This window comes from Melozone crissalis, unplaced genomic scaffold, assembly GCF_028551555.1.
Source record: "Melozone crissalis strain CALT ecotype California unplaced genomic scaffold, PUWL_Pcris_2 ptg000016l_1, whole genome shotgun sequence".
In the NCBI taxonomy this organism is placed as follows: Eukaryota; Metazoa; Chordata; class Aves; order Passeriformes; family Passerellidae; genus Melozone; species Melozone crissalis.
Window position 1 is genome coordinate 17,406,616 of NW_026535794.1, and position 234,121 is coordinate 17,640,736.

The following is a 234,121-nucleotide window of genomic DNA, read 5'->3' on the forward strand; positions in this document are numbered from 1 at the left end:
TTCAGAATACTGGAACTGGGAGGTAGTTAAAACTACAGTTCTTGTTTTTATTTGGTTTTTTTTCCCCATTTCATCTCTGTGTAGCATGGCCTGTTGCTTACTAAATATTATGACTAAAGACAGCTGTGTTTATTTCTTTTTTTAAGAAAGTAGCAGCTAGGAAAAAAAAATCCTTGCTCTTATTTAATTCACACTTAGGAAATGTGGTGATGTCCTTGTAATCTTAGTAGCTCATAAAGAGAAAGAAATCTGCAGCATACTTCTAAGGCACTTTCCAAGTTATTTTGATATAGAGGAAAGTAGCAGATCAGCCACCAGCCATGAAATGCAGCTGATTTACTGGAGCTTGTTTAAATGCTAACAATCATTAATGCCTGTTAAATAATAAGGCATACATGAATAATCAACTTTTTCTATACATGAAGACAAATGGGCTAATGTGTTCTCTGAGGTTTTCATCACCCTAGTCAATCTTCTCTTGATCCCTGTCCTTCTGCTTAAAACATCTCAGGCACATTCCATCTAAAGCTCTTCTAATAGAAAACATCAGCTTAGGGTAATGAATGAAAGACAGTGCTTCATTGACCCTGGCAGAGTTACTTTACTTCCATTTACTTTCAACAAACACTTGATTTCCACATATACGTTTTGTGTATATATATCTTAGGGTCTGAACAGTGCTGTTACCTATTCATGAAACATTTTCAAAAGACTTCTGTTACCCTTGCATTATGGAATTTTGTAGGAAATAAACCACCCTGCAGAATTAACAGAAAATGTAATCCTGGCCACAGAGGCCTTCATGGGGCTTCAAAAAACACAGGCAGGACCTCACAGTCTCCCATGAATGCTCCAGTTTCTATTTTTTGTTTAATATAGCAGTGCAGTGCTTCTGTATTTACTACATTTTCCAAATGCTTTTAAAAACATTAGAGAGTCATCATTTCATAAGTAATTTGAAGGCATTTCATGCACTCTTCTCATATTCAGAAACACAAACATCCTTGTTTAATTTTTGGTGAAGAATTATTTTGTCAGAGTACAGTTCACCCAGAATAAGGGGCAGTGGTTCATTGTGCTGTCCATGGTCAAATTCTTGTTTCTCTTTGCCGTTCTTGCAGAATAAATCAGCATCCAGCTTTTTGGAGAGTGGCTGGCAGTCCTCTCAGCCTTTGCCCTGGAGTATGGATCTCTAATCTGTCCACCTCTGTGCTTGCCTGCAGGTTTCCCCCCATCACTCTGCTGGGAGCAGCAGGCTGGAAGCAGCTAATTTTACAACCTCAGCTCCTTTCTATCCTCTGTGCACACCCAGGATGGCTTTAAAGCTGATTTGTAAAAGCCAAATTGGCAGCCTGTGGCAATTTCTGGATAAGTACAGGGTTGGGGGTGGGTTCCCCATCACCCACTGCCAAACACACCTGCTCTGTCACTGGGGCTTGGGTCCATGTGAAAACAGCATCAAACCCAACCAGCTCTGGGGCCACCAAGCAGCAGAGATTGGCCATTGGCTCCTGGGACTTCTGGAGGCAGCAGCACTTCTGTCTCTGACTTCAACACAGCCAGAATTTCAACCACCAATCACATTAGACAAGTTGTGGGAATTTACTTGTCAGCAGTTAGCTTGAAAGCACCTCCTGTACTTGCAACTTTTAATTTTAACATCATCTTCCGACATACACTGTCTTGATCTAGAGGAAAGCACTGCCCTAACAGGCAGATCTGTGCTGTGCTGGGATGCTCACCTGTGCTGCCTGTGGTACTTGCAGCAGAAGGCTTGGCTGGAGGTGGTGGGACTGCACTCTCCTCATCCCAGCACAGCATCCTCACATCAGCTTGCCTTTTAAAAAACCTTCTCACAGGCTTAATTTTTATTGGAGTTGGATTGAGAAATAAAATTATGAGAAATTTCTCTTCTCTTTGTTGGCCTCCACCAAAATTAACACCCCTCCTATGCTTCAGTCACTCCTCCTTAGCAGGCAATTAATGCCTGAAAAGCTTGACTGCATGCCCTGCCTTAATCTCTCTGACTCACTCATCCCTAAACCAGTCCATGCACCTATGCTTGGAGCTTTTCTTTTGAAAGCTTCATTATGTAAAATATCTTCTACAGAAAAGAAAATGTTTCTGGGCAGAAAGTTAACTGCAAAGTTCAGCTAAGGTTTTATTAACAGCTTGGCATGTTTAATTCCACATTGATATTTATCTCTGTTGAGCGCCTCATTGATAAAACCATTATCTTTATGGACATATGGTAGTAAAATGTGGATGAAGTATGATGTAAGTATAAACATGAGAGGAAAAAGAAATACAAGAAAATCAGGTACTGAGAATAGACACATATTCATGCTTTAGAAATGTTAGAAAACAAAATGTGAAGAACAGTTTTATTTAATGAGTTTATATATATTGGTTATTAAAATGCTTACATGAAAATGTGACTAGGAAAAATATTAGGAATCACTGTAATGATATATAAAATAGTGTTTTATTGTACCAGCAGCTTTCTCCAGATAGCTAGCAATGAAGGGTGAAGAATATCTCAACTGCTACCAAGATATTATTAGTCTGCTTACAAATGTAACAATTTAATTAGACAGCCCTGCATCAGCTTGTCTCTTTTAAAAATGACATTGAAGGTGAGAATGAAACAAATAATTTCTTGTTGCTAAATGATTCACCATGGCAAAACTCTAAGGTCTCCTGAATGCAACAGAAATACAGAGAAATTACAGGAAAGACTAACAAAGAAATCCATCTTAATCATGTCACATTTAGTGGCCCTCCTGCCTGGGTACCAGTGTGTCAGGTAAATCCTTCAGCTCTTCCAGGCCAGTGGAGCTCTGCATTACTGATGTCTGGTTCCTACATCAGCTTTCTGTCCCTTCTCCTGACAAATTCAGGCTTCTATTAAACAGTCAAACCTGCCACTCACTGAAGGTCTTCTTGTGAGAAGAACCAGATCACAATCGTGTGCTGTAGAAAACAACTACCTAGTCTGAAAACATTGTCCTTTCCATGGAGAAAACCCATCAAGCTCAGAAGGGCCAGCATGGGATACCTTTTATTTCCCTCTGCACCCAAATGCTGCAAATACATAGCAATTGCTACTATTTGTCTCAGTGCACAGTCCAAGAATGCTTTACAGTCTGCAGTTGTGAGGGGAGGACTTTTTTCTCCCATAGTAAATGACTGATCTCAGCATAATGGGATATTGCAACATTTTTATGCAATATGAGCTTTTCCTCCTACTCCTTCAGCCAAATTCTTAAAAAGAGTCAGTGGAAGACACCTGCAGAAAATGAGACATCTTCTGCCCCTATCCTTTTCTCAATTTAGAAGTGAGTTAAAACCGCATGAACAAGTGGCAGTGAGAGTGCCTGCTGCCCTCTCTCCTGCCTCCTGCCATGGTTGTGTCTGCACTGTGCAATTCAGCTCTCACCTCTGGTCTCTTCTACTCACTGATGTTTTGGAATTAGCCAACAGCATTTGGTCATCCTTCTCTCACTTCTTTTCAGCCACAGAGAGCTGTGTCAGGTCTCCAGGGTCTGGGTGGAGGGAAGGCTGGCTGGTCACAGTGCTCTGCACTGCTTCACCAAATCATCTCTGTGATGCAGGGCAGCTGCCAGGCTGCCTCCACCTGGCAAACACACCTCCAAGGAAACTGTCACACAGGGTGGGAAACAAGTTTGTGACCTGATGAGACTGAAATGAAGGAATTTACACTGAGGAAAAGCCACATCCACTGCTGAGGGCTCCAGACTCAGCTTTAGTCACTGATGGGTGCTCAGGTTTAAGCTGCCTTACCCTCACCAACTTGTCTCAGGCCAAAGGGTACAAAAAGACAGAGCTGCCTCACTTTGCTGTATTCCGGGCACAAACAGGTCCCATCAGGAGGCACCTGGAGGTGTGAGAGCACCTCAATCTCCAGCTGCTTCCTGGCTGGCCGTGATGAACTCTTTCCTAGGGGCTTGGCAAGTGTCTGGGGCAAAGGAGGAACTCTGCTAGGAATGAAGTGAGGTATGGAGGGAGAAAAGGGCCAGGTGGGCTCAAATACAGCTTGGACCAAAACAGCTTTGATTGATCTTCTAGCCATGTTAGACAGGAGTGTCCTTACAATCTCAACATGTCTGTGATATGTCATTTCTGAGATGAGTATGGGCCATTAATTCTCAAGTTTTGTGGAGAACCTTACCTGTGTAGAAAAATGGCAAGATCAATAGACTATTTAGTCCTCAGAAAAAGTACATTAGTTTTAACATGATTTGGTTGATCAGAAATGAAATAGTGGAGGGACACAGATATAGCTTTTGTTTCCTCAACACAAATTCATTCAAGTTAGCTTGAATAGATTTTTAAAAAAATCTTTCTCATATCATTGAACTGAAAATCCCTTATTCCTCATCTAAGTGGCTTCATTTTTTTATTTCTTATTTCTTTTCCTCTTAGTTTTTTAATGAAGTAAATATGGTTTCTTATTTGGGCTGTCAGAGCATAGCAGTTACCCAGTTCCTGGTGCCTCTTGAAATGTATGATAGTCATATCTACACACTGAAATTTGCCTCCAAAAATGTGTTCAGGTCAGGAACCCCTTCATTAGTCCTGTAGTGATTTGTAATGGTTTGGCAGCACTTTATCTATCTAGAAAGCAGAAAAATACCCAACACTGGGCACCACCTGCCACAGGGCATAAGGACCTGGCAGGATTCTGCAAGGATGGGCAGTAGCTGGTTCCTCCCACTCCAGCTGACCCCAAAAGCAGCTCCCTGTTTGGGCAACCCTTGGCTGGCAGGTGAAAATTGATCGTGTGAGTCCTGCCCTGGGAGAGCTCCCTGAGAAATGGCTGTGGCTGAGGAGGTGCTTTGCATCAGCAGTGACAATCCAGGTTTCTCCTCGGCATTTGCCTGTCAGGCCTTGCCTCATCTCTGGGCTCAGCTGATTTGTTAGGTGCCACAAATGGCATTGAAACAAATGGACATTAGTTCAGGCAGCCAAGACATCCTGTAAATAATGTAGCTCATAAACTCTGTCCCAGTGCATTTGCAGTCAGCAGGAATTTTGCTATAGGTTTGGGCAGGGCTGGATGGAACTCAGCTTATGTGGGTGGAGAGGGGTGAGATTCACAGCCACCTTCCTTCAACACACACTTGTCAGTAGCTGGCACTACAGGGGTACTTTATCACCTGCTCACAACTGCCCTGGGCTAATTTTCAAGGTGAGTCAGGGTGAGAGAGCATCCAAGATCATCCAGCTGGAAATATGAATTAGAATCATCACCAGCAGGATCTGGCTTCTGTATTTCATCCAAGACTAGGCCAGGGCTGTGCTTTGATGTGCAGCATCATTGGCTGTCCCCCTTCTGCAGACCCAAGAGAATTGTACACACTGTCCGGCTGCCTTGGTCCTGCACCCATCCCTTCCTTCTCCCTCCCAGTGCCCTGAAGCCAATGCAGGGAGACTGTCAACTCCATGATCTGTTTTATCTGCTTAAAATATTACAGTAGCTATGTAAACAAATTATTAGTGTGGTCAGAATACATAGGCCAGGCAAACTGAGAAATTTGAAACAAATTCAGAAGTCTGAGTTTGTTTCCCTGCTCCTAGTTTTAAGGAGTCAAAATGGGCACCCAGGCTACTCCTCCACCAGAACTGCTGGGAGTGAATTCAAACTCACCCCCTTCTCTCCCTCTTCTGCTTTTTATTTTGTTACACTCAAATTTCCGTCAAAATCTGGATTTCTGGTTCTGACCTGTCTCATGGTACTGAGATTTGAGATTTTTTAGGAAATTTCTGCTGTGTTTTGCAACAGTTGATGATCTAGGAGACGACCAACTCTGTGGTTAAGGCAGGGTAGCAGCAGTCTGGGGAGCTGGCAGGTCAGCAGGCAGGTCAGCCTTTGCCAAAGGAGGGTAATAAATACAGCTCCTTACATCTGTTATAACACTGATTACCTGAGATCTCTACAGCTTTCTTGCTACGGTGAATTTCTGAAAAATTGGCTTCGTGCTGATCCACACCACAGACTGTCTTGGAAACTGTCACTGAAAGGCACTGCAGGCAGTCACAGACCAACCCAGGGCTGCTGCATTGACGCACACAAAAATACAGCAAGAGTGTCAAAGAGAGTCCCTGGTCCTTGCCTCTGCCTCAAGTGGGGTCATCTGTTTCTTGCTTAACATTTGTCCACCCTGTCCTGAAAACCTCCAACACCCTGTGCTTTCCCAAGGCAATCTGCTTTCAGGTTTTATTAGCTTTAACACTGAAAAGCTGTTTCTAATATTGATTTGCATCATTCCTGATGCAGTTTGAACACAATGTTTCTTTTCTGAGCCTTCGTGACCACAAAGAAATAAAAATCCCTTCCTCTCTACAGTAATCTTCTAGATATTAGAGGACTTTCATCATAAATTTGACATGGTTTTTAGGCAGACAGTTCAAATTTTACTATTTCCTTGAAGATTATATGTTTTTAGATTGCTAATAATTATTGTTCTCTTCTTAGTATCTTCCTGGAAGTGTGATGCCTAAAAGTGAGTATTATGTCCGTGTTGGGGCTGTACCAGTCCTTGCTGTTGACTAGGTCTGAAGGATGACTCAGTCTGTGGTGCAAGCCATTTTCCCACTCATATATTCCAGGCTGACTATGTATTTTCTCTCTGATAAAACATTGTTCAGCAATAATTGAGACCCTTTTTTGAAAGGGTGTTACATAAAGCACCTTCAGTCCATGACTGTGATTACTGTCAAGGTCTTGGAAGCAGGGGGGCTGCAGGGGTGGCTTCTGTGAGAAGCTGCCAGAAGCTTCCCCATGTCTCACAGAGCCAATTCCAGCTGGCTCCAAGGGGAACCCAGCACTGCCCAAGTCTGAGACCATCAGTGGGGGTGGTAGAGCCTCTGGGATAAGATATTTAAGAAGGGGAAAAACAATGGTGGGAGAGGAGTGAGAATATGTGAGAGCAACAGCTCTGCAGACACAAGGCCGGTGCAGAAGGAGGGGCAGGAGGTGAGGCAGGAGCCAGAGGAGAGATTGCCCTGCCCCGTGGTGAGGCCATGGTGAGGAGCTGTGTCCCTGCAGCCCGTGGAGGGGGAGTAGAGATCCCCCCCAGCCTGTGGAGGAACCCACCCTGGAGCAGGGGGATGCACTGAAAGAGGCTGTGACCCTGTGGGGAGCCAGTGCTGGGTCAGACTCCCGCCAGAACCTGGTGACTCGTGGAGAGGAGCCCACCATGGAGCAGGTTTGCTGGCAGGATTTATGATCCTATGGGACACTCACCCTGGAGCAGCCTGTTCCTGCACCCCATGGTGGGGACCCACACTGGAGCACTTCATGGAGAGCTGTAGCGTGTGGGAAGGACTCGAGTTGGAGAAGCTGGTGGAGGATGGTTTCCTGTGAGTGCAACCCCACAGTGGAGCAGGGGAAGAGTGTGAGGAATTCTCTCTCTCCTGAGAAGGAAGGAATGGCACAGATGACATGATGAACTGACCGAAGTTCCCCACCCCACTGTGCTACCACAGGGAGGAGGTAGAGCAAATCTGAAGTGAAGCCCAGGAAGAAGGGAGGGAGGAGGGAAAGGTGTTTTAAGATTAAGTTTTTATTTTCTCATTATCCTACTCTGATTTGATTGGCAATAATGAAGGTAATTTTTCCAAGGTGTGTCTATTTTGCCAGTGATAATGACTGGTGCGTGATCTCTCCCTATCCTTATCTCAACCCATGAGCCTTTTGTTAAATTCTCTGCCCCCTGCCCAGCTGAGGACGGGAGTGCTAGAGTGGCTTTAGAGGCCAATGTCCAGCCTGGATCAACTCACCACAGTCCTGTTTGAAGTGACACTCTTCACTTGCATTTACTGAAACCCAACCTATTTTTTCATCTTATTTTTCCAGGTTGTCAAGATTTTGGTTTGAATTCAGCTGTTACCTTTCCTCTGTTCTTCCCAGATTTCTGCCCCTCCTTGCACCACACCATCAAGTCACTTGACAGACAGAATCTGTATTTCACAGTCTGAGTCATTAGTGAGCAGCTGGACAAAAATCAGGTCTGGGACAGACTTCTGCAGAGCTGTTCTCTGTGCCAGCTACAGAAAACTCTCTGGGTACATTTATTAACCACTTTTGTGCCAACTCCATCACAGCTTCACTCAGATTACATGTCCACAGAAGGGATTAAGAGCATTTCTTGCCCCTATGTGCACCAACAAGCACTTTATTGGAGTGCTGGTGCGGGTTCAGATCTCATTTGACAAAGTTAGATTTGGACCTGAGACCTCATGATGCTATTTTTGATAGTCCCAACCACCAAAACACTGAATGAGAGAGGAGACCTTCTCTGTGAGCTTTTCTTGATCTTCAGACTATTTTTTCTTCTGTTCCTCTTCTTGCAGCAGTTCTTCATGAGCATCAAGTTAGTTCATGTTCAGTGACTACGTAGTAATACAGCCAAGGATGATGGACAGCACAGTGCTCTGTCCTGGGGTCATGGTCCAGTGGTGGACTTGGCTATGTGAGGTTAATTGTTGGAATAAATGATCTTAAAGGTCTTTTCCAATCAAAACAAGAGTACCAAGAGGGCTCTGTTTCAGCCTGCAGAAATCTGTCTTTGTGCATGATTCCAGGGTGGTTTTTGTGTACCCAAGAGAGAGCAGGAGTATTTTTTAATTGCAATGTTCTCTGTGATGCAGAAGTCCAACTTGCTGCAGCATTGGTGCTGTCTGCTTGGATTTAGACCCTGTGGTGACTTGTGCTGCCAAATGTGTCCAGTTTTCCATAGAAGTGGTTTAATTGGTTCACTCTTAAAACAGGCCTGGATGCAAGTGACACTGCCTACAATGTGAGCAAAGAGGAGGCTTTGGAAATATGAAGGAAATATGAAAACTAGTGATCAATAGCTGCAATTCATTTAAGTTACTGCCCTTAAATTGCTTTCAAGGACTGTAATGCATCAGTAATTTCAGCTGTGTTACAACTGAGGCATCTGCAATCAGCTCCAATCACTGTAAGGCTTTTTGAGTTTGATAATTTTTATCTCTTCTTTCATAATGATTGTAGCTAAACTAGCAGAAGAAAAGGAGAAAGTGATTGCAAATTGTCATCTGTAGAAGACAAAGTCTGTCACAGGGACAAAAAAAAAACCTAATGGCAAAGTGGTGAGATGATCTGTGCATACCTCTTGGGTGCCAGTGTCTCTTCAACAATACATGATTTGCTTGTAGATTTTTCTGCAACACAGCTCAAAAAAACCCCATGAGATAAGAGAAATGGCAAAGGGAGAAATTAAACAACACAAGCTGAACTGTGATATGCACAAACAAGTCCTTAAATGTGTGCCTGAACAGACAATTTTGACCACTACCATAAATTGTATGTATTTTGTATTTCACTTCAATATGATTATTTCTTTCAGCTACTGATGTCTATTGAAATTTTAGTAAATGTGAGATGTAATCTGTTTGGTTAAGCAAGGAAAACAGTTCTGTAGGAGTCAGCATTGCAACTCATTTGTATTGAAGGTAAAAGGACAGAGTGAGATATGGAGGCACTTGCACTATATCAAATGCTGCTGTTTGTCATTTGCTGTTGGATATGAAGTCCTGAGGCAGCTTATTGGGTCTGTAGTCTTAAAACAGGAAACAATTTTTTTTAATCCAAAGTTATTACAGAAAATAACACGGTGATAAACTTCCAGTCTAAAAATTTTTATTAAAGCTTCTATTCAGAACTGTCACGAATCTCACTGAATAACAGGACCTTACTTATGGCACTCTGCATTTTATTAATGTCCTGCTTATTAGCATCACTATTAATACAGTTTAATTCTCCGTCTTCCAAATTTAATATAGGTAGACTTATTTGTAGTAGCAGCCCAAAATGTTGGTGTAAGGGTCAATAATCATAAAGGTTATAAGGGATAAGGACATTCATAAGGATAAAGGATGGGGATTCATAACTCATTTCTGTGTGTTCTGATCCCAGCAGTGATGAAAGTGCAGAAGGAAGGTGCCCAGTCCCACCTGCCCCAGGAGTCCTCTCTGCAGGCACTGTGCAGAGCTGTTGTCCTTGGTTCTCTGAGCTTTTTGCAGCCAGGAGGGTTTGTCATGCTGGTGAAACGTGCTGGTGGAAGTCATGCATCTGGGAACTGGTGAAACTACCTATGTCTCAAAGTCAATTTCATTGAAAGAGGAATCCAAACCTAAAAACTTCACATTTTATTTCCAGAATCTCTACTGTCAGAAGGAAATACTGGTGAAAAAGAAAATCATCATGTGAGACAAAGTCCTGGGAGAAGTTCTGTGCCCCAAGTCTTTTCCATGCTTTCCAGGCAGGAGCTGACAGTGTTACAGCTTTTACTGCTGCCAGGCTTGGGCTTCCACTGGCTGCCAGTGCAATACAAACAGCAGGGGCTCATCTGAGTGGGGAAATGAGCTGGAGCTGCTTGGCAGGGACTGCTCTGGAGTCAGTTTCCATGGTGGGCATTGCCTCCCAGCAAAGGAGCACCTGGGGAGCTCTGCTGGGCAGTCCTGGTGTGTGCAATCCCCAACCACACAGCCCCATCCTTCTTTATAGGCTGCCTTTAAAGAGCTGAGGGGTGCAGCTGACTCTTTTAATACAAGTAATTTCCTTTTAACTTCTCAGAGCAACAAAAACATGTTTGCATCAGGTCCCAACCATCTCTTCTTCCAGAACCACTTTCATTACCAAGACAGAGGAGGATGGGTAGGAAATAGAAGTCCAACAGCAGGGAGTGTAGAGGTGGGAGAAGATGGAAATTTAGTGATACAGGATTATATAAAATAATAACATTTTCCAGGGTAATGGGACAAATTAAGTGCACCTACTCTTATACTCCCTGTCCTGCTTGTTAGTTTAATGCTTGTATATTTTTGTTTCTATATAATTAAAATCCGATGGTTTTAATGTCCAGTGCAGGTCAGATGCCAGTAACACACTAGATCCTTGTAATGTTACTTGTAATGTGAAATCCAGTGTTTTAGAAACAATTCCTTTCTATGGAAGGTGAGAACTCCTTTAGAAATTTCACATACTGCAGAGCAGTGCATTGGACTTGCCCCTCCTGATCGTTGGTCACAGACCTATGGCAGTACAGGTCACAGGCTAAAAGTGAGTACTCTGCAGGACTGGGATTAAACAATCTGGGTTAACATAATTTCAAGTTAGATATTTGAATGCTTTTGGAATTCTGAGCATCAGGCATCAGCTGGAGTGAGAACATGTGCTGGGACAGCTGTTGAAGAGTAGTGGGAGAATGGGAGGTTTCCATCCTCGCTTGACTTGTGACTTTTCTGTGCCTAGGGAAAACAGCCTTTGCTCTGTTCATGAAATGGGAATTTATGGAACAGGGGTTCTTTCATCTTCACTTACAATGCAAGAATTTCAGCAGCAAGACTTTTATTCTATTACAGAAAGAGGTAAATATTCCTTTTCTTCTAACCTCAGACCCAGTTTCTTGCTCCAAAGTACAGTGTAAAATCTAGACACCTGCACCCTAGAGTGCTGTAATGAACAGTGCCATGACCTTTAGGTGTTCTGTCTTTTCAGTGAAGAACAAAGTCAGGTCTAATTCTTTCAGCTACAGCACTTGGCTTTCCCTTGATGGCTGAATTAGTCCCTTTCCTTAGGCTGGCCAGGTAGAAACATGATGGTTCAGACACTGTAGGACTCCGACATTAGCACATTAAAGACAGAGATTTGTTCCTTTGTATGGGGCTCACTTTCTATGTAGAATGAATTTCTTCTTGGCAGTTAGCTTGGCTAAGTCTGACAGAAGACACACATCTTCTTGAGCTCTGTCTTGCTTTGTTCATTCCTGAGCCATGCTGACACAGAAGTCAAGCACTACTAACCTGCTACTTAACCCTGCCTTCCTTGGAGATGATGGGTAGGGGAGAGGGGGAGAGGTAATCTCTCTCTGGATCCTGCCTGGAGGACGTTTGCAGAACGAGCAGCATCCACCAGGAGCCAAAGTCGTCAAGAGCCAATGACCACATCAGCCACATCCTTGGGCACTCCATCATGTTTATGACAGCTTCTTCAGCCTCTTATCTGCCCCTCAGCCACTCTCATGGCTGACAATAGGGCACCAGGGTCAAGGATTTGCAGAAGCTGCACAAGAGCCCACCTACGCTGGTTTTTTCCTGCATTAACCCCCAGCAGTAATTAACTACTGGGTATTGAGGCAAGCCAGTCATTTTACAAGCCCAAGCTTCATCCATTCCTCTGAGGGTAGTGCTCAGAAAGGCTAAACCAGTGCCAAATGGAGAGCTTCACTGGGACGAGGACAGTAACTTATCCCCACAAGTTCTCCCTCTGTTTCCTTACAGATCTCCTAGCTGGGCTCTCTGCAGGTATTCAGCACAGGTGTTCATCTTAAATTCTGCTAGAGAGTTAAAGAAATTTTAGAAGAAAAAATCCCATTTCAGGCATGGGCTTCCAGACTGCCATGGCTTTAACAGCATTGTTTAATTTCTCAGTTGATGGTAATGCATCGGCAGCACTACAGAGGGTGGAAGAGAAATAGAGCAGATTGGTGGCAGATTTTGAAGGGAGGTAGCCTTGGGCAAGGAGAGACATAAAGTCTAAAATCTTAAGTTTTTGTATTGGTTGTTTTGTCTTTTTTACTTCACAGCCATTTTAAATTGTTGCCATTGTATAGTCTGTGCTGTCCTGGCAAGTGCCCTGACTGTGTTCACTGCTGTCCTGAAGGCTGATTTGAGTCTGTTTTTAATTTGGGGATAAGTACTTGTGAAATAAAAAGACAAAAACAGAGCATAAAAAAATTTTAGGCTGTCTGAGGTGAAAAAATGAAATCCATCTTGTAAAGATAAGGTACAGGAATAGCAGAGGGCAGATTTACCTTTGTATGCTGGTGCTGAGTATTGCCTCCCAAAAAGGTCTGGAGTACTGACTCAGAAAAAGTCTGGTGGTGGAGTTGATATTTTTATGTTACAGTAGTGAACAGAATGCATCTTGTAATGAACAAATCCAGCAGGAGACATCAAGAGTTCCAATTAAACATTCTCTTTATTGGGGCCTTTCTCCAAAATGGCACAAATGCTTAGAGTGCTCATCAGTGCTGCCAATGAAAAGACCCAGAGTCACAGGTTACACTTTTATTTGGATTTAGATCAACACCACAGATAAGATACTTTGGTCAAACACAAGAACAGATTGCTATGCCGCTCCTTCCTGGCTGCAATAAGTACAGTAATGTGTAAAAAAAAATGCTGGTTCTCCTGGAACACCAAATGTAAATCTTGGATTGGCACATACATTTAATAAATACGCTGTTTGCACTTAGCACTTTAAAAGGAATTGCACATGCAAGATGTAACCAGGCTACTGATCACCTTTGTCATTGTCCCTGTCCTATTTTTACTTTGTAAGTTCTTTGCTTGCCTTTTTCCCAGCAAGAAAAAATAATATAATTTGCTGCTCTACTCAGTATTTCAGTGATTAATCTGCTGATTTTGACACGTTTAGCAGAGGTCACATTGAGGCCTTCCTGATAGAACTGGTATCTCCTCTGCAGCTTGGCTTGAAACACAATGCAGGTGGAATGGAAATCCACTTTGTGAGGTGAGGGCCGTGCCCAGAAGCTGAGAGGAGAGGTTAACACCAAGCAAAGATACAGTAGAGGGACAGGCGTGAATGCAGTTCTTACAATATCAAGAGTCAATACTACTACCACACAAATAATGACATATCAATAATATATTGTACAAGCTCATACAGCAACACATGTTGATTTGCAACATTGTACAGTTTAAATCTAAAGTGCACAGCCTCAATCTGAGGTGACAAAACAGTACTATCAATATAATAAAGGCAACACAATTACAGACACTATTTATTTCCTCTTACTTCATGTCCTCATATTACACTGAATCAATACTCCATTTATCTATTTTAGATGAAATTAAACCCACATTGCACTTCTTTTTTTGTCTTCAAGTATTTTAGAGACAGCAAAACCATATTGCTTTACAAACACAAGTTGGCCATTCAGGCAAAGTTAAAACAAAGCTTTAGTAGGGTTATAAGTAGACAGGTCTAAGCTGCAGAACTCTTACCAACACTTCCAGATGTTGGGGGGAGAAAGGATAAATTTAATTTTCCATGCCAGAGACACCTCTAAAGCTAAGGAATGATGCAGCAAATAATTTCTGCAAGAGCTGTGCCCATGGTTTCTAAAGAGGTTTTGAGGCTCTGTAGGGGTTGTTCTTTGGCAGATGTAGCCATATCTTGACTTCACTGTAGACAAGGATGGAGTCCAGCACTGTGAAAATCCTTTGACAAACCCGCCTGTCCTGAGACCCCATCCCTGTCACTCAGATTACAGTCACATTTAATTTAGGCCTTGTCTTGCAGACCTGTACATCTGTAAGAAGTCTTCACCTTTTTAAAGTAGCTGTGAGGTTTTCAATGTAGTCTGGGACTGCTCACAGCAGAAATACTTTTGAGATAAGAATTTACTCAGCTGTGACCTTTTTTTTTAATAGGCTTTTTAAACACAGAACACAGAAACCATCCAAATACAACCTCATTTCAGTCTCGGTTAGCACTGTATATCGATTGTGCGTCTGCTCAGGCCACGTGGGAAACATAATTAGGAATAATAGCATCCTATTGTTGTACTGTAATTGATCTTATTAAGTGGTTGTAAGAGCTGCAGTCCTCTTGAGGTTTTTCAGTAACCAACCCTGGAGATGTACAATCCATATGACATGGAGAAAGAATGTATTATGTGGGCTTGTCTTTTAAAATAAGCAGTAATAAATATTTGAGGCACCTCCATCAAAAGAAAAAGAATCCCAGTTAATTTTCAGCTTCTGTACTTGCAGTTTTATAACCCATATAAAATAAAAATATATAGTTTACAAAATAGGATTTTTTATATATATATATATTTCCTTTTGTAAAACTATACTTATTTAAATACATTTGAAATGTTGCTATAGGTAAATTAGAAATTCTGTTCTAATACTACGAAAAAGGCAAAATCCTTTCACTTTTAAACATACAGCATGTATATTCTGCATCTCACCACCCCCTCCCACTTCCCCCAACCTGATTTTGTCATAATTTTGGGCAACTTTGGCATCATTCAGTCTGATTGCTGTTAATTTAAAGTAATTACTGTGTTAAAATTTGGGATAAAATTTTAAGTATCTTCTGGTCTTCCTTATTTGTTTCAATGAAGCTTTTTTGTGCACCTAATTATTAAGGAGGCATTCTAAAACTCAGGAAAGGACTTTAAAGGAGCCATGTTTCTTGATTTTAAACTGTACTCTACTCCAACGCCACAATATAGAAATAGATTTACTTTGGAACAAACTACAAATACATTCGCACAGTTTGTGACAACTTAATTGTCTACTTAGAGGTCCAGGAACAGGCTTTCCACCCAGCTCTTATAGATCTTGTCCCAGGCGCTCTATCTCATCAATCAGGAAATCAATGTCCTGGTGAGTGGCCGCAGGGTTGGAGATGACCATGCGGAAGAAGTTCACTTTGTCCCCCAGGGGCTGATAGCTCACCATGGTGGTGCCATACTCCATCATCCTGGCTTTTATCACTGGTGCCACCTGCAGAGCAACAGAAAGTAGGGGACGATGGTGATGACTATTATTATTGTCATTATTTTCATTATTGTCATTATTGTCATCACCCTCATTGTTATTAAAACATAGTACACGTCCTTTTTTTTATAGAGGATGGGGGCTACAAGCAGCTGAAATGAAATTACATCCAATATCAATAAAAATATTAACCTCCAGTAAGGAATAAATGTCACACTGAAAAGGCATTCAATTTATCCTGTTTCTTTGTCGTGCTCTTTAAATGACTGGGGAAATTCCCCTCTTCTACTCCCTCAACATTGCTGACAGGGACACAGTAGCTGTTTTTTGTACTGTTCACAACATGGCTACAATTGGTTTCACATGCCTGGGTGCTGCAGTGCTGCTGAGCTTTCGCTGCCCTTGCTGTGTTTGGTGACTGCAGTTCCCAGTGCCTCCAGTGCATAAACACAGGGCAAATACAGGCTCTGGACATGGGGCAAAGCCAGGGAACACCAACCTGGGGACCAGAGAAGGTGGTGCCACATTGGCCTGCAGTAAAAGGACCATGGAGCTGTCATTTGCCAGCACCTCCCTTGCCCTGTGCCCTGTGGTCAGTGTGGGCACTGCCTGCCTGCAGGTTTCACTGCTCACCTTCATCAGGCGGCTCGTCCTCTCCTCGCCCTCCTCCACTCCACGCAGGCTGGGAGGGATGTACCAGAAGCAGACATTGGTGTGCTGGGGCTAAGCACAGAATAACAATGGTTTATGTTGTAAGAAATGCTCATAATATCTCAATTGAAATTAAGTTCATGCCTTCCCTCCCTCCCATACATCATCTTGTGACAGCAGTCAATGGTTTTCATTATTGTGGTCCACTGAGAGTCATCATCATTATTAATGCAGAAAAGATAATTTTAAGCAATTTATTCCCAGGGTGTCAGATGCAAAAACACATCATCCAGCTGGGCAAATATATTTATGCCTTTCTGAAAGGCATCTGGATTTTGCAGCTCCTGTCCCCTCTGGGGGCTGAAGGGATTGCGTGGCTAAGGCAAGAGTCTATTACAGATAATTTAGAGGTGAGGACCGTGTCATTTACTTTTATTACATGACAGAAGAATACAGAATCTGATTTTGTAAACAGGAGCCACAGGTGTTCCATAAGATAGTCTAAGATTTTCTTGCATTTAATGGAATTTATTACTTCTCAATTTGATTCAGCTAGCTGCTGTATTGAAATGCATGCAGCACAGCATCTTAGCTCATTTAACATCTATGGGACCACTGAGCAGAAAGGCATAAAGTAAGAACTTGTTGACATTTTTTGCATTTTTGGTGCATTTTGTGGGGTACTGTACACCCACTCCTAACAGACCCTGTTATTAACAAACATCAACTTGTTTTTACAACTTAAGGGCTTGTTCTCATTGTACCTCTGTGTGTTGTGTTAGGCTGAGATACCAGGGTTTTGTTTCAGCAGGGTTAAACTGAGAAAATTGAACACTTATGCACAGATGCCTCATCTCCCTTGTCCCTGCATTCCATGAGGCAGAGAGAAACTGGCACAAGAGGTTTTGTTACAAGGGTCCCTGCTTTCTGTCTCATGCTGTTTGATTTTGGTAGCATCCCAATAGGTAATGAAGCAAACACTGTTGCCCAACTGAGAAAAAGAAGTTGCACTACTTACCTTTCCATCAAACACCATTTCATACCCTTCTCTGTTCTTTATTTTGTTGTATAGGTACTCAGCAAGTTCCAAGCACTTATCAATTTGTGCTTCAAATCCTGTGGTTCCCTTTACAGAGAGATGAAGAAAAGAAGTTATGTAAGGGTCTGTTCTATGAATTAAAAGGGCGAAAGGACCATGTAATACTTGCCAACACATCAGCAGAAGTCACCTCTCAGAAGTCCCTGTGAGATCAAGGATCTGATTCTATGTGATAAAGGCACTTTGATAAGCAGAGCTCACTGGTCTCCAGCTCTTGCCACTGACACCCCTGTAGCCAACACTGCAAAATAAGCATCAGGCACTTGCTTGGTTCTCAGGAATATTTTGCTGAGAACTTGAATAGCACCTCAAAGGGTGCCTCTGGCAGATTTTGCAGAGAGGGTGAAGGTGGTTTTGGACAGTTTGCACTGGAACGGAGAGGGGTCTTCAGGAGGTGTTGAGTTCCAGATATGGGGAGTCTCCCACTATTTTCAGGATAGGGGATTTTCATCTTCTATAATAATATTCTGGGGACTTTCCAATAATAATTTTTTTCATTTTAGTTAAGCACAGAATGGGTAGATACAGTTTTAAAGTCCAGTGTAATGTCTGTGGAAAAGCACACTTTGTTTAGATACCACCCTGCCTCTGTAGTGTTCTTCTCTCTTCTTTTCTAACAGATACCACACAAAATCAGAAGCTGTGTTTTTAAGAGCTGCAGAAAAGCCTGATTTTTCTTCCCTGGCAGAAGTCATAATCCTCTCTGTGACATCATAATTGTTACTGCAATCACCAACTGTGATGCCCCAAACAAAGGATGCAGCTTCAAGAGGGAGGAAGGGGAATAAACAGCTGGAATAGATAAACTCTTTAAGAAACACACACCCTATTTTGTAATGTTAATATTACAAGCAGAGTGTGAGAAGAGAAAAAGCAGTGCAAGGCATATTGAAAAAGTGGGCTTTGGGAGAAATGTCTCTGAGTAATGGATGTATGTCCCTGCTAAATCTGTTCTGGCAGTGCAGAACTGACTTAAAAAGCCCTTGTCATTATTCCTCTGTGTATAAAGATTTTAAAACAGAGTAGAGGTAGCCCTGGGAGAAAGGCTTGGAGTAAAAGGGACATGTGGCTAAAATCACCTGCCACTCTGCAGACCCCAGTTAGCACCACAGCTATTGCATCCTCCTTTACAGACTCCCACACCTCCTCAGAGGTTTAATGAAGCACATGAGAATCTTTAAGGCTTTCTGGAAATGAAAACAGTGATCTCATCTCCTCTGAACCAACCTTAGGCAACCTGATGTAACAGATTAAATAAATACACACAAGAACCTATTTAGCAATACAGATAAAGTAATCACTACAGCTAGTGTTTACAGATTTCCCAGGGAAGTTTTCCTCTGTCCTTCAAAAGACTACTTCCTATCTACTGCATGCAATTAGGTATTGCCTAGGTATTCCAGTCTTGATTTGCCATGTATAATTTCTGAATATAATGAAAACATCTTTTTATTTCCAGAAATCTTTGTAGCAACATTCCTAGGCACATGATTTATGCTGTTAGACTCCTACAGTTACACAAGGCAAATGCTATGCAAAGCCATACAGTTCAAGTTTCAAAATCATGCGTGCTGCTTTGAAGCTCCGTCCTTAAAAGTATAAAACCCCCAGAAAATAATCATGTTCTTTCTTTCATGTTATATATGTGAAATTCAGGTCAGGTTATTTCTAAAATTATGATTACAGGAAAAAAAAAACCCCTCAAGTGTGTCTGGTGTGCATTATTTTAATACAAACAAATGTGTAGCAGGCAGTCCTACCTTTGCCCTCCACATCAGCCATAGCTTGAAGACATCAACGTGCCGCCCACACTGCAGAGCCTTGTCCCCCGTGTCGTAGGACAGGTCGTAGTGCTTGTCTTGTTGGAAGAGGTAGGAAGCATGCATTTGATTGCAACTCTGCATCAATCCCTTATGGACACAAGCACAGGGATGTCAGCACACATTTGACTACTGCTCTGAGGCCTGATTTGGGTGAAAAATTGCAAACACCCAAATTCAGCCGAATATATGCCCAAGCGCAAAAGGAAGATCAAAAAATCTCAAAAAACCAGAGAGTTGCTCAATGGATTAATCCCTGTCAGTGCCCAAGATGCCTTGGTACCTGATCCAGCAATGTGTAATCCACTCCCAGATCCAAATAATTTTTTTAAAAAGCTGGACATTGTGCTTCCTAGCAATCTTATACTTAACCTAATTTTTGGGTCTTTCCTTTTATTCTTTGTTCTGGTTCCTTTTCCTCCTTTCCTTTGAAGGCTTCTTTTCTGAGTCAGACAAAGATAACTAGTGACTAATCTAAAGAATATCACAGCACTTTTCAATTGCTTTGGTCTCTAAAATTCTGATTTTTATTGTTTTCTTTCTTTGTAGGAACAGTTCTTTTCTGCAAAGCCCTCAGCTGTAGCTTGGATGCTTAAGCAGTATAGAAAGCTTTGAGCAGACAGAAGAGCATATGGCCTTTAAAAACCCAGCTAGACCTATTTCTGGGCTGCAACATACCATTCTAAGAGGTACCTTTGTGGGAGGGATAGAAGCCAACAAGGTGAGGAAACCTGGCTGATGAAAGCATGAGGTTTCCTTTTTAGCTTTTTAAGTAAAATGCAGACAGCCACGTTCTGGCTCTAGTTAAGTTCTCAACCAAGTTTATGGTTTACCTTAGGGCTGTTGCCTAAAATGGCAATTTCCAGTCCAAGAAGAATCATAACATGGCTGTTTATCATCAAGTCTAATCTTTATGTGTAACTCAAAACTGAGATAGCAAAATGAGAGGGGGAAAAAAATTGACTTTCTCCTAATCTGAACCATCTGTTCGCACTAGAAGTCAGGGATGGTACTGACTTCAGCTGGGCAGGCTTTGTCTTGGGGAACTGACCCAGAGGGCAAATAAAAGCCAGTTTCTGTCTTCCTAAGTGCAACCACTTTGTATACAATCTGTTGTACAGCTGTTAGCAAAACAGCAACCAGCTTTTTGATAGCTGGTCTATTAAGTGGTGGCTATACAGCAGCTGTCCCAGTCAGTGATGGTTATATGAAAATTACAGGCTTGAAGGGTAATTCAAATTCTAGCACTAAATGAAACATTTACTTTTTATTCCAAGTGCACTTAGTGTTCCATTTTTACTTCCATGTGCCCCGAGTGGATATATAGATCAAAGCTGGGTAAGAATATCATAAAAGTCTAGAAAGTGTAATGATGCCTTGATTGTGGACCAAATGTTGTGCTGCATGTAAACCACGACTTTCACCCCAAGAGGACCAGAGTTTGCATGCAGTTACATCTTATGCTACACAGCAACTAGTGGGGTTACACAGTCCTGCAGCCACAACTTAACCATAGATATTTAGAATGGAAAGTCACAAAACTCTGTACAGATATTGCCATTGATAGACTCATTTTTGCAAGACACCTGCTTTAATTCCTTCTGCAGTCATGGCTGAAGCATATGAACAGAGGTCTTTTCTCAGTTCCTGTTATAATCCTCATCACATTAGCAAGTATTAGCTATGGCACAGTTATGAAGAAAATATCCAGGATTTTCAGCAGTAAAATGCCAGAAAGAAGCAGAGAAGCATGTACATTGTGACATACCTCTTCTCTTACTAGCAGGGCTGAACACTGCAGTGGGACGCCCATCATCTTGTGAGGGTTCCAGGTTACTGAGTTAGCCCTGGGACAGAAAACCACATGAAACTCAGCTATTGTACTATGTGATGAAACCCCAAAGGCATTTAGAAATAATTAGAGTAATACCAAACATGTAGCAATACTCACTTTTTTTCCTTTTTCTGAGCAACCAAAGCTGAAAATGATCATGGCTGATATTAGGAAAGTAATGCCTTCACAGGGGACCTAATCCACTCCAGTTGGCTTTTGGATGACAATCCTGGCAAATTACCACAGGATAATTGCTCTATCCACTAAAATTAATCAGCATTAAACTTTCTGGGGAGTCATCTGTACTTTACAAACATAGGGCAAACTTCCTAAAAACACGCACTTGACTGATGAACTTTCTAAAATTGCACAATCAATTAAAGATGCAGATAAGAAGCTGGCAACTCAGCAGATCTCCCTCCTTCTATTCCAGTTGCAGCAAAACTTTCATAACTAGCTCACACAGGCATTTAAAAAATTCCATAGAATACTTCTGGGTATCACTAAGTCTCTGAGTAACCTGGAAAAACTGGCCCAAAGTAATTTTTATTGTTGCTCTGATGACAGCAAATTTTTGTAGCTCCTTAATTTTTGCTTGGCTACAGCAATTCACACAACTACAATAATAAGCATTAAACTGATCCACCTTGCCAGAAAAGAGTCTGATTCTGCTTCTCTTCAGAACACATGTGTTGGAAAAACTGCTGTCAGCCTAGGTTTTGGGAACAAGCACAGAGCTGACACAACACAGTCTAGAGAAGAGGCATTTGGGACTTTGGTGAGGGCTAAATAGAAGATTGTCCAGTTGTTTATTATTTTAATTTTGTGTTATGCTCGACTGGCTATTTTGTAATTACTATTGTTGCATATGATGAGTTAGCTGATAAATGTATATATTTGCATCTAATTTGGCAAGCTGTCAAGGACACATAGTGCATGTGATTTTATCTAGTGCAGTGATTCATATTTTGATGGTTTAAATTGGTATAAATCAGTCAACTGAGGCACGGGAATAGTTAAAGGACCCAGGGCACACTTGCAGGTAACACTGATGAGAACAGAGGTGAGCAGGTTAGAATCTAGCAGTGTTTTCCTTTGTAGCACTTGGAGGCAGTGCTACAGGTTTCTGCACCTCCTGCCAAATTGCTTCCACTCCTTCAAAGCAAGAGACTTCAAAATTCACATGGACATCAGGCAGTACTTCTGTGCTTTCTTCTTTGCTATTTAAATGGGACTGTGCAAGTGCCTGATGCAAAATCTGTAGGGAACAGTCTTCCACAGGCAACATCTGGCCACTTGGCTTGGCTTTTTGAGTATTTGGCAGCTTTTAATCAGCTCAGTCAGTCATATGATTACAACACCAAAGCTAATGGTTCTGAATATTCACTCAAGTCTATGAATTTCCCTTGATATGATGCTTTTTAATTTTATTTGTGCCTATGCAAAATCAGATGGAAATTCTTTAAGAGACCTCTAAGTAACAATAGTGGTATGCATTTTCTCAAGCAAAAGGGTTACTTACTGACAACAGCCAGATGGGAATTATCTGTCTAAAACATTTAATCTACCTGATGGTCACTTATTTACCTAATTACATACCAACTGTGTACAGAAAAATAATTAATTATGTAAAATAAAATTCCACCATTTTTCATTTGTTATCAGTTATTTTGGGCTTCTGTCATCAGTATGGTTTGAAGAAATTGATGACCAAGACAAAAAGTAAAAAAGTCTATAGAATCCACAGATGTTTTCCAAAAGCATCTCATGTTTGACCAAATAACTGAGCACCAAAATCCTATGTGATTTTTTGGCTATGGGTCAAAGACAGAAAAAAAGATTTTCCTTTATAGATTTCAAATGGATGACAGGAGAGATTTGTGACTGGCAGAATTTGGTCCTGAGCCATCATTAAATACAGACTGATGCAACCACTGAGCAGCCACAGCCCTGGGAAGGGTGCCCAGCCCCTCTAAGGGAGCCCTCACTCACTGCACACAGGATTTTCTCACGCAGCTGTGAGCCCCTGCCTGAGCCCTGCACGGGGGACACCGGGCTGGAACTCCTGATGTTGGCCAGACCCATCTGCTCCACACACTGGGGCTTGTGTTCCTCCAGGGTGCCTTCCAGCACCTTGAGATCTGCCATGGGGAGACTGGAGGGCCTGGCAAGGACAGTCCTGAAGTCATCCTCCTGTGACAGGAGTGCTTCTGCTGGCTGGCTGTCACCTGAAGGATGTGAGTACTCAGGGCACAGTGTGCTGCAGTAAACGTTCCCTCTCCCATCAAACATGAGTAACAGCTTCAGTTCTCTTCTACTCACACCTGTGGTGACTCCATTATCTACCATGAAACAGAAAGGTCCTTGAAAGGTCTGCTCTAAAGGTTCCCATACTCCAGATCTGGATGCACTGAAATGAGCCACTGTGTCCAGTACGGAGAGCAACAGCATTCAAAATACCAAATTTCCTTAATTCTCTGCCAAACATATTGGGATGGTACTTATCAAAGCACTTAATAAAATCCAGTGGAGTTCTGGATCTAAATTATGTGGAAAATACTCCAAAGTAGATTTAACCTGAACTTCTCATTCCAGCACAATTTGGACAGCAATTTGAGAGGCAAACCCTTTGTTTCATACTCTGCCCTCAAAGGCAATGAGGCAGATTTTTTCTTGCTGGATATTTGTCCTTTTAATGCATGATATATAAGTCTGGAGTGCTGCAGGCAGTCTTAACTAAATGAAATCATAGAATCATTGGCTGCTTTCCAAATTTTGCATAAGAGATGTATGAGAAAAGAACTGAATCATCAAGGTATCCTCCTAATCTCCAGGATCACAATGAGGAAGTTGTTTGTAATTTTAATTGGCAAGGAACAGCAATTTGATTTAGTGATAAAGAAGGAGGAAGGGAGTAATGCTTTACTCTCAAACATTATGAGCGTCAGTAAATACAGAAATGCAAGTGACTCCATCCAGTCCAGTATACTGCCTCTAGAAAGTGGACTATATAGGTGACTGGGAAGAATTCAAAACAGGGCAAGCACCTCTGAAATGTCTCTAAATACTCTCTGAGCTTCCACTCATTTGTGGCTCACCGAAATCCTGAATGGTTTTTGTCTTTCCTTGAATGCAGATAAATCTCAACACCCTAAAATCGTAGGTACATCTTGAATGTAGATAAATCTCAACATCCACAGCTTAACTAGTGTTTCTGAGTAACCAGCTGGGTTTAAGTTCAAGTTCAGTCGTTCCAGCCTGGACTAGCATCACTTACATTTGTCTGCATTATCTGCAGTGTTTATGAGTCCATGACTACAACTGTGTCTATATCCAGGCACAGATTTACTGAAGACATCAGTAACACAGTCTGGAAAGGGCTATTCTCTCCAGAAGTGACAGAGCAGGACATCTGTCCTAACTGCAGGTGCACCCACATTTTATACTTTGAGTTTTATACTTCAGTGTACATGACCTACAAGATTCACTTCTTAGAGAAATGAGACTGCTAATTCATGTTGGATGCTGAATCAGAGAATGCTGTAGAGACTGCTCTGGACCTATGAATGCATGGTGGGAGAAGAGAGAAACAAGCATGGAATGTTTGCTGTTTATACTTCAGAACAAATTGTCACAAAGGCACTCTGCAATGCTGCTTCAGCTGGAAGGGCAGTTTATATGATTTCTCCCAACTGTATCCCAGAGCTAACACTGATCCTTGATTTTTACAGGCATTGCTATGGTAATGACAAGTATGTTAAAATGCATTTAATAAATGTCTTTCATTGATACTAATAAACCTTACCTTTCAACGCCGTTCAACTTCCATTTGTGTTTCCTCGACATCAGGAGCCCACCTCCCCACGCTCCCTGCAAGGCATGGCACAGCACCTTAATGAGAGCTCTGCTTCCCTCCCTGATGACATCTGTGCCCTCCCATCGGTTTGGGACCCTTTTATGTCACTGATGTGGCACACTCCAAAGTGACCAGGCAGATGGGGCCTGAGGCATGAGCTGTGCTGACAATTTTCTCCCAGCAGCTTGGAAGCAGCAGTGAATAGCCCCAAATCCAGGCTCCCACCCTGCTCATCTGCAAATCCCTCACTCACCCCCTCCTCTGACACCAGCACACCCAAGGGCTGCCCCATGCTGTAATTAACGACCTGCAGATCTGCTCCTGGGTCAGCTGCCTTTTCTCCTGCAGTCACTAAGTTATAGTAACAAACAGGCTGGGATCTCAGCTGCTCTGGGGGATTGTCATCATATTTTGGACCCACTACTGCTTGCCCTCTACTCATTTGCTTTCATCAGAGATCTGGGACAAGCAGGCATTTCATGTGACTGAGAAGTATTTAAGGTAAATAGAAATTCTTCCTTTGAATAGACTGATTTTGGCTGACACAGTAATTCAAAATCAAGACTCCCAAATCTATGAGAAGTCAATTACCAAGCCTTTTTGGAGAAAGTATTTGCAAAAATGACATAGAAGATATTCTAGGGCTGGAAGATGATCCTTTAGAAAGATTTCTTGGCAAGAGCCTGGAAAAAGCTAAGAAGCCAATCTGATAAATTTCCCTAGCACTTGCATTAACCTGATCAGCAATTTGCAGTACTTTATTTCAGACAAATGTATCCTTTTCCTTATATATTTATTTTGCAGCTGCTGCAGAAGCTGAGCCAGGTCTCAGTATGCTTCTTATGTATTTCTTTACTAATGGCATTTAAGATAAAGCTGAAAGCTAAAAGCACTCAAACTAGGTCAACTTAAGTGTCCCAGTTGCTACAAGTACAAGCACAGTCACAGCTCCTAAAATATCCCCCTGACCTGAGCCTTTCAGAGAAGTGGGAAGTCAGTGCTTGAATGTTAGACTTAATTACAGGAACTAAATACAATGGGTTTTGTACAAGATGACACTCTCCAAAATGAATAAATTAATGTTAATACACCTTGTAATCCAGCCCTCCACATATGATGGTACTTACATCCACATGCATCCAGATTTTGTATTTCTTGCAGATGTCTGCAATAGCTATGAGAGGATCAAACGCCCCATACACCGTTGTCCCAGCTGTGGCACTCACCAGAAAAGGAACAAATCCCTGCAAGAAAGCAGAGGGAGGTTGTGCATGGTCAGAGTGCTGCAGCCCCCTCATCCCCTGGCAGCCCCAGCTCCCCGTGTGCTGCTCCACAGTGACCCCACGAGTGTCTGCCACAGCCCATCCCTGCTCGGTCACACTGGCTTTCTCCACGTTCAGATGCCAGCGATATTTCAGTTTCTACCTTAAGGTGGCAGCAAACTTCCAAACCAGCATCCTCCATTTATGAGGATGCTGGGACAGGTACGGGCTCAACAGAGCAATTCTGCTTCACACCACCTGCCTGAAGCCTGAAACAAAAAAGTCTGCACTGCAGGATGTCACATAAACAAACCTCAACCAGGCACCACAGCGAGAGAAGCGATGCTGGGGACTGTGCCCTGGGCTGCAGTGCAATTATCCTGGTCTGGCCATGGGGTGCCCCGGTTTTGTCACTGGAACATGGGGTCTGATGTGGGGCAGGGGAGGTGAGGGGCTCCATCCTCATCCCCAAGGCAGAGCAGGGAGACAGCTCTTCAAAGATGAAGGCAGCAGCCTCCACAGAGGCCAGGGACTATCTCATCTCTTGAACTCCATCTGCTAAATGCTGTGCCTCACAGCAGAGCACTCACCAGCCATCACTTCTGCACTATGAGAACTGGGGTCTGCTAAAATTTATAGAAGTGTTCCATTTTAATTTCATTTTCAGTTATGTTGATTTTATAAGGAGTACTTAGATGTCAAGAATGGCTACTTTTCTCTTTGCAGAACTGAGGTTCAAACCATCAAAAAAGTCCAAACTTCCTTCTGCAACAGTCAGGAGGTTTGAGTAGCACTCTATTAACATTCTGCCTTTTTTTTTTTTATCAACTGTATTGCATTTATTGGGGAAAATGTGCTTTTAATGAAGATTTGTGCTATTAATCAGGTTTGGCTGCTGTGTGTCTAGTGAATATAAATGCTGAAAGCATAGGGTTGAGTTTATTGCATACTTTAATCTGATGTTTTAATTCTAGCTTCTCTCAGTGAACAAATACAAGTGTGTGCATTTTTAGAGATATGTGGATTTTAGTTTACCGTCCACTGATTTGGTGAGTCTATGAAAAATATTTTCAATGCATTAGAATAAAACAAATCCCCCAAAATGATGACTCAGAGTTTGACAATACTCAGCTGAGAAGCTGCATCATAGGCTGATAATATAGAAGAGGAGGATGTTATGCAAAACATCATATAAAAAAGAAAGCCAAATAGGTCATGGATATTATAAAGTAGTTATAAACCTATTTTCTCAGCAACTCTTGCCTCATTAATTGGCAGGCTACATTTCTAAGAAATAAATCAAAACTTAATGGGCAAGCCTGTGTTGTTTTACCAAGGAAAGCAAACAACTGCCTTTGCCATTCTTCAGTTTTTTCATCTTTGGAAGCAGGAAAGTTGGTAAACTTACTTTTTGTTTAGCTTCAACAATTCTTCTTTCAAGGTCTGATGGGATCATTTTCCCTCTGGAGCAAGAGAGAGTTAGTTATATCAGTAACTCAAAATCAACTTTTGCTGTTACTTCTTCACTTAATAGGAAACCCAAAGAAGGAGCAAAGTGACTTTTTTGACCAAGAGTTATGCTGCATTGAAGAGCACAGAAAGACTCTGTCCATTAGTCTTTTTTACCCTGTTTATTTAGTCAATACATTTGCATCAATATAGTGATGGGAACTGAGAGAAACTATCTCGTGGCCACCCCATTAAAGACTGATGCAGCTCCCTGGAGCCTCCTGGTCCTGCCTGAAGTTACAGTCCTGGGAATAAGCCTCAGTCTCCCAGGGAGAGGCTCAGCCCAGTGTCCCAAGAATTCACCGGGTGCCAAATCCCAAATCCCAGATCAGCAGGCACAGAAAAAGCCAGAAGAGCTGCACAGCCCTGAGCAGTGCCAGCCAGCGGTGCTGTCAGCAGCCGTCTCTGCTGCCTTCCCAGGGATGGAGGCGTGCCACGGTGACTTTCCCACGGCTCAGGGAATTGCATGTCTGCCCTCCCTGGAAGCAGGGTGTGCGAAGCTGCCAGTCCAGACTCGCCAAATGCACTGTCAGGCTCCTTGCACCGACCGCATTTGCAACACCGCCACATGAACCATCCACTGCAGAGTCAGCTGGGCAAGGCTTGAAGGCTGATTTAGGAAATCCTCTGAATAAACCAAGTGCAAGATAAAACAGTGCTGATACTGAATATGAAGGCTATGGTTTTCTTTGCTATAGACACAAGCAAGTCTATGAAATAAGAGTCAGTATGAATACCAGCAATACAAAAATGATAGATTCCCATGTTACAGAAATAAAGTCTTCACCAGCTTTGAATGTTGTACATTTAGATTGTTACAAATTTTTTAAGACTTTTTCAGATTTTTTTCTTTCACTAGGCCCTCATTCCTGCTGCTATAAAAAAAAAGAACCTTAATTAAAGCTCAAAATGAAGTGGAAACTAATAAACCCATTAGTTTTAGTTTCCTTTTGCATGTAAACCCTTGACCTGTTTTCATGACATTTTCATGCACGTCCTTTTAAAAAAATTATTAATTTATTGTAATAAGATACTGCTGGTTTAGTAAGCTTCCATCCTCACACAGCGTACAGTAAGATGGCATTGATTTTAGTAGAAATGGGTTTGTACTGCTGAGTTTTTTTGGGAAATCTCTCCTGCATATTCAAAACAGTAAAATACGAAAAGAATAACTAAAAATAAAAAGCTCTAAAAAGCTAAAAATTAACCCAAATTTTTCTTGCAGAAATGCAAGGAAGGTCCAAAGAGTATTCAGCTCCTTGTGAGCTCCCCCCAGACACATGTACATGATAAGAGAAAAGCAGTAGTAGTCTAACACTCAAAAATGTTCCTGGGATCATGAGAGGAATAAAGAAAATAAAACCATGTCAAAGGAGGGCAATGAGTTCCTCTTCAAAACATAATTTAGATGTTGATCTTTAATAGTTTCTGATTTAGTGAGCTTGTGCATAGAAACATACACAGAACTGGGCAGATGCTTTCACTGCCCAAATTTTTTATCAAAGCAAGCGATTTTCCAGCCTCATGTCACATCGAGTAGATGCAGGAATTCATGGCCAGGGGAGTGCAATACCCAAGCAGGGTCAAGGTTTACCAGGTAAACAAGGCAAGCTTGGCAGGTGTGGGTCAGAATGGGAAAGAGGCACTGGAAGTATGCTTGGTCATACTGAAAACATCAAAAATAAATCAACATGCTCTTTTCACAGGCCCACATCTTCACAGAGGCTCTTCCCAACCAAACCAGCCCACATCCTCTGCAAACAATCTGCTCTGTTCCTGTGCTGTGTCCCTGTGGTGCCTGTGAGACACACAGGAATCCTGCTGTTTAATTCAGCATGGGTAGCCCAACCTGTGTGTTCTTTACAGAAAACCATCACACTGAACTTGCACAAGGAGAAAAAGAAGTCATGGCTTCATTGATCCACATCCATCTCCAGTGAACAGAAACAACTGAGGATTTATTATGATATGTGTTGGTTGTTCTGACGTCATTAAATCTCTTCAAGGTGTGTTCAGTCTTTTGTTAATAAAGAGATAATAGGACCATAAGTCAATATGCAGGCACTGTGATAAGCACTGTAAATTGCTTACTTGATGCTTGTTTTTTAATGTTGGAGCAGAGCATTGTGATAGCAGCAAAGCCTTCCATTCTATTAGAGATGTAATTATTCAATACCTTATAATAGTGAGGGAATCAAATAGCATTTTCTATTGGAAAGACTCTCAATAGAATCAGTAAGAATTATTGTATTAATTTTTTGTCCCACAGAAAGTGTTTTCCCTAAACCAGAAACTTTTTATCAGAACATGCTGATTTTGTTAATATACTTTTCTCTCAAAATGGGGTTTCACAGAGGATTGAAACCTTTTAGTTGGGTGAGGTAAGCAGTGATTTATCTCCCACCCTTTCTCAGGGCCTGTGTGAGCTGCACATCAGCTGCCTCCTGTGCTGTTGGCTTCCAGGGACCACCATCCTCCTGAGCCTGTGCTTCCCTCAATGCTGCCACGATCCTTCTCTGCACATCCTGTCACAAACATGTCCCTGTCAAGGGCACTGAGAGAATGCAATCCAGCTGAGAAAGATGGTGGGGACATGAAGTAGTAGAATTATACTAGCAAATGCTCCTAAATATTTTATTCCTACAAAAGGCCCACTGCAGCTCATCTTAATGGATCAAAACGTGAGAGTCTGATTTGACCAAAACAAGCTTTCTCCCGGTTTCTTAGCCCAAAATGTAAAGAATTCTATTAGTTTTATATCCTGTATCACATCAGAATGAAACACAAAAAAAAAATCAGAAACCTCTGAGGAAAGGAACTTCTAAGATATTTTATGAACTCCAAAAATGGACCTATAAAGAAGCTACTAACAGAGCCAGTTTCTCAGGTGGGATGAATTAGTGTATAGCTGATGAAGATGATAGTGCCATGACAAATTACACCAACTGCTGACCACATCCTACATACTCTCTCTGAGATGAGCACCTGATGATCCTTTGTTATGCACCACAATAAAAGGTGTATTTGACATCTTCACTTACCTTTCATCACATCTAATCAAAATCACACTATCTGTACCAATACCCAAAGCTGCAGCTCCTTTCTTCACAGAAAAGTGACTCTGAAAAAATAAATTTATTATTATTTATTTTTTTTAATATTTATTATTTAATTTAATATAAAACACTACCCTCTGGCAAACCCTTCAGCAAGAAGTTCCACAAGGCAGTAATTATATTCAGAGCCCTTTTGGAAACTGATCACTGTAATTTGAGGCTTCAAAGAAGGTCAGTACCATCAACTGGAGGAACAGCAATCACTCTAATCTGGGTTTACTCCGGGAATGTTACAGAAACAACTGTGGTCCATGCTGGACCTTGATGCAAACCTGCAGCTTCTATTGCTCGTACAGATTCTGCTGTGAGCTTGATTTACTGAAACAAAATAGTCTTCCCTAGAGAATTCATTTAGTTTGTGATGCCCACAGTCATGTGCTACAATGTATATTCTGCCCAGAGAAAAAGAGAGAAATGAAAATAGGAAGCCTAATTGTGATGTCATGCCAGTGAAAGCCAGCAATAACTCCTACTAATAAATACAGCTACTGAAGTTTAAAATCAGAATAGGGCTATTATTATCATTATAGTAAGACTATTAGTTAATCTGTATACACAAATAAAATGTGTAAGCTACATACTGGAGTGTACATTGGCCTAATTTTCTCTTGCTCATAGGACTTAACTCCCAAACCAATGTTGGTGTATAATCCTAAATTGAATCCCAGTGATTAGGATAATGCAACAGTTTTATATCAAATTATAGCCCCAAGAATCTGGTTTTGTATTAACTCAAACCCAGCTGTTAACAATATTGTCTAAAGTACAATATTTATTATCTATTTTAACTACAGTTTATTAAACATTGAAAAAATGGAAATTCTTTAGATACTACAGTATCATTAACTTAGGATGTAACACTATAAAAAAGATCCAGAAGACAAAAACCTAACAAGGCTTTTTAAGTGTCCAGAGTGTTAAAGAAGAAAGTAAGACCTAGTTTGCAGATCACAAAGGAAATAAGTAATCACTATGGCTTTGTCAAGGGAATATTTGCAAGCAGCAGAGAGCAGTAGGGGAAGAGACTGGCACAATGGTTAAACGTATGGACTTCACCTAAAGGCCACGAGGGCACAAATTCACTGCATGCTAAAGGACTCTTAGCATAATGAACACTTGAAAATTACAACTTAATGAAAGAGGAAGAAGAGTAGAAGAACTGAAAGATGTACATCCAACTTCAGAAGGAAAAACCTTTGTGTTTTACAAATTTCTCAGGGAGTAGTTTTCATGGAGGCTTGACTGCTACGGTTAAGATTGCTATGGTTAAGAATTTCCAGTACAAACTCCTTTTTTATATGCCTGTATTCCCACCATTTTGGATGAAATTCTTAACATTTTCATGATGTCTGCTGACTTTTTCAATACCCGGATATTTTTAAGAAGTTTAGATTGCTCTTAAGTCATGTTTCACTGATGATACATGGACAATTTAAAAATACTTCCTCAGGTAAATATTTTTAATACTAGATTTATTTTTTAAATGCAATGGGTTGGTACAGCTTTTCCCTGTGGGACATGGCTGCAGTGTATGAACTATGTGTATTGACCAGCCCCTGAACACGTTGCCTAGATGTAAAATCAGTTTTTGAAGAACTAGTACAGCAAACCACCCCAGTCCCTGAAGTAAGCACACTCTGAAAAGTAAACATACACACACTGCACTGACTCTCACATGAACTGATGATAAATGGAATGCATACTCATCACTTAGATGAGCCCCAGGGGATTGGTGCCTGTCCCTTGCAGGTAGCCTAACCAAGGTGACAGCATCAAGTAGGCTTCTCTGCATTCAGGGGGAGAAAGGCACCTCCAGGCCAAGATTTATCCAGAGAAAGGGTGGCTGGTTTGGAGTGGGTGCTGAATGACATCAGGGAAGAAGTTTCTATCCCTTCTCTCTGAACAAAATCCTGTGACACCTGCTGTGAGAATGGGAAGTGTACAGCATCTGCAGCCACCAGCACTCAGACACTGCAGATGTCTGACACCCAGACATCACCCAGCCTGTTAAAGCCACTGGTCACTGGTCTGTTCATCTTGGAATCTCCTCTGTTGTTTTTCTAGCTGGGAGTCACAAGGTGCTAGTAAGTATTTATACACTGAACATCACAGCTCAGCCACCACACTGACATTTTTCATGGCATGTTATTTACTTCACAAAACTGAATTTTTGAACAAATGCATTTCTATGAGTTTCATCAGCTTCACTAAATGCAGTGGGCTTTTTCCCAGCACAAATGCACTGTAGATGAAGGCTTGGATTGTGACCAATCCAAAAACCTCAAAACATCAAAGATACAAAAGTCTGTTCCCAGCCCTGTGGGTCTCCCTGAGCCCTATGGGGCAGCAGTGCAGCTTTGTGAGAGTGGGGAGGAGAAGAGCCCATGAAATGGCTATTGGCAGGAGGAGGCTTATAAAAAATTCCCAGTTTAGGAAAGTATCTTGGAACTTTGCAAAAATTGAAAACAGAGCAAAAATATTACCAGTATAATGACAGTTCACAGATATGTTGTATGAAGATAGAATTGAATGCATATACTTAAAAAAATTTAATCTGTTTTTTATTCATTTATTACACAAACTGATGTGCACATACTGGGTGGTGTAAATATATACATGCGATAGAGATTTAGGAGTGAAGAGGCACAGATATATTTCAATGGGGTTTAAGCTGATGACATTACATTCATTAACTTTGTTCCTTACTCCACACTATTTAAGAAAGATTTACTATTGCAATTTGTTTTACACTAAAAAACCAGAACTATTCGAAGTGCCTTAAATAAGAAAAGACAGATTTAAATGGTCTACTATGAGGAAGGAAATTAAGACCATGCGCTCAAAGGCATCTATTGGAATATGGCCAAGTGCAGCTGCCTTGCTAAGAAGTCTCATGGCACTGCTAAAAGAGCACTGGGGAAAAAAAATGAATGTAGTGCTGATAACTCAGTTGCCTGAAGGCTTTTTAGAGACTGAAGGGAATTCAGTGGTCAGGAAGCAAAACTGGTTTACGGATAAATTGGGAAGAAATACAGAAGTCTGTGCACAGAAGGGCAAATGCAATTACAAATTCTAAACAAACTGAATATGAAATGGCTCAATCTGTCTATACAGTCACAGATATAAGAATTTACAGTACAAACAGATATATGACTGCTGTTATGTTTTCATGTTTTAGGGCAAGACCACAGGAATTACTCCAAGGACTTGAGAGGTTCTGAAAGACCAAGGATGAAAGCAAAATAGAAAAAATATATTTGCAGAACCAAAGAAAACTTTCACAATGATAAGTATTAAAATTTGGTTTAATATCCCTGTGATGTTGGTGAAAGTTTGGTTGCCTGTGTAATATAATGGTAAACACAGAAAACTATAAAGGTCAACAAGATGAAAAGGTTTGCAGAAATAAACCTGATCAGACAGAACTATTCACAGATGATTTAACTGGGCTAACAAGGAAGGACATGAAATGTGACCCCTCGGCAAATACCAGGGCTACAGATTTTCAGACACACCAAGAAGGGAGCCTGAACATCACCTTTCACAACTCAGCTGTGTAAGAGCTACACGGATCTGAAGCCTGATGGAGGGAGAACCAGGGGACAAAGGGAGGGCAGGTGCAGCCTGCCTGATGCCAGCCCTGAAGGAAAAGAGGAAAAGCCAGGCTTGGGGGCACTGGAAGGTCTGGAGTTTCAGCACTGTCCTGGGCTTGCAGACAGAAGAGGACACAAGGTGGGAATGGGCTGTCACTTCAGCTTTCTCCCTCCCTCTCTTCACACACTGCACAGGGTGCATGGAAACTGCAAATACATCCCCAGTAGAGAGGAACCTAATTTCTATATAGAAAGAAATGTGGTGAAATTCAGGGGTGAAGGAGAAGGTATTAGTGATATAGATATTAGTGATATAGGTATATAGATATTAGTGACTAAGAGCATACTGACAGTCAGAAAAACAAAAAAGATGATTCTGAGCCAGGGGAATTTTCCCTTTATCTAAAATTTCAAATGCTGTTAGGTACAGGTTTGCTCCCCTGATAGCCATTTTTACATGGTTAGCTTTGTAAGGTAGAGACAGTGTAAATGTATTACATGTGCAATAATGAATAAGCCCCCTGAAAAACGGAAGAATAATTAAAAATGCTATGATGCTGAAAAGTACAGCACTGCTATCTGAAGTGCTTCAATATACAGATGCTTCTATTTTTGTAGCTTGCTAAATTACTTGCTCATCATCTGGCATGGTTGAAGCTGTCACAAACAACCATCCTAATGCCATGAGCCCCACAGGGCATGGCTGTGTTTTCAGATTGCTGCTTCTCCTTGCTTAAATAAATCCAGAGTGGCATGAGCTTTGTGGAGGTGGCTTATCAGTAACCAGTTTCCAAATGCTGAGCAAGCTAAGACAGATCTCCTGCAGCTGAAACTCCCCAGGGTCTGTCACTGGCAGCCTAGTGCCCAGGAGATCGGGACCCCCAGCCTCAGCTTATCACCTACTCACCAGCAAAGAAGGAGAATTCACTTTCCTATTCACTTCTCTTGGGCTTTAAGCATTGTGCAATCTCTGGATGTGTAGGCTGGGCTATTTCTCTCTTAATAATCTAAAAATGTGTTTCTAGTTCAGGCTTGCTGTTTGGGGTCCCACAAAGGTGGGGGAAAAAAGGTACCTCCATACCTACCTGATCTCCTAAGGCTTTGGCACCTGCTTTAGACTTAGGATGAGTTGTCGTCTGCAGATCTTGCTCTTTTTTATTGGCCATAAAAAGTGTATAGACTAAGATTAAATGTTTACACTTCAGGTGATTAACATTAAGCAACATGAATCCTATCTTTATCATCTGATTTCAAGCTACAGCTTCTCCCTCAATTACCTACAAAAAGAACACACTGTGTCCCATCCAAGTTTTAAATACACTGCAATGAGAGATATATTTGCTATGGTTTCATTTACCTACTGCAATTCAATTTTTAAAGTTACTTGTTAGTATCAGGTGAGAAATGAGGATATTGATGTTTCTAAACATACCAGTATGCACATCCTTGGCATTTTCCAAACACACAACTTCATGCTGCTTTTCTAATCAGAAAGACTCATTTGGTTTATTTCTAGTGCAGATAGTTTTGCAGGACTGTATATAATAAGAAATGTTGCACTGAGTTCAGGAGGATACTGTGGCACTGTAAAAGCCACAAGGTATTCTGGTCCATACCAGATGAAGGATTAGACCCAAATGATGATTTTCTCCTTTAGGACTGACTGCACTAGAGCACCACTTTTATAGAAAATGTTTTTACTCTGATTTGAATGGTGCTACCTGAAATAAGTTGTTCCTCAAATAATTTTCAGTTTCCCCCTGGCTTCAAATACCATAAAATAATTTTCTAGTTATTATGCAGTAAGTAGTGCAAAGAAAAAAATGTGTGAATCCATCAGTTTGATTTTAAGTTTCCTTAGGTGGAAACAAATCTAATTCCTACTTACTCTGTATGCCCAGAGTCTAATTTACAGCTTTCTAGTCTATGCTACAAAATAGAAAACAGGACTTTCAGGCTCCTCAAACCTTCCTCTGGAAGCAGCACCTCACACAACACCCCTTGGACTGCTTCTGGCAGGTGGCAGTTCTGCAAAGGGTCTCCTAAGCTGCAGGGACAGAGGGCAACACTACAGAGGGCAACAATATCATGAAAGTGGTAGATTAGGGGTCAGATTTGCCTTCATTCCACGCAGAAACCAACCCAAAACCTTCCATAGCCTGTGTGAAATGGTCTATCAAGCTACAGACACAGAAGTCATTTTTTAACTTCCTCCTGCATCAGCACCAAGAAGCTTCACAGTAGGCTTCTGGAACTGTTCAGATAAAAACTTCACAAAGCCACTCTTCTCCCACAGACACTGGAATTGTTTGACCAGCCTTTTTTTCATTTTCTGAACTGCGGATTAAGCCCACACAGTCCCTAAGTAATCAAGTCCACAGAAATTCTGCAAGCTTTTTAAAGCTATTTTCCTACCAGCAATGAAAAGGGCCAAAGTCTGTTTTGTGACTTGAACCCACCTAGTTCTCTCCAGCTAAACTTCCCCTTTGTACACTTTTCCTCCTCAGGGCAGCATGACTGTGTCCTTTTGCCTCCTACGTGTAATCCCTGCTCCGTACAATTTCCAGCCACTACTGGACACTCTTTAAGACAGTGCTGGCTGGGCAGGTCAAAGTCACAACAGGGAATCAGTAAAAATGTAACAGGTCTTGCCTTGGGGCCAAATGGAACAACTAAAATATTCTGAGAAGGCAGCCATCCCTTTCAGCAGCTTTCTCCATGCTGAAAAAGGGATGGACTCCTCTGAGCAGCTACAGCAGCCTAAAGCTGATATGCTGGAACACAGGAGGAGGCCTTCACTTTGGATTTTTCATAGTGTTTGAAATGATAGACTGAAATAGGTTTTTACAACTGGCATCCATCACTTTTTCCCCTCTGAGTCAAGGTCTCTTGCATCATGTGCAGTCCAGAACAGCTGCCCTGAAGGACATCACTGATCATGAGCAGTGCAAATGAAAGAAGACTGATGACGCCCTGATGAATACAGAGGACTGAATGAAATCCTGAGTGCCAAGTGCATCTCAGGAAATTAAACCTGAGGAAGACCTACCCAAGCAGTTGCAGAGTACTTCACCATCATTGGTGAAATAGAAACAAACAGCAGCAGAGTGCTAAGCTGTGGGATGGGGGAAATTTGCTGGCTGGGAATGTGCACAGTTGGAATAATCACATAGCCTATTTTAGGCACCAAATGTAGGTTGTGTATATGAGGAGGCTCTTTATGGTCAGTGCACAAAAGTAGGTGAAGCCCTCCCAGAGGTGATTTAGAACATTTAAATTCAGGAATACTTAGGTTCCTAATTTGGATGCTCTGAGTTTCTCTCCAGAGGTGCTTCTCTTCACTGGTTGTGCACAGAGTGAGGCTCCTAATTTTGGAACACGATGCACTCCTAAATTAGGGAGGTAATTACTTAAAAGATGTGAATTACTCCTCCCTTCCCTTCTCCCCCACTGGCAGCTGAACCTATGATGGCATCAGACTGGGCCATATTCTGATTACAGTGGTAGTGGTGGCAACTGTGATACAACTTCATTCATTTATAGTACAGGAAGCTCCAGACTGGTAGTAATGAAAATAGAGTCTCATCTGGGATGTTGAAATTCTTCATTGAGAATTGCTGATATTAAAATCTTTGCATCTGACTGAAAATTTCAAAACCAAAATCTACGATTTCTAAACACATACAGTTACTTTAAGCTTTGTTTACTATCACACCCTGCATGCAGAGCATGGGAAAATGACACTATGGATCTGCTGCTCCAGCTAGATCCCTACAAATCTATGGGGCCTGAATTCTCAAAGAGCTGGCTGAAGTCATCACAAAGCCTTTCTCACTGACTTTGCGTGGTCTTGGGAATCTGGAGAGGTCCCAGCTGACTGGAAGCTGGAGGACATCATCCCAACTTCCAAGAAGGGCAAGAAGAAGGACCCCAGAAACTACAAGCCTGTTAGTTTCACTTCAGTAGCTGGCAAATTCACAGGGAAGATTATTCTGGGAGGTACTGAAAAACATCTGGAGGACAATGCAGTCATTGGTCAGAGCCAGCACAGGTTCCTGAAGGAAAGTCCTGCTTGTCGAACCTGATTTCATTCTATAACCCACTGATCTAGGAAAGCCAGCAGATGAAACCTTTTGGACTTCAGCAAAGCTTTTGATACTGTCTCTCACAGTGTCCTTCTGGAGAAAGCATCCAGCTCACAGCTGGACAGCCCTGTTACACAATGGGTGACCAACTGGATCATGGGCACAAAGGGTTACAGTGAAGGGGGTGACCCCAGACTGGTGACTTGCCACTGATGGGGTTCCACAAGGATCCATCCTCACCCCTGTGCTCTTTAACACCTTCATTAATGACTTGGACACAGGACTTACCTGGATGCTGGGTATGTTTGCTGATGACATTAAACTGGGGAAAGCTATTGACTCCCTCAAGGGCAGAGAGAGCCTGCAAAGAGACCTTGATAAATTAAGGGGACTGGGCAATCACCAACCATATGAAGTTTGACAAGGGAAAGGTCCAGATTATTCACCTGGGATGGGGCAGCCCTGGTGGTGTGTAGAGACTGGAGAGCAGTGCCATGGAAAGGGATCTGGACATCCTGGTCCATGGCAAGCTGAACCTGAGCCAGCAGTGCCCTGGCAGCCCGGAGGGCCAACCCTGTCCTAGGGAGCATCAGGCACAGCATGGCCAGCAGGGCAAGGCAGGGATTGTCCTGCTCTGTTCTGCTCTGGAACTGCCTCCTCCTGGGTATCACGTGCAGTTCTGGGTGCCACAATACAAGAAGACATTAAGCTGCTAGAGGGTATCCAAGGAGAGCCTCCAAGGATGGTGAAGGGTCTGGAGGGGAGTCCATATGAGGAGTGGCTGAGGTCACTTGGTCTGCTCAGCCTGGAGGAGAGAATGAAGGGAGACCTCAGTGTGGCCTTCAACAACCTCATCAGGGGAGGCAGAGGAGCAAGGACTGATCTCCTCACTCTCATGATCAGTGACAGGACACGAGGGAAGGCACAAAGCTGAGTTAAGGGAGACTTAAGTTTAATATCTAGAGAAAGTCCTTCACCCAAAAAGTGGTTGAGCACTGTAATAGTTCTCCAGCGAGGTGGTCACCAGCACCAAGCCTAACAGAGTTCAAGAAGCTTTTGGACAATGCTCTCAGGCACATGGTGTGATTTCTGGGGTGTCCTCCACAGGGCCAGGACCTGGACTTGATGATCCTGATGGATCCCTACCAACTCAGGGTGTTCTATGATTCTACAATTTGCTTGTTCCATGGCCAATGACTTACAAGAGCATCCAACTGTGGCAGAGAGAAACCTCAGTCAGGCCAAGGAGTCTTAAAGTAGGTAGATCATCAGCATGATGTGACAAATGAGACAAATGTCATTTGCATATCTTAAGTGTGTGTTCAGGTCCTGCATGACACTTCCTATCTTAAAAAGAATTGTACTTCTAGGCCTCTGAATTTTCTGTAACAGCTTCTGCTGTTTTGAGGGTTAAACCATGATCCCATATCCTTTGGGCAATTAAGGGTTAAAGGGTCCTGTCTTCACATAGTGCAGTTTCTTAACTTCTCTAGAAGATGAGAATATACTTTTTATAAAGCTTGATTGAAGAAGGGACAAAACTGCAATTTTAAGATACTTTTAAAATGTAATGGGTTTCAGATGCTGCCCTATGAATTCTCTAGTATATTTGATTTTTGAATGTTTAATTTGCTAAGGGAACTGCTTCTTCCCTGGCATGAAAACACAATTATTAAAGCTCATTTCATTATTTTCAGACTGTTAGCACAATTTGGGTCATTGTTTAACACTCCATTGCTATGACAACAATGAAATACTGTAATGATTAATAGATTTGTTACTTTAAATAATCATGTTGAACCTCATTTGCAGGACCTAGACTTGTTACTTCCATGTGGCTAATGTATATCTAGCTGTACATCCAGCTTTGGAAAGTTGCTACTCATGTGTAGACTGTCCTCTTTAACTGCTATGGAGACAATAATTCTGCAACATGGAGCCCACAGCTGTGTATCGCATCTCATCCCATCCTACTGCTGTGAAAGGCATCCTCTGAGAGATTTCCTCCTGCACTTTGGTGATAACTTTTAGAGTATTTTGTTCTTCACACTTGCATAGAATGGAAGCACATTTGATGGTAAGTCCAGAGGCAGCAGGAGGACTTTGTTACCTAACATGGACAGTATCCTTTCTGGCTGAGCCCACACAGCTCGAGAGAAATATGGAAGTGGACAATGAAGCCTGAAAACAGCCCACAGCCCCTCGTGGGGATAAACCTTCCTCTTTCCTTTCCTCCTGCACCCACATTCTCCACTCTACGCTGCAAGGAGTTCCAAATGGTTGTAAAGCCAAAAACAACCCTCCCAACAGAGACTTCCACACGCCTGAACAAAGAGCAAAGAATTCTCTCACAAGGACTGTTCCTGTTTCTCTTGTGCCCACCTCCCTCGCCCCTGGCAGGTCCCAGCAGTGCCTGTGATGAACCCCCATGTGCTGAAGCTTTTGCTCACAGGCAGAAACTCACAGTGAAGCCCAGCAAATACTGCAGCTGCTCTGCTGCACACACACACAGCATTGTCATAGGACTGTCTTCATGTATGTTATCACCTTCTCATTAAATAACAGCAGGAGTGGTTTCAGAAGGAAAGATTTTGACACAAAAGGATTTTCTATTGCCCCAGAACAGATGACAGTCCTGGCAGAAAGTGCTGAAGCCCAATGATGAGCTCTCCTCATTTGATGTGGTCCTTACCACTCACATCAACATTTATATGGACATGTGTGAGAGCAAAGAAATAGCACAGGAGCACTGTAGAGACTGCTCTGCCAGGATTTCAGCCACAGGGAAGTGCAGCGATCATCCCTCTATAGATAAAAAATTCAGCCCTTCCCATGTTTTTATTCCCAGTGAAGGAGTAACAGAAATGAAGACAGTTGTCAACAAATTCCTGTTCAGCTGTTTTCTTCATCATAAAGTCATACAAGCAGATGTAACAGATAGAAAAAAACAGAAACACATACATGTTCCGATGTGAAGGCAACCAGTCTGGGAATAGCTGCCATTCCTTTTTCTTTAACTTCTGGGAACATCTTGAAACGTGCAATCAACATAGCATACATGTTAGATATGGCACCACCTGGAGTCCACAGTAATATACTGTTACTTTTTCTATTCATTGTAATATCATTTCAGAACAAACAAGTCTTGCTACAGTTTTTCTACATAAATGTCTCTGCCTTGTGGCAGAAACACAGATTCTTCTTCCTGATGCTCCTCACAGCTGGGCTGTGTAACAACAGGATTTACTACACACAAAAAACACTTATGCAAAAAGTACCACTGCAAAAAATGACTGGTGCTGCCTTTCACCCTCATTCTAACTACCATCTCTCCTTCAGCCCCCAGTCTTAGCTTTCCATGTGCCATCAACACATAATCCCCATTCTATTCCATCTCCTAAGCAGGTGCCCACACAAGGGGCATCCTAAGGGATTTCCAAGTGTGACCTAATCTGTGCTCTCCCCTCCTAAATCAGGGTGGTGTTTCATGCCCCAGCTTTGAGCAAACCCACCCACTGAGACCCAACAGCTGCTATCTTCTGGATAAGTGGAGTGGGAAGAGGGAAGAGAAAGGAAAAAGGGACATTCTAACAAATATTTTTCATTTTAATTGTCCTCCTATGGGAACGAGGGGAAAAGATTAAATGTCCCTAACACTAGCCTTAAAATCACTGGCATGCATTCACTTAAAACAGCCATTTCAAGTTGGGTATTTAACCCACTTCAAGAGGGGTATCAGATCTACAGCTCTGCAGTGGTCTGTTTCTCCTGTTTGAAATTTTTTGCAAACCAAGTCTCGGTGTCTACAGTGGAGCAATGTTTGGCTTAACATTAATGCTGCATGAGCACTATGGGAATATAATGCAGTACTTGAGGCAGATGCTGAGAATTTTTAAATTTGTATGCACACAAACACACACACAGACAGACATGTATGCATGAAATCCATCAGGTTTATCCTATGTGTGTATATATATACACACACACACAGACTAATTGTATATCCATGTTTATGCACATGTATTTATATAAAGAAAAAGTTTTAAATGAACAGGTTGAAATGCCGGTGAGGTAGAGTTCAACTATTGCAACTTTCATCCATCTAAAAATGGAGTGAAGAGCACAAAATGTGCACCTCCAGAGGATGGTTCAGCTCATCCTATGGCAGCTGTTTGTGCTGGGTGGAACTTGCCCTGCCAACACATCCCCCCTCTCCCTGGAAAACACAGGAGCTGCTGTAACCAGCCCAGGGTAACACCCAATGCCTGGACAGCCAAAGTGAGATAAGATAAAATCCATCCTTTGAGATGAAGGAAGCACTGTTGGTTATCTGTGCTGGCAAATTAACATTGTTTTGACTTTTGTAAGATTTGTTTTAATCTCACTAGAGATAACTACTGTTCCACAGCCCACACAACTGTGCCCTTCATTTCTAATCAGTATCCTGGCTCTGCTCTTGCAGTGAGGCTGCCCTGCTGTGGGCTTTCCCTGACCTCTCTGGCCCTCCTGTGAATCCAAGGGAAAAGGCCACACAAGAATGGCATTGCTGGCATACAGGTCAGTACAGACTGGCGTTTTTCCTCCCCTTTCAACTATCTTGAGAGATATGAATGTATTTCAACACCTTTCTTCGAAATGACAAAATAAGAAATGGAGAGATTAAGAGGAAATGCTCAGGTACCCGTCCCTAAAAAATGCAGATGTCATGTAAGAGCTGCTATTGATGATTTAGGTGACAGAACTAAGTTGAAGCAATTTGGCCTATATTGTCCAAAGTCATTGGCTCAGTGTCAAAACAATCAAGACTGAAATGTTTAGTTTCTTCAATACCAGGGTTTCTTACTAGTATTCATTACTCAGTCATTTAACCTTAGTTTACTCATAAGCCTGCATTCTGCTTTTAATTTCATAGTTGTATTCACATCCATAGCTAATTGCAGCTAACAAAACACACCTACAGAATTTGGAGAAAACAGTCAGGCTTTTATGCTTCACATGTATTGATACTGTATATTTCATCCCAGAGAATGCAGAGAGAAAGAACCTTTTCTTTGCAACAGTAAGGTCTTCAGCTAAAGCCATGAAGTGAGAAGACAGCACAGAAATTATTTTGATTATTGCCTAAAAAAGCAGAACCTGCACACTGAGTATTGTTGCCTTAACAGAGAAAATTATGAAGATGCACTTTGCACAAACCAGAAATTGCAGAGAAAGAAAGAAAGAATGAGAGGGGCAGCCCTGCAAACGCCAGCACAGGCACCTGCCTGCCAGAGAGCCGTCCCCACACAGGTTTCAGCTCGATGAAGTGAGCTCTGGCACACCAGCAGCACCCTGGGCCCGTGCCAGGCAGCACCTTATGCAGCCCCAGCAGCTCCTCCCGAGGCACACACCTCTCCTGACTCACACCATCTCTACCTGAGTTTGCCACACTCGGGCAGATCTGGCACAGCCACCTGAGCCTTTCCCCCAGGCCGCTGCCATGGGCGGGCAGCGCTGCCATTGCTCTGCCCTCACCCTGCAGGGCCCTGACCAGCCCCTGGGAAGGTGGGGAACCAAGGGCAGCTGGACCCAGTGAGGTCAGGGCTCGTAACCAACCACCACTCTGTTTCCAAAAGCTTTCACTTTGGTCCTGGGCCCGTGAGACACACTTAGATGCCAGGTGTGATGTGGGCCAAGGTTTTCAGGGGGATCTCTAAGCACCACAGTAAAAAACTGTCAGAGCTTTTGCTCTCAGGCTTTTTAACTAAGAACTCGTGAAAAAGCAATGTCAGTTCTTCTCATCTATTTATCTACACCTGTGGAAAGGGCCAGAATAAAACTCCCACACCACTTCCCACATATACATTCAGATGTGAGAAGCTGAAGACGAGCCTTGCCTGCCCTCCACAGCCTCAGAGAGCCAAATGTCCTGGGTTGCTATAAGTGAGGCTTTTCCTCTACTCAGGAGTGCACTCTTTCTCTCTCCATTAGGTCAACTAACTTCCCTTCCAGAAAGGCTCCTTCTGCAACAGCTAATAGTCTGTTCTCTTTTGACAAGCCAAGATATTACACCCAATGTAAATTCTTTCATTATTTTGCAATTTCGTAAGATAGACAAGCCAAAATTTTTGAGCAATGAAATTAGAGTCAGAGGAGAGGTGACAAAAAGTATAAATCAAAAGACTAAGTGGAATGATTAAAAAATAAAAAAATCTTAATGTTTGTCAATGATTTTTCTACACTAACTTTTTTGCCTTACTGACTTGCCCTGAAGAAAACAGGTTTCTAAGCCTTTAAGCACTCAGATTAACTAAGCACCCAAGTACCCCACTGAGAAAAACAGGTCAGCTTCACATGGAAAGCTAACAGCATGCTCTAATGCTGGCAGGGTCTTCCTGACTCCACTGAAATTGCTGGGAGGTATGCTACATCTTTCCCTGTTTGCTCCAATTTCCCCTGCGGTGCTGGAGAGCTTTGTTGTGTTTCTTCCTTCTGTTATTAATACAACAGTCTTTCTATTTCATGGGGTCCATAAAAAGGGGGGGCAAAGCAAAACTGCAAGGCAAATGTCTCTTCTCATTATGTTTCCCATGTGCCATTACAGCTGCTCATCATGCAGTGCAATTTGCTCAAACAGACCCTCATAATCACATCCCTGAAATTCATAAACATGCAATACTTTATCTCAAAGAGGCCACTGGTGTTTACTAGCAAGTGTCCTCTCAAACATGCATATTTAATTATATTTACTCTTTAGCTGCAGGGGATGTCATATACCACAGTCTGAAAAATAGAGAAAGCTTGAAATGTTATGTACCAGGTGAAAATATCCCATCGCCACAGCCCCCTGGCCAGCCAACCATCTCTCTCATTTTCCTTAGTGTGACATATTCCAAAAGTACAAACACTGGAGCAATTTCATAGGTGAACCTGAAATGTAGTAATGTCCATATTTAATGCTTTAATCTACAATCTTTTTCCAATATTACATTACATTATAGCCACAATATACTCTATCTTATACTGGGCAGAGTTCTGTTTCACAATACTTTCCATAGTCTTCTTTCTCATTTGACATCAAATGTCTAGAAGGAGAAATGCAGGGAGCCCTTAACAATCCATTTCCACCCACTTCAGTGAATAAAATCTTGCCCACCTCTTCCAGGTTCAAGGCTTTGCCCTTTATCCAAGGGATGCTGGGCAGAGCCCCTTTGCCTTGCACAAACCCGTGTGCATATCTGGAGGCACATGTCAGCAGTCCTATTCATAATGGCCAGACAGTGCATGAAGCTAAGCAAGTACACAAAAAGGCTTCCTAATCCCAAAGTGAAAAAATCCCCACACTTTAAATTCCACATCTCTTTCTTACAGAAAGCAATGGTTTCTGCTCTGCGTATAGATTGTACATAACCCCTCTACATGAATGCAACTGCTCACTCAGTACCCCTTTCATTTTACATATTTTTGCATGCAAAATGCCAATCTGTATATATTTTTTATGTGCTTTTGGGAGGCAGCACAACCAACATCCTATCATGATGATAAAATTTTATAAATGACAGCCTACAGAACAACACTGAAAGCCTTTCTATAAATAACTGTTGCAACCATTTAAAAAACAGATTATTTTTTCCCCAGCAATTTTAACATAAAATTATTCTTTCACTCAGATACAGGAATTAGTATTTTAGATCATAATCATGAAATTAAATATCTATATATTAAATTAAAAAAATCTTCTACTTACATATTAGTATTTGCTGCTGATGTCAGCCAGTCTGCCGCCAATCCAACCATGTCCAACCCAGTTGAAAGTTGATTAAAATATCTAGGGTGCCCTGCATAAGATAGAAAATGTTATCAAAAGGCTGATGACTCTGAATGAAACTATTCAGTACTGAACAGTATATTTACCTCCATATTTCTATAGAGAAGGAAGTGCTTTCAAGGTATGAAACAAAGCAAATGGCAGTAAATACATTTCTTGAAAAAGGCAGGATAATTTCTCTTCTTTCTCATTCCAAAGTCAGTAATTATACTCAACACAGAATAATGAATTCCAGCAGTCCCTATTATCCCTTCAATATGCCTTGAAAATTAGCACATTGCTGCCTCACAAAAATAGCTGTTTGCTCCCGTTAGTGTGTCACATGTTGTCACTGGATATGGTTTTGCCTGACTAGGTTTGAAAGGCACACATGAGACACCATCTGAAAAGCTTGCCAGGACATATAACATCAGTGATGAATGGCTAATGATTGTAATAGACAGGGCAAAATGAGAAAATGAAGTATTTTGGTGACTGCTTTGCACATGACTCAATGGCTGATGATTGCACGAAGATGTCAGGGAAGGTGGTGGTCCTTGTCATTTCTTCGCTGTCACAGTACGATTACAAATAGCCTGGCTACTTGCAACTGTGATTTTAATTCAGTGCCTTAAAAACAAGCTCTGCTGCCCCAGCAGAATGATGCACAGGACTATATTCAGTAAGTTGATAGTCTCTTGCTTAATCTAATTGGTTCCTGTTTTTTTTTTTCTAAAATCCTCCTAGAGATTTTCCTTAAAAACGTGCCTAGAGCCATTAAACATAGGAAGCATTAAAATTTCATTTTTACTAGTTACTTCCCGCAAGCCCTTGGTAAGTGGCATAATTACTGGTACAAATTATGGATAGTCCACAATTACTTAAATGCCATCCAACTCAAAGGACGGAAGCCTCTGCTTGGAAAACACCTGTCCTGACCCTTAGACGATGTACTGTTATTGCCATCAGAGAAAACAAAAGATAGAGCAAGATGATTGAGGAAATGCAGACCCAGCACTGAGAGAAAACTTATCTTCAGTCTCCTGTGGCCTCTTATCAGGCGTGGACACATGGCTGGCAGAGCAGCACGGGGAATTGCTCCCCAGCTCCCACCCTGCAGCACACAAAGGCAGAGCAATCAAGCTGAGCAGGCAGATCAGAGCTGAGGATTTGGGGCAGGGGACACACACGCAAATTCTGCTTGCTTGTGCTCTTAACCCGAGACCAGCCCTGTGCTATTGCCTGATCACATTGTGCACGGAGCTCCTCTCACTGACAGAACTGCCACCTCTCCCTGGTCTGTGCTGCCAAAACCAGGCAGCCAAAGCCCCTGAGCATGGAAGAATGATGCTCAGATCCAGCAAAATGAACTGGATCTTGCTCTTGAGTGGGGTTTGTGGACCTAAGACACACACACACACCCCATCACCACCACCACAGCCTCAGCCATCCTGCTCCAGGGTCTGCATCTCCCCTGACAGAGGGATTTTGAAGGAGATTTCCACATTTATAGCTTGTTTCCATATCACAGCTGGATGACAAATTTCACCTGAAAGTAACAGAAAATTAGGAGCTAAAAGCCTTTAGTGCATCGGGACTACAGGAAGGCTCAAAGAAGGTTACAAAATTTCCTGTTTTGGAAATAAATTCACACCGAAAAGCTGGGGAATGGCAGAATTTGTATCTGCAGCTGCAGTGTCTCAGCGGTTCTGTGTCAGCCCCACACCCAGCCCAAGGCGACAGCCCTGTTGTCACTGCTTGTTTCCTCCAGCAAACCTCCCAGCACACCACCTGCCTTGGGAGCGCCTTGGGAGCGGGCCGGGAGCACGCAGGGCTCGGGCAGCCGTGCCCCGGAGCCAGCGGGGCGGAGGGAGCAGCGCTGCAGGGAGAGAGGCCCGGGCAGAGAGAGCAGAGCTGCTGCTGCTGCTGTTGGGAGAGCCCCAGCAGCCACACCTGTGACACAGCCCGCTCCTCCCCGTGCCCTTCCCTTCTCCAGCGCGGCCGTGACACGGAATGGCAGGGATGCACTGCCCCAGCCTGTGCCCTGCCCCGGCTGCAGGGCTCTGCCTGTCCCGGTCACACCTCCCTGCGAGAGCGAGCTCTCTTCCCTTGCCTAGATAGCCACGGAAAACCGAGGCTTTGCCGAGAATACAGGCTGCACTGGCCAGGTATGAAGAATTTGTGAGAGCTGCTCAAAAATCTCTCCCCGTGTCCCTCTGCCAGAAACACACATCCTTTGCTGAAGTTGTTCCTGAACAAAGAGGTACCAGAAAAGAGATTGTGACAGGGTGAAGAATTGCTTGAGAGATGAAAATAGGAGATTATTACTTAATGGTTTTTTTAGCAATAGACAATGTATTCACAGATATCCCAGAGTAAATCGGGACATGATGGCCAAGAACCAGGGCCAAGGCACAGGAACACCCGAGGCCGGGCTTTCCCCACCAAGGGCGTTGCCTCTGCCCCACACACCCTCCCAAACACCCTCCCACCTGCACCGGCCTGAGGCACGGCATGCCCGGGGGAACACCCGGCCTCCACAGCCCCCAAAGGCCAGCCAGGAGAAGGGCTGGGCACGAATGCAGGCATGGATAGAGGCACGGATGAAGGCACGGATAGAGGCATGGATAGAGGCATGGATAGAGGCATGGATGCAGGCACGGATGCAGGCACGGATGCAGGCACGGATCGAGGCACGGATAGAGGCACGGATGAAGGCACAGCTGGCAGCACTGAGTCTGGCCGTGCCTGCAGCCTCACTGTGTGCACGGCCAGCACCCGGGCCTGCCAGGGAGCAAGGCTGGGCCAGAACCGGCTCCTCGCACTCCTCCTGCAGTTTCCAAGCCATTTTTAAACGTTTGTATTTCAATTCACTTGCTCATTTTCAACTCTCCAGAACACAGTAACTGAATTTCACACCCATCTTTCCCTGCATTCACCGTCACTGCCTTTTACACTCTCTCAGCAAGAATTCTGTCTCTGCTGGGAAGGGGGCAGAGAGCGTGGCTTCTCCAGCGTGGCTTCCCCGGGCACCCCAGTGAGCCGTGGCATGCAGGCAACACCTCCGAGCAACCCACACCTGCCCCTCGGCCGAAAATCAGCCATCTGCCTCGCCGGATCCCCGGACCTGGGTGCCCAGCTGTGAGGCTAATGCAATACAATTTATTTTTCAATCAGCCTCGGAGGCCCTGCAGTCAAACGCTGCCCAGGAGGGGCCGGCTCCGAGGGGCTTCTGCGGCAGGAGTGGAGGCAGATGCTGCCGCCAGAACCTCACCGTGCTGTCCTTCCTCTGAGGGTAACTCCAGTGTTTCACTCCGAAGCACACACCCGAGGGCTCCAGGTGTAAACCCCACGCATTTCGTGAGCCCCCCCGCCCCAGGCTGGGGCTGTCACCCCAGGGCGCTGAGGAGCAGCAGCAGCCAAGCGAGGCGGCTCTGCACCCCCTGGGCTGGACCCCACCACACTTCACAAAACCCCCCAGCAGCCGTTTTCAGACTTCAAAAACATTATTTTCATTAAAACAAATTATAAAATGCCAAGATGGGAAAGCCTCCGATATTTATAGAAAGGAAGAGAAATGGCAACATTGTTTTAAAGGATCTTCTTTTGGATGCACAAAATTAAATAGGTCTGTTACGAGAAAACAGGCTATAACAAAAAACGATTAATGGCAATCAGCCTAGAAACTCTATTTTTTGATTTCCGAGAATCACAGATTCCACATTCTTCATCATTCTGTGGAAACACGTTTTCTATGCCTTATTCAGACTAATCGACTTTGCTTCTCTGGATATCATTTACCTAACTATTTAATTCAATATTTTACAAACATCCTGACAGCACCCGACCCATTCATCAAAACATGCGGATGGTCATTTCCACCCCTAAACGAGGAGGATTACACACATCCCTCACAATCTTTACCAGGATCAGTCTGTTCCGTTCTCTTCTCAAAACCTGAGATTTTTTTTTTTTTGTTTTCCTCTCAACCTCTAGTCACAAATCAGCCTTTTGTCTCTTTCAGTAAACTGCTTCACATTTATTTTAAAGCAATTTCTCAGTAATTCAAATTCCCACTAAGAGCTCTCCGGACCCCTATTATTTCCCGATGACAGCCGTAATTGCGGCTCTGCTCTCCGCCCGCTCCGCCGCGGTTTAAGGCGGCCCCGGAGCGGAGTCGGGCTCTCCCCACGCCTGGAAGAGCCCCACGCCGCCTTCCCTGCACCAAGCCCACAGGGGGGCACGACTAACGGGGATCCCAGGCAGGGAGGAGTCACCCATCGCTGCTTTCCCCGGTGAAAAACAACAAATGGCTGTTAAAACAAATCGGATTTTGCTTTTATTGCTTGAGCCTAAAGTTGAAACTAAATCCTCGATATTTCTGTGTAAGGTTCTGCTAAATTATCTTTTTATTTTGCCTTGCAGGCGAAGTGACAGACACGGCAGTGGCCGCTCGGAGCTGGAATTTACAGGCCGTTTGCTGTGATTTCGGCTGCTAAATGGGCTGGTCCCTGCTGGCCCCGCATGGGCTCCCCTCGGCCCGAGCTCCGCGCCCCGCTCTGCCGGGAGCAAGGGGCGATCGCCGGGACAACACACGGGAAATGATGAAAAGGAACGGCAGAAAGTGGAGAAGGTGTGCCAAGTGTGCTCGGTGCCACACTCGGCAACTCCGACGCACAGACGCATTAATTTCAAATCGGAAAGGGTGTGCGAGGCTGCACTGACAGCTACAGAGATGGAGCTGCTGGAGGGCTTTATCATTTTGGAAAACGACTTCTGTCTCTGCTAGAAATTGCTTGGAGCTGACAAAATACAGTTGCTGTTCAATCTTTAACGTTTCAAGCTAAATTGAAATGACACCTTTAATCAATGGATGAGACCATAGAGGGTAGAAAACGAGCATTGCTATTACCTGTTTTAATTGCATACTTCAAAGTTGTTCTGCAGTTCAATAAAATTTCTTCCAAGGTCTGTGGCTGGTCTGCCAGTTCCCAGTTATATTCCTGGAGCAGCTCGTTTGGGTAATGGAAATCAATAACTTTTGTTGATCTATCAAAACTTTTCACCACATACTGAAGTAAAATGTCCACAACGTCTTGTAGGAAAGACATAGTAGTTATTTCTCCATTGCATGTTGGCAGAAGATCTGGGAATGGAGAAATTTAAAAGTTAACTTCGTTTTATGACCACATGCATAGATTCTGAACAAAGCCTTCTCCCATTTATGTTTAAAAAATCTTTACACTGTAGTCAATAAGAATAGGTTTTGTTTTCATTTAATAACCAAATTGGCAAGGAATGTCCTGAGAGACAAGAAGATTTAATATCCTATCTAAATTGGCCAATTCTGTCCACAGTGTATTTCAGACTAATTTTGAAGACAGTGAGAGCAGGGAAACAAGACAAAAGGGAAAACGAATCTCACAGGTAATAAAGATTGAGCAACAAATGCTACAAGCAGCACCCTTAAAACTGTCATTTGCCTTGCAATAAAATACCTTCTTGGTGACTCTCCTCTGCCAGTGACTTGTTGATAATTTAGTGCCTTTTTCTGAGACAATGCTGCACGGGGTCTTGGTGTACACAGAGCTTTTGTTTAAGAGCGATGGCTCAGTCACACCAGACTATAGTGGAAGCCCCTAATTTGGGGTCCCGGGCTGCCGAGCAAACGGGAGAGTTCTTGGCTATTGCATGTCGGCGGGGAGCTGGGATCTATTCACTGGAGGAGACGACACCTCCAAGGTCAGAAAAGATGAAGTGCAAAAATATCTCGAATTAAAGCAAATGAGTAGGAGAGCACTCTATCTCCCTCCTCCCCTCCAACCTTAATTACATCGCAGGGTCTTCAATGAGAAGGTCGATGCTTTCAGTGCTCCTTTTAGAAAGAAAAAGCCGCGGGCTCCAATACATGGGATTTTACTGCTTTGGGTTTTTGTTTTCGGGATTTTATTTTTTTGTTTGCGTGGTTTTTCGCAGATCTGAGAACTGCCCACCGGGGACCAGGGCTGGGGGCGCAGAGCTGCGCCGCGCACCGCCGGACCCCCCACGCCTCCGCGCAACGCGGGCGGGCGCGATTTCCCGATCGAGCCGCTGGTTTGTTCTCGTTAGTTTTAGAGAAGCAGCCTTCCCCGGGAGCGCCGTTACCTGTTGAGTGCAGAAAGGCGTAATTCACGTCGGCTTTCTGACAACCGCAGGGTTTTTTGTCGCAGGTGCAGGTCGGCCTCGGCTCCGCTACCCCCGGGGCTGCTGCCTTGGCTCCGGTCTCCACGGGCTTCTCGGCATCTCCGTAGAGCAGGGCTTGACAGCGACACGGACACACGGCCTCATTACCGGGGCACGGACCCTCGTCCCCCGCCCCCCCGGCCCGGGGCAGGTCCCGCGGCGCTCCCGGGGCGCGCTCCCGGAGCCTCCCAGCCCTTACCGCAGAGTTTGTTTCCGATCCCTCCCGTGAACTTCTGGGCAACCTGACACCAAGCTCTGGCTGCAAGAGAAAATCGAGCGGCGGGTCCGTGGGGCGGGAGTGGGCTGAGGGCGTCTCGCCCGACCCCCGGCCCCGCTCCCCAGGAACCGCCTGCCCCGCCGAGCCCCGCGGCGTTGGCCCGGGCTCGAGTCGCCGTCGGTCCCCGCTTCGTCCCGCCGATCGAGCGGGGGGCTCCGGGCACCGGGCAGCGCTGCCACGGCGGCTCCGTCGGGCCGGTCCCGCCCGGCCGCTCGGCGCTCTCCTACCTGTGCCGGGGGTCTCGGCGGCGGCGGAGCCCTCCTCGGCTCCGAAGGGCCAGAAGCCGGAGCCGGGGCTTGCCATGGCGGAGGCGAACCGGCGGGGCGGGCGAGGAGCGGCGATGCGCAGCCCGGGCGGCCCGAGCGAGTGTGCGTGAGTGTGAGGGTGCGGGTGTGTAAGAGCGCGCGGCTGCGCCAGGCGGCGGCGGGCGGAGGGGCGGGAGCGCCCCGGGCACGCGTGGGTGGGAGCGTCTCCCGTGGGCGCCCCCGGGGTGCGCTCCGCCGAGCTGCTGCTGCTGCTGCTGCTGCCGCTGCGGCCGCGCCCCGCAGGCGCCGTGCCCGGGACGGCGGAGCTGCCCGCTGAGGCGGCCGGCGGCGACGGCTGTTCTAAGGCGTGTCCGCTCGCTGCTGCATCGGAGGAGCGAGGGGCGGCGGTGGGAGGACGCTGGCACTCGGGGCAGACCCGAGCTATGGGCGCTGCTTGAGCTGGGGCTGCAGCTGCCTTGGGGGGCGAAGGCGAGCCAGGGTGCCTGTGCCGCCTTCACCCCACCGAGCGTCCATGCGCCGCAGCCCGGCGGGGCGGGCTGAGCCGCCCGCTGAGCGGAATGGAATGGTAGCTTTCCAAGTCTTGGCGTACGAGGCCGCGGTGGTCCAGCCTGGTAGCTCGAGGGGAAGGTTGAGACTACGGGGAAGTGGCCTCAGTCCTGTAAGATGCAAAGCGAAGGGAAATCCCCCCATCACACCTCGCACTTTTGCACCGGGGCACCTCCGCACTCGCCCGTGCCGCCGGCGGTCCCGGGGTGGGAACAGACAGCCCCCGAGCCCCCGCCGTCCCATGGGCCCGGCCACAGCCACGGCGGGAGCCCCGTCGGGCCGGGCCGGCGCGGAGAAGCCGGGCTGTCCCTCCTGCTCCCGGACAGGCAGGGGCGTCCTGGCTCCTTCGGACGTGCTGGAGGAGCCTTGCGGCTGCCCCCGCGTGTCCCTGGAGCTCCGGGGCGCTCCCGGTGGCTTCCTGCGACATTCCGGCTGGGGACCCTGGTGGCACCGCCATCCTGGCTCCAGCCCCGAGGAGGCAGAGACGGGGCCAGACGGGAAGAGCACGAGAACAACTGTTCCTATTCCCTTCACGACGTCTCTGAAGGCAACCAAAGCTCCCTTTTCCACCCAGCCGGGTCTCGGCGGGAGCGTTTCCCGGCCGCGGCTGCCTCTCCTCTGGCACAGGAGGGATTTCGAGCCCTGGCCTTGGAGGGAGGCAGGCGGGACCTCAGCAGGTGAGAGTGTGGCTCTGCCGGGACAGCTGGGCACGCAGCCAGGCCCTGTGCTCAGCTGGGGCATCTCTCTGCTTTTTGTAGGCACCCACATGGGTATGAGAATTGCCCACCATGAGACCTCACAGAAATGGCTCAATGCTTTAAAACACTGCTGTGGTGGGAAAGCAGAAGAAAACCAGTCCAGGCATCTCTTGGTGTGAAATTACAGTCTGTTCCAGTTGCCACATCACACTAGCTTGCACACAGGCAATAACTCCAGCCTTCCACGGCCAGAGGCTGCTGTGAGCCCTTCCCTGCCTTGCTCACTCACGCCCCAGTCCACAGTGTTTTGTTGGTTCTGGGTGTAATTCAGACACAATCAACCGTATCTCTGCTTTGTACATTTTTATTTACCATTGTATTAATACATGACAAAGCAACTTCAGAACAGATTTCAAAATTTTAACAATTTATAGCAAATTTTACATTGCAGTACGTTTTAATCCGGTGCACAGCCTTGTAGCTAGTTACAGATCAGGAAGCCACGGTTATCTGTCTCTGGGGAAAAGGCCAAACCCAGCCCCTGTGGCTGACTGCTGCCGCCAATTGTCACATTTAGGAGAGCTGAGGAACGGAGTAGGATCAGGTCTTTATGCTGGCATCATGAAATTTGCCTTCTCTTGCTTTGCAGCTGGGAACACGCAATTATGAATCCTGAAAGGAAGCGCTGCAATTATCTGTGCGGTTTCTGTGAAATAAGGTCTTTTGAATATGGAATCAGGGGGAAATTTGAACACTGGGGCTATTGCTTTTATTTTCATTTAATTTCTAGTGGAACTGATTAAGAATGATCATTACATTTCAGCAGCAATCAACCAGAGAGTGTATTTCTATTCCTTTCTTGGTACCCCAGAGATTAAGATTCCTAAAAATCTAATGCAAATGAGAACAAAGCAAACATGATTTAGAAGTTCATCACTTAGTCACAAAGCTCAGAGGCAGAGGAGAGGGCTGGATATGCTTCCCATAAATTAACATCTCCAACATAAAGATTATACACACAATATTGACCTTTAAAACTGGCTACTAGCTTTACAGTAAAGTCAATAATGAAATAAATTGCCATAGTATGCTATCCAGTTAATCGTATACATTTTCATTAGAGGGACACTTGCCACAAACAGGTCATCCCAAAATTTAAGCAATGTAAACTAAAATAAGCAGAAATTCCCCCAAGGTGCTCTTGTAATTTTTTTTTCCTGTAAAACAATTTATTAGAAACAATAACTAAGGTTTTCTGAAGTTGAATATGGAAATTAGAAAGCTTAACCAGGGAACTATAAAGTAAATTATTTTTTTGATTGGGTGAGACTGATGGAATGGAAAAAAAGAAATATGCACTGAAGAAAGTAAACAAGACTTAAGCTGTTTAATAATTTTAGGATGTAGCAATGGTACATGAAAGAAAGCTGATTTTTTTCTTAGGGAAGAATAGGATAGGTGACTGACAGTGTCCCTTTGCAATGGTGTTGGGCTGTATACCACAGTAATTCATATCCACATGAGCACACACATAAACTTGAAACATTGAAGATTAAAAAAAAAAAATGAAACACATGGTATAAAATGATAGAAAACAATTATGCTAATAAAAGCCAAATGGCAGCAGGAGCAGCAGCAGCAGCAGCAGCTAGAACTGCTGGATAAGGCGCCGGCGCTGCGAGGTCTTTCGCAGCAGCCGTCTGTAGTCATAGGGATTATCTTCGGCTTTGCTCTCTTCCAGGGGTCTTTCTGCAACCCTCGACCTGGGATTAAGCACAGAAGTGTTTTAGAAATTAAAGTCAAAACATTTACCTTGGCAAACACTCCTAATCGACTGCTTAACCTCCACCCTTGTGGGGGAAAAATAAAAGGAGAAAGAAAAAAATCAGCTGACTTAGCTAGGCCTCTTCCTGTGCTGCACAAAACAGGCACCTCGGAACAAACACATTATATGCTAGAAGCAGATGAACACAGAAGAACAACATGTTCTCCTATGAAGGGGACATAATATAAGGACATAAAAACGTTGAGAGCATGGGGATGCTTTTCAGTAGCATTTGCCTGATGGTTACTGCACCAGATTTTGAGTTGGCATAAATTTATTTGCTCTGTATTTAACCTGCCTTTGGAGTTCACTGTAAGCGTCCATCTCATTTAATTTTATTTTCATATGGCAAGATGCATTTTGGATGCCACCTCTGACAGGCTGGAATAGTGATGTGGCATCAGCTGTTACCATGGAGCAAGATTAAACATAAAAGACAGTTATTAAAAAAGTAAATTACTCTAAAATAATTACAAAAATTTGTAGTGTTCTGCACTTACGGTGCCCCCACTACTGGTCCTATACCAATGTCAAAGGTGAACTGCTAAATAATAAGTACTCAATGCTTCACTTCTTGAAGTAGATTGAAATGGCTAATTTAGATACTATGTGAAAGAAAGACCAGAAATTAAAATACATAAGGTGCACAAAACTTTCTACATTCTGAATGTTTTACAAACATTTCCTTTATTATTACAGATGTGTTTTCAAATTCAGTGCTCATCCCAGGCTTGGTGTTTCCCTTAAGACTTTGAGCTAGATAGTTTTCCAAGCTTTTCTTACATTTAGGAACATGCAAGAAGATACAATTATATCAAGATACATAGATGTGTGTTAGCATGTGTAGTATGTGTGAATGCCTTGGCAAGAGTGAGAATATGAATTTCCTTAGCCTGGCAGTGGTCACCCTCTATTGAAGTCTATGTGGGAAGAGGGGAGGTTGAGCAAACCCTCCCTTTGGGGTTTTTCTCCTGGCTGTCCACCTTGGCGAGGTGCATGCAGGCTACAGACACCTGTGCTGCCACAGGACAGCAGGAGAAGGAGGCAGTCAAGCTGGAGTCCTACCTGCGGAAAACATGCAGAAAGTCTGATGCACATCCACCCCATTTAAAACCTAACCAGAAATACAGTTTTTAGGTTCTGCATCAGTTTTATTTTTATTTTAGATCAGAAATGCAGAATGTCTGTCCATATGGCTCTTGGGAAGCCAAAAACTGGAATTTCTCCCTCTTGCATGGGGAATATGTCAGATATTCCCATTTTGAGATACGAAATTTTAGCTATATGTTTTGCAAGACAGTTTTGCAAAATTTCATGTCTAAAATAATAGATTTATGTGTAATTTGAAAGTGCATTTCTTTTCCTTTTATTAATATTTTGAAGATGTCAACTAGGATAATATTTATTTTTTCCTATTACTGTTTTGTCTGAATTACCGCTCAGTAGCTCGTAAAATGGAAGTCCTGCGCTCAATTGGGTATCTCTTCCTCCTTGTGGTAGTACTGCTGTCCTTGGAGCTGGAGTCAGTAGATGAAATTTCTTGGTAGTAGATATCTAAATCTAGCACTTTGCTCAGACTGTCAATAAATAAGAACACCAAGTTAACAGTTTCACTTTTCGATATTATTTTCAGCATACAAACCCAAGGCAGCCCAATATCATTATTCTGTTTATGTGTCAAAGATCTAAGGAAAAATATGTATAGGCACAAAAAATCAGTCTCTGAAGTGTGGCTGCTGTACAACATAGATATTGAGAATTTTGAAATGCTAAATACTTTTATATATTCATAAAGGAGACAAAACTGAAATTTTTGGGGTTTGCCATTAGACTCAGTGGAGAGGCATTTTTATGGTATAATTAATCTGGTTTATTTTAGATGTCTCTTTGAGCAAGAGATGAATAATTTTCCTAAATATTACTGCTTTTTTCTCTGAGTGCAAAAAGACAAGGTAAAGCAACTAGTTCAGATATGGGTGTCAATAATGCAGATATCTCTTATTTTGTTAGGTGAATGCTATCCAGGGTATTGTACATACAGAAAAAAATCAATCCCAACATCCATTTTAGAATGGCTAAGGAAAGAAAGAATATCCTAAAAAGAAACAGAATAGGGAAGTTCAGAATTCAATCCTCCCGTTGTTATAAACCAGAAGTAATTAATTGATTTCACTTCCTATGTTCCACTAACAGAGTCAGCACATGAGAGAAGATGCAGTCAGGGAACTGGTTAACTAGATTTAAGATGAGTGAAACCTAACTGAGGCAAATGAGAGAAAACACTAGATTTTGGTGTGTTAGGTTCCCCCCTCCCCCCCTAGACTGGAGTCAATAGGTGTGAAACTTTTTTAGGATCAAAATGACATGAGAAAAAAAGCTGAAAGAGACCAAACATGGGGGACGTGGATATAAGGTCAATCCTTTAAGCCGCGGCATAACCGAGTGCAATTTAAACTGTGCTTAAATAAAGCTCAATGCTGTGAGCATATTTTTATAAATGTAATGTCATGCAACATCCTCTAAGATACATATTTTAGCCAGGGAATTTGTATTCTGCAACAGTTTGTACTGAGCTGAGGCCAGTGCAGAGAGCCCAAGCATCTGGCAGCTCTGAGCAGGCTGCCTCGCACACGGTGCCACAGCACTGCCACTGAGGGGGCAGCAGAAAAGCCTCAGTATAGACACACAAATAAAATAAACCTGTGATGTATGTCAGGAGCTGCAAACCAGGTCTGCTGCACACATAAGGATATAAGATATGGAAGGACAGAATATCAGAATATACCTATTGCTTCCTTCTTTTCTGCAGAGATTCATCAAAATAGGCTACTTACACTGGGAAGAAAACACTTCTAGTTCAAATTTCAAGGGCTACTCTTCTTTAGCTGTTACTCATAGTGATTGTTTTAATTTTTTGTTATCTATTTCCAGACACTCATATATTTTTAGGAGAAAATTTTGACAGTCTGTATTTTTGCTGACAAAAAAGAACTGGTTGCCCATTTGCTTTGACTAGAATTTTAAGCACCTTCAGTTATTTTCTGTGTCAGAACTATCTTTGATGTGGACCTTATCTTATTATAATGCCTGTGTTACCATGGTAAAGGACCATGTTTTAGGAAAGCTGAATTCTATAATGGATTTTAGTCAACGAAAATTGCATTTTAACTTTGTATACATGTCCCCCCGTGAATCACCAAATTACCATTCTTTTTTCAATGCTTTATTCTCCTGGTTGAATTACAGCTAAAAACTATTCTAAAGTAGTGGAGTGACAATAGTGAAATAATGAAAAAAATTACCTTTCTTTTCTTGGTTTCCGTTTTTCATCTTGGATTGATTTCTAAGAAAATAAAAAGTAATTAAAATACTAAAAGGAAAGCTTATGCAAACATACAATTCATTGATGTTAGGTAGGAGAGTATTGTATATTTTTCAGTAAAAGAAATGATAGAAAATGAGCAAATGTCCCAGAAAACCCTCTTTTAAGAACCTTTGAGACTGCGAATGAGATTACCATTGTTGCTCCCAAATTTGTTGCCATACTCTGAAAAAAAAGCCAAAGTAATGATGATCAGAACAGAAAAAGGAGATCTAAAACTTTCAAATAGCTACAGCTGTTTTAATGAAGTTGACAACACTATCTCACTGAGGCAAATTTACTGTGATGCCATGAGAATTTCCATGAATAGAAACAATGCAGTGGGAAGATGCATAATCCTGTTCTCATTAATGCCAATGTAGTCTTCACACAGGTTTAGTAGAATAAAATGGACAAAGGACCCATTTGAAAACAATATAATAGGTGACAAAAGAACCTTTAGGATAAAAGATTTCTAAAAATGTAGAGGAGACAAGATTTATAGGGAGTGTGAATAATTTCTTATCTCTAATAGTGTTCTATCCCTACAGCCAAAACAATGCTATGTTGCAGCACCTAACACGTCATACTTCAAAGGCAGTATTTCTTTAGTGGTCTTAATTATGTTTCTTGCAAATGAGTGAAAGCATATTAGAACTGGGAACTGTAAAGTCACTGAGAATCAGAAATCCCGATGGACTTCAATATACAGGCAAATGAACATGGCATATAATTCCAAAATGATAGGCTGATTTAAAGAAATATACCATAAAATATAATTCTAATGCCTTATATAAATAATGGGCTATTGTCAGGCTTCATTTATACCTGTATACTCCTGCAGGTCATCTGATATGCAAGGAGATGTGTGAGAATGTAAGGTGTCTAATTAATGTCTATAGCATGATGTGAGAGAAATATCTGATTTTGCAAAAGATAGGGATTTTTTTTAAAAAAATGCACTCATATTGTGTTTCTTCCCATTCATATGATTTGGGCTTGATAATAATCTGTGAATGCCTGAAGGTCACAGAGATTTTTAACAAGGTAGAAAATTTGTAATAGCTGGGAAAGCTGACTACCATCTAAAGCTGACTACAATCTAAAGTTAGAGCTTAATGATTTACCCAAGGTCTAAGAATTTAACAACTAGTAGGTCTCCTTTCTAAGCTTCAGTGTATAGATATTTATATTGAACCTTTCCCTGACCAGTGAACTTCATGTCAGGAAGGTTTCTCTTATTCACACATTCTTGAAAATACAACTCATTGAAGGTAATATTGATTAATATCTTGAAAAGCTGCTGCTAAAACATTGATTAAAAATCTTCTGGCACTACTGCAGCTTTTGTTTGCACTGATGCCATGGCTGTTTTCTGGTATGGAGCTGGTCATGTAACAAATTAGCCCTCAGAAAATACTATATTCCTGACCTTATGGTCTTAATTTCCTAAATAGGCATTTACTTCAGAATTGTGCTTCTCAAAAATTTCTGAATACAGATTGTGTCATGCCTTTCATTTCAGTCCTTTCTATCAACAATCTTGCTTTCACAAAACAAATTTTATTCTTGCATGCAAAATTATTTTTAAGAATGCAATTTCTTTTCAGAATATCACTGTTCCAAAGCTGTGTTATTTCAGAGTTCCAGAATAAAACATAGCTGTATTTGCCTTTTTTGGTATGCCAGACACAACCATCCCTACAGGCCCTGGTGACACCTTCTGTTGAAAGGAGAAGCAATTGCTACAGTTAGTTTATTAGCTGGCTTCTCACCAGCTGCTAAAATAGGTCACTAAGATACAGGCACCTCGAGCAAATCAGTTTAATTGCTTTTTTTGTTGGAAGTGCTTTCTGAGCTGCTTTTACATTTTCACTTTTTCTGCTTACTTTCTTGCCTTTTTTCCTATGTTTAAGGGCACTGAAGTCAAGAGGGGAAAGCAGCACTCGGTCTCTGAACTTGGACCAAAGGCTATATATAGCGACACTCAAATCCATTAGTCTCCTGAGCTGTTGGTGTTTGCCAATGCCTTCATAATCACAATCTGACACATTTGTAAAGGAAGTTACAGTGTGCATACTAATACAACTTATTTTAGTATTTGCTCTCTCTGCAAGATCAAGTACTAATTTAGATGCTCAAAATAGCTCCAAACAAACCTGTGCCTCTCCTGGTTCTCTCCTGTGACTTACAAAGAAATGATGGAGACAGGGCACTTGATTTGAGTATTGAAAATGCAAATGCTACTTATGCCCATAATGAAAATGTGTTTAGGTACAAAAGTAAATGCCAGTCTGACATAGCTCCCCAATCTGGGTAACTCTGTACTTCCATTTCAAGTCTCGTTTGAAATGAAAGTTTGTGGCCTGCCTCCTTTCGGCTGGACACAGGTTTTATGCTGTGTTAGAAAAGAATAATGGGAATTGGGCAATTAGAAAGATAGTTTAGGTGGGAATTATCTGACAGTTTTAGCTCAGAGAAGCTTCTTAAACTCACATGTATTAGAGTGTAGTAGGTGGAGTCTTCTGGATTATTTAATGTCTTGGGCTTCCGTGGCCTTCTGGGGGGTCTCTGCATTGGGCGAGAGTCTTCTACTTTGGCCACAACTGTAAAAAAGCAGAAGACAGCAAGGCTTATTTCTTCACAGAACTAGAGGCCTTTGGAAAAAACAGGAGAGAATTTCACCAAAGGGAGAAAAAAATCCACATAGTCACTTTTACTGCTTGCAGTAATTCAAGTACACAACTGGTTTGGACATTTTCATCAGTAGCGAATGGGTTTATCCATTTGAGTCCTGACTGCCCACAGGGACAAATGCCACATAATAATGAACGCCAGGCTGGAACAGCCCAGAGGTCTGCCTGGCACAGGCCTGTTCTTCTGAAAAGGGCTGATGCTCCACATTCAGAAAAGGGCTCTGAAGGGTAATGGCTACTGTGAGGCCACTGCCTTGTAATGGGGACCTGTGTGGCATGGGTGATGTTTTTTCAGACTCAAGTCAACCTTTAAGGTGCTGAATGAGGGAACTAGCATTAGGCATCTGTTTCAGAAGTTGTCGTCTACATTATCACAGTGAAGATTTTCCTCCAGGTGTCCTGCTGAGGCTTTTAATTTCAAGCCAAATCATGTGCCACTGGGCAACACAGCATGACCATGTCTATCACATCCTATGTAGTCTATGTTAGTGTACTCAAATTCTGGTCTCTATTTCTACAAAAAACTTTCGACAAACATGTGAAAAATGCCTTCACTCTAATAGAAATTAAATCAAGATTTTAACAAAAAATGGAACTACAGTCCCCTGGCAGTCTCCCAATACAGAGTTAGACACTGACTTGCAGATTACATTGGCTGGTACATAGAGAACTAGAAAAATATCTTGGGTATTTGCTTTTTGAAAATCTGTATGCAATTCTGACAGTGCTTGGGTTCATAGGCAGTTTGTCACAGAGACAACACTGAGTGCAGGGTTCCTAATGCCTAGGGAGACCACACAACTGTCCCTGGAGGGACAAATGAACAGCCTGGTGAGCCTGGTCTCCTTCCCTTCAGCTGCAGGAAATGTTAATGGTGACAGCAATTCCTCCATGGTGAAAGAGAAGGGATTTGCACAGCAGCAGAACCAATGGCAGAGATGGGTCATGGGGTGGTCAAGGTATCTTGCATTATCTGAGGTATCTTGCATTATCCAGTGAGGTTTGATCTTGTTCTTGTCCCATCACAGATATACTAAGGAAAGTCCAGGAGAAAAAACATCTCCTCATTCATAAATTAATATGGTGTGAGGTTGGCATGGGGATCTAGATCCCAGTGAATTACTAAAGTGTTTTTTGCTGATATAATCAACTTCCACATGAAGTGACTTTAGGACCATTTTGTTCCCCTATGACCATCAGAAATCCTTTTACATGACAGAAATAGAAACTCTCCCATGTACAGCAGACATATTTTTAATTAAGGGTAAGGTAGCACGATAATTTAAAATGAGAAATGATCAGTAATACATCAGTGTTGACTCCTGCAAAATTAGCTGTTTAAGTTTTTTGTTATGTGTGATAAATAAAGGCTTGTAAAGGTCATGGGTATACAGAGAAGCCAGGATGGATAATGTTAATTTAAATTGTATTTGGATAATGATTACATTTACTGTTTCAGTTTCTTATCTGAAATGTAGACTGGTTTTTCTGTAATGAATGAGCAAGTATCTTTTCAACATTTTGCACCTAAGAGAACAATGGTGTTTTTCTAAGCCAGGTTACAGATAATACATGTTAAACAATTAATTTTAGGTGAAATAAATTCATTTCAGTAACCTGTATTAAATATAAGTGAGATTCCTTGATTTCAATAGGTACAGCAGGCTTGACTGGGCTCTTAATGTGGGTTGTTGCTACCTTGCTGTATTTCAAATGGGCCACCTGGAGTTATCTGACTTTCCATTTGTTTGAAAGAAGAGGCATATCTTCCCTATTTTATTTTTAAACACAACAGGAGTTCAAAGTGGAAACATTACCCTAAAGAAATCTCTTAAAATTCAGTGTTGTTGAATAGAAACCCCTAACTCCCTGTCTGTAGGACATTCAAAGATTTTGTCAGAGATCATGACTGCATGAAAATCTCAAAAAAGAAATGAAGCCAATTTGGGGGCTCTAGGAAAATCACAATGAAAAGGTTCTCATTATGCCTAAAGATTTTTTACTGTCCCCTAAGAATTCATCACTGTATGCTGTTACATTATTTAATTCATCAATGTCAAACAGATAAAACATTATTGTATTCTAGATTACAATTATTCCAACTGAAATTACTTGTATACTTCTTGTGTGTGTGCTTTGCAAAGAAGACTGCTTTATACATTCAAATATACCACTTTGACAATTATAAAGGTTTCAGTAAAAAAAAGCTTTTCATGTCAGCTCTTGTGTTGTACATATGTGTAAGATGTTCAAAAGAATTGAGGAGAAAGAAATACCATGTTGGGGCAGGCAGCCTTCTAAGCTTGGACCTCCATCATTCCTTTTTAAAACTGAATATAGGACTGAAAATGCATTTCTGAGTTTTGCCTCCAAATTACACAGTAAAGTTTTGCTTTTCTTGTTTCACCAGAAAGGGAAGCTGTGAGTTCCTCTTGCACTTAGATTTGCATGTTCACTGCCACTGAAATTCAGAAGATGTGGTAGCTACTTGCATTGGATAACACAAAGTAAAATTTGCTTTTTTATTAGTTTCTGATAAATACAGAAATAATCTACTTAGTAAAATTAAAGGTTGGGGGTGTAAATTAAATACCCAAGAGTGATAAGTGGTGAGTTTGATGGACTTGTTTTCCAGATGGCCTATACTTTTCTGCAGCAGGCAATGAAGCAGAAAGGAGGAGGGAAATAATTCACTTATTAACAGGGCAATGATGTTGCTTCTGTGTTACATTACAAAGAAATTGTTTTTATTGAAGTCCAGTGTCTCCATAGTAAAGTCTCTTGTAGCTTATTTTCCCTTAAGACTTCAAGTATCTTTAGCAAGACCTGGCCATGTGCTTTCAATGCAAAAGGAAAACCAGTGTTTCCCCTCTAACAGTCATTTAAATTGATATTTTACAACACTGGTACAAAAACCATTCCCAGAGTAGCTGTTGAAGTGCTTTGGAAGTGCCAGGTTGGCACTAGCACCCCTATCCTACTAGAAGGGTAAATAAGATGCACAAAGACACATGGAGACTTGCTGAAGGCTACACCCTAGTTATTCATTAGCAGAGCCAAGGACTGGGCTGTGCTGAGGCTCCCATCTCTGCTGCCAGCCCACACCCTGCTGTTGGATCTACCTGAAGAGGTGCTGTCAGTGCTGGGACACCCCCCTTAGGAGCAATGTGTAGGAGAAACTGGAAACTTAGATGTGACACAGACATTCCCTAAAAGTTTATCAGGAGGAAGACACACTGAGTAACAGGTTGAAATGGGGGGATTCTCCTCCTCAGACTTCCCAAGTGCATCGAGTCAGTACTTGTTTAGTCAAAAAAACCCCAAAAATCAAAGAAAGAGGTTAAGCCAAGGATGATAATAAAAGTTGAAGTTCTTCTCCATGACAATAAATGAAATACAGAAGGGTCAGGAAAGGCATGTGAACAGTGTGACTATGAGATAACATTCAAGAAAGTTTAGCAAATCTAAGAAAAATTCTTTATTCATATTAGTATCTCAGCTAGCTCATTTAGCACTACCACAAATGTTCCTACCTAAGTTGCACACACACTCAATTCTACAACAAATTAATACTTTCATATTTAGCCCTCACTGAAAGCTCCAAATAGGCTGAAATGTGTATACAATATGTATGTGTATCCTGAACACCACCACAAACTGCATGAACTGAGGAGAGCTGCATGTGCTCGAAATGTTCAAGGATGAGCAAAAACTGTTTGAATAAAGATGAGTCAGTATCAACAGCCCTTTAGGTTGAACTGGCTGTACATTCTGACATACAATGATAAGCTTGGAAGACAGCAATCTCAAGGAATCAACATCTGCGGAAGCCAATGTAAATTAACTATGACTTACAACAGATTTCTTACTGAAGACTGGAGAAATAGTGGTTACAGCTGTGATAAATATCTAAGGGACCAAAGGTCTCTATCTATTAAGCCACCTGGAGAAACAGACAAAGCCATCTTCACGTAATTTAAGTGAAATGTTACAGGCTTGATTTAGAGCTGTTCCCCATCTTAGGGAGACAGAAGTATAAAGCCAGGCTCAGAATTAAGCAGGAAGGAAAACAAAAGGAAAAGCAGTAATTGTCTAGGTTTTGTAGAGGGAGTTGAAAGTAATCCATAAAAATGGAAATACACCAACTGGAATTCCAGGACTTGATAATGAGAAGCTAATAGTTATTACTGCTTACAACATTGATGTGCATACCTTTTTACTGTTCTAATTGTACACAGCATGAGGATGCAACTACTCAAGTTTGGGATTTGCACTGAGAAAGGCACTGCTCTTCAACATTCTGGTTAGTAACTTTTAGGTATTTTTAATTCATGGGATGTTTAACACAGCCAGATTTGGAAATTACAGCTGATGGCTGCAAATTCTTAGCAATCTGGAAAAAAACTTGAGGGATTACTCTGGCACAGACCTAGAAGTGCAAGAGACTGAGAACTTTCAGATTGTGTACAGCAGAGGTAGGCAGTGTTTGATCTCTCACACCTAAGTCCCACAGCCCCACCAAAGGAAGCAGTTTCAGTGTCTGGCTGACACTAATACAGAATGACAGAATAATAAACATTGGAAAAGACCTCTAAGATCATCAAGTCCAGCCTTGACCACCTTGCCAGGTAGACCATGGCATGAAGTATCATGTCCAGCTGTTTCTTAAGTCAGAAAGTGACTTTTTAAAAGTCACCTCCAAGGATGGTGACTCCACCACTTCCCTGGGAAATCCATTCCAATGCTTAACAACCCTTTTTGTGAAGAAATTCCTCCTGATGTACAGCCTGCACCTCCCCTGTTGCAGCTTGAGGCCATGTCCTCTCATCCTGTCTCCAGCTGTCTGGGAGAAAAGGCCAACCCAGACCTGGCTGCACCCCCATTTCAGGCAATTGTAGAGAATGATAAGGTCACCCCTGAAGCTCCTCTTCTCCATGCTCCCAGCTCCCTCAGCTGTCCTCATCAGATTGTGCTCCAGACCCTTCACCAGATTTGTTGCCCTTCTTTGGACTTGCTCCAGCACCTCTCATTTCTCCAAGTCTGGTGACCTTGGATTTTCAAGAGAGGATATTTAATGGAAATGGCTGCATTCCACTTCCACAACGCCCCAGACCTTGTGCTCTGCCATGGATCTGAGCAACTCCCAACACAAATCTACCTCCTGGCTGTGTGGTGCCCAAAGGACCCCTCCTGTAGCTGAGAGCCACCAGCCAGCAGTGCTTGCCTTCCATTTTTCTCCAGTCCCACATCTCAGGACTCCCTGGCTGGCTACTCACTTGCAAGGAAGGAAGCCTGGCTGGTGGATGCTGCTCTGCTCAGCCAGTGCTACACATGCTCCCTTTTTCTTGCAAAGCCTGCCCCTTAAATTCCTGTAAATAGTGCTTTGACAGCCTACAGCAGGAGGAGTCCTGGATGAAAACCCTGCTTGTCTTATTGCCTCATTTAGTTGAAAATGTCCTCAGCTGCATTGGGGTTCCTCATACCATGTAAATTTCATTCTAAATATAGAAAATTCTCTTCCTGAGATTTTGTACTTGAACTGTCATTTAATAAGTAAAGGGATGAGCACTATGATTCATCAGGAGAAAAAAATTCCTCCCATAATAATCAAATTTCCCTCACTTCAGGTTTTGATATCAAAAAACTTGACAGCAGCCATTTGTGCATCTGTTCTGACACCACAGCAACCTAGGGCTCAGTAGCAGTCCAAGGGTGCAGTTCTGGGGTGCAGCCATTACGTTTGGCTGAAAGCATGTTAGAAGCAAATATAAACTACTCAGAGATTCTAGCCACGGGGAATTTAATTTTTCCAGGAACCTTGTGTGGCTTGCTTTCTGCATTATATAAAAACAAAGAAACATTTAAGAACAACTTAACCTTGTGGATTTAAGATTAAATTAACCTTTTGCTCAGATGTTCTTTGAACTGCAAGCTTTGCATTTTTATTGAAAACAAACAAACAAGCAAGCCATTTAAAAAATGTGAACATTTGTCACAGTGTGCCATTGGCTGTCCCCTCAGTTCCTCCCCTTCTATGGGTAGCAGATGTAATAAAATATTGTATCAGAGGAAGTGCTAAATTGTGTTACTGCGCAATGGCCACCTACCCCAAAGGCAGCCAAGCTCTCCTATCTAGCCATAAAATACAATTCATGTGCAGTTCATTCTGTAAAACAACATATATAACTAGTGAAGCTGATGAAAAAGTGTAAATAAATGTAAATGATGGATGTAATTACAAATAAATAAATACCAGATGATTTAAAGAACACCAAAAGCTCAACAATCCTTGCCTTCATAAGAGTAGGACAGGAGAAGCAGCCACAGAGGGAAAGCTGCAGTAAAAGCATATCCTTCTGTAAATAAGTGTGTATAAATCTTACTATAACACATAATGTAGGCACGTAGACAGGAAGGTTCCTCCCTGTTAATAAGGCAGTGGATCACTTCATCTACCTGCTTCAGTTTAGCATCACCATCTGCAGGACCTCACCTCAAATCTTAGGGGGTTTGTAGACATTTTACTATATTGCATAGAGGAAGAAAATACGATATCCAGAATGTTGGTAACTCTTGTGTTTTAGACAGTGGAACCTTAATGAACTGAACACAGGCATATTGTTACTTAAATATTCTCTGCATCTAGTTAGATCGTGTTTGCTGTGATAAACATCTACTTAAGACAATGCAGATTTGTGATAAAGCCAGTTTCCAACTGGCTTAGAGGCAAACTGTGGAATTATTGTCTTCACTATTTTGTGCATTGGTCATAGCTGGAAAAGAAACCGTTTGCCTTTCATGTGAATTATGTCCAACTGTGGAAAAGGAAAGTTCACATTCCACACCAAGGAAGGTTTTTCAGTGGAGAGGTTAACACACTTTACCACTGGAAAGCTTCTGCACTGTGACATGGCAGGGTTTTACAGCAGTGTGGCATCTTCAGTGATAAAGGGAAGAGAAGTGGCTGGCTGGTCACCCCTGTAGGCAGGGTTGGATGCACAGGTGACAAACCCTGGCAAGATTTGTCTCCTGTACAGCTGCTTAAATGAATAGCAGTGTGAAGGGTAGACTTCACTGCATTTTGCACATGGCAGGAACATACTGGTATATTTTCACCTGGTTCACTTGTGCAATGATGAGATTTTTAACTGATAAAACAAGGATTTGTATATTCCCTTTCCCTCTATCTACCACTTTTCTCTAGGTTCTGTTGGAAAATGCGTTAGAACCAAGAGGTATTTTCCTAAGCATACATTTTTAATTTCTCAGGTTTATCTTGTCAAAAAATCAGCAGTATTTAGTAGAGGATTCAATCTAATACCATTAATGACAATCACAAACCTTGCTCTGTCTTTAATGAAAGGTCATGGTACTTAGTTTTCCATTTCCCATTTCTTTTCTCTTGCAGACTCTGGTCTTGGAAACAGGCTGAACTGCACAGATTACCTACCAGCAGCTGGTTTGCACTTAAGAGGTGTAAACACCAACCCTCATTTTAGCAGCTTGCCCATTTGAGAAGACTCCAAAGCAGGATTTAAGTACTTTTAAGATCTTTTCAATGTAGTCATGGGAACAGAAAGAAGTTTCATCACACATGACAACTGAATCCACAATGTTATAATGAAAATAGCACAACTAGCTCTGGGCAGTGAGAGACAGTTCTAGATCTTATCCCAGCTCTTCCTCAGAGGCAGTGCAGTGAGCTCACACAAGCCCTGCCACACAAATGGAGACACAGCCAGTTATCTGCCACATCTGCCCTCATCCTCCACATCTGCAGCCCAAGACATGAACTCAGAAAATTCCCTGTTACATCTATTCCAGCAGAAGAGGTCTCAGCAGCTCAGTCAGGTCTTTGGGGTCCTTTTGGTGGAGCTCAGGTCTCAATGATCTGCATGCTCAGAATCCCATGTCCTCTTTATTCTCCCAGTACTCTTCCCCACTGCCACCCAAACTGCTCCAAGCATGTTTGCATTTTGGGAACCTTCACTCACTGCCCATGTTAACCAGAATATAAATAACTCTGAAGTATATTTCTAGAGATCACATCCTCTTAAATGTGTGAGTTAAAGGGATGCTGAATATTAATAAAACTTTATATGCAATTACAATACATGCAATACATGCAACATACCCACCAACATGGGGAGGAGTTTCAGGTTTTGAATAACCTCAGTTGTATCTATAGATAGCTAAAAATTCACTCAGCATATATGTCATAAACTTTAGTAAATTGTTTGACATATTACCTAAAAAACTGTTGTGTTTTGAAAGCATAGTCCCATATCATAACAATAGCACACACAATTGAAAGACAACTGAGTTAACTAGAGCCAATATGGAATTTTACCAAATAAAAGTATTCTTAGTGATAGTGTGTCTAGATTCATTCAGCAATCCTAAGCAGCACTGAAACAACAACAAAAAAAAAAAACCAACAAAAACAACAACAACAAAAAAAAAGGTAAATACATAAATCCCAACCAGGTGTGGGTATTTATCTGGAAACTGTGTTCCAGACACAAACTGATATGGGGCTTAGTACAAAAATACACAGCCAGAGTAATATGAGAAGCTGGAATTAACTCATCTGCTTGTTCCCTGACATGACCAGGAGTAGCTTCTTGTCAGTCCTGTCTACAAATGAAAATTCTGCCAACAGTAAGGTTAAACATTACCTGACTGACAAACATGAGAAGAAAGCCGGCCATTAGCTTGCTTATCTTTGGACATCATCACAGGTCTCAGCTGATGGGACAATATCATTTCATTCAGTTTTTGCTGCAATGCTAAGTAATCTTCAGATAATTTTGATATCTGAAAAATATATTTTTACATTATTATAGAAATAAGTATACATGTTCCAAGGTAATCAAAGGTAAAATAGTGAATTAATTTAAAAGGTATTGCTCCACTGACTGCAGTGCACATCCCTACCACATTTACCTCCTCATTTCTTGAAAAAAATTAAGATGGGAAAAAAAGAAGACCTATAGGAAACTCAACACTGCAGTCCAGTCCTATAGCTACTTCTCATTGGTTCACACACATGGGCAGATGGTGCCTTGCTGATGCAAGATTGCTTCTACTGCTGTAGGCATACTTCTCTGCACATGTGCAAGTCTCTGACATGGGCACAGTGGGTTTAGTTTCATTTCCAGGGACATTTCACAAGTGTACTGAATTGTAGGACCTTGATGGGTAAACAAACATTTGGAAGGCAAAGCTTCTGCATTTAACTTAAATCAGATTAACATTATTTTTGCCAGTACTCTGACTTTTCCTTCTTCCTGAAAAGAATGTTTTCACTTGCAAACCAAAATATGCATTTTCATAGAACACACATTACAAAATCTCTGTCTTAGTTGAGAGAGCAAAACCTTAGTGCCATAGAAGTCAGTAAAATAATTTTGCCATTCTGTCACTGCTCAGAGTATTATGCTCCACCTACATTGCTTACAAGCTTCTTACCTGTCGTGAAAAGGCTGCCAAATCACAAGCCTCTTTCTCTGAGTCTCCCTTCAGTGTCTTAGAGTCTTCAGCCTCTGTACTGGTGCTTTCCCTACCTTTTGTTGTTTGGGGATTGTTATTTTGAACGTGTATTTCTTCTGTTGGCTCCTTTATTGTTTTCTCTTGACTTTTGCAAGGTAGTTTCCCTTCTTTTCTGAGTTGCCCTCTCCTTCTGTAACCCCGGTAATTACTCTGAATTACTACTGCTGCCTTCTCTTTGTCTTCTGAATCTTGCTTTTCTGCCTCAGCTTGCTTCCATGAGCCTCTTCTCAGTGACTCTTTTCTTGTGATTCCTTTAGCTCCTGTAGGCATCACTGCTTCACGCTTTGGGTAGTTTCTTTCCACAACCCTGTCAGTTCTGGGCTGGACCACAGCAGATTCTTGATTTTGCCAGTCTGCACTGAGTGTATCTTGATTATCTTGCTCTTGCTGGAATCTAGGTTCAGCTGAGGTTTTGACAGAAGATTTGCTGGGTAACTCTTCCAAAGAGTCCTGTTCTTCACCTTCACTAACCTCTTCTACTGCCAGGTTCTGCTTCACAGGAACTGCCTCTCCTTCACTAGATGTTTGCTGTTGCCCCTCTCCATTCCCTGTGTCACTGTACCCACAGCACTTGCTGTCAGTGACAGCACCAGGTTCATCTTGAGTCTCCTCACTTGCTACTTCTTCCAGTGTATCATTTTGAGATGGCTGCAGTTGTGCTTCAAGGAATTCCACAGCAGATAATTCATCCTCTGCTATGGCAGCTGCTTCTTCTGTTCTAGGGAGGGCACTCTCAGTTGGACTTTCTTCAGGATCTTGAAGTTGTTCATCATTTTCCTTTGTGCTAGTGGTTGCATTTTCAATTTCTTGCTTTCTAAGTGATTTCCTGAATGGAACAGAGTTTTGGGCAAAAATTACAGCTGAAGGAGATGAAGAATAGAGACAACTTTACAACTACCTTTGGTGGTATTTGTGTACAAACTAGCAATTTGATACACTGCAACATGGGAAAGATTTAGTGCATATAGCTGGAATTAAAGATAGCAATTTCTGTTGTTATATTACTATTATTGTTATTAGTAGTAGTAGTAGTAGTAGTTGTAGTAGTTGTAGTAGTAGTAGTATCTCTTAAAGTGAAAAGGGATAATATTATCATCAACACAATCATCTCTTAAGTAAAAAGGGACATCCCTGTTAAAATTAATGGAAAATTGCCAGGAAGAGACTCTAGGTTGTGTAAAACAGTAAAGAATTAATAAATAATAAGATAAAACAGTAAAGTATTAATTTAAATGTTAACAGAAACATAAGGCATAAACCTCTTAGCATTTCAAGAATGTATATATACACACAATCCTAAAGGTATTCTGTGTTTCCTCTGTCATCACCTTTGCTTATCTTTAACAGTGTCTTAAAACAAGAACAGTTCCTTGCAGATATCTATCTCATTCTTGTCTGAACATTTTTTTATTATAAGCTAATTCCAAAGAGACTTATCTATAGGTTACATTAACATTACAGGCAGGTACAGTATTGTTGATCTTTCTCCTAAATGTGCCTTTATTCCTTGGGCTTGAAAAGATAAGAAAATTGGCCACTTCCATTAAAAACCTTCACATAAATATACATTACTTCTGCATACATATCTAGAATAATCCTAATTTTCTTCACTCTTATCTTATAATGTTGTTATTCAGTACTGTAGTTACTGGAAAGGGACACGTTTGAGTGACATAATTGAAAATAACGCTACCTCCTGCTTTGGAAGTCCTTCCTCTCCTTATATCCCCTGTAGTGAGACTGAATTGTTGTTGCTGCTTTGTTTCTTGTTTCAGTTAGTTCTTTTCTCTTCTTCCTGAGTAAGTATCCTCTGGCAACTGATACAAATTGTAATGCAAAACAACCTTAGGCAACAAACAATGGGTGCCACATACATTTCAGACAGTCAAATACTAACAGCATTAAACAAAAGCTAATAAGGAAATACAGACCAGGGTGCCTATTATGATTATGTTTCATCTGAAATGATTCCCATAAAACCTTTTTGAGATTTCAGAAAGCTGTACCCATTCTACATGAGGATACAAACAAACTCTTTCTTCAAATTTTGTTGAATTAAAGAAAACATAGAGAGATGCAGAATAAAACAGAAGCAGAGAGGGCCTCTAGAACACAGTACTCTGAGCTTAATGTACCTGCTTTGCCTGATTCAGGCAATTGATTTGACTCTGTCTTTCATTTCCATGGGAAATGCCTGATTATCAGCCTATAGAGATTACCAGGCTGTCAACTGGCACAGGCTTGGAATTAGCTGAACATTCAATAGATCAGAGAGAAACTGAGAATTTTATAGCTCAGCAGTTACAGAAGACTTAGCTCATGCTCCTCCTGCAAAGAGTGATTATTCAAAATGAAAAGGCTCAGCATGAAAGATGTGCTAAGCTCCACAGTAACCAGGTGCACCGTGGCAGAGAAACTCCATACCAGTGCTTTTTGGGAGGCACAAGGGCAATTTTCTGGTTTGAGCCAGAAATGAGGACTCAAACATGGGCCTTCCCTGGGCCCCGTAGGTGCTGACAGTCACTGGGGCCTGGATGCAGTTGCCAGCACGTTGGTATCTGGTGCCATCTGAAGTGCTCCAGGATAGCAAGGCATCCACATGGAGCTGGCAGAAAGAGCAGGACAGATGGGACTTTCTGGACAGGAAAAGTTGGCTATACCTGGTGAAAGAGAGCTGGAGGCCAGACCAGATAACCAGGGCACCTCGAATGACACTAGATACCAGTATGAGGGCAAATGAGCTGAGCATTTGCTGATTTTGAATAAAATTATTCAAACCCTAGGCTCTACTGACTGTAACAGCAGTTTAGACATCTAGATCACATTTAGACATCTACACTGAAGTGTCCTAATCAGAAACCGAATTGCATTCAGAATCTTGCTTCAAAAACTTTTGAACTTGCAAATAATTTCCTAATGGGAACTGGCACAGTCTCCACAGTGCTGTGATTTGGACAAATCTGCAATTAGGGATTTGGACAAATCCGCTAATCCCTGGCAAAATAAAAATAACATAGTGTTTTGTCAAAATATTTCTGTTTAATTCCAAATGCAGTACCAAGAGTATGGGGATAGTGGATTCAGGTGACTTAAATATCCTGTGGACATGGTATATATGGGACTCTTTCTTCAGCTCTGCTGAGAGTGTTTTGCATCACAGTGAAAAGGTCAAGCTCACTCGAAAATAAGAAGGGAGCATTAGCAGTCTGTTCCAACACATTCATATAACTTAGTGCTAAGTTTTATGTGCTCTAGCATTCCCCACTCATAACTTAGACCAGCCTGGGCTCCAGTAGGTGCAGTCAATCAATGTAAGAAGGACCATATAAAATGGGCATAAATTACACCTTGGTAACTGGATATAGCAAAAACTGAATATAACTGGATATAACAAAAACCCACAAATACTTATTGGGAGTAGCACAGTTGGATCTTATATTGCAGTCTGACAGAGCCTTAGAAAAGTTGAAATTGTAAAGCACTTGGAATACTTCTTGAGTTGCCTGGACTTCTGAGACAATTATCTTTCCACTTTCATATAAAAGCAACTCAACAGGAGTAGTTTTGAAAAAATCAAGCATGGCAATATAAGCTGCATCTAGTCTTTTTAGACTATTCTGGTTCACTTTTGAGGTTTTCTGAGAAGTTTGTAATGATATAGTTGCTATCTAAGCTTTGTTTTCAAACTGGAAGAGAAGTTTTGTATTGCTTTAGAAACAAATGGGGGAAAAAATGGAGAGAGCTAAGTAAAAATGAACTTCATTTCAGTTTTGGCTTCTTGTGCACTGAAGAAGTTGAAATGCAAGACATGAAAGAAGGTGGGCAAAAAGAAACATTTGGGACATTAACAGAGTAAAATGGTAAGTTTATACTTTTGCATTTGTTACATATCCTAATATAATTGGCTGCATTCAGATGTGTAATAATTTTTGGCACACTACTGGATTTTATGCTGGTTTTAGATTGTTTTCTACACTGATGAAGTTCTATCAACTGCAGTGAAGGGATCTTTAGTACACACTGGTCCAGTGCCATTAACGAATGCATCTGACAATGACTAAAACCAACACTGGTGGTGTTATATACTCATGAAGGCATATCTGAGGTTGTTTAAGACTATACAGCCTGGGTACTGGCAACACTAGATTATATTTGGGTTGCCGTCTTTGTAATTACTGAAAATGTTGTGCAGATTTGTGCCAGCTGTTTTTATAGAATCATAAAATCATAGAATGGCTTGGGATGGAAGGAATCCTAAAGATCATCTAGTTCCAATTCTGCTGCCATGGGCAGGGACACCTTCCACTAGATGGGATTGCTCAGAGCCCCATCCAACCTGGCTTCAGTCCCATGTCTCTCCAGCTGTACTGCTCCTGATTTCGGAGCTGCCTAGACTGTGTCTAGCTTGGGGATGTCTCTGCAGGGACAGGGGAGACCAAAGCACAGGGAGGAAAAAGGGGTGTCCCATAGCAACACCTGGGCCCAGGGTCATTATGGCTGCAAAGGAGAAACAAAGCCATGGCAAGAAAGACATCAGTGAATTTACAGCTTGCAGTCTTCCCAAATATAACCATTACTGATAGATAACAAACCCAGTTCCTAGCTGAGCAGCACCCATACACTCATGATATGCAGACAGTGTTGTGTGGGATTCAACAACACCCACAGCTGGGCAGCTGTAGCACTCAGACTAGGAGTGACAAGGTTTGCTATGGAATTTGAGCATCCCACTTCATAGCAGTGGAAAATGCCTAAATCACTCTGAGGCACAGGTAGCAGAATAGAGTCACCCATTTCAGCCATTGTATATAGATATATAATAAGTTATACCTCAGAACATGCAAATGAGCATAGTCAATCAGTATAGTGAGAATCTGGGTCAACACACTGCGTATGGATAACACATTAAAAGCCAAGAAAGCAAACAATTCTTACTTGCTTGAAATTTGACCATATATTCTTCCACTTTTTTAATATGCTTTGCATTTTTGTATTCTTTACGAGCAACAAACCCCCTGTAAGCTGAAAAGAAATGTTAAAAACTAGGTAATCCACTAGGTACAAAATGAATAAAAATATTCTGGAATTACAGACCTCTATTAAAATATTCATAAATATTTTACAGGCTTTATGTTTCAGAAAACATGGCAAACAAGCACAAATACTAAATCTACATAAAAATATATTTTCTGGTTAATAAAGTTATTATGAAACAAATGAATATAAAACACAAGATAATCAGAATGTAAAATAAGATTATGTTTGAAAGTATTAAAAAAATCAGTTGATGCCTCCATCAGCAGGGTAATTGGCCTTATTATCTAGGACAGTTAATATATTTTATTTTCATTATTACATTATACAACCTTGTCAGTGCATGCCAGAATATTATTAATAAGAGTATCATCTGTGCAATCACATCCTTCCATTCCTAAAATTGCCTTTTAAATATAACACTGATAAATGTAATTTCAGTAAAGAGATTGTCATAAACTGGTTAAAAGAAATTTTTTTCATAAGAACAGATATAACCAAGTATAAGAAATTTTGTCAAATGTAACATCAGGAAAAGAGTAAAATCCACATCCAGCATGCACATTCATCAATCAACTGTACACATGCACTAGCTTTAAGCAAAATGTTAAATGTTTTAAAGCTATTACCTGACTGTATTTTAATAGCACTTTGTTCCCTTTGTTCCTTTATCTTTTTGTATCTCCTGGAACCCAGCCACCCTCTGACATAAGCTTGAATCAAAATAATCATGTCAACTGTCTCCTTCCGCATTAAATTTAGCTGCTCCACATGATAGTATTTGAGGAATACCTTAAAAAGAGAAACAAACAAAAGTTTTAGTTACCTTCCCTGCCCATTATTCACTCGATCCATTTAACATCAGCAAGAGTTACAAGTTGGTTTCAAATGATGAACAGACCCTTCAGTTGTAGTACCTAAAGGATAATTCTTAGAGATAACATTTTCATTGTTTGGGATATTAATTTACCTTACTCTTCTCTTCAGCATCTTTCATCAGTCTCTGCTTATTCATTTTTTTATTGCAGGATTTTTTAAAGTTCCAGTGCAAACCTTCAGTCTGTAACTATAAATCTATTTTCAAAACTACAAGGCTGACAGTTTTGTTAACCTCACAAATCTAATGTATGTTATATATACATGATCCAAATCTGGAATCTGGAACTTCAATTTCTCAGTTTCCCAATTTTAAACATAAAGCATAGTTTATTTACTAAATTGTTTTTATCAAGCATGAAACTCGCATAAGTCCTGAAAAATGGATCCAGAACAAGGGTTGCCAACACATTCCTGGTGTGTATTAAGGACTTTGCTTTTTAAAAAGAGTAGAGACCAACAGCTACTCCAACCAAATGAGTGAGAAAACAAATTGTTTAATATGTTAACAATGGCATACTAGAATGAAGAAGATACAGTATATTAGAAAATTACTTTAGTTTTTCCAAGAACCCAGTTGTCAAGGTGGGCTTTTTCCAAGATGGCAGCACAGGTCTCCGGGCTGACTGGAGGATCATCATTTGTTTTGTAACAGATGAGATAATACCTAAAGACAAATGCATGATTCTTTGTTTGATTAATGGAGGATAATACATGCAAATACATTTAAAACATTCTTTTAAGTAATAAAAACAATTGCATGAAAGAAAACATAGCACTGAAAAAAACAAAACAGCATATGAAAGTGCAGTTATTTATACACAGTATGAAGAAATTCAATCAAAAGTGGATGAGTGAGATATTACACACCCTGGAGGGCTTTTTAATTCTATACCAACACCGGAAGCTTTTTAAAAAGAATTCAACCCAAGTAGAACAGCACAACATTTCTTTCCTGCTCACTACATATTGTGAAACTGATTTCAGTGACAATATAAAAATAAAATAAAAATATTTTAAGAGCTTTTCGGTCTAAATTACATTATTTTATATTTAGAAATGTCACAAAAATTTCCTATCTTGTCTCATGTGCTAGACCATCTCCCTTTGAGATACTTAATATCTGAATAGATGCTGAGATGCATCCCAGCTCTTGTTAGCTCCTTGGAATCAGTTTTGCAGATCCTTTTGGAACATGTAAGTGCCATTGTGACACATCATCTGTAAGCACTTAGTCTGGCAAACTCATTACTCAGAATTAATTCTGACTAGGAAAAGAGGTCACGATGCTCACTCATAAAAATTACCTGTGATACGCCAGCTCAGCTGTTGGATAGAAAATACTTGTTTGTTCCAGGACTTTCCAAAATGCTCTATAACAAAATGAACCATATCCATCTTGGCTTTTTAATTTAAGAAAATTACATTAATTATGTGTGCTTCCTGACAGTACATTCTGGTTTTCTTGTTATTCAGCCTTTAAACACAAAGCCTGGGTTTACCAGCTTTAAATGATGGTAACAGTTTGCTCATGGAATAATAAAAGAGACAATGTCAATTTCTTCATTACCACCTACAGTTCCCTTTTTTTTCTTTTTGTAAAACACAATGAATTGGCTTATTTTTATTACAACCAAATAATGATGCCATTATCTCAGGTCTACCTGTAACTCTCAACTGCTAAAAAAAACCCCCAAACCCAAAATAAGACATAGATTTAATAAAAATTCTTTTTCCTTAGAGGGCCATGTCCTCAGTGGGAGTGATCTGCACAATCTCACTGTAATCAGGGGCACAGTCTCTAGAGACCTACCCCGTTATGTTTACTGCTTTTATCAATGTTACTTGAACAGTTAAGTTTTGGATTTTTTTAAATAAAAATCTGTTACCAAAAGCTACCGCACATCATGTAGTGATAACTATCTCTTTCCATGCTGCACTCTTCTAAAAGCTGCATTCTTCCAAAACAGCAACAGTTCCAGGATTATTTTTTCCAGAAACAGGGCTTTAAAAACATCACTTTGCTGTTCCCCTCTCATCTCATGCACCTGCAGCACTCTGCTACTAGCTCTCTCTTTCTAGTGCACTATTTCTTTTAAGTGCTTCTGTCCAAATAGGTGATGCTTACTTCTTCCTAGTTTTGACCTCTATTCCATACAACTGTGTTCTGACTGAGTCAAATACTCAGGGTCTTTATTTGTAAGACAGAAGTACAGATTTTTGGGGTGGAGGAAGAAGGTAGCTAAAGGAATAATACAACCACACTGAGTTCATTACTCTGCTTCTTAACAGAAGTGACTAATATTATGAATTATACTTTAAACAACACTATGCAGTTTATTGCACTCAATAAACTTTTCAGCCCTAGACTAGGAATCCCAAATCATCATCTACCGTTGCACAAGCAGATGTTGCACAGTGCTAAAACTTGGGAGCTAGAGAAACTGTGGTGTTCCTTGGATGCTGTGGCTGGAAATTCTTGGCTTTGTTTTGAAGTAATGCATTTCTAATACTCAAGTCCTTGAAGAAACTTGCAGAGTATAAGCAAGTAAATTTCTACCCAAATGCTCAGAGAGCCTGAATCACAGAAATCATTCTGTGATTCATCATCTTTCCCTACCCATCAAAAATAGGTTACTAATCTTGTGCCTGAACTACTCTTGGTCATTCTGTATATAACCTTCTTTGTCACAGGAAATGTCTTTGTATTTATTTTCAAAGACCATGCCAAAAACAATGCTGGTGCTCAGCAAGAACTGGCTGGCAGCAGTAGGAGAGAAAAGAGCTTCTTCACATTGATGTTACCGTTTTATGAAGTTAGCGAAGAGTATACGGTGTGAGTATCCCTGCCTGCGGATCCGTGCTGTCTCCAGGATTCCCGTGTAACGCAGCTGAACCAACACTTTCTCTTTGTCAAACTTGTTTGCCTGCCGGTCGTTGTTGGGCTTGATGCACCTGACAAAATGGGGCTGGCCAACGACCATTTTGGATAGCAAATCCATCAGAGAATACTGCAAAAAAGTAACAAGAGATCTGTCACCAGGATACTTATGAAACTGGTAGTTGAAATTTTATTTCATATGATCAGAATCATGTCCAAAACCATATACATGTCATTAGGCTGATAGTTTAAGAGTGGATGAAGTAAATGACCCCCAAAAAATTCTACCTTTTCTAAGCTAGAAAAGCTTCTACTAGTTTATACTACTTGCAAAAAACACTGATTCCAAATAAATGTGCCAAATTTCATCCAGGACATTCTCACAGATTTCCATGATGTCCAACATATGACAGAATACTTACACTCACATTTACTTGCTTATCTTGCAGCTTTGCTAAGTAATTACAGCCATTTTTCTTTTTATTGTTGTCACCTATTTGAAGACCCGTGTTCACCAGAGAGTAAATCATCCCTCTATGGATGGGAAGTGGAACAGCAGCAAGCCAGTAAATATTTCAATTCCTTCACTAGACTGGAGGAAACCAAGGCTACCCCAGAAGAAGGGCTGGTTGAACTGCTCTGATCTTGGTGTGTCCTGTTCATTGCACAGACTGATGGTGATACAGTAACTGCCCTGCCAAGAGGAAACTTCCAAGGACGGCAAAGCTAGATCACAATTCCAAAGCTGCAATTCTCCCACCTCCCCAGAGTACCAGCCTAGAAGAGAAGATGCAGCCTCTCCATGCCAGCTGAGGGGAAGCTGACTGTAAACAACCTTGACTGGTGTTTTGAAAAATTGCTTCATGGGAGGATCAAATTAAAACACAAATGAAGAGGCTCATTCCTCAAGATTCAACCTGACTCAACAGAAAGAGGCAGCCAGGAGGTAATGCAGCTCAGCAGTAGGTTGGTTACATGAAACCAGTGTAGGACGTCAAGAGCCATATGTTTCCTATTAAAATGTGCAATTCCGTTCTGGACAGAAGCTGCACCATACAGCAAAGTGCTTAATTAGCTCCATCACCAGTGTGCCAAATGAACACAAACAAGTAGGACACGCTAATGGATATCTTTTTTTCCATGCAGTCTGAGGTGGCATATGTTTTTCTCAGTCACCCATAGATATCTGTGTATGAGTAAACCAGTGGGGCTGAAGGTGGATTTTCATTTAAGAGCATTAGCTATCATGATCTAAGCAAGGATGTCCATGGCAGAAAATAGTATCAGAAAAGTGTAAACATAATTAACTCATTTGCAGCCTCTGATGCTAGAAGTGCTGATAATGCACTGAATCATAGACATTAATTTGAATGAGATTCAATATTTTTTTTCCATCTAGAATATTCAAACAGTATATAGCTTTCGACCACTGTGGTACCTAAACTGAAATTATCCTTCACAGTCCACAAAGCTGTGCAACTGTATCTAAAAAAGAGAGATCTGGCTCCTCATTGTTCTGACATAGATGTAAGTGAACTCCTACAGGCCATAAAATCATAGAATATATTGACTTGGAAGGAACTCATCAGGATCATCAAGTTGAACTCTGGGCCCTGTGCAGGACACCCCAAGAATCACACCATGTGCCTGAGAGTATTGTCCAAACACTCCTGGAACTCTGCCAGGCTGGTGCTGTGACCGTTTCCTTGGAGAGCTGGTTCCAGGGCCCAGCCACCTTCTGGGTGAGGAGCCTTTTCCTAATATCCAACATAAACCTCCCCTGATTCAGCTTGGTGCCCTTCCCTTATGTGCGGTCACTGGTCACGAGAGTGAAGAGATCAGTGTCTGCCCTTCCTCTTCCCCTCGTGAGGATGTTGAAGGTCACGGTGAGGTCTCCCCTCAGCCTCCCATTCTCCAGGCTGGACAGACCAAGTGACTTCAGCTGCTTCTCATAGGGCTCCCCTCCAGACCTTCACCATCCTCATGGCCCTCCTGTGGACTCTAACAGTTTAATCTCTTTCTTACATTGTGGCACCCAGAACTGCCCCCAGCACTTGAGGTGAGGCTACCCCAGTGCAGACAGAGCAGGACAATCCCTTCCCTTGCCCTGCTGGCCATGCTGTGCCTGATACCCCCAGGACAGGGTTGGCCCTCCCGGCTGCCAGGGCATTGCTGGTTCAGGTTCCTGCTTGCCATGGACCAGGACCCCCAGATCCCTTTCTGAGGGACTGCTCACCAGCCTCTCATTCCCCAGTCTCTACACACAATCAGGGCTGCCTCATCCCAGGTGCAGAATTTGGCCACTGTCTTTCTGAATTGTCATATGATTTGTTGAGGTCTCTCTGCAGGGCCTCTCTGCTCTCAAGAAGTTGACAGCTCCTCTCAATTTAGTGTCATCAGCAAACTTGGCATTCCTTTGAGCTGTGCACTAAATTCACCATGAACACTCCCTCAGCCACTTTATGGTTTGCTGGGAGAGATGACTAAACAAGAGCTGGAAATTCAGAGCAGAACCAGCTCTGTGTGCCACTTCAGATGCTCTTCACTGCTATTTGCTGTTTTAGGACCAGCAGCAGAGCCAGTGCTTGGGAAGATCCAGAGCACTGCTGAAGGAGCCACAAGGATGAACTCTGGGCAGCCTCTGTGCAGTGACCATCGAGAACTTTCTCTGGAGCTCCTGCTTTGCCCTCTTTCTTAAACTCTTAAGGAAATGCTATACCACTAATGTCCGCTCTCCCTTTATCTTCTTTGGTGGAAAAACAAGCAAGTGAAAGATTAATATTGATCATCATACATCATCATGACAGCAATGTGGCTGTGTAATCAACTACAGTTAAAGATGAAACATCACAATCTTCTCGAGGTATTTGTACTGCACAGACTGCTGCATCATATATGCAGTTCACAAACTCTAAAATGGATCACTACTGAGTCTAACTCAACAGGTGCATTTCAAAAAGTAAAAGAATAAACATTTTTTTGTACTCCAGAAGTACGTATTAAAAGATCTGATATCTTACTCTAAAATAAGAAGCAACTGTCTGTGTTTTCATGCTGGTTGTTTCTCTTGGATGATGTCCAGTATCTCCTGCTTCATTCTATAAAGATGAAGAAAAAATTACACTTTTTATCTCTAGTTAGCTTGCAGTGCCCTTTCCAATGCCACAAGAAAGCATCCCTCAGAGAACACAAATAATTTAAAAATATTCTAAACAGCAAAAGTTACAGCATGATCACTAGCACAAATCAATTACACCAACACTTTGCTACACAATACACAAATATTCACACACACAAAGGGCACAAGTTGGTAACAGAGCATCTAATAACTGCCACAAATAACTGGACAATGTCTGAGGTCCTGTCTGTTATTTCATCATCACTGTTAATTTGATAGTTTTCTAAGAAATGTGGCTATATTCCACACCAATATTTTCTCTTTTTGCTACAATACAGCTGGGAAATAATAATTTTTTTCCCCCTGAAGTTGTTATAAAACTATAGCCAGAAAGAAGGGAAATGTTAGGTTTTTACCTCACGGAAGGAATATGAATTGCACAACACAAAGATATCCAGCTAAACAGAAAAGAAAATAGAAGAGGGAGAAAAACCAAGGAAGGGGTTACTCACTTACTTTCAATACCATAACAGCTACTGCCTTTCTAGTTTAAATTAGGCTTCAATGCAGAATCACAAAATCAGTTTTCTTACCTTTGTATGACTGATTGATTTTTGGGAGGTCCACATTTGATAACTGATTGTAGTTTTGCTTTTGGTGTGTGCCAGGTTACCTATGGGAAGATGAAAGAAAGTAACCTACCAACATGCTTACATCTCATCTAAACTAAGAATGACCCTGAACCACCTTATTCATGCCCCCAGTGCAACCATATGATTACGAAGGTCATTGGCTTTTTTAGAGTGTGTCCTCATTTCCCCTTTAACCCTTGGGATGGAATGAGCTCTGAAGAAGTTGCATGAACACAGAACATGATGTTTTATTCTCCTTCAGCTCATATGTCATCTACTAGATTAAAAAAAATAAACAGACTACTGTAGAAGGTAAGATAGATACATCTTAGAGCATCCTTGTGGTTTTACCCTAAGAATGTTACTGTACTATTCTAGTTCTAATGCTACGTATAAGTTAAAGAAAAATGTGTTAATACCCTTCTCTGGCCCTGAGGAAAAGTGACATGGCATGACTCAGGTTTATGCACCTAAACTCTACTCTTTACTTTGCTTTCAACCCCTGGTAAAAATAAGATTGTATCACAGAACTTGCTGGAAACCATCACTGTCCAGTCCTTTCTCTGAAGTGTGGCTCAGCATTCCTGGAAGGCTCATAGCTCACATGGACTAAAACCGTCCCAGGGAGGCATTCTAACCATTAATCAGAGTAAGCAGCCCTGTGGGAATGTTTCATCTACTATTCACTGGCTCTGTTTGGTTTATTAGCACAGGCAAAGTCTTAAAGCTCTAACTCTGGAACTCTAAGCCAAGCAATACCTTCATTATGATGACCTTGAAGGACTAGGTGCATTGGCATGCTTTGCACAGATACTGGTTTTTTCAAGGAATAATGAAAATTCTGCTGAGCTTTCCATCATGCCTCTCTGTATTGATAAACTCTAAACATTGCTGCATGCTGCCACTGCTTCTGCTAATAACATAACACCTCTGGGATCTCCCTCTCCCCTGGGAGAGCCTGTATCTCCCTGTGCTCAACTACTATCAGGAAGAGGTGGATAAGAGCTGCAATATGTGTCATGGTAATGCACCTGGTATTATGTGATGATACCAAGGCCTAAACTTCCATGGGGTTCAGCTGAATATCACAGGGTGGGAAGGAAAAAGAGAGGATTACTGACAGCTAACTTTGGCTATCTGAAAGTGAGGTGTCTACAGGATCCCTGCGGTATTCCGTGGAGAGAGACACCTTCAGAGGAGATTTTTCCCATCCCTGAGATAGTCAAGATGGGTGGGACTTTGGGTAATTCTCTGCAATTACTCTGATTCTAGATAAATAACACAGATCAGAAACCTAACTTTAAGTTGGCTGTAGCTGGAAGGTTTGAGTCAATTTTGAAATGCTACATGCAGTGCTTCACAATATTTAACAAGAAGACCAAAACAGCCTTCAGAGTTATCTTGCAAAACATGAAGACTTAGATCAGTTCTTGGAACTATTTGGATGCTTACTTGGAATCTATGGAAATTATAGTTTAGTATAATAGCAAATATCAAAAAGTCAAAAAGTTCAGGCAAGGGCATTGAACTCTGTGCTTTTCCAGGAACACTCACTTAAAATAAAATTCCAAGACCAAATTTTGCATTCTAATAGCAAATGTCCCTTTGTAAAGAACAGAAGCCTTGCCAAAACCTCAGCTTCTGCAAGTTATGATAACATTTTCATTTCCATTAGGCTCTTCCAATTTAGATTTTCTGTTCTGCTAGAAATATGTCTCCCATGTAATTGTACAAGAAAGTAATGTTGTAAAGTACTTACTGTATGGCATCAATGCCATCACACAGGGAGTACTACAACACAATAACAAGCTGGTTGGAAGAAGACTTACCCATCATCCTGCAGTGGAAGGCAGGACACTTTGCAAGAACATAGTTCAAACAAGGTGCAATTTAGGAGTAATTTCTGTAGAGCCAATTTTATTCCTCCACCTCTACTTACAAATTTCTTCAGGAAGGGCTTACTACAACATCGGTTACCTATTGTAAAGAACTCTAGGACTCAGTCTTTGCAACAGGTGTTAGGACCCCCAACCTTTGTTCTCTACCACTTGGGGATAAATTGCACTGAGGCAATTTATATATGCCCTGTCTAAAACAGGCCAGTGACTTACCCGATCCTTTCTGTTCAGTCCTCAGCTCCCTGTCTTGATCCCCCACCCTGAAGACAGGACCCTGAAAGAAGTCTCTACCACTTCCTTGGCACTTGACCAGACCAATATCTCACCTGCAGCTTGAGATGGCTGCAGCTCCATTCAGTATAGATTCCATGGTTGGAAAGTGAAGCCACAAAGTGGATAATGTCATCAATGAGTGTTCATATGAAACCTAGCAGTGGTCATCATGAAGGCTGGAGAAAGCTAAGAAGATCAGCACACAGCAATACCTGTTTTTGTGAGAGGGTGAGTTACCAGCTGTCGTGTCAGGTTGTTTTCAGATGATCGCAGTAGCAGCACAATATCAGCTGGGAGAGTATCTCTGTTTTTGGCTAGGAATCCACTTGCATTATATAAAACCTGTTTAAAAAGTACATTTATACATCTTCTTGGATTTTGAAAAGTAATTGTAAATTTAAGCTTTCTGGAATAGGGCTTTTACTTTAACAAGATATACAAATAGTTTTTCAGCCATCAGGCTCACTCTCACTTCTAGTCTTCTTTTTTGATCACTGAAAGTTCTACCTTTTCAATACTGAGATAGGATGCAAATCACTAAAAGCAAATCTGTAATTCCAAAGTAGCTTGAGACATTTATTTTTCCTAATGCAGGCAGTAGTTTTAACCTGTGTGGATTTATCACCAGGACAAGTGTATTGCAGTCCTCCTTCACACATGTGCATGTGCTAATGCACAATTAACAATGCACTTGATTTCAACCACATCACACAGCATTACCCATATGACTGTACAATCTCTCTGTGCTGTTCATATTATGCTGTACTGGACCCACGACTTAACACTCCTTCCAGGGATTTCTGTATTAATTGTAGAGGAAGTTTGCAGAATCACAAACTGCATTTTGGCAACTGAAATCTCTCTAAAAATTCCAAGAATGGTCTGCCTAATTCTAAATGTAGCTTCAGGGTTGTATCTTGATGGTCTAAGAGACTCACAAGAAAACCTGACCTGTCAAGAAGGTACTGGGACATAATATTTAGAAAAACCCATCACAGAACAACCCAGCAACACTCTTAAATTATGAAAAAGCTTTGTAAAGGAAGAGGAAATAAATTGTTCTCCAATTCCATAGAAAGCTGGACTAGGGGTAATGAATTTACATGGCAGCAATGAAGACATAAGATAGACAGCAGAAGAAACTTCCTAATGAAGGAGTTTTTGAACATTGATGGGGCACTGGTGTAATTCCCCATATTCAGTGGCTGGTAACAGGAATGGTAGAGGGAGACCTGGCTTTCCACTCCTTGCAGTGAGTTATGCTGTGCTGGTGAAATGCAACTCAGCTGGAGATGAGGTCCAGAGGAGTTACAAGAGGCTCTTTGTAGCTCTTGTAGGGGTAAGGTATTTTCCATCATGGAATACTGCTGATGGGCAGTATTTGTCTCCTCCCAGGCCCGCTGGTCCAGCACTGCACAGACCCAACATGGTTTCCCATGAGAGACATCAGTGCTCACTCTGTACCCTTTAGAAGAGGGAGGGAGGGAGGGAGGGAGGGAAGAAGGAAGGAAGTGGCGGAAGTGGTGGAAGTGGTGGAAGTGGCGGAAGGAAGGAAGGAAGGAAGGAAGGAAGGCAGGCAGGCACTCTCTGTCTGGCTGATGACAAAGAACAGAACTAAGAAAGGTTGATGGCATATAGGAGGCAATAGAAAGAATGGAGTTGGGTCCTGGTTAGAAACAGTGGGAACAAGCATGGTGCAGGACTTTGAGGAGCTAAGAGGAAGAGCACTGAGTAGCATTACATACCAGTTATGTTTTGGGTCTTCTGTAATACAGTCAGTTCATTTACCTGGTGACATTTAAGAAAAATACACTCCTGCTACTGCTTTTTTTTTTTCAAATGAGGGATAATAACTTTTCAATTTACTTTTGATATGTAAGGCACTGCCAACATTCCCATGTCTGGACTGAAGAGACAGCAGTTGACAATCAACCCAGATGATCTCTTCTACTTCCTTCCAGTCCTACCATTCCACAATCCCCAACTAACATCATCAGGTGTCTTACCTTTCCTGCGTAATGATAAATTCCAAAGGTTAGATCTACTCTTTTGGGTCTCCAAAAATACTTTGATTTCAAGTTATCTTCAAATTTTTCTGAAAGGAAACACATAGCTTATCTTACTGGAGTTGCTGTACAATCATTCTCTTCTGAAGCTGTTTCCCTCTAAGGAGACTTCTCAGCTAACATAGAGGCACAAAACAGATGTTTTGTGATGTTTTCAAGGACAGAGATATCATAATGGTCTTGTAACAAAAGACACTGGATAGAGAATATGGGAACTCTTGGACAAGTTACTTGCTTTGTTCCAATTTTTTAATGTGTGACCTCAGAAAATCATGGAATCACAGAATCATTAAGGTAGGAAAAGATGTCTAAGATCATTGAGTCCAACCCTTAATCCATCACCACTCTGTTCATTACTAAGCCATGTCCCCAGGTGCCACATTCACATGTTTTGAACACTTCCAGGCCTTTCCTTTCCAAGATTTTTATCTACATATATGAAACAATGCAGAAATCTTTCCTACAGATTCCTTGAGGAGTTGTGAAGAAACATTCACTGATTAAATGCTTCTGTGTTGTAGACTAAAAAGCATGAGGATAAAAGTACAGCAAGCTCATATAATTGCTTTAACATGGGCATTGTTACTGGATGTTATTAGGTTTTCGGATTGGGTGTTGGCTAAAATTCGCATTTGACACTTTGTACATTCAAAAATGAGTAAAACCAGGATTTATCTGCACAGAAATACCACTGAAATAATGAAGTCAATGGTAATTGCAGTTACTCAACAGCACTGAAATATTCAAGATCTGAATTACAATGACTTTAGGTGTTTTAATTTTAATTTGTGAATAGAAAACACTCAGAAAGCATAATTTGCTAGAAGTCACTGAAGCATCGTTGCAGTCATTACTCTTCAAAAGTATTAAACTTCTTGCTCAAATATTGCTCATCAAAAACTCAGAGCTGAGCATGACTGAACTTTGCAAACTCTTGGTCTATGAACCTAGAGTTTTAACTCAGTTTGATCTTTACTCTTCAAGCTCTGCACCAAAAAATTCCTGAAGGTGGGAGAACTTTAAACCTGGATCAGCAGCTTAAGTTTATTTTACTCTTGATGTTTTCCTATGAACTTCAAGGACACAACCATCCCAGCATGTATGCCTCCCTCAAACACCCTGTGACACTGAAATGGGGGCTCACTAAAAGCATAACTAGCATGTAGTCTGAACTGTACATGCCAAACAGAAACTGAACAGAAAACAAGCTGCAAAACTGTGAAATGAACCACATACTTACCTACAAGTGTCTGATCTGTTGCTTGTGGGAATCGACTTTCCTCATCCAGCAGAGACAATAAACCCATTGGTTTCTGCAGGAACATGTCTAGGAGGGGCCTGTTGTCCTCATATTCTATAACTCTTGCATCAACACCTTCATAAAGGTATTCATTCTGCAGCAAGAAACAGAAGGCACGCTTTGTCTGGGTACACAGAACCCCTTCAGAAAATAATTCACAAACTGTCAATTGTAGCAAATTAAAACTGCATTGAGAGAGTGTGCCTCAGGGCTAAAGCCATCAAGGTTTTGCAGAAATAAATGTCAGCTGGGATTTTGGTTTTGAATACGTAAATTCAGTACTCCTATGGCATATTTGGTACTTTAGAGGAATAGCAAGAATTAAAGACAGTTGAAGAAGATAAAGTATATTGTTTGCAAATAGAGACCTCAGGGTCTATTTATTTCCCTGGTCTGAAATGTAGAAAATTTCTTAACCATTTAGAGCTATATTTACATTCCCAACTCATTGCTACTCATTGCTCAGATCCAAGTGATGGCTAAGATTTACAGAAGTGACTACAGGTTCCAGTGGCTTTACTTGTTTGATCACCCTCCTCAAACACCTGGAAAAATTCTTAAGTGGAGAAGAAAGGTGCACATACTTTCTAAAAATTAAAGAATTGGGTACATACTTCCTCAGAATTGAATAAATTGCCTCAGATTTGCTTCTAACACGTTCTCATTCATTTTAAGAAACTAGGGAAAAGTATTCAGCAAGATTTAAAAACAGCAGAAAAGCTAGTGGGGTGGACTTTGTTTGCTTTTTTTATTTGGTTTGGTCTGGCTGTTTTTTTCCTGAAGACTGCAAATATCTGGATTCCTCCCAGACTAAGAAAAAAACCAAAACCCAAAAGCGTCCACAGCATGTTGCAATGGTTTTATCTTTACTATAATTTAGATTATAGCTGGAGAATACAAGAATGACCTTCCTTAATCCTTTAGAAGGCAGAGGACAGTTGCAGATTTACCAAGAGAAAGTTGCTCTAGGGACTACCACCCCCCATTATTTTTGTTGGAATTAGGTAAACCAGTAGCAGTTTTCTACCACACAATTCTGCTGTTTGTGCCAGGGATGCCTTCAGTCCTGTGCAGGCTGTACTGTGAAACACAGAGCTTTTGATCAACTTTAAAATCATCCCTCTGCCAAAGGATAGACTTTATAAGTGTTGTATTCATGTATGGTGTTAACATCACAGTTTTGCCATCCTGAACACATTGTGAGAAGAATGTCACAAAAATGAATGATGGCTAATATTAATGAGTTCAAAGACCTCTAACCTTGGAAGACCTCTCCTTATGTGTCATTCACTTGAGTCTGAATGAGTGAAGAAGGCAACACATTGAGCATTTAAAAAAGAAGTTCACTTTCATATACAACAGAAAAGCATCTGTTTCATACCTCTTAATCTCAGAGAAACAACAAAGGCATAAAATCAATAAGACTGCTCTAAAAATACAAACACAAATAAAAATCTGCTGATCCATTTGAAAGAGGACATGAACTATATATCTAAACCCTTCCAGTATCCAGATTGATGTAATTTCCCAGGACACTTCACTCTAAGGAAAGGTTAAAATTCAGTTTCTATGCCACACAACGGTGTAATCAGTAAGAATCTTACCTACAGCCCCCTGAGGACTCCTCATTTGAGACAAATAAGATTAACCTCATTCGTGTCTCCCCTGAAGCAGTGGACAGGTGGAGTTTTGCTTTTTAATGTAATCAATGACCTGAGTAGCAGGACAAGACAGGGGAGTAATAAATGCATCACAGATATAGGTGAGAAGTTAATTATATACCTGTAGGAGCTGGTGGCAGAAAGGGAATGAGTCTGTGTTATCTCCCAGAGATAACATGGGAGTAAGGGCAGTTTAACTGAGGGCTACAGCTACACTGACACACAGATGTTCATGGAACCAGATGTTACTGCTCAGGATGTGCAGTATATTATCTGGAGTGCCCTTATCAAGGGGGCAAGGGGAAGAGATTGCTCAGGATGGTCTGTCAGAGGAGAGCGTTTCTGTGACACTCGGACATCCTCAACCATAAACTTTTGTTTTCTAGTCATAAACTGTTTCCAACTTCAAATACTTGTGAGAGAGGTTGGTTTAGAGAGCTGATAAAATTGTTCTCCTTCAAAAAGAAAGGAACTCTTAGAAGCTGTACTACCATGCTATAACAGCAACACCTGCTCCCCTCCCTGCCCAGGCAGCACACAGGGCCTGACCCCCAAGCCTGCAGTGTGTGTGACCACTGAGTTTGTGTCCTTTGTGTCTCACAACTGGACAAGTGTCAGCCCTGACAGCTTTGGTGATGCTGCCATCTCCCCAGCAGGACATGAAGGAGTTCCCTCCATCACTTCCCACAGGCTCCTGAAGGACAGCTGATGACCAAGCCAGGCACCAGTGTGACAGATGACTCAGAAATGATACTGTACTACATTTTCTGATGCAGTGCTGTTTCAACCACATCATTAGGATACAAGCAGCAAGTATAAAAGCATTAATGATGGACATCATAAAACTGTAATGAAACAGGTCTTATTTGAATTAATAAGATGAATCAGCTACAGGATTTTGTAATCCCCTGTGATGTTTTGTGACAAGAAAGCTCCACAAAATAGCTACTTCTTGAAATTCTAAAGCATAATCTATTAGAAAGTATTCCTGTGGATGGGATGTCAAAAGAAATAATTAAATTACACTATTAATTGGGCTCCCATCTCATCTGAGTATTACTTAGTATCTTTCCTATGATCAAACCTATGTAGCATTAGCTTGTACCGCCTGGTTTCAATGGTAATAAAGAATTACAAAATGCATTAGGAAATGGTCTTCATGTTTAATAAAGTAATGCCATTTTACCAAGAACATTTTATGATGACACTTTGGTTTAAATGGGGACACCAGAGACTTACTCACAAGGAACCTTTTCCAGCTGAAACTAGAAGATTAGGTTGCCATGAGAATGTAAAATAAACATTAAATACATTTAGTACAAAAATTATCATCCTTCCAACTGACAGCAAACTTGCTACTTTCCAAAATGTTTTAGCTATCTGCCGTTACACCTTTTACTTCTTACAAGGGAATGACAAATGAGAAAGGAATAGGAAGGCTGTCTTGCTGGACATTGTGACCTGCAGATCATGGAGCTGAATGAAACACATAACAGTATCTAATATGTAAGGGGAACACCTTGAAGGACAGGACTGAAGATCCAAAAATTCTGCTTTGCTTTGTATTGATCAAAAAAACCCCTTGTGCTGGCAAAACAAACAGCAGTGACTAAGTTGAGAGGCCACATTCTCTCCCCAGTCAGCAGAGATAGGGATGTATCTATTTGTCTCTATTAACTAGTGGGAATCTACACTATCTTTATCTTAAACTATATACCCACTTCAGTCTTTCTGTTAAATTAGGGAAAGGAGATTGCATTCAGGCCTAAAAGCCTTTATTCTTAAATGCAAACATTAAGTCAACAATAAAGAATGAATTCTCTTAATTTTGAATTGATTTGTCCATGCTGGCCCACAGACACTCCACTCTAGCTGACACCCTGAGCCTCAGGTTGTGATAGTACCTGATAGTACCACTGTCCCTTTCTTCTACCCCTGTCACTACTGTGGTTTTTTTTGGTTTTTTTTTTGGTTTTTTTTTGTGGGCCAGACTTCCAAGGAAAGCAAAACTGTGAATGCTTTTCAGATTCAGATGCAGAAAAGAGACCACTGACAATGATAAAACAATTTCACCTGCAACACTGAAAGTAAAATTCAGTCTTATGAGTGTATTTACTACTTGGCTTCATTGGTCAAGTTGCCTAAATATGATTCCCCTTCTCTGATGACATAATCACTACTTACCAGGTGAACATGAGTTAATGACAAACTAAACTGTAATCAACCAGTTAGGCCTCAGCTTCCCAGCAGATCTGTTAAATTTCATCAAATTGCATATGATATGATATTGAACAGAGCAAAACAGGGAGAGGAATGAAAAAACAATGTATCTGTACATTTTATGTCTCTTGAGGGAAGTATAAAAGTGTTTAAATTCTTCAGTCTTCCTTGGGTATATCTACAGGGTACAGTGCAGAGCTGTGTTACAGATTTCTGAGGTAGCACAGCGCAGTCTGACATGTCTGTCTGGCACTGCACAGGGCTGTGGAGAGACACCAGCCTGGGTCCCATGACAGGACAGCTCCAGCAGCACAACAGTCAGGGCTAAGGGAAAGTTAACAAAGATCTTGGTGACTTCTGGCATCAGCCTTCTCGTAAATATAACTTCTTTCTTTTAGACTCTAAGACACAAACCCTTGCACATAAAATAATTTGTAAAGTCAGGCAGATACATCAGCAAAGGGCAGAGGTCATCCTAGTGTTTGTTTTACATCAGTGAAATATTTTATTTTAGTTTACAATTAAACAGCAGAGTTAACACAGCAGAGTCCTTACAGAGAACAGGAAAGATTCTGGAGCCACCTGCTTTCTCAAAGCTGTTTTTGTGATGCAAAACTGGGACAACCATGTAATGAATAAGTGAAAGGTGATGTCTTATAATGACTTTGAATCACACCACAAATCCTTCTGTGCCATTGGGTTGTAATGCAGAATAACACATTTCTCATTTCCCGTCTCTGAAAGGGGCAGATTTACACCCACACTTGCATGAACTTAATCTGCATGGTTCATTCTGCACTCCTGTAGTAATATCTTTGAGGCAAAGAATGACTGCTAAAGGCTGTAAAGGATATGTCCAAAAGCTATTTTAGCAAGAAGAACCTAAGAGACATGATGAAGACTTGCCAGCTGCTGTCCATTATTCTACATGTCACTCAGAAATGTTCTTGGCCAGACCATTTGAATACAGACACACCCACCCACCCACACCATGGTGCATTCTATGTATCTGTGAGTCCATGTAATCTGTGAGAGAATGAATGGAAATGGGTAAAATTGATGTACTTAGAGATTCTGTAAATAGAGATTACCTTTCCCTTTCATGGAGTCTATAGAGGAGTTGGACTAACTTCCTACAGGGAGAAATGAGCAAACTATATATTGTCAAAATAAGAAGTTCATTTTTCCCCCCACCTGCTCAGTAGCAGAATAACCACTCTGACCATGGTGAAGCACAGCACATGCAAGGGAGCAAACTGTTCCTACTGCACAGTGACACCTCAAACCTCTGCAATAATATAGGTCTGGCCAAAAAGTTCTGAAATAGGATACCTAGAAACAAGTAAAGGCAGATTACACTAAACTTGACTCTAATTAAAAAAGAAAAGGAAGATTAAAACATTATTTGGGTGCAGGAATAGGGCTAAGAATGCCAAGGCTGGTCTCTCAGCAACAAAAGGCAACTAGGGAGAATGTGGTCCTGCTGCTGAACAAGTTTGTGGATGACACGGAAAAGGCTGAGATATTCAATGCCTTCTTTGCATGGGTCTTGACTGATAATCCCAGGTCCCTGAGACCAGGGGAAAATTCTGGAGCAAGGAAGACTTAAATTTAGCATGGGAGGATCAAGTTAGTGAACATTGAAGCAAAGTGGACATATGCAAGTCCATGGGACCTGGTCAGTGCCTGGCTCTGACAGGAATAAATACTGATGCTGCAGTCTGTGCTGTTTCCATCTCCCAACTGTTAGAAACAGCAATATCCAAGTGCCCTTCTTTTGTGAACTTGTGTAATTTGGAAAGAAGATGCCCAAGTTATTACAGTAGATCTAGTAAATTTTCTCTGGTTCTCAGATGATATTAAAACCAAGGAAACACCTGTGTTGGTAATCTTGCACATAACTCTATAAAAACAACTACAAGATTCAGGACTGCAAGACAACATCTCCTGAAATAATCGGGAAGAGGATAAAACATTGAGCCAAAAAAAAAAGATTGTCATATTACACATAATGTATACACCTCTAGACTGACACATGCATGTACATGCACGTAGACACCTGCATACATGGACACATTCCAAACCTGTATCTGTCTCAGCCTTTAGAGACACAGTGATTAACTGTTTCTGACTGACAAAATACTCTGTTTCTACTAACAATTAAAATTACAATTCAGGAGAATATTAATACATGTATCATAAACCAAATAATTTCAGTAAAACAACAAAAGTATAATTTCACCTATGGTTTGAATTCTGATTGTTCTGCCATAGAGAACTCTGAAATATTTAAATTTTCATCAAGATCTTTTATTTTCCCTTTGAAATGTTATTTCTTCAAAGAACAATATTGAATAATGATTTAAAGGGGGTCAATTTAATTCTCCTGAAATTATTTACAAAGTTGAGATGATTTTTTGACATTTTTCCCCTCTCCTCTCCAAATTCATAAACTTTTATATTTACAATGCTATTCCTTTTCTCTGCTTTAAAGCAAATTACTGAGATTAAATCCATCATTATACAGCTGATATGATCTAGTTTCTCAAGAAGAAAGAAATAATTGTGAGATTTGCAGGTTTTAATAATGGAATTACAGTGTTCATTAAGCATATTAGTAAACTATTATTAACCCTGCACTTTCAAAATTTTGTTACCACTCATTTACTTTTTTACTAGAGAATCATACATTACAACACTCATTATTCCTCAAGAAAACAACATTGCATTTGCATCAATCAGATTATCACAGTGCACAATGTTATGTTGCTTAGTTACTGTAAATTTCAAGTTTAATGCATTTTATGTTGGCATTTTACTTGCAAATAGCAAGCACTGCTTCATGGAAAACATACTTAAAAAACATTTTTTAAGATCTGCTATTTACAAGCTATCATGGAGAAGGAACAATGTAGTTTCTTGAGACAAGGTTTTATACATTCAGTAATACTGAAAGCTGTATATTTGATGTGTTTAGTAATACTAAAGCTTAATCCAAATAACCAACACATACCTGTTCCCAGGCAAAGACATGTTGATTGAAGTAGAACTGAATTTGTTCATTGGCAATGTTGATACACAGTTGTTCAAAAGAATTTTTTTTGAAATTCTCAAAGCCAAAGATGTCGAGAATTCCAATATTCAAGCCATCATCATTTTCACTGCAAAGATGAAATATACTTTTCATTGTCGTATCTTTATTTTTCATTAACTACCTTCATTACTATTTCACAAAAGGAAATCATGGGCCAAATCTGTACACCAGTTAGACAGGATAGGTTTTGCTGAACCAGATCTCTCTGAAAATGACAAGAGGTGTTAGTTTGAAATACATAAATGCAGATCAATTCAAAGATTACTGCAATGCAGACCAGATACACAACAACCAAGTCAACTGATAAGTGAATAGGGGATTTACAATTTTATCCTTACACTAATATTTGTAAGTAATTATTCTAAAAAGTTGACTACAGTACAAAAAGAACATGTAGTTCTTTTTGTTTCTCTTGGAATAACACAAGCTTTACTCACCAGCATCCTTAAATTAAAGACTGTTGTCATTTAGTATTATTTGTTCATATTACTTACTCATAACAATTAAAATTGCTTAATTTAACATTAAAGTAGAAAGAATGACTAGCTAGACCTTTTATGTAGCTAAATAGCTACTTTATGCACTGGGATGTAGTATGAATTTAAATTACCAATTAAAATCCAGAGAAGCACTGGCAAAACTTTGGTTTGATATTTTAAGTAGGGCATACTCAAGATATGTGACCATGTCTGCAACTGGAAAAAAGCTCTAATACTTATTTGCTGAAGCAAAAAATTAAGATGATATAATTTTATAACAAACTGAGGCTGACATTAGTGACCTTTCTAGGCAAGTAAAATATAAATCACATTCTTTCTATAAAACCTCTTTGAGGGGCTATCTGTAACCAATTTTTAAATAGAGATTTAGGAAATCAGAAATTAAGAATCAGCCTAAAGACACTCATGAGTAACACTTAAACTTTTTTGTGAAGTCCATCTCAAAAAAGGAAGCATTCCATTGTGGAGAGATCTGAATTTGGTGACTATTTAATCTGTCTCAAAATTACATTTTTGATTAATAGACTGCTAAAATTTATCTGCCTCATTCCTTTTTCAGAGCTAATTACATAAAAACAGAAAATGCAAATTATTTTACTACCACAAAATCAAGCAAAAGTTGTTTGGGTTTTTTTAATAGTGAGCATTTCAGGTTGAATTTTCTCCCTCTTCACCAGCATAATAAGTAAGTGTTCAGTTTGAAACGGGCTCTGTAACAGACAACTGAGAGAGGTACACAGGCTAGAAGTGCTGCCCCATCTATAATGGATTTTATCCTATCACTTACTGATTAAAGTTCTGTTTATTGTTTCTCTGCTATAACCAAATACTTAAAAGTTTAGGCAAAATTTAGGTTTGCCACCTTGGCTGTTCTTTGATGTTTAAAAAGAAAAAATCCAGGAAATCCAGATCTGCAAACCAAAGCCATTTGCTATTGACATGGTGTTTAAAATGTCACCTTTTAAAGGTAAAGTGGACAATACCTCCAGTAAATATGTTTAAAAACTATTCCCACACATATATGAAACCATGCTTATAACAACAGTGACAAAAGCAACAGCACCAGTGTAAATCAGAGCAGAATTTGACCTATGATGAATATCAAAAGTTTACTCTGAAAAAAAAATACAAAAGAAAAAGGGTTAAAAGTTAAAACGGTTAAAAATACAAACGGAAAAGAAAAGGTTAAATGAGTAAAGATCAACAGGAAAACGCCAGATGCTTTTCCAACCTCATCTACGGTATTTTCACTGTATACTATGAACAGGACAAACCATTTTCGACATGGTGGGGTCACAAACAAAAAAGCAGCAGAGGAAAAGAATTGAACTACACGAAATGGTCTAGTGTAAGACAACATTATTACCACAGAAAGAATATCTCTTTATTCTACAAAATCTCCTTTTACCTTAAATGTTTGTCAGGTTTGAGTAGAGTGTTGATGCGATTGACTATCCAGCTGAAGAGGCGCCCATAGAGTGCTTTGGCCATGGCATCTCTGACATCTGTGGCTTTTTCCACAGTGTTGGGGCGAATAATTGTTTCTCCTCGAGTCACTACACAGTGAGAGGTGAGGGCCTCTTGCAGCTCATCTGCCTGAATACACAGCAGGGATGCACCTGGGAAGGAATGTCACAGGCATAGCTCACAGACAGATTTTGGCAGGTGACTGTGTAAGAAGTACCCAAGCTGTGAGGTGTGAATACCCCTCTCAGTTATAACCCACTCGTACAAGTCACTGCTGTTCTCCTTTTGCTCCAAAAAAGGGGTGCTTCTTTCCCTGTTCCACAATATTTTTCTATGGCAAGAAAACATGCAAGAAGATAGTGTGAAGACTTCATTATCTCCCCAGGTGCCAGGTGTAATTACTGAGAAGGTGTAGCAAATTTCTGGAGAACCTTTGCCCCTTTGCCTCCTCTACCTCCTAGCAGCTTATAATGTAAGGAATCCCTTCCAAAGAATTAGTGAGCCATATTTCCACAGGCACATGTGGGGAACAAGTAATGAGCAGCTGAGAAAGAAACTGGGAAAAAACTATTCAATGTGTTAATGCGGTTCTCCATCAAATGTTCAAATAACCTTGGAAAAATTCCAAAGATTTTTTTCAGGCATCTGCAGTATTAGTCATGTTTCCTGTATGCCAGTGAACTGGTTAGTCAAATAAGATGCATAACATGGAAATTTTTTTCTTTTTTGCATTTGAATTCAGGTGGGATTAGAATTAATCTACCTTCAGTTTTTAATTATTCTTGCAAAATTTCCATGGGAATACAGTTTTCATTGATACCTTTTACAATAAAATAAATTTGCAACGAAAACTAAAGAAAAACAATGTTAAATCAAGAAAAAACCACTCACAGTTCTCAAGGGCTACTGGATTGGAAATGTTGCTCTTGTCAATCATATGTTCAGATACTACTGCAGAAAATTCAATGTTACCCACATTTAAAATGGCAGCCAGGATACTGTACACACTTCCAAGTTCCTGAAAAGTATATTAAAAAAATGCAATACTTAACAGCCAGGTAATTTGTCTCTGTGGTTTGTGCCATGGGCATATACATGTGTGTTGTTTCCTGCTGTCTGCCACGTGCCCACTACTTCTAGGAGTGCTGTTCTCAGCAATTATTCCCATTCTCTACTTAGCCAAATCTTTCAAGAGTAAGACAGTCAAAGAGGACAAGTCAAACCATAGCCCAACCTCTCTTCTGTACTTGTTGACAGGACAGGATTGACAGGAAGTAAGGAAATAAAAATGGTGTGCATACCCCCTTACTCAGAAAGAATTCAGAGGTTATTTACAGCTGCTCTTCACTGTATCTGCAGGGGCAAACATGTCAAAAGATTTAATACCTAGATCAACAAAAAGTAGAAAAAAAATCTGTATTGATGTTTCCTGCATCATGGAAACAAGGTACTCCAAATATTAGGTCTGTATCATCTCCAACCAATCTCATCAGAAAAAGTTTCACTAGGAGAAGAGTGAGGCCTCACATCTCTGATTTGACAAAGCACTTTATCCTTCAAAATATCAGTTAGGAGCTCACCAAAGCATCTTAATATGGACTTTGCTTAAACAAATTTAGATTTCAAATCATTTGGGAGGTTCTGCCATGGTTTAGTCGGTAAGGTGGTGTTAGGTTATAGGGTGTACTTGATGATCTCAAAGATCTTTTCCAATCTAGTTAATGCCATGATTCTGTGAAAAGGGACTCTGTCATGAAAAAGGCTGCTATTACTCTGGACAGTGAAGTGATATAGTCAGTAAATTAAGTACCTATACACAAATACATAAATTTCAAATAATATTTGAAGTTAGTAAAATAATGCTTTCATTGCAGGTTGGACTTAGATTTTAACTGCAAATTTTCATCTGAATGGTGAAGGTTTATCATTATACCTGATGATCTGAGTGTTTTTACTCAGAAAATTCTAGGTGTACCTGTAAAGCAGACTAGTAGTCTGTAACACTGTGTGTTTTGAGGCATACAGTAATGGTATAATTTATAAATAGCAGGTTGAAAACTTTTGTAGCAGTTTTATAAGAAGTAGTTTTGAAAATCTGATTGGTATTTTATAACTATGAACTTTTTATAATTTCATAGCATTTTATCCATATTATTCAATCCTTTGTTGGTACCATGTCAGGCATCATTTACTCAGATAAAATCTCTAATTGCTTTAGAATACTTGAGCTTGTTTTCAACACTTTCAGAAGTTAATCTAGCAGTTAATAAATAGTGATTCCAGTGACAGCAAGACAAACTGGATAAACTCACTCTAAAAAATTATGCTGAGGATAATTGGCACACAGTTTACTTAGGATTAAGTACTCATTTTCATTTTAAGCTTAGGGACAGTTGAAATGCAAAGAAATGGATAGCATAACTTCTGCCATCATGCTGTACAATATGTATAACTGCTGACATTTTTCTGCCCTTTTCCAGTGTGCTTGAAATCTGGCTTGATCTGTCTCATACAACATAATTATTGTTCCCCTCAGGCAGTCCTTTCTTACTAATTTTGCTGTGCAGCCTGAAATAAAACTGTGATTTGAAGACAGGGAGTACCGACAGTAGTTACTTTTAAAGCCTGTCAGTCAGTTAAAAGCAAATTTCAAAGAAATAAAGCTTTGTTTAGGTCTCAGTTTTAACTCAAGATTTTTTCTGTCCATGGCTTTCTGCTAATAAAACACTGAACGTCCTTATATAGAAGTTCCTCTGTGCACTGAGATGAATGTCAAAGCTTAAGGCTGCATTACTAAAAGTGAATTTAGGAAAGGAATTTAATGTCCTACGGGATATTTTTTTCACTGAAAAAGATTGTCTTTGCACACGTATCCGATATCAGAACCTCACTGGGAGAAGAAGACTCTTCCTTCACTCCTGCAAGCACAGCCTCGGACAGGTTCATTCAGAGGATTCAGGGCAGGCTGACATGGCTGGGGCTCACAAGTAGCCACAAGCAGATTGCCTATGGCGCTCAGCCTGCTTCTGAAAGTGCAGGGCTCTACAGGTGGATAGTTCTTCACAGATTCAGCTCCCAGTGGCTTGCTGAGTTAATCAAGTGAAGACCCATGCTAGAACTGCACAATGCGGCCAGTGACCTGCTTCTAACTGCATCTTCAATGTATGTGGAAGGCCTCTTTTGGGTGATCAAGATTATTGTTTCCACCCATCCAAGTGAACAAAAGAGCTGGAAACAAAAACAGACTTTCTGCTTTTCATGCTTTAAATTAGGACTTATCAAGGTCTCTGGTGCTGTGACAAAACTGCTATCAGTGCTGAATCATGAATGTCTTTTCACGCTGTTTCTGGAAAGGTGAAAGCACAAGTGAAAGGATGTGATAGCAAAGGTGTGATATTACTAAATGCAGCTGTGAATAACATGTAGAGGAGAAAGAGACTGTGAATGCCACTGCTACTACAACCTAATGAAAAGTGACTCTAAAGGAACAAAATAGGTGAATACATCTGTTCTGCTAGCTATTTCAAATATTTACATTGAGGGAAGCCAGAAACAGTCAACAGAAGTGAGCAATTTTCTGTGAAAAGCTTCTTACCACATACAGTTTTGTCAGAGAAATGAAAACATACATCCATTCTGACGCACTAGTGCTATATTTCACAGATACAGTATGGTTCATACCTCTACTATTTATTTTTTTATAAATAAAATCAGAGATAAATGACACCTGTGATGCATCACTTCTTGTAAGGCAAAACTAGGTCACAGAATGGGATTTTTTTCCTTTATAAATCCAGTCCTTTTTTAATTTTAATTCTACCAAAGACAGACTGAGGAGAGGGGTTTAATAGCTAGCTGAGCAATGATATGAGATTATAAAGAAAAAATGGGTTCAGTTACTGTTTAGTGATGAGACTCATCTCCAAAAGGATTTAAGAACTTCAATCAACTTTATCCCCGGAGTTGTGAAAATGTATTGAGTTCATCAATACTCAGATCAGCTCAATGAATTTTTAAAACTCTCACCATGGACCTCCTCTTAAAACTGAGATGAGGCTCATACTCACAGGCCTAAAATTATTGGCTAATAAACAGTTACAACATAATTTCCTATGCATTAAATTTGTTAAAATCTCCCCCCTCCCCAAATTACTCAGCTATGCTGTGTTCAGTGATTTCAAAGCCTTGTTGGCTAATATAATTTTATTGGTTTACCAATGCCTTGAAACCTTAAAAATTTAAATGTTACTATATAACAGTAAGTTGACCATGCAAGATCCTAAAACACAAACACAATATGCTAAAGGAACAAGGGAGATTTGAATGCTTCATACAAGCTTTTCCTGATTAAGGTAGCTGGTGAAGTTCACAAACAAAAAGGGTTATCAGCACTCACCTCCAGTGTAAAACCTATGACTTTGAAGCACTGTTCTATTAATTCAAACTGAGACTTATAAAAGCTATTGTTCATGAAATCTTGCACTATTCTGAAATGGTCATTTTGCAGATATCTGAAAGAGTTGATGGATACAGAGTTAGAATGTAAACAAGGCTGAGAATTCAACACCGTGTTTCTTAGTAATCAATTGCTGCAAAAATAAACTGCATTACCTGGGAGGTCTATATTCTGGCAGTTTATAATGTGCCAGTTTTTTCTTTTCTGCGAGACCAGCATAAATATAATAAAAAATATGGAAATTTTTCTCTCCTCTGAAACAACAGAAACAACAAACTGATTTAGTAATATAACCATGCTACATTTATTAATTACACACATACTATTACTAAATGTTATTTTAATAACAGGCAAGATTTGCACAAAGTGACAGAGGACTCTGAAAGATGCTTTATTACAGAACTTCCTGTGAACACCTTTTCATGCCATTCTGTGTTTGTCCTGACACTGCCAGGGCAGCTGCTCAGTGCTAAAGCAGCTCAGTGCTGCTCTGCCCTTGATGCAGTTGGTAGATCCTCTACGAGATCTTGCACATTCCTCACCCACCCACACTGAATGGCTGCTTAACTCCAGTTATTTCAAAAAACCTTCTGACTGTGTGAGAGGTATACGCTTTTGGTTCACTGAATGCAGAAGGTCTGTTGTGTCTTTTAGTCCTGAACCAACAAGCAGACATTCAGCACAAGGGCCTTATGACTTGGCATGCTTTGCCTAGAAGCTATATGCCCAAGCCTAGGGCAGAGGTTTATTACATATTCAAGGTTCCTGTGCTCCTTATGAGAAAAAACAAGGTGAAAAATTGCAACCATGACTGAGCCCTGAGATGCCCGAGTCAGTCACCGCTGAAAGGCAAAAAGGAATTGTGTTCAAACCTCTGCTTTGTCTATGTCTCAGGGGCACCATTAGATCATAGAACCATAGAATGGCTTGGGTTGGGAGGGACTTTAAAGATCATCTAGTTTCAAATTCCTCGTCATGGGCAGGGACACCTTTCACTAGACTGGGTTGCTCAGAGACCCATCCAGCCTGGCTGTGAACACTTCCAGGGATGAGGCATCCTCAGCTTCTCTGGGCAACTTGTTTCAGTGCCTCACCATCCTCACACTAAAGAATTTCTTTCTAAAATTTAATCTAAACCTGCTCTCTCTCAATTTAAATCTATTGCCCCTTATCCTGTCACTACATGTTCTTGCAAAATAGTCTCTATCCATCTTTCTTGCAGGCTTCTTTCAGGTGGAAGGCAGCAAAGCCCAAAGCCACCCCAAAGCCTTCCCTTGTCCAGGCTGAATAATCCCAATTTTCTCATCCATTCCTTGTGGCAGAGCTGCTCCATCCATCTAATAATCTTGGTGGCCTTCTATTGAATTTCTCCAACAGTTCCAGATATTTCCTGTAGTGGGGACCCCAGAGCTGGATGCAGCACTGCAGGTGGGGTCTCACCAGAACAGGGTACAGGGACAGATTTTCCCCCCTGACCAGCTGCCCAGGCTGCTTTTGATGCAGCCCAGTGCAGGTTTGGCTCTCTGGGCTGGGAGGGCACATTGCTGGGTCATGGCCAGCCTCTCACCCACCAGCACCCCCAAGTCCTTCTTGGCAGGAATCTTTGACCCATAATCCTCTATAAACAAATCCTACTCGATGTTCAGAAATAGAAAACAACCAAACAAAGAAATAAGCTACAATACTACAGGAAATTTAGAGGAAGCAAGTCCAAGTGATACACTTTACACAATACTCCAAAATCCCACAATGAAATGTATACCTGAACTATTAGGAAGTTTTTAATTCTTTGCACATTCTTATTTTATGTAGCACATGGGCATTTTTAAAAGATTTGTTTAAATAACCCAGGAGGCAAGGAAAAAAAATCTGGAGTAGTTTTCAGCTAGCTTACAGATTCAGAAGCTATTCATATACAACTTTTAAGGAAAAACATCCAGGTACCTCATTCATCTTTATGTTTTCAACCAAGATGATTTCCTGCATCATAGGCCTACTCTGTAACCCCTAAAATAGGTCAAATACAACTTTCATACTTACACTGCCTGGTGGACAACTCTGGATTTTTCAAGGAGGTACTCTGAAATCTGAGCTCCTACTACAGTGCCCCCACAAGTGAATTTCATTTCCAAATATTTTCCAAATCTGCTTGAGTTATCATTGATGATAGTGCCTGCATTCCCAAATGCTTCTACAAGGTTGTTCACCTGGAGAATCTTCTCCTGCAGAGTCCTGTTATTAGCCTGGATATGAAAAAGACATTGTTTCAAATTATCAGCGATTATTCAAATTAATGCATTTTTAGGTGCTCCTTTAATCTTCTCATTGGTATTGTGAAGTGTGACATAATCAGGGCAGCTATTCCCATGGAAATTATAATTATATGGAGAAAAAAGCATATATATACATATACATATATATATGTACATAGATAAATGTGTATATATATATATATATATATATATATATATATATATATACATATATAAAATGAAATCTGCCAGAATATAGCAATTCTCAGAACTAAGGCTGTCTGGAAGAAATAACACACATAATGATAACAACACTATAAATTAATTTCTATGGTTTCTGTGGTTTTGTGGCTCTGAGATGGCCAATCTGCTTTTAGGATCCTTGTTAGTATCTGGTTACTGTTCCACTGCACCCTACCGATCCATTAGCTTGCTTTCATCTCACCTCGGGCATGCTAAAAATGGCATTTTATTTAGACAGTTATGGTGGCTACTTCCCAGAATGACTATGTCCTACTGATAGAAATCTGGTTGTGGAAAGATGAGAAGCAAGAAGAAGATTTTGTTTAGTACTGCTTGCTTGGATGACTTGAAGGGTCTCAATCAAACAGGGATCTGACTTAAGTCACAGCCCTCATTGCAGTGGGTACTTTCTGTTGAGGAAACCCCAGCATATTTCCAAATCACTCTAGGAGGGAGGAAGGAGTAGATAGATGAGCATCATGTTCTAATGTTCTTTGGAAAATGTTCTTTGGGAGCAGTCTCACCCCACAACCAATGCCCTGTCCATGGGTTCAGCCCTTTAGATCCAGGATAGCAAAGCCTTAAAGCCTCACAGAGACACCCCCTCTGCCACTCACCTTGCCAAGGACAGTGAGCTGCTGCACCAGCAGATGGGCACTTTGTGTCTTGCCAGCTCCACTTTCTCCAGAAATAACAATACACTGCAGAGAAGAGAGCAAGACTGAGCTCATCACATATCTCTCAGCCTGGCAGAGGATGTAATTAAGACACCTCATCCATACCTGGTCAGAGTTGTATGTCACCATGGACTGATAGCCTATGTCAGCAATAGCAAAAATGTGAGGAGGGTTGGCAGTCCGTTTGGCTCCAATATACAGTTTGGAATGCTAAGTGTAAGAAAAATAAAAGCATTATCACTGTCCTTTAAAATCTTTTTTTTAAAGTTTGGTTTTATTTTTAGATTAGTGTACAGCATGCTGAGGTTTCCAGCAGTGATGTTTTCTAAAAGAGCTGTTACTGCACTCACTATACCATGAATCTGTATGTACTTGGGACTATAAGAACTGCTAAAAAATGAAGTGCAATTTTCTAGAATTTTAGTCCTGATTACTTTATGAAACTAAATTTATTAGGAGAAAATTTACTGTTGTCAGACATCATGGTTTCAACTTATTTAAATTTTTTTGTGCTTCCCTTCCTATTAGTATCTCTGCATGGTATTGATGTTAAAACTTGAGATCTTCTCTGCAGCTGTAGTATCTGATAATTAATAACCACAAATTATTGCATGATCTGAATTTAATATCTTTCCCCTTTTGTATAATAGGGACCCAAATTCCCTTTTGTATAATAAGGAGACAGATTCACAGCAGTTAACATTTTACAGGATTGCTTTGCACATGATCTACACTGTAGACATAAAGACACTACAAATTAATTATTTTGGAGTTTCTCATTTCTGTGCTGAAATTCAGCAAGTCTTAAGAATTTGTGTCAATGTGCACTTGAAAGAACATCTCTACTGGTAATTCTGTTTTTCAAAGTAAGCTAAAATAAATCTCAAGAATGGTCTTACTTTATAGTCAATGCAAATATTGATATTTTAGTGGAATTTGGTGCTAGTTTAAAATAATAAAACCTAAATTTTCACACCTGTGCAGAATAAATATCTAAGTTCCGAAATGGATTGACAGCGATGAGAATGTCCCCAACGTATGTGTAGATCTGGTCCTTGGCATAACCCTTCTGCAACTGCTCCGTTACTGTGTTCTGGTGGAGAGGGAACAGAAACCATCAATCACATGGGGGGAAAAAGAATGCAAGGAAAATGTATAAAATATTTATATAGTTTCAATGGGCGAGGATGGGGAGGGAAGGTATTTATAGTCAGGAGTACAATGGATCATGATCAAAAGTAAGTAATATCTTCAAACACACCGGCATTTCTAATTTTTTGTCCTACTTTGAACAATACATACTTACAGATCTTCAAATGGCTGTAGAAAAAGGAGTTAAGCACTGCTTTCATTCAGTTCATCAGATGTTTCCATGAGACAGTCTTGTCTACATTTCTACTACTAAAGTTTCATGTAACTTATCAAGCAAGAGTCTTTTGATTGAGTGCATAACTGCCATTACAGCTGCTCTAACATTACTCTCAGTTAGGATACAACACAGATGTTCAACTGTTTTCTTCCCATTAATGTAAACAATGATGCATCTTTCCCTATTAACAAGCAGCCTCTGCTGTGATTGTTCTTTGCTATTGCAGAGCCAGTTTCCCCTGAACCAAGAAAAGGGAAGGGCCCATTAGTGGCATTCAAATTTCCTGATGTAATTTCCCTCAGCTTCTTCTGCGTACACAGCTGGGTATATCAAGTGCCTGGTTAGGTTTCCAATCAAAACAGGCCACAGAGCTGAATGAAGAAATTCAACCAGCCTTGAGACTAATCTGGGGTACATGTGGAAATATTTAGGCTCCATAACCACTGGAACAGACCAACTGGCAGCAGAGGACTACAGAAGGAATTGCCTTCCTTCCTCATCTATCTATTCACAGTGTTGTACACTGTGTCCTGTTTAATACATTTTCAAGCTGAATTTTCAACAGCTGCAGAGGCTATATTTCCTTCATGAGAAAACATATGGAGAAAAATCTTGGTTTTTGATTGCCTTGATAAACTTTTTGGTTTTGAACGCTCTCTTTCCTTTTTGCCAAAACCATATTCACGTTACAGAATTATTTTAGGGGAACTTCTGCCCTTTCTGAAATTATTTATTGCACCAGTAGAAAAAAGGTCTCTTGTCTTGATCTGATGATGGGAATGTCTAAACTGGAAGAAAAAATATGAGTGGAAGAAAGAATACAGTTCTGAGAAGCTGCCATTCATATGTGAAAGTGGTTTTAATTGGATTTGATTTAGTAACACCACATTGTCAAACATTTAAACAGAGGCTTCCTGAGGACTTCCATGAGAATGCTCCATCTCTTAGGAGATGGGATATATTCCAGTTAGTCTGGGATTTTTTTGTGCAATAAAATCTCTTTAGCTTGGATTGTTTATATGTATCATGGTAAAAGAGAAAAAAACCCCACAGCAGTCTTATTCTTCCTAATACTAAAAAAATGCTTAAACCTGAACTTTGTCCAGTAGATGAATTTTGGGTTATTTCAATTACAATTAACTAAACATCAAGCTATAACAAAGCTCTTGGGCAGATGGAAGATGTTCTGTGAGCTGTCAGCATGACACAGTTTGCCAGCTCAAGTGCCACAATGAATATTCTGGACTGACAAAGGTACAATATACCAGAGAAGTTTTACAGATAAGAGAATGTGAATTATAGTCTATGCACAGCCCAGCAGATGAAGAATGGCAGTTTGTTTACAACCACTGATGGCCTCCAAGACCTGCAGATAATGTGCTGCAGCCTGATTCTTCTTTCTGGTTTTGAAGCTTAAAGCATAAACACAGCAGACCTCCTCCCTCCCTTATACCATGTTTCCCTGCACCCAGTGGACTAATTTTTGAGCTTTGACAAACCAGGCATTGACAGATGAGAGGCTCAGCTGACATAAATTGACCCTCATGCATTTCCCCACCTAAATAAGTCAGTGAGAACCTAATCTGGGAGAGTATGGTGAGCTAGTTTAAGGCAGCTCTTGGTACTCAAGCAACAGTGATGGAAGGTCTTGGACCTAGACCAATTTCAGGTTCACACACCATTGCAAACTGGATGCTTAGCTGTAGTAAAACCCAGTGATATAAATCCTGTTTAGTCAATGGTGTTACCATACTGTTTGGTCTATGGCTGTAACTCCAGAGATTATTTTAGCTTTGAGCTGAAACCTTTCTGACACAGTAAATCTTGTCTAAAATATTTGGCATAAAGTGGTGAAATGTTACACAACTGGAGTGTGACAGTTGAATTTGAAAATCAACAGCACACCATTGCAATTTAATATGTGATTACTCCTCTTCAGGAAAACATGAAAAAAGAGGTTCTTACCTCATCCAGTACCTCCAAGGTTGCTAAATCATCTACCTCCTCTTGGTTTGAAACTAGCGACTTACTGTAGTTCCCTTTCTTTGTGTGAATACGTTCAAATCTAGAAAAGAAAGAGATACAATCTCCTGAAGTAAGGCAACACAGAGCAGATCTTGCACCTGCAACCATCTTGAAGGCCAAAACAGTCTTGCTTTCCATTGTTCTGAATTTAAACACACAAATGTTTGAAAAACAATACAGAAGTCAACTTCTTGGTACAGCACAGCAGTACCTGACAGTTCAAAAGCTGTGATTTGCTTCCAGAACTGCTACCATGAAGAACTTTGACACTCTATAGACCCCTGCTTAGATCACACCCCTACATCAGCTGTAAGATGGGAGCTTGGCAATACAAGTTAAAAAAAAAAAGAACATATTTATAAAGCACGTAAGACTGAAACTCTGGGACCAACATGCAAAAAGATCCTGCTAACAGTATGTATAGGACAAAACCCAAGGTGTATGATGAAATAGCACAGCAAAGATGATGCAAACAAAGCAGTCAGGACAGAAACATTTTTAGCTTAGTAATGACAGTGCTCTAAAGTTTGGCTGAGATGATCACACTATAGATCAAAGTGCTACAGAACCACTGGGGTAAGTGAAATACATCTTGATCAAATTTTCCTGGACTTGCTAGGGGAAAAAGTCATACATGAGAAGGAAACAGAATTTTAATTATCTTTCTTAGCAGGGTTAAACTTCAAGTTTAACTTTGCATTTGTCTTAGATTTCTCTTTCAATCAAACCATAAATCCAAATTTATGCAGCCTTATTTTAATTAGCAAGAAAATTCTCAGAGACTTGGATCATTTTTTATCCAAGAGTAAAGGCATTGCTAAATAGAGCAAATGCAGCAAAGAATGCAAGGTTTACAATTCATATTACTTATACTTGTTTTATGAGATGAGGGAAAATAAGGGAAAGAGAAACTGGGTAAGTAACAGCAGAGTTCACAAACTAAATCAAGTTCAGATGTGCAATAAGGCAAAAGTACAGGAAAACTATTAAGTAAATCTGATCTCCTGATATGACCTCAATCCCTTTGATGCCACTGGTGGGAAGGCACCTCTCAAAAACAAGGAACATTTACCTTGGTAAACGGAGACAGCCAGGAAACTGTTGTGTGAAGCACTCACTCTTTACCTTGATCCCAGACAAGACCAGGTAAATTCTTTATTTAATTTTGATATTTGGATATATGGCATAGATAAAAGCAGACAGGTGTTTTCTACACAGGCAAGAATTTTGATATGCAGTGAGCAGATGACAGAAGAAAGTGTAGTCGCACCAAGAGGGAAAGTTAGAGTGAGTGAACATCACACTGATGGGGAAAGCTGAACACCCACAGATTTACTGCATATTTAATGGGCTGTACCTGTTCTATCAACCTCATCTAGTTCATGAATGCTGCTTCAGGTCATGCTGGCCGTGTACTGATAGGGGATGCAGGTGCAGAAACTCAAGCAGGCACCAACTTGGTGCAATAGCCCTGGTGTCTGCCAGGACAGAAAAGGGACTGGAAGAAATGGGCAAATGATGCCCTCCCAAACTGTGAGTGCACTCACAATCTGCATGATGGAAACCCAGACCAGAGTGCATTTCATCTACCACTTCTTTCAATTTCTCTTGTCTCTAACAATCATTCCCTGAGGATGACAGAATGGCCTGTCCTCATCCTGGCGCCAGTGTCTTTCTCCTTTACGCAGGTGCCAGATACCACCAGAGTTTATTAATTGTCCACAATGCAAAGGCAGGAGCTTCACACCCACAGCTGACTAATTCTGCAGCTTTAATATCAAGACACAAATATGTAAGACTTCCTTGCAAGCGCTACCATAGTTTCACAGTTTCTGAGCCAAAATTGCAGCACAGTATCCAGTGAGGAGGCTAAGTGACCATGAAGCAAAAGGATTGACAGGATCTACATTATTCTAGGTTTGACCTATTCTTCCCTTTCCTTTGGAATCCAATTTTACCATGAGAGCTGCCCTGATAGTATTGTCTTTGCAACAACAGTATGAGACCACTTTTGTTAGCATGTACCCCAGGCAGTATTAAAGAGGACATGGTAATATAAAGATTTAAATTAACTCAGCTTTGCATGATCTGTTGCTGTTTGATTTGCATTTAGCAGCTAAAGGACATTACTGAATCCAAAGTGAGAGGTGCAGACAATATCCTACCCTCTCAACAGAAATCTACCCCGTCTATAATTCACACTCCTATTTTTCCCTCTTTTTAAAAGTTTCATTTGAAAAAAGTTAAATTTGGACAGCTGAAACAATTTCTCCTTTGTACCTGTATGAAGGTCATTTTGTGTCCAGAAGATGCATCTAATATCAGTGTGACTTTGAGAGAGAGCTACCAATATGCATACAAGGGAAAGATGTGGGAATTGCAGGACTATGTCAAGCTCTATTGTTCTGCTTTTTCTGTTGCTGAAGAAAGACCCAAAACAAAGCTTCTGTCAAGCTTTGCTTTCCATTTCTGGTGGAACTGTTACACATTGAACACATTTTTTTTAATATGTTAGATCCTTAAATATAACTGCATATCAGTGAGAGAGTGGCATTTCCCAGGATTAGTTTCAATTACCATTTTTCATTTAATATAAGAAACTAACAATTGCTGTGAAGGAAGGGAGGAGAATGTTCCAGTCATGGACATTTTTATTTTTCTATTTTTTTTCTTTTAAGGAAACAGATCTCTGTGCATGCCAGGGAAGTTTAATTACATAAAATTGATCCTCCTGTAATCCTCCTCAGCTGACATTATGAGAACACTAGCGCTTGTTGGGCTAGATTATATTCTCCATTCTCCAGAGCACATAAGAGTAGCAGATTTGCAGAACACAATATTTTTCCACTTTGCTGTCGAAGGGCACAGACCCCTCAAGGGCAGTTATACTGCTTCACTCCAACCACTTAAAAAAACCCCACATCAGTGCTGTTGACATCAGCGCTGAAGTTTCATTAAGATCATGCACATAGACATTGTGAACTGAAATAACCATGTATCTCTGTTCTGCTCAAAAATATATTGGAGGCATTGGATTTTACAAGCATGCCTGACAAGCAATTCAGGCAGCTAAAGGCCAGAACCTTCAATGCAGTAAGGACAAGAAAATGAGTCAAGGCAGCATTGTTTCTGTGCATTTTCTTTCACATCAATGCTCCCCTCCCCCCACTTATCTTTCAAGATTCAGTTAAATCAAAATGAGGCAACCACAGCTTTTTTCTTCAGATTGTCAGAATGTATTTAAAAGATTTCTGATAGTTCCAAAAATACCATGAAAAGGAAAGTGTGACTCATGATGCCCTGCTGAACTCTCTGCCTAAACTGGTTGGAGAATCATCTACAGACTAAGAAGTGACAGTAAAAGGGCTGGCCTTAGTCTGAGTGTACAGAAGAAACTAAAAATAATGAGGTTTTTGTAAGGTGAAGGTGGAAACAGCTGTACACCTCCCAGCAGTTACAAACGGCAGTAAAATGACAAAGACGCAACACAGAGAAACCTCTACAGGATCTGTCATTGCTGGTGATTCTACTTCTCTGGAGGTTGAGCAAAGCAGTATTAATTCAAACTTAAAATCCAATTTTTTTCTTCACAGATATCTTGTGAAATCTGCCTAAATAAAACTACAGCCTGCTATCTATGAAAAATCTGTACCCGACTTTAGAAAGTGTAACACTTCAGTGATAAGCCTCCAGCTGCATTTGCACAATGCTTTGCAGACAAACCTGCGTTCCCTTCTGTATTTCAATGATTGACAGCACTGAGACTACAGGCTGCAGTCTCAGGGAGCTGTGCAGCTTTTGCAAGGTTTCTGAGAGCACACTGTTGCCCTGCAGAGCTATGGGGCTTTTGATTCAGAGGTGGCCTGTGCCCAGCTCTGCACAATCTGTTTGACAAAATTTGTGCTGCTTTTCCATGACCTGTAAACAAAGCAGATTATTATTCCTTCACAACAGCCTCAAGAAATATCTGTGTCCCTGACAAATTTCAGGGGGAAGTGTGTGTTCTTAACTGAGCAAATAGGAGATCTCTAAAAGGATTCTTTGGGATTAGTTCCTCATGAGTCAGGCTCAGGCCCTGTGCTCAGAGCCATATCCAGATGATAAAGGGGAAGCTCCATGGGCATGAAATGCCTGCTGAAGTGTCCCACCTTCAGGAGAAATGAGGTGCTGAGCAAGTGGACTGGCACAATAGTAAAGTACCACTTGCAGAGCATTTCTCCTGAGGAGTTCTGAATGCAGGGGGAACATCTTCCTCCTTTCTTCAGAAGGTAAACTATTCTTCATTCAGGCATTGCTGTTGTACATTGTGTTACATAGAAGAACATTATTCAGATACAGAGATGTGTTTTAGCTATGGGACTGGAGATCTGCTTATTCTAAGGCCTTTGTTCCTAGAACTCCCTACTGCTTCTACAGCCTGAGAAAAGTTTGCAGCACAGCAAACTATGGAGTGTCCTCAATGCAGAAGCACAGACCTCTTGGCATAACAAAGCCCACACTGAGTTCCAGGAGAAGAAGAACTGGCCTGAAGGGATCAAAGATTGAATCCAAATTCTAAAACCCCCCCATTTCAGCCACTACTCCCATCCAGATGTCATCTGGAGACCTTGGCCAAGACAGGACTGGACTCTGTGCGTCCTATTTGTACTGTTCCTCATATTGTCTTTGTCAAGCCAGCATGAGGATCTCCCATGCTCTCCTACAGCCTGCCCTGCAGAGCTGTCAGCTGTCAGCTGCTGTCAGCTGCTTTCCACTGGCAGGATGAGTCACAGAGACTGGGACAGAGTGAACACCCAGAAAATGGGCAACACAAGTCTGTGCAATCAGGAAAAGTCACAAAAGGAAACTTTATGGTACTCCCTGCTTTTAATAGGGGTCAATTTATTCACAACAACCTTTGTTGTACATGAACTTCTATGAAATTACCTCCCTGGCCTTTCCAAATAGTTAAATAGAGCAACTGTTTAGGACTCTGTTATTGATTTCAATACCAACCCTATATGGCAAATACAGGAGGACAAACTCCTAAGAAAATAATTCAGCTCACCCAAAACTTTGCATCATTTTGCAGTAGAATAGGTCTCTTTCCCATAATTACTCAGAGAGTATATAAAGATAAGTCTTAATCTGGGGACCAGAGTCATTTGCTGAAATCTAGGTGCACTGAATACCCCTCGTATGTACAGCTCATTTCTGGAATGACTCACAATTCCCAGGAAATACACAATGTACTAATCATTGCATATTTCTGCAGAGATTATTGTAAAAGCAGTCAAGAAGAAGACAGCCGAACAATTCGAGATAAAAGTCTTACAAGCCTGACTGTCAGGTGTAGATGCGACAGTTCTGAAGGTTGTTTCAAAGACAGCTATTTCTGTTGCAGAGTAAAATTCTTTACAATGCAGGGATTTTTTCCCTCTTTTGGCCTAGCAAGAAGTGTATTTTTAGAACTGTTTTGGGGTATATGCTGCAGTACTCATTTTTAATAACTATTTTCATCACTAATTATAAATTTTAACAGCTATACTGCTATACTGAAAGCCTTTATCAAGCTCAGGGACCCTGTCCTGAAAGTGACTCTCCTCACAAAAAAACCTCCAAAATTAATTGCCCTTAGTATGCAACTCTGCCTGCTTCACCTCTTCTCTAACATGAATTTAGCCCATATAGCATATCTCACATAGCATTTTTGATATATAGTTCATATATTATTCCCAGCAGCAGATTTTAAAGATCCTATAGTCAGGATAATATGGAAAATGCTAATGTATCAAGGGATATTTTCTGCTGCTGTTCCCATTGTTATTGCAGCCTAAGTTCTGAGCTAGGTAAGGTTAAGTTGCAAAAAGATATTTTTAGCATAAAAATGTGATTATTTTAGAAAAAAATGTACTGCATTTGCTCAAATTAAAAAAGTGGAATTTTCAATGAAGTTTACTGCTAGTATTCATGCTTTTTTGAGTCTTGAGTAGCACAAGACATTCTAGTGCTAGAACACTGCTCAAAGGCTACTGAAAAACCACTATTTTGCCTTCTATCACTTCGATGAAACCTGGAGCCAGGCTGTGGCACATTGCTATCTGAAGTTTTATCAGTGTTAATTGAGATTTCTCTGGTTAGTCAGGTGGTTGGTGGGCTCTCTTCCTCTTGTTGTTTCTCGTTTTCCGTCTCTTGAGAGGATGCAGTACAATGCAGGACCTAAACCTTGGTTCCTCTTCACTAGAATAACAATACTGGGAAGGTTCTGAGGGCCCTCATCACTCAGTGACTCCCCAGTGTTAGAAAATACCTCAGGAACAATGGTGCCAATGGCAGTCTTCAGGGTGGCTCCACTCTGTGCCTAAAGATTTCCCATCCTTCCTGAGCACACACAGTGCACAAGATAGGATCTGAGGGCAAGGCCCTCTACAAAAAACCCATTCACCCATCAGAATGTGATATAATGTAATGAGCTTTTCTTTTTGAGCTGTATGAACTGCACATTCAGCAAACAGCAAGGTAAGATCACAAGTACATCAACAGACTACTGCTGCAGAAAGCAGTCAGAACCAAATTGCACCTCAGCCCAATGGGCTAAGAAGGTCACTTGATTTTGAGTGAAAACAGAAACAGTGCACACAATAAAACCTAGTGGCTGGACTTCAGCTACTAATTTTTTTTTCCTTTGAAATACAAAACTGCAATTAATGCATTAAATTTTATGAGGAGAGTAAGCACATACAAAGAAAATAACCATATTCCTAATCTTCAGCTTTAACTCAACATTACCAAGTTTATTGACTTTATATTCCAATGCCCATTTATACAACACCATACAGGTAGCAGGATTTCTTCCCTCAGTAGAAGGAAAAGATCTTTAATCCCTTAAACTACCTGCCTCCCACTGTCACTCCCATTGCCAAGAAGGAGGAGAGTTATGCCTTCAAATTAGGGACTGAGAGAGTGTAAGCTCGAGATCAGGAAGAAGTTTTACCAGGAAAGTTGCCAGCTGAAAGTTCAGAAATTTCACAGTAGGACCCTAACACATTACTGTAAAAACAGTGCCAGAATAGCATAAACAAGAAAAGAGCAGCTCTTCCAGGGGACTTGTCACTATAATGCTTATGTCTTGATTTCAAGTCAGATTTACATGGTACTTCTGTACAGACATTGCCTTGAACACCATTTGCTTTATGCAGATTAAAGGTCAGAAGATACATAGAATTAGTATCTCTAAAGACTTTTAAAAAAGCATGACTACCGAATTTAGAAACCTTTGCATAATCTCTTATCATTCACAGCAGAAAAAACACAAATGCTGTTCTGTAGTCAGTCTAACAGTGTATTTCAAAAAACTGCACAGTCACAAAATAATTTAGGTTAGAAATACTACTTGTTAGTACTTTAAACTGCTAAATTGAAATATGGGCTATGCTCAGTTTAACCCTGCCATTTAAATTACACACTGAATTAAACAAGCACATTTTTTGCACAGATTCAGATAAGAAATGATGTAATTTATTTTATTTTATTATTGTTTTGAAAGAGAAAATTCTGTTTTCCTTTGGGAAATTTCACATAAAAATTACACTTGATCAACTATAGGTTGATCAAGTGTATAGGTTGTATAGGTAACTTCATCACATGGTAATATATTCCCTTAAATTCTAGTTCTCATGAAGAGCCATCAGCTTATAAAACACAGTGTAAACAGGACAGAGAAAATACCAGTAGATCATCCTGTTCTTGTGCTACTTGACTGCTCTGTACACATGCAAATTGGGCCACTTTCTTTATGTTTGTATTGTACAGAAAACAAAAAAAGTTCATGTAGTTTTCTTTATGCAGCATTTACATGAAAAAATAAAGGATTTGAAAAAAAAGAATATGAAAATAAAAGTGAATTCTCTAAAATGGGTAAAAAAGTCCCAATATCTAATTGACTGGAAGCTTGATTTTTTTCAAAATTATTTAGGCTTTAAAAGGACTAATATCACAAGTGTTAACAAGATTTTAATTAATATAACCTAGTGGTTTGGACTTATTTTACCACATATCATTTCCCTGTGTTTTTTAAATAAATGCTATTTAAAGTCTGGATTATGTTGCTGGTTTAGTGCTCAGCACTGACATCCTATAAGCTTATTTGAATTCAAGAATCTTTCTGGATTAAGTAAATGTCAAGTCTGCAATATATAGAGCATATAAATCCAGTCTGAAGCTTAAATGAAAGCTAAATGCATAGTTTTATACTGCAATGTCACAAAAGGGAAAGCACTACTCCTCCCATATCCAGTTAAAGTTGAAAAAATTTCATAATTATTCATAATTATTATTCATAATTATTTAGAAAAATATTTTTACTATTATCTTCAAAGCATAGAGTAAATAGAAAATTCTCCAGAACTAGAACTGAAGACTGCTGTGTATATTGTTACTCTAAATGTGTCAAAGGAAATGTGGCAGATTTTAACAAGCTTTTTCTACATAAATGATAATGCCAAAATGTCTTTTAAATTTCATGTTCCATTAAAAAAAAAGTAAAAGCATCGTGCTTTTCCTTGAAGCAGGAGCAGTCACACCAGTAGCACTTCAATACTATTCTGCAACATTTCACATCTGATACATATGTGTACTGTGAGGAATTTTTTCAATAGTAAAACTGAGCCAAGACATTTTTAAGTATTTTCAATAAAAGCCAACAGTTGTTAAGTGATTTGTTCAGAATTGATATCACTTAGATGCTAGTGGAAGAAAGAAAGTTTCCATTCAAGAAGACATAAGATTTGAAGTTTGCAAAACACAGTCTGCTAGGACCATCACTTATTTCAGTCAGAAACATCCAATTCCTGCAGGAACCCAACCAGCTGATTTTAACATACTTGCTCAAACTAAACATTAGCTGACCATGCAAATGTATGAAAATGCCAAACATTAATTTCATCTAACCGTAGCTTTCTAAAAGCTGGGGTCTAAGACTATATCTGGAGTCACAGAAAAAAGGGGAGGCACTTCTACAGATTGTTTCATCCCACATGTGAATCATGATGCCTCTCTCTTTCCATTGGCAGTACAGGGAACCCCAAATACTAAACTTTCCATTTTCTTGCCATCTAAAGTTATAAGGGTTGAATCTTTCTCTGAGTGCTAGTCATTCTGAAACAGTGGAAGTATCAAAACTGACACAACTGGTCCACTCTTTAGTTACTATTACCTTGCCTTTTCAGTGACTCCCATTTGTTGATGAACATCAATAAATTCCATGAGTTGCCTTTGTAGCGTGCTTTCTTTTCCTTCAATTTGCTTAATAAAATCATGCTGCAAAAGAGTAGATACTGTTGGACGCTTCTCATAATCTTTAGTCAAGCACCTGTGCTGGCAGAAAAAAAACACATGATCATTGAGGGTTTGCAGTTAAGTTTTGAAATGCTTGTCTGGAGTTCATTCATGACTCCATAATAAATATATCTGTCTTAATCAAAATAGCTCTGCACGAAAAACTGATACAACTTCACAGAATTGATAAGTCCAAAAAGTTAAATTATTGCATTTTAAAAACAAATGTTCTTTCACTTAAAAAATGTCAAGGGTATTGAAATGCTATTTCATGCATAAATACAGAGCTTCACTTGGAAGTCAAATGGATTTACTAACTAGCCTTTTAAGGGAGAGTATTAGTTGCAATAGATTTCCACAAAAGATACTTTACACATGACATTTACACATGTTCCATATTCAACCAGAGTGGTCTCAGTTGTTACTCACTTGTTAATGAAGTCATTGAATTCAGGTGACCACAGTTCAGGCTGCTGTAGCGTTGGAGGAGGATTCCTGCAAAGGTCAGTGTGGTGATAAGTTAATAAGCTACTCACTTGACAAAAACAATGTGTGAAGGCAGGCTGAGTAATGAGTTTTAGAAGGCCACCGAAAAAAGACATTGATTTCCAGTGGTAAAAGGAGCGTGGCTAGATGATGCAATGCCTCATTGGTTCTCCTGCTTTACATAACTAATAAGGAGAAATAGCATCGAGATAATCTACCAAGTGTAGCTAAGAATCACTGAGATTTTTTCAATCTAATCAATAAAAAGAAATTAAACTAACAACTCATTAATCACTATTCACTTGTAATGGCAAATTCCTATTTTCAAGCCTGAAAAAATATACTTCCTTAAGAGAAATTTTAAAAAGCAATTCTATTTTAAGTTTTCTCAGAAGGATTGAATTCATCAACCTGCTGAACAAAATGTCCAAAGGAATTGGTTCTTTATTAATTATTCTTCATTCATCAGAAGATAATCAGAAGTGAAGGTTTAAATAGAGATCTATTGTAAATGGACATACTGCTTTCTTTTCTATTGTTAGAGCTGTTTACTCTAGGTGTTCCTTCAGTTGAAAAGGTCTTGACAGTCTTCTTCCATTCACAGATGCCCTTTTCACTAAGTATGGCCATGAAGACAAAAGGAGTGACCAGCCAATAGACAAGGTGACTTACTGTCTTTTTTCAATCAACCAAAGCTGCTTTTCTTCAAGTGCTGCTTAATGTTTACTCTATTGCTTTCAGGTTTTACTAAACAGAATGAAAGAGTATTGATCTTATATTGCTCCAGAGCAGAAAGGTGCCCAGCGCTTGTAAGAGTATAAGCCAGAAGCTTTTTTGAAGTCCTAGCTGCAGTGACTGACCACAATAGTTTGCAACTGCTTTTTCCACAGCAAGCAAAGGTAGGAAGACCATTCATACTCTGCTTCAGTGCCAGGTCAGCCAAGATTTCTTAAAACTAAAAGTAATTTAAACTAATTTGGGTGTCTTGGCTGAAAAGGACTCCAAGCACTTACATATGCTATGTGGGGCTCAGCTGTTGTGGTACTGCTCCAGTTCTTAGGATGAAATCCACAAACTACTACTGTATGATCATTACCTACAGTCTTGGAGATTGATGTTCTTTGAAATGCCATAAGTGGCACTTTGCCTGCTTATATTTTCAGCTTCAAAGCAAAAAACACAAAATAAGTTGCTATTTGCACTGCCCAAGGACAGCAACATTGGAACTGCCAGAAGCAGCACAAGCTAATGAAAAGATGAAGCCTAAATGCCTATGAGTGGGGGAACAACCTCTGCTACAAAGGATAGAAGATAACTCCTGAAAATAAATATGGGACCTGTTCACCACAGTAGCTGTGTATTCGGACCCTGTATTTCTATCATAAGTCATTCTTTGTAACAGAATATACGAGACAAAAACAAGTCCTGCATTCATGTGAGCAGCAGCTCGCTCAGGAGAAGGCCCTATGACTTTTTCTCAAAAGTAGCTAAAAGTCAGCTCTGAACTTCTCAATGTGCCCACATGGTTAAAGCAGAGCCTGCAGAAAATACAACTGGGCAATGTATTTTAAACCTGCCTCCTAGTATAAATAACATAAAGAAAGTCCACAAACTTACATGGTCTAAGTTTGAAGAAAGCAAACTTTTGGGAAGCAAAAACTTTTGGAAATCAAACTTTAAGGAAAAAGTTCAGTCTAACCCGTCAACAAAAAAAGACATTAAACTATTACCTTGGTATTTTGAAGAGTGCCCTCATGGGATGCAAATCAGCAAGGGGTGGATCTCCATCTCCCAACTCTATTGCAGTAATACCCAGTGACCATGCATCACATCTAGCATCATAAGAGCTATCTAGCTGCTGCTCACAGGCAATCACCTGTGGAAGAAAAAGTCTGGGATGGTTAAATGTCCCCATTTAAGAGCATACCTCTGTAAGAGGAATCTCTTATAGATTGTTCAGTGAAATAAACAGATATGCACACATTTAAAAAGCTAAAGCATCCATCCAATTGCCAAACCCCCCCAGTGTTTAAACTAGAGAAAGCAGGTGTCCATGAACACCACATTCTCCAGCCAGATGTTCTCTGATTTGGAGAAAGGGTACAAATCCATGTCTTTTTCAGCTGAACAAATTCCATCCCATAACAAAGGAAGTAGAAGGAAAGTCAGCAACCCTACAACTCTTTATATGGATTATTCTTGCTAAGTAATTATTGTAAGTATACTGCTCTCTCTGTGAAGTGAAACAATCAGGAAAGCAGGAGCTGGATTTACTGTCTCTTACTGGGTCCTTATTCAACCAAATCAGCCAATTTCCAGATCAAGTGGATGTGGACAAAGTTCATTAGATCACAGCAAAGCATTTACCTTCAAATACATTTCAGCTTATCCATAATGCTGGGTAAATCTAGAATTTTTCATCCCATTAGGTGCTGATCTAAACCAACATGTACACCATTAGTTATATGGCTAGACCTATGTGTATGAACAGAGTGTTTTGATAAAAATAAATATGTATAAATAGACTAGTTTCATGCGCTATAAACAGATGTACTTGCATGTGTTTGTGTGCACACAAATACTCTAAGTAGATAAGCTTATTTATAAGGAAATATTTTTCCTATCTCAGCTTAAAATGTATCTGTATATGCTTCAATTTCAGTCAGGAAAAACCTCCACAGAATCAAAGTGCATCTTCTTCATTCATAATAACCTTTTCCATTTCTTGCTGAAGCAAGTATGGATATATAGTATCAAAAACTTTCCAGGGGCAGAAGTCAAAATATAGAAGCTATAATTTCTCTCAGTACCACCCTGGGCTCCTTCCATCCATGGGGAGATATTTATAGTTTCAGAGCTTGAAAGGCTGAAAAGTACCAATAGTAGCACTCTATATTCTTCAACATTTAGCTAAGCATTTCAGAGTCTTGCTCCCTGCCTCTAATCTTGCAATTTCAAAAACAAACCTAATTTTAACTTAATTCTTGCAAACATGTAAGACAGAAAGGTTTAAAGCACTTTTTAAAAGGACATTGCTGTTTCATTTGGTGAAAAGACCAGGAAGAAAGACAAAGAGCAGAAATGCAGAATACAGCAGCTCGAGTACCAGTGACAAAGTGTTCTGAAAGCTGACCTCTGGAGCCATCCAGAACGGGGTGCCCACGGAGGTGTTCCGACGGAGACGAGTGCTGGTCAGCTGGGCAGACACACCTGCAAGAACGAGGGGAAGCCATCAGCAGAGCAGTTTCCATCCAAGACAGCCCTTCTGAAGGGTGACATCCTCCTCTTGTCGTGCTACAAACTCCTATGCAGGTGAATCTCAGATGCATCTTTCCAGTTCTCTGGAAAGAGAAGCCTCATCCTGAAGGCTTGTCTGCTTCCTTTTTTCCGGAGGCTTCAGCAGGACCGGGACTTAGTCCCAAATGAGCATTTGATTATTAATCTGACTCCATATTTTTTGACTGGTCAATTAAAGCTTTTCTACATCCTGTTTCAAGAGAGCAGTAAAACACCTTAGGGAGGGTAGAAAAGTACTGTACCTTCCACACCTTCTAATGCTCACTACTGACACTAACCCTCCATTTCATTATATATCTATATTTCATGCTAACACTATAAAATATACCTATTCTCATCTCTTAACTGCTCTGCCATAAAAAAGAAACAACAAAACAGTGAAACCTCCAAAATTCTTACAAAAGCAGAAGTCTCTCCATGCTCAAAGCACATTCTCAAAGCAACAATCCTGTAAATCAGCTTTGCAATATGAGCTGTAGTTTAGGGAATTAACTATTTCAGGCCAAGGGTCGGAAAGTGAACTCTGAAGTTCAATGATTCCTAAAAGACACTGAAATATTAGAAATTCAAGTGGGCTACAGCACAATTCTGAGCAGCCTGCCACCAACTTCCTTCCTTAAAAAACAAGGGTGTACTGGTTGGAAATAGTGCATACAAAGGGAACAGCACAACATGGAAAAAAACAGCCGCTGAGCCAGCATGCCCCAAACTACTATCAATTTATGAGTCACAAACAACGGTGAAGTCCACACATGCAGAAAAACAGCCCTTCAGCTAGCAAGTCCTAAACTATAAAATGGATTTGAGTAATAGCCAACAGTGGGGTGCACCAGAGCCATATTCTGAAGAGCTGATGCCATGGATGGCCAGAAAGGTCCTGTGCTCTACATACACATGCTCCAGCCTCAGTCTAATTGACACTGGAGCTCACTTATTTTGCCTTCATGCATAAATCTGCCTTTTCTTTAAAATGTGAAAGGACTTGGTTTCACTCTGTGAGTTCTATTTCATTGTTCTGAAACACATGAAGCTCCAGTGAGCACCACTGTCCAGTTTCAACTCTGTATTGTCTGGCTTGAAAATGCTTGACCTTCTCCTCCTGAAAAACTTGCAGACAGTTCATAACAAGCAATTCACATTAACTATCCAATGGGAATATTAACTAAACCTCTGTCTGGGCAGGTTTGATTGTTTTGGGCTTTTTTCAGTATAGGTAAAGAGACCTTGATCTGTTTTTTCACTCTAAAGCTACATGTTCAGCTCTGATTCACTAAATATCTGCATTTGGCTCTTACAGAAAAATATGCAACATCTGAAAATAAAGACTGCAAGGAATACCCCGCCTGCTCCTTTGAGATAAATACAACCACTGTGGCTGCCTCCCTATAAACCAGCCTTGAGAAAGTTCCATCTTTATCTCTCTTTATGTCTGCAGAAAGTCCAATGCACAGTGTTATGCATCATGGAACACAGGACAATGTGAGTCTTAGCACAAAGTCCATCAATCCTACTTCTACTCAGCTAAGCAGGGGCTTTGTTTTTGCCATCTCAAGGAGTTGTCTGAGATCCAGCTTCCGGCTCACAGAGTCTGTGGCTGTTCTGAGCTCCCAGAAAAACATGTCACACATCACCTCAGCTCTGAAATCACTACAGGGATGCCAACAGACATTATTATGTGAGATCTCCCTGATTTCAGGGGGAGCTGAGGCTACTCTCCCTTCCTCCATGTTGCGGGAGTCCCCTGTGCAAAGCTCAGTTTTTGCAGTCTTGGACAAGGATATGAGATTCAGATCTGCAGGCAAAGAAAGACACTGACTATATTTTTATGATTCCATTGTCAGATTTTATAAATAATAATAACTTTCTGTAAAGATAAGGAACAAAATATAAAAGGTACATTACTGATTTCAATCTTTTCTGTCTATGCACTGTTGGGTTTTTTCCCTCTTCCAACTGTAATTATTAAATGAACTGAAGATTTTTTCCTCCTCACCCTTGTTTCATTTCAATAAAAAACTGATTTAATTTGAATTGTTCACCACTTTCTTTAGGCTCTTGAGGTTTTTGTGTGCTTTTTGTTTGGTTGGTTTTTTTAATCCTTTTGCTCCCAGCATTAAAGTGGCATTTTAGATTATGCAGCGTAGGTCTTATGACAAATGATATTTCCTTGGGCTTTTTCTGTGTATAGAGGAAAGATGATGTAATTCCACACTTAGTAACATTTCTTCCAGCATTTCAGTAACCAGTCAAGCATATAGCTGGCCACTTTCTTTAACCTACATATTTTCAAACAAAACCATCTTGTTCCTCCTCTCCCCATTTACTACTGCTTTTTTGCAAAATGAGCCAAATATTATCCTAAGAAAATCTAAAATATGTTGTAAAATGATGTTTTATTACATATGAATTATTTTTTCTTATAGAAGTTAAGAGCTTTATAAATATGTGCATTAATAGTACCAAAGCTCACCAAAAATAAAATATTGTGCACATAGCTGCATTTCTTCTTATTTTTTTCAGGCACTATTTTACTAATAAAAACTGAAAATTAGGACATTTACACTATGAGTATTTTTCAAGGTTTTCATTGTGAAAACAGGCATATTGAAATACCCTTGCAAGTAAAGCCATCTGCTTCTGACCTTAGCACTCAATAAAAGAAAAAACAGGGCAGAAATTAGTTCCCTCTTATTAGGGAAGATTTGTCTCACAGTGCCCAATCTGAGCAGACAACATTATGATCTACACTGAGAGGCTGTAGAACATCCCTTTTTGATGATGTCCTGTGACAGCAGTATGCCCATTTTAGTGCCTGATGCTGGTGAAGGAAGGGCCAGCCCTAGTAAATTGTACTAATGTTACATTTGACACACAGCAGGGAGACTGCATTCATTCATAATGACCTTGACCTTACCCCCAAGGGCTTACACTCCCTTAGCTATTTCTTCCTTCTTTATTTGTGCCTTCAGTGTACACTTCACTACCAAAGCATCCTCACTGTGATCTTCTGTAGATTAAGAACATGTAACTCCATCATTCCTCAAGGTAGTGTCTGGACCAAAAACTGCTCACACTCTTAACTCTGCAGATCTAAAAAGGCCAAAATGCTTTGAATTATTTCCCAATCTTTTTTTAATCTCCTAGGGAAACAGATGTATAACAGCAGCAGTGTTTCACACTGCATTCCCCTTAAGCTCTCTGGCGGGTATGTTTTGCCATTCTTGTTCCATGTTGTATGATGCAAAAAGTGGCCTCTCCTTCCACATCTCTTTGCCCAAAGGTGTGACATCAGTCTTTTATAAATCACTCAATACCAACTTTTTTAGTAGATCTGGAGGCAGCAGGTCCTAATGGTCCCGGGTTTTCCTTTAGCACCTTAAGCTTCACTTTGAGAAGAAGCCACTATTCCTGTCAGGATGCAGACAGGGAAGTAGCTACTTCCCTCTCAACCGTGGTGGAGTTATAACTTAATTCCTCTGTAATTGTTGATACCCTTGACATTGATTTCTTTGTTTGCTTATTTCAGGTTGTATTGGTATAATGATACATACCCAGACAAAATATTTCAGACACGTCAGCTGAAATGCATACAAAATGCAAAGAAAAACCTCAATCATGCAATTCCTTCATACTACAAAATGACAGAAGACAACAGGGAAAGAACAAGACTAAACCAAGGCAATTCAGGTAGTCCAAATGGCAAATATCACAACACATCAGGTATGTAACTACATGCAACCACATATAGTGGCATCCCCACTAAGACTGTAAAAGGAGATCAAAGAGCTTCTCCCAGGTTTAATTATTTATCATGAAGAGAAAGCATAAAGACATTTAATTGAAAATGTTACTAACAGACCATAAGGACACAAATGGTGGGTTTGATGACTTCACAAGAGATGTTTCAGAACCTTTTTGAAACAATGTCAATATTCAAAATTCCTTATGGATTATAAACTGACTCCAAAAGTAAACTTTTAAATAAAAAGAGCACAGAGACTATACAGCTCAATAGTGAGCTGATGTGAAAAACGCATGCTTGAGAACTTCTGGTCAGTGATAAGGGCTCAAGTTAAGTCTAGAAATAAAAAACAGATTCTGACCTATAAGATGGAAATCAAGAAATAGGAAACAGAGTTGAAATGATGAGTCAAAAGTATTAGAATTTTCAGCAGTATTTTATGTTGGAAGGTGCTATGTTATGAGGAAGCATGACTTGCTGTTCATAAATCCATGCAACCTCCTCACAATCACCTTCTTGTCTGTCACAGTTTGGAAATTATTTCCAGAATTATTGGCCATCCTTCTGTGATGGAGATCATAGTGGTTTGACCAGACTGTAGTTCTCTGAATCCTCCTTCTTGCCTTTTTTGAAGATTGAAATGAAAGTAGTTGTCTTCATTACTTCGGGAATCTCCTCCAATCTCCAAAATGCTTCAAAGATTATTGGCAGTGATCTTGCAATGAGATCAGCCAGTTCCCTCAGCACTCCTGGGTGCATCCCAGCAGGCCCCATGGACATGTGTCCATCCAATTCTTTTAAAGGTTATCTAACCTGATCCCCCTTTACTGAAGGTACATTTGCCTTGCTCCAGAGTTCCCCACTGATCTCAGGGATCTGGGATTACAAGTTAAGACTAAGTGGCAAAGAAGAGATTCAGTGCCTCCACCTTTTCCATGTCCTTTTTCCACATTCCCCATATTTCTGTATTATTTTGATGTACATAGTGTTTTACTGTTGAAAACTAGTGTTTCCCAAGCCCTCAGGAAAACACACAATGTAGATGCAAATTTTTAACTGAAATAGACATATCCCAAAAATAACCAAAAGGCCCAGAAAGATCAAAAGCTTAATATCCAGGAAAACCATATATATAAACTGCCTGGGAGAAGAAAAATCCATGGCATTTACTACAAAACCAAGAGACGTGGAGTAAAAGGGGATAAAAAAGTTAATCTGTACTATCAAATACAGGGGGCGAAATATAAATGGATGTTAACAAAATGAAAGTCCAGTGGCTTTCATGGTAAACTCACCATGACGCTTCAAGACAAAGAAAAAATATTTTTAAGCATACAAGGAAAAAAATTAAAATCCTAAATCTGATACAGAATCATTAATAGGTACATACTGATAATAAAATGACAAACAGTGCCCTAAATAAAAGGCAGAACATTCACTACATTTGTGAGATTTATAATCTTTTTTTCAAACAAAAGGGCTTGATACCACTTCTTTCTTTAATAAATCCAAGATCTTTCATTTTACAGACTGGGCCTTCAGTGGAGCAGGTGACCAGACTCCCCTCCACATGCTCCTGCCAGTTCAGTGCATCACACCACCAATGATTCTAATCAAATCTCATGCTCCAGGGCTTCAGCTGGTTTCCTGAAAGGGATGCACAGAAACATTTGTTGTCCTGTTGCACAATTGGCCAGATGTACTTGGATAGGAGAACTACTCTTCTCTAGAGCCTCAGGGACTTGTACAGCTACACACAATCTGGTGCAGTTTGATGGTGAGGAAATTCCTCCTTCTCAGATGCTGCCTTTCTTATACCTTTCATTCCAAACTGACTGCTGCTTTGACACCCAAAAAGGATGCTTTTTCTTCCTGTATGACTAGCAAAACGCTGGAGATTTTTCTCATTGCTCTATGACATGGTTTTCCTGTTATGATAATCCTGGAAAGACCTATGCTGTTGGAACAGAATATTTAAACTACCTCAGGACTGGAATACTCGAGTATAAATAAGTCACTGGGTTCCATCTTCAGGTAAAAAATGAATGGGGTTTAGTATACACAGATGAGACTAGAGAGTTTCTAATAACCTCAAGAGATGACTGTTTTGTGACCCATGACAAAACCAAGTGGAAGTCTTTGCTGGCCAGAAAGGGCGATTTTCTCACTTCATGTGTCTCTGGCATCTGACACCAGCTTTCAGCATCAAGCTTCTTTAATGCTTAAGCCACCAGTGACATCTTTATGTGAATTAATAGAAGAAAATATTTGAAAGACCAAGGAAACAGCTTATCCTGGATATAGCATTTGGCCACATGATTTCTGTTTTTTATGACTGGACAGCACAAAGGTTTTCATTCAAATATGGCCCCCCCAAAAAATTTTCAGGACTAAGCCTTCAACAAAGAATTAAACATTCAACAATGAAAAAGCTCCACAGCTCAAGTCAATGCAATCCATCTTATCCCTGCTAACCCTGGGTTGAAAATTTGGAATTATTACCTTGATTGGGTTCAAAGCAGTTTGACAAGCTGCTCATGAAGAAAGCTTTCTTTAAAGTCTTTTACTTTTATTGGCTTCTGCCATGTCTCCTGCTGCATTTTAGCACCAACATGTGAATGTCATGCTATATGGTATGCAGAAATAACAACACAATAACAGCCTGGTTTTGATCTGAACCAGTGAAGCAGACAGCTTTATTATGGATGTATGCTAGAATGACTAAGACAAATACAAATCTTGCTATGACTCATTGCTTAAAGTAAGCTAAGGGCAGAAAGAAAATGATTTTATTTTTGAACTTTCAAATTAAATTAAATTAATTAATTGTTTCATTTTTGCAGAATGATTCAGACAGCATTTATAGCTAATGCAGGGCAAGCACAAAAGGACACACTAGGATATTCTTACTACTCCAGAATAAGTCATCTACAAAAGTTTGGAACACTACTCAAGGTCATGCTGAGCTCCTCTTCAATGTCAGCAGGACATGCAAAGCTGGGAATGATGACATATATTAAAAGGGACAGAAACGGAAATGCCCCAGCATTTGAACTTGGATCAGTCACAACTGACTTCTCAACCTATTCTCTGAGCACAAGGTGGCTCTAGACTCCCTCTGCTGCAGCCCGACCTGTGCCACGTGCAAGCCGAGCACAGTCCTTGGGAGCCTTCTTGGCCTCTGCAATGCCACATGGCCCAGGCACTTGCCAGGCTGAGCTGTGATCAGCCAACAAACTGCCTCTAACAAGGCTATCTGTGGTCATTTAGGTCATGCCAGGAATGGCCATAGCACTGTGTCACAGCAAGACAACACAAGAGCTGGTGAAGTGTTGCGGTGAAAGGATGGCATCCAGTGCTGGAGCTCCCTGCCCAACCTCTGACCAGAGATTTACAGATGCCTTTTCCCCCACCAGACCAGCAGAAAGCTCCCTCATCCCAGGAGATATGAACAATTAAAGAGATGGAATTATCAAGATGTAGTTGTACCTCCATGGACTCATTATTCCATGGAGGCTGTCTCCATTGTTTTGGACATGCTGTACAGGGTAACTGATTTTACTTCTCTTGCTTTGCCACTATAGCAGCTGCAGGCTCAGATACACTTCAAAAATTCAACATTTTAGCACATTGACAGAATTTTAAATATTTTGGCCTGTATTTCTGTAGCAGAATACACATAAATATCACGGAACAATACTTAACAGAAACACCTGTGCATTCTATCTCATGTTGATCAATTGTTATTGATCACTAGTAGTGGTAAAGCACTACTAACAATCCATAATTTGTAAGGAAAAGTGGTATACTACTGAGACAATACAGCATGTTGGCAAAGTAACTCTTTCTAGAGGAAAAAAACCCCAATAAATTTATTTTAATGACTCAATGGAAATATGGAATTAATACTTTCATTTAGTATTGCCCAAATGAAATTATGAATACATTTTAAAGTAAACACAGAATGAGTTTAAAAATACACTAACGAAACAGTGTCTTGCCATTGACTAGCTCCACCAAATTGCAATTTTGAATAATAACAAGGCCATCTAGGAATGCCTGTATTAAGATTTCTTTTTTTCTTAACTTTGAAATACTTCAAATAGCTTTAAAGGAAAAATGATCATTCCCCCCATAGCAAAATAATAACTAAATTACATTCCAAACACAAACACTGACCTCTGTCAGCTCCCAAACTACATAGAAACAATAGTTCAAGTATTAAACAAAGCAATATCAGTACGTCTAAATAGAGCAATTCATATTCCCTTCCCCAATTCATTCTTCCCCCAATGAGTTTTTCTCAGGGTAAATCTCTAGCTGACCCTGGCTACTGTCCATGATAAAACTGTGCTAGCTATATGCAAAGTGGGATATCTGAAACTGCATTTGGAATGCCAAGACAATATTCACAAACAACATCCAACATGACACAAAAGCAGAAAAATGCAAACTAAGTGTGTTTAAAGTGTGAAAATCACCCTAGCTTCACTATATATTCCATTAATATTACAATACATGTTTTAATTATGCAACCTATTCATCCACAGTGCTAAAGGAACACTTGAAGACATTCTATTAACTGCAGCAACACAGCTTGTATTTTTCCACCATCTGCCAGCAGCAGTGAGATTGCATTACCTTTTTTCCATGTTTTCCACTGGAACCTCCTTTACATATTAAAAAACATAGATCTTTCCTATGTATTGCTTATCCAGAGCCTCTAGTGATGGAGAGTTTTAGGTAGTATTAACAAAACAACTAAGAAGAAACTGAAAATGTATAGTGCCAACCCTTTCCATATCCCCTTCCCACAGTTACACTACTGGGCAAACTATGAGGAATCATGGGATCTCTTTTGCCTAAAAGTAGGCTCGAATTCTAAAGATTTAATGAGTCTACCCACATTTTATTTTCCTTACAGGTACTTGAATATTTCTGATACCAATCTAGATGTCTGACTTTTTTTCCCAGTGACCCTTCCTGGTAATAACAGCAAAGGTCCAATTACACATGGTATGAAAGTATGTTTGATGCACAGACAGGCATGGCCTTCAGAAAGAAACAGTGCTGTTGGAAAAATATGCATTTCTTAAGTGGGGAAGTATAATTTATATTTTTTTCTGGACATTTCCAAGGCAACAGCTACTCATCCTGAGATATTTCTAGTCTGGCAAAGCAGGTTTCAGTAGTCCTGAAGAAGTATGAGCTACCTGTCTCTTGGTAAAGAATATCAGCCTAAAGGTCAACTCTCAAAAATATAGCTAAAGAGAAATTTTCCATCAGCCTTACAGTCCCCTCTTTTTAGCTAAAAGAATCACTTTGCCACGTGACCGTAGGTGTTTCACACAGCTTTTAGTGGAAAAATGGTTCTTTCCTCCATGGCTTCTGGGACATCAGAAACTTGTCTACTTTGCTTATAGGGAGTTGTGTCCTCTAGGATCCTCTTTGATAAAAAAAAAAAAAAAAAAGCATGAAAAGCCGTGGCTTTTGAGCTCCCAGAAGCACTGAAATGGCAGGGGATTTCAGAAATAATTTCAAATAATTTCAAATGAAATGTCACTCAGACTTTTTCAGACCAAAGTTAAAGTAACAACAACAACAACAATAATAATAATAATAAAGCTAAATATCTCTTCTCCCATTTTGAATCCACATCTTATAGAGTTGTGGCTTAGATTGACATTAATGCATGAAAGGCCCTGTGCAACATCCTGATTTCAAGAAAAGAAACTGAATTGAGAGGGACTATCCAAAGAAGCAAGTATTTGTCACCCGAAGTAGATTTTACAACCTTTAGTATCCCATGAAATTGGTTGCACATTATAAAATGCAGATGAATTTATGAATTTTTAGTACAGATGAGGTGTGCTGTGTGTTCAAATGACTCCAGGCCAGCTTTTTTAACTGATGAAAAAAGATCAGACACTTAGATATTTAGGCAGAAAAGTCTGCATATAAACTTGTCACTTGACTTTCAAAAGGTATCAGGCATTAAATTAATTTCTTTAAATTTCATTACATTATTTTCCTGCACCTTTAGAGGCTAAAGTTTTATTTGAAATCTGTCTTTTTAACATCAACCCACTGTGTGCCACCAAAGTTCTGAAACAAATGTAAAAGACTTTCTCCACAGAACAGTAATATGAAACTGAATATAATTAGGAATATTTATCAAAAAAAGAATTTAATTCACACCTTACCTGCCTTCAGTTCTTTCTATATAAGAGATTACATAGCAGTCACTCTTTAAAGTGCTACAATGAATTTAATGTAAATGTATATTTTTCTACCAAATCTCTATCTTGTAGTGAAAACATAGCAGCTACACTTGAATATAATGCAACTATATAAAGTGGTAGAGGGTATTCCTTCCTTGAATCCTAATTGCTGCAATTCTCAGGCAGAACATCCTACCTCAAAGCTTTTCTATCAGAACAGCTTAGGAGCTAATTCCCACAAATGTTCAGGAAGTGAAAACGCCTTCAGTCAGCCTTGTCTTACAAAGAGAATATGGACTATTAATATATTTAGATGTTTAATGACTTTTTAGACTGAATCTGTGATCAGTAGACATTCTCACAGTAGATCCCCTTGGCTGGTACTCATTTTCTGTAAAAAATAAAAATATTTTTGTTTCTCTCTGCTGATCTAAATTATCATACCAGATGGATGCAAGGCCAGAGGATGCATCCCTGGTAACAGTATTTCAAAATTTTTGTGGCTTGGACAGTTTAAAGTAAAACTTTATCTGACAGTTCCTTGCTAAGCAATTAAGCTCCAGAAGCATTGTTGTGGGATGTTACAGAATGTCCTGGGTTGCAAGGGACCTTAAAGGTCATCTAGTTCAAACTCATCTGCCATGGCAGGGACATTGTTCACTAGACCAGGTTTCTCAGAGGCCCATCCAGCCCATCCAACCTGGTCTTGAACACTTCCAGGGATGGGCCATCACAACTTCTCTGAGCAAAAACTGTTCTAGCACCTCACCACCCTCATTGCAAAGATTTTTTTTTTCTAATATCTAATCTAAACTTACTCTTTTTCAGTTGAGGCCATTCCCCGTTGTCCTGTCCCTACATGCTCTTGTAAATAGTCTCTCTCTAACTTTCTTCTGGGCCTCCTTTACGTATTTGACATAATCATTAATCTATATTGGGATTGCGTGTTTCTTAGATATGAGAATGTTACTGGGTGATTAAACAATATTGCAGCAGAATTTAAGAGAAAGCAAAAATTTCACTCTCCAAAGCAGTCTGAGTGAGGCATGGCAGTGGGGCTGTGGTATTCTTTCAAAATCTATCTCTTTAACTGTTAGTACCTGTAGAAAGGCAAACTGTTCAGAGAGTTAGCCTGGATTTGGAAGAGTTTTCCCTACATTTTCTGTGACACCTCAAGCAATTCAGTCTCTCAAAGTTTCAGATCCCCAGCTGTTAACTGGGAATTAAAGTAATTTACTTCTCCATAAGGGTGTTGTGATGGTTATCCATTATAGACTGTGCAGTGTTCAGAAACTATGGTTCCAGCATACATAAATACCTATGATGCAATGACCACAAAGCAATGTGGATAAATTGTGTCACAAAATGAAGCTTCTGAAAAGTTTTTACTTCTGAAAAGTTTGTACTGCAGTGCAAGGAAGGATTCACCATGGCAGAACACTATACACCAAGTTCAAGGAGCTCAAAAGCAATGAAGGAAAAAAAGCCATTTTCAAGCATGATTTAATTCACTAGAATGTAATTGTTTTTTCAGTTATGACTCTTAAAATGTTCCTAAATGTACTTTAAAAAGAGGACTAAAAAAGCTAACTGATTGCACAGCACATGCAGACTAAGAATAGGTTTTTTTCTAGTTTTGTGTTCCATAAGGCACTTCACAAGCCCATGTTTCAGACACAGGGCTTATGTTTAGAAGAAAGAAAACCACCATAAATAGTATCAGGGGAGGACAGCAAAGGCTTCTTCAGGAACATCCCATGCATGCAAGAGGATGGTGCAGATAAAGTTATCTTGGGAAAGGCTCACTGCCTTGGTCATGTGTGTTTGGTGGTTGAAGGAGTCCTTGGTTCCCTGCCTCTGTTCCCCTCTCCACACAGAAAAGCTGTGCGCATGCTAGAAAGGGTGATGTGATTATTTGGTTGGGATTTTTTTGTGTTTGTTTGCCCCATGTAATAATTGGTTCAGCCTAAATCAAAAATTTTGCTTCCTCTGAGTATTTACTGGGTGAAAAAGACACTATGCCTCCATGTCTATCTTACTCTGTAGCCTGTCAATTTTATAGGCTTGTATAATAAAAGGTTGCTGAGTTTAAGTCCCAGATCCAATAAATGTTTATGTACAACAGTCTGTAGCAATGCCAACATGAGAGATTTTTATCAACTCACATTCCTGGCTAAAAAATGATCTTGAAATCTGATTAATGTGGGATTAAATCCCCTTAAGTAGAAGACACAAATCCCACAAATCCCAGCTGAATACCTTAAGCAGCAGCTTGAATGGTGAATGGTACATCTTCCATGATGATTTTATGAAGACTATAAGTTTATTCCATCTGAAACTACTCATTATTGGCTTCAGATTGTTTTTCTTCCTGGGGAGGTGGGGGAAAGCCAGGAAAAATATCAATCTACTCCAAAGCTAAAATATCAATTTACTCCATTTGTATATTCCTTTGAGAGGACGGACTGCAGCTATTGCAGGCTCCTTTTGAGCCCACATAAATGTGTGTGTAGGTATATTTGTTTCTTGTGCATGTTCTAATCTGTATTTTGGCATCACAATTTTCCCACAAGAACTGAAGATTATTTTTCAATTACAGCCTTATCAGGAGATTGCAGTACCTGGGGAATAAAAAATTCAGGTCCTCATCCCTACAGCTTGTAAGTTTTGATAAGTGATTTCATTTTCAGAAGCATTGATCCTCTAATTGCCTCCAGCACCTTAAATTTTTTTTCCACAACAAATTAAAAGCCTGTGTGCAAAAATACTGATTTTTGCCTCACAATAAACTTCCAGACTACCAGAAAATACTAGTAAGTATACTGCAGATGATTTAGGAAATACGAAGATTTTTCAATGGAAGATTTTATCTGAGGAATATAAAATAAATACATGACATTTCAAAGTAATTATTAAACCTAACAGTTTTGGGAATTTGTGTGTGAAGTCATGAGAGTTTCATAAATACAACCTACTGGCTGGAAGATACTATACTAAAGAGAGTTAAAATCCCATGATTAGTTTAAACAATTGTTATACATCAATTAAATCAGAATCATGAACAAAATAGGAGGACAAAGGAAAAACAAACACTTTCCTTTCCATCTGCTGAATTAAACATATTTACAGTTGTCTGTTGTGCTGTGAAATAGCGACCAATAAATTTACTTTTAACATAAAAAGGCAGTGTTATGAAGTTATGAACATAATAGCTCATAACAACAAGCACTGCAAATTTTTATACCCCTCATATGAAACAAAAGTCGAACCTAACCTTTTAGGTAAATGTCTGTGGTATTGCTGATAAATAACAGGTTGCATCCACTTATCCATTACTCTGCTCTTCCTTTTTGGTGGTGACACCAAAGATGGGAGCATTCGGGAATCCTTTTAGTCCTAACAGGCTTCAACTGACTCTTTTAATGCCAAATCTCAGATTTAGATTTGCCAAAATCTGTCTTCCCAGACTTTATAAAGTTGGGATTACCTATATAATATTTCTCCCTCTACTGCCTTCAAATATCTCTTGTTTTGTTTTAAATCAAATAAAGGAAGTATATGTGTCTGAGATGGAGCTCTCCCATTCTTCACAACACCTATTAAGTTTTAAATGCTCTCCTATAAAACATGAAGCTTTTTACTATCAGCTCCTAATTCCAGTGAACCAGTGTGTGGTTCCTGGAGAAACTGAACATAAACCTTATTTTGAATCCTATATTCTTGCTTTGCCATTTCACTTACTCTGTGCCTCGAGGCATTTGGCACTTACCACCACCGTATTATAATTCCTGCTTTTTAGCCATGCTATTGAAACAGCATTATCAAAATTACTAAAATATCTATCAAGTTTTAAAAAGTAACATTGGTTATTCAAGTGGTTTTTAACAAAAAATTAACACAGTTAATATTTTCTGGTTTATTTACTCTATTTTCCATGCTTCAGGTGTAAAAAATTGTATATATAAGTAAACATCACATACCAAAATCCACAAGCTTGACTCCTCCTTCAGTGGTCAAAAGAATATTATTTCCCTTAATATCACGGTGGATAGTTTTGTTTTCATGCAAGTGCTGAAGTCCCTGGAAGGTGAGAAGTAAACATGAACTGTTAACAACAGCTCTATCCTCCATATTACATTTGCAGAAACAACAAGGTAGTGGAAAAGCATGAAAAATACTTGAAACTTATTTTTTTTAATCCAAAACCATAGGGATGTCATTCTTACTGCAAAACCATTTGCCACATGACAAAGAAAAACTATTATTTCATTGCTCTACTTAATGACAAATAGAAATTTTAAGATGAAAGCATAAAAATATCACTATAAACCTACATATAATAACTTTAAACCATAAACTCAAAGAAAACTACTGAATCCTAAATTCTGCCAGAGAAAGAAAAATTTTACTTATAAGAAAATGATAAATAAATACAGTTGATCCTAATGAGCAGAACCAAATTCTTGTAGCAGGATTTGAATTTGTTAGATTATTTGTGGATTATTTTACTTCAAAAACAGTTTTGATCCAAACACAAGAGGCTGAACAGTATTTTGATGGTATTTCTGCTATTTCTTAAAAGAAAAGCAATTTTGATGTTGAACTGTATTTGCCAAGAAAATTGATCAATGGTCAGAAATCAATTTTCATTCTATCAATAGTGAAATGAATAGATTGACTGCTCTTTACCTTGCCTGCTTAAAAAGAACCATCCTAATTACACATTGCCTTGATTTCATTAAACACTGCTATAATACAAGATAGTGAGCTGTGTTAGTGGGGACATGATCTTCATTCATTTAAAGAAAAAACTATGAGCTGATTATTGACTGTCCTTTCATTGAAAGCCTATCTTACCATCAGAGCTTCACGTAAAATGTAAGCAATTATAAGTTCATTCATCCTTTCGCCTCTCTTCAGAAATCCCTTCACAAGATCAGTCACAGATCCACCATTGCACAGCTACAAAACATAAGGGGAATATAAAAAGGAATTAAGGAGTGTTGGGGTAGCCACCTGGTTTTCATTTTCAGTATTTTTTTGTATCTGTAGCCAAATGAGATTCTACTAAACTGACAAACCACAAATTTTTCCTTAAGTCTACTATTTATACAAATAACATACACGGAAATTTTTGCAAATTATTTTTCACTACTTTCTGCATTTAATTCTTCTTGTCCAAACACAAGTATAGTAGTGTATCTCTTTGTTTTCCTATATCCATGATTGCTTTTCACTGAAACAGAAGTAGATTACAATGCAATAAATTAGCTGTGAAGGCATGTTTTGTGGGGCATACTAATTGCTTCTTATATTCATCATGTGGAACTCGCTACCAATGCAGATTATTGCAACATCAATTCTCAGGTACAAAAGCTATGTAAAGAAAAAATGGATTTAAGTCATCAGCAGACAGGCAGCAGAAAAATTTCCCCAGCATGAAACCTACCAAGGGTAAAGCTGCCTTTTATGCCTAGCAGCACTTAATTCCTAGCACAGGGAGATGTGATACACAAGGCATGGGCATTGTGGAATATGATGAAAGCACTGTGGAAAGAAAGGTCTCCCACTGAAACAAGGTGGGCTGTGGGTGTAGGATTAATTATAGCCCTTGTTGCATCAGCCCTGCTAGCTCCTTGTTCCAGATGTAGAGCCACAGTCTGCTCTGGACAATCCTCTCCCACTCTCCAGAGGAGAGCGCCCAGCCAGACTCCTGCAAACCCCTGTCCTGTCCCATTTATGTGGGGAAAAGAGACCTGGCCTTGCTCTCTAGAAATGACAGTGAGCACACATTACCAGCAGATTAGTTTGGACTGCAGTACTTCTTATGTTCACTTTTATAATTTACAATTTGTCTGCTGGAATAAGCAACAATGTAACTTTAGTGGGTACCTACTACTGTAGGAGTTACACGTCTGCAAAGATGAAATAGGCACTTAAGCCCTTAAACTATCCATAATGCACCTGACAATACTCATTGATTGAAGAGCCATTTGCCTCTGTAAAAGAGTAGCTGCTTCCAATAAAACAATAAAATAAACTTTTATTCTTACACAGTATTATCATTTAGTAGCTTTTCACATGAAACTAAATTTCCATGTAAGCTGTTTTAACAATGCAGCACAAACCAGTAATTCCTTTGCACTACATTTGAAGTATATCCAAATCAAAAGCATAATTTACAGTAAAACCTTTCAACTGCAGAATTCTAGACATCAGATTCTTTTGTATGTGTGTATTTTTCATCTTTCTTCTTTACCCCCTACATTTTTTCTGTGCTGCAATTAAAAAAAGACTTGTACCTTACAGTAAGAAGCATTTTTTATCCCTTTGTACCCAAACATAACAATATCTCTCTGACTATCTTTGAAACCCCTAGGCTGCTCTGAACTTGCACCACAGGAATGCCTACAGAAATGCCATTCAATACATAACTCTTGTTGCAAGATGTGTCCCCCATCAGGGCAGCAAAGGCTCTGGTCTGACAGGGGCTGAGCTCTATGGCAACAGTCCTGGAACTCACTTAACCTCACCCTTACCTAAGTGGGACAATATGCATGCTTAGAGAGGGAAGAACTCATATGCTTAAATGATGGGATTAAATGCTTTGCTGGATAAGGATCAGATTCCCAAGCAGGATTTCATTTATTGTCATTAGCCATGCTGGTCTGCCTTCTACACTGACTTTTTCAAGTTAGTTATTTTTTCACAATGACTTTTTTTTCAGGGTTTCTATCATTTTAACTTTGGCACATCACCAACATATTTAATCAAATCAATGGATTATTAATTCTGGTTAATTTAAAGCTCTTGCAGAGCACTGAAACTATCTGACAAATAACAAACCAATTGTGAAATACATTACATATATGATAGTCTTCAAATTATTTTTCTTCATTATCTCATATTATATTTTGCCTCTAACAGATGGATCTTTTTTCTTTACAGAGCTGTATACCTATTCAGTGTAAATCAAACCAATGCAGAAATGAATATATTCTTTTTTTAGGCAGAAGAAGGGAGAAACTACACCTCAGAAATCAGCCTCTTTAAAGCTTAGGCAGTAAAGCCAATACTGAATTTATTTGCCTGGGTCAGCAATATTAATTTTCCCTTTCTTTAACATGATGCTCTAATTTTTTTACTACTCTCATAAGATATAAATCCTCTTTATGAGATAAATATCTGCATTGTAAGATAAAACTTACTTAAAATATCAGGTAAGGTAAGATATTAAAACTGTGATTATTTTAGACAAAACAAAAACTGAGCCTGGGTATAAAAAAGGTCAGCTAAACTGGTCTTGAAATAAAGAACTCAGAAGTCAGCCCTACCACCATGGAAACGCTCCACCAACTCCCAAGGCAGGGTGGCTGCTTAGACAGAGTTCAGCTGAGGATGTTATAGAGCTGTACTTTCACTTACATCAGACAATAAATATTTTTCTGAGACCATCAGCATAGGAGGAAGAGGGGAAAAAAGGCTGGGTATTAGAATGCAAGCAGCTATAAGTAGGAAAAGGGATTATTGGAATACAACCACAATTAGAAAAGGAGATTATGGCAGACACTGCATGTGTGGGCTCTACACTGTGTGGGCGGGAGGGAGAATGATGACGACAACGATGACACAGGTTAGTATTAACTTTGTTCTATTTTTATCATCATGGCTAAAATCTTGTATCTGCCCTAATTTCCTATATCTACTATGCATTTTTTGGAGGTGAAGCTGCTACATGTCCCAAAAAACTGCACATAACTAAAGCTGAAACGGTGATTCTTTCTCCTGACTGAGGCCATCAAGCTGCATGTGTACTCAATCCAGAGGTATCATAAACACCTCAAAAACATCCACCTCCTAATGAGTGTGGCTCTTCTCTTCTATCTCAAAACTAGAAGCTACAGAAAGTTACAATACTCCTGCCCAATATGGTGCTGGACCATGCTTGCTTGGGAGTTTGAGTAGACAGGAAATAAATTATCCTTGGGGTTGTTGATCAAAATTTAGTCCATAGAAACTTATAGGAGTAAAAAACCCTAAATCATTTTAAAAATCACATAACCTTGATTTATACAATCCTTTAATGAGAGATTATGGGATAAATGTTATTTAGCAGTACTGCCAGACAGAAAGTTTCCTGGGGTGTTGTTAAATATTGCAGCTTATAATTATGATATCTGCTGCTTCTTAGTAGCATGCTGTCCACAGTAAAAACACTGCTAAGCCTCTTAGCAAAGCTGCTCAGTTCAAGTTAAGTCAACTGAAATGCTTGGATGACAAGAAATCATGAAGGCAACAGAGATAATTTTTTAAAAAGATCTCTCCAGTTTTCAGTGAAGCATCTAGAGAAGGGAGATGATGGTGGCTATTACTTTATTGCAAACATTGTGAATTTACATGATCAAACAGCTGACCAGTCTGTGTCATTTGCTCTACAGCATTTGGTAAAATCTCCTCAGAACAACTTGATGACAAGCACTAAGCAAAGAACAACAAATGCACAGAGAATTTGGGACAGCCATAGAGCAGGAGCTATGGGTCTGTCTGAACCCTGGCCCAGGGTAGGGCTGACCCTGAAGGTCAAAGCAACTCTCCAAATCAAATGACATTTCTCCTGTCACGAGACATGGCCTCTTCTGGGAGGAGAGGATCATAAGTCTATTTTTCTGTCCCACACTAGAAACCCCCATACATTCACACACATTCTCTTGCATACACAGAAACATTTCTTGTGGTTTATTTCAGATGGAAGCCCCATTTAGCTTTGAATATACTCAGCTTAAAGGGACAGACTCCTGAAATGTCCAGCCTGTGCAACACAGGAAGGGAAGATATTCATGATTTTCCCACAGGGAAGTAACTTAGAAATGTCAGAACTTCCCACATGGGCAATTTTCATCAAATTAATATTGGTCACTTATTCTATTGTCCCCTTGTGATTTAGAGGTATTTTTTGCTTACCAGCAATTTTTTCAGTGCCTGTATCAATAGAATGCAAATATTATGTGCAAAAACAAGCAACTAAAAGGAGGGTAAATTGAAGGCTTGAGGCTACCTAAAATGAGGTGGAGAAGACAGAGACAGATTCTTTCTAGTGTCACACAGCAAAGGATGAGAGGCAAAAACCCCCCACTGCAAGACAGGAGTTTCCTACTGGACATAAATGAAAAATTTTCCCACTCAGTTAAGCACTGGGAAAGATTACACACTAAATCTGTGCTATGTCCGTCCTTGGATATATTCAAACTTGAATTGAAAAGACAAACTTGTAACATTTAAGTTAATAGAGTTTGAACAAGGGGTTGGACCAAATAACTTCCAAAGGTCCCCTCCATGCTGTAATTTTATATGGTTCAGAATATATGAATTTTACAATATTCAGTTCCCAGTCTGGATTTGGATTTTCAAACAGCAGAAAGAGTGGGGAAGAATGAAGGAAATCTTGCATACCTGAACCAATGGAAATAAAAATTTAATATAAATCTTGCTTCATATAAAAATCTGCCTGAAAGAGCCGTAGTTCTGATGGCCATGCATAGCTGTACCAAAAGAGGTGCTTAGGAATCTTCTACAGTGGTAGAAAAGGGCTCCTCCCTTATGATTTTCCGGCACTCAAAAAGGCAAAGACTCATACTGGGATGACATGCAGTTCTCCACCCACCCATCTGCCACAACCATGTGCCACTATAATCGAGCTATTAGTATGCTAAGCTATCTTCAGCAAAAAAAAAATATAGAAAAGTATGATCCTAAACCCATGAAATGTCACTTAAAATTGCCATCACATCTCAGTCATGCAGATGTTCTTTTTAGGTCTTAGTCACTCTTCACCTGACCCAGTTACACATTTTTCTTCTTCAGCTCCTCTCGATTCTGATGCCCATTGAAGATTCAGTATCAGCTCCCCTTTTAAGAAAACCATCAGCTGCACTTTTGCTGGGGCCATTAGAGCCTTTAATCATCCAACTGTTCCTGACTTATGCATCTGTACTAAGCTCTCAGGTACTGTTTGCTTGCATCCTGCAGTTGTCAAGGTGCTTTCATCTTACTTCAGTAGCTTGGATGCAAACAATGGGACAACTACAATTACTGCCTTCCCTATCTTTACAGGCTGCTCAGACCTAAATGACTGGGCAGCACATCACACAATGCACAATTCATGTCATGAATGAATTATAGTTATGAAAAAAAGTCCAACCTTGCTTTAATGTTATCACATATAGGAATGCTAAAAGCATCATGGCACTGAACTATATATTTTTTCCCTGTTCTTAGAATAGATCAATAATCTGACCTGCCCTCCTAAGCAGCACTGCCAGTCTCTGAGCTGACTGCACCTTTTTTTTAAGACTGACTGCTGTAAGAACAGAAGATTCTTAGTTGTTGCTGGTTTGTAATCATAAAATTACAGAAGCAGAGGAGTAAAAGGGATCTCAAGAAATCACTTAGTCCATCGCATACACACTGTGTAGAGACCTGTATTTTCAGATATGGCAGATATATGCCTAACTTGCTCCTAAAAATTGCTCATTGAGGAAGATTCCAGTCTTTCTGAGTAGCATGTTTCTGTGTTTCTCTAGCCTGATAGAGCATTTTTCCTGCTATCCAACCTGAATCCTTTTTGCTTCCAACAAAACTGCATTACTTTTGCCCTTCCTTTCAGCAGTATCTGATAATAAATTATCATTATTTTCTATCTTCATCTCTGTCAGACTACTGTCATGATACACCATTTTTTTCTCTTATTTTATGCTGTACAGGGTTGATTGTTGTAACCTTTTGAAATTCTCCACATTTTCTCAGCTTGGACTGTCTTCAATTTGCCACTGACATTTTGCCCAAACTGCATACAGAATTCCTTGGAAGTCTTGTCTTAGCCGAGAAAAGATGAGCAGACCATAATAATCTCCACTTTACAGAGAAACCCTTTCTGCAGAACCACAGCCTGGTCAGGTATGTCCCATTTCTTCTTTCTATGGATAGTAGTATTTTGCATGAATCTCTCTTCTGTGATTCAAAAAAATTTCTCTGCTATTCACAACTGTGAATCTGATGCTATTCCCCAATGTGCCTGTAATTAAACTGGGTATCTACTTCAACTTTTTATGTGGACTTTTTTTCATCACTCAAGTTATTACTGAACAGAAACAGACCAAAAGCAGATGCCCACTTGAGATTTTCCCAGCCTAAAAGTGAACTAAATCCAGTTTTGTGAAAAAGAGGTAATTTGTTTTATTGTTTTTGTGAAATTTCTGTATTTCCACATTTTCCTCACAAGCATGTCACATGGGACCACATAAAACCGTCACAAAAGACACATTATCAGGTTAAAAGATTACATTGTACTAATATAATTTGTTCTGGTCCAGTCCAAGTTGACCACTTACGTTACGGGGTTCTGCATGTCCTACAGTGGTTTCTATTAATTTGTTCAGGAACCATTGTGGGTATCAAAGTTAAGAAGATTGATCTGTATTTCCCAGGACATTATTTTTCCCTGCTTTGTAAAGACAAATACTAAGTATTCCTGTATCTCATTTCTCTAGTAACCTTGTCTTTACCACTCTCCACATTAGACCCTCTGAACTTGTCTTTAAATGCTTTAGAGAGCATTTTTGTTTCTCCTATTTGAAGGCATTCTGAAATTGCATTCTTACTAGTCTCTTACTGTGCTTCTATTTTTCTCTGCACCAGCTAATTTGTTATTGTGTTTTTAATGTGTTTAAAGAACTGCCAGCTACCCTGGTATTTTCCTGTACTTTTACATTATTTTTCGTAAGTACAGGTACGCACCAGCTCCTGAAGCCAGCTAAAGCACACTGTCTCTAAGCCCATTATCTTTGCCCTGCTGCCATTTTACCATCCTTTCTCTTCCTAGGTGAGTGAAAGCAACTATTCTGGGACCTTTTTCACTCAAATTTCCTTCCACCTCTTTTCAAAAGAGATCTTCTCTATGAGAACAGAACAGAACAGAATCTACCTCATACAGCCATTTCCAGAGTCCCTTTCTTTGCCTTCTCTCTCCAATCAAGAGCTCCATGGGCTGTCCATTTCACAGTTCACCTGTGACCAGTAACTCTTACTCTCTGCCTACAGTGTGACACGTTTTCATAATTATTTACTGCCAATAGCACATTCCACTGAAAGCACTTAACACCTACCACCCCTACCTGAAGGTTCTTGTGAAAACTTACAGGAAACTAAAGTAGTTTATTCAATGGGCTGAGTGGTTCAGTACACAGCTCCTGTCTGTGCAGCACAGTTCTAATTTCATCTCCAATGGAAGAAAGATGTTCACTGTAGTTCCTGTTTTTCCTAACAACTGGACAAGACACCCCATAACTAAAAGAAACCATAGCAATGGTTTCTCTATGCTTTTAGACAAAGTTGATTGCTTTCAATTTAGCATGAACAAATTGTATTACTGAAACAGGCATCTTTCCTGAATTATTTTGCTCCAGTGATCAAAAACCATGGGGTATTTATGATTTTGCTATCTTATATCATCTAGCACCTCAGGGCTGTGTTAGTCACAGCCTCATGGGTGTTTATTTGTTGCTTTTGATTCCTTTCCTTTCAGTTTGGTTTTTAGCTTCTCATTTTCTTTGCCATGCACATGCACCGACAAGACAGCCAGCCAGAGGAAAAGTTTGTCTGTTTCATCTTATGCAATGCTGGGCTTCACAAATTCATATTTCTCAGTCAGATCATAGATATCTTCACATCATGGCCAAAATGGAAAAGCTGCAACTATGCAATTATTGCCTAAATTTCTTCTTTCAAACTCAGCATAATTAAATGAAGCCAAACAGGCTTTACAAAAAAAAAAAAAAAAAAAAAAAAAAACAAGAAAAAGAAAACCCTAATCCCCAAAAGAAGGATTTTTCTGTTCTAAAACATTTGTAATATTGGGAAAAAAGAGCAAGAAGGTGACAGTGCTATTACAAAGGTTTAATGGACAGAGCCTTGCTCAATTCCCCTTCTAGCTCATCCCAACACAAACTTTACATTACACCATCCCATATTTCACAATCTTTCTGTTATATTTACATCCTCATCAAGTTGCTGATGAAGAAATCAATGTATCACCTGTCCACATTTTCTCAAAAGATTATACAGCTGAAGTGGTACCAAGCAATTTTCTGTAAAGCAACTGGGAGCGAAATATATTTAAAACAGAAATTCTGAATGAGCTTCACCTATAGCTTCCTGGCCTGGCAACACCAAAGCACAGCTGTAATTTTTAATAATCAAATAAATGGGTCATTTTGCAAAACAAGATGTAACCTAACTACAAAACTGAGAGGCATTGGTCAGTAAAAAGCCAGGACTTTCTGAGCAAATACAAGAGGCATCTTATGAAGAAAGAAGATTTTGATAAAGCAAACTTAGTGCAATTCATCATTTTATCATACACAAGGAGCAGTGGTAAAAATAACATTTAGAGGGCAAAACCACTCCCTTGGCTAGGGAGAAAAAACAGGGACTAACTTTGAGATCCATAATGACAGAAGTATTTCTCCTGACTGCTGCAAACCTTAGCTGAGGCTCTGGAACACACAGAGAAACCCCTAGGCAAACAGGGCAGCCTGTGGTAACAGCAGGCACTTCATAGCTTTTATTTCCTGCCCAGAGCTGTATCACTTTTGTTCATTCTTCACCAGTTAAGAAACATTTCAAAGCACCTTCCTTTTCTGTAGCATCATTTCTATATTATTCAGAGTTCGGACACTAGTGCCAAGTACTGCCATGTCCACACTACTCATAATCCATTTTTTGTGTGTGTTTCTACACAAAGACAGTAATTTAGCCTAATTCACTGTAATTTAAATTACTGCAATAGAAGTCTTCCCTATTGAGTTTGAAATCATGGCTGGGGAAGCACAGATTCAAACAATGGGGCTTGTCTAAAGGCTGCTTTTACAAAAGGAGTGAAGCTGAACCCCACTCATGCCTAAGGCAATTTTTCTTCTCATGGGAGTGCGTGGGACACAGGACACGAAAGGAGCTAGAGGACTCTGTCACAGGACCCTACTAAGGAAGCACATTCTGAAGGACTTTCTTAAAGGTAATTTTTATAAGAACAAAATGATGCTAAACTCAAAAGCCATATTTTTCTTCTCCCTTTTTTCTTATTTTAATGAACTACTGGAATGATTAACTTGGAGAGACTAGATTGGATAGAATTGAAGTTAAGGTGTTTTGTAAGCCAATCTCTCCCTGCTCACTGTGTATGTGTAAGGCAGTTCTCTTCTTCCACGCTTTGATTTCAGCAAAGTCAGCAGCAACAAATGCTGGCATTATATCTGGAGCCCAGGAAACCTTTCATCACCACTGACACCTATCTTGTTTCTGAACCTCCCAGGTCGTTGTTCCTTGCTATAGTACTTTTCTCCTTTAGTCAGCAGCTTCCATCCACCTCTGCCTGACAAAGACTGAGGAGGAGACCCCTCTCCCTACCACTGGAGCACCTTCAGTCACTCCCTTTATAAAGAGACCCAGCAGGTAAACTGAGCGCACTTTTGTTCTGTCCATCACACTTGAATTTAAGCACCTAACCATCAGGTGTCAGAGAGCAAACCCTCAAAGAAGGAAAAAACAACTCTTAGTCCAAGCATTCTTTCAATGAATGATGCTATGCCCCATTACAGGTAAAGGAGGTCTGGTTATCTTGGATCTAATAAAAACTACACAAATGTGGGTTTTAGTGTTTTGTTTCATTTTGTTTTTAAATTACTCTACGTCTTCGGTAAAAATTGTGTTCAAAAACAAAATGCACAGAAAGCAAAGTGATGTTAAACATTAGAATGTGAGAGGCATATTATTCCTAGGCTACTGACTTAAATAGTGGTATTGTAAAACTATTTTCTGGGCTTCTGCTTTACTTCATGGTGGCAAAAATTGTTGGAGGTTACTGAGAACCAGGTTTTTGCATGTGAGTATTCTCCAGCAAGGTGGGCTATAACCAGTCATTTAAAAGATGCAAACTGTGCAAAGCACAATGTACTATGAAATATTAATTATGCATAGAAATTATTAGTATTTAGTAAAAGTTTGAAGCATTAAATGATAGTTGTAGCCACACATCTTTGGTCTTGAAAAAATAGGATATGATTCAAGAATGAAAAATTGCTATAATTGGGAAGCAAAGAGGGACACATTAGAAATGGAGAAATCAAGCCCAATTCAGGCATGTAATGGATCAAAACATTCAGTGTTGGTCTGAATAGAGCAATTATAACCAAAGACATTTCTGAAAAATGACCTGTGTTAAGAAATACGAAAAAGCAATTTTCAATAGTTTCATTTTTTGCTATACATGCCATTTGAAAATAGCTAATAATATTTAGGCAAATGACAGCTTCCTGCCCTTTACTCAGCCTTTTATGAAACCTAAATGGACTTGTTATTTTCCACTATACTAATTGCCTGAAACATTACTGTTTTATAGCAAATATCACACACCAGAAACAGCTGTATATCTTTTTTCTTATTATAACTCTTATTATATATTCCATTAAACAGCACAACTTCCATTGAAAGCTTTTTTGAACTCCATAACTTTATTTCTATAGATGGAAACACATCTGCATATAGTAATTCCTATATCTAACAAAAGCATACTGTAAACATGCCAAAGGAAAATCCTAAATAAATTATTAAATTGTCCATACCACAGGGTTCTCTATTTCATGCAAAAGAGAAGTAACTGATACAGTGATGTCTCTAGTCCATCTCAGGTAGGCTTATCTTTTTAGAAGCTAAAGAGAGACTGTTGGGTCTTGCCTCAAGGCAAATTCCTGTGGGACTGACTCCAGCCACTGCTCATTTCTCAGAGAGGCCTCACCAAAAGAATCAAGTGACTGAATTTGGATTTTCCCACTCTTACTAAACTGTCACAGCAATTAAAACAATACCAGTCTATACTTCTATGCCCTCCTTATAGAATCATAGAATATTCTGAGTTGGAAGGGACCCACAAGGATCACTGAGATCAGATCCTGGCCCTGTACAGGACAACCCCAAGACTCACACCATGTGTCTGAGAGTGTTGCCCAAATGCTTCTGGATTCATTATAATTGTATGATTTTTTTAAAGAAAAAAATCTTCAGTCAAATGCAATTCAACAACTGAAGTTCCAACACCTTCAATGGCACGAAATTGTTTGCTGAGCTTTTGCATGATCAGCGACTTCCCAGGCTCCGTGCTTTCCTTTCAGGCTGCAGAACCCAAGGCTGAAAATATTTTTAGCCAAATATCTTTGCACATCTAGAAAAAGAATTAGTTGCTTTACAACACTGACAGCCACACCTCTCTTCCTCTTCCATGCACAGAGAGGTGCCATGAAGAGTGACAACACCATTAGCTGAGAAAGGAAAAAGATGAAGCTAATGGAGAGAAAATGCTTTACTGCTGGCCTTACACATCAGGACTCTTACAAAGCGCTGGAAATCTCAGCAAGAGAGAAGGCAGAACTACCCATCCTGCCCTGAGCTTTGCTTTTTTGTGCCCAGCTTGCTTGGGCATAAACAGCGCTCTGAAGAGGTGGCCTGTGCCTGGAAAAGGAGCAGGGGATGGATCTGGTTCTGTCAGAGTGTGCTGCCACCCCCACATGGCCAACACAACATGACCCTTCTCAAGCCACTACTCCATACATGTTACAGGACTCTGCCCTTTTAGACAGATATGGGAATGAGGTGAAAGCATCACAGGCTTGGACAAGGAAGATGATCAGTCTCTCTATATAGCTTAGAGAATCAAAATTACTGTGTCAAAATTAAATGCATAAATATATTGCCATCTACTGCAAAAACTGAGGTGATTGTAAAAGCCAAAGAATCTGTCATGGTTGGTTTGGGTTTGTTTTAATTCATTGGGTTTTTCTGGGGAGGGTGAGGAGCAGGGTGGTATTTAGTTTGTTGAAGTTTCTTGTTTTTCTTTATATTTTACATCACACAGACTTTCAGCTCTCAAACAGCTGAAGCTTCATTCAAGTTAAGATATGCAACAGCAGTGAAATATTTTAGCCACTTTTTAAAAATAAAAATACCAATAATTGGATCTTTGGACAGTTGTTGCACCTCTTTTATAGAAACCACATTGCAACCTAAAATTGCACTATCAACATCTCAGCTCTGAAGTAGGAAAAAAAAATCTCCCATCCTCTCAGCAAATGGACTTGCTGAGACTGTTATTTCTTTACATGAACATACTCCATAGATAGGACATTACATAACAAAGCATAGGATTTTTGTTGTTGCTGTTTAAATAAGGAGGATGCACTTCTGTGAGCTTCCCCCTCTACTAGAATTACATGCTATGTTTAAAAGCAACGTGAACAGAAGCTCTTTCACACATAGTAGGTCAGTGAAGGATCCAAGACCATTACCCACACAAAATTTGGGCATTAATGATACTCATTTTTCTCTGACACACATGTAAATTGTGCTGTCACTGTTCTTTTATGAATCCATGAGGAAAGTTTATTAATATTCCATGAACTCTAAGGCTCTCTTTGTGACCACAGTTAGATTTGCAAACATGTGGAAGCATCTGATTTGCTAAATTTCTCTCTCCAAAAAGCAGATAACAGTGCAACAGCAAAGCAGACTCACTCCAGGCCAGATGCAGCAGTGTACATGTATTTTACAGCATTCTTAATTTTGTGTAGGAGTTCTTGCAACACCTTCTTCTCTTGGCTTTAATGAGTACTTATCCCTAACCAGCCATCTCCAACCATGCCATTATTCCTTTGAACATCCACACTGGCTGCCCTTTCTAAATCACATCAAACATGAGCTGGATGCTTTACCTGTCAAAGCCCTTAGCAGTGCTAATACCATTTCTCATGGAAAAAGAGATCTACTTCTATCCTTGATCAGCTCACAGTGGTATCCATTACTGGGTATCTGTAGGCACAACGTGTTTTCCATTCTGCTTTGTAGGAGCAGCTAAACTAGAAAACCACAGCACCATCCTCCTTCAAATCCTCCTTAGTAACTCTCCTGTACTACAGTTCTGACAAATGCTTACTGCTGATTGGGATCACAACTGACTTCTGTTATCCATCCAGTTCTCCTTTTCCAAAGCTATTTGTTCTGTTGGCTTAAACCTTTGAAGAAAGCTCTCTGCTACAAAGAGTCACTATTCTGACAGGAAAGGAGTGAATAACTGATACTCTGCACATTGCGCTGGGTTCTCCATCTCTAGGCAAACTCAAGAATGGTAGTTCTTCCAAAGGATCTCCATAAAACCAGAAAGGAGTTCTATCAGGGATCTCAGCTTGTCACATTCTCCTTTCATTTAAACACCTCACCAAAGGCAACTGCCCTTGTGACTGGAGACTGGGCAGGAGCTGCACTGGTGGGGTACTCCGTGCCCACGACACAGCAATAGTCTGTTGGCTGGTTCTCTCTCAGCTCTTACCCTGTTATAAGCATTTTGGAAAGCTTTACTGGAAGTAAACTAATAGTAATAGACCAACGTAACCCTGGTATAACATGCTGGCAGTTTGATATACTGGCATTTTATTCCTTTTTTCCATAGGGTGTAACAATTGTTACAATGTTGTACTCTGATTAACAGTGGGTTTTCACTTGTCTATGTTTGCAGAAAGAGTGGCAGATGAAATGATGCACTAGTTTTCTACTTTAATTCAAACTCCTGAGAGCTTCTACTTACTGGGTTTAAGATTTTTTCCTTCCTTCTGAAAAAACCCCATCTTAAATAAAAGCATCCCAAGGACTTAAAAAGACAATTTAGACATTTGTACATTTCACTTTTTTCCCCTCTCAATTTTAACTTTAAATGATCAAAGGTAAGTAAAAAATCTGAATCACTTCAGGCAAATTATAAATCAGCAAACATAGCTGCCAACTGAATCACAATAATCCATCATGACAATATTTCTGTAATTCTTTTGAATTATCAGTGTCTGGTTAGCAGGTTCAATTAACATCAAGAAAAACATGTAGACAATGAAACTCAAAGTATACCACTTTGCAAAAAATCCAGAATGATACAAATTATCAATTTATTCAATGATTTCTCCCATGTTAGAAGGCTGAGAGAAAGGGAAAGGGAAAGGCTTAAATGACACCTTTTCAGAGAAGCAGATTCCAAGCACAAGCTACTCTACACTCCCACATGATTACTCCGGTGAAGATTACACTAGATCAACAAAAGGTTCCACATAGAATAAAGATAAATCCGGTTCACTCAGTCTGGACTGTGCATCTGTACAAATTGCATCAAGTACTCTGCAGGTACTTTTTAACAACAGAGTTGTCTAGAAAATAGAGCCTGCAAGCCACTAGAAAGTGTAACATATGAGAAACATATGAAGAAACTTTCTCATATGAGCAGGAGTCTAAATTTCTTCACACTGAAATACAATTAGATTTAGCAACATTTTTGCAATGTTGAAAATATTATATTCCACTATGTGGAATATTATACAAATAGAAATCAGCATATAATAGTGATGCACAAATTCAACTTGTATGCTCATAAGGGGAGATTATAGAGCATGCCTGTATCAGCATCATGTTTAGTGTGTCCATAAATGGATACTAAATGGAATAGTCTGGGACATCTGTAACACAGCAATCATGGCTGCTGGAAAACATGAGGGAAATGGACTGCAAAAACTGGACAACAAACTCTTCCTAAATAGCATCTTCTAGTGCCACCACAGTACACAGAAAGTTGAGCTACAAGGACCATTGGCCTAACTCAGCAGGACACTGCTAATGTTCTTGAAATGTTCATGCACAAACTTCAGGGGGAAAAAAAACACCTCAAAAGAATATTTTTATCAGTCTTCTTGACACTCAGCAGAGTGAAAGGGATGTATTTCTGTAACATTTCTTGGCAATTCCCTCTACATCTCCAGAAGAGAGAGGTTTCTACAATATTCTTTGATATTACAAAACTGCATTTTTGGGTGGAAAATCATTCCTTCCAAAACTTTTACCCTCCTAAGATAAGTTTTAACCCATTAAATAAGTGTTGTTTTTTTTTTACTGTAAAAATAACGCATGCTTCCTCTATTTCCTATACAAATATATTGATGACTACAAAATACACTAGCATACTTATGTGACTCAAATTCAACCAAATTAATCTCAAATAGAGTATGCATAACTTTGCATCTTTTGAAAATGGACCGAGATGCTTCTTAAAAGTTCTACCTGATCTCTGTAGAAGTGAACTAAAGAAATATGTTGCACTGTGATTCTGGTTTACAGCAGCAAGTAAAAGCTGTGTAATACCTACCATTTACCTTGCTATGGCCTTTCAGCCTTCACTCTTTCTTGCCTAGGTTGTTCTTTGCAGCAGGCAAGGCCTGTGCCATTTGTTCTCCCCACCTACCCCAGACATACATCCCCACCTGTAGGGCCCTGATACAATTCCTCTCTGCTCCATCTTCCATCAGATGATTTCCAACTATCTCAGATATTTTCCCTTCTGAATTAACATCCAGAGCAGAATGAAATGGGCTACAGCACACTGTCTCAGCTGTGTCATCATGCTGCTGTCTGCTGACACCAAACTGCTAAGCTGATTCATCCCAAGTAAGGGATTTCTTTCCAACACAGACTCAGTAGGACAGTTCCTCCTGCCTGAGTCTCTGGTCACACATGGCAAAGCTTAATGCACCTGGCAGGGATCCTCCTTCCTGCAACATTCTGTACCATAAACGTGATTAGAACAACACCCAAGGAGGAGCAGATGTTCAGCTTAACTAAGTGCAGCCTACAGAGAGAAAGGCATTTCTGAACTGAGAGTCAAGAGTACTGTCATGCTGTACAGATGTTTCTTGTTTCACTTTCATTCCCATAAGCAGTTTTCTTAAAAATACATTGCATGGGACACATCTTGAAAAGCTGAAGATTTTTTATTCTAGGAAAAACCTCCCCAAACCCAAACATCAAAATACATGGACTCAAACATCCCAGTGAATAACTTTTTTGGTAACCTGCAGTGGTGATTCTAAATTCATTACTAAATGCTGAGTTTTACCATCTGTCACAACCCATTACTAGAGGAATTTGAGAAACTTTCTCTCCTAATCGTCTTGCCCACATATCCCATCAAGGAACACAAAATGGAGATGATGAAAAGATACCCATTCTTATAAACTGCAGGACACCTTAACTGCTGCTGTGAAAAGCAAACTGCAACTGTAAAGCTGCACACAAACTGATAAGAAGATGCCACTTAAACAGAGAAATCTGTTTTATTACAGTTTTCCTTCACATACACTATTATTAATAGGAAAGCTTCACCAAAGTCAATACTAAAATTTATTTTCCTGCTTATGCATATCTACACATACCAGCTGAAATTCATTGCATTCACAGATCTACATGTGCAGTGACAGAAAGCATCTAAGACTATTACACACACTCCATACTTGCACATGTACAGCCTGGCTTGATAAGAGTAAATATAAAACATACTCCATGTGTAGTCTGGTGTTTTTCACATAAAGAACATAATTCGTTGCAAAATATTAAAGCTAATATATAAACACTTGACTGCTTCCTCCCAGTCTGTTTCAGCCTGGCTGTTTGGCATCCATCCTTTACAGATCAGAAGTTTCACAGATGGGAGTTCCCAATGCCCAGCAGACACAATGGACACTGGATTTTCCAAGATGCTCACTTCACAAAGACCTGACACCTTTTGATGTCAATCTAACATAGTAATTTGTTATGATTTATGCAAATAATTCTTAAAAATATCTTCCAATGGAACACATAAGAATTTGGAATAGATTTTTTTAGACCTTAAGCATTGCTGATAGCTTGTTTCTAGAATTTGATAGCATTGTATCATTGAGATATTTGGTAGGAGATTTGTATTTACTTAGCTGACAAATCATAAAATTTGTCAACAACCAATTCTTCCATCTTAACCTTATCAAACGCTGATCAAAGGACAGCAAAAGTCTTGATTCCTAGGAAAAGCACACTATTGCTGTCAGAAATATTCTTCATTTTCCTTTGGATACAAGAGGAAGTTTTTACAGAACAGGCTGTGAATCTATAGAAACTGTAATGATCAAGACCTTTGCTCACAGATTACTCAAAACTAAAGACAAACACATCTTGCTCTGAACTTAATTTGAGGAAAATTAAGTGCTCTTCTCCTGCTGCTGTCAACAGCATTTGGGCAGTAGCTGCTTTTATTGGCTTACTTATCTGTTTGTGCATTTACCTCCCACAGAAAAAAAGGAATTCAGTTAAATAATTTTTATAATTTCATTTAGGAAAAAAAATCTCCATACTGTATTCTTTAACTGCTATGTCATATGTTAGTGATATTTAAAGAAATGCTACCACAAGAAGATTCCCATGGCAAGCCTTTCACCAAAGAAACATTTTGGGTAGCAAATCCTGTAAGTTTATTAGAATTTATATCGTAATTCGGAAGGCACAGGACTATCAGTGTAATATCAAGATAAGGACACTGAAGAATTTAATCAGAACAGTAAAAAGACTAAACAACAGCATTTATCACTTTGCATGCAACTACTCTTGAAAAAAATTACAAAATTACTTGCATCTCATTCATTGAGTTTATACTAAACAATGGAGTACCAACTAGAATAAACCTCCTTTTTTCTGTATTATTTACCTCAAGAACTAGCCAAAGCTGGTCTCCATTTTTCACATCTTTCTTATAGTACATGCCGTAGAATTTGACTACATTGGGATGATCAGAGAGAGCTTTCAAAATGTTGTACTCAGCTTCAATTTCTTCATCAATATCCTAGTGCAACAAATGAGAAATACATAGTAGTTAATAAATAAATAATGACAGCCATAAAAAAACCCAAAAAACAAACCACAAAGTATTTTCTGTCAATTCAAATGTAATTTGAAATGATACAAAGAAAAAAAAAATAGAATACAAATATACCATTTATAGAACTACAAAGCCTGGTTCTGTTTAGTGAATACAAACCAATTCTTTTTTTTAAATTTTGTCTTCAGCAATTTTGACTAATGAACATGTGGGGTGTGACAGGGCAGCCTTCTGGTCCTGGAGGACAAGTTGTCCATGAGCTAGAAGTGTGTCCTGGGGTGCAAGAAGGCTGATGGGATCCTCAGCTGTGTTAGGAAAAGCATTGCCAACATTTGAGGGAGGTGATCCTGCCCCTCTACTCAGCCCTGGCGAGCCCAAAACAGGAATGCTGTGTCCAGTTCTGGGTTCCTCAGTACAAGAAAGACATGGAGCTAATGGAGTGTGTCCAGAGGAGAGCTATGAAGATGATGAAGGAGTTGGAACATCTCTCTTATGAGGAAAGGCTGAGGGAGCCGGGCCTGTTCAGCTTCAAGAAGAGAAAAACTGAGAGTGAGCCTCAACAATCTCTACAAGTGTCTGAAGGGAGGGTGTCAAGAAGATGGATCCAGGCAATTCTCAGTGGTGCCAAGCAACAGGACGAGAGGCAATGGGTGGAACTGATGCACAGGAAGTTCCACCTGAATATGAGAAATTCTTTATTGCATGGGTGACAGAACACTGGAACAGGTTGCCCAGAGAGGTTGAGGAGTGTCCCTCTCTGGAGAGATTCAAGAACTCTCCAGATACAATCCTGTGCCATGCACTCTAGCAAGATACTGCTTGCACAGGGAGGTTAGATCATATGACCCCATCACTGGTCCCTTCCAACCTTAACTATTCTGTGATGTCAAGGCAAAGCCAGAGCAATCCACAAGAAGGTAGGTATTCATGTGCCTTGGGAAATTACGTGTTCCTGCTTTAGTTTTAATGGCGACCCCAGCTAGAAATGCTGCAGCTGAGACTACCTCTCTGTCTCTTTGTGCATGAACAAGTATGACTGCAACCACATCTGATTCATTTGTCATTCCACTTTCTAGAATTACCTGGGAATTCTTCTCATTTTCTGCTGTCATAGAAGCTGGTGACATCCATGGTCTCTCTGGGTTCTGCTACTGAACTATAATAATCATGGTTTTTTGTCACACTCCCATTACAGACCTTGGGTTTCTTAGTGAGGGAAATCCTTTTGCGGGTGAGATATGAGGACCAGTTTTGCCAGCAGATGCACTGGGAGCTGTGCAAATCCCTTCAGACCAAAAATGGACACAGGCATTGGCAGGCTTTAGCAGGCATTGGATGACTCCGGTAAACCTTTCCCACCTGTGCACTGGAATTGCTCATTGAGGGATGATGATTACACTGCATTTGAGTCATGCTGACAAAATATTCAATCCCTCTTGACAACAGATGAAAGCAAATATCTGCAGCCATTTTCCCCCCATTGTTTAGATCTCAAAAAAAAAAAAGGTTAACACATTCATTTCAGACTTAAAACATTTTTAATACAATTTGCTATTTACAACTACACAAAAAGAAGTGAAAAATCCTTTCTAGAAAAAGGCTCCCTTATGAACTGCCATATCCATATGAATGGATTTCATATCAGTGAAAAGCTCTGCTCAGTGCCAAAAACCTGTCTCAGCAAAGCGAAACAGAAGTGACCATGACAGAGAAAAGGGATGTTCTGTATTCCCAATGAATGATGCTCCTTCTCATTCTGTTCAACACAACTGCCCCAAAAGCACTCTCCTCACTTGTTTCTTATACAGGTCTCCACTATCCTATTCAAGTTCCTCACAGGAACCTTTTGCCTTGAGACCAGCTTGACTGTTCTCCAAGAACTTCCTCTGTCACCAGTATCATGAATCGTGCCATTAAACTTTCATTTTAAGATTACCAGGATAAGTCTTCTCACAAGAAAGGATTTTAGAGGTCTTGTTATGGGAACAATTGAAAAACAGCAGGAATTTTCCTCTTTCTAAAAAAGGAGAAACTCACTTAAAGGTAATTTTCCCCAGCACAACACAGAATACAGAAAAAAATACAAGGAAGGCAGAAATTACCAAAGTACTAAAGGTGGCAGAGAATGGAAAGAGAAAGAAGCAGGGATGAAAACAGAAAACACATCTGGCAAAAACAAAAGAAAGAAAAAAATATAGTCAAAAGCCAAAAATTAAAAACAAAGCATACAATAGTTTTGACTGCCTTGGGGAAATTGGAAGAGAATTAGCCCACTATCCTACTGTGAATTCATAGAAGTTTCTGTCTCCTGAGGGGTACTCAGATTTTATGAGATTTTTACAATTATAAGGAGAAATTAAATGATAGAATATTCATTCTGTGCCTACCAAAAAGAAAAATATTCTTCAGTATTTTATAAATGAAAAAACTTAAACTGTATTAGAAATGGCAGACTGAAAATTTTCATCCTATATATATGATAATTTGGCTAAGAGTTCTAAAGTACAATGGTATTTACTTATAGTCCTGAGGACAAGACTAAGCCTTCTCAGTTCCATCTTCATTTCAACACCTTTGCTTTCCTGTTTCAGTTTTAAAAAGCTGAGCTGTTACCCAGCAAAAAGAGTCTGTGCTCTAAAGGATTAAACATTAAAAGCTTATTTCAATCTTATATCACCCATGATAATGTAGGTTCCCAGTTTAATTTCAAAACATCAGTTAAACCAAACCATATTTCTTCTGCTTTGTTTCCTGTCTACCACTCAAGAGGCACAATTTTGAAATGATCTCCAAAGAAAAAGAATTGCAAAATGTAAAGAAGAAAATACATAAAGTATCTTTTCCTTTATTGCAATGGCTCCCTCTGCAGCCATTATTAATACTTTCAGTTTAAATAAAAAGAACTCATTTATTGCTTTCATTTTATTTCCAATACAGGATTGTCATTTTAGCAGTTACATGGAGGTAGAGCAGCTCCTCCAGACACCCTGTAAATAGAAGAGGGCAAAGAAGAATAGTGTTCTTAGAATAAAAAGGGTAAAACATTTATTTAAGAGTCAAGTCTTGGAGGATTGCACTACTACCACTTTTTCATTAAAATAAGGAACCTGTTTTTATCAGTTATATATTTGCCCATCTTCAATTTCTTATATTGCGTCTTTAGCCATCCTCTTTCTTCAATTTCCTTTACATTCTATTCCTTTTTCCTACTTAATCTATTTCTCTTTCCTCTAGCATCAGCTTTACTGTTTCTTTTTTCTTCCTATCACCATCCTTTAATCTTTTTCTGCAACCTCCCAAGTGAACAGAACATTGAAAGTTTCACTGATTTCCTCAGGAACTCCTGCCATAGCCAGCTGCCACTTAAGAATCACTCCTGAACACTTGTGAAGCATAGGAAAGCAAAAGCATTTCCTGCCAAACAGGCATTTAGATGAACACCAATTGCAAGGAAGTCATGCCTATTTATTGTAAGCACAAGAACCTTGTTTACAGAAAGCAATAGAGTCAAAAATAGTTTCCAATACATTTGAGCTCATCAAGATGCTTATCACTTGGCAAGTTATGTTTACTTTGGAAGAGGTTGTGGTATTGAATTGAGATGAGCACCCTTTTGTTGCTTTGAAAGCACGCTGAAATAAAAAAGCAGATCAGCAAGAAACACAGCATAGATAATGGAAGACACTGTGTTTTCACCGATGTATTTCATAGACTTTTGTGTCTATGGGATCATAATCTGACACTGTGATGTGCAGAGGTTAGAAGAGCCCTGTGTGGCTGTGCAGCTCCAGACCTGTAGGGTCCCCCCACAGCATGGCATGCTCACCCATTCCTGCCCAGAGGTCATGCCATGGAAGCCCACACCTCACAAACCTATACTGAGAGTGCAGAAGATGAATTTAAAAGGGCCTCTGAATTAGGAACAGCTGCTTTCCATGTTTTGGTCTTAAGAAAAGTCCCAAGCCATGTGCAGCACCACTGAAGTCAGTTGGGTGAGCCTCTACAAACCAGACTAGTGTTCTTCCTTATTCTTTGAGCATTAATCTGCCACTCAACAAATGCCAGTTATTGAAAACAAAACTGTGCTCTACAACTTCATAATTCCACCTCCCAGTTGCCTGGTGCTTTGTGTGTAGAGCTAATCCCTTTGCATTTTCCAGCTGAAAAGATGGATTCCTCTGTGAGACCTACTTATTTCTGGCACATTCTGAAAACACAGAATGAATAGAAACAATAAAATATGCTATTTTATTTTCGAGGTATCACTCATAGCATGTAACTCAGCTACACCTAAGTTATACACCTATTACACCTAAGTAAATTAGCTACACCTAAGAAATATACCTAAGTTTAGGTATATTTCTGACTTTTATTATAAACAACCACTTCCAAGATCACTTGTGTTAAGAAAAATGCATTGATAGCTAGCCTGATACTCAGCAGGCCGAAAAAGTTTATTTCACAGTCATTTCTAATACAAATTATCTACAAAGATTAAGAGGAAAAAAAAAGACTACATAAACTCACAATTAACCAAGTAATTTAAGTAACTTACATGAACAGGATCCAAAATTTTGACTGCTGCTTTGCTGCCATTTTTCTTATTTAACACCTTGAAAACTTTTCCATAAGTTCCTTTGCCAATAGTCTCAATTATTTCCCAGGTGTCTGAAGGATCGGGAAAGCTATCAAATATTATTGTTTTCCCAGACAATGGAAGCATCTCAAATGATGGCTCCTAGGAAAAAGAGATATCAGTGTTCACTCAACAAATGGTTAACAGCAATTAGTTTACCAGAAATGGGAAGAGAAAGACACAGTCCAGCCTCAAACTCTAGAAATGTGTTTGCATATAGTGTGCATGCACAGATAGCATAATGAATAAGAACTGCTGCACTTGAATTTTCCTTCATTTGATATCATGTTGACTGCACAATATCAAATGTGCAGTATTTGGTATGTGCAGTCAACACAGTACCAAATGAAGGGAAATTCAAATGATAATTTAAACCAAAATCAAGTTTGAGTGAAGCCAGTTTCCCATGCACTTCAGTGAATATATTTGTAACTCCCAGATCTTTGGAGGGACAGGGGAATGAGGGTCAAGTTCATAAAATTCCAAAGGATTTAGGTCCATTACAAAGAACCAAGCAAGAAGTGGAAAAAAACCCACACAAACATCCTAAATAGTAGCATTAGGTTCATTCAAACTCTTACAGTGAACAATCACTTTTACAAGCCAACTCGTAGGATTTGAATTATGACATAGATCTCAATAGGCCAAGCAGATCAAAGTGACAGATCTTTTCACAATGCTATAGTCTTCTGACAGTCAAGCAGTCATGGAAACATGCTTACCAATGTACATCCTTTAACAAGTGGTTTACAAACTGCAAAGGAAACACCTTTTACAATGATTGAATTGTATCCACCACTGACCAGGGCCCATGACAGATACAATTCACCAGGAAACATGCAGCAGTCTGTTGTGTACTTGGTACTGCAGCCAGTGCTGGCCCAGCTCCTTGATTCCAATACTGTGGGAACTAAATGACCCAATTCTACCTGATACAACGAAATCTCCCTTAACACTGTTCCAGGTTAAGGTCAAAGTAAAGATCAAGATACAGCTGTAATACAGCTGTAATAAGTATAGTCTCAGTTTTCCATTCCAGAGTCAAAATTTGCTTCTTTCTCCTGTCCCCTGGGATTCACAAAGACTCAACTCAGGACACTGACTGTAGTCTCTTCCTAAGGCATCACCTTATGCCTAGTCTTCATCCATGCTTTGGGAGCTTCACTACATTCAGGTCAAGCCCCCAAAAAAGAACACAATTGAGTCACAACTTTCTTTTTCTTTGCCTTTAAAGTAGTGCTCAAATACTATAATTCTGTTGGCGTTTTGTAATCACTTCATGCATAAATGCTTTGTAATTAGCTTCTGCACTCTGTTGTAATTAGGGGACTATACAAAACAATAACTAAATTTGGGATGATAACGGGATGAAGATTCATAATCTCAAACCCTTGCTTTGAGGGTTTCAATAACGATGGCATTTCAAAGCTTCTCATTCTAAGCTTTAGTATTTTAAATTGAGGCTAACTATTTGTTTAAGATCTTAGTGGATACTACTAAACTTGTGACTAGTGATTTTTTTCATAAGAGGAAAAAAAGTAAAAAAGTATCAATGGTTGCCTTCATAAGAACTGAGGCATCCAAACCATATTGAAGCCTGTCTACATATAGGCTATTTTCTACAGAATATGTAATTTTCCATTGAAATCTAGAGCCTGCTGTGTCTCCCATTACAAGAAAACACAGGAGCTTCTGACCCAGGCAGCAGGAGATATGCAGCACTGCAGAAAGGAAGATTTATTTATTCCCTTTCGAAGATGAGCACTTCTGACACAGGAACTCAAAGAACAGCTTCGCATATTTAGACTGAGCCAGAGCCAAGCTGGGAACTCTGATACCTTGAATCTTCAAATAAGCAAAGGACCACCCTGCTGCAAGGATATTTTAAACTAAGCAGAACACTCCAAGAAGCACCATTCCAACCTGGTGCTTCAGACAGCCTCCCAGGCTCCATTAACTCCCTATACACTGACAGAATGAAGCTGAAATTCATTGACTGCCAGTATCAATTGCTTATTTGTCTGCAAAGACTGCTACAATGACAACTGTTAAAGGGCCAAGGAAACGTGATCCTGCAGGTGCTATTTGGCTACCAGAGAAAAAGTGCTAGAGAAATTGCCATGTGCTTTTGTTTTCTTTTGACAATCACAACAGTTGCACATCACCTAGTCTTAAGAGAAGTCACCACATACTTAAAAAATATGCATTCAGTAGCTGTCATATTTAGTTCAATAATTTAAGAGTGCTATTCCAGAAAAAATTATTCACCCTAGTTTTCTTTTGATTTACAGCTTCAAAATGATAACTTGAATAAATTATAATGAATACCATGTTTCCTCACTTTCACCAAGTTTAAAAGCAAGTTCCTGCAGATAAATTGTTTATTTTTCACTTTTATTATTAAAAATATATTAAATAGAACGATCTCAAACTCTTACATTCTGGATGATGGATAATGTTTTATTACATCTCAGTGAAGTTGTCAAAGCTGATAATGATTTAACCTCATATTGAAGCAATAAATTGGACTGCTCCTGGAATATGTCTGGATGCCCAACCAATTGGATAATTTATCATACCCTTCACCATTAAAAATTTACTTAAAAGACACCACAATTTATAACTTGATCCAAACCTCCAAGTTGGGAACGTACCCTTGAACTGCTAGGAACAAAAGAGCTTTTTAAAATACTTCTGAAGTATTTTCAGTGTGACAGTTCAGTGTGACAGTTCACTCAGCTTCTGCTCAGATTTTGGCTAACCTGCTGGGGAGGCCTGATGGATGCTGGGCACAGTAAGTCAAAGCAAGAGCACCAAGGCAGACAGGTGGTCTGAAAGAGCTCAAGAGCCATTATGAGCACTACACACCATTATCACTGGCAAATCTCTGTCTCCTGTCATCTTTCCTGTTGCAGTTTCCCCAGAATCTGCTCACTTATAAAAAATGGTATAGGCCAAACCTCCAAGCTGGAAGGTATAAAATATCAGCTTACCCAAAAAGCTTCAGAAGCAAATCCAAGAGGAGCTGGACTGCTGAGGCCTTCCTGCTGCTTGGTGTGATAAAGGGAACACTTGTACTGTGACAGAGGAGAAAGGACAAGCAGTCTCTTAGCCCCAGCTAGGTTTCACTTTTTTGGTTTTGCTTGGAGGTGTACAAATTAAGAGTTATAGGTTATAAATTACAAAACCTCATGGCTTGAATGGTGCATAAATGAATTTACGTGATAGACTGACCTAGGGGAAAGGGGATTGAGCCCCTCTTTGTCATGTTGGTTATAGTTCCTAGTGAGCTCATGAAACAAAGTTTAAATCACAGAGTACACTGTCCTGTAAGTTTGAGAGCCAAACAGACTGACTCAGCAATTAAATTCAGGATATTCAGGGCAAGGAAAAAATAGATTTGGAGTTCCAACAAAAACAAGATTTGGTTGGGGTTTTTTTTTGTTTGTTTTTTTGTGGTTTTTTTTTGTTGGTTGGTTGCTTGGTTGTTTGGTTGGTGGTTTTTTTATCTGAGAGGGGGATCTAGTGCCAGTTCTAAGAACAAACTGGGCGAGAATTCTTTTGTGGCATTCCTATGTGACATTTTGCTTCACATCAAACATGTGCACCCTGTGGAGCAGACTTCAGGGCAAATATTAGAGATAGCCTGGATACCCAGAGATGCCCTGTTCAGCAGCTGTGCTGACAGACCACTGCATTCTCCATCTTTTCAGTATCTAGTCAGTTTGGAGAGGGAAGGGGTAGCCTGCTGAAGAACACAGTATATTGCCTCTGGAGTATATCATTGCTGCCCAGGCGACTCAGTGAAGTACATTTATCACACCCAAAGCTTCAGACACAAACCAATTGCCCTGTGGAGGGCTTTTTAGTCAAGGCCACAGAGCACTAGAGACAACACAGTCACATGGGAATAAGCAATTGGTTTTGCTTCTGCCAGCTGGGTCGAAAGCACGATGGAGCGTGAATTTCATATAGAATATCATATGTTAATTCAATACTTTCACCACTGTTTCATACCACCTAACTGTGCAACTTTCTAATAAACTTTCCTTCCCCAATAGTTTCTGAATAGACCTTCATCTCACTTGGATGAAAACATACCCATCTCCTCCCTAAAGAGTTAATAAATGAGAGTTCCTTGCCACATGTCACTCATCTTCCTCCACAGAGTGAGCCTACAGGATTAGCAAAGCAGACATCTACTCACATTTAACTACAACGAATGCAGCCTTTATGTTCTCATCAGCACCTTGTCTCCTGGCTACCACAACTTTCTGGTCTTGAAAACTGGGACCAGGAGCCTATTGGTTCAGTTCAAAACATACATAATGAGGTTGTCTTATGGTTTATTTGTTTATTCCTCTTTCCTTCACATTGTAAACATTCCTTATGTTTAACCAGACAGCTCCTACACACATCCTACCCTGAAATGTGCCAGACATCTTCCTGTAGGTCACAACTGGCAGATGCCAGGTGCCAAGAATACTGGCACACATGGCATATCAGGTCTGTTACCTCTCTGAAGGTGACACAATGCATTCCTGCAGATCATGAAACTTCAACCTCTTGCCTAATGGATGCCAGAAAAAGCAATCACCCTAACAAAAACAAAACAAACAAAACCAGACAGCTAGTTATATCAAATAGAAAACTCCATCTCACCTCACTTTCTCACCCCATTTATTGTTTTATTCAATATCTAATTTGGAAGTTCTTTGGTCTGACACTGATCACAAGGCACAATGGGGCCTTCAAATACTTAATGCAATGGCACAATCAAATCCCAAACCACATTTCTTCTTATTTCATGAGTTATGCCACACTGACAAGTACTTAATAAGAAAGTTAAAGGCTGCCACATGGAATTCTTTCAACAAGCCAAAAAGCATGAGGCTACAATATGTCCTTCATCATACTAGCACCTAGCAATTTCTGGATAAATAATTTGATTATTCAACTAAGAGCACAGACTGCAGCTTAGATTCTCAGCTAGAGCTATAATGACTCATTTATACAGCATATTATCTTAGCTATCACTCAAAGAGTAAGTTTTGCCCTGGAAATTCAAATATCACCCCATTCAACTCTGGGGGAATATTTGGCCCCTGATTTCAACAGTGATGCAACCTATATCTGAATGGGAACTATACCCAAATCTAAGCTCAGTGTGAACACATTATCTAGTTTGGCTATTAGTTAAAAACATGTGTTTGCAGGTTTGCAGGCTGGTTTTTGTTATTTTTTTTCACTTCATTTGTCAAAAGCTGAATGCACTTAGCATTGAAATTTCACTTTAAAACAACAGATTTGCATAATTATATAATTTTTGTACTTTCCATATGTCTAGATAAATTATCCCCTTCAACTGCACATCAATTTGTTTACTAGTTTCTACTCTATAAATTTCCTATTGCTTTCAACTGCCCTTCCCATCTGCAAGAAACCTTCCAGAGGGAAAAAAAGATCTCTTTAGTCCCAGCTGTGGTAGATGAAGAATAAAAATCAACAACCTTCTCTAACAGTGAGTCCATGTCTTGTGTGCTTGCACCAGTAAGAAAAGACACAAGACATCAATTTGGGTAGGTTTCACCTAAGCTGATGTGTAGAATACACCTACAGGAACCTAACTTAGATGCTATAATTCCATTACAGTTAAAGAAATAAAAAATTGATTCACCTCACCTAGTTAGCATTTATCTTAGCATAAGACAGGCCAGTCTCCAGACACTGATGATTCTACTGGCTAAGTTTCCACTGCCTATAACAGGAGCCCTGTTACACTGCTTCAGATGCAAACAGGTTAAGGTAAATTAATTCTATCTACTTAAATACTGGAAAAAAAGTTTTAGCTTGGCAACTGACAAAATGAGTATTAGCTAAATACTGTAGCCAGGAAAACTGCAAGCCAGCCACATCTCAACAGCTGAAAGCTGTCAGGAGACTTGGACATTGTCTGATGATGCACAAACAAGGAAAGCACCATGCAATGATAGTGCCAAGCAAACTTTGAATCCAGCAATCAAACCCTAAATTAATGTAAATCTAGGAATAAATGGTTATGTAAGGCATTTGGAGGCAAGGAGTGGTGATCAATTTAGGCAATATATCTCCTGGGCACAATTCAAAGTACATACATCAATCTTAGGGCTGTTCATTCAAGAAATTGATCTGGTTTTGAGGCCACTTTTTACTGTTTACTCTCTGAACTGCTTCTTCTGTTTCTAAAAACACTTTTTTTCTTCGGTGACTGTTATCCAGTGACAAGTTTCCCAACACAGCAAGACAGCTTTGAGAGACATTTGATGCCTCTGGACTCCTTGACCTCTGTAAAAGTTCTACACGCAGCAGAGAAGCAGTGCTGTGTGGTATCAGTACCTGATCTCCTGCCATTGATAAATGCATATTGGGTGTCCACACTGACATTTCATCTGTGGATTATTATTCAGCTGATCTTGACATTTTGACTTGCTGCAGACTGAACTGGCCAGCCCTGCTCACAGGAGGCTCCAGCCCTTTGCTCTCTGATGTTCTCAGAGGGCACAGACACAAAGGATCTACTTCAGTGCTAGGTTCCACCTTGGTTTCCATCCATTCCCTGCCATGCCCCACAACAGGGAAAGTCACACTGCATGCTGAGGCTTACAGTTCTAAGGTAACTCCATTGGAGGAGGGGATTTTTAAGCAGCAGCTTAAAGAATCAGCAAGGGCTGTAAACATTCAATCTATTCTCATGCATAGCGGTTACACACTAGATTGCAACCCTTCAGGGTTTAAACATGATACAAGTACAGAACCAAAACCCTTTTAAAAGCCAATCTTTAGTTAAAGAAGAGAAAAGAACGAGGAAACAAAATGCTACAAAATCCTATGAAAAGAACAAGGAAACAAAATGCTAAATTTAATTACTGTTGTCAATTTTAAAAGTTCTGATGTTTTGAAAACAAATGATAGCTAAAGATTTTTGTGGCAATTGTTGTCTGACAGACAATATTTTTGCAGGGGCATTACAATAATGAAACAAAATTAATAATGGTAGGGGGAATTGTCAAATTGTATTTGGACTTTGTGCCACCAAAAGTAATGAAATGACATTAGCAATCCATGAACTGAATTATACCCAGCTAATTTTGTGGCTCCTAGAAGAAAGGCACTGCAAATGATGAGGATAATTTTTCAGTGACTAAACACTAGATCAATATATTAGCAAATAACTTGGTTTTCAAAATTAAAGCATCACTTAATTTTCCCATTTTAACACAGTAAAACCTTATAAAGCTATAAAAACCAATATGGAGTGACCTCACTCAGTCCGCATTTCTCAGAACTTCTAACAACAGAAAAGTGGCAACTCAAACTTAATTCAGCTGCTGTATCAATGAGCTTTGTCAGGGCTCGAAATTAAAGCGATACAGTAACTTGATAGCAAGATAAGGAAGGCAGTGCAGACAGCAAGCAAACTCGCTAGCACTTAGCATGAGCCGACACGAAGTTTCGGGGTGTGAGTGCGCAGCGGGCACGGCAGGGCTGCACACGCGTCCTGCGCGGCCACGGTCACGCCACAGCCCCGCGTGTCCCCGGGCGGGAGCGCTGTGCCCGCCCCGGGAGCGCCCGGCTGCCCACCGCGGGCAGGGCAGGCATCCCATCCCTCCCGAGCGCCCCGCACGCGTCTCTGGTCCAGAAACTCACTCACAGGGGAATAAATAAATAAAAACAAAAAACCAAACCAAACAAACAAAAACTCACAAACCCCCACAAAATCAAAAATAAAACCAAAAAACAGAGGGGAGGGGAAAAAAAGAAAAAGTGTAAACAAACAGGATTCATCTGAACGAGAGACCGCAAGAGCCAGCCCGCACATGCCCCGCTGCCGGGAGCTCTCGGCTCCGAGCACCCCCTGCCCGTCCCGTCAGCTCCGGGACCGCGGCGGGAGGCCCCGGCCCGGCCCGGCCCGCGACATCCCCCGGGGGCCGGGCCACCATCCCGCGGGCCGCCCCGAAGCCCCTCGGCGAGGCGTGGCCGCCGGGCAGCGCAGCTCCGCGGAGAGCCCCCTCTGAGGCACCGGAGCTGGGACTCGCCCCGGTGCCTGCCCGCCGTTCCCGGCCGGGGATTACCCGCAGCGAAACCTCCGGTCCCCGCAGAGCCAGCCCCGCCGAGGGGGCAGGGGCCGCGCCACCTCCGGCCGCCGTGCCTCGGCTTCGCCCTCCTCCTCCTGCGGACGGCCCCGGCCCGGCTGCGGTCCCGCCTCGGGGTCAGCGGCGGATGAACGCTTTGCCCCGCTAATCCCCCGCAGGCGCCGGCAAAGCCGGCAGGGCTCGGCCCGCCCCGGGCAGGGCGCGGCGGGGGCGCCGGGGCCGCCCAGGCTCCCTCCCGGCGGGGCCGCTGGGCATCCCGGGCCGGCCGCCTCCAGAGCCGGCCACAGCCCCGCACCCTGGTCCGCCCCGCGGGGATTACACGGAGCCGAGCGGCCGCTGAGCCTGGCGAGGCTGCTGGCCTGGCACGGGAGAGCTGCGCTCCTGCCCTCGGGGCTGCCCATTGCTGCACTGCCCTGAAGAAACCTAAGGGACCTACCTGGCCCTCTAAAAATAATTCACATCTGGTGCACGCCCCGAGCTCACGGTAGTGCCTGTTGCAGAGAGGTGACTAAACTGCAACAGCACAACAGAAGTGTAGTAGCGTAATATCAGGGTGAATTTGCAAGACAAAGTACTCAAAAGTTAGAAATGGATGAATTTTAGAAGTACAGCTGCTATATGGTACATTAACTAGGCTTTAATTATGCTGTTTAGGTTTTCTTTGCAACAACCCTAAGAAATTCACAGCAAAGAAGCAGCAAAATTCTGTCAGCACTGGGGACCATGTACCTCCATCAGAGACTGCGTTGAGTTGAGTTTGTCTCCTTTCATTTTTCTGATAATATTCGAACCTGGGGGTTGTTTTCAGACAGGTCTGACACGAGGGGAACTGTTTCAGAGCTATGTTTTATATCTTTCTCAAAAGGAGAGTAGACACCAGGTAGCTCCCCCTCCCTGAGCAAAGCTCTCATTGCTTTCAATGGTGCTCGGGAGTGCCTGGCACCCCAGTGCCTTTTGGCTGCGTGTCTAGTGGATGGCAAGTCATGTGCAGAAGCATGATAGTCTAATCCTCTGATCATGCAGAAGCTTGGCCAGAGTGCACCATCAGAAAAAGGCTACAAGCCTCTCAGTGGAAATTCAGGTCTGAAAAGGAGTGATGGGAACTCATAGCTCTTCTAGAAAGAGCTTGCATGCATCCAAGACCTGGAGCAAGGAGCTGAGAAGTGTGTAGACACAATCATAGGAACCAGAAAAGACAGTAACATCAGTGATTAGCTGATATGTTCCCATCTACTTCTAGCAGTGCTGTCCTAAGGCCACTGCTGCCCACTCATCTAACTCTCGCTGTGTGCTGACGTTGCCGTCCCTGAGCTCTGAAGACCTAAAATTGTCCGTGAGCCCTCCCTCTGTCAAAGGAACCTCAAAGGCAAAACCCCATGATAGGGCTCAGATAAACCACTTGAAGTATTGAACACATTATGTCTTCAGCATTAATTAATTTTTCAGGTGAACTGTGAAACTCCAAAAAACTCATATCTGTTTCATTTAGGTAATCCTGAACGATATATAAGTAATGGCAGCCTGTTGTTGCAGAAAGGGTCCTAGTTTAAACCAGTTAAAAACCAATGTCCAAGGTGTATAGAGCTAGGCACTCTTGAAACAAACAGGGAATTTATGCCTTTAGGGAATCTGTGTGTCCAATGGACACTGATGGTGCTGGAAAATTTAGTCATGAAATGATTGCGTGACAGTCAGTGTAATGCAGCCCAGCCACATTCCTCCTTTGCCTTTATTTTCACTCCTTCATGTTCTTTTTCAATCTCAACCCGCCTTGGCTGTTGCCCCTCATTTTCCAAAAAAATTACTGCTTTGCTTTTATCTACAATACCTTTCAGATGAGATTTCAAGGTTCAAGAGTAAATATGGGTATATGCTTTCTCTGCCCCAAAATAAATTTGAAAAAATTAAGGACAAAAATAATGTATTGACAATATCCAGATATATATATTAAAAGATGAATGAAGTGTGGTCATCTCCAGCTGTACCTGGTATGAGGTTAAGTTTGCTTGATGCTACAAGACAGCATCTATACTACACTCTCTTTTTAACAGATTGTGATTAGGTTAGTTTCAGATTTTATCCTTGCCTTTCAACATGGTTTTTACCCTCATTAGAAGCATTGTGGGTGCAAGTCTGAGAACTATTTTTAAATTATTATGTGACAAATATAAAAGCAATATGAACAGACAACCTTACAAAGCATCCAAAGCATCTTCAACATTAGGCAGTTGCTTTTAGAATATCTTACTCTTCATTATTAAAATGTAATGGACCCAAAACATACATAAGTATAATAGACCTCTTTTACTCCAGAACTGATACATTCAGATTTCTACATTCTTAGAAGCTTCTAATAACAAAAAGGTGGGGTGGGGGAACATGCCCTTGTGATTAAGGCACCAAATTAAGGCTGTAATTTACTTAATATTTTATATATTGTGCAAGATCATACTACATCCAAATCAAGTCAGGATGCAGACAGGCAGGACACAGTGGACCCTCCCTACAAAAGGAGGTCCTTGACTGCCAGGCTCCAAATCCTGGGCAGAGTTCAGCCATAGAGGTTTTGCGGGACCAAAGACATATGCTCCTGCTATTCATCTCCTTTTCTCTTTATAATTGATCTTTTAATTGTATTCTACTCAAGAGCAGTTGTTTTCATGGCTAACAAGGTATATATGCAAATAGCAAGTGATACACAAAAAGATCAGGAGGTATATAAATGATAACTTTAGAAAATAAACAAGCATGCTTAACTAGCAGAAGACCACCACTATAAGAATAAAAGAACTTACCTCTCTGGGGAAGTGCTTTTTGACCTCTCTGGCTGCTTAACTGAGCACAGCCTGTAGCAAATATAAGGAACTCCTCCCCTTTGGTGTTTATTACAGAGAAGCAGTACTTCCTGCAACACCTGAGTAAATATCCTCCAGGAAAACCACCACAGAGTTTGTCTACATCTAGCTCAGTGTTCTTTTGATCATAAATGCTATCTACCATAATGAATTATCAAGGATGTCCAAAGGCATAAGTTATCTATTTGAATGCATAGTTTTCTCTAAAGCAACCCTGAGCTTTGCCAGATATTTTCTTTAGTTGATCAAAAGAGCTCCGTAACCCCTTTTGAAAGTCTTAGATGTGTGATCCTTGTAATCACATTTAAGGGGCTGGTTAGCTCAGGAGATTGTTAATAGGATACAAAACCTTTAACATCCAACCCAGATCATTGCAGATGAAAAGCTGTGACTATTCAACAGCTTTTTCATGTTCCATGACCTAACTTAGTTCTTAAAGGAGAAATGTTTGTATTCCTTCAGATTTACAGAATGTGCTTTTCAGACTTTTTTTTTTAACTGCACATAATACAGAACATTTGACAAACAGGAAAATAATTTAAAGGCTCAGTGGTAACTAATGAATCCAATTAAATCTGCAATCAAAAGAATTTTGGAATTTCCCACTCCAAAACTGTCTCCAGAGTCTCAACAAGCCAATAAGCACAGAAAATGCCAGTAAGTAAGAGTGGTTTAGGAAGCTGACAGTTCTTCATTAAAATGTGCCTCTCTAGGTCCCTGTCATTAGACCCAGGAGCTGCACAACTAGAACAGAAGTGTTACCTTTGAATGGTGATAGCCTAATTCATGCTTATTGATTCAAATCCAGTAGGGAAAAAAATGTTACAAGTAAAATGTGCAAGGTATTGTATTGAAATTTCACAGCTGTTTCTATTTCACTAAGTTTGAGGTAGCAAAGTTTTAGGGTTTTGTAAGTGTTGTTTTCCATCTAAGAAAGTCCTAAGTTAGACTCAGGTTGAACTCATGTCTCAAATTCAGCTTTTTAAAAGTGCTCTTAATTTTTTCAAACAAAATACTGGGAAAAGTTGCATCGGAAAATTTGAGATATAAAACCTTTACTGTTCTAAAAAATTGCAGTAGAGAAGCTCAGGGACCAAGTGATAACTGCAGAGAACTATGCTGCAAAATGTGTCCTGGCCTTTACTTACTTAGTACCCTTATCCTTTTCTTGGAACACACTGATCACTAAAATAACATTAAAGGATTTTGCTTACGTCCAGTGATGTCAGCCAGTAAGAAGCTGTTGGGACATCTGAGGATTGCTGCTTTCTGCATCCCTGAGGAATAGGAAGTGCTAATCTTGAAAATGTGCAGGTAAAGATCTGGGGTTGTGGTAGTGCCATTTCTTAGTGCGCACAATATATCCCTCAGACATGAAGCTGTCTTAAAAATTGTGGGATTAAAAATCTAAACAAGCAATAAACAATACCAGTCACATGGTAATATCAGTCACATGGGTCATCTTGTTGGTCATCTTGTTAATACAGAATTTCCCAAACTAACTGCTTAGATATTTCATAATATCTAAGGTTTGGTACTTTATAGTTTTTTGCAACATTTTTTGTAATCAGTTTTATGGAGGGTCTCACTTGTATCCTGGAGTACCAGTGCCTGTCTCATGAGGTGTTAGGAGCATTTCTTCACAGTTATCATTCTTCCCAGCCCTTGAAAGTTTAGGTAATCAGCAGTCTGACATTAAGTAAAATACCTATTAAACAAATACCACTATTGACACTACTAAACACAAGCGTACTTTGGTATATAAATAGGACTGTGAACTAGTGAAGTATAAGGAGCATTGGGGTATTGATAACTGAAGCAGTTAAATTGATTTTTGATATGTGCATCTAATTAGCATCTAGCATAGCAGGACCTTCAATTCATTGCATTCCAGGTCCTTCTATTTGACCATTTTTTAATGGAGCAAATAGAGTTCATATTAGGTGATAAAAGAAGACTCAGTGTTGAACAAGTGTATTTTTTCTTCTGCCTCTGAAGGGGTCACAGTGCACAAATAAAAGTGTTAGCCAGCAATGATAGGTGTCATTTTGTGCAAATCACCCTCACCTGAGATGGAGAGACAATTTTTCTTGTTTGGTAGCCAGAGCACATACATTTCTGTACAGGTACTGAAGACATTTATCTAACACCAACTTCTCTCAAGACTGTACCACTTCCAATAGTCCTGGCAAGAGTCACAAGGCACCAGATCCTTAATCTGTGGATTAACTGGATGTTGAGGTTACCATTTGGAAAACTTACACTACTAATCCTCATAATACGTAAGGAGCTGTAAAGTGTAATTTAGGTATTCAGCAACAAGATGGAAAAGAATGCAATTTCATGAGCTTTATTAGGCTATACCTTCTTTTAAATAACATTTCTTAAAGCAACTCCCTTGATTTTGAATGGAAGTTACTTGTGAGGTTTGCAAATTTGAGGCTCAAAATACTATTCTTGGACAATTTGAAGTTTGGAATATCACATAATGTCCAGAATACTTCAAATGGATAAACAGAATGTGTCCAACATTCTTTGTTTTGCACATTTTTTCCCCTGTTTCAGACATATCAGTAGCTTACTGTCAGTCTGTTCCTTCCCTTGGAGCCAGAGGTAACAATCACATTGCCAGACTTCACACACTTCACAAATACATGCTTTATTAATCCCAAACAGTTTAAAAAATAAATAAAACCTAGAAAATTCTTTTTCTTTCAAGCAAAAGAAGAGATAGACACAAAAAGAGAATGACAACATAATCTGAGAATAGCCTGGAAAGCTTGTTCTGGAGTTTTTCTCCATTATTCTACCCATACTATTTTGAGTTCCTCAGCCTCCTAATCTAGAGGCACTCCACAAATGATTTTTATAAACAGTTTCCTATTTGTGAGCCTGTCATTAATCTCTGAAGATGTTCCAAAGATAGCCCTTGGAGGATTTGGATTTGTCTTCTTTTTAATCCAGTTAGAGAGTATAGCAAACAGTGACACAAACAGGATTACATTTGGAAGGGTTCTGTGCCTGGTTATGTCAGTGGCACACAGACACAGACACGCGGAGTTCTGCTTTCCTGCTCTGCAGTTTGTTGTCCTCCCAGCTGCTCCTCCTCTACTTTTCTGGCTGATTGTGAACACATTCAAAAAAAAAAATTACTTTTTTTAAAAAATCAGATTTAAAAAAAAAGAGGAGGAGGGAAGCTCTGTGCCATCCTGATTTTAAACTTATCTGTCTTTGTTACCACATTTGTGTCCCAGTGCTCTCCTGAATGATGAGACAGCTTTATAATCCTGTCTGGTAGCAGGAACAGAACCTAAGGTCCTCTGCTCCCACAGAGTACTTCCTACTTTTCTGTGGTGATGGTTTTTAGAAGCAAATTTTCATTAGGATTTTGTAGGTAACAAGCAGTTTTTGAAATAAAAACATAGATTTTTAAACACTGAGGGTGACTTAAAACACTGAAATAAAATACAGACGGTACCAGTATATTGTCTACTTCAGATTACCTTCAAATCAAGGCAAAGAATTTAAAACAATGAAAAGCTGTTAAAGCATCAATAATTCTATGTTCCTGAAAGTAATAATTGCATATTGATTATGGCAGCTGGAGTGCTAAATCTTCCAATTGCTCCGCCTATGATCATCTCTCTCCATTATTTGTAACTCCCTCAATTTCTGCCATTAGCTGCAAACTGTATCAGAACATAATTCTGCTTCCCAGCTATTGTCAGGAATTAAATTCTTTAGGAGACAGAGTGATAAAGACTTGCATTAAATACATACCTGCTTTTGAATGGTTTTTATTCTCTTAAGATTTTGAAACTTACATGTAGCCAGATTCAAGTCTGTCAAATGGTGATAGACTGACTTGATAGATTCTTAGGAATCTATCAAGTCAGTAAAGTCTATTGACTAATAGAAGACATGTAGAGTGACTGGCTTTGGTATTTCATGTAAGTTTTTATAGGTAGCAAGGGTTAACATCTAAGAAGACACCTGATAATATATTCTGTCAAAAATACTCATAAGATAATCAAGATAAACTTAATTACCTCTTGTGTTTTTCTGACTAAAGGTTTAGTTTTTAAATATACCTTATCTGTACTATGTTATGGTTTGCATTAAAGTCAGAGAATGCATTTTATAGAAAGTTTATGTAATATTAGGTAGTATTGATTTTGCTGCTGTACATTTGTACCTCAGATGGTATCTGACATGATTCAATATGAATTGTAAGTCACAACAACATGGCAGTGTAAATCGTCCAAATTAGCTCTGAAGGTTTCAATAAACAAGATCTAAACTAAATGAAAAGGCCAATATTCAAAACCTCAAAGTCAACAGTCAGTAAAAGTCAAGTAAAAATTTTTCTCCTTCACATTTTCTGGATAGGACAGAAGACTGTACTCTGTGTGTTTGTTAAATAATACACCTTTGCAAAGCTGAGGTAAACTTATCTGGCTGTTCTTTAAAACATTTAAGTTGCAATTAGTATAATGGTCCAGCAGTTTCTGTGTCTAGCTGCCTTCCAGTGCCAGAGTTAGATCTTCAGTCTGCCTTTTAAAATGTCTTTTTAAAAGGGATTGTTAAGGAAACCTGAAAAGGAGCTGTAATAGATCTAACCCTGTGGAAGTTTTCAGTCCTGACAGTGAAAATGGTATTTATGAAAGTGCTGTAAGGCACAAGTTGAGAGGCATAAACTCTGTTCCTCAAACTCAGCAGCCTTTGCAACTGCTAATGCTGAGAAGTCTCAGAGGAATGGATCATGCGAAGCTAAATTCAATTTCAATCCACCCTAAATTATGAGCATCATGTAATCAGCACCAAAACCATCAGGTGATGGGTTTTCCCTTACAGATTCCTATGTGAACTGGACTTTGAGCTCGTTTTCCCACCATAGGACAGTGTCTCAAGGGGTGAGAGAGTGGGGCTGAAAGTGTATTGTGGAATTAGAGGTAGGGCTGTTTCACCCCCCATTACAAAGGTAGCAGTGAGAAGAAAAGCTGGTTTTAAGATATGATCTGGCCTCACTTGTAGGCAGTCTGAAGCACAGCCTATTCTTGACTCTCTGCCAATAGTAATAGTCTCTTCATCTAAGCTCTATATTTAATATTATATATATAATATATAATAAATATGTATAATAATATATAATAACTAATGCTCTTTTCACCTTCTTGACCTGTCCTTACACAACTGGGAATCCACAAACACACTATTTGGAAAGACCAGACCATAAATTCTTATTCCAGATGTCAAATCAGTCCCAAATGAAGAATTAGGATGAGGCATTTCATGTGGGGTTGTCTTATCCCATCTCTGCCTGTTACAGTGCTTCATGCACCTTTCTTTGATGGAGCTGAAATTGCTTACTGTTGGAGGTCCAACCCTAGACTGGGTATCCCAGAGGTTTGGTTCTCACCTGTGAAAATGTGGTGTTCCTGCTGCAGCCTCTTGGCCTCAGGATTAGGGTGTTTTCCTACCCTGTTATTGCCTGACACAATCTCCTGTGGAGAGCATCCTCAAAACAAGTGAGGACTGTTTGCTTTATCCCTTTTAGCTAAAACATACTAGTTAGTCATTGTTTTCAGACACAATTGAGACAACAATGTGATTTTTGACTTTTGATAAGTCACGCAGAGGTCAGGGCTGCTGTGTGCGCTGCCATCCTCAATCAGCCTGTCTAGAGCAGAAAGGCTGTTCTCAGAGATGGTTTTGTGTCCTGAGGTTCTGACTTTGATTGTGGCAGCTGCCTTGCTTAGCAGGCATGGCGGGATGCAGAGGGAAAGCAGAGCAGAGCAGCGGGGGAGGCTCTGGGAGCACAGCCCGGAGCAGGGCCACCCACCGCTGCCTGCCGCCGTCTGACAATTGAGCTCGGATCTCTACCTTCAGGTCTGCTTGAACCCAAAGAAAGGAGCCATGGGTAGCAGCAAATTGCATACAAACCTTCCACAAATACAAACAATTATTTTTGTTTTGGTTTGGTTTGGGGTTCTTTATTAAAAACAGACTTCTTCTTAGGAGAAATTCCAAATCTCACCCAAGAGAGCATTTCCCATGCAATGCAGACCTCCTGCCTGCTCTGTCTGGGGGTACTGGAAGGACAGTGAGCCTGACTCTGTGCTCCCTGGGCCTGTCTGACTCAAGAAACTCCCAAATTTGTTATGTGAAAGCTGTGTCCTCTAGTTTAGTGTTCAGAATGCAGCTGCATGAAGTTTCAAATAGCAAATTACTATGATTGTGTGAGGGAGTTTGCTATGGCACTATTTTCTGATTGGGGGAGCACATGTGTGTTGCTGATTGTCAGATGCATCTATTATGATTTTCATTCCTAACCCCAGTGTCATTCAAGGTAACAGTAAAACTTGTGTTGGTTTGGAATGGGCTGGGGACTGACACTTGACAAGCAATACTTTTAAAAGAAAATTAATTAATTCCCTTATTGCCTTTCTAGATATAAGACGACAATAAGGAGCAATACTTTACACTTTCTGGTACTGTTTATTCTTAGGATTTATTAATATGCTGCAGTCCACATGCACATCATCAGCCCATTGCCAAAGGTGTTGCAGTAGGCAGTAAAGATGTCCATGCTCACAGGCAGCAGGCAAGATTCTGCTTTTGAAATCTGATGCAGAAGACCCACTGCACAGAAAGCATCAGAGCATCTCAGATGGCTCTCAGAAGGAGCAAGGCGCAGGATATGATGTGTTTTGCACCTGTTATGCAACAGAGAACAATTTGCCAATTAATTCAGGTAGAAGAGATAACATGTCTTGGATTTCCTGCTCTTAATTTATTGAACAGCTAAGCCCTTGGGACTAATAAAAAGTATTTCAACCGCCTGAAGGAGGTTTACAGTTTCTGATAAAATAGAAAAATACCAGCTCTCAGAATGGCAAAGTATCATTAACTGATGCAGACTTTGCATTGAGAGCATTTGTGGTGGACTAATTAAATAAATGTTCTACCTTACCTTCAAATTGTACTCCCTGATGGGCAAAATGATAAACAACAAGGTATATGGGTGAGCATTTCCTCATTATCTTACCACTGTTTCTTGACCAGCCATGAGAAAACAAGGTAGGAAATAGCCTTTCCATCTTCCACTTTTTTCTGGCACTCAGGTAATGGGAAACTCTAATTTTGTAGGCATTTGTTACATAGGATTACATCCTAGGACCTAGGTGACAAGCTCAAGTGTCTTAAGTACTAAACCATGACTGAGGGAATATGAATACAGAGGACTCTATGTCTTTACTTAGGAAATAACTGAAAATAATTCATAAAAGATTAATTCACTTGCTAGTTTCTTCTTCTCTGCAGCTTCATTATACAAATTGGAAGAACAGGTAATACAATAGAAAGTCTTCTGGCTTGACAACAAATTCCCAGAATCTTCTCACTTTCAAACTAATAAATAAATCAAATGTTCCTTATTCATGAAGATGGCAGTACCATCTTACAATGCTTGCTGTGATGCCAAGTGCAGTTTAACTAAAACACAAGGCCTTTTTGTTTTTCACTTGGGGACAGAGGGCTTATTGAGGTCACCAGCTGCTCTAAAAGTGATAACATTTTTTGGTAAAAAGGCCATTAAAAAAAAATCAATGGTGAGTTAATATTCTTCAAAGAATTGGGTTTTTTTTAAAACTAGTTCTTGTTTGTGCCACAATTATTGAGCTTCTTCTGGAGGTCCTGCAACAAACCTCAGATGATTATGCATCTCCTGATTTGTGGTCTTCTTGCACAGTTATGGTAAGATTTATTTATGAAGGCACCAGTGGAGTTATGATCAGGTAGACCAATGAGTCACTGTCTTGCCTCTTCTAGTAAATGTATTATCTCTTTTTCTCTCTTTTCAAAATCTGTGTTTCCAGTAGTTTTGAGGACACATCCTTCGTCTATAAAGTTTGTTTCACAATGTTGTGAGGTTCAGTCTCATTTTTATAATGAGAATCATGACTGAAATCTTCAAACCAAACTGCAGATATGTCTGTTTTTTTAGTTGAAATATTTATGCTTTCTTCCACAGACAGGAGGCTGTATCCACTAAGATGTGAGATGTCACACATGAGATTCATCTTACAGAAAACTGAGAACCAAACAAAACCTGTTAGTTTGCAAAGTAGCTGGGGCCATAGTCTGTAAAATCCACCCGCACTGAAGCACCTGGTGGTGAAGTCCCCAGCACAGAATGAAGTGCTTACAGCCAAAGACACGGGAGGTTTATGTACAACCTCCAGCTTTCAAAGAGCTTCTGAGAAGCCAAAGTGATTAATGAGTCTTCCAGGCAAACCTTACTGGCAGTGCCTTTCTTACAGTTGTGACTGGAGCTGCTCAAAAAATGAATTTCAGTTTCTTTCAGGCTTCTTTGAGTCTCCATTATGTTGGTCACCTTAGGTCAGGTTTGTTGTTGTCCAGATTGGTTGTCTTGGATGTCCTTGCCAGTACCTCAAAGCTGCTCACAGGATAAGTGCCTATACTTATGTTCTCTGGATAGCTTTAAATAATTTTTCTTCTCTTGTATCATATATTCTGCAGTTTCTAAATCTAACTAGGTGAAGTGGGATGATCAGTCACTTTAATTATTGTTTGTAATTTTGCCTTTACAACTTGAACAGATTCCTATTCAGAGAAACAAGAAAGTTGCACTAGATACTCAGCAGAAATCTTTGTCCAGTTATACATAACACTGAGATTTTTTTTCTGTCTTTTTATGTTCCATGAAATCTTTCTCAAAGGTAAAAGTAGTAATGGAATGGTTTTATTTATCATTTTCTTCCTGTTTGCTGTTTTTTCCATCTTTACTATGTACTATTCTCTGTATTTGCTATTTCTCCATATCTCTGGATCTCTGGATTGAGGTGTTGCTTGTTTTGTTGTTTTTTTAAAGAGACAAAGACAGAAATGTGGATTACAAAATTCAAGACTCGTTATTTTACAGAATGCTCCTCAGTGCCAATACAGCTTCACTATCATTTCTTCAACAGGGCGACTTGCAAAGAATCCAACACAGCACACTGAGTCTGCAACACCATTTTTATTCATTTCACACAGATCTGTAGACAGCATCCAGCTTCCTCCAGAGCAGAATTAGTTCTGCATTGCTACTGCATGACCTGGCTAAACGTCATCAAAAGAGTTTTGCAAGCAGCTCCTATTAATGCTATTAGGAATGTGACATATTAATCTCTCATGTTCAGGGGAGAGAACAAATCCATTCAGTTGCAGAATAAAAATACTGTTAGTGCTTGAGGAACTATAGAAACCTGAACCATTTAACAACAGCAACAATCAACAGAACAATACTTTTGGCTAGTTAGTACCATGCAGTACAGTACAAATCAGTACAGGTACAAAGATAATGCAGTGTGTCCCTCCACGCTTCCACCTCTGCTGAGATGTTTTTTACTATTCTGTAATATTGTTAAATTGCAACAGCATTATTCCAGCTTCTAAGAAAACTTGATAATGCATAATATAAATATTTAGCCCATTGTAGGGTCCTGTGGATGCCTTGGGGGTCTTCCAAGAAGCTGAGGATCCCAGACAAGAAAAACAAGAAGAAATTTCTTGAAGAACTGAAAGGAGAAATGGCTCATAAGGGAAGAGCTGGCCAACCACACTTGAAGAAGCTCTTCAGGCACTAAAATAAGATAACTGTCATATATTTCTTGTCACTGCTACAGCTGCATGAAATTTACTTCTGTTTATACATTTTAACATAAAGCCTGTGTTGGTTTTGCATGGCATGGTTCTTGATAGTGGGGGGTGGGGAGAGCACAGAAATTGCTTCATTTACCAAAACTGTAGTCTGGCCCCACTAGAGGAAGTATGAACACTTGTGAACTCTTTCCAAAAAATAGTTTCAAAATGACACTTCATCTTTCACATACATCAAGTTCATTTACTATAGTTTTCAAACCTGTGAAATATATTCTTCTTGAGATTTATACTGAACTTTTTGTTTGACTCCCCTAATTTGTCTTCTGGCCTGCAATTCAAGCAGCATCCACCATGCAGTTCTTTATCTAGACCTGAATCTTTCTGGCAAAGTAAAATCTCAGAACTCTGGGAGTTTTGTGGTTTACCATAACCCTGTATGGTAAGAGCACAGTATTCCCCCTTTACTCCATGTAATTGGATTCTGGGACAATTAAATAATTGATTCCAGACAAATGACTTCTACTAAATTTTTAAAAATTTTGTTTTAATTGCTATGTTTATGAGTCACTAATCAATGAGTAACATTCCATTCTGGATTTAAGAGCAGGGTGCTTTCTGGGGCTAAATTCATAGACTACCTTCTTGATTTAAAACATCCATAATGGAATTTCATGATTTTGGCTACATAAATTTACCTATAAGCTCCCACCTGTCTTTCTGGATGTGATCTGATGCCCCACAGAGAGTTTTTTTTTACTATAAAAAAAATGAGTGGTCATGCACATGATTCAATACCACGTCAGCGAGTTAGCTGTATCATTCTTGTTAGCCTAACTCTCATTAGAAAGGTCTCAGCTGATCTCAGGTGTACAGAAGAGACAGGCATTTGCAACTAGCTGGTGGCTGCTGTGGGGTGCTTTTTCTGTGGCTTTGATCTCCTCACCAGCATCTCAGACTGCTGGCAGGATCAGGGCCTCTGCTTTAGGAAGGAGGCAGGAGGCTGCTGCAAGGTGCTTCATCTGTCACTCTGGCTGGTGGTTCAGTAATTTATTTTCTTCCCCTTTAATCTATGTCCTATAGAAGGTCTGGAAAATTTACTTTCTCACTTCTGCCTTGGAGCTGCCCTCTATCACTATGAGCTGCTAAGATAATTTCTTTAAAACGGCAGAAATGGGAAGAGGACTTTGTAATCATCTCAGATCTATTTTGTCACATTAGCCTTGGGCTTATATTTGCATTTGAGGCCAACCTCCCAATTTTTCCTGCTGTACCAGTTTTGGCACTCTGTCTTGAGTATGAGGTGAGCCAGGTAAGTCAAGAAACAGCAAAACATTGGAGGCTACAATTGGCTGAAGCTCAGCCCTTGTCTTCTTGACAGGGCCCACGGCCATAACCATCTTTGACAAAGCCCTGTGAGGTTCTCTTCTCAACACTGGATTAAAAGGAAATAGCAACTTATTTACGTAAGAATACCAAAACAAAATTGATGGGAATGGTGACATTCTAGGAGAAAAATGTTGTGCTTAGGAGTCCCAAGACAGTGCAGTTTTACTGCCAGAGAACAAGTCTGGCCTAGGGAATGAGTCTGGAACATTCATGGTGTGCGTTTGTCATCAAGTAAGAAATGTTTTCAGCTGCCAGAGATTGAGATATCCATCCATGAAATCCAAAGGAAATACAGAGGGCAGAGTGTATAAGGACTGTCCAAGCATACCTACATTTCTGTTTGTATAACCAGAAAATTCTTTTGAGTGGAGACTAACTAATCACGTGGGTTTAGAGTGTCACACCCCACAGACTGTGGTGTGATGGAGCTTGAGCTGCAGAGTGCTCACTCAGCACGACTTTCCAGATCACTGAAAAACACAGAACAGCCATGGCCATGACTCCAGTCATTGCTACAATTTCCTTTGCATCAGCATCAGCTGACAATGTATATCTACACCTGCCCATGTGCAGTCCCACAGGATGGCAGGAAGTCCAGAGCAAAGCAATAAAGTGGATTTGACAACTAAGGCAGCCCAACAGATATGAGATCCATGTATTGGGCAATGTGAGAAATATGTGTGGCAACTTTTGATGGAAATCATCAGAGGCAAAGGGCCAAACATTCACATGCTTGTTGGGTGAGAGACAAAAGGCCCTGCAATAGTTAAAAGAGCCATGATATGTCAGGAAACTAAGACAGCAGAAACTGCTATGAGACTGCCTAACAGACATCCTGCTGCCACCAAGAAAGAAAACTGGGCTATGGAGACAAGATGGAGAACTGCACCAATGCTACAAACAGGAGAGAGTGCTGAGCCTGCAGGGAAAACAGAAAGCATCTTTTTGTTTTCTATCTGGAAATGCTTCCATCTTTACAGGAGGAGTGCAGGCTCACCCAGCCAGCTGGGACTGTGAAATAGCCACCAGAGTAACAGGCTCTGTGAGACAGAACGAGCTCTTTGGTTTTTCTGTTTTGTGAATAAAAACAAGCATTTAAAATTGATCATGACACCCAGTGTCAATACCTAATATGCTCAGTGTCTCCCCTTTTACAGTAGCTCAGCACAGTATTCCCCCTTTACTCCATGATGTTGGATTCTCGGACAATTTAATAATTGATTTCAGGCAAATGACTTCCACTAAATTTTTAAAAATTTTATTTTAATTGCTATGTTTAAGAGTCACAAATCAATGAGTTGCCAGACTACTAATGAACATTCAGTGAAAATATAGGGCAGTCCCTGATCTACAAAGGATAAAACCATTTACCTATGGTGTTCATTCTCACATCCTCACAGTTAACCAGCTGGCAAACAAAACTTAGGGGTTTATCAGCAGTAGTGTGTACATTGTGCTGTCTCTGCAGGAAGGAGTCAAGTATTATTTAATTCAACATCCCAAGCATTACAAAAGAGGGTTTTGAAACCAAGCTTTGTATTTAAATGTACAGATATGTTATACTGCAGGTAGATAGGTGGTGGTTTGTAACTCAGGATGGCATTAACCAAAGCAATGCCTTCTGCCCAGGAGAAATCATGCATAATGAACTGTAGGAAGAAATATTCAAAAGCAATAGAGTACCACAGAGTGCTTTGAGAAAGTCTCTCTAGAACACCAAAGGACAGAAAAGCCAAGCTTCAGCTTTTCATCAATGAATTAATATGTTGTCAAAGGTCTGACCACTGCTAACGTGTCTTTGCATGGAAGAGAAACCTCAGCACCTTTTATCTCACTCCATGAACACTGACTCATCTTTTCTGCCTACATTAAATATCTACTGAACTAATCTAAACCTTCTGTAAATGTCTCCCTTAAAAAAGGGGGTTTTCTGTATAAGATCTGGCTGAATGTTTATGAAGCAAGATAAATGAGAGTTGTTAAGACATTCTTCAAGCATTTATTCAGGTTTTCATGCTTGAAAAATCAGGCTAAGTACATCAGTAAGAAGTCTGCATTCAGCACACACGGCACCTCTGTCACTGGATCGTAATTCGTCCACTCTGGGATTAAATTCCAATGGACCTTGTCCTGCAAGTCTTACAGAAGGTAATTAATGAAGAGAGGCTATGTGAAAGATAAAATTTTGTATAAGAATGAAAGATCACGTACAGAGGACCAACATGTCTCTTGACTCCTCCCGTACTTGGCTTGTAATTGCTTGCTGAAGTGTTAGGACATGAAGTAGTCCAGGTGGTCTGTTAGCTCTGTCCTTTCTCTAAGCGCTCAGCTAAACTTTTCTTCAAAGTCATCAAAACTTTAACTACTGCTTGTAAAGAAAATACTAATTTTCCTATGTGCAAGAGATTTAGTTTTCCAAATAATATCTGTATATGTATATATGGATGTTTTCTGATACTATATTTGATTTATGTGGCTGGGTTTTAATAGCAGTGGGGGGAGAGGGGCACAGACCACAGAGGTGGCTTCTTTGAGAGTCTGCTAAAAGCTTCCTCCGTGTCTGACACAGGCAATTCCAGCTGGCTCCAGGACAGACCTGGAGCTGGCCAACCTGAGCCCATCGGCCATGGTGGCAGCACCTCTTGGATAACGTGTTTGAGAAGAGAAAAAAAAGGTTTTGCACAGAACCAATTGTAGCCAGAGAACAGAGGAGTGAGAATACGCGACACAAATGATTCTGCGGACACCAAGGTCAGTGGAGAAGGAAGGGAAAGGAAGTGCTTCAGGCACCAGAGCTGACCTTCCATATGACACGTGATGAAGGACATGGTGAGGCACCTGTGCCCCTGGAGCCCATGGAGGAGTCCCATGCTGGAGCAGGTGGATGGTCAGAGAGCTGTGACCCTGTAGGAAGCCCATGGGGAGCAGGTTTGCTGGCAGCCCATGGGGGGCCCACACTGGAGCAGCCTGTTCCTAAAGGACTGCAGCCCATGGAATGGACCCACACTGGAGCAGGTCAGGAAGAACTGGTGCATGGGGGAAGGACTCATGTTGGAGAATTTCATTGAGGACTGTCCTGTGGTAAGCACCCCCTTCCTCAGACTGGAGGAGGGGAAGAACTCCTCTCCCAGCAGAGGAAGCAGAGATGAAACCAATGTGATGAACTGACTGCAAACTGTGACTGTGGTCACAAGGGTTTTCAGGAGGAGAGAGAGATGAGAATGTTGATTCCATGATCAGAAGGCTTGATTTATTGTTTTATGATATATATACTACATTATAACTATACTAAAAGGAATAGAAGGAAAAGTTCGCAGAAGGCTAGCTAAGCTAAGAATAAAGAAGAACAGAATGATAACAAAGGCAGCTGGCTCAGACTGAGAGCGAGACCCAGCTCTGCTGTGAGTGGTCAGTAAATCCAAACATTTACAGGAGACCAATCACGGGTCCACCTGTTGCATTCCACACCAGCAGATAACCAGATAACACTTTGTTGCTGAAACTTCTCAGCTTCAGCAGGAAAAATCCTAATGAAAGAATTTTAATGAAAAGATGTCTGCGACAGCAAACCCTATTCCAAGAATCAGGAATGAAAGTTAAGCCCAGGAAGTAGAGAGGCAGAGGGAGAAGGATCAGTTTTATTTTCATTATCCTACTCTGATTTTGATTAGTAATGAATTCAACTAACTTTGTCAAGTCAAGTCTGTTTTGCTCATGATGGCCACTGGTGGGTGATCTCTTCCTGTCTTATCTCAACTTATGAGCCTCTTGTTATATTTTCTCTCCCCTGTTCAGTTGTGGAGGGGAGTGATAGAGAGGCTTTGGTGAGGCCCTGGCCTTCAGTCAGGGTCAAAGCACCACAGATATAAAGTCAGGTTGTCCTTCAGAACAGTCATTGGGTTGGTTTGGACATTGCTTGACTACTTGGAGTCTCATGGTTCATGCCTGGGAAAGAGTACACACTTGTTCAGTGAATGATTAATTTTCCCTTATTAAGGTTCACCTTGAAATTTCAGTCAATAATACAGTAAAGCAGAACTGCAAATGCTCTAATCAGCTCCATCAGCACCAATATTTGCAAAGAGTATCATAAGGGACTTAATTTTGTTGCTCTGTGCGTTAAACTGCTGCAGTAAAATGCTCTGCATTAGGGGCAGGTTACAGCTAACACCTGGCAAATGGTGTGAAACAGGCTGGAAACTGTAAGGATCATACAGTAGCATGTGTCTTGTATTTCAAGAAATTACTTCTGCCCACCCTCAATATTGTTTTAAGTGAAGTACTAAATGAGCCCATAGCTCAATAGGTCTGTGTGAAATATTTTAGTAGTCTAACTGTTCCTGATGAGGCAAGGCTAAGGGCAAGTTTCAATGTACGTATGTGCAAGAAAAATCCCTTCACATCTGAAATAGAGTTTGCTAGTGTAACTCCTGGAGGCTGATTACAGTTCATACTCAGACACACAGCAGATTACCATGACCAGGTGAAATTGCAGGGGGCATTTTACAGTAGGATACAATCATGTAAAGACAAAATGGGAAGTTCAGCCTAATGATCTTTTCATATGTCAAAGGTATATATGAAATCACAGACAGACAGCCCCAAGTTCTACAGTGCCTGAAGTATCCCTCCTTGTTTTGTAAAACTAAAGGGACAGTAACATGATGTTCCTAAGCTATTCTAAGGTGCCACATCAGACTGACAGAGAAGGAAGAAGGCTACCTGCTGCTTTTTTGAAGGATACAGGGCTCCTTCACTCAGTCACTGACCCAGGCTGGCCATATTTATATTAGAACTGATATAGTCACAGCCTATGCAGGGAAGTCTGGAGAACCAGCCTGGGCAGCTAGAGATAATGCCGCAGATCATAAATATAAAGCTGTTATTACATAAAGTCTCTGAAAACACCTCAAGCTAAAAAGTGGCTATGACCATTTAGTGACTACATAGGTTTTGTCATCATTAGGGATATATAATTTTATTTTATTGTTTCCTTTTGTAGCTGTATTATTCTGCACAACAATGAGGTACTTATTGATTATTTCTACAATTTCAAACTCATATTTTACACAGTGGTCTCAGGTCAGTTTTCACTTCTTGTTTCCTGCAAGTTGTATCCCTTTATTTTTGCCCACAGGGAAAAGAAGGAAGATATTTATGCATCCAGAATAGGAGTTATCAGCCTGAGCATTTGAGTGCCCAAACTAAAAGTGGCAGACAGCATTTGACTTAGTTCTCCCCTCTGGAGGAAATACTCTTAACCTCAAACATGTAGGCAACAGAAGCTGGGTCTGACAGCATCTCACTCTCCATCTAACAACTTTTCAGTGGTTTCTTGTAGTGCAGAATCCTACTTTTCTCAATATTTTGCTTCCTTGCAGGACTTTTGCATTTTCCTCAGCCTTTATGCCCTGCTTGCAGGTGTTTGAGGAACACCTCCATCCCCTAGCTGGCTGTGTGGCCCCAAGGGATGGCACAGTCTCCTCTTCCTCTACACGTTTCCTCAGACCAGGAGGGGAACCATCAGGATGAAGAGCAGCCTTCCACCCTGCTGCCCTTTCTCTCAGGCCTTTTCACAGAAACATGTTAACACACTATGTGCAAGAAAGCATTTTAAGTAGTTGTGTCACCCATTCAGCCATTTAAGCCATATTTCCTAGATGGAGTGTGCCCTGGCCGGTGTGAAGTGCACTGAAAGGGCTGTGGTGACAGCTGGCTACCAGGAGGCATTACCTACTGCATCAGTAGAATTTCCAGACCCTGCAACCTCTGAAATGAATGAACAAAACTTCTTCTCATGTTCATCCAGAGGTCTGCCCAAGGGGCCAAGAAGGCCAGTGGCATCCCAGACTATATAAAAAATATTGTGGCCAGCAGGACAAAGGAAATGTTTGTCCTTCTGTACTCAGCACTGCTGCTCAAATCGTGGGTCCAGTTCTGGGCTCCTCATCACAAAAAAGACTTTGAGGTGCTGGACCCTGTCCAGAGATGGGCTATGAAGCTGGTAGAGGGTCTAAAGAGTGAGTTAAATGAAGAGAACCTGAGGGAACTGGGGGTGTTTAGTCTGGTGAAAGGGAGGCTCAAGGAACCTTATTGCTCTCTACAACTGCCTGAAAGGAGGGTGTAGCCACATGGGGTCAGTCTCATCTCCCAGGCGACAGTGGCAGGACAAGAGGATGGCCTCAAGCTGTGCCAGGGGAGATTCATGCTGGACATCAGGAAGAATTTTTTCACTGAAAGGGAGGTTAAGAATTGGAATGGGATCTTCAGGGAGGTGAGGGAGTCACCATCCCAGGAAGTGTTCAAGAAACAACTGGATGTGGCTCTCAGTGCTTTGGTTTAGTTGACATGGTGGTGTTTGGTCAAAGGTTGGACTTGATGATCCTGGCAGATCTTTTCCAACCTTAATGATTTTATGATTCTTAGGGGGCATGGCAGGCTGTGAAGTGCCTGAGCTTTCCCTATCAAACAGTCTCTGCTTTTTTTCCAGTGATTGGAAGAAAGAAGGTGAACAAGAGCCTTTCCTACAAAGAAAGGCAGCCCTGCTTTAGAAATCCCTGGTGCCATTAGGAACCATTTTTCAGACAAGGACCACCAAGATGGCAAGGGAACTGATGGCCAGTGGGGAGCAATGACGATTCTGGCTCCTTGGTGCCTGCAGCACTGTGCAGGGAGCCCAGCTTGTCCTGGCCCTGCAGAGGGCAATCCCAGTAAATAGGAATCAGTGCTGCTGCTGGGGTTCAGTTTCACTGCAAAAATGAAAGGTTGAAAATATAATAGAGCCACAGCTACCCAGCTGCTTGTGCCTCCCATGACCCCTAACACTCAGCCTGTGAGTGAGTGTGAGGGAGGAGCTGGGAGCATGGAATGTGAGGAAATGACCCCATTTCTGCCAATTTTGGGTCAGCTTGTGACCTCAGGAACTTTGCCCCTTTGAAAGATTTGAGGGGATCAGGCCCTGCTGAAAGGAATTCTGAAAAGCAGCCAAATTCTGCAGACGTAGGCATATGGAAAGATCAAGGAAGAACTGTGCTACACTTTGTTTATGCCTCTCTTTTTTTATACTCCTCACTTATACAATGTCAAAAGTTTTTTAGGCTTGCCTGGAAGAATATTTGCAAGTAAAAGAAAATCAGAGCAGCTTAGCAGTCAGACAGTTTCTGGGTGCTTATTTCTGCTAATAAATGAAGTGACTCACTTCTAAGCCTCTGAGTACACTGAGTTTACTTTCCCACGCACTGGCATCAGCAAACATTTTCACTGTAAAGCATAATTAACTAGTCATAAGCTTTTTTGCCTATAATTTGATGCAATGTGTGCAAACCCCTGCTCATCTACATAGGTACTTGTTTGTTATTCTAGGCAGTTGATTAGCACTGAAAGCCAGAGACACCACAGAAATCATGCAATACCAAGAGTCACTATGCCACTTTCCTATATAGAAGGGAACTTCATTGTTCTTAGCATCATAAACATACACGAGAGAGATCACAGGAAAACCACATACCTATTTGAGGTAATGTTGCAAGAAGGCTTTTGATGTTCCCTCCATCAGCAGCACTGCTCAGTGAATGACCTACAAGAGTTGCACTACAGTAGACAGACCTGGCAGAGACAGTCATGGATGAATGCTGTGAGGTCTGCAGTTTCTGGGCCAGCCAGAGGTGATTAACACAGCCCAGACTTGTGCACTGCTCCTCAAAAGCTGCTGCAGGAAAGCAGGCTGGACAGGGCAGAGATAATTCCAGGAAGCACCGTTAAGTGGAGATCTGTAGCATTTGGAGAGGGGTTCTTCTAGGGCCACCTCTTGTTCCATGGGAGGAGGAAGAAATTGCCTGGGATGTCTTGTGACTTTCATACAGGCAGTCACCAATCCCACACTACCAATGGATTCAGGAGGAATGGCCTTTGAGGTACATCTTTGGATGTTTTCTCTCTGACTTTTAGTCACAGGATAAGATCCACAAAATCCCTCAACAAAGAAATACAATTGCTGAACTCATCTCTTCTTTGGAGAAAATCTCCAAAAATAAAATGCAAGTCTTCAAGTAATGATTTACCCCAATTCTCCTAAAACTATATTTTTATATTATGTATGTATATATAAAAATATATAATAAATAAATAAAATAAATCTCTAAAAAAATAAATAAATAAAATAAAGAAATTATACTCATAGAGAAATTCTTATATATATATAAAATGTATGTATTCCATACCATTTTCCTAAGCATCCTGATGCACCATGTCTTATCTATGCTCATCAATGCACAGTCAATTCAAATGATAATGAGATTTAAGAATTGTTTAAAACTTGGCTGGCTCATTCAGCAATACTCCTTCATTTCATAGTCAGCCTAACGTGGATTTGAAAATCATATCAAATCATCAAGCTCATCTCATAAACCCTAGAGAGAAGGAAATAATCACTAGAGAACCAATTTGATATCAGCTGGCTATTGAATTAATTAGTAGAACAAGAAAGATGAGTTTAAAATTTCTACTAGAAAAAAATTCTACAGAAATCAATAATATCACTAATGCATTGATCATAAAAGGAAGCTTGGTTTTATGAACCCTGCACTGCATGTTTCATTCGCAAACTTCTTCAAAAATTTTTTCAAGCAATTAAACAAGTATTTTTGCTCCATGTCACAGTGTGTCATTAGGAAACACAAAGAAAAGTCTAATGCTCTCAATGATACAGTGAAATGACTGCATGATTTTGAAATATGAATATAATACAAGCATTCCCTTTCAAACCATTTTTGTTAGGCCCTGTGTATGCCATTTTGCTGAGTGCAGTGACTTTTGCTGAGGATTTTGAAATCAGCAAGAAAATATTTTGGCCACATATATAGGCATGGAAATATGTACTAACAGTTTCTATAATGTTAGTTTCTATAATTTCTGCTGAAAGAACAAGGAAGGAAAATACTGTCATTTTCTCATTTGAAGGAAAGGGATGGAAAGAACAGACCAGACATAGACAGATTTTTCAAGTGTGATGATAAGATGGTTCTCTGATATTAAGAGAACTGCAGAGATGGATAATTTCTACTGTCACATTTAAAAATCAGATATTAAAATTATAATTGTGTAAATGAATTGATGTTGTTCTGATACGAATGCAAAAGTGAAGACATAAATAAAACCCTCGCCATTTTGAGTCAATCTGTTGGCTTTTTTCAGACTATTGTTTTGGGGTTTTTTTAATTGTACAAATGTACAGCCATTATATATTCACAGAACTGATGACTGGCACCTGCCTGCCCCCTTCTCACGTGGAATTTCCCATTCCCCAGGCCAATGTACTCACAATGCTCTTTTTTTCTGATGAGTCCCCAGCTCCTTCATATCAACCACAGTGGAGCAGGTGACAGTGGTTCATGTCATGCCAGGCCAGAAGAAACCCTTGCCACCAAGTCCTATGTGTCTTGTGCAACAGAGAGTTCTGCTGGATGTGCTGTTCCTGGAGATGTTCTGTGTCTGAGGCTGTGCCAGTGGAGATTGGCTGCTTCACAACACATGGGCATCTGAGGCTGAGGGGTTGGCCCTGAAGTGCTTCATGTTATTGTACAAAATACACCTTAGAAGAAAAAGAAAGACTGAATCTGCATTTATGTCTGCCTTTGATTTCTCAATTTGCATTTCTGGCCTTTGATTTCTCAATTTGCCACTCTGTAAGTCCTGGACAGATAGGCCCTGCAGCAAGTATGGCCTGCAGAAATAACCCACACTGTTGACAAAGTGTGTAAGACGTGGCAGATCACAGAAAAAAAGTTAATGTATGGACTGTGGTAGTAATCTGCTACTGAGAATATCTGCTCAGGGCTTCTGGGAGCTTTTCTCTTTACACTGTTGAGTGTCCTCTCCTTCCACAAACTTTGATCATTACTCTCTATTTTGTCCTCTTCCTCTGAGCTGTCAAAGTGCCTTCAAACAAAGAAACATTAACAAAATTTCCTCCAAGGGATTCAGCTCAGGAGAATTCAGTCCCTTATGTCAAGGGCAGAGCATGTCAGTCCCAGCATTTCCATCCTCCTCTCTGGTCATCCTATGGTCCATTTTAAACTTTGCACCTCTTCATGTAATGTCTGTTGGGGTTACTGGTGCTGAGAAGGTGATCATTAAACTTTTATTTCCAATTATGACCTGCTCTGGAATGTGTACATCTCCTCAAAATCACAGCAAATCAGATCCTCCACCCCAGTTCAGCTAGGGACACATCCAACGGGGAGTGTGAACACCTCCTCCACACGGGCTCGCTCTGCCCTTAGGGCAGTGACCAGATGGGCAACAGACTCACCACACAGTTCAGGTGGTCTGTACTGTACCAGGGAGATACCCAGAGTCAAGAAGGAAAGGTCCAAACCTGATGAGGATGACTGCTCAGAAAGGACAATGCAAACAACCCAGCAATGGTGAGTTTGGACCATTGCAGGGAGAAAGGAGGGGCAAAAAAAAGATAAGTGAAATGGCATGAGGGAAAACACTGATTTTCCCACGGAGTATGGGAATGCCATGGTATAGATAAAAGTTACCTGGTCCAGATAAAAGTTAGAAATAATAAATAAAAATAGTCTGGGAAGCAACTTTGTGCAGTGAGAGGTTCCAATGCTTGCATCAGGTGATGATGTCACTCTTGTTATGAACATCTTTTTTCATTGGAAGGAAACACAGTATTTCATACTGCCACTAAACCTGAGAACAGTTCTTGCAGTACACTGGAACAAGCATGGAAACATTTAGGCAGAAACTTCTGTTAGTTTTATACAGTCAAATACTTAAAGTCTCTACTGGAAGCTGGTTGACTCCCTGGTTTTCACACAGGGCTTACCCACAGGCAGTGAATCAGGCTTAGTGTTTTGCAGTTGCATTCTACCTTTGAACTTGGTAATTCTCTCATCTCTTAATCTCCTTTTCTGTAGGAACTGGCAGCCTGCCTGGCTTTATGCAGAAGCTCAGGCAATGATTTTGCATTTTTTGTGTGTGTGGCTTTTTTTTCTTTTTTTTCATTTTTAGGGCACTGCTCAATCTTGAGTTTTGGATCTCCCTGCTGATATTCAGTTGCAATGACAGATACAGGGAAGAAAACAAGTTACACTCAGTCCAGTCTGTCTCACAGACAGATGCAGTTATTCCCCAGATTCCTATGAATTGTATGATTTCTTTGATTGGCATTTGGGAAAAACAGCAGTGACAGATATATATCACAGCCATCTATTGTGGCATGAGGAACAGTTATTTCCAAGGATCCCAGCTGATCCCTGGGACATTGCACACAAGATTCAAGGTACCTGTCCTCTGATTAGATGTTGTACTCTGCTTCCTCCTGCACAGAGGTGGCAGACACAGGGCAAAATTGTCCATCTCACATTTGGGCTGTCCTTCAGGTTCTCACTCTGTGTTATAGCAAAAATTTTTGGTGGCAGGTTTTTAAGTGGTTTTTTTTTGAGATGTAAGGGAAAATCTGGAACATCTGAGAGTTAAATCGGAATTGAGATCTTCCTTACTGGGAGCACCAGTTTTTGAACACTAAAGCCATGAGATTTGTTAAGGAAGTTCATTTTCCCCTTAGACATCCAGGCTCATAATACTTTCCCCAGACTATTAAAAAAGAGGAAGAAATCTTTTATCACTCTTCCAGTGTGGCCTCTGAAGAACTTTGGCACATTGCTGCTGGATAAAATCAGTCTGCTTCCTGAAATACATCCTGACTCTGATGTGGTTCCTGATTCCATCCATCCAGTCAGGTACCTACCTGATCCTCTTCCAAGCAGCGCAGAGGAGAATTTTCAAGGGTATGAAGAACATCTACATCACTCCTGCAGCATCACATGAAGTACACTCTTAACAGAAATACTGTGGATGAAAATAGCATTGACTGTATGATGACAACAGTGCTTTTGACCTTGGGATTTACTTTCCTAGTCTTTAATGTTCCTTTTTATCCTTTAAAGTGATAAAACTGTACAAAATCCTTCACCATTTTTTGTTTCTCTTTTTTAACAAAATGAGCCACATGTCAATGGTGGGCATAAAAGACACCTAAGGAACTGAAAATTCAATCTCATTTTTTTTATTGCTAACTCTTCATTATATGAATTATAATCAACATCTTGAGGCTTGGGGATGTACAGTGGAGAGATACAGAGGTTGCTTAGTAAGAATTAGGTTGGATCCTTGTCCACTTGGAAACCTGGAATTTTCACTGTGATGGATGAAGATGTTGAACAAAACTAGCCCAGAACTGATCCACACTTCTCCTCATCTTAAAAAGGGACTGTGAAACACTAGTGCTTGCTTCTTGCTCCTTATTCAGCTTTCAATCTATAAGGCTTTCACTCCAATCCTTTCTTTAATATTTTTGGGGATCAAACCCAGGCAATACAAACTGTACAGATGCTGGGACTGACAGATGGAAGCCTGTGCCCTGGTGTGGCTGGCTCTTCTAAAAATTTTGTGTCATGTGGTGATGCATGTCTTTGCAAGTGCCAGGTAACCTCAGCACAGCAGGATAGCAAAAGCTGTTATTGCTGTGAAGATATGAAAGAGGGCCAGTGACACAACAGAGGAAATTCATTGAGAAGAAGAAAACTTTAGCTGCCATCCATTAAAGGAGGGAAATGGGCAAAGAAAACTGTGGGGTTGGAAGATGCAGCATGTAAAGTGAGTTAGAAAAGCAGCTGCCATCAGTTACCAGTGACTGGTGTGCAGGTCCCAGTCAGCTGTGAGCACTGAGATGTCCAGGCAGCCTCTCTGGCACTGTCTGAGGAACCCATAAGGACCAGTAGATCAGCAGGATTTGTGCACTCTGTAATAAACAAAAATAGCTATTAAGAACATTTTACCTTCAAAATTTTCAAAACCTTACTGCTGTGTCAGCTGCAATGGGACATCACCTTCAGATTGAGACATATCCTACCAACAAAGCAAACAATCCTCCAAAATCCCTAACTCCAGATATTAGGTCTTTGATTTTTTTTTTTTTTTTGGCTATGCTAATTGCAGCCAACATAAAGCAGGTCATCAGTGAGTGATGGCCTGAACACCCTTTCTCTGAAAAGGGTAAGCAGAGATCCAGCCAAACTGAGTGGGTTTTTTTTTGTTTTTTTTTTTTTAAAGAAGCAGATGTAGAAGGAGGCTGACATTGATAAGTCTTTATCACACACATCTGCATAGATTCATAAAATACGAAAAATGGTCAAAAAAGAAGTCAAAGGCAAAAGTCTATGAGATTCATTAATCAATGATAAGGAATGGAAGGATATAAAACAAATGAAAAAGCATAGAATAATGACTTTGACACTTGATCACATAAGATTGGTATATTATTTCATATTAAACAAAAAAAAGAAAAAACAAAGAAAAGGTTCATATTAGCAGAGTTGACTCCTTCTTCATAGACTGTGAGGAGTGAAATAACTATTCCTACAAGAGAAAATGGGGCTGTTACTGGGGACTGGGTGGGCAACAGTGGAAAGCTCAGCATGTGTAGATTTCATCGGTGATGTAATAGCCAAGAAAACAGAGATACAGAAATACATAAGAGTAAATATTGTTCTGTAGTTTCCGTATGGTAATTGTTGCCAGCCTAGAGAGGAAATTGAAATTATGTGTGGCTCAAAAGATGGGTATTTTAAGAAAAAATATTTGTCAAGAAAAGTTGTGTGAGAGAAATAAAATGAACAAAAGGTGTGTGTTAGAATACTCCTACACCTGTGAAGAAGTTTCCAGTGGATTGGTACTTCTGCCCAGATAGCAGATTGCAAATGAAATTATGTGTTTTAAAGGTAGAAAGAGATCACCAGTCCTTTGATTATGACTTCTTGCATAATGTAGCTGCAGACTTTCATTCAAAAGTGTTTTCAGAAAAACTAGTAGTCTTAAGATTTCAAATAATTGAGAAACCACTACCTTTCCTTTTCATTGCCTTGAATTATTAACTGGCACATACCATGAAGGACACATACAACATAAGAGGGACATGGATCTACTAGAACAAGTCCACAGAAGGGTCACAAAGGTGATCAGAGGCTGGGAGCACCTCTCCTACAAGGAAAAGCTGAGAGAGTTTGGGATGTTGGAGAAGAGAGGGGTCCCAGGATATCATAGAGCAGCCTGCAATAAGGAAGATGGAGAGGGACCTTTTACAAGGGCAAGCAGGACAGAACAATGAGGAATGGCTTTAAACTGAAGGTCAGCAGGTTTAAATTAGATATGAGGAAGAAATTCTGTACTGCAATGGTGGGGAAACACGGGACCAGGCTGTGGATTCTCCTTCCTGGTAACCTGGTCTAGTAGGAAGTGTCTCTGATCATTGCAGGGGGCATGAGTTAGGTAATCGATGAGATCTTTTCCAACACAAACCATTTTATGGTTCTTATCAAGTTGACATTGTCCAGTTCTAATTTTTCACTAATGGGTGGTATTGCCTCTGTGTAATATGACTAAATACTTTTATTTCCTGAAAAAAATGAACCTGTGCTCATGCCCTCCAGATGCTTACTGACAGGACCCAAGTCATATTCAGTGCTACATAAAAGTTAGCAAAAATATTTCTTAAATATTACTCTTCTACATTGTTGTATTTGATAACTTAGTTGACAGTGTTCTGTTTCTGGAGATAAAATAGCTTTTCTCTCTCACTTCTTCTTTTTCTCTTATGTAAGTTCCCTCTTGGCCTCCTATCCAGACTTTCCTTATAGGAAAAAAAAAAAGAAAAAACAGACCAAAACCAGTTTATTAGTGCATCATCTTGTCAATATATGGTGAAAATTGCCTTTTGTCAACATATGACATTTCTCTCTCAGTCTGTAGCAGTGGTGCACCAGCAAAACCTTCCTACCTAGGATGCATGTTATAAGTACACTTTCAATGCAGAGAGGGTGAAGAGAGCGATGTCTAAAGTGAAGTAAACTAGGTTTCTAGATCTCTAATACTACTCTTTTTGCTTTTTCTGGAAACATCTCCTCCCCAGCTTGTTGCATCCATTAGAGTCGCAAGCAAACAAGTCAGCAAACATCTTTGCTCACTGGTTATCTCCTCTGACTTTAGAAACATGAACTGCAGAAATATACTATACTAATATTATATTATATTATATTATATTACTCTGTACCAACTTTCTCTGCCTGCCCTGTCTTGCACAGGGCACAAGTGACATGCCTCTCAAACACACCTGCTCTGCCATCACACCCTCCCACTGGTACCCAAATGCTGAAACACACCTTCCTTCACAGCCAGTGCCACCCTTCTCCTTCCCTCTGCCTCCTCCATCTCCCTCTGCCCTGCACCACAGCTAACTCTGTGCCCCTTCACACCTTGGTCCCTGAAATTCTGAAATTCCTCTTGAAACTACAGGCTCTGGAGAAATTTAGTCAGTTAATAACAATACCTACATAACTAAGTAGATTAAAGTTATATCTTATTCCTATTAATGGCTTATTTATATTTGAAAAATACCTAGACCAAATAGAAAATAAAACCTGCCAGTGGTATGGCCTTTGCTGGTGAGGCTGTTCCTCCGCATATCCTCAGAGATGGAAGGCAATTCCATAGAGGGGGAGTTCAGACAAATCCTATCCCTCAAACAGGAATGACCTCAAAGGCCTAAATACTAAAGAGATTTCTTTTCTCAGAATGAATCTCAGAATACATAAGGAAGACCTTTCAAAAAGTGTATTAGAAGGAAAATATCTGTATTTGGATTACAGGTTAAGAACACAGTTTATTATTCAGTGTAATTTAATTGCTTTGTTACTAGGGGACACCCAGTAATAAAAATGCCCCAAAGCAGCTCTTTACAGGGGGAAGGTATAAACATGATTATGCAGCTGAACTCTTCCATTTGCTGCTGGATGCCCAGATACTGGAAAAGGGAACCACAAACCCTACTTGACACACAAGCCCCTTCTGGTAGAGGAAAGCCCTTGTTTATGTAAATACCCCTTTCTAGTAATTTGGAAGCAGCTGCTAACCACAAGTGTTTTAATTGCCACCACACTATTTCAGTTACTAATTTTTGAATTGTTCCCATCTCTCTGTGGACGTGTTGTAAATTATTATAATTTGTTATGATGGACAGCATTAGAATGGCATCCATTAGCACTTCTATAGATGAAAGACCCTCATAATGCCTATTAGCAGCCCTTGCAGGTGATGACAATGATGGAGGGGAGGTTCACCATCCTACATCTACTGTGAGCAGTAATTCAGCTGCTGAGTTCTGAATAATTACTTCTTTTTTAATTTGACTGGGTTCTTTCCCCTTTTGTTTGTCTCTCTTCCAGACATAAATATTGAAATGTGTAAGTAAACTCAGTCATCCTAAAATTCCAGTAGAAATATTCTGCAGTATTTTACTACCTTCAAAATTATTTTAAAATCAAGCATTTTACAGACAATGAACTCCTCATGGACTGAATGCTAATTTTTGACAATATGTTTCGAATCTTGAAAGAGAGCAAGTTAGAATTCTAAAAGGTAGCAGGAGGCCTATTACACAGTGGGTGGCAACACAGAGTGGCATAGGAGAGAGACAGCTTCTCTACAACCTTCATGACCCCTGCAAGCTGTAAAAATCAATAAGAGAATCCAACCAATTAAGGGGTACTGAGAAGTTTACAGAGGCTGAAAATGGAACTGAGGGATGCAGCCATTGATTTATTGTCATCGCGTGTTCCCAAAGAATAGATTTATAATTCCATTGTTTGCCACTGGATTCTTTTTCTTCTTTAAAGTAATCAAATACCAGGTCCTCTTCTGATGCAGGTGCGTTAGGTAATTACCCTTGTGAGAGGTGCTTTTGTCCTCTTTGCTCTTTAAAATACTTGAGGATTCACTTAGACTGGAAAAAAAAAGCCTGGAAATGGCATATGGCTCAGTGGATGAGAGCATCATTCTTACTCCATTTCTGTGTGGGTGGAGGAAACGTAAATGCTTTTTAAGAAAAAAAATTGCAAGAAATGGGTTTCCTGCTATCACTCCTTTGCTAGTGGTAGATACTTTAGAGAGTGTTCTCCTGAAATTGTTATGGTCTTGGATCCATGCAGAGGGTGGCACCAAACCTTGCTCACTTCCATGGCATATCTGTTCTCCTAATGACCCAGCAAGAGTCACACCTCGTCCCTCAGCTGCTCTGTGCTCCAGCTCCCTCACAAGACTCCTTTTTTCTTCTCTGTACCCAAACAAGACGGTTTCACTCTGAACCAAAGGGAACATCTTGCAGCAAAGCAGGTGGGAGGCTTCCAGGACTCTCTAATCACAACAACACAGGACCAGTGACTCCCTGCAGGTGTACTGGTCCAGGGCACGGGCTGGCTGGTGTCCATTGCAATAGCACTGGGGCAGGGCTTCCCCTTCTCTCTGTGTTTGGCTTCACACTGCAGAAATCTGACTGCTTCCATTCTGATGTTAAATAGATACACACTTGAATGAAGAGCCCTTCCCTCAGTGTCACAGCTGTGTATGCAGGAGTAATGGATGCTTGCAATCAAGGTATCACAGCCAGTACACAAGGCAGCTGCCTCAGTTTGCTTTGAAATACACCCAGATTCTGGAGAAATGTTCCAGAATTATCTTGTGTTTCAGCCTCTCTGGCATCCCTCCCAGTTGCCCTTTCTCATTTCTTGGACAATGGAATGCTTCAGCCCAGCGGAGGCCCTTTCCTTAGATGGGAATTTGTGTGCAGCCCTCCTTGTATCTCCAAACTTGAAGATGCTATGGGATACAACTGAGTAAATCAGGATCACTTTGGGAAATGAATGGCTCCATTGTCTGCAAAAATCTCTTTCTCCCCTTTGTATTTCATCAGAAATACCTAGTTCTACCAAAGAGGTAAGACACAATTGTGTGATCCATGTCTTACTGCCCTCTTTACTCTGGCATATGATCAGGGGACTCTGAACCTACACCAAACTGCAATTTCTACTCTGAATTTTTTCTGTCTCTTCTGCTGCCCTGCCCATGTCCTTTTCCTTCCCAAACAAAATCTGTTTGTGGAATGCAACTTCTCTGTCTTGCTAACACAAGCACAGGGTGCATCTAGAATGAAAGACAACATAGCTGACAATCTTGGTACAGGCAAATTTATTTATTTAATCCTCCTTTAAGGGAGAGGAGCTATGAAGGTATTGGAGAAGCAACAGAATGAGGATAAAGGTAAGGCTGGGTCTGAGGATGAGGAAAGAGGAACAGTGAAAGCTCCTTAGCACAACTGCTCTGCTGCTGCTGCTATGTGAAAGAGGGCAGTAAGTGCTTCTGGGAAAATATATCCAGATCATCTGAAAGTAACTGCTTCTCTGCCGGTCTTCACATCTTCCTTCCTCAATGCCAGCAGCTGCCATGCAGGGCTGCAGGGCTCAGCACAGTCAGAGCAGGCAGCAGGGCCATGGCTGGGTGACAGCCTCACGCCAACGCAGGCAACTGCTCACCTTGTCCTTGTGGGTCCTGAAAGTTGCTCCTAAGGACACAGAAAGTTCACAAAATCAAACTGGAACTTGTGTATGGGGAGATATCACCCTACTTAATACAGTTTTCTCTAAAAATCAATCTGAGCTGCTTGCAGATCGTTAAATTTTTCCAAATACATGCAAATTCTGTCTTAAGGGTCTAGAAATCACTTTCAATTACTTTGGCTACATATGACAGAAAGTGCTGAAGATTACTTAGTTAATCTTTGCAAACACTTTAAAGATAAAAATGTCAATTATATGGTACTAGTAGCAAAAAATATACCCTTATGTTAATAATTTCAGTAGAGATACCTGCACTTCAGTAAAAGCTGAGAAAGTAAAGGGGAGGGAGCACTGTTGGATGAATTGCCATCAATTGCACTCCACTGCTTTGCATTTACAGTCAGCTGAGATTTGTTTATTTATCTGTTTGCTGATTTAACTATGTGACTCCCCCAAAGCCAGGCATCATCACAATAAAATTCTGATGCATTTCCCTGACAAACTCATCCTTAAATTGCTTCTTTATCATTTACTGAAATATAACCATGCAGAGTCAGTTCACTGATCCCAGTGACACTGAGGAGTTTCAGCCTTGCTAGCAGCTAAGTGGCACTAATGTTATACTGAATTTGGGAAGCAACTTATTTGCATGGAAGAGCTTATTCCTCAGCTATGGTTTGTAGTCTGTGGAAATTCAGCAGCATCTACTGGATGTGGAGGCCCATGAGCTTTGTATTTTTTTAAATTTTCACAAAAGAGATAAAATAGTCGCCATATACGAAGTGGTTTCACAATTTGGCATAATCCTGTTTATAAAACGACAAATATATTTGGTCTTTTGTAACATACAAATTAACAGAAAAAAGTAAAGTATGCCACATTCTCCCAAACACACAAAAAGGATTAAAACCACCTCTTGAAATACAAATATTTTACAAAAAATGGGGCTACTTCTTGTTAAACCAGTTCAGGGTTATGACTTAGCTTAGTAATATGATACAAAATGAGCAGGCATAAAATATTCCTGGTGATGAACTATTTAATTTTTTTTTTTTGCTAGATACTAATAATGGTGTACATTTTTCCAATTAAAATGATAATAGCTAATAATTTAAAACTGTCTTAACATGACTGATGCAATTTCACATTGGCTAATAATATTCCTCCATTTGTTTCTCACCTATTTCTGTGTTACCACTTAGTGGTAGTGAAGCGTGACCCTGCCAGATGTGCCTGCAGAACTGAAATGAATGCACAGCAGCAGTGAAAGCCTTGCAAGCCCTTCAGCTAATTGACATTATTATGTGTACAGGGGGATGCAGGAGGAACAGCAGAACAGCAGTTTGTTTCTTCACCAGGCTTCCACTGCAAAGCCACAGTCATGCCATCCTGCCAAGCTGAAACACCTTTGTTAGGAGATATTCCCACTGGTTTAGTGTGAACTTTTAAAGATTCAAATTCTTTATTGACAAGAGGATCTTATTCTTTACCATATTTACATGTTTTATTGGAATCCAAGCAATTGTCCTGGGTGGCATTATGCAATTTAACCTTATTTGGATACAAGTTTTGAAAGGGCATAAGAACGACACTTTCCGCTCTCCACACACCCCTCCTCATTCAAAGGCCACCTTATGGGAGAAAATGTCAAGTAAGACACAATATTTTAAAAACAGTATGACATACCATTGTCTAAGTTATGTTTTGGGGTTTTTTAATCTCTTAGCTACAGAGTTGGCCTTTACTTCACATTACAAATACCTGTGGATGCTGATGCTGAAGTCCAAAGGGATTATTCACTTTAGGCGGCAGCTCCTCACAGAGGCAGCCCTCAGTTACAAGGCTGAGATGGATCTGAGTCCATGCCCATGTCTCAGGACTTGGTTGTAGCACCTTGAAATCAGATTTCTACTACATGCATTGCTTTGCTCCAGATACCTAGACCATTAATGCCTCAAGGATACCCCACTGGCGAACCAGCTGGGAAATTGTCTAGTCACCTGCAGAGATAACACATTGTCTTTTCTCTTGCTGTGGTGCTCAGGGAAAGGAGTTTAATCCTCAGACTACTTCCTTTCTCCTCAAAAACTTTCCATATTGCACGTGGAAGGGACAGCAAAGACCAGGAGTGCAGCAACAACCCATGTCCACACGTGGCTGGGGACCGTGGAGGGGATGAGTTGGATGAAGCATTGGTTGGACATGGATGGGACAGCCTCAACAAGACAGTCCTGCAGCAATCCAGGATGAGCTGTCTGCTGCACAGATGCAAAGGTGTGCAGCTGAAGCTCAGCAAACCGAGCAGTTTTGAAATCAAACCTTTTTTAAGTAGGGAGAGTAATAAGCCATGGAACAAATCTTTATATGTAAATTGTGCTTGCTGCTACCACTTGAAAATGTAAAATCTTGGGTTTATTTTTAAAAATATGTCCTGCTTCCTCCAGCTTTTGCAGGTGTTATGACTGGGTAGTTCAGATGTTAATGATGGGAGGGATCCTTCTCCTTTGCAATGTACAACAGTGAACACAGCGGTCTCTGCCCTTACAATAGACTGGCCTGTTAGTCCTGGTGCTCCTACCAGTAACCTTTCAAAATACCTTCAGTTTCTCATCTAACATCATTTTCCTGACATGAGGAATGAGTAGATGACTTCTCTTTTTGTTGCCAGGCAGAGTGGCACAACAGAAGCAGCAGGTGCTGAGGGACAGATTTCCATGCTGCCCACAGTTGGTGCCCTCTTTGGGCAGTCTCCAAATACCCAGGGCTGATCAAAGCACCAGCAGAGCCCAGCTTCTGCTCTGTTTCATCCTTAAGGGAGACCCTTTGCAGGCTCTCAGATTGCCCTGCATGATAAGTGCTGATGATTTGCTTCAACTGCAGTCTCATGGTCAAACCACAGTGGTGGTGTGGGCACACAACCACTAGCCTGGCACAGAAATGCCCCAATCCAGGAGAAGCTTTGACTCTGATAATTATCAGCACTGAGTCCTAAAGAAGCAGGAAAAAATCACATCTTGTGGTTCCCATGGCCAATAGTGTGACATTTTGATATGGACTTTGCTTTAATCAGTTTTGAGATGACAGCAGGATCTGGCTAATCTCTAGGACATATGGTTTAAGTCAGTTATGTAAAGAGAAAAATATTTACAACACTAGAAATGCTGAAACATATGGAATATTTTTTCTAACAACCTGAAACAAAAAGTTGCTAAATAGCAGTTCTTGTCTTCTCTTTAGCAAGGCTATTCTTAGTCTTCATTTGTTTTCCAAATGACATTATTATTCAGTAAATAGAATATGAAGCCAAGGAATTGAAATTGCTCAGTTCCTGGCAAACTTTATTCTCATCTTGCTCAATAATCATGATTATAATGATTTTATTCATAAGTCACATTAAGTTTTTCCCTATGGTAAAATTAAATGCAATGGGAATTGAATGATCTGTTCCCTAAATGCAAAGCTAAAAGCAAACTTCTTGCTCCTACATGAAGCAACTATATTTATGCTCTGCACAGTCAATGACTGAATCAAAAATAACTATTCTGATGAACACTGGCATTCAATTCTTCCTTTTCTTTTTGTTTCATAACAGAAGAAAATGTCAGTCTAATAAATTAGAGCATTGATATCTCTATCTATGGAGACCCCAGAATGTCAGAAAGATTGATACTAAATGGCTGGATGCAGAGTTAGCAATACCATCTGGGAGATCAGAACCCAGAAGTCAAACATGACTCTGAACAGATTGATTTGTGTCATGTTTTATTATAAAACATGTGCCATCAGCTCTTTACATTTCCATCAGACTGAAGGGCACCAACTTTAGGACTAAATTTGGTGTGAACATTTTGTTGAATTGGGGTCTCCTATAAAACCAAAGGATGGACATAATTTGCTGAGATTTTGGTTTAGTAGAAAGTAATTTCTTACAATTGGAGAGAAACTCTGAAAGCCATGCACCCAAAGAAAGTACCTGGGGTGTGAGGTTAGCATGCAAAATGAAAGTTCACTCTTGCCTACTATATTGAGATGTTCAAGGACACCTTGTGAAGGAAGCAGGCTAACTGCATGAAAGCCAAATAGCCTTTTTCAAATAGCCTTGAAGTGAAGCAGATGATTTTTGGAAGAGTAGGGCAAGCAGAGCACACTCACTTGGGGCTTGACACAATCCTAAACCTGGCAAAGAAGACAGAGAACAAGAAGTAGGAAAAGCTGCAATAACTTAAATAAAAAACTTGCAGCCTTGGGAGATGAGTGACTGATGCCCTTGCAAAAGGCATTGCAATGATTTTATATTTGCTTGGCATCTATGAAGGGTCAGTATTCCAGGCTTATACTTGTCACATACAGTAAACTCTGAGGATTTGAGGGAAGAAAACTTAATAAATCTGCTAAGGCTCTAAGAGTATAAAAGATTCTGTCATAACAGTGGCAGCATTTACCTGAGATATCTGCATTATTCTGGAGAAATGCTCCCATAAAACATGTGGTTGTGGTGTTCAGCAGCTCACCAAACTTAAAACAAGTTTGATAATGGTTGAATATTGTATATTGCATTAATTGAGGCTATGGCATGTCCATGACACAAGTCTTGGAGAACAAATGTCCCTACCAGCATTTTGAAAGCAAAATTAGTTAAATGCATGGGATCACTGAGGATAAAGAGGTTGTTTTGTCCTATCCAGGTATTGTGGTTTGACCCCAGTCAGCAACCACACACACACAGCTGCTCACTCCTCCACCAGGGATAAGGGAGAGAATTGAGAGGGTAAAACCCACAAAACTCAGGGGTTAGCATAAATACAGTTTGATAGGGAAAGCAAAAGCTGTGGACACAAAGAAAGCAAGGAATTAATTCACTTCTTTCCATGGGCAGGCAGGTGTGCAACCATCTGCAGGAGAGCAGGGCCCCACATTGTGCAATGGTTACTTGGTAAGAAAAATGACATAATTTCAAATATTCCCCTCTTCTTCCTTCTTCCCAACAGCTTTATATACTGAGCATGATGTCATGTGGTTTGGAATATCCCTTTGGTCAGTTTGAGTCACCTGTCCCAGCTGTGTCCTCTTTCCATTCACCCCTAACTTCCTTGCCAGAGTGCCCATAGGAAAAGCAGAAAAGGCCTTGGCTCTGTGTAAGCCCTGCTCAGTAATAACAAAACCATCTCTGTATTATCAACTCTGTGTTCAGCACAAATATAAAACACAGCCCTGTGCCAGCTGCTGTGAAGAAAATTAACTTCACCCCATCCCAAACCAGCACACCAGGTTACCATAACGCAATAATAAAAGTTTAGAGGAGAGCAAAGCAATATAGCCAGGCTTGCTACTTTGTGTCTGCCTCACAAAGGATATTTTCTGGTGTATGCTGAATTTTCCTAAAGTTTTGCCACAGAGATCCTTTTTAGGATTACCTTTTGACAGCTTGGGAAAATCAATGCAAATTTCCTTGGGTATGTTGAGACAGAGGGACTTACTAAGGCAGCAGAGGAGCACAGCACCACATCACCTGGCTCTCCTATCAGTGACCACAGTGCATAGAAGCAGCTCTGGCAAGGCAGATGTAGGCCAGCCCCATCTGAAATGTGTGGGGCTAAGGCCACACTTAACCCCTAGGGGCTGAAATGCCCAGGGTAGGCAAAAGGAAATGAGGGACCAAAACCATCAAAACCACATTGGGCACTGAGCAATCGTCCAAAACCATAGCTTGGTTTGCTCAGGACTCCGTCTTTTGAGCATAAACCTAAGCAAATAGTGACACCTATTTATTTATTAATTTCTCTCTCTTGTTTGAAGTGCACTAGATACCAAGAATCCATGCCTGTCTAGTTTATGCTGAACTTATGGCCAAAGGAAAATGTGATCAGTGTTGAAACCATATTCCCCCAAATAACAACACTAATCCTGTAATTCAACAAGAGCACCATGGAAGCAGCACATATAAAAGAAAAACAAGGCTTTTATTAACTTTTTTTGTGTATTTGCATGCATATGTGTACATAGTATGTGTAAAAGCTTATGCTTATTTACACCTGGCATGCCTGTCTAGTACCAGATACTCCCTTGCAGGAAAGAATATGTCCTCTTTTTTTCCGTGAATTTACCTCTTGAACTACAGATGGAAGAACATTAAGATTTACAAAGCTATTACAACTGACATATTAAATTTCATGGGGATATGTATTTTAATCGATAGCCATAAAAGCAGTGCAGTAAAGGTTATCTTGCAAGTATATTTGGAAATCGCTTTCATAACATCACTTAATTCTTCTAGAAGATATCTTTAATCAAAGAAAACCTCTGCTGATATTATTACATATATTTTATCTTAAAGTGAACCTATTTTTTGACCTTCTCTTATGCATGATTCAACAAGAATGGGAACTCATTTACTTCCCACAGATCCTTTACTTCATATGTCCTGCATAGATTTTCTATCCCCAAATAGACCAACACAAGAATATAAACATTGACTATGATATACCAAAATCCCTGCTCAAAAAAGGGCTGGCATGTAATGGTGCAGCTGACTGCAAAATGTTAGAAAACTGTGACAGAAGGCTGACTTTTTCCTTCTGTTTTTTGTAAAACAAAGACTTTGTGGGGGAAATGTGTCTTGACAGAAAACAAAAATAATGTAGTGTCATTTACTACATATAACATCAAATTGTTTTCTTCATTAAAAATAGAAGAAAATAAAGACTGTGCTTTTTAACTTGTAACTCTGAGTCATGTCTCTCCCCAGCTGCCAGTGGACAGCCCACATTTTGCATCAGCCCACATTTTGCATCAGCACAGTCTGTGCCTCTCTGCTATCAGGTATCCACAACCTTAATAAAGGTATTGTGAGAAACACCAATTTAAAAATCTCCCTAGGCTGTGTAAGAGCATCACCATTTCAGGGAAGTATAACAGCTTGGAGGGTGATTTGACTGGCAGTGCTAGTTGCTGTTTCAGTCTGTGTTTTCCCTCCTCCCATATTAAAACACACTGTCTGTTCAGCTGTGCGTGGCTGTGGGGAGGCTGGGGCACACCAGGCTGCAGGGCTGTCTGTAAGGGTGTCTGCAGGGGGGGCTGAGATGGTGCCTGTGGGGATGTCTACAAACATGACACCTTTTTCCTTTTTCCAACATGCCAGTTACCGTATTCATTTAATCACTTATCCAGTATCAACAACGAACAAGTGTGTGTTAAAACTGTACCCATATTGTTCATGGAAGCACAAGTGTTAGAAGCACTTTCAAAAATGGGAAAGGTGTGAAATGAGAGCCCTGGTAATGCTCAGTTGTTTTACCTCCAGTGCTCCTGCACAGCATGTGCCCCAACCCACCTGTGCTCCCATCCCGGCTGTGAGACATCGGGCTGTGCCAGTGACATTTAGTTAAACACAGGTGCAAAAACATGAGTTTGCCAGAAGCAAAGTTATAGAGCAAGTATGGACAAAGCAAACTGCAACAACTTGATAAGATCAGATAATTTCCACCCAGCACCAAGAGATCTAGACATTGACATACAGGGGGTTGTGAATTTATACACCCAAAAGTTCTTGGATGACTACTGGACCAGCGGCTTGTCAAAGTAGTTCAGCTGCAAGGGAGGAAGAAAGATGGCTCTGGCCTGAACATGTTCATTGGTTTCAAGGTACGAAAAAGAGAATAAATGACCAGTTTAAACAGTAGAGTTGATAATGAGTGGGGTGAGTGGTGCAGCATAATCATAGACAACCTGGAAATGGAATGAGCAGGGAGGTGATGTGGTCTGCTGATGACACAGAGTTACGCAGAAAGAAAAAACTAGGGCTGGTTGTTAAGAGCAGCAGAAGAACATAAAAGTGATGTTGGACTGTGCAAAAAAAAAAAAAAATTAGGATGAATTCAGATAAACATCAAGCACAATGAACACTTGTTTGACCTGACAAGCAAAAACTTGGGCTTTAAGTATCATATTAAAATTGCAAGCTCAAAGTTCAGCAGTCAAAGAAATTCACCAAACATGAGGAATTACAAGAAAGGAACAGGGAACAAACCAGTGAACATGGTTGTGCCTCTGTAGCAATGCAAGGTGTATTTGAATTTCATTTGTTTAGGTAGTTCTGGTCCACAGATTTCTGCCCACAGAGAACATAATGGAGCTGGAAGAAGTTTAGAGGAAGGGAAATTGGATGGTTATGGATATAATGCAACTTCCATTAATTACACTAGAATGCGTTTGCTCAAAATTAAAGCAGAGTTACTCTCTAAGAGCACAAGTGTCCTGGACAAGATGAACATAACAGTGAGGAAAGAGTAGATAGACTTCAGATGAAAAATTCCTAGGCCCAAAGCAAATCAAATAAGGGGGTTACCCCCTCCCCCATGATGCAGAGTAAAACTGCTATTCCTTACTGCAGAGTTATGTCTTCTAAGTGTCATTTTCACAGGACCAATGAGATAAGTCCACGAAGAAAAATCCACTGACAAAAGTGAAATATATATTTGTTTCTGGCTCAAAAAGTGGCAGAGGTGTATTTTTTCAGAGGCTGGAATGGTAGAGCTCATTCCAAGCTTGCCCTGTGCTTTTACTGCTCTCTAGCTGCTGGGTACTGCTCAGGGCAAGGCCCTGGGCTGTCTGTGGTTGTGATCTGGCCGCTGCTACCACTCTTGTCAGAAAAGTGTTGAACAATGAATACACTTTCCCACGTTTTTCAGTAATTATTTAACTACAAATATAAGAAAATAATTGCAAAAAATAGTAAAGTGACAAATATCTTACCATGTGGATCCTGTGGTAGCTGCTGTCCCACTAGGGTCTGTCTGGGAGATACATATCTGTGTTTTCTCCATCTGGGGTAGGCTTGAACTTTTGACCAATGTCCAGACAGACCAAACAGGGACTTTCTGTGAAGTTAACCTGCAGAGTTCAGCCTGACAAAGAGGTCAATACTGGTATTTTATAACTGACCCAGATCTGCAGCTCTACTCCTCCAGCACAGAACTGATTGGAACCTGGAGGACCATCATGCTCATATTAATTTACCAGCTAGGATAAATGAAAAAAATTTGCTTGTATAAGATAACCAAATTAAATAATTGCTGGCCTTTACGCTACTGTTTGCAGAAAGTGCACTGGGGCTTTGTTATTCTTCTGTTATTTCTTAGAATTAATTCAGATTAATCTGAAAGCTTCTGAAACATTTACACAGTATTACAGAGATCATGCCAGTTCATCAGCAACTTTAGTCACAAGTTTTTTGACTGCATAACAGGTATAAAACCTTCCACTAACCCCTTTGAGAACTGCACTTCCAGTGAATTAAAATAGAGGCAGAAAGATTCAGAAAAGTAGAGATGGGGGGAAAAGGAGGCAACCAAAATGTAGTGCCTGCTTAGTGACTTCAGAAGCATAAAATCTCACTTTGGTCCTGGTTAAAGGCCAGACAGCCTTGGTGAACACACATCTGACTGAAAAGAGGAACCTGAACACTGGAAAAATACATTGTACAGAAAGATAAAGCATTGGGACACACCATTTTGGAGGAAAGTATGTGGATTAAATATGAAGAAACAAGCCCCATCCTGAGGCTGATGTTTTTAGTCATCTCCTGGAACCTCATACTGTGTGGTGTATTTAGCATATATATTATCTCACAGTTCTACATTCAAAAATCCTACAAAAACACATCCTACTAAATTCTGGTGTCTTTTTCCAGAAAATAATTAAATCCACTTACAGTTGTTTTCTTAGCATGTGTCTTCTTTAAAGGTTTGTGGTTGACTAAAGCTTCCTTCTTCAAAAAACAGACATGGAGAAAACAGCACTGCCAAGAAATCCTAATCAAGATTTAGAACAGCCTGTTGCTATGGAAATAGCCATGGCATCCAGTATGACTTCTGCTGGGCTAAAAATAGGTTGAAAAAACAGGAAAGTCTGGACTGAGTAAAATAAAACAACAGAGTAAGCAAACTGAGTGAATTACATCAACGATACATTAATGGTGAAAATTAGCCTTTATTAATTGTAGTTTCATTGGCTCATCAGAGGAACTGCCTCCCACCAGGCAGGGTGGGTGCAACAGAGAGGAATTACTTGCCCCCAAGTACCCAAAATGAGTTCATTATTTTGCTGAGTATATGTTTAGTTGGAGTGGTTGTATCTGCTCTCACTCAGCACTGCTGACACTAAGGGCTGGGAAATCAGGACTAAAGTCTGCAAAAAACAATGTAGGTTTTGGAGAGCAAAGGCTCCCTGCTGCAGGGGACTGTGTGAATGGGGACTGCAGCCAGGGCTACTGATTATTCCCATGGATTGGCAGGGCCCCATAAGGTCTCAGCCCCACAGAAAGCCTGTAGCAGTTTTTCCACATCCCAAATGAAATCAGGTGCACTGTACAGATATCTTTTCTGTCCCATCAAACTCCAAGACATGGTAGGCTGCATCTCCAGCCCACCCATCTGACAACCCCAGTGTGACAGTTCTGTCCTTTCAGCTCCACCACATCCCATCCATTGACCTAATTTTGACCTTCTATTATTCAACAGCTGTGCCACTTAAATTGATGCAAAAGCATCATGCTGCAAGGAAAAAATTGACCACAAGTTCAGGAGTAGCAGGGTCTGATCCTGAGTCTATTGCAATATCAATTCTTGGGACTCTTGAGCCCTTCTTTTGTTTAGATCCCTTGTTAAAAGATTACTGAGGTTGGAGATACAAATTGTCATTTGTGCCTGGAGAGTTCCTGTCCTTGAGGTGAATCAGGGTGATTTGCACATCCTTCTGTTCTGGCTCTGGACATTTTCCACTCCAGGTAGACCTCATCACTTTGACAATGCTCAAGAACGTGGAATCAATTTAAAGATGAAATCTCAGATTACAGAACAGGAGCTGAGTGGCTTGTGCCAAGGATGATGTGCAGCACATCCATTTTGGGGCTGTGCATGGACATAGGGAGATTTTGGGGGCAATGGGGACTGAATTCTTTACAGCAGTGGCTTTACAGCACTTCCACATGCTGGGCAGGATTGCCTTGTGCATGTATAGTGCAGCTGCATGCACAAAGTGCAAATGCTGCTTTTCTGTGTCCCCTGCACCTGAATATCTGATTTTAGACCTTAGCAGTCTTCTGGCTGCTGCAAAACCTTCCTGCAAAACTCTGTGTTTTTGAAGAAAAATGTGATATTTGATGTACAACATGGAAAACCCCATATTATATGGATTGCTTAAACCTAGTGTTGGCAGATGGATCTTGGAAGTCTTTGGACTGTGTATTATTAATCCAAATCTTAATATCCAGCTGATCCAATGCAGCTCCTTCTAAGTCATCTTATGCCAGTGATGGCTACAGTGAAACTATTTTAAAAACTAGAACAAAAATGTCTAGTTATTTCAACTGAAATTTCCACCTTTTAATTTAACCTGATATGGCCTCAGGATCAAAAAAAGAAACAAGAAGAGTTAAGTCCAATGTTGGTAGAAGGACATGCTCTAAAAGCCTGATTATCCAGATGGAACAGATAAATCTGTTACTCTTTCTCTAAATATCAACACTGCATAATTAGCAGCTGCTAAAATAATGGAAGCCAATTGAAGAAAAACATGGTATACTCTACATTCATTTATTAAATACCTTATGTTTCCAAACAGAGCTTTCCATATTTGCTGCAAAACTCGGTAGCTTCATGCTTTACACAACTGAGCAAAGATGACAGCACTGAAATGAGCTATTACTATTTCCATCAGGAAGATATGGGGAACTAGTCTGTGTCTTTGAGGCGAAAATATATATTCATCAAATGGAAAAGCTTTAAAAAGCTGCACTATCTAAGATATCAGCATCCCGTCTCCCTTGGAGACAGCTAAACCCCATATTTATCTAAATTATCTTGGTAATATGACAGAGTGATTGCTCACTAATGGTCAGTAACAGTTTTCTTTGTCATTTTCCTAGTCATTACCTCCTCAGAATGAACTCCAGAATAAACTGCTGATGCATCGTGACTAGAATATAAAGCTTATCATCACAACAGAAACCATTTCTATTAAACTCACAAACCTGTACATTGGACTTCTGACATTTTCATTTACAAAAAATAATACCCCTCTATTACAAACTCTAGAGATGAGCTCTAGATTAGCCTAGAGATATCTTATTCTTAAAACAGAAGTAAAGTAATATTTATTTTGAACAGCTGTCTTCTGTTTTCTTTCTTTTCTCCTCACAGCTATTCATGCACAGGAGCCACATTCTCTGCAAAGAGCACAGCTCAAACTAGGCTAGTTTTGTAGGTACTGTATTTCATGGCCCGTTCAGCTGCATGTTTTAATTTGGATGTTTAAGTCTATTTGCCCTTTTTCAGGAGCTGGAAAGAATCACTGATTACACAGTCTGCCCGAATCTCATTTTCCCTGCTGAGTCTGAGAAAAGCCCTCACAGAAGCCTTGTGCACGAGGCAGCTGCTTGACTCCTTCTTCTCCTCTCAAAGACTGGAAATTTTCAGTGCTGACATCCATTGTCTTTATTTCAAATTAAATCGAGCTGATTTTTTGAGCTGCCAAGATGGAGGGGACAAAAACCTCAATCAGAAGGAGCCAAAGCTCTGCCATATGAGGCTGCCTGACTTTGACACAGTGCATCAGCCTAGAGAAACAGCATTAGGATGACCATAAAGCAGGATTGTATCTTCCCCAGTGTTACAACAAATGGATGTGTACTGATCCTTCAGGGAGTCCTAAAGGCCAAAATGCTGAGGAAATGCTGTGGAGCTTCTTTCTACACTGCACTGTCTCACTATCTTTTCTACAAGAGGCAATCCTGTCTGCTTGGTGAGCAAATGGTCACTGGCATCATGGGCAGCCACGGAAAGACAGAGGTATTTCCTCCTGTGTGGTGTCAAATACTCTTCTAACTCGGCAAAAAATTTGCACAAATAAGCTATACATATAAAAAGCCATCAATACTACTTGTAAGCTCTGCTGTAATTGGGAGGGAGGAGAGAATCACAGCACACTCTGACTCCTAAGGAAGTGAGACCCACCTGGAAAGTCTGATATTTCTAAGTCATTAGGGTACAAGGAATCAAAGAGATCAAATTTTTATTTCTCTTATAACAGGCTGCCAAGCCACATGATTTCCCTTGAAGTAAAGAAAATACTGTTTATCTTTGCTCTAGTTCTTTGGGGGGTAGGAGCATTTGTGATGTTATCAGACAGCACTTTTTGGAAAAACTTGGATGCATCAATCACTGCCTGTTCTTGGGGGTCAGCTACGAAAGGCACCTCAGGAAGCTTTGTGCCCTCTTTTCCTTTTGCAAACTGTGGATTAGCTAGACTGAGGACATGACCTGAACTCCATGGTCATGAACTCCAGCGATCTGACCTGAGCTCATGGTCAAGCTGAGCTCCTCCATGGCCCTGACCTGAACCCCATGGTCAAGCTGGGTTAGCAGACAGCTCAGGGAGGAGCAGCCCTGAGCTGGGCTCCTCTGCTGAGCCACATCCTGGGGCTGTTCCACCCTCCCCTCACCAGGGTTTGGGCTTGCTCGTGACAGTGGATGATGCAGAACTCTTACTGCCAGCAGCTTTCAGGCACAACTGTGCAAGATACACAGATGTATTCTTTCTTTTTTAAAGGGAGGAGAAAAACATGAATCTGAAATCTGACCATGATTCGATTTTTTCAAGTCCAGGTTGCTTCATTCCTATTGCCTCCCCTGGAGCCCAGTGGAAGATTTGCACGTTTCTGTCTATGTGCAAAGAGTAGATCTCCTTGGCAGGCAGTGTATCTACCTGATAGGGCAATGAAGGACTGGCACAGAAAGGAAACATTTTTCCCTGCCAAAGTGTTGGTGCGTGTCTATTCAACTTCTGTTTTCTTATTTCCAAAAAGCCATCTACCATCTGAGTGTAATCAGTCTCCTTGAGGGCTAAGAAACAAAAAGGTGAATCTGTTTTGCCTGCTGAATGGGCCATGAGGATAGGACTGGGAATAGGACTGAGCCTTATGGGTCCTGACCCCATGGAGTGAGGGAATTATGCCTTCAGCATCTACAGGAAGAATTCCAACTACATCCATGGATTAGCATGAACTTGTTATCTATTAATCTGAAACTAGATTAATTTTCTAGATGTAGGGTAAGAAACACAACAGGAGCCTGAGAGTGTAAGACCCAACAAGCTGAGCTGGACAAAAGCTCAAGTGAGCTCATTGCCATATCTCCAGTGCCCAGCATTGCCTAAGGATCCACATTTGGCATTTTGTGGCAGCAACTGATACCACAGTTCCATTATGAATTCTGTAGCAAATTGCTTCATCTTTTGACACTTGCTGGAAATGTCATTTAATGTCCTTTAGTTGCTTTTCAGTGAGAAACAGTCACTACCTTTTCACCTTCTCTATATGTCTCTTTCCCAAGTCAGGAGTTTTAATCTGATCTTATATGGAACATATTCCCACAGACAAGATTTGAATGTTAAATGACTAATTTGCAAATCAAGGAATGTAATGAAATGTTTTTAAATAAAGCTAATATGCCTCAGAAGAATACCTATTTTAAGATGGACATCAGTTCAGATCGCACTGAGATAGGTAAAATTATTTTCACTGTTTGATCCTTTGCTCTTGGGACAGATTAAAACACTCAAATATTTGAAAATATATATATTGCAATAAAGAAGCAGTAAAAATATCAGCAGGAACCACCTAAGTATGTGTGGGAGAAGCGAGAGGAGGCAGGAGGAAAGGGAGTAGGAGTTCAACCTAGCATAGAAAATTCCCTCCCCAAAATAATTTGAATGCAAAAAGAAATTAATCTATTCTATATATTTCCCATTATAATGAGTTATTTTTGCTTCAGGCCGCCAATCATTTCTGCTGACAAGGACTCCAAACATTCAGATATCTTGCATCATGCTATATTGCATGAACTAAAATTAAATTTAAAAGATGGTTAAAAATAGATATTGAAAATTTTGCTAAATTTATCAACTAGAAAAGTGGCAAGGGCTAATTTATAAGAAATAATTTCATTCTCCAGGGTGATTTAGTCTATCTTTCATGACTGTGTCTAAGAAATTAGCAGGCTATGTCAGCAAAATAGTTCTTTTCAAAATGTGCAGTAGATCTGCAGACAGATGCTTTGGTCCTTAAGGAGATTTTAATTCATGTTTGCACCACCCTGAACCCAAGTTTCCAGGTGGCCTTGCCTGAGGGGTAAACCAAGGTACAGGAAATAGAAATAGATGAAAGAAATGCCACTATCCCAACTTGGTGAAAGGAGAAGTCTCCTAAGGAGCCAGCCCCATGCCTGGGACATGCCCTGCTGGTGACACCAGGGTGCCAAAGGGGATCATCACCCAGGAACAACGGCTGGGGGTTCCTCAGGGCATCCCCTCTGGCAGTGAGAGCACACAGCAATCACTGCTGACCACATGGGGGGTGCCTTCCTTACCAGCCAGGCCTCTGAAGTGGACAAAATATACTTTACAATAATATCTTTCATCATCATCATCATCATCATCATCATCATCATCATTATTGTTGTTGTTGTTATATTTACAGGGAGACAGAATTTTTAGGAAAAGAAGTTTTGTTATTTTGAAAATGAAGGAGAGGTCTTTTTGACCTTAAATGACATACACAATTTTCTAATCCTCTCAGAAGCAGCCTCGTCACACCGCACAAACCATTTAGAGGAACTCCAGGCCACTCTGAAATCAGGGGGCATATGATTAGCATTAAACCAAAAAGCATTTTAATCCTGCTGCAAGATTAAAAGGGTGCTGAAAAACAAAGTGGTGCTCCTGTTTCCCTCTGAACAAAATATTCCATAGCAGCAGGAAGCTCTGGAGAAGAAGCATCTGCACATTGAGGATGATGAGGATGTGGCTGGAGGACTTTTCAGCTTTTATCCATGCAGCTATTAACTCCAGGGCAGTTGCTCCAAATCTGCATCAGTATCACTGGAAACCACCCCTGGTCTCCAGCCATCAGCCCTTGCTCAGTTCTCAAATAGCTTATCTGTAACTCCCTAATAGAGAGGCTTACAAATAAGTGGCTCAGCTTGGTAAAAGCCACTTTATAAGCTGCCTGCCACAATACAAAGCTTCCTTCTTTGATTAAAAGGTACTAAATTTATGGGAAGACAGCAGTGATGCACCTTCCTGACGCTTATTGGGAACAAACTGATTTATGAGAGCAGAGAATCCAATAAAAATGTATAAATTGAGTCAAAACCTTTTTGGTGGAGCTAAAAAATATGCTTTTAGATATATGTAAATGATTAGCTGCTTCCTGGACTTAGAGACACAAACTGAAGACTTTTAAAAATCTCCCCTGCTTAAAAACTGTAAACATGGGGCTGAAATTATCCTATTTAATTATAACACCTGGCTGACCATCAATATCCTGGGCTGTCTCTTGGTGCAATGAGATCAGAAGTGCTCTGAATGTGATTATTTCTTTACTCAGGACTGAGGAATCCAGGGTGATGAGGCTTCTATTTTTTACAATGCACAAAAATACCTGAAGCTCCTAAATCCAGGCCATAGGCTGAAAATATAAGGAGGCATTACTGCCATGTTGCCATTCCTTTGTATGTTGAATATAGTGAATATATATTAATATAAGTCCTTTATATGTTGAATATACTGAATACATATTAATAAAATTCCTTTATATGTTGAATATGTTATTTTATATGTTGAATTTGGTCTTGAACCAAGACTGGATAGGGATTTGCCCTTACTATCCATCAGTTTATTCAGTATCTGTAATATATGCCATTATAAGAAACAAAATCCAGAGTGCTGCACTGAGATGGAGCACCAATATTTATTCTCTTATCCATTTTCCATTGTTCATGGCAAATTTCCACTCCAGCTAGTGGAAATTATAGTATATTGATGGAAGATGATTCAAAATCTGGAGAGAGAGGAGAGAGAAAAATCAAAGGGAAACTTGCAGATTCAGCATCTTTATTACAATATAATATTATCAGAGTGTATACTTTCTTTTGAAGACATTCCATTAACATGTCACTTGCTTTGGATTCTTGGATTTAAGAAAAAAGATCTTAACCAGCACTTGCTGGAAGATGTGCTGCAGGAGAGGCTGGTGCTATGGTAACAGAGCTGCACACCCTGTGAGCTGCACTGAAGCAGGAACCATCAAACACCAGCGCTGCTCCCATCCAGCTCCCCTGCTGGAGACACTGTCCTTTCAAGCATCCTCAAATCTCTCCTTTTGTTCCTGTGTCAGTGCAGGATCGTGTGGGACTCACATTCTCTGAACCTGAGAGAAGCACTGAGAGAAGCAGAGAAAAGACTGATCAAAACAATTCTTGTCTCACTTACTGCTCCTGTGTTGTGCTGAACTGGAATGCAATATAGAGATTGTTTACCCAGAGTGATGATGTTTTGTTTCCTTGGCCTGTCAGGGCCAAGCCTGTGTGCAGATTGTCGGTCAGCAGACAGTCACGAAATTCTGAGCATTTGAGTTGAGTTAAGTGCTTTGTGCAGATTCAGTTTAATAAAATTTCAGTTTAAATGTAATACAATATAGTGTAATATAGTATAGAATAATATAGTATAATAAAGTAATTCACTAACCTTCTGATATCAAGAGAGTCAAATGCCTTGTTTCTCCCCATCGTTGGGGTTGCCCTAATTACCAATAGGATTGTCTTTCTCCAGATAATATTCCTTCAAAATAAAATTATAAAAGGAGCATGCATAGAAATGATGTCAGTTAAAATTGAAAATTTCTTTGAAAACACCTCCTTTACTCAGGGTTGAGCACCCATATACCTACTTCTGCATCTTAGATTTACTCATGGCTCTATTACTCTACTTTACATACTGCTCATTAAATACAAGGAGCTAAATGTGTACGCCAAAGATCAGAAAACAGCAGACACACTTTGCCCTGTATTGGCCAAGCAGCCAGTGGCCTCACAAGCCTGCATGTCTGAGGTCTGATTTCAGGCACCAGAGTAGGTGTGTGCAGGCAGATAGCAATTCCTTCATATTAAACTTGAATAACAATTCAATTAATAATTTCTGAAAATGTAAGCTGCTGACTGTGTTTATGCAGGTGCTGGTGGGATTAGGGTGCAGTGGTAATTGAAAACAGGTATCTTTTAAACAGCTCCAAATCCCTAAGGAGATTGCCTGACTTGAACTATAAACCTCTGCAATTATTTCTTAATTTGCACTTACTTTTAGACACTTGGATAGTTTCACTGATAACAAACAAACAAACAGACTGAAGTTGCTTATTTTAAATTGATTGCAAATGCAGCAGTAAAACTAATTATGCCTAATGTCCTAACTCAATAAAATGGTGAAAGCAGAGAAGGGAAGGGTATCTGGCAGCTCTGTGTTTCTAGGGCATGTGTGAGGTAGACCTATCTTCACTTTAGGACTTTCATTTGGCTGCTGTGTCCCCAGAACTCTTATTGGCTCTCCCAGCTTCTGTATCCCATGGAGAAAGGTGCTGTAGGTAAAGACCTATCCCAGCCCCTGTGAGAGCCTCCCTCCCTGCATGGATGGCTTGGGGAGGCCTGAGGGACCACGGTGCAGCCCAAAGAAGGCTGCAGAGCAGGAAGCTGCTCCCTGCTCCCAGCCTGGCATGCCTCTCAGTCATTCAGGGGACCATGGAGTCTGGGAAGATGAGACCAGAAGTCCAGCAGAGGTGAGCAGGGGATAAAGCACAGCTATAACACACCTTGTTAAAGAGAATCAGCCTCATGACTGTAAAATTGTTCTAGAAGCCTGCTTTCATCTTTTACCAGACAAGACAATAGTGCTCATTTTTCCCCTTTGAAAGAAGAAAAATGGAGACTGCACATAACACTGTAGGCCTTAAAAAAAAAAAAAATGAAGGCACAAACACTGGACAGATGTATTGAATAACACTTCAGTAAAGACCTCCAGGTACATGAACAGCAGATCCAGTCTGATGTTAGAGACAGTTAAGAAACAGGATTCATTTCTCTCAGAGAATTTTTTTAGAAGAAAATTACTTTCTTTTTGTTTGCTAATTGCTCCTCAGAAAGTTGTGCCCAGAATTGCATACAGGCTATAATTGCAGCAGTTTCCTCATAAGTGAAGCACACCTTGAGAGCAAGTGTTTGCACATTCAATATGCCACACAACAAGTATCAATGAATAATAGGATATTGCTTTTCCAACTTCCTTCAAGTGGTTTTGAATATTATTAGATCCTGGTCAGACTTGCCACTTGATAAAAGTTAAGTAAGTGCATGGATTACAGCAAGAAGTGGGGCCATGTCATGATAAGAACACTTCAGAACATCTTGAAGATATTTACAATTACTTTCTCCCTGCCCATGTTTACAACGAGGTGCTACCTTTGCTCTCCTCCTATCTCTCTCCAGTCTCCTCCTGCAGTGCTCAGGCAGCCATTGCTCTCCTGGCTCTGAAGAGTGGAAACCCAGAGCAGTCATGGTGGGCAGCAGCACGGAGCTACTTCAAAAACTCACTGAGAGGCAGAGCAGCTGAAAGCAAGCTCCCATCAGTCAAATCTGTGTCTGATGTGCAGCTCTAAAAATAACCCTGCACCGTCTGTGAGAGGTCAGAGCCCATTGCAGCCTCCACCTTGCCTTTGCTCAGTGTGTCCTCACAAGGCACAGAGCAGGATCACTGGAGCTGACCAGGGTGAGCCTGCCTATGCCCCCTCCAGGAAAACAAGCAGCCACTGAAAAATGAAGGCAGATCCTTGTGCGTGGTGGTTCAGTGCTAATAGTTGTCCAGGCAGCAGCCTAAGACAAATCAATATCTGTAATAAGGCTCATCATGCTCCAATAACCGCTGCAATCTGCATAGGAAGGCTCATGCTGGATGAAGGGGAAATGTGTGTTCCTGAGGGAAAAGGCACTTAAGAGTAAATTCTCATTAAGTGAAAATTATTTGCTGATGAAAGATTAAGCCAGTTGGCAACTGGACAAAAGATGGGTGCATGGCAGGGAAGGAGCACATAATATTTTCTAATAGACACAGCTGAGGTTTGTGGTAGTGATATTCAATGTAAGCTGCAAAGTGCAGCTTTGCTTCCAAGCATAGCTACTTTTTAATTCCTTTTTAAGAATTTTCCTAATATTTTCACAGAAGAAAGCCAAGACATCTATTGGAAAATAGCTGGAGAGACTATTTTTATATCTTTAATTAAATATTATAAAGAAGTACACTTCTAAGAGAAATAAATAGTGTGGGGTTTTTTTTTCCCAAATGTGTGGTTAGGCTGTTAGAGATAAGAGTATTTATGATTTTCCATACGGATCTGATGAAACAGCTTCTTCATTTACATTTCAAGGAAGGAATTGGATGGGTGAATTATGCAAGAAAAGAAAATAAGACAGAAGAAAAAGAAAGAAATCAAAAGTGAGAGGACCATAATACAGCTACAAATACCTCCTGGATTTACCTTGGGAAGAAGAGCATTCACAGCTCACTGTAGCTTCATGCCTGACAAACAAATTTTGACCATTTTACTCTGGGAACAAGAGCACACATTAAGGTTCAGGGATGAGGGGGAGGGTTTCAAATGCTTTTGTTACTGAGTATTGGCTTCACACCACTTAATGGCTCTTTAGATGTGGCCTGGCAAATAACTCTTGCTCGACAAAGCCGAGGAGTGGCACACCCATGCAGACAGAGCCTGGCTCCCATCAGTGTCCATGGGAGGCTGGGACTGCTGTCCCTGGGATGTTGGGCATGGTGCCCCTGGGGATGCTGGAGCTGCTGTCCCTGGGGATGCTTTGGCTGCTGTCCCTGGGGATGCTGGAGCTGCTGTCCCTGGGGATCTGGGGCTGCTGTCCCTGGGGATCTAGGGCAGCTATCCTTGGGGATCTGGGGCTGCTATCCCTGGGGATGCTGGGGCTGCTGCGCCTCAGGATGCTGGGGCTGGTGTCCCTGGGGATGCTGGGGCTGTATCCCTTGGGATGCTGGGGCTGCTGTCCCTGGGGATGCTGGGGCTGCTGTCCCTGGGGATGCTGGATCCAATGTCTCTGGCACTGCGCTCCTGCACCCAGCGGGACCCGGCATCGAAACTGTTGGGGATTCTGGCACAGCGGGAAGATTTGCACTCCCACCACTTGCACAAGTAAATAACTGGAGCAAGGCTGGGGAGGGTGTCTGCCTCTGACGCCCTGCCTCCTGCCACCTGATCTCGCAGCCATCCAGCCCTTCCCTCCCTTCCCAGCCAGCAGCAGGGAGAGCCAGCAAGCCCCAGCTGGAAAGGGAACAGCGTGGCCGAGACAGAGTGAGTACAATGATTTAAATGGAGCAAATTGGACAGTTGTCAATGGAAAGGAAATTAGTTGGAATCTAAATCTAACTAAAAGAAACGACCCAGATTACTGACACTGTAAATTGGATTAAAATGAAATCCTACAGGAAAATCGATGGGAAGTGATAAGCGAGCAAGTCAAAATGACTAGCAGAAAGAGGCAGACACTCCCTGAGAGCTTATTCAAGACAACCAGTCAGAAGTAGAAAAGAAAATTTAATTGAGCCAATCCAAATCTAAATGGTAGAAAAATAAGGGGGAATTGGAAGAGATTAGAGAGAGAGCCCAAGGAAAATTTTTTTTAAAGAAGGTTACAAATTAGTACACAAAACAGAAGATAGGAGAGAAATTAAAGAAAGGGAAAAGGCAATTTTAATTATGTCTTAAAGTAAGTGAAATTAAGTGCCTGGGAGTAGGTTTTTATGGGATGCATCTGTTTACATGGAAGTAGACTTTAATTGACATGAAGATGTTGTTTTTCTGAAAACTGGCTGCTTTTTTTTTTACCTGTGTGTACTGTTACAAAGCCTCTGAAATGCATGCATCCTCCCTCCGTACTCTGAAAAATACCAGTTTTTTCCTCTTTCTCTTTTCCTTTGCAGGTTCATCCCTTACAGAGGAGCTGCTGAAGGCAGTGGGCAGCTGGAGCTGCCTGCCTCCTGCCAGCCTCCCACGAGGGGCAGGGAGCCTCCCACAAGGGGGAAAAGCTTTACCTTTCCTTGGCTACACCTACAGCACCACTGGATGTCACTGTTGTTTCATAAAAGACAAAAATCTTACTGTGATCTTTTTGACAGATAATGTTCAGTACATAAATATATACATGTATTTATAGTCTCTTTCCCACAATTTCCTGCAAAAGGACTGAAATTACAGAAAGACTGTGCAGCCTCGTGGCTCTCACTCACATTTTTGATGACTATTTTTATAGAGATTGTGTTTATGGGTCCTTTTGTGGCACTCCAAGAGGCATCTCTTCCATAAAATATTGCTTTCTTCTCTGGTAGATGTAGATTGTGGCAGAGCTGCCACAATATATTTCAGTTGTTTTGGGGTTTCTTTTCTTCCATTTGTTTTATTTCTTGGCAATTATTTCAACTCACCTTGGCTGGACTGACTGCAGCAGTGTTGGGGCAGAGGTGTGAGCAGCAGATTCTGGTGCTGTCTGTGTGAGCCCAGAGAGGTGGGCACTGCCAGGGAAGTGCTGCCCATAAATCAGGATTACCCTGGAGGTGTCTGCTTCCCTCCACTGTCACAGAGTGTGCAGAGACTGACCCTAAATCTCCTGGGCTGAGAGTCAGTGAGAAACTCAGACCCTATTGCTTTCAGAGGAAAAAGCTCTTTTTTCTTCCCCTTTGGTTGCCTGGGGTTGTATTTAGCTGGCCAAATGAAGACAAATAACTCTCTTTAGAGCCAGTGAAGAGGAACGGGCAATTCCAGGAAAGTGATTCATCCCGTCTGAAAGAGCACTTGTAACAGACAGGTGAGGTAGATAAAGGCTTTTAGGCATCTATTTCTGCCACGTAACACTGTAGAAACCTTCAGTGACCAGTCACACAAGAACTGTGTCACACCTTTTTCCTGGTATAAGCACTTCTTCAGCAGGTTTTTTGTGAACCAGCAGGCAGACCTTCCCTACATAATCTCCACTTCATTATTAATCATCTTTGAGGTGACCTTCTACACATTTTTCTAATGCTGAACATGCCAGAAAGGGCTCACGATGCCCAGTGACTCACCCTGAACTGCCCATCAGGAGCTCTGCTCTCTCCATCCAGGGACTGAGAATGAATCAGGAGAGCCCTCAACAGCCCTACTGAAACACACCAGGAGCTGATCCAACAATTTGGCAGTATGGACAGGGCACTGCTGTGCCCAACAAGGCCTCTGGTGCTATTTCATAATCAGTGCTGCAGCTTAAGGGAAAAAAAAAATCTGTTGGTGGCAGCTACACAGACTTCTGTTTCAGTCCCCAGCTCCCAGAGGTTTATCTGGTACACAAAACTGTTGTTACATATGACAGGACATGAAATGCAATGCTGAGAAAGTGGTCCTCTATTTGCATGAAAATAGCTCAGCTCTGTAAACTGTTCTCCCTCTCACATCCATTTCAAGCAACAGTGTTAAAAATATAACACTATAACAGTGTATAACTAGATATAACAGTATATAACTAGATATAACACTATAACAGTGTATAACTAGATATAACAGTATATAACTAGATATAACACTGTAACAGTGTTATAGCACTCTTTAAGACATCACTGACCTTCCCCAGCATGATTGGTCCATGCAATGACACAGCAGCTGTGAACCTCTGTATAGAAGCAAAACGTGAGAGTCCAGCTCCTCTTAAGGAGCTCTAAAGAGGTCATGCAAGTCTAAATAGGGTAAATTAGGAGAATAATAAAATTCTGGCACTTTCCACTGTCAGAAATCAGTTAATGGGAGAAAATTAAAAGAAGAGACAAAGACTGAGAATAAATGCCCAATTATTTCAGTGAGGAGTTAACATATTTGGGGCTAAAGGTCATGAATGGAGACTGGCCTAAGAGATTTGCCAATTTTAATTAAAAATTATGCTAGATCAACAAGGAGGAATAATGTGTGCTTTGCAAATTGATCAGGAGACTCTTAAGTGCCAGCTGTTTCTAGCAGCACTCTTTTAATTTCCTATCTATAAATAAAGGAGTGTGGAAAGACTGCTGTCATTTAACACAGCACAGGAAAATGTCTGAATCATGCAAAGTTGGTTTCAGGGAGTTGAAATGATAAGACATTTCTAAAAATAAGGCTTTATAGAGTAACTACTCAGAGTGGGGCTCCCCTGGGGTGTGATAGGCAATTCCTCCACTTCTCCACGGCACAAACCTCTGCCACCTCCTGCGTCTTTGAGTTACTGCTACCTACGGTGACAAAGGCAGGTAACTTGTCTCCCCGGTGTGTGCACACGCACACTAGCTGCATTTTCTAGGTCTTTTTTTGATGGCCACCGGGAGGTTTGTACCTGCCGGGCAGCCTCGGGCCCTCCGTGGAGATGCGCAGTGCCCGGGAATCCAGCCCATGCTCCCCAGAGCCGCGGGCGAGCCGGGCTTCCAGCGCACCCCGCTCGCCATCGGGGCTGCCCAGGAGCCGAGGCTGCTGCGCTGCCCGCCGGCCACAGCGCGCCAACCTGGCAGGCACTGCAGCCACATCGTGTGCATGGAACGGAGCACAGTCTGCGGAGCGCCCGGAGAGACGTGCGAGGTGTGGGGCACGGTGAGAGGTGCCGGAGAGACGTGCGAGGTGTGGGGATCCCACCCCGCTGCCTCCTCCCGGGCTGCGATGGTCCCATGCTGCCCCACGGGGAGCTGAGTAACATCCCTGCATCCCCACTTCGTCCCCAGCTCCGGGGCTCCTCAGGACAGAGGGCAACACTAAAAATAGGTTTTCTATATTCGTCATTGTATGAATTTTGCCCAAATCTGGTGCCATTATTCCCATCACTCAAAATCCGACTAGTGATTAATAGAAGACAGAACAAGCCTGATCCTTCTCTGATGTGTTTCGTTCCCAAGCTGTTTCACGGTACGCGTTCTAATCTGCTTCACGCTCGTGGCTCGGGCACCTGGAGATTGTCACGGGCTGGGAGCCTTTGTTCCCCACGCTCCGCAGCGCGGGGAGGCCGGGAACAGACCCGGGGGGACTCGGCCGAGGCGGGAGCTCCTCCTCGCGGCCCCGAACGGGGAGCCCCATTCCCGCCGGGAGGGCTTCGGGGCGGGGAAGCGGCACCCCGGGAGCGGGAAGCTGACAGCATCCCTGTGCGGCATCCTTTCAGAAAGCGTTTTGCGTTTGCTGTTATCTCCGCGAGTCATACGTATGCAAATTAAACACGGCTGGTAGCAGCTAAATAGGTATTTCTTGCCAAAAATACCTGCTCTGTGGGGTCCCCATCCTCTCGCGTTTGCAAACTGCATCAGATGCCGCATAAGACATCCTCCAAAATGTGCTGACACTCATACCAGTATCAGGCAAGAGGTTCCCATCCCTCCCCACTTTTTCCCTTTAATCTTCTTTTTTTGATCTTTCTTCCCCTTCCCCCCCCCCCCCCCCCCAACCCCAGCCATGATTTTAGGTTTTTACTTTTACATTTCTAAGCAATTAATTTTTTGGCTCCCATGTAGGATCAACAGGTGTGGAATGACTGATACGCTCCATCTGGTTGCTGCTGATAAGGTAATCCTGGGAGTTGAGGGCAATATCTTCAATAAGCTTAAACCGCAGCAGCCTAATCTATTTGCAAGGGAGAACAAGCCCGGCAGCCAATATTGTTATTTCAAGGGAACAACTGGGCACAGACAGCGCTTTCACAGGGGAGGTAGGAGGGTTTTCACCCTCCTTTTTTTCCCCTGGGAGTGATGATTCACTCGGTGTTGTCGTACCCCCGCTTAGAAAAAGGAAAAGCTTTGCTTTGAAATTTGCCCCCCAGACCCATGATTTCTGAATCAAATCATCGCTTTGCTTCTTTACATCCCACTCATGGGTTCTTATTTAATCTTCTCCAAGGCAATGGGAAACTGTTTGCTTGGGGTTGATAATAAATACTATTTCCTGTAACTTCCATAGAACTACGATAGCTGTTGAGTTCTGATGCGGGGTGTGATGAGAGCAACGGGGTGTGCTTGGGGTGCCCCCTGCAGATGAAGGGCACTGCCATCTCCGCTCAGGTTTGGGTTTGTGGTGACACTCAGGGACTGTCACCACAGACTGTCACCACACTGAGAACCGCGTCGCGTCCCCTCGGGGTGCTGTCCCGATCTATAGCACGAACCACGCAGTGTCGTGCCGGCAGCATCACAAACCTACGCCTGCGCCTTTCCTGGCGCCCATTTAACGGGATTTCAGCCAACAGCTTTGGGGTTTATTTATCGATGATTTCTGTTCTCAGCTTTCACTGTGCGCTTACCCTGCTCAAACACCTCCCCTAGTTTCCCCGGAGCCAAACTCGTGCTGCGGGGCGAGCATCCGAGCCGAGCCACGCCGCCGACAGCAGCCAGACGGCCGCGCTGCAGCGGCAATGAACAAACAGCGTGTTCCTTCTCCCCCGGGCTGCGGGAAACGCAGAGGGCATTTTTAAGCCGGTGTCTTAGCGAAAAAACGAGCAGTGCTGTGGCAGACACGATTCCTGACGCGCAGGACAGGGTGATGCCGCCCGCCACCCAAGGACGCGGCGTGATGACCGAGGCGCCTGGTGCGGATCTGCCGCCTCTGGCTGCGGATCTGCCAGCCCTGTGCTGCGGATCTGCTACCACTGAATGCGGATCTGCCACCACTGAGTGCGGATCTGCCGCCTGTGGCTGCGGATCTGCCAGCCCTGTGCTGCGGATCTGCCACCACTGAGTGCAGATCTGTCCCCCCTGGCTGCGGATCTGCCGGCCCTGGCTGCGCTTCGTGGGTCGGCAATGAGCACCAGCCGCGCCCCTGCAAACACGGCGTGCTGGCGTCCGCGGGAGCCACGGCATCACCGCCCCGCAGTTTTATCTTTGCGACATTACAGCACCTGATTTAGACAGCGGATGCGCTCGTCTGTATCCGAGGGGGCAGCAGCCGGCAGCGAGCCCTCAAACCCTCAAACTGGGGGCGGAGGGGGAGCGGGGAGCATCCGGGCTCTCCTTCATGAATAGTTAAGCTTTTCCTGTTTTATACCTAGAGCTGCTGCTGGTGTCAGACATTACCCCATCTGCTGGTGAGCAAAGCAAGAAGCTCGCAGCAGCGAAGGGGATTTTCTGCATCTTATTTCCCCTGCCATGGACAGGGATGTCTCGGCCATTTCTGGTGCCCGAGGCTCCCCAAGGGTACTGGGAGCCTCGTCCTGCCAACCCACTGTGGCGAATCCCCCTGCCTCCACCTGCTGCTCGAAACCAAACACACTTTTCTGCCCCCAAGGTTTATGTCATTCCTGGATTTACCAGTTGAAAAGTTAAGATTAAACATACATAGTTGATTCTCCAGAGAGAGCTTCATCTCTGTCACCTCCCTTTTGAATCCCCAAGGACATCAGGACACAGAGACAAGACTTTCAGCTCCCAGGTAAGAAACAGGGTTTCCTCTGCCAGCACTTTTAAAATTGACTCTTAAGAGAAATGGCTCTTTCCCCTGCCTGTTGTCCTCCTGCCCAGCCGGGGGCAACCCCAGCCCAACTCAGCATCCCAGTTTTTCCATGACCCTGCTGAATTTCTGCCACCAGTGAGCTCATATTGGGTGCTCAGCTGAGCTGCTCCTGTTTGCAGCAGACAGCAAGTGAGGAAGGAGTGAGCTTCAGTAATTACATGGAACAGTTCACATGGTGCTCACACATGTGCCTTTTGGGACAAGCACAGGACACAGAGGTGATGGGAGGGGTCTGCGTGCTGTCAACCCATCTCAGAATAAATGAATGAATAAAGCCAAAATTCTGATTACTTTTGCACCTGGGTAGCTTTACTGGTGTTAATTACATGGTGGAAATGGAGGATCCATGTAAGCAAGATTCAAATCAGTCATTGATATTTAGCTCTGCTTCAGGTCCTCTCTATAGTGTTGCTTCTGCTGAAGTGAAGAATGAAACAAAGAGGGGAAAACCTAAATAGTGATTAATGAAGAACAGTCCTTATTTAATCACAGCTTTCAATTCAGACTTTGTAATTTAAACTTCAGCAATTGTCTTCACAATTTTGGCATCTGCTCATCTCAGCCTACACACTATCTTTGAACTAACAGCACAGTTTATCTTTGCAATTAAGCATTCAATGTAGCAACAAATCTTCAATTTGGTGTGAGTCACTCAGCTGCTAAATCAAACAATGTGTCACTAAACAAACCAGTTTCCTCCTGACCTCACAGGATGATAATAATGACTTGTGAAACCATCTTGAGATTTCCTTGGTATAACTTGCTGGTACTTTCTGACACATTCCTTTTCATAAATATAAATGGGTTCTGCATTAGAAACAAACAACTGAGAGTTATTAATATCATAGAAATGTAAAAGACTTACCTCACAACCAGTTGCTAAAAAAGCAAAATAATTTTCTCCTAAGTAAGAGCTGTAGGTACAGGGTGACCAAAGTTACAACTGCACCAAAGTTACAACTGCATTGGTCTCAGTGGGTGCGTGGGGACCTGGACTCCTGCAGTGGGGGTGGGCAGGGCTGGCTGCACAGGGTGGGCACTCCTGCTGAAAATAGGAGCTCCACACCTCCATATGCCAGACACATACCTGCTGCTGTGCATCACAAGTCTTTGTATGTGCAGTCAATTAATAGAAGTAGTCCATAATCTTCATCTCAATGTAGTCAACATGACATTTGGTGCCATAAAGTACCTAGAAAGTGCATTTCAGCACTCAACCAGAGAACAGCAATGCTGGGGCTGTTGTCATGTGCAGTCCCAGGGCAGGCTGGGTCCCCAAACTGACACCACTATTTCATAGAGGTGAAATTTCTGAGAATCTGGATTTGGAGTCGTGGTGGATGCAGGTGGTTGCTTACATTGGCAGCATTGCCTCATTGCATGAAAGATGACAGTCACTGCAGAAAAGGCAATTACTTAGAGAGACCCTGAAAGGATGAACAAATCTCATTTGTTTTGCTTATGTGCATTTTAAAAGTTTTATTTTGCAAGTCTTCACTTTCATTAGTGCCCCTGACTTCACTGGCTTCACTTCAGCAGCCCAGGCTTTTCTGGAACAGAGTCCCCTCCCAGTCGTTCTGAGCCTGAAAATGCTGCAAAGTTTCTGAACCATCTCATGAACAGACAAAAATGAAAATGAACTGATTCCCTTTACAGTGGAAGCATGATGGGTATTTTCAATTTTGTACCTACAGACTGCTCTTGCATTGTGTTTTCATGTCTGTCTTCAGAACTGCAGTTATTTTTTAACAGGTGAAAGCTGGGATTTGTCAACCCTACATCTCCAAGAGTGGTAGAAGCATGTCATGGTAAAGACAGGTTACACAGCCATGGGACTGCTCCTGCCATGACACATAGTCCTAAGGAAGTGATTCTACATGGATCACACCTCTCCCAAACATTTCAAAAAGATGATTGAAAGGCAGTTCCTTCCAAACTCATGTCAATATTTTATCAGTAGAAAACAAAATAATTTCATCCAATATCCTCCAGCCAAAATCTGTTCAACCATTATGCATAGCAGGTTTGGGTTGGGAGGGTGCTCCAAGCTTCACTGTGTACTCCCCCAGGCCAGCACGCCTGGTGAGGAACAGGGAATTATGAGCAGGTGGGAGGCTGGGCAGTGCACATCCTGACACCAAAGTCACATCCTAGTTCAGCTCTTTTCCATCCCTGCACATGTTTTCTCTACCAACTCCTGAATGTTTCTAGGAATGACCCCTGGTAGGAGAGCCAACCTTGGGAATCTGGGGACTCATCAGCAGAACTTCATCAGAGACCACATCAGTGGCCTCTCTACTTCCAAAGAGACATAACTTGGTGAGGACACTGCCTCTGTGTGTCCCACCTCTGATATTCACTTTACAATTTACCTGCTGGGGAAAATAGAGCGGCTGGGGGATTTCCTTGCAGAGCTATGGCTGCAGGCACAGGGCAGGCCCAGTGCAAGAGAGCATCAACCAATCCTTTAGAGCTGTCAGAAGAAAAGTGGGTCAGACATTGCAGCTTAAATCGTCTGGGACTTTGACTTTAATTAATGTGCGATACCAGCTCTCCCCCTCACACAGACATACAACAGAGGGGATGTGCTGCTGTTACTGCTCACAGATTCCAGCCCCCAGGGTGGGAGCTCCCCTTCCCTGGCCACCTGCCTCAAGTCACACAGAAACTGCTCTTGTGACTTTACAAATCCATTCAACTGATGCCCAAATGACATGCCAGCTGGAATGGCACAAGAAGGACTTTCCTTTACACTGCTGACCAGAAGGAAGCTCCCCAGAGGGAAATGCCATGTTATCCAGGCAGCTTTACCTCCACAAAGTCCTTGGCTTTGGCAGTGCATGATCCTGGGAGGTCCCTGTGGAAGCTGCCAGGCACTGCAGAGCAGGGGAACAAACTGAAGCCTCAGTCTCTTCAAGTGTAAAGAGATATTTCACCACAAATTTCCATGGCAGCTATGTAATAGATAGACTCTTAACAAGAAAGGTTGTTAAGTGTCTGAGGGCAGTAAAATGCTGACAGGAGATGTGTGGGATGCCTGAGCTGGTGGCAGGAACTGCGAACTGACATCACAGTGAATGGTGAGCTAATAGATTACCTCATTTTACAGGAGATGGATATGACAGCCTTAAAGAAAAGAAATTCAACTGCTTTGTGCAAAACAGCATTTTGCTCAGCCTGGCAGAGTTACTACTATTTTACCTGTTTATGTAGTGTTCTACCTGTGCCAACTCTCAGAAGTTTTCAGCTTTCCTTTAATATTTTGTGTTTTTCTAAAGTCTCAGTTCCTGGAGATAAGGGGCATCCTTAGCATTTCAGTTTCTGCTTTATTTTATAAATTTAGGCCGACATTTTTTTTAAATCCTCAACCACAGTATTTGAGCTCCATTCTCATAATTTGGAGGATGACACCATCTGTTTCTACACTTAACTTTCAAAATATTTATTGATGCTACAGAAAGGACTGAAATGCTCAAATGTTGTGACTTACATGCCAAGTATGAGTTTTATGTTCTGGATGGCATATACAGCCTTGTGCAAGTGTTAGTCTATTTCTTATTAATCTGTACTAAGTAACTACGACACCAATGTTAACTTTCCCTTCTTTGGAGTTTTTAATTATCCTAAAGTTCTGTTCATTTGGAAAGCATCCATTAAGTCCAGTCAGCATTTGAAGGAAGATTATAAGCCTGAGAGTACCCTCAAGTACACCAATAATTTACAATTTTTATTTCTTACGCAGAGTGAAATGAAGTTTTCAGTAAATCATGACCAGCCTGTAGAAGTAGCTGAGCGAAAATCCACAACCTGTATTATAAAACCTGTATTTTCGGGTAACTGTGAGTTAAGTGCCCCTGTGCTGGCTGGATGGTCTCACAGCTGTTCAGAGGCAGTGCTGCCCTTGCCCCAGGGGACATGCCCATGGCTCGTGGGGCAGTGTCACTCTGACACCTCTGCTGGGTGCTGCAGCAGGTGCAAGTGGTCTTTCAAACCTCACAGTTCACATCTCTTCCCAAGCCTGAGGGGAAGGAGAATTGGCACCTTCATGAGTGGTTATAACTGCAGTTGGCTCTGCTTTCCTCCCTTTGCATCCATAATCCTGAAGAAAAATGCCCTGGATATGGTGGATAGGTAGATGCTGCTTAAATATCAGCAGATGCTGCCTAGTTTAAGAAGAGGAAGTTTGTTGAGCTTTGTGTGATTATCATCAGTTTCACTGCTCAGGAATCCAAAAGCACGTGCATAATGTGACCGAGCTCTGACAGGTTTGCTGTGACACACCTTCAGCCAAAGAGTAAATGGGTAAGTGCCATCAGAACAGTGACAGCACACAGCAAGGGCACTGCTTATACTCCTGCTGGTGGAGTACAAGAAGGAAACCAAAATGCATCATAGATCTGTGCTGTAGAGTTGCAAGGCACCCATGCTCACAGCTGGCACAGTTCAGGATGCTGAATTTCTCAGATTGGATTCCCGTAAGGATAAGCAAATTGGTGATTACAGCACCTGATTTAGACTGTCACCATGCCACATGTCCTAGAACATTTAGTCACCTACTTTGCATTTGTACAGAGATGCACCAATTTTAGGAACAAACATTTAAGGTGGAGCTTTTTGTATTATTATTTTTAAATGAGGCACAGCACAGCAGACAGTATTTGTGTTTGGGGCTTTGACACAGCCTGTCAAAAGGAAAGCTAACAAGGCTGGCTCCATCGTGGTGGTAGCACAAAACATATTTAAGATATGAGATAGAATCTAATAACTTGGGGGGCTACTTTAAAAAGATGATCTAACATCCAGCTAGTCTATTTTGCAGCTGGGATCACTTACACTCACTTGGCAACAGTGTTGTGGCCATGCTGGCATCTCCTCAGTGTAGCAGCCTGCCTTAATTTCATTTTTTTCTGCAGCCTTTTGATGAGGAAACCAATTGCAATTTGGGTTGTGGGTGCAGGTGCACCAAGGAGAAGGTCAGCCAAGGAGAAGGGCTCATCCTGTTGTCTTCTGACAGTCACACACCATAGGGAGCAGGTTTATATGCACTGTGTGCATGGTATCCCAATGCTGGGTGAAACAACCATGACCAGACTTGTGCTGTGCAAGGGAGAAAACATGGCATAGTCCTCTAGAATTCCTCAATGCAGAAAGAAACTGCTTTATTTATTCTTAGTTTGAGGGGAAAATAAAGAAGCCTCACAGCTCTAAGAGGAGCTTCCCCATCTTTTATGATGTTATTACATTAGGCTGTTCCAGTTATCCTTTCCTAAATTTACAAGCTCTATAATTAAGCTGGAATTCAGTGGCTTGGTTGTCTTTCACTACCTGGGTCTTTGTGTGTGGTTGAATTCAGCACAAGAGTAATCCACAGCTATATTCACATGTCTGTGAGCTAAGCATGTAACCCACTTTGCAGCAGCAGAAGTCAATAATGTTGGTGAAGCCCAGGGTGTGAGTGAGGCTGTCACAGATTTGGTGTCCCTGTCAGAGTGGGCTTCATCCCTCTCAGGCTCCAGGAGCCAGCCTGCCCACAGCCATGTTGGCTGGCTGGTTGGGAATCTGGCCATGGGACTGGGTCAGGCCCCTCTGCTCTCCCTCATCCTGATGCAGCTGAAATTAGTGGAGCCCAGATCTCACTGGCTACATCTACATTTCAGTGTCTCAGCCAAAAGCAGAATCCCACTCTGGATGATGTTCCCCCTCTCTGGAAACCTTGCAGGGCCTGGATTTTACAAACACTGTCCTGTTGTGCCTCCACCTGGGGCTGTACCTGACCAGCATCCCCCGAGGGCCAAGACACTCCTGCACATCCCTGATAACTTCCCTGGCTCAGGGGGTCTTCTGGCACTGCACTGGTTAAATGAAGGCTTTGTGCTTGCCTGAGGCTGCATCTGAGCCCCAAGTGCAGTTATCTTTAAAATGAGCATGTACATGATTAGCTGAGTAGCTTCACCATTTAGCAACCAAATCTTATGCTGAAAATAACTG

General features: G+C 40.8%; 2 protein-coding genes across 2 annotated transcripts; both read right to left on the reverse strand.

Annotated features, from left to right (window-relative positions):
* Positions 1-13,014: 13,014 nt before the first annotated feature.
* GAD2 (glutamate decarboxylase 2) lies at positions 13,015-53,147 on the reverse strand. Its single transcript, XM_054273417.1, has 16 exons — positions 52,929-53,147; positions 52,624-52,683; positions 52,347-52,499; positions 51,115-51,348; positions 46,143-46,233; positions 45,213-45,325; positions 41,378-41,493; positions 30,664-30,743; positions 27,522-27,576; positions 25,979-26,095; positions 24,801-24,865; positions 20,930-21,008; positions 19,102-19,251; positions 17,261-17,368; positions 16,225-16,314; positions 13,015-15,597 (listed from the first exon to the last, which is right to left on the reverse strand). The coding sequence occupies exons 1-16, from the start codon at positions 53,002-53,004 to the stop codon at positions 15,424-15,426; spliced, it is 1,761 nt and encodes a 586-aa protein (XP_054129392.1). The 5' UTR covers positions 53,005-53,147; the 3' UTR covers positions 13,015-15,423.
* A 2,586-nt stretch (positions 53,148-55,733) lies between these two features.
* MYO3A (myosin IIIA) lies at positions 55,734-160,287 on the reverse strand. The gene is made up of 35 exons (XM_054273944.1): positions 160,120-160,287; positions 155,394-155,528; positions 137,606-137,710; positions 136,729-136,828; positions 122,622-122,698; positions 121,219-121,364; positions 119,432-119,497; positions 118,881-119,036; positions 109,628-109,727; positions 107,270-107,386; positions 106,399-106,503; positions 106,234-106,317; positions 105,162-105,364; positions 103,277-103,375; positions 103,062-103,176; positions 99,557-99,683; positions 98,607-98,817; positions 96,618-96,765; positions 89,664-89,817; positions 88,364-88,452; positions 86,570-86,699; positions 84,148-84,227; positions 83,971-84,012; positions 83,457-83,534; positions 80,361-80,566; positions 78,111-78,222; positions 77,309-77,471; positions 76,581-76,667; positions 73,339-73,462; positions 71,565-72,471; positions 70,772-70,910; positions 61,894-62,003; positions 59,339-59,379; positions 57,473-57,613; positions 55,734-55,974 (listed from the first exon to the last, which is right to left on the reverse strand). The coding sequence occupies exons 1-35, from the start codon at positions 160,285-160,287 to the stop codon at positions 55,860-55,862; spliced, it is 4,980 nt and encodes a 1,659-aa protein (XP_054129919.1). The 3' UTR covers positions 55,734-55,859.
* Positions 160,288-234,121: the final 73,834 nt, after the last annotated feature.

Bases quoted from the DNA above. Each gene is read 5' to 3' on its own strand.
- GAD2 (XM_054273417.1), bottom strand. From the start codon at position 53,004: ATGGCAAGCCCCGGCTCCGGCTTCTGGCCCTTCGGAGCCGAGGAGGGC. The intron at 27,577-30,663 runs GTAAGTGAAGAT...CTCTTGCTCCAG, and splicing joins TTGATTAGATGTGATGAAAG to AGGGAAAATGATCCCATCAG. The intron at 21,009-24,800 runs GTAAGGTTTATT...TTTCTGTCCCAG, and splicing joins AAGTTGAACGGCGTTGAAAG to GGCTAACTCAGTAACCTGGA.
- MYO3A (XM_054273944.1), bottom strand. From the start codon at position 160,287: ATGCTTCCATTGTCTGGGAAAACAATAATATTTGATAGCTTTCCCGAT. The intron at 155,529-160,119 runs GTAAGTTACTTA...TTGTTGCACTAG, and splicing joins AAATTTTGGATCCTGTTCAT to GATATTGATGAAGAAATTGA. The intron at 62,004-70,771 runs GTAATGTTTAAC...GCTTTTTTACAG, and splicing joins TTCTCATGTTTGTCAGTCAG to TTGTGGCCAAAGTAGAAGAC.